Source organism: Phacochoerus africanus, chromosome 1 (genome assembly GCF_016906955.1).
Source record: "Phacochoerus africanus isolate WHEZ1 chromosome 1, ROS_Pafr_v1, whole genome shotgun sequence".
Classification (NCBI taxonomy): domain Eukaryota; kingdom Metazoa; phylum Chordata; class Mammalia; order Artiodactyla; family Suidae; genus Phacochoerus; species Phacochoerus africanus.
In genome coordinates this window covers 240141137-240429494 of record NC_062544.1, presented here as the reverse complement: position 1 = coordinate 240429494, position 288358 = coordinate 240141137, and the positions used below count along the sequence as shown (strand labels likewise).

Sequence of the window (288358 nt, the reverse complement as noted above, 5' to 3'; positions counted from 1 at the left end):
ATTCAAAAAATTTATTTATGGATTTTTTGTACTTTCTATGAATTCAACCATAACATCTGCAAATAAATAATATGGTGTTTCTTCCTTTCAGATCCTTACATATTTTATTTCTTTCTCTAGTTTTGCTGTACTGGTTAGTACCCCTGGTATCATGCTGAGGAGAGTGAGACAGTAGGTATTCTTGGCTTATCACTGATACTCAAGGATGCTGTGAAATTGGAGGAGGCTTTTGGCTGATATTCTTTGTCAGTTGAGAATGTTTTCTTCTGGACATAGTTTGTTAAGAATTTTTTTTTATCATGAACGGACATTAAATTTTAATTATTTTTCCTGAGGCTGCTGATTTTCTTCTCTTAGAATTTAAATGTGGTAGATTACATCTTCACTTTTTTTTCTTCATTGCATTGTCCCAGAGGTCAGTAGGGCCGTCCTGAGGTTTCTGAGTGAAGCAGACCAGGACTTAGGGCCAAGTCAATTTTAAGAGTAGATTTCTGTTTATTAAGTGTTCATAATTTTGTCTATAGCACATCCTTTTGCAGAAAGCAAGTCTTGATAAGTCAAGATATGCATTTTATTGCAAGCATTATTTTCTACTTATGTATTTGGTAAAAAAAAATTCTCTCAGTTTTGGCAGAAAGAGCTCTTAATAATAAGCCTTCCATGGTACACTTCCCCATGAAACACAATAGTTAATTGGGTCTTTCTGTAGAAAATACCAAGAAGAATTAATATGGAAAATTTGCTTTTTCTTTTTTGAACTTATTTGAAACAATGTGGATAAACACACATACACATATACACGTTCAAAAAAATAGCGACTGGATTTTAAGAATAGAAAGAGTTTGGCTTCCTATATTCATCTTGCTGTTAAGGTATTTCACAATTATTAGTTGTTTTTGCCTTCAGTAAGAAGGTGAACCCATGGAGAGGCAAGAGTTCTGTTTTCCCTCAGGGCTGCTATGAACAGAACATAACATCACAGAGCCAGAGCCAGAACCAGGCAGTATATTAGCCTGCATTCAGTAAAGCAGAAACAAAGACTTTTTAAAATGTTTCCTTCTCAAATAAATAAATAAATAGGAAACTAGCTTTTCTGTTTTTCTTTGGAATTGAGCCCTACTGACCTTAAAGATTTTACCTTTTCCCCTATTTAACACTTCAGCAAGTAAGAATTGCTGGTGATGAGCCAGCTGGAAAAGTAGGACAGCCTCCTCTGAAATTCACTTTCCTTCCCTTTTTGCCATGCTGGATGTGGCTCCTTCTCAGTCCAGGAGTCAGTATTCTTTGAACTTCAGGACTGTTGCCACAAGCAGATGCAGGTGTCAAATCCCAATAAATGTCAAACAAGTTGTTGATGTTACTCACTTTGCATCCTGTGTCTCTCTTAGGAGAGTGAGGGTTGGTTTAAGAAAGAGGGTGTTATGGAAAAAGCTGGCAAAGCCTTTGTACATGTTGGCAGGGCATAAAGAAAGGCAAAGTTGGCGAGAGACGGAATAATAATTACTACCATGCTTGGAGTGCCTAGTATGTGCCAAGCATTTATAAACACAGTTTCATTTATTCTTCTACCACGCTAGGAAGCAAGCCTTGTTATCTCTAGTTTACACATGAGAGGCCTATACTCAGAGAAGTTAAGTAAATTTCACTTCACTTAGTGGCTGAACTAGGATATGAACTCAGTTCTATCCAAGTCTGAATTCCACTGAATTCCACTCAGTTCTATCCAAGTCTGAATTCTTGCCTTAGCATTCCTAACAATACATTTTCACTTAAACTTCTTTTGCCTGACTACATTGTGAATGGAACATATTTAAAAGTACAAATGATTTTTAACAGTCAAATATAATGGTAAATGAACTAAAATGATCAGTAATTTGTGCTTTGGGTAACACTGCATCCGGAACTATGTTGACAAGATGCCCCTCTATTTGGGATGCCAGGGTAAGACAGCGTCTTGCCAAGTCTTCCAAATTCAATAGGTTGCGGATTTTAACAAACATTCCCTTTAGATGAATAAGCAATACAACATTTTTTTTATGGATCATTAAAACAAACTTCTGGTATAAAAGAGCTTTCACATCTCATAAATTTGATTGGTCGTCACTAGTTTATGATAATGAACAAATTACCAACCAATAATAAGCATACCAGTTCCAACAATTTTATTAGCTTCAAATGATACCACCTACAATAAAACTGCTGGAGAAATAACAGGCTTACTTTCAATAGATACTTGAACAACTGGTTATTAAATTTCTGAATTTATGTTTTTGAAAAAAGAGAAAGCATTCTGCTTTTATTTCTGCAAGCAATTCATTTTCTATGAATAAATGTGAATACAGACTTTCTGGAATTCAGAGAACTACACTTTTACAAAAGTGATATACCTAGATGAAATGAGACAGCATAATTTTATGGATTTTCAGTTTTGCTCTGAGGAAGTTAGAAGGCAAGAGGAACTGGTTATATCTAGAGGGATTTCTCTATGTTAGTGCATAAATAAAGATGAGCATGCTGTTTTTACTTTATTTGGGGGGTAAACATTGCGACTTAGACTGACATTTAATTTGGGATAACTATATAAACAACCAATCAAAGAAGGAAACCATGATTGTATTTAATATAGCTTCTCCACTGTTATTTCATGCATTCATTCATTTAATAAACTATTATTTCTTTGTATATTATTTGCTCAATAGAAATGATCAATGACTGGCAATTTTCCAGGATAGAGTACAAGGCAATTTTCTTTTTTTTTTTTTTTTGCTTTTGTGGAAAAGAGACAGAAAAGAGATATGTACAATATGTAGAACATGTAGGAAGAATAAAGGAGCACCCTGTAAGGAGACTTTAAGTCTTCTGCAAGGCTGACTATAAGAATCTACCCTCTACATTTTCGTGTAGATTCATCAACAGCAACAAAATAAATAATTAGCAATCAAACAATTTAAATATATATAAAGCAAAAACTAGAAATCCCTTCCAATTTTTAACCCCATTCTGATAATTTTCACTAAGTATATATCCATTCAGACTTCTCCAATGTTTATAAACAGATAATTCATAAAGGCATTAAAAATGACATACATTTCATCATATATATATATATATTTAATTTCTTTTATAACATTATGGTCCTCTTCCTCTATCAATACATTTAATCTACCTGTTTTTTCCACAGATGCAGAATATTACATAACATAAATATCACAGTTAATTTAACCATTGCCCTATTTGTGGATATTTGTAATATTTTCATCCCCCCTTATTTTGAGGAACTTCCTTTTCTTATCAATAGAGTAATTATCATGGGCTTGTAAATGAAGAAACCATTCAGGGAAACTTAATTTGTTTGAAAAGGTTTGGAGAGAATGACGGCTATTTTAAAGGATGCAGGGAGATTGCTATAGTATGAGGTAAAAGGCAGTTGCTGTAAGTGCAAGAGTCTGTGTTATTGAAAAGTGGCCTACAGTCTTTTGCCTTTTCCTTGCTGTTGCTTTGTGATAGGTGTTTGTCCTCTTTCTGCTAAAGTCCAAGGCAATAGTCAAGATTGGTGCAATATCTAAAGAGCAGCTCAGAAGCCTTGGTGAGGTAAATGTTGGTTAAACTGGTGGGCACCAATTAACATTTGGCATTGACTCCTCCATTTCCAGAGTGCAGATCAATTTTCATCTAATGACATTTCCTCCTCCCCACAGTATCTCTCCTTCCAGGTTTAAAAATGAAGCTCTGACCTAAACAGTTGTTTGATGAGATGGTCACAAATTTTACTAATTAAATTATGGAATGCTCCACCTTAAGAAGAGCCTAAAGGCTCCTCTCTTCCCTTTTCTTGTATTTACAGGTCTAACATACTCAGGGGTATGACAGTCTACTCTTCCCCAAACACATTTTCAGACTGAAGAGCAGATACCCTCAGAGCAATATGAGCTCACAGACCAAAATAATAGGACATCTGAAGAGAACAATTACCTCAAATGAAAACTCCAAACTCAAAAAAATAGACCAAAAGAGGCAAAAGTATGAGAACATATGTACTGCAAATTCCAAGATAAAATAGTAAAGATAAGGAGAAATATTAAAAATATAAAACAAGAACAAAAAAAAACCCCACAAAGAACCAAGTGAGAATATCAGATATAAAATATCTAATTGTCGAAAACAACACAATAATTGACATAAATAATGGTGTAATGCACAACCAAAAATATATGAGTTGGAAGATCAGTTTAGGGAAGACTCTGAGGTTAAAGCAGGGAACAATGAAGAAACCATTCACTGAAATATAAAAGATGTGGTGGATAAAAGTAGAAGTACTAACATCTAGATAGTAGGATATCAGAATGAGAGAAATAAAAATGGAGCAATGCAAATATATTTAAAAATTAAAAAGATGAACAAACAAGTTAAAAGATTTCATAGCAATGAAACTAGAACACACCCTCACACCATGCACAAAAATAAACTCAAAATGGCTGAAAGACTTAAATATACGACAAGACACCATCAAACTCCTAGAAGAAAACATAGGCAAACCACTCTCTGACATCAACATCATGAATATTTTCTCAGGTCAGTCTCCCAAAGCAATAGAAATTAGAGCAAAAATAAACCCATGGGACCTCATCAAACTGAAAAGCTTTTGCACAGCAAAGGAAACCCAAAAGAAAACAAAAAGACAACTTACAGAATGGGAGAAACAGTTTCAAATGATGCAACCAACAAGGGCTTAATCTCTAGAATATATAAACAACTTATACAACCCAGCAGCAAAAAAGCCAATCAATCAATGGAAAAATGGGCAAAAGACCTGAATAGACATTTCTCCAAAGAAGATATACCGATGGCCAACAAACACATGAAAAAATGCTCAACATCGCTGGTTATAAGAGAAATGCAAGTCAAAACTACCATGAGATACCACCTCACACCAGTCAGAATGGCCATCATTAATAAATCCACAAATAACAAGTGCCAGAGGGGCTGTGGAGAAAAGGGAACCCTCCTACACTGTTGGTGGGAATGTCAACTGGTACAGCCACTATGGAGAACAGTTTGGAGATACCTTAGAAATCTATACATAGAACTTCCATATGACCCCACAATCCCACTCTTGGGCATCTATCCGGACAAAACTCTACTGAAAAGAGACACATGTACCCGCATGTTCATTGCAGCACTATTCACAATAGCCAGGACATGGAAACAACCCAAACGTCCATCGACAGATGATTGGATTCGGAAGGAGTGGTATATATACAGAATGGAATACTACTCAGCCATAAAAAAAGAATGACATAATGCCATTTGCAGCAACATGGATGGAACCAGAGACTCTCATCCTGAGTGAAATGAGCCAGAAAGACAAAGACAAACACCATATGATATCACTTATCACTGGAATCTAATATCCAGCACAAATGAACATCTCCTCAGAAAAGAAAATCATGGACTTAGAGAAAAGACTTGTGGCTGCCTGATGGGAGGGGGAGGGAGTGGGAGGGATGGGGAGCTTGGGCTTATCAGACACAACTTAGAATAGATTTACAAGGAGATTCTGCTGAATAGCATTGAGAACTTTGTCTAGATACTCATGTTGCAACAGAAGAAAGGGTGGGGGAAAAAATGTGATTGTAAGGTATACATGTAAGGATAACTTGACTCCCTTGCTATACAGTGGGGAAAAAAAAAAAAAAAAAGGTTTCATAGGTGCCAAAGAAGAGAGAGAAGGAAAAACCAACACACTTAGGCAAATATTAATGAAATCTCAGAATGTGAAGAAGAGGAGAAGGGGAGGGATTTAAAGGAAGAGGATGAGGGAGAGCAGACAAAGGAAAAGAAGGAAAAAAAAGGAAAATAATTCTGAACATCTTTAGAGTAAGAAGAGGTCATGTACAAAGAAATAAGCATCAAGACTAATGTACAACACTGAGTACAAGAGGACAGCAGATTAATATTTAAATATTTATAAACATTGTTATTCAAATTTAAATGTCTAAAATAAACATTATGACACACAGCGCCTCAAAAATTTGTTACAGAATGACTCACACTGAAAATGTTTTGGACAAAAGTTCTCATATAGGAAGAGATATCTTTATATTAGATGAGATATGATATAATGTAGTCAGAAGTCTTAGAAGATTTTGTAATTTTTTTAATGTTGAGAGCAAAAAAAGAAGTATTTTTTATTGTTATTTCCCCAATACAATGTTTTTTCTACTATACAGCATGGTGACCCAGTTATACATACATGTGTACACTCTTTTTTCTCCCATTATCATGCTCCATCATAAGTGACTAGATACAATTCTCAGTGCTACAGGACAGGAACTCATTGCTAATCCATTCCGAAAGCAATAGTTTGCATCTATTAACCACAAGCTCCCAATCCATCCCACTCCCTCTCCCTCACCCTTGGCAACCACAAGTCTATTCTCCAAGTCCATAATTTTCTTTTCTGTGGAAAGTTTCATTTGTGCCATATATTAGATTCAAGGTATAAGATTCCTTTTTAGATTCCATATATGATATCATATGGTATTTGTCTTTCTCTTTCTGACTTACTTCACTCAGTATGGGAGTCTCTAGTTCCACCCATGTTGCTGCAAATGGCATTATTTTGTTCTTTTTTATGGCTGAGTAGTATTCCATGGTGTGTATATACCACATCTTCCTAATCCAATCATCTGTTGATGGACTTTTGGGTTTTTTCCTTGTCTTGGCTGTTGTGAATAGTGATGCAATGAATATGCGGGTGCATGTGTCTTTTTTAAGCAAAGTTTTGTCTGGATATATGCCTAAGAAAGAAGTACTTCTCTAATAATTCAATTAATAATCTAGATAACATTAACAATATAATGGTGGGTGGGTGTGAAAGATCATGAGAGCATCAAAAAGTTCTTATTAGGAGAAACAATAAATTCTTGTTCAAGTCACAATTAAAATAGCAAGAAATAAGGGTATAAAAGGAAGAAATGCAGAAAAGGTGAAGAAAATTGAATTAAAAATGAAAAGAGTAGAGATAAGTCTAAAAATATCAGCAAATATAAATGAACTAAACTCACCACTTAAAAGAGATTTTTCAGATTGGATAAAGGAATATCCATCTATATGGTAATTACAAAAACACAAGGACATAGAAAGACTGAAAGCAAAGATGTTAAAAAAGATATATCAGGCAATAATTACAGGATAGCTGAGTAGCTATGTTATCATCAGACATTTAGACTTTATGGCAAAAGGCAGTCAATTCATCAGAGATATATGTTATGATGTATATGTATTTCTCAGGGTAAATTTATATTTGTGAATTAATTCATGAAGTAAAGCTACACATCTGCTAGCAGTTCAATTAGAATCATCTGTGGTAGAAAACGTATGGGCCAGACTAATTCATAATCATGCTTGCTGATCTGCATTTGCTGGAGGATGGAGCAGTTATTTTCATTTTCTTTGTGTGGTTGCCAGGGCTGTGATTTTCTGCATTCAATCAGTAATGCCAGCACACATAGAAGCTATGTCCAGACAGCACTGTTCTGACATAGAGATTCTTTACTAACATCATACTTAATGACCAAGTTTAAAGTGGCCTCATGAATGCCACAGAACTCCATACATAGAAAGAACAGGCAGAAGAAAGCCTTAAGAAACACCACTTTTCACTACCAATAGTGATCAACTGATCATTACAGAGACTTACAGACTTCCTTATGAAGATCCTGAAAGGAAGAGGCTCAACTTCATTACTGCAGCTGAGAGGGAAATGTGTACAACCTCAAGAAGAAGCTAAGTCATGGGGCGTAGCAGTGGAAGTCATGCCCAGGAAAATCATGTCTGCAAGGGTCAGTGCCACTGTTGTTACTGAGTGCAGAGATTTCTTTCTGTTCTACTCTATCTGAGGTGGTTACTGCATTGCCTGAGGAGAATGTGGTCAGAAAGCATGTGAGAGCATGAGAATCTCAGCTTTAATTTTACCCATTTTAATTTTGATATATTTCGAGCACTCAATTGTTGCATTGAAAAAACTTTGTTACTGGAAATAATGTGTCATGTACTTTATAGCAAACAAGCTTATGTGTATTTGTTATGTCTTCCCCTAGTTACATTATCATGTTTTAGACACATAGTAAGTGCTTAAATGTGTTTTATTTACTAATAAATTATCCTCATCTTAGTGGGTAATCATTTTACACATTGGTAGGCTATTTAAATGTGTTTATTTTCAACAGTTTATTTCCAAATGCATTGAATAAAAAATGAAAATATCACAAGAAAATTTTCAAACCACTCAGGCTTTACTGTTTTTAAATAATTAATGAGAAAAGTATTTGGTTCTGATGAGTATTCTGGTATTAAACAATTAACACAAACATTAGAATATGTGAATTTTGGAAGTGTGTCAAACAGCAAAGCTGTTGAAATAAATAAGATGCTTTTTGTTATTTCATTTCTTCTCTACTTTAAATGACAAATATACATAGTTAACACAATTAAAGAATAACTTTTAATAAGTTACAAGCAAGATGTAATCACGGAAAGAGTGGTTATATACATAGGTGTGCCTTTATTTTATAAGGCCATAATCCAGTCATGAAAATATCTCAAGTTCATATGTCCAATGCCTAAAGAAATCAGATCACCAGATCTCAAGGAAATTTAATATATACATGTCTCTCTGTCACTCCCTTTTATTTCTTTAAATTTCTCAGGTACTTGTGTTTAAAGGAGCACTCCCAATGCATTTGTTAAAAGCAAAACGTATGTTTTCGTAGTCTAGTAAAAGACAAGCACAAGAAAGAAGTGAAACAAGAAGTGGGTAATAGGGAAATCAGAAAATAGGCTCAGATTTTTTTTATAACTGAGTCCTCACATTTACAGTTATGACTGTCTAAGCCACCACCATCTCTTTCCTGGTCTGCCACATCTTCTTACTTCTTCCCCACACTTATTCATTCCACATTTACATAGCAGCCAAGGTGATATTTTAAAAGGATGAGTCAGAGCATATTTCACACCCATTTAAATCCTTTCTGTGGCTTCCTCTTATTCAGAGAATGGAAGTCCAACAAACACCATAGTGTGATCTCCAAACCCTGATTCAGTCCTGTCCTTGCCTAGCTGTTCCACCTCACCCAGCATCACACTCCCACCATGGTCCAGCTTTAAGTTCTCTCATCTGGCATGGGACTAGCCAAGTTTTCTCGCCTTAAGGCTTTACAGCTGTTGTTCCCTCTGCTAAGATGACTCTGTTGATACATTTTTGCATGGCTGGCTGTTTCTAGGCTTTCAGGGCTCAGTTTAAATGTCACATTCATAGAACTTTCCTGATCACACAAGATAACACATCTCTGCTCCATCCCTCTATTCTTTTACCCAACTTTGCACTGTTCCTAACAATAATCACTTTCCAAAATTACCTTATTTGTCCATTTATTTTCTCCACCCCCCTCAGGAGCGACTCAATAACATTGCTTGAAGGCATGGATTGCGAATACTTCTGAAGACTTCAAGGCTAGCATAATGGTCAAGTTTAGATGTCTGAACGAGATTTCTCAAAGAATATTTCCTTGATTTCTGTATTAGTGGTTTTAAAGTATTTGAAAGATGTGAACAGCTTCTGACTTGTTTGATTACACCTATAATCCTGTCTTCAAAGAACGGGGCACCTGAAGTAGTATCAATCAGATACTAAATCACATGCATCTATGTGGATCACCCTTTCAGGGAGTTCACAGGGGCCTTTGGTGGACAAGTAACTAGAAATTACTTAAATTTACCTTTACAGGTGTTCCTGTTGTGGCTAAGGGTGTTAGGAACCTCACATAATGTCTCCAAAGATGTGGGTTTGATCCCGGCCTTGCTCAGTGGGTTAAGGATCCAGCGTTGCTGTAAGCTGTGTGTAGCTCACAGATACGGCTCAGATCTGGGGTTGCTGTGGCTGTGGCATAGGCCAGCTGCTGTAGCTTCACGTCAACCCCTTATCCTGGAAACCTCCATGTGTCTCAGGTGTGGCCTTGAAAAGAACAAAAAAATACCTTACACATATCTAATATGGTTAACTGACTTAAAGTCTGATATTGCTATAACATTGTAATTGTTCACTTCTGAGAATTGAGGAAAATAAAAATGCAATTTATCCAAACACTATTATGTTCCAGACACTATACTAGATAGTAATTGGTATACAGAGATAATTAAGAACCAAATCCCACTCTCTAAATCATACACTTAAATAAATGACCATGAAACAGGACACATCATGAAAAGTATTATGATAGGAGTACAAACTTAGTTTAAGAGATTAGGGAAGACCTCATAGAGAAGATAAGTTTGTATTAAATTATTAAAGAATTATATGGCTATGACAGAAAGGAGCTGGGGGCTAAAGGGTTCCATCCTGGCTGAGGACACAAGCTGGCTGAATTTTTTATTTAAAAGAAGGATGAGAAACAGAGGTCATCAGAGGAGGTTAAGAAGAGTATTTTGGAGAGATAAGAAAACAGACGAGCACAGTGTCACATGGGCCAAGAAAAGATAATTTAAAGGAGGGAAACATAGATTCAAACACTGCAGTTATAGAAATACAGACAGAAAAGTAAGGATTCTTTTGCCAACATATTAGAAAAGTTTCGTTAAATTAATGTAAGGGTCAGAGCCCAGAAGAGTGGTGAGAACTAAGGAAAAGGCAATGAAATAGAAGGAGAGAGTATACAGTTGGCCTTTAAATTTTTGGTAGTGCAGGAAAAGAAAACAATGGAAGAATAACTTCGGAGAAAATAGAGGATTTTTTTTTTTTGGTTTTCCTATTTTTCTTTTCTTTTTTTTTTTTTTTTCTTTTTTTTTGGTCTTTTTGTATTTTTAGGGCCACACCTGTGGCATGTGGAGGTTCCCAGGCTAGGGGTCTAATCGGAGCTATAGCTGCTGGCCTACATCAGAGTCACAGCAACTCCAGATTCGAGCAGCGTCTGTGACCTACACCACAGTTCACGGCAACACCAGATCCTTAACCCACTGAGCAAGGTCAGGGATCAAACCCGCAACCTCATGGTTCCTAGTTGAATTCATTTCTGCTGTACCATGATGGGAACTCCCCATTTTTCTGATAAAGAAGATTTAGGTATGTTTATTGGTCTAGGGGAAGCAGCTGAAGTAAGAATTAGAAATGAGGGATGCTTGACAGCACAAGGGGACAAACAGGAGAGACAGGTAGGGATGACACAGAGGCACTGGCATAGGGAGTAGCCTTGCAAAGAAAGATGTCATTTTTTTTTAAACAGGAGGAAGAGAGAAATAGGCAAAGTATAAGTCAGAATTGACTAGGCCATTTTTTTTAACTTGTTTCTTTATTGAGGTAAAATTCACATAACATATAATTCATTATTTTAACCATTTTAAAGTGTAGAATTCAGTGGCTTTTTGTGCATTCACAATGTTGTAAAAGCATCACCATGGTCTAATACTAAATCACTGTCATCAAAGAGAAACCCCATGCCCATTAAGCAGTTTCTTCCCCAAGTCTCCTTTTCTCTGACCCCTGGAAACCATTAATTTGCTTTCTGTCTTTATGAATTGGCCTATTCTAGACATTTCATATAAATGGAATTATACAATAAGTGGCCTTTTGTGTCTTGCTAATTTTGCTTAGCATATTATATTCAAGGTTCATCCATACTGTTGCAATGAATCACTATTTCATTCCCTTCCATGACTGAATAATATTCCATCATGTTTATCCATTTTCCAGTTGATTAATATTGGCATGGTTTCCACATTTTGGTTATTATGAAAAACTCTGCAATGAAAATTCAAGTATAAGTTTTTGTTTGAACACTTGTTTTCAGATCCTTTGGATTCTACTCAAGTGGAATTTTTGGGTCATATAAGTCTATGTTTAACTTTTTAAGGAATTGCCCAACTGTTTTCTACAGTAGTGGGATCAGTTTACATACCAGTAGAAGTATGAGAGTTCCAAATCTTTCTCATTCTCACCAACACTCATTTTCCAATTTATATTATCAGTAGTAGTAGTAGTAGTAGTAGTAGTAGTAGTAGTAGTAGTAGTAGTATCTTCCTAATGGGTATGAAGTTTTCTCTCATTGTGCTTTTTATTTGCATTTTCCCAATCACTAATGGTGTTGAACATCTCTTCATGTTTTGTTTAGTCATTTATACCTTCTTCAGAAAAATGTCTATTCACACCCCTTTGGAACTAGACCCTTATTAGATATATTATTTGCAAATATTTTCTCTCATTGAGTGGACCATCTTCTCATTTTATTGATTGTGTCTTTTGATATATACAAGTTTTTAATTTTAATGAGGTTAATTTATCTATTTTTCTTTTTCCTTTTGTACATCTGGTATCATATCTAAGAATTCATTGCCAACTCCAAGTTCATTGAGGTTTACCCCAGTGTTTTCGTCTAAGAGTTTTATGGTTTTAGCTCTTACATTTAAGTATTTGATACATTTTCAGTTCAGTGTTCTGTATGGTGTGAGGTAAGGGTCCAGTATCATTCTTTTGCTTGTGGTTAAGCAGTTGTTCCAGCACCATATGTTGAAGACTATTCCTCTCCCCTTGAATGGTCTTTGCATCCTTGTTAAAGATTGCTTAAGCATAAATGTATGAGTATTTCTAGACTCTCAATTCTATTCCATTGGTTGTATATGTCAATCCTTGCTGATACCACACTATCTTGATTACTCCAGCTCTGTAGCAAGTTTTGAAATTGGGAAGTGTGGGTCTTCCAAGTTTGTTCTTTTTTCAAGATTGTTTTGGATATTTAGGGTCCCTCATAATTCAATATGAATTTTAGAATCAGCTTGTCCATTTATGTAAAAAGAGGAATTTGTATTTTGACAGGGATGCATAGAATATGTAGATCAATTTTGGGGGCATTGCTACCTTAACAACATTAAATCTTCCACTCCATAAACAAATGATATCATGTCATTTATTTAGAATTTAAAATTTTTTTTTATTCTACCAATTTTCTCATTACCCAGGTTTTTCTGTCAAACTTTTCAGTTTGTCTCTTATTTGCCCTGTAATTTTTGCCCCAGGTGGCAGCTGTAAATTCATTTTCCTATAAACTGTTTTGATTAACGCCCAAGTGTCTACCTCAGGTTGTGGATTTTTCTGAGTTTTCCAAAATGAAGTGCAAGCCCTTTGAGCTGGGCCTTCTGAATGCCACTAGAACAGGTCAAATGAACAGCCAAAATTGTTTGAGAATAAATTTTATTCTGTTCCCCCTGGTATCAGGAACCTGTATGAGGAATGTAGCTTATTGTCTCTAAGGATGCCTGTCACCTGGGGAGTGAGAGATGGAGATAAGAAAAGTTAAAATGCCACAAGTTTCCCTTACTAACACTCAGATAATTTTCTCTTGATCGAGCATTCACCTGGTTGCCATAAACCCTTGATTAGTTTACAGAGTTCTGATATAGTAGATTTTGACAGTGCTGCCAGTTTATTTACTGTTTTTGAGGAGGGACATGTTTGAGAGTTCCCTACTCCACCATTACAGAGACTAGGTTTTTGTTAAGGTAAAAAACAATTCCCAAATTTTGGTAGATCAAAACCACAAAGATTTATTTCTTGCTCATGATTTATGTCTATGTGCAAAGGCTGCAGCTCCACTCCACATGTATTTGTACCTCAAAACCCAGCATAACAGAACAGCCAGAATCTGGAGGTGTGCCAAAAGCTACAGCTTAGGAAAAGGAAATATGTCACATCATTCACTCACTCTTAAAGCTTCCATGTGGGAGAGAATCTTTCATATTTCACTGGCCAAAGCAATTCATATGCCCATGCCTAACTTCAAAGAGGGTGAGAAAATACACTCCTGGCAGGTGAGCAGGAGAGGGAACTGAATGTTTGTGAACATCATTATTTATGCAAAGAACATTTGAGAAGATTCCTATTAAGTTATGGCTAATAGTATTTATTTAAAGAGTTTTCAGCTTCATAGTTAAGTAAATAGTGAGACAATTTTTTGTAAGTATATGAGGTGAAGACTACTTGGGGGCACTGAGTGTATGTAAATTATTTGGAATAGGTGTTATATGGAGGTAACTCAATACAGTGGTAATTTAAAAATGAAAGGAGTTGTGGAGCAGTGTTGAAGCCCTGTTGAATTTAGTTATATTTTCATAATGCATCTAATAATTGTGGGATAGTCTCCAGTAATGCTTCAAAGCTCAAGATAAACAAAATACATTTAGCATTTTAGGGTGACCAATGATATAACACACCACTAAAATAGAAGTAAAGGTCATGCTTGAACTTGAATAATTGTGCTAATTAGAGAGGCATTTTATTTTCTTCTCACTGGCTCATATAACATTTTGGACAGTTCAACTTCATTTATTCAACTTCAAATAAATCCGAATGCAATGGGGTGAAACCTATGAGGAAAGACTTGCTTGTGGCTTGGCAGGATGACCTGCCCATTAAATGCTATTGACAAGATATAATTCTTGGCCTCCAACAAGAACATTTAAAATATTTTTTTATCTTAAAAAGTGCATATATGACAGTTTCTATTGTTTTATCTTCAGAAGTTAATGAAAGGTTTGAGATATAAAGGGATGATGAAAGAAATGATTATTTATGGATTGAAGAGCAAAACATAAAAGATTTAAAAGTTAGTTATTGGGCACTCTCTACTTGCACTGAGGATGAGAAGAGACAGTTAAATTTTAAATACAGTCCTTTCAAACAGTGGATCAGGTGGTAGGGTTAAGACTGAATATGTACCCAACAATTGAAAGCTCTGGTTAAAAGCTGAGAGGTTGATTGTTAATATAAAATAAGCAATACTAGCCAACTGATGGTGAAACTAAACACCACACCTACAGAACATGGACAACTGCTTAGCACTTCATCATCAGTGCTACGCTTGATATGACTTATATGACAATATTAAATGTAGGAAAGTATGTAAGAGTTCCAGTCCAGTAATATAACTGGCCTTGTTCATTAGTAATAAAAATTCTAACTGAATTAGTAAAAAGAGTAGATAAACACAGAATTTTAACAAGAACTAGAAAATGTAAAAAAGAACCAGTCAGAACTGAAAAGTTCAATAATTGAAATGAAAAACATACTAGGAGGAAGTAAGAGGAGACTTGGTGATATAGAATAATGCATAATGATCTAGAAGATAGAATAATGGAAATCATCCAATCAGAAGAGAAAAAAGAAAAACAAATTTTTAAAAATAAGAACAGTCTAAGCATACCAACATTTGCATTATAGGGGTCCCAGAACAAGAAGAGAGAGAGAAAAGGGTTGAAAACACTTTTGATGAAATTAGGGCTGAAAACTTTCTGAACCTGAACCAGGTACAGGTACAGGAAACACAAGGGTCCCAAATAAGATGAACCCAAAAAACATCACACAAAGACTTACCATAATTAAAATGACAAAATTTAAGTTAAAGAGAACTTTAAATGCAGCAAATAAAAACAAAGAGTCATACACAATGGAAAGCACATAAGGCTATCCAGTAATTTTTCTGCAGAAACTTCACAGGCAAGATAGAGTGGTATGATGTATTAAAAGTGCAGAAAGGAAAAAAGGTGAAACCCAGGATAACTGTTCCCAGCAAGATTATAATTGAGATTTGAAGAAGAGATAAAGAACTTAACCAGTCAGAATGGCCATCATTAATAAGTCCACAAATAAAAAATACTGGAGAGGGTGTAGAGAAAAGGAAACCCTCCTGCACTGTTGGTGGGAATGTAAACTGGTACAACCACTATGGAAAACAGTATGGAGATACCTTAGAAAACTATATATAGAACTACCATATGACACAGAAATCCCACTCTTGGGCCTATATCTGGACAAAACTTTCCTTGAAAAAGACACAGACACCTGGATGTTAATTGCAGCACTATTCACAATTGCCAAGACATGAAAACAACCTATATGTCCATAAACAGATGAATGGATTAAGAAGTATGGTATAAATACACCATGGAATTCTACTCAGCCATAAAAAAGAATAAAATAATGCCATTTGCAGCAACATGGATGGAACTGAAGACTCTCATGCTAAGTGAAGTAAATCAGAACGACAAATGCCACATGATATCACATATCTGGAATCTAATATATGGTACAAATGAAGGTTTCCACAGAAAAGAAAATCAATTCATGGACATGGAGAATAGACTTGTAGTTGCCAAGGGGTAGGGGAAGGGAGTGGGATAGACATGGAATTTGGTGTTCAGAAGATGTAAACTATTGCCTTTGGGATAGATGGGCAATGAGATCCTGCTGTATAGCACTGGGAACTATATCTTGTCACTTATGATGGAGCATGATAATGTGAGAAAAAAGAAGGAATATATGTATGTGTGACTGAGTCATCTTGCTGTACAGTAGAAAACTGACAGAACACTGTAAACCAGGTATAATGGAAAAAAATAAAAATTAAATTACCAAAAAAAAATTAAATTAAAAAAGAATTTATCAGATGAGCAAAAATTAAGAGTTTTTCAATATTAAATCCACCATAAAAGAAATGTTAGAGTTTTCAGTAAGTGGAAAAATTTACAAGGGGTAAATATCTATAGAAAAGGAGAAATCCTCCTAATAAGGGCAAATATATAGTAAAGGCTGAGAATCAACCATTTAGGTAAGCAAGTATGAAAATTAAAAGACAAAAAAATTATAAAGCCTACTATAACTACAATAAACAGTGAAGGGATAAACATGAAATGTAAAATATGATATCAAAAATACAAAATATGGGGGAAAGAAGTAAAAATGTAGATGTTTTTAAAGAATATATTTGAACTAAGTGACTACTAATTTAAAATAAGTAGATATTATAAGTCAACCTATAGGAATGCCATTGTAACCACAAATCAAAAACAAAAACAGATTCACTAAAACTAGAAAGATGAACATATCACTAAAGAAAATAATCAAAACACCAGGAAAGAAACTAAAATAGGAAAAGAACAGAGAAGAAAAATAACCAGAAAACAAGAAAATGACAAGAAGTACCTATCTATCAGTAATTTATTTAAATGTCAATAGATTAAATCCTCCAATCAAAAGACACAGGGTGACTGATTGGATAAAGAAACAAAATCCTTCTATATGCTGCTTACAAGAGAGTCACTTTGGAGCTAAAGACACATACAGACTTAAAATGAGTGGATGGAAAACAGAACGGAAAAGAAAGCAGGTGTAGCAATACTCATATCAGTCAAAATAGACTTTAAAACAAAGGCTATAATGAAGGACAATGAAGAAAATTATATAATGATAAATAGATCAATACAAAAAAGAATATTATATCCAATAACATATACTCACCTAATCCAAGAGCACCTAAATATATAAAGCAAACATTAATAGACATAGAGAGAAACTGACAATAAGAAAATAATAGTGGGGGACTTTAACATCCCACTGAGTGTTGCAAGACACGTTTCCTTGAAAACTCCATCTTGTCCTTCTTTACTTTATCCCATCTTCTTGACTTACTTTATCCCATCTTCCTGCTTTGAAAAACAGTCACAGTGCTGGTAAATGACTTAAGCTTAAGAACAAAGACCTAAAGGCATAAGTGACTTAAGCTTAAGAACTGTTATGTGCCTAGAGGTCAGAGTAAGAGCTTAACCCTTTACCACCTAAGTGGCTTTCTAAATAGTAAAAGAACTTATATAATAGCAAACAAACCCTGTATCATCCACCCATAGCCACTCCTCACTTGATCTCATCTAAAGAGCACAATAAAAGCAGTGTGGTTTCTTGAGGCAGGGCGCGCGCTTGGTCCCTGAGACTTTGAGTTCCCTGGCTCCCACCTTTACTTAAGATAAATGTCTCTGTGTCTTGTTTTATGTTAACTATTTTTCCTTAAGGTCCACAGCACCCGTTCTCCAGCTCCATCCTGCTGAGCTGGCCCCGGCAACTGAGATCAATGGACAGATCAGACAGAAAATCTACAAGGCATCAGTGGTCTTATATGACACATTAGACCAATTTGACTTAATAGATATTTATAGGACATTCCATACAAAAATTGAAAATACGCATTCTTTTTGAGTGAACATAGAATGTTCTCTAGGGCAGATCACATGTTAAGATACCAAAAATAAATGGACAGAAATTACATCAAGCATTTTTTCTGACCACAATGGCATGAAACTGGAAATCAACTACAGGATGAAAAATGGAAAAACACAAATATGTGGAGACTAAACAATATATTACTAAACCAATGGGTCAATGAAGAAATTTCAAAAAATGAGGAAATCAGAAAATATCTCAACAAATGAAAATGGAAACACAGCCCTGCAAAATTTATGGGATGCAGTTCTAAGGGGGAAATTTATAGTGGTACAGGCTTACCTCAAGAAACAGGAAAAATCTCAAATAAACAACCTAAGATACCATTTAAAGGAATTGGAAAAACAGCAACAAACAAATTCCAAAGTCAGCAGAGGGAAGGAAAAATAAAGATCAGAGAGGAAATAAATAAAATTGAGATTAAAAAAACAACACAAAAGATCAAATAAATTAAGGTTTTTTTTGAAAAGATGAATAAAACTGATAAAACTTTAGTCAAGTTTATCAAGAAAAAGAGAGGATCTGAATAAACAAAATAAGAAATGAAATAGGAGAAATAATAATCAACATCATAGAAATAAAAAATCTTATAAAAATTCTACAAACAGATATACACACACAAATTAGACAATCTAGAAGAAATGGAGAAATTTCTAGAAACATGCAACCTATGAAGCCTGAATCAGGACAAAATAAAAAATTTGAACATTCTAATCACTAAAAGTGAAACTGAATTTGCAATTAAAAAAAAATTTCCAGCAAACAAAAGCCCAGGACTAGATGGCTTTGCAGGGAAATTTCACAGTGAAATTCTACCAAATATATAGCATACCAAGCATATGAAGTGCTAATACCTACCTATCTTCCTCAAACCACTCCAAAAAATTGAGGAGGAGGAGACACTTCAAAATTCGTTCTACAAGGCCACCATTACCCAGACACCAAAACCATAAAAATACACTCAAAAGAAAAAAGAAAAGAAATTGCAGGCCAATATCTCCGATGAATATAGATGCCAAAATCTTCAATAACACACCAGCGAACCAAATCCAGCAATATATAAAAAGAATTAATACATCATGATCAAGAGGGATTTATTCCAGGGATGCAAATATGGTTCAGTACCTACACATCAATGAATGTGATACACCACATTAACAAAAGAAATGTCAGTATAGTGAATGGATATTGAATTTTGTCAAATGCCTTTTCTGTGTCTATTGATCAATAGACAATATCCATTCACTATAAAACCTCTCATCAAAGTGGGTATAGAAGGAACGTACCTCAGCATAAGGCCATGTATGACAAATCCACAGCCAACATAATACTCAATAGTGAAAACCTGAAAGTCTTCTCTCTAAATTCAGGAATGAGACAAGGATATACACTCTCACAAAAAAAAGAAAAAAAGAAAGAAAAGGGATATCACTCTTGCCACTTATATTTCATGTACTACTGGGATTTCTACTGACAGCAACAGACAAGAACAAGAAATAAAAAGCATTCAAATCACAACTAAAACTGCCTTATTTGTAGATGGCATGATACTAATACATAGAAAACCCTGAAATAAATGATTAGAATAAATAAATTCAGTAAAGCTGTAGGATACAAAGTTAATACACAGAAATCCATTGCTTTTATATGTATTAACAATGAACTATCAGATGAGGAAGCATGAAAACAATCCTATTTAAAATCATATCAAAGACAATAAAATATGTAGGAATAAACTTAATGAAGGAGGTGGAAGACCTTTACTCTGAAAACTGTAAAATATTGATAAAGAGAAGATGATGGTGAAGAAGATGATACAAAGAAATGGAAAGATATGCTGTGTTCATTGACTGGAAGAAATAATATTGTTAAAATATCCATAGTACCCAAAGCCATCTATGGATTTAATGCAATCCCTATCAAAATACCCATGAAATTCTTCATAGAACTAGAACAAATAATTCTAAAGTTTATATGGAACCACAAAAGACCCTGAATTGCCAAAACAATCTTGAGATAAAAGAACAAAGCTGGAGATATCATGCTCCCTGACTTCCAACTATACTTACAAAGCTACAGTAATCAAAATAGCATGGTACATGCACCAAAAAAGATACATAGATCAATGGAATAGGAAAGAGAGCCCAGAAATAAACCTGTGACCCTATAGTTAATAAATCTACTACAAAGAAGGTAAAAATATACAATGATGAAAAGACAGTCTCTTCAATAAATGGTACTGGAAAAATTGGAGCACTACATGTGAAAGGATAAAATTAGAGCATTTTCTCATGCCATATACAAAAATAAAATCAAAATGGATTAAACCTTAAACCATGAAACTCCTGGACGAAAATATAGGCAGTATATTCTTTGACATAAATCACAGAAATATTTTTTGGAGTGGTCTTCTAAGGCAAAAGAAAAAAAATAAACAAATGGATTGTAGTTAAACTTAAAATCTTTTATACAGTAAAGGTGACTACTACTGAATAGGAAAAAATAATTACAAATTATATAAGGGGTTCATATCCAGAATATATAAACAGCTGACACAACTAAACATTAAAATAAGTAAAACCTAATACAAAATGGACATTAGCCCTGAATAGACATTTTTCCAAAGAAGGTATACAGATGATGGACAGGCACATGAAAAGATGCACAATACTGCAAATCATCAGAAAATGCAAATCAGAGCAAATAAGAACAACAAAGAGATATCACCTCACATCTGTCAAGATGACTATCATCAAAATCTACAATGAGCAAATGTTGGCAAAGATGTGGAGAAATGCAGATGATTTTCCACCGTTGAGGTAATCTGATGTAGCCACTATGGTAAACAGTATGAAGTTTTCTCAAAAAACTAAAAATAGAACTAACATATAATCCATCAATTCTATGCCTGGGACTATATCTGGGAAAAAAATTAGAACACAAATTCTTTTTTTTTTTTGTCTTTTTTTGCCATTTCTTGGGCTGCCCTGCAGCATATGGAGGTTCCCAGGCTAGGGGTCCAGTCGGAGCTGTAGCTGCCAGCCTACGCCAGAGCCACAGCAACACAGGATCCAAGCCGCGTCTGCAACCTACACCACAGCTCATGGCAACGCCGGATCCTTAACCCACTGAGCAAGGCCAGGGATCGAACCCGCAACCTCATGGTTCCTAGTCGGATTCGTTAACCACTGCGCCACGACGGGAACACCAGAACACGAATTCTTAAAGATACGTGCACCTCAATGTTCATTGCAGCATTATATACAATTGCCACGATATGGAAGCAACTTACAAGTGTTCAACAACAGAAGAATGTGCAAAGAAAATGCAAGTATTACTCAGCCATAAAAAATTCTGCTATTTGCAACAACATGGATGAACTTAGAGAGAATTATACTTAGTGAAATGTCAGACAAAGAAAGATAAATACTGTTGTCACTTATATGTGGAATCTGAAACATAAAACAAGTGAATGAATATAACAAAACAGAAACAGACTGGTGCTTACCAGTGAGGAGAGGGGGAAGGGGGAGGCAATAAGGGTGGGAGATTAAGAGACTTGTTGAAGCATAATTGATGTAAAATACTATATTAGTTTCAGGCATATAGCATAGTGATTCAATAATTTATGGATTATACTACATTTAAAGTTGTTACAAAATAATGGCCATATAGCCATTTAGCCGTATAGACAAATAAATAAATAGATGTATAGTTAAACTTCTAAAGATAGAAAGAACAGAGCTACAAGTAAAGGAGGAACAATGCCAGAAGTTTCAGATAAAGCAATTCTCACATTAGTTGGGTTGTTGGACAGGATTTTACCACATTAAGAAGAGGTCATACTTAAGGCAGAAGAAATGATTTGAACACAAATGAAGAAGTATAAATTATTATTATTATTATTTTCTCTTTTTTTTTGTCTCTTTAAGGCCACACCCGCGGCATATGGAGGTTCCCAGGCTCGGGGGTCCAACCACAGCTATAGCCGCCAGCCTACGCCAGAGCCACAGCAACGCAGGATCCAAGCCACATCTGCCACCTACACCACAGCTCACAGCAATGCCAGATCCTTAACCCACTGAGCGAGGCCAGGGATTGAACCCACATCCTCTTGGATGCTAGTCGGGTTCACTAACTGCTGAGCCACAACAGGAACTCCCTAAATTATTTTATGCAAATAGAATGCACCAGTTTGGCAGAGAAGAGTGTGCTACTGAATTATGGGAGATATGGTTGAGAATGTTCTTAGGATTTAGACTATGCAGAGCCTAAAATGCTAGAGGTAGAAAATGTGTTCAAGGTTTTAGAACTCTTCCATGACATGATCAAAACTCTGTATAAGGAAAACCTCACTCTATTCATTATCTGGAGTAGCCTAGAGTGGGTAAAGACAGAGGGTCAAGGTAACTAACTAGGAGACAGTTTCAATAGCAACATAGAAGATACAAAGACTTGACTGACATGGTGACAGAAGAATAAAAACAGCACTCAAATGTGAGTAGCAAGACCTGTCAAGAGAGTGGGTATAACAAAGGGAAGGAATTAAATTTGACTTTGGTGTCTTGAGGTAAATTGGAGTATTTAATGGTACCACTGGTGAAAACAGAGGAACTAAAAGAATGAAGGACCAGGAAGTAGAAGACACTAGCTGGTCTCTAATACTGGATACACTGAGCAAATCATTTAAACTCCCTGGGTCTCCTTGAACTTCTTTAAATAAAGAGAGTTGGGATTATGAAGTAATTGATCATAATCCATATAGATCTATAAATTGATATTTTAGGGAAGGAGGATGAATTCATTTGAAGTATCTTGTGTTTGAGATACTTGTGAAGTATCCATCAGAGATGTCTAGTGTGCAGATAAAACTTAGAATCTGGAATTAGAAAATATGGGAGTGTAAGATTACTTAAAATGTGTTCAAGACAATTCAGATCCTATTTTAATTTGTGGAAAATATTGTGGAAAACTATCCTTTTGGCAGAAATTGTGCATATCTGAATTGTATCCAAAAATGTATTTCTTTTGGAAAAAAATGATACAAATGTGTTAAACTATGTTTGAGTTAGATGCAGGTGAAAAAGTATCTTTTACTATTGTTAAAGGATTTAAAATTCTTTTCAGTGAATTGCTTATAGTGAGAGTTTAAAAGTTGAAACTTCACAGGTGTCAAGTTATCACTGAGGAATTTATTACTTATTAATAAAATCATTGTTACCATTGAAAACAATCTTGCAGAGAAGGTAAGGTCACTTTTATAAAACTGCCTCAAGCGAAGCAATAGAACTTTACTGAGGTAAATGGATCGGCAGACAGGGAGGAGTTAGAGAAGGGACATGAATAAGAAAATGTGAAAACTGAGAAAACATATTCTTTTGTTTTACACCTCTCTATGTTAATTAAAGAGAAAATCAGAGGTAACAACTTTAAATTATTCAGTGTTTAGGTTTCAGACATACACACTGGAGGCCAAGAACTGTGAAAAATGAGGTTTAAGTTTCCTTTTCACCATGGGGCTCATTCTTCAGCAGTTCATTTAATAGTCTTTAGAAAATTGTGTAAACACCAGAAGCACAAGTCTAGCACTTTTTGACTTTTTTGTAATTGCCTTTAGAAGTGTAATTTGTTTGTACACATGTGTCTTTAGGTCAGTGTGTGAGTACATGGATTTAATTTGAAAGGCACCGTCTTTCACAGAAGACATGATGAAGAGACCAGCCTCCTCTTCAAATTACTGTGTTATGTCACCAGTTCACATAACTCAGAGGGAAGAGGGAACAGCCCATCCAGATGGAGAATTTTGAGAGATTCACAAAGACTGTTTATGTGTTAATCTAAGGGGTTAGATATCATTCATATTTTACTTCTACCTCTTTGTAGTAGATAGGCAGCCTCTAAGAAGGCCTCCAATGATCCTTACCTCCTGGTATTCATGACTTGTATGTCATGTCATGCCACATGGTCATGTGTGTGTGTCTCCTTGAGGGTAGGCTGCCTACCATGCCTAAGATAGAGAATATTGCATAAGTGATGAATGATTAGGTGACTGTGAAAGACTGTGACTTCAGTCTTGGGCACACTGCCACCACCCCCCTCCACCCCCCACACCCTCCCCCCCCCCACCGCCAGCCCTCTCTCAAGGATGTCTCTGCCATATGGTGAGCTGTCCAAGGCAGAGGCCTATGTGGCAGTGTCTTTAGCCAACAGCCAGGGAGAACCTGATGCCTGCCAACACAGCCATGAAATGAAACTGGAAGCTGAGCCTTCCCCAGTGGAGCCCTGAAATGATGGTAGCCAATGCTGACACCTTGACTGCAGCTTCGCTGGAGGCCTTGACCCAGAGGCACCCAGTTCAATCATGCCTGGAGACCTGGTCCACAGAAACTGTGATATAGAAAATATGTATTATTTCAAACCACTAAGGTTTTGGGATACTTTTTTACACAGAAACAAAAACTAATATATTTTCTTATTGCAAAAGACTTATGAACTGACAAGCAGTAAGTTAGAAAGAGATCCTTTTTTTCTCTTTATGGCCACACCTACAGCATATGGAAGTTCCAATGCTAGGGGTCAAACTGGAGCTACAGCTGCTGGCCTATATCACAGGAACAGCAATATGGGATCTGAGTGGCATCTGTGACCTATGCTGCAGCTTACAGCAACACTGGATCCTTAACCAACTGAGTGAGGCCAGGGATCCAACCTGCATCCTCACAGATACTATGTTGGATTCTTAACCCACTGAGATACAATGGGAACTCCAGAAAGAGATTTTTTTCCAAGTTAGCTATGCTTCTGGAAGACCACCTGTCTTATCTCAAGAATAACAAGGATTTGTAAAGACTCTACCTTAAATGAGAAATAAGTTCAGTGATAGGGATCTTTTTCTTTATAGAGTAGATGATACTCCCTGTGGTAAACAGTTTGGGAAGGTCTAGTCTATCTCCTGGAGAAATATAATCATTAGGAGTCTTGTAGGATTACTGGGAATAGTATATGCTGTGCCATTTATTATCTATTACTTCCCCATTGTTTTAACCAATTGACTATGCAAGAATGATAGTGTATACAAACTGCTGATGTTGTACATATTATTTGTATGTACTCGAACTCTCTTTGCTAATGTTAAAAATCTGTTGTGCTACCAATCTTGTATACTATATGCTAATCAGTTATGTTCTGTTCACCACGCCTCCTCTGCTTTGATATCACCTTCCTGGCCAAAGTCATTTGTTGTTAACATTGAATCCCCAAAGCTTTGTAAATTTCACTTTTCTATTGGAATTTTTTGGCATTATGTTTATACTTGAATCCCTGCCTTAAAGTAATTTTCTTCAAACTGTACCTTAGGTCTCTTCTGTGAATCTTGGGATTATCACAATAATGGATAGGATAACTGATATTCATAAAGATATCTGAAATTTAAACTTTAAGGTGAACTTCAAATGAAATTATAAATGCACTCATCATTAAATGTTGAACTTGTGCTCAGTATTGGTCCTCACTTTCTGTATCATACTATCAATAAATATTTATAGTAACTTTTACAATTTTCTTATGAGTATTGCAATTATATTACATAGTATTTTTGCATTAAAAGGTTAGTTTAAGTATTGAAAATACTCAATAATAATATTCATAGTCTTGTACACACTTTCAATACTCTTTCAAGAGCTCAAGTAACCTCTTTATGAATACTTTCCTGTTTTATTCAGGCAAAAGCATTACAAAGTCCTCAGCATTTTCTTGATATTGCTAAGCTAGTCCTTATTATATTGAATTCTAATTTTAGGTGAATATATATTACTTCTCCACTTCACTATACCCTCTTCCCCCCACATCTAACTGCACTCTTCAAGGCAAAAAAATGTGTCATCCTTGCTTATAACCCAGCCTCTACTCCAACCTCGATGCCTGGCATGGAGTGGGTACTCCAGACATCTTTGTTGGAGAAAAAAAAAAAAAAGAAGACTTTTATTTCTTCATTTGTGTATCAGCATGTCAACAGAACTTAAGATGTTGTATTCAGTGATATAATGTACCTACTAGTCAATCTACTTCATAGCAATACACTGGGTATCTAGTACATTCATGTATTGTAATGGGCAACAGAAGAATTATAGAAAACAAGATGAGTGTCCTATTTTCAAGGAGTTTGTCATCTAATTAGTAACTTTGATATCCTAAATGAAAAAACAGCTTTCTATTTATCATTTAGGAACCAAATACAATATGGTACAACCAAGCAAATAAATACTTATGCTATCCATTAGTAAAAGAGGCTCCTGCTACCCTTTTTAACCAAAAAAAAAATTGCAGTGAATTTTCCATATGTGCTTCTTTTATTTTCTCTTGGTACAAAGTTCCAGTAAACATACAAAACCTCTTTGAAGAAAAAAAAAGAAATGAAATTTATGTAGAAATTTATTTAATCCTAAACGATCAGAGACAAAAAACTCTTTCACCTAACTCAAACCACATAAAGGACTTTCAAAAACATTTGAGCATTCCTGGGCTCTGTTCCCTCCACATATCCTACTAGCCAGACAAGGAAGTACCTCTTTCCCTATGTGAAATCTCTTCTGTTGGACAATTCGTTCCACGTCTTGGGATCTCATTTCTTAAGGTCCTGCCAGTGACCTTCTCTTAAAAACCATTAATTCTTGTGAGATTCTGGCCAGGTGAAGTTTGGTCTGGCTCCTGGACAAGGGTGATCCTGGGCAGTCCTGAGAAGCTAAAGCAGAATTACACATCGCCTTGGAGTCGGAACATTTTTGGCCCTCCATGACTGGCTCAGGAAGGTAAAATGACTGGATGAAGCATTGCTGTGTAAGTTATAATTCTATAATCACAGTTGTGCGTGTATGTGTGTGTGTTTTTAAAAGTATTTGGCTTTGGGGTGGCAGGCGGCAGTGGTTGCGGCAGTGGTTAGCCCTTCCAGGGAGTTTTTATGACCATTGCCAGGGTTATTTATACTCGATGAAATGGTTCCTTGAGCTCTGCTAAATGAATGATTCCCCACCAATACACCCAAGCCTCATCTAAAATCAAATCAAACCACAACACCTATGTCTCTGTCCTCTTTCCCTGAACAGTTGGGTTTTATATGGTTATCTTGGAACTCATCTGGCCTTTCCCTTAGAACAGATCAGCACTATTGTCTAAAGCCAGGACTTTGTTCCAGGGGGAAGAAAAGGTCAAAAGAAGTGAGGAGTATTTTCTTTTTTGACTATAAGCCAAAGATCTCTATTTTTTACCACTTCATATGTTACTTTCCAGTATGTCTACCTGTTTAACAAAAGAGAAAGACATTCTAAAAGGTGTACATTGGTGATGTATTGGTGCATGGCCTTCTTCTCTTTATTGGTGGAGTGGGAATGTAAAGGAAGAGGAAGAGGGGCCAAGACAGAGGCAATAATGATAAATGAAATGAATAGTAAACAATAACGTTAAGAAGATTTGTGCATATTTTGTTTTTATATAGTTATTGGAAAGGAGCATTTCCTGACCACCCTGGGTGTGTATGGCAGAGGCACTATTTCACATGTGTAGATGCTATATTTAATTTACTTGATCAGTCAGTTATTGTTCACTGAGTATAACCCAGAGAGGCTCTGAGGACTGGGTCAGGTCTTGTTCTTCCCTAAGATTTAAATCCTCTCTGTGGTAGATTTCCAAATTCATCTCAGTCAAATCTGGCATAGTGTGAGAATGAACTCATCTCCTGAGTGGTCTCTGAATAGGAATGAGTGGTCTAAAGTGGGATACCTATGTTACTCTGGAATTAGGCTCATGAATGCAGAGGGTTCCAGGATTTCAGGGGCCCCAGTGGTCTCCACACCATGCCACTCTCATCATCTCTATTTTAGGGTTCAGTCTAGGCAGGGATTCAGCCCATCCCATTTAAATGTCTGACTGAAACTCTTGCAATGCTTAATTTCTAGAGGAGAGGCACTTGCTTACTCTGTGACCAGGGAGAAGCTCTTACTATCACTACTACTGCTGCTTGCTAATACCATCTATTCTATGCCAGCTTTAAATGAAAATGAATAAGCATCACAACCAAGATCAATGTTCTTATGTTTTAACACATTAGAAAACTAAGGCTCTAAGAAAATAATTAACTTGCCAAAGGTATTAAAGTGCTGGTAAGAGGTAGAATCAAAATTGAACCCTGGGAGTTCCCGTTGTGGTGCAGTGGTTAACGAATCCGACTAGGAACCATGAGGTTGCAGGTTTGATCCCTGCCCTTGCTCAGTGGGTTAAGGATCTGGCATTGCCGTGAGCTATGGTGTGGATCACAGATGTGGCTTGGGTCCCGCGTTGCTGTGGCTCTGGTGTAGGCAGGCAGCTACAGTTCCGATTAGACCCCTAGCCTGAGAACCTCCATATGCCACAGGAACAGCTCAAGAAAAAGCAAAAAGACCAAAAAAAAAAAAAAAAGAACCCTGATTTTTCCATGCTTAAAATTGATATCAGTATTTTTTACTCTAGTTATAAATAATTCAATAGATGAATTATTAGCAGAGTTTAATTATAAGCTCATTTAGAATTTAAAAAAATTTGGGGGGGCATACCTGCGGCATATAGAAGTTACTAGGCCAGGGGTCAAATTGGAGCTGTAGTTGCCAGCCTATGCCACAGCCAGAGCAAAACAGGATTTTAGCTGTGTCTGCAAACTTCGCTTCAATCCTTAACCCACTGAGCAAGGCCAGGGATCTAACCCACATCCTCACCTACACTATATTGGGTTTTAACCCACTGAGCCACAATAGGAACTCAAAATTTTATCTTTTCATAAATTGAAATTTCGTAAGTAAATATACTTTTTTATTTATTTATTTATTTATTTATTTATTTTTTTAGGGCTGTACCGCATTTGAAGTCCCCAGACTAGGGTTCAAATCAGAGCTATAGTTGCCAGCCTACAGCACAGCCACAGCAAAGCAGGACCCAGCTACATCTGCAACCTACACTACAGCTCACAACAATGCCGGATACTCAACCCATTGAGTGAGGCTAGGGATTTAACCCGTATGTTCATGAATACTAGTTGGATTCATTACTGCTGAGCCACAATGGGAACTCCCAGGTAAATATACATTTAATATATGGTCCATTACAATTCAACTGATCAAATGTTTTTTTGGAGAGCCAGGGATGTACCAGGTTTAGGTTTTAACATTGGGGTTACAGTGATGGGCCAAACAAATTCAGTTTCTGATATCATGATGTTACACAATTTATTTTTGTCTCTTAGTGAGGGGAGACATGAAATAAATAAATTTTTAAAAATCAGCACACAGGTGATGATAAATTTAATGAAAAAATAAAGCAAACTAAGGGGGATAGATAAAAAAAGAGATGGCAAGGAGATTTATGCTACTTTCAAACATGGTAGGAAGGATCACCTTTCTGATAAGACAACAAGGGAAAAAATTTGAAGGCAATGATAGAATGAACCATGTGGATATCTGGTAGAAGAGCATTCCAGGGAGCTCCACGCACAAAAGTGTTAATATGGAACTATCCCGATATATTTCAAAAGCAGCAAAGAAACACAGGAGAGAGGAGCTTGGAAGCTTGGAGGGAGGGAAAGATGGAAAGAAGATATCGTTGAAGGAGGTCTGGAGAGATAGTAGAGAGCCAGATCATGCTGTGCTTGTATGGCCATGGCCATGACCAGGGATTAGGGTTTCATGTATAAAGTAGAAGCCATTAATAAAGTCTGAACAGAGGAAAACACAATCTGACTTAGTTTTTAAAAAGTATCATTCAGGCACTCTGTCAAATCCAATATTGAAATAAATATGGGGAGAAGGGACCCCATATGAATGCTACTAGCAGAATACAAGTTAGCCATGACAAAGTCTTAAACCAGGGTGAGAGGACTCAAAAGGGTGCACTGACAGAACATGCTGATGGATTCAACATGGGGCATGAGATTAAGAGGGGAGCTGAGAGGACTCAAAGGTTTTTGCCTTACATCAGAGGAAGGATGGAGTAGTTTATTATTGAGGTAAGGAAGGTGGGGGAAGTGACAGATTTGGGGAAGTGTATTATGGAAAAACACAAGTTCCATTTTAGACACGGTACGTTTGAGATGCATATTAGACATTTGAGGGGATCTTTCAAAGGGTCAGCTGGATATTAGAATCTGGAACTCAGAGGAGAGATCAGGAAGGTAGATACAAATTTAGGAGACAATGTTGTATTCCAAACCATGAGACTATAGACAACACTTAGGTGAAAAGAGAGTGAAGAAAGCATGTTTCAAGACTGAGCCCCAAGCTGTTCATGTCCTAGTGGCCATTGAGATGGGGAAGACCAAGCAAAGGAGACTCATCTCCAGCAAAGAAGGAGCCAGTAAAAGAAAGTGAGGAAGAATAAAAAATGGTAAAAATGGTGGCTCTGAAGCTCAGGAAACGGAGGTATCAGGACTTAGGCAATAAATAACTGTGTCAACAGAGGTTATTAACTAGGCCAAATATGGTATGGATGGACCCAGTCCCATTAGACTGAGCAACAGAGACATTACTAGATACAGTGTCTCATGGTACTGCCATGGAATGAACAAAACATTTTGAATAGAATTAAATCCATTCCAGAAAATTACTCACTTGACAGTTATACTCTAAAATTTATATTCCTTCTAGTTATATATAAATACATAGTCAGAAGTATGAATGAAAATAAACATAGTTCTTCCTATTTTACTTTCTAGAACTTGGCCCATTCCAGTGAAGTCTTTCTGGTGAAGTGCCTTTTGAAATACTAGAACCAGTCATGAGCCTTTGAAGAAGAAAGACCTTCTGTCTTCCAAGAACAAACATCTATCTCAATAGTGAGCAATATACATAGTTGGAGACCCTTCACTTTTCCAAACTGTGGTAATCTCAATACTCTTCTGATAACCCTGGAAAATGTGATGACAATATACACATGAAAAAGAGTTTGGCCCTTAAGTAGGTCCCCACCCTATGAACAATATTTCCTCCTTTCTTAACTTTTTCTTCACAAAATATTAGGTAATATTCCTGGATGATAATGCCATTTAAAGTTAGGTGGAGACTGATTAGCCTTGAAACACAAAAAGAAAAAATTAAATTCTGAAGAGGAAAAAGTATGAGGAGAAACAAATAATTTTCCTTAAAAGTAAAATGAGGGGTATGTGTTGGGTTTTCATCTTGCTTTGGAGTAATCGTAGATTTCTTCCTTCTAATATACAAACAAAACAACATCAACAACAAAAGGGGGGAAGAGAGAAAGAAAATATAGCAACAAAGCAAACAAATTTATAGGTGTAGAAGACTACGAACATTTTGAGCCATTTACATTATCTGTACCCCTTCATCAGACTCAAACTCCAAAGAGATAAGATAGATAAATCAAACTGTTCCCAAACCAGTTTCTTTCTGCTTCCTTATTTGACAAAAAGAAGTACATGATTAAATGCTTACTGAAGTTTTAAATTCTCAAAATTCTCTTTTTGCCTATTTTCTTTACAGGAACTTCGGAGTTAGTCATGAATAGCACTGCCACAGCTTGTAGACAGTGCTTCTCTGGAGTTTAATGTTTGCACTTGCTTAATAAGGACCACCATGGAGTTAAGCACAATGCTTGTTATTTCTGTAAATTAAAAACAGGCACTTCAGAGCACCCAGTTCTGTAACATTTCTTACGAAGCAACCAGGATGTTTTTGGTAGAGGCCCAGGCCAAATACAGAAGTAGCTCTGCTCATGTCTCTTTCAAAGGGTTTTCCAATTGTTCTGAAATAAAGTAATAGTCCCTCCACCCCTAGATTAGAGCACAGTAAGTATATTTATTTCCGGGGTGGATACTGGGGAAAATGAGAGGTTTATTTTTGCTAACCTCTTTCTCTTCTGACTTTAGGTTCCCATTGATTCAAACTCCTCACTTTTCTCTTGCCTATGTTCCCAGCACCTTAATTCCTCTTCTTAACTTTTTAAACATACACAAACACACATCTCTAGACCTTTTCCTACATTACTCTTTCCTTGCGTCATTCCTTCTTTTGTTTATGCACTCATCATTCATTTCACAGATATTTCTTCAGAGCTTAAGGTGTGCTCAGCAATGTGCCAGGCATAGGGTATAAAGTGGGTAACAAGACATGCTTCTGTGTTTGTAGACACTAATGGAAGAAGTCAAGAATAAAGGAAAAGAATACAAAGGGAAAAAAGGAAAACTATTGGAGAGTGGTAAGTGACATTAAGAGAATTAAATAATGTCATATTTTAGTAGGTGACCAGATGGTTCCATTAAAATACACCTTCCTGTACTAGCTTCTCTCAGGACTTCACTCTTAGATCTCCAAAGTAGCAAATAACTTGAAAGAGTAATCCATTTTTTTTTCTGCTTAAGAATTCCTATCTTTTTTCCTTTTTAATTAATGCAATTTCTAATGTTTGCAATTTAGAGATAATGCCAACATCCAAATGTGTGACTCACAGCAGACATTTCAAGTTCCAAAGCAATGGGGTGACATATTTGGGAGCAGACCATGGTTTATCACCTACACTGTCCCAGAGCTTGGTTCTTCTTGGCTCTTCTTCATATCTTTTATAGATTTCTCGACCTAAATCTGTCTTCTGAGCTCTTGGTGCTTCTGGGATTTTCCACTGTATTCCACAGGAAAGGAAAAGACTTCCAACAACTCCCCGGTGAGTTGTTTCTCTTTTGTCTTTTTGGCCCTTTCTCCATTCAATTCTGTCTCCCCTCACAACAGTTGGGGAGTTGTTGTCTACCATTGCTTTCTAGCCATGTCATTCTTCCTCACTCTGGAGCTGAATGTTTTATTTTTACCCCTGTAAAGGCCATTTCATCCCATATCCAGAGATATTTTTGATTTTTTATTGTTTTACTGGAGAGTGACAAGTTGTCTAACATTTCAAGGAATGAAGCCTAAATAAAGGCATTTTTGTGTGTCTTAAAAATTCCTTTTGGCTCCATGCAACTTTGGGTTGCCACCTTTCCAAAGAAAATGAAAGGCCTAGATCATTAGTTTACAAACTTTATGAGTCTCTGAAATTCTTATGGGCTGTTTTTCATGCCTTAGACTCCAAAGTCTCATTGCAGGATTGGGGCAATGCCGGCTGCTAGTGGAGCAGACACAAAACAAACATATCCCAAAGGTTATGTTATTTTTCTTTCAAAGAACTCTTAGGGGTATTGTAAGTCTGAGGAGAAATTCAGGAAGACTAGATCTATACCCTTCAAATGTACAAGCCTTAAAGCCAGAGACAATGCCAGGATGGTGGAAGAAAGAGGCAAGCTGACTAACAAAGTATCTGAAGATGAAGCAGATGGAAGCAAGCACAGATTTCAACCCACCAAGTAGGTCTTCATGCTGCCTGCCCCAGATGGCACCTTAGGGCACTGTGAAACAATTCCTCGAGACTCAGAGATCAATCCTTAAAAGTCCTACCCTAGGGGAGTTCCCGTTGTGGCGCAGTGGTTAACGAATCCGACTAGGAACCATGAGGTTGCGGGTTCTGTCCCTGCCCCTGCTCAGTGGGTTAACGATCCGGCGTTGCCGTGAGCTGTGGTGTAGTTTGCAGACGCGGCTCGTATCCTGCGTTGCTGTGGCTCTGGCGTGGGCCGGTGGCTACAGCTCCGATTGGACCCCTAGCCTGGGAACCTCCATATGCTGCGGGAGCGACCCAAGAAATAGCAACAACAACGACAAAACAAAACAAAACAAACAAACAAACAAACAAAAAAAGTCCTATCCTGGCCCCTAGAATCATACAACAGTGGTAGAGTCTTACTTTGGAGTGTCTTTTCTCCTGGACCAGGGGAACATCTGTGCATCTATTGCAGGCTGTGGGAACACTGCCAGCCACTAAAACACTGAGAGGTAGCTCACTGGAATTCTGAAATTTAATGAAATAGTTCCAAAAGCTCTATACTAGTGGTCTATACAGTATCACAAATTTGAAGTTTGAAAGGGTCCTTTGATATCTCTGCCAAATCTTTTGTTGCACAAATAAGGAGATTGAAGCCTAAATAGGTAGAGTAAGTGGCTCACACCTGGATAGCTACTTAAGAGCAAATATGAAATTCAATGGGGAACATAAAAATAATATGAAGTTAAATACACATTCTGCTAATAGATTGGAGTTTGGCTTTTAGAAAGTTACATGATCTCTGTGAACTAAATTATATACATATATATATATATAGACATGTATATGACATATATATGAGACATGTCTATATATATATATATATATATATATATATATATATATATATATATACACATACACATTTCATGTTATATATATAACATATGTATGAGAAATCCAGAAACCCATTTAGACTATGACAGATTTTATAAAGGATGATCAGCTAGTGGTTGGACATCAGTCACTCATCTCATTCATCAAAGCACTTCATGCTATAAGAAACTTCTAGGAGTTTCCATTGTGGCTTAGCAGGTTAAGAACCCAACCTAGTGTCTGTAAGAATGAAAGTTCAATCCCTGGCCTCACTCAGTGGGTTAAGGATCCAGCATTGCCTCAAGCTGTGGTATAGGTTACAGATTCGGATTCCACATTGTTGTGGCCATGGCTGTGGTGTAGGCCAGCAGCTACAGCTCTGATCTGACCCCTAGCCTGGGCACTTTCATGTGCTGCAGGTATGGCCAAAGAAAGAAAGAAAGAGAAAGAAAGAAAGAAAAAACTTCTAGAGTATTTAGTCCTAAAATAATTGAAACAGATTTTACATGCTGCAAATTTCTAGGAAATAAAAGTTCTCAAACTCTCAGTATACATACTTTGGAGTATCCTTTAGGATATTATGTAATTTAGATTTAGGAGTTAAAAGAAGTATAACATCACAACTGCTTAGATAAGTAGTGTTAAAAACAAGATAACAGATCCAAAATGGAGTTGCTTATTCTTAGTCCTATGTTACCAAACTGAGACTTACAGTTTTGGCTCTTTCAGAAATGAAATCTTAAATTAGTTAATCAGGAATTGTCTGATCTGCACTAGTGAGGTCATTTGCCTGAGAGACCTCTATTATCCCCTAAAGGAAGTTACCTTGCAGCAAAACCAACTTGCTTTTTTGCCTAATTTTAACTTCTTGTTCCCATTCCCTTTTGGCTATAAAATTCTTCCATTTTGTACAGCTCCTCAGAGCTCCTTTCTGTCTTCTAGACTGGATGCTGCCTGATTCCAATCATTTTTTACACGAATTAACTCAATGTGTCTAATATGCCTGATTATCTTTTAACAATTTTCTCCAGTTTTGGTTAACATCCCACTACATCCTCATTATACTGAAACTAACCAGATTTACTCATACAAACCCACTATTGTGTATTTATTTGTTCATTAATTATATCTATATAATAAGTTTAAATTATTAGCAAGATAAAAATAAAACAAAAGTGAAATGAGTACTTTATAATATTTTATTTACTAAAAATAATAAATGTTTTGCTTTCACTTAATTTTTTGCTGAATGCAAATATTCTTATTTTAAAATTTTGATTTAATATGTTAGGCTATATTGATTCAAAAATCTGGTTTTAGGTTCAGCTTATTTTACATTTGGTGCTGATATCTGCTTTAGTTTTGAAAAGATTGCTAAAAATAACCCATAGGTCCAAATGGAAAAATTGTTTCATTGGTTGTATTTGTCTTGAGATTCATTTTTCAGTTTCATCCTTCAATTATGAATGGTTTTTGACAAACTTCAGCTACTAAAGTTTTATAACCCACTGTTCCTAAAATATAATAAGAACTTAGCCTATTTTTATATTTTTAGAAATTTGAATCAAAATACACTATAATCTTTCCTTTGGAAAATGTTTTGACTAAAGTATTCTAATTTCAACATTATTATTTGTGTAGATGACACTTTTGATAGACATCAATTTTGCCAACAAAGTACCATAATAATATGAACATCTCCCCCCAAATTTTCTTTATAAAAGAGGCTTCTTTTGAAAAGCTATTGCTCATTTGTTGCTAAAATGCCACCTTTATTTTGAAAGGTTAAATTAATGTTATTTATTTTTAAGAAAATATCACTAGGTAGCACATTACCACAATTACTTGTTATCAAAGGTTAACTCTGGGGTACAGGCCTTTCAGTAAAAGTGTTTTAGCTTATCTTTGAATTCTACAGTGTTTCTGTAGGTTGAGTGGGGACGTCAGTGTGAAAACTCTAAATTAAATAGTCTTGTTAAGTATCAGCAAAATTAAATTTCTCTTCCTCCCCCACTCCAATGCCTCAGATTGAATGTTCCCTTGGGTGCCTAGAGCCACTGTGGACACCACTAATAGGCTATTTATTTACTTATGTTGTCTCAGATTCAAATCCACTCTTCTATACTCTGTTAAATAAAGCTGTAACTAGGAAAAAATAAGCTGCATTTTCCAGATTTCTTTGCTACCTGGCTTCCCCTTAGGTTCTGCCACAGGGAGATAATAGAGGCAGAGTGGAATGCAGGAAGAGGAGAGAAATTTGATCTTTTTGTTTGTTTGTTTTCTATTAACACTGCCCTAGCAGTAGCAATTCACCCAGGCAGCAGCACTTCAGCCTGGCAGGGGTAATTCATTCTTTCTAGTTCTTTTAGCACTCCCAGAGGCAGCAGCATTATATCCATCAAAGGTCTCAGTAGGAAACAGCTCAGATATCTTTTGAAAAAGTCTGAGTGCCCACATTCTGGGGATTCCTCTGAGTTTCTAGGACCTGGTTGTCCCAACACTTCCCTTGTGTTCTGTCAGAACTAAGGGTAGCATCTGCTTCTTTATCTCTGGGTTTAAAAAATTCTTTTGTTTCACTCCTTCAACACTTGTGTAACCAATTCTCTATATTAAATTCCTTTTCTTGAAATATCTAACATGGTGTCTTTTTTCTGATTGTACCTCGAGTGATACAATTCATTTAGACCAGACTTTAAAAGTCTCCATCTCATTAAAGACAAAAAAACCCAAAAAAAGAAAAAACAAAGATGGCTAGATATATTACAAATCCAAGGCAAAAAGCAAAAACTTACAATTTTTAAAAACATTTAGGATTATAACATCATGACCTCAGTTAGGAAAGAATTGCTAAAGACAAGCCATATTAAAAAAACTGATAAATCTGACTACATTCAAGCGCAAAATGCCTGTGCTGTAAAGAACCACCAGAAATAAAAGGCAAGCAACACTTTGGGAGAAGATATTTATAGAGCATCTAACTAATAAAGCATTGAAGTCCAGACTATTAAAAATTCTAAAAACAAACATAAAACAAAACAGTCCAATGGAAAAACACATAAATAACTTAAATAAATAAATCTTAAAAGGAGAAGACTCAATGGCTAACAAATGTATTGAAAGTTCCTCAACCTCATCTGTAAACATGGAAATGCAAATAAAAGCAGCAGGAAGACATCACTGCATCATGAAAACAGAGTCTGAAAATCTGAAAATGTCCAAACTTTAGAGTCTGAAAGGACAATGATGTTGGGCAAGAGATGCTCCTATACACTGCTGAAGAGGTATGAATTGTTTCAAGTTCTTTGCAGAACAATTTGGAAATATATAACACAGGTAAAGATGTACATAGTCCATATACATGGCTCAACAATTCCACTTACACAAACTCAAAAAGAGACCTGAGCTAGGATGTTTGCTGCAACATTGTTAGTAATTGCAAAAATTAATAGGGGAGTGGATAAATATTTATACAGTGAAACTATTCAATGATTTAAAAGATGAAAGAAAATCTGTATTTCCCAATGTAGAGAAAAGCAGATGTCTTTTCCTAAAAGTAATAAAAATGTAATCAATATGGCTTATAAAAATGAAATGTATGTGCTCATATAAAAAGAAGCTCATGTTTTAAAAAATAGCCGGAGCACTGCTTAACGTCTGTTTTACCCTTGTTTCTGCTCTGCCATCATCATTATATGGGCATATCTTCAGACTAGCTTCCTAAAAGTAGCCAGATGGCTGCCCAGGACAGCATGTCTTCCTCAGGTATGGTAGTATTCAGGACAAGATGAAGCCATTTATTTCTGTGCTTCCAAGAACAGAAAATCTTGCCTAGGCATATCCTAGCTGTCTGTATTCTGCTTGCTTCATTCACAAGAATTATGTCACATTGGCCTGCATAGTCTACTCACTAGGAAGGATAAATTCATCATGACTGCTTATACTAATTGGTATCTACATGGAGATTGGTTCTGTTTTCCCAAGGAATGGAACCTCAACAAAACTGGGGCTCTGTTAGCAAGGAATCAAGAGGAGATAGATAATGGGTAGTCAATCACCACCTCAAAAATGACTTTTTAAAATGTAAGATGTAGGAGTTCCTGTCATGGCTCAGTAGTTAATGAACCCTACTAGCAACCATGAGGACTCGGGTTCAATCTCTCACATCACTCAGTGGGTTAAGAATCAGGCCTTGTGGTGAGCTGTGGTGTAGGTCACAGATGTGGCTCAGATTCCACATTGTTGTGGCTGTGGCGTAGGCCTGCAGTTACAGCTCTGATTTGACCCCTAGCCTGGAAACCTCCATATGCCATGAGTGCAGCCCTAAAAAAAAGACAAAAGGCCAAAAAAAGCAAGATGTAGAAAGAGATGCACAGTTTTTTGTCTTTTGAAACATTTTTAAAGCACTGAACGCATATTAAATATTGTGTAAAGATAGTGAATTGTCAAAAGCAAAGGCAGGCACTCTGTAGAGTGGCTATCTGGTTGTCCTGTTGCACAGATGAGTTCTACAATGCACAACTTACATCCCTCAGCAGTGTGCCAGATTCTGTGGCCTTATGGTTTTCTTTAGGAAAAGAAGGAATGGAATGACATGGGAGGGAGACATCAGCCTCAGCTACCCATTTTCTTTCTATTAATAAAGAAAAAAAGATGGCAATATGTTACCATTTGTTAAATCTGGGAGGCAAAATAAAATCTGTTCTTTTAAATATTAAATAGTTTCAGACCTGAAGCCCAGGGTACTCTTTGTTGTGTTCAAATTCCTCTGTGTTGATTATCTGGCTTTTTGGACAAAAAGGAAAACAGTATTTCAAAGTACAAAATTGGTACATTTTAACCTGAAGCAAATATATTTACTTTGGCAAAACTGTTCAAGATTTATGAATGATGATTAAAATGATCAAAATGTTATCCTTTCATTGTTACAATTCCAAAAGGCCATTCTCCAACATGAATTCCCAGACAAATGTGAATGTGGCTTTTGGCTTTTTTTTGAATTGCTAGTTTGTTTTGGGTTATTCATTCATGTAAATCACTGGGGAACAGGTAAGCTTCTGTTTCCTTCCTAAAGTAACCCCTGCTTCTGTCCACACCCTGAAAGGTTGTATGTAGTCAGGCCCCCTGCTTAAGCTCTGGGAAATATATTCCAGCTGGTCATAAACATAGTCCCAGTTTTTCCTTTCTTATCTGGGCATTTGCATTTGTATACATTTTGACTTCCCATGAAAAACTGTCAAGGAGGTCCCCTTCTGTCCTCATACCTATTGTATAAAGGGCTTCTACACAAATTAGAAAAAAAAGGGATTCACATAACCTCTTGCCCATGAACCTCAGTGTCCCTCTTTCTAGGGGATTGGTAGGGACCGAGAAGAAAAATATCTTTTATTTTGGCCACTAAAGCCCCACAATGTTCGGAAAGTGGCGCAAGTCTTAAAAAGGGGCTTCTGGATGATTATTTTCTGTCATTGATATTCAGAAAGTCCAACCAAAGATATTTCCCAACATCTGCAACTAGGCTGGTAACTCTTCATTTTGCATTCCAGAGACATGGTGCCCAAGTGCCCCTTAAGCCTTGGAAACACTGTTGTTGGAGTGAGTTGGCACAGATCCCAGAAGCTGCAGCCTCCCTTGGGCTTCTCATTTCACTACCAGCTCATTAATCCATGGCCATAAGTAGATCCTGTATTGGATCCTGTGCTAGAAGTCCAGGTTTGACAGGATCTAAGTGGGGAAGTGTCCTCCCACCCCCTCTCATTTTTATTTCCCAAAGACCAGGGAAGGGCTATTTCTAAACACTCTATCTAAAGCTATCAGCAAACTTCATTATAAATATTGTTACTCAGTGTTCTTCCTGCCACATTGAGATGATCCTTACTGAAAAAGAGCAGATTGTTTCTAAGTCAGAAGAGGGTGCACAGAAGAAAAAGATATCTCAGAAGAAACTGAAGAAACAAAAACTTACAGCCCGGGAATAAATTTCACAGCAATAAATGCAAATAAAAGTTAAAAAAAATTGTTGACACTATCTCCAATGTCTAAATATCATATTAAAGGAAAGTCAGTTTTGAGCCATAACACAGCTCTTCCTCAATTGGTCTTACTATAAAATGAAAGGGTATCTTTTATTACTTGCACTCCAGGCACTTACAATAATATCATAAATATTATTTCTGCTTGCTGCTTAAGACTTATCCATCTTTTTCTGAGACTATTTGTTTATGAATGTTACGTTATGGGTTTGCATCATTAACCTTTAGACAGGACCACAGTGTAGTGGTTTTAGAGAGCAATTTAGTGGTGGGTGTAGCTTGAATGGAGCAGGAGGATAGTATTAAAGGTCGTTTTGGAGACGAGTATAACAGTGCTATTTTTCACTTAATTCGAAAAGGATCTGAGCAGAGGAATTCTACTGTTGACTCACCTTAAATGAACCTCTTAGCTTCAGTCTCAGTTTTCACTGTAGTCAGCACAAGATTTTTATGTCTACCTATCATACCAGTGTTTTAAAGAGTACCTATAGCAAGCCCAGTGTTTCTGTGATTACTTTGAATATGTTCAATTTTCAACTAGAATTTTCTTCACATTTCATAAAAGGAAGTATATGTGATTTAAATGTCATTTTTACTTATAGAAACACCTAGAGTGAGCATTCTTTAGGTTTTGTAGCAGAACCTTCCTCCTGAAAGCTCAAAGCACTTCATATATAAAATTTCATTTGTCTTTACCCAACTACTATAAAATAAGTTAAGTCAGGTTTTAATTATTTCCTCATGTTTCATGCATATGATATGCTATTATTTTATAGCAAGTGAAGACTTCGAAGATATTGTCTCAAAGCAGAAGAAAGGAAATCACTGTTTCTTTTCCTGAAAACATGCATTGCCATCAAGCTTTGGCAGGCCTGTGTCTGACCTTTTGTTCCTTCTATTATCTAAATACTTATTTGGCTTTAAGAAATAAGCCATGCATGTCTGGAATTATTGAATGTAACCCTCAGATTGCAATACCAGTTTATAACTAAGAAAAGGGTAAGCTTGGCCATGCTGAGGTTTTGAAAAATGGTTTCTCAGTGAAGGCATGGATCACTGTCTGCTTCACCCTCTGCTGGGTGCTTCTGCCTTAAATAGCATGTCAGTCTATAGCCTTACATTAATGTTTTGTCTAATTGTAGTCTTTATTAACAAGTATTCCACTTTCTAGAAATAATGACCTCCCCACAAGAACATGCCTCTCTCAAAGGATCTCCTTCATCCCTCTCCAGAAGAGAAGAGGAAACACAAGAAGTGCCTGGTGAAGAGCCCCAATTCCTTTTTCATGGATATGAAATGCCCAGAATGCTATAAAATCATTACTGTCCTTAGCCATGCACAGAGTAGTTTTGTGTGTTAGCAGCTCTGCTGTCCTCTGCCAGCCTACAGGAGAAAAAGCAAGGCTTACAGAAGGATGCCCCTTCAAACAGAAACAGCACTAAAAGCATCCTGCATCAAGATGAATGGGAAACGATCTCAATAAACACATTTTAGATTTAAAAAATCCCAAATAGTTCAGGTCACAATCTTGTATGAGGGACACAGCGACAGCAGAACAGAGAGGAAGGGTCTCCCCACTCCAATTCTTCTTTTATTCTTTTCTAGGGTCACACCTGTGGTATGAAGTTCCTGGGTTAGGGGTCAAATCAGAGCTGCAGGTGCTGACCTTTACCACAGCCACAGCAATGCCAGATCCAAGCTGCATCTGTGACATACACTGAAGCTTGTGGCAACACTGAATCCTTAACCCACTGTGTGAGGCCAGAGGTCAAACCTGCATCCCCAAGGCCACTATTTTGAGTTCTTTAACCAACCCAGTAACATTGGGAACTCCCTCTACTCCAGTTCTATTGTCCCATCTTTATGGGATTTCATGCAGTGGTTCCCAACCTCTGGGCCCTAGATTTCGAGAAGTCCTTAAAACACAAAAATAAAACCCAGAGTTATTTCTAATAAAATTTGAAATCTCACATGAATCAGATATATTCACATCATTGTTTTGGTTTGCAAGAAGCTCAGCATAGTACAGAGACACTGTAATTTTATACTAACAGCTCCAACTGACTGTTTCAGGGGTCTTTGGGAAAAAAAGCAAACAGATGAATTATTACTTAATACATGTGGTGAGTTTGGTGGCAAACAGAAATCTTTTCAAACCTGAAGTCTGTGAGCTACTCCTGTCTTCATTTTGGTGTCATAATCACCTCATAGGAGAGCCCACTCCTTCACAGAATTCCAACTTTATCTTTCTTGTTCCCTTACCCAGAAATACAGAGACCTAAGAGCTTCTGCACACCAAGTACTAAGAGTACCACAAAATTTTATTAAAAGAGGCAATTAGAAATGGGTCATTCTCATTTCTTAGAGTCACATTTATTCAACAGATATATATTGACCACCAGGCTCTGTGTGGACGTTCCCCAAAAGATCATTCTTGTCCTCATGGACAGTGCAGTCTAGCAGTGGTGACAGACATTTATCAAATGATTACATAGAAGTAAAACTACAATAATGGTAAATGTTATCAAAGAGCTGAGCATGAAACCTTGTCTAGGGAATTTGAACTAGCCAGGGGGTTGTCAAAAGCTTCCCCAAGGCAGATGAACTTGAGTTGAAACTCATAGCTGAGTAGGAGTTGACTAGTCAAGATGGGAGGAAGATTCATTCTAGTAATCATTTATTTAAATCTTCAGAAGGAAGTTCAGTAAATAGTAGGACTATAAAGTAGTCAATTTGGTGGCAAGACTAGAGATACCATGGAAAGTGGGAATTGAGACTGAAAATGTAATGTTCAAAGTTCCACCATGAAAGACCTCTTTGGAATTTTGCTTTACCTTAAAATGGGAAAATATTGAAGGAGGGTGAGTAGTATATGTTACATGATCAAAACTGTGTGTTGGTTTTTTAAAATATCACTTTAGCTACAAGATGGAGAAAAGACCAGAGGTGAAAAAGAGGAACAAACTAGGATTCTATGTATAGTTCAGAGATCATGGTGGATGGGCCTCTTACAGAGTTAATAAAAAATGGAAATAGGAGAAATCAAGAAATTTAAGAATCTCCCACAAACTTTTAGGTATCCTCAGTTATCCTTCACTTTGTATAATCTTTGCATGTCTCCCAGGAGATTTTTCTTAGTTTCCCATTTTCCACGAGAGGAACTCTCAGCCTCATGGTGGATCCTACCTTCACGTGATATATCTGTCTTTCACTGTGGTTTATGCTTCATGGTCCCTCATATGGGCTGCTTGCTTTATTATTAAGTTAACCTGAGCTACTGCTTTCTAGGCATAGCCTACAAACTGTCACCATGAGCATGATGAGTATAGCTCTAATGCCAACAGTAGTTATCTTCTTCCATGTCAGTCTGGTCCTTAGACATGGAAGCTGTTATAAAATGGAAAGCCATGATTCAACTGACAAGGGCTTAATCTCTAAAATATACAAGAATCTTATACAACTCAACAGCAAAACAAACAAACAAACAACAAAAAAAAACACAATGGAAAAATGGGCAAAAGACCTGAATAGACTGTTCTCCAAGGAAGATATACAAATGGCCAAAAAGCACATGAAAAAAAAATGCTCAACATTCCTGATTATTAGAGAAATGCAAATCAAAACTACCACTTCAAATCAAAGATACCACTGCAAATCAAAGATACCACTTCACACCAGTCAGAATGGCCATCATCAATAAGTCCACAAATAGCAAATGCTGGAGGGGGTATGGAGAAAAGGGAACCCCCCTGCACTGCTGGTGGGAATGTAAGCTGGTACAACCACTATGGAGAACAGTATGGAGATACCTTAGAAAAGTATACATAGAACTACCATATGATCCAGCAATCCCACTCTTCAGCATATATCCAGACAAAACTTTCTGGTATGGTATGATATGGTATATATACACAATGGAATACTAATCAGCCATAAAAAACACAACAAAATAATGTCATTTGCAGCAACATGGATGGAACTAGAGATTCTCGTACTAAGTGAAGTAAGTCAGAAAGATAAAGACAAATACCATATTATATTACTTATATCTGGAATGTAATATATAGCACAAATGAACCTTTCCACATAAAAGAAAATCATGGACTTGGAGAAAAGACTGTGGTTCCCTGGGGAAGGGCAAGAGAGTGGGATGGACTGGGAGCTTGTGGTTAATAGATGCAAACTATTGCTTTTGGAATGGATTAGCAATGAGATCCTGCTGTGTAGCACTGAGAACTATGTCTAGTCACTTATGATGGAGTATGATAATGTGAGAAAAAAGAATGTATACATATATGTGTAACTGGTTCACCATGCTGTACAGTAGAAAAAATTGTATAGGGAAAATGGCAATAAAAAAATTAAAAATAAAGTAAAATAAAATGTAAAGGCTCAGCTTTGTTCACCTAACTACCAGTGTTTCTTATTCATTCTCTATTTAATGATATCAAGGCTCTTTGATTTAGAACTTGGAGAGAAGGAAGATCAATTTGAACAAAATAGTTGCCTACATTCTTACCTCTGACTTCTCTCAGGACCACTCTATGATGCTGGCTGAGGTTGTGCAACAGCATGACCTTCATCTTATATTTGTTTTGATGTATTATGTTCAACAAGTGCTTCATACTTGTCTATGGCATGAAATAATCAAAAATAAGTATCTAGTCTGATTTGCCCATTTAGAGTTAAATATAAACTAAAATTGTAAAGAAAAATTATATCACAAAATCTAATGAAAAATTCAGCAACAAAGGAAAAGGGAAGGAATTTGCTTGAAAATAGAACCAAGACAGGATGAGAAAGAAATTGAAAGAGGTTTTGGTGGGAATGTGGCATGGGAAAAATGAGTTGATCCTTATTCTGGCAGGATAGAGAAAAGGCTGGCATTGCTGTGTAATATGATGGACACAGCGTGGCTATGAATGTCCCAGCTGGTTTCATTCCATCTCCTGAGGCTGCTGTGACTGCCCCAAGTTTCTTGAAGTTTGAGCTTCTTGTTTGAAAATCAGTCTAGACATTTTATTCTCAGACTTTCCAGAGGAAACTTACTTGGTAACACAACCAGCACATCAACTTGAGAACCTACATTGCTCTCACCTCATGACAGACATTTAGTCAAAGTCCAAGACAATTCAAAGGAATAAGGAACTATCTCCACTTTGTAAGAAAGTAAATACTCCCCGAAAGTCCAATACTTTTAAGTTGTTAAAAAGAAAAAAGAGAACTCTAATACAAACTTTTAACTTCTTATTTAAATGCTAATATATGGAGTTCCCATCATGGTGCAGCGGAAACGAATCCAACTAGGAACCATGAGGTTGCGTGTTCTATCTCCGGCCTCGCTCAGATAGTTAAGGATCCAGCATTGCCATGAGCTGTGGTGTAGGTCACAGACTCAGCATGGATCTGGCATTGCTGTGGCTGTGGTGTAGGCCAGCGGCTACAGCTCCAATTAGATCCCTAGCCCGGGAACCTCTACATGCAGTGGGTGTGGCCTTAAAAAACAAAAAGACAAAAAAAAAGATTTTTTTATTTTAAAAAAGTAAATAATATAAAAAATAGGGCACAGAGAACTCTACCCAATATTCTGTGATAATCCATGTGAATCTGAATCTGAAAGAGAATGGATATATGTACACATATAACAATCACTTTGTTGTACAGTAGAAATTATCGCAACATTGTAAACCAACTGTACTTCAACAAAATTTTAAAAAATGAAAAAAAATAAAAACAAAGAATGTCAGAATTTTCACCTTTGCTCTCTGTCATTTCTTAACATATTTACCTATTTTAATATTTTAGACAAAAAAGTCTTGGATTCCAAATAAAACTTGAAGGTGTGGTGAAGAAAGGACTCACAATGAAGATAAAGAGATCAAGTTTGAATTCTACCTATGTCATCTGGGACTAGCTACTTAATCTCTGGGTGCCCATTCCTTCATTTAAAAAAGTAACAATGTTTGATCTAGAAGAACTTCTATTTAGGATACTCATTGATTCTATTTAGGATTAATACCTGAGAGTTATCCTTTTTATATACTAGATCTGGTAGTGAATAATAAGCTTTTTCTTTAATGGAGAAGCAAGATATTGTTAAATTTATTAAACAAGGAGACTAGACTGAGGTGGTTCTAATGCCATGGTGGCCTATGTAAGCCAAAAAAAAAAAAAAAAAAAAAAAAAACTAAGCCCGTAAATGCTTAAAGGTCACAAAATCATAACCTAAGGACAAGCAATCACAAACCATAAACTAGACTTTAAGCTATAGCCAATCCAATCATCTTTCTTTGCTTCTGTATATTCTCTATAGGTCTTTCCCCTGGCTCCTGTCAGCAAAGCACTTCTAACAACCTCTGGTTTGGTACTTCCTTATTGGAACCGGTTTTTGTTCAAATAAACTCTTGAAATTTTTCTCATATATCAGTTTATCTTTTAACAATATTCAAGGCCCAATTTGGATTCTGTGTTGTCTTGAAAAGTATTGTAAGCAAATACTACAATGATATGAGCTAGAGATATTACAAATTTAATTTTTGATTTGCATTTCTTGTGGGAAATTAATACAGAATAATTACTGACTTTCTTGCTTTGAATAATAAAAGATCTCAAATGAGCAAAGCATATTATAAATATTTTTGCCAGACTTACATTTTGCCAGACTTATCTATAAAAAAAAAAATGGAGGCCCTTTATGCAAGTCCTAGAATTTGTACTTTTTTCATTGAAGTAAAGGATAAAAGGTATTTGGGAGATATAATTCTTTCAATATATGCAATGATGCTTAGAGCATATTGTGTTGGGAGCTTAGTTGATGGTAATGAGCACAACAGGCATGGTCCCCGCTGCCACAGAGCTTACAGTACAGTCATTTCTATTCTCTGCACATCCACTACCTTACTTTTTGGTAGAACTCAAAGACACAGAACATAAACCACAGAGATATTAGGAAAATTTCTACATGCTCCAAAGTAAGCTTATGAAATGTCTTAATAAAAATTCAAGTCCAGTACTACAACACGTGGACTCCATTGTGCTGTCACCTGGTCTCACAGGGGTGGTTTAGTGGAGATACATGGAGACGTAGGAGTCCCCAATGGGGTCCCTGTTAAAACATATGGCTCTTCTACAAGTAAATAGTCTGAATTATTTGTATCATTTTACAAAACTGGAAGGACCAATAATGCATAGCTTATCCCAATGTCTGTACAAAGAGAATTGGCCAGGAAAGAGCTCCAAAAAGAGTAGTACATTGCTGTTAGTGGCATAATCTAAGTCATCAGTGTTTGACTGTTACTGAATTATTTTGTTATATAATTAACTAAATACCTTAATTAGTTTTCGTCTGACCTTCTGTCTTTCTCTACCACATAGAGTTACCAGATTGAGCAAATAAAGTTAAAGGATGCCCAGTTCAATTTGAATTTCAAATAAACAGAAAATATGTTTTTTAGGATAAGCATGTCCCATGCAATATCTGGGTCATACTTATATTAAAATTTAAAATGAACTGGGCATCCAGTATTTTGTCTAGCAAGCTACCACCACAAGCTGCCTCTCTACCATGGCTTGTGTGAATAATATACTACATACATATTTTATTACATACAAGAACATTGACTCTCATTTCAAGTACAGAGAAATCCCCTCTCTAAAGATTACCAGGCATGACAAATACCAAATCTGTCAGAAAATATTTCATTAAATCCTTTCTTGAGGTAAGGGGATGACCTAGGTGGCTTCTGGGAATCTCATTCAGCCTCATATTTTTGAGTCTCTATATCAAATGATGATCAAATAATAAGCTCACTGAAGCTTCATGAAGGCAGGGATGTTATGTGTTTTCTCAATGTCTGGCATACTATGTCATAGAGGTGTTGACCACAGTAGAAATCTGTTATGCCAAAAATTCGAAATAAAGGAAAACTTAGAGCAAGCGTTTGCTTTCAAATATGGACCCAGTGGCAGAAGACCCCACAGAGCCTTTATAGCTACATTATTACATTCCTGTCTGCAGCTGCATCCCAAGATAATACATGAAGAATTCTAGAAGGCCTAAGATTCTCTGGAGGGATTGAGCCAAACCAGAAGGCTTTTTTTTTTCCTTCCTAGGTGCCATGTAGGGACTCCCAAAAGTTATTGTGACTCTTAAATACTTTTATGGCCCCTCTGGGACACCTGGATATTTTCTTAATCCATAGTGTGAGGCTTTTTAGAGCACTTAGAGATTTAAATTAAGGTTTACAAAGTAGACCTTGTTTATGACTAAGGAAAGATATTTTGACCTCAAAAACTTCGAATGGAACAATCCAAAAAGAGAATAAAACTAATTAATTTACATTTAATTTGGCCTTCGCTCAGCTATTGGAGAAAATTTTGAAGTTTTCCAGAAGTGGTTTTAAAAAGATCCCCAAGAGAGAAAGACTTAGAATTTCAATAATACTTCTGTTTTCAACTCCCTCCAAACAGAAATTTAAAAGTAGGGAGAAAATATAGATGTCCTCTCACATGGTCCTTTAGGCAGTAATTCCTATTTCAAAGAGAAGGCCTCTACTTTTTAATTGTTATTCAAGGAGGGGTTCCTCTTGGTTTGAAATTAGGTGGCAGATTTCTACCAGAAATTATTAACGCTCTCTCTCTTTCTCATATATGGAGGTGGGAGGGCGCACACAGGGTGGGGTGAAAGTGAGATTTGAATGTTTTCATCATAAAGCACATGTCCTCTGATGTACTTTTCCCCCTGACATTACCTGAAACATTTAATATGTGTTGAGCAGTTAAAATGAGAATGAGGCATTGAAAGTACTCAAATTCATTTAAAAAAGAACACAAAATGGTATTTTCCAGAGACAGAAGGGAGTGGGAAATGAATTTTTATTTAATGGGTATAAATAGGGTTTCAGCTTTGTAAGATGAAAAAGTTCTGGAAGTTCCATTGCACAACAGCATGAAAATACTCAATACTACTGAACTGTACACTTAAAAATGCTTAAGGTGGCAAGTGGCAATTTTTGTGCTATGTGTTTTATAGCACAATTAACAAAAATGACAAAAAATCAAAATATGTTAATCATTATGAATCGTAGCATGATTGGGAGTGAAACCTAAGTTTTTATGTACAATTTAGATATGTATTTTTTAAATTATATATGAAGTACTTTCACCAAAATTACATCACATTTTGCACTGCATAAGACATAAAAGATAAAAGATACAAAATCAAATGATACAAAAACTAAAGATACAAAACCAAACGAGATCTCTTTTTGAGTATTTAGCAGTGAGGAGAAGAATATAAATTCATTGTTAGGAAAAAAATGATCCCTAAAAACCTAAAAACCTTAAGTTATATTTTCCTGTTTATTATATAATCATTTGCAGACATGTTAGGTCAGTCATTCATGGGAACATTTGCTCAGTCTCTGTTACATAAAATCAAAGACTTTTTTTCTCATATAGCTGTCAATGGAGTAGGAAAGATAAAATATCAATAACTTTTTGTTCAAAACTTTCTACTTTAAATTATATTTTCACATTTCCTTGGGGGAAATATTTAATTTTGCTTCACTTCAGTTTTGTCATTAATAGTATTGTTGTCTTGCTTAAGTGAAGAGATGTGCATGTGTAGGCATGTGCATGTGTGTTCATAGATTACCACAATGCCTGGCTTGCTGAAAACTCTTGGCTAATATTGACCATTATTAATTGTCATTTATTTCTTCATTTGACTATTACCTCCACTCTGGGAATGAGAGGAGAACTCTGAGCTTCAGAGAGAGTAGGAGCTTTTCCAGAATCACATAGCCTGGAGCTTCTAGAATCATATAGCCCTTTACTTTTGTCTTCTGACTTCAGGTTTCTTTCATTTTATTAAACTTTCTCCAGAAGTTTCCAAATTGAAGAAAGACATGGGTCACCAAATCAAAGTGTGTCTGAATAGAAAGCAGGATTTTTTTAAAATCACAGACCTAGACATACCTGGATATATTTTAATAAAACTTCAAAACTTCAAGGATAAAGAGAAAATCTTAAAAGCGACCATGGAGAAAAGACTGTCTACAACTGGAGTAATCATTAGACTGACTTCATATTTCTCAGCAGAAACAGTAGAGGCCAGTACAATTCAAAGAAACATCTTCAAAATGCTGAGAGATAATAGCTTACTTCAAAACTAAGTGATCAGCTTGACGTTTTTTTCAATAGTGAGAACAAAACAAAGGCATGTTGAAATATTCAAGAGTTTTCAAAGTTTACCACAAACAAATCCATAATTCAAAAGACAATGCTTAAAAAGCTTCTTCAGCAAGGAAAATAATAAACTTACAAGGAAGGAAAGAAGTAGCAAAATCAAAGGCTTACCTTAGATTCTACTAAATGTATTGATTAATATAATTGTTTTTAAAATATTGAATTACCTTCTTCAGTTTTAAAAGGATAACACAAAGGCTTTGCAAAAATTAAAATATAATGGAATTTTTCATCGATACTTAAAGTGATTTAAGGTCCATATATTGGATAGGAAGCTAAAATAATCATCTTTGTTAGAAAAAGTGATATTTAATTAATATATTAAAAAGGTAAAGATAGTAATAGAAAAATAAATAAAATCAACAAAACAAAGACTATTTATTTTAACGAAAGAAAGTAGACTGACATGATCAATGTGAGAGAAAGAACATCAAAAATAATAATGGAAAAAGGGAATGGGAATGGTAAAAAGGGAAACAATTATATTTCAAGGGAGTTTTTTTTTCACTATCATAAAAACATTACGAAGACATTTATGCCAGTAAATTTGTAGATTTTGATGAAATTTACAACTTTCCAAAGATAAGTTAACAATATTGCCTGAGGAAGATATAATAATCATCAAGTAAATTTAATGTTATACAAACTTATCTAAAAAATACTAAAGCTTCTAGAAACAAATAATGCAAACTATATTAAATGTTCCAGAGAATAGCTAATGAAGGGAAGCTACCCAACCAGTTTTATGATGCAAATACATCTTTATACCCAAAGCAGAGGGAATAATAAAAAAATTCAGTAAATTTCAAGAGTTATTCCTGACCATTTATCTACAGTAAACCACACTCATATGTGAAACTTCAGAAGTGTTCCAATTAAACTCAGGGACAAAATAAGGATACCCAGGACTCCCTCTAACCAGCATTGCACTGGAAATACAAGGCAAACAATAAGTTTTTAAAAAGTAAGAGGTATAACAAGTACAAAAACCAGTAAAATTATCTTTTTTGAGAAAATACTGGCATTATAAATTTCAAGAACATTTAAAATTGGGACTAATGAGAATCTCAGCAAAATTACTAAATATGGATCAATGTATAAAAAAATCAATAGTATCCCTACATATGAACAATCACTAATGAGTAAAACAATGGGAATAAAACTCTTAATAATTAAAAAACATTAAAGCACCTTCTAATAAACCTAGCAAAAAGTTGCATAGTCAGCTTTTGATGGAGAAAACAATTTGAATATTTTATAGCACTAAATAAACAGAAAATTATGCTATGATAATAGATGAAAGACCTAATATCCAAAAGATGCTAGTAACTCTAATTCACCCTAAATTTTTTAATCCAATTTCAACTATAATCCTGGAAAGAATTTATGTGCATGTTTAATGGAACTTGCCAAGCTTATTCTGAAATTCTTATAAATGAGTAAAAATTCAAGACCAAGTAAGAAATTTAGAAGAAAAATAAGGAAAAAAGAGAATATCATGATGTTTTAATGCTGGAGTAATTAAAATAGTGTAGAGCAAGAACCAAAATAACAAAGTGCTAGAAAAGAGAGGCCAGAAACAGATTCATATACATTGATGTATGAGAGAAGTGATACTATAAATCAGAGAAAAGAGTGAATTTTTCTAAAACAGTTTTAGAACTGGGTATCCAAATAAAAAACAATCAATTCCAAATATTTGAAGGCCCTAAATTATGAAAAGCAAAACTTTAAAACTTTTAAAAGAAAATACAGAATATGTTTCTGATCTTGAGGTTGAAGGAGATATAAGACCGAAAATGCAAAATTTATTAAGTAAAAATTATGATATATTTGTCTACATTATAATGAAGACTTTCTATTTAATGAAATACCACAAACAGAGTTAAAGGAAGCCAGAGTAGGAATTTATATTTGCATAGGATTTTACCAATAAAGATTTTATATTTAGAATAAATATTTACAAATAAATAAGATAACCCAATATGAACAAAGAGCAATATACATGAGCAAGATATTCAAGTAAAGGAATATTCAAATGGTCAATAACACAGAGGTTAAAAATGCCCCAAACCACAAATAATTAGAGAAATGAAAGTTAAAACCATGTTCAAATTACAACTACCTAACTTTTTAAACTTAGCAGACAAAAATTTTAGTCTGGCGATACTTTAGGCTTATAAAAGTTAAGGGGTCGCAGGGATTCTCATACATTGACAGTGAGCACAGAAATTCGCATGGCTATTTTGGAGGGAAATTTAGAAAGATTTAGCAAAGTTTAATATGCTGTATTATTTTTCTATTGCTCTGTAACAAATTACTAAACTTCGCAGCTTAAAACAATGTAAATTTGTTAGCTTACAGTTCTGGAGGTCAGAAGTCTGTCCTGGGTCTCACAGGGCTAAAGTCAAGGTATCTCTCTGCTGGCCTGCCTTTCTCTCCAGAGGCTTTAGGAGAGAATTCATTTTCCAGCTTCTGGAGGCATCCATTCCTCAGCTCATGGCTCCCTTCCCCCTTCTTCAAAACCAGCAATGGCTGGTTGAATTCTTTTCAGGTGGTAGCCTTCGACACTCTCTTTTGCCTCCTCTTCTGATTTCAAGGATTCATGTGATTAGATTAGGCCCTCCTGAGTAAGCCAAGACAATCTCCCCTTCTGAAGATCCTCAACCTTAATTACACTTGTGAAGTCCCTTTTGCTGTGTAAGGTAACATATTCCTGGGTTCCGAGGGTATCTTTAGGGTAGCCATTATCCTACCCAATCACATGTACATGCACTCCTTGAACAAGCTTTTTTTTTTAATTTTAAATGATTTTTATTTTTTCCATTATAGTTTGTTTACTGTGTTCTGTCAAATTTCTACTGTAAGTGACCCAGTCACACATACATATATACATTCTTTTTCTCACATTATTCTCCTTCATGCTCCATCATAACTGAATAGATATAGTTCCCCAGTGCTATACAGCAGAATCTCACTGCTTATTCATTCCAAAGGCAAGAGTTTGCATCTATTAACCCCAGATTCCCAGACAATCCCCCTCCCTCCCCCTGCCCCTTGGCAACCACAGGTCTTGAACAAGCAATTTTACCTCAGAGGATTAAGAAGACTGCTGCAAATGAGCTCAAAGAGATATTCAAAAATATATTCATTGGAACATTAGGTATATTATGAAGGACTTTTAAAATTGTATTTATTAATAGGAGAATGAAGAAATACTATTGGTGCATCCATACAATGGAATACTGGATAAGGCTAAGACAATATTAAGGACATTATATTGAACAACATAAAGATGCAGAATTATATATGTGTGAGTATATGTGTGGATGTATATGGATAAATAGATGGATTGATAGATTAATAAATTGATAGATGATAGAGAAGATAACTTGAATTGGCATAATAAACTCAAAATTTGGTACAATGGTTATCTCTGAGAATTGAGGGGAAGAGAAAGACAAGCAAAAGCATAATGTTTATATGTTAAACCTAGGTAGGTGTATGTGTTTTCCTTAAAATAGTCTCTGGAGTTGTTTATACTTTAAAGTGTTTCACAATAAGAATTTGTAGGTTTTGGTCTAGTGGCACTGTCGAAGGCATCCCATGGAAGAAGCAAAGACTAAGAAGAGGAAAACACAAGCCAAGATTAGTTGATACTGCTAAAATACACTAGACTGAAAATCAAGAGACTTGAGTGTTAGTTGGCTCTATCACTATCTAGCTCTATGGCTAAGCAAATTACTAAACACAATCAGATTTTGGTTATCCACATAAAATGAGGACATTGAATCAAAGCACTCTAGGTCTGATGTAACCACAGGGTAGTATCCAATGACTTTTATGTACAATAAGATATTTCGGATATTAACATGTGGGTGGTTTGACAAAGTACATCTTCTTGAAATTGGTAATCATGTCTACAGAACTTGAACACACACACACACAAGTATAGACACTTCATAATCTTTGATTTTGGCTTAAAACCACTCCCTGCCAGTCTTTTGGGGTTAAAAGATGGCTCCAGAGCTGGGATAGAAGAGAGTAGCTATTAAACCCAAGGAGGGATAAACCACTGAGATGGGATTGAACTTGGAGCCCTCTCATTTGTGGCCCTCATAGAAGCAAGCTTAGTTTTTCATTCATATAATCTCCTTAGGGAACATGTTCAGTGGTAAGCTATCAAACAGTACATCTCTAAGACACAATTTCCCAAAAGAAACCTATTAATGCCATAGAGTTATAGTAACTGCCTGTCCTAATTTAGAAACAGACAGTGTTAGACTATGGGATAAGTCTTTCCTGGAAAAAAAAATAAAATATGGTTATTCAAATCCCAGTATTGCTGAGTGATCTCCTTGCCTATTCCAGAATGGCCCCCGGACTGAAAAAAGAATTCCCTTCACAGATGGTCAGCCACCTCACAAATGCTTCTCTTGTCCTATGTACAAAATCAACTCAAAAGACCGCCCAGGTTTTATACCTTGATTCATTTCTTCGGACACTATTTGGCATATGTTTGCAAGCAATGTCTTCTTCAATAAGAAAAAACCACTTACTTCTGATGACATGAATTCTTGAGTAGGACTCTGACTAGGACATACATTGCCCAAGGCAGGAGGCTGGGCTCATTGGCTGTCTTTTGAGCAGCCCTGCTTTTATGTCCTAGTTACTCAACTTTGAGCCCTGCCAAAAGTTATCTCAAGCCAAGTTTTTCTGGACAAAAACACTCAGAACTCTTGCTTGCTTCAAGCCAGTAGAAGACTCCAGCCGGATATTGGACCTGTCAAGTAACTTTAATAACCAAAAGAAGAACATATTAGATTTTTTGCTTTCATTCTCTATAGTGCTGAGGCCACATTCTTATAAGACATCCCTATGTGGAATTTTTATATTTTGATTTAAAGTTTCTGCTTGTTTTATTGCTTCTATTCATATGATGATGTACCAGAACACAATTTGCAATCATATATGTATTCCTGAAGACCCACAGAAGTAACTGCTTTGTGTTTATATCACAATTCTCTGTTTCAGGAGAGTATTCCAGATGTTGTATGGCCCTCTCCACTTTCTTGTCACTGCATTCTATTTCCAGTCATTTCCCCACATGCCTTAAGAATTTGACCTCAGGCTCATGGTTTTCTTCTCCAGCTCATTGACTATTCATGTGGACAAGTTCCTACACCCTGATATCTTTAACAATAACTTTCTCCATCTGTTACATTCTAGAACATGCCACCACACAAATTACTCACTTCCTTCACAATCCCTAATCTTTTTAGTTTACTCATATGTGAACATTATACTACCCTTTTTTGGGTTCACAAGTTCATTCACTCTTCCATTTTTACCTTCTTATGACATTTTATCTCCCTTTACAGGTCATATTGCATCCTCCAGAATATCAGTAATTATTCTGATAAAAACCATTGATTTTTTTTTTTTTTTGCTTTGCTTTTCTCAGAAAAACTGATCTATATAAACTCAACCATCTGCTTTGGATGATAGGTCTCACTAAAAAATTGGAATAATAAACCTTGTCATTTTCTCTGATCAACTTGCTTTCCTACTTTCTCCAAAAATTATTTCAAACTTTCTTTTCTACCCTCAAATATCTACTTCTCTCTCAACCTCAAATCTTATCTACTTTATTTAACTAATGATATTACCATTTACTTCACAGAGGGAGAGAAAAATCCACCCTAAAAGAATCAACTAAATTCTGATAATCTAACATACAAATTTCCCTGTATCTCTTGCATCTTTTCCTTCCTTGTATGCTATCATAGGAGGAGTGGGCCATGCAGCATTAAGTGCTTCTTCAATCTGGACTCTGGGCACCTATGTGCTCCTGATTACTCTGGAACATTTACTTCCTCTACTTTCCCTTGAATCACCAATCTTCCACTTTACATAAGATCTTTCTCATCACCATGGCCTAGTCTTTCAATCATTCTGCATTTTAGTAAGTTCCAAAATATATATTTATTCATTTGAATTTCCTTCTCTGTGAAAGTTATATTCATATAGTTAGTTTACTTACTTTCTATGGAATCATCCCTTCCTTACTGATTTGTAGGATTCATTTGTGGATTCCAGATATAAACACTTTGCCAGCTAAATATTGCACTAAGTGTTCTTGGTTTGTAGTTTGCCTTTTAGATTTGTTTTTGTCATATAGAAGTTTTCACTTTACTGTTATCAAATTTAACATGATTTTCTTTTGTGGTTTATGCATTTTTATCTTTTATAAAACTCTGCTGAGACAATGAAATATATTTCAATATTTTCTTCTAGAAAATTCAGTTCTACATTTTATATTACATCTTTAATTCACATGGATTTTTTTCAAGGGTGTAGTGTAAACTAAGAACCAAATTTTATTTTTTATTACAGGCAATTATCCAAGTAATATTTATTCAACTACCCAACTTCATCCAGAAGTTTGAAAAAGAAACCTCATCATCTATCAGATCTAAATATTTGTATCTACTTCTGCCCCTTATTTTCTGTGCCATGGATTGATTTCCAATTCAGGCATCAATATCACACCAATTTTATTATTATATTGTTATAGCTTTTTTATATATCTTGATATCAGATAGGAAGTTTTCTTCCACTATATCTTTCTCAAAACTCTCTTTTACTTTTGTTGGCTACTTGTGTTTTGATTTGAATTTTAGCTATCAATTTGTAAACTCATGAGAAATTTTTATTTTTTTAAGAATTGCACTGAATTTATAGATTAATTTTGGGTTAATTTACTTTTTAAATATTATTGATTCATTGCCATAAACATGCTATAGAGTTTTCATTTACATATTTCAAGAATAAACATTATATTTTATTATCAAAGTGAATAAAAATATAAATTATTCAAATAAAAATACAAAGAGAAAAAAGAGAAATGGAAAAGAACATTTAAAATCTGTGGCAATAAAATTGAGCAGTTTAACATACATGTAACTGATCCCAGAAGAAGGAAAGTAAATGGCGTAGAAGAAATATTTGGAGAGATTATGCCTATATTTTTCCAAAATTGATAAAAGATAGTAGATATATATATATATATATATTCTAGATATATATTCTATCTATATATAGATATATATATATATCTATATATATTCTAGAACCTCAGCAAACCACATAGGATAAACACAAAGTAAGTCATACTTAAGAAGAGCTTAGTTAAAATTCTGAACACTAAGGATTAAGTGAAATTCATAAAAGCAGTCAGAAAAAAAGACTGACAAATCATTTACACCCAGGGAAACAAGAAGATTGATGGCTTATTGCAGGAAAAATATGTGTTCTGAAAGTACTGAAAGAAAACAACAACAACAAAAAACCTGTTAAACTAAAATTCTATCTTCAATGCAAATATGCTTCATAAACAAAGGCAAATTAAAGAAATTTTAGAGAGACCAAAGTTAAAAAGCTGAAAAATGTTTCTCCAACAGTTCTGCACTACAGAATAAATAATTCAGGTTAAAGAAAATAGTACCACAGGAAGCCCAAATTTATGAGAAGCAATAAAAAGCACTGAAGAATAAGTTAGTGAGGGAGTTCCCATCATGACTCAGTGATAATGAACCTGACTAGTACCCAAGAGAATTCTGGTTCAGCCCCTGGCTTTGCTCAGTGGGTTAAGGATCTGGTGTTGCCATGATTGTGATTTAAGTTGGCAACGCAGTTTTTGGATCCCGTGTTGCTGTGGTTGCAGTATAGGCCACATATGGGAACTTCTGTATACCACAGATGCATAAAAGACAAAGAAAAAAAAAGAATAATTTAATGAGAGTAAATATGAAATAACATTTATACACACACATACAGTTATATACACCCATTTTATATTTGCATTCTCAACTCTCTGATGAGCTTTGAAATACTATGATTTTGTAGCTTAATCAATTTGCTAAAGTGTTAGCTAAGTAAAACTTTTTTTTGGTTTTCAATAAATATAACAGAGAACTTCCTTTATTCAAAAAGAACAAATTCATTCTCAACCAGAATGTGCATTATATAAAGAAAGTTTTTTAAGGGAAAATTTTATTATACAATGTAAATAATATACTATTTGTTCTTTTTGGTTTCTCTATTTTGAACCTTAGAAAATATTAGATTCAGCTTTCCTTTAGCAGTTAATCTTTGCTAACTCTGATTTGAAGTGATGACCGGTACCAAAATTTCAAAAATCTTCTCAATTTCCTCCCAATCCCAATAACTCAAAGCTATAATTTCTTGGTTCCATATTTTTATGGTTAGGTCAATTTATTTGCTTAGTTAGTTAATATTAACAGGTTTTTACTGGAAGTTTGTCTTTTTCTTGCAAAACCATTTTTTTTCTAATGAAGAAATATAGTGAATTTGGTTCTCAAAATGCATGGGGAAATAAATATGGACCCACCACAGAGTCATGAAAGGACAAAGGAGTTTTAGGATTTTCTTAAAAATATGTTTCCAACAATCTTAAGATTATTTCTACTTTTTGTTTTTGTTTTCATTTTCCTTCTTAATGAAATTATTTATTTAAAAAAAAACCACACAGGCATTGCTTTCTTCTGTTCCATAATACAAATTTTTCTTGAATGGTTGTTTCACAGCATTGACATGAAGAATTCTTATGTTTTGAATCCAATAGGACATGTAATATGTGGGTTTTACTAAAGGCATGTTCTGCTATTGCACTGGAGTCGGAGACTATGAATTTGAAATCATCACTATCTTTACCAAGAATTCTTCAACTACTAGCAGATTTACACCCATATAGTTGGTAGAGCTTCATCAAATCATCATAAAATAAGATAATTCTCAGTCAGTATTGATTTTATTTCTCTTTTGCCAAATCTAAGACAGGAATTTGGCATCTGGATCACTTAAAAGAATATTTGTTTCTTCAAGAGCTTCTGCTGAAGTGTTAACCTATATTCAGCACCTGGTACTGGTAGTATACCTGGCTTTCTAGACACTGCCGCTCTCTGTCCCAAAATTTGTCTGACCTATAACCTCATCTACTCTATTCCTAGTTATAACACCCTCTGAGCATGAACTATCTTTGTCTATCCACGTCAGTGCTCTCCCATTCTAGGGCAGAGCAGAGACCATAACTGAGACTAATCCTAATTCCAAGCCCAGTTGTCATCCCTATCCCATCCCTGGCCTCAGCTTTGGATGGAATTTTAATGATCCCATTTTCACTAAACAAATGGCCCCTTAAAACTCAATCACAGATTCATTTTGTTATAACCACCTACTTCTCTACAGCAAATAAATGGACCTTGGAAAACTGTCAGTCCTTTCTATGTCTGTGTCAATTAGAGCTGTTTCCTTTCCACCCAACACCTAATTGAGATGAGTCACATGGATAAACAAAACAAAATAAATTTCTTTGCTGGAGAGAAAAAGAAGATATGACTAATAATTTCAGATCAACCTAAATTATTGGGCCAAATAAAGGTCTGTGGTCTTTAGATGTTAGAAAGAAGAGATACAGCCCATAGGAAATAATAAAGATTTCTGAAATGTTGCCCAAGATAAATCTGATTAGCTTAACAATCATAACTAGATCAATTCCTGTTGAATAATTTTCAACCCACCATTCTGAATAAAGGAAGCAAGTCCTTTGCTTCACCAAAAGTCTGTTCTTTATAAAATCAGACTGTGAGGAAAATATACATTCAGAAGAGGACAAGCAGAGGACATCAGCTATTACATGATCGGCTATTAAGTACTTGGGGTCAGAAGAGACCTACATTTTTCAGGTAAAATGTGGACTGGTTCCTCACTTTTTTAGGAAGACAGTTGAATCTAACATTGGAACACTCATATAATATCAAAATAATCAATTCATCAGACATATATTGAGTACCTATTGTGTGCTAGGTATAACTCTGTTAATCTAGATAGAGATAACTGCTAAAAGAACACAGTGGGTTTTGGTGTTTGTGTTTAAAGATCATGTTAAAAGTGGATACAGATGAACAGCTAAGTCTTTGTATATAAAATAGCCTAACATGACATTGGGTGCATGTCTTTTTGCCTTTTTTTTTTAAGGCCACAAGTACAGCATGTGTTAATTCCCAGGCTAGGGTTCAAATAGGAGCTGCAGCTGCCAGCCTATGCCACAGCCACAGCAAGGTGGAATTCAAGCTGCGTCTGTGACCTACACCACAGTTCATGCCAATGTCAGATTCTTAACCCACTGAGTTAGGCCAGGGATCGAACCCGCATCCTCACGGATACTAGTTGGGCTCATTTCCACTGCACCACAATGGGAACTCCGGGATGTATGTCTTTTGGAAAGTCGCACTCTATGCTACTCACACTTAAAGCAAAATCCTGTTTTATAAGCCAAGTACATATAAGTGTAAGAATCTTTCTTTGAACTTAATCTAGAGTTTGAGTTTATGAAAAAAGAGCCATTTTCTTGGTTTATTTTTTTTCTTTTCCTAATAATACCAAAAAAGGCAGGTAAGTTTTCTTGTACCAGTCAATTTCACATCTGCTTGAGATAGCATATGATACATATTAATATTTTAAGTCATAATGCATATTGCAATCATATATACACAGAATGAAAAAATGAAAATCATTCTAAATTCACTTTTATTCCTATTCCTATTATCTCCAGGCCAAGAAGAACTTCACTTACCTTATTTTTCAGGAATGCTTATGTTAAAGAAAAAAATTTTCCCAAGACTTTTGGTTTTGGCTCCTACATGAAAAGGTGAAAAGAGCTTGGATGTTGTCATGCCTGTCCTTAAAACAAGAAAAAAAATGAATCTGAAAATAATGGCTTTTCTTGGACCCATCATACAACTCTGCCACAAAGTAAACCCCCATCCTAATAAGAGTCACAGCCAAGACCTGCTTATCTGGAGCAAAAGCCACTGAAGCTGTAAACTGGTAGGTATATTTCTATGGTGGCTTTGATGAGTTGCTAGAGGCTGAGCGTGGATTAGCACAAGAGTGAGAAACTCCTGGGGGCTGCAGTCTCAGGTGAGTATAGAGACACAGTTTGAGGGGCCTTACCTCCAGAAATCCCGCAGTGTTCTTTCAATGAAGAGCCAAGAAAAATATAGCTTTGGCAGAAGTACTGAAAGAGTGATCGTAGTGTAATACATTCAGAGGGTTTCCATACAAAGGTCTATTTTCAGGGGAAAATATTTTACTAGAACTTTGTCCCATCTGACGTAAGAGCACTGCTCCCACTCTAGCCCCTGCTAGTTTTACCATCTCACTTAAGCAGAGAGAAAGTTAAAAAAATCTGAGATTTAATCATAAGATTAAAGAATACTTCCATTCCCACACATGATTACCCTGACAACAAAGCTCATTATAGTCACAGAATTACAGATAACAGAACTCCAAGTCACAGACTCTCTCTGAGGAAGAGTAGTTAAGGAAGCTCAAATAGAAAGAGGGAAGAAAAGGACATCAGAGGAACCTGAAGCCTCTGGCACACATACCTACAGCAAATATTGCATAGAGCCCAACTCCTAGCCACATCAGTATAAAGTTCACACTAAAGGTTTCTTTGCCTCAGTTCCCCTAGTATTCAGCTTTCCAAAAAATTGATAAGTCATTCTATGAGGGAAAACCACATTCTCCAGAGACAAAGCAAGGATCAGAACTAGACTCATATATGACACAAATGTTAGAATAGGGACTCTAATGAGAAAAGTAGACAATGAGCAACAATAGGTAAGTAATGTAAGAAGAGAGATGGAAAAATCTAAGAAAGAATCAGAAGAGTCAAAAGTACTGAAGAATGTCTTTGGGCTCATCAATAGACTGAACACAGTCTAGGAAAGAGTGAGCTTAAATACAGGTGAATAGCAACTTCCCAAATTGAAATGCAAAGAGAAAAGATAATGACAAAAATAGAACAGGATACCCAAGGAAAAAAGATAAAACAACTAGACTTTGTCATATCATATTTAAACTGCAGAAAACAGGAGTTCCCATCGTGGCACAGTGGAAACGAATCCAACTAGGAACCATGAGGATGCAGGTTCGATCCCTGGCCTTGCTCAGTGAGTTAAGGATCCAGCGTTGCTGTGAGGTGTGGTGTAGGTTGCAGATGTGGCTCGAATCTGGCATTTCTGTGTCTGTGGTGTAGGCAAGCAGCAACAGCTCCAATTAGACCCCTAGCCTGGGAAACTCCATGTGCCGTGGGTGCGATCCTAAAAAGCCAAAAGACAAAAAAGTTAAAAATTAAAAATTTAAATAAACTGCAGAAAACAAAAGACAAAGAAAATATTAAAAGAAGTTAGAGGAAAAGATAGCAATTTTACCTATAGAGGAAAAATAATACAAGAGATAGAATTTACAGTGAACTCTTCAGAGGTCATGCAAGCAAGCAAAGAGTAGAATGAAATATTTAAGGGGCTTAAGGAAAAAAATCAACCTTGGATCATATATCTGGTGAAATTATCTTTCAAAAATGAAAGAGAAATAGAATTCCTCAGATTAGAAAAAAAAAGCTATAGAATTTACCACCATTATATGAAATCTGTAAGAAATGTTAAAAAGAAAAAGCATATCGTACAGTAGAAAATTGACAGAACACTGTAAACCAGCTATAATGGAAAAAAATAAAAATCATTATATATAAAAAAATAAAAAAGAAGTTCTTCAGGGAAAAGAAAAATAATAAGGCAGATCTGTATAAAGGAAGGAAGAACATTAGAGAAAAAATGAAGCAAAATAAATCTATTTTTTATTCATAATGATCTAAAAGGTAACTTTAAAATAATAATAGTCACAATGTATTGGGTGATTATAGAACATGGACAAGTGAAATGAATGACAGCAATATAATGAAAGATGAGAAGGAGGAACTGAGCAAACTTTATTATAAGGTAACTGTATTATAAGCAAAGCAGTGCATTTGAAGGTGGATTTAATTACACTGTATGTCATAAACAGAAGAGCAACCAGCAACAACTATTTTTTATTTTAATTATTTTTTTATTTTTTTCCATTATAGTTAATTTACAGTGTTCTGTCAGTTTTCTACCATACAGCAAAGTGAAACAGTCACACACAAATACATATATGTACGTACATTCTTTTTCTCACATTATCCTCCATCATGTTCCATCAAATGGCTAGACAGAGTTCCCTGTGCTATACAGCAGGATCTCATTGTTTATCCATTCCAAATGCAATATTTGCATCTATTAACCCCAAGCTCCCAGTCCATCCCACTCCCTCTCCCTACTCCTTGGCAACCACAAGTCTATTCTCCAGGCCATGAGTTTCTTTTCTGTGGAAAGGTTTATTTGTGCTGTACATTAGATTTCAGAAATAAGTGATATCACATGACATTTTTCTTTCTCTTTCTGACTTACTTCACTTAGTATGAGAGTCTCTAGTTCCATCCATGTTGCTGCAAATGGGATTATTTTTTATTTTTATGGCTGAGTAGTATTCCATTATGTATATATACCACATCTTCATAATTCATTCACATGTCAGTGGACATTCAGGGTGTTTACATGTCTTGGCTATTGTGAATAGTGCTGCAGTGAACATGCAGGTGCATGTGTCTTTTTCAAGAAAAGTTTTGTCCAGATATATGCCCAAGAGTGGGATTATTGGGTCATATGGTAGTTCTATATTTAGTTTTCTGAAGTACCTCCATACTGCTTTCCATAGTGGGTGTACCAATTTACATTCCCATCAATAGTGTATGGGGGTACTCTTTTCTCCACACCCTCTCCAGCATTTGTAATTTATTGACTTGTTAATGATGGCCATTCTGACCAATGCGAGGTGGTAATTATATAGTTTTGATTTTCATTTCTCCAATAATTAGTGATGTTGCCATTTTTTCATGTGTCTGTTGGCCATCTATATATCTTCTTTAGAGAAATGTCTATTCAGGTCTTTTGCCCATTTTTCTATTGGGTTGTTGGTTTTTTGGCAGCTAAGTTATATGAGCTACTTGTATATTTTAGAGATTAAGCCCTTGTCAGTTGCATTGTTTGAAATTATTTTCTCCCAATTTATATGTTATTTTTGTTTGTTTGTTTTTTTATGGTTTCCTTTGCTGTGCAAAATCTTGTAAGTTTCATTAGGCCCCATTGGTCTATTACTGGTTTTCATTTCTGTTGCTTTGTGTGACTGACCTAAGAAAACATTAGTACAGTTGATGTCAGAGAATGTTGTGCCTATGTTCTCTCCTAGGACTTTGATGGTGTCTTGTCTTATATTTGTCTTTCAGCCATTTTGAGTTTATTTTTGTGCATGGTGTGAGGGTGTGTTCCAGTTTCATTGATTTACATGTGGCTGTCTAGTTTTCGCAGCAACCACTTGCTGAAAAGACTGTCTTTTTATGATTTTATATTCTTGCCTCCTTTGTTTTTTTTAATTTATTTATTTTTTGTTCTTTGCTTTTTTAAATTTTTTAATTTTTTTATTACTCAAATGAATTTATCACATCTGTACTTGCATAATGATCATAATAATCTGATTTCACAGGTCTTGCCTCCTTTGTTGAAGATTAATTGACCATAGGTGTCTGCGTTTATTTCTGGATTTTCTATTCTGTTCCATGTTCCCTATGTCTGTTTTTGTACCAGTAGCACACTGTCTTGATTACTGTAGCTTTGTAATATAGTGTGAAGTCTGGGAGATTTATGCTTCCTGCTTGGTTTCTGTTCCTCCGGATTTCTTTGGCAGTTATGTGTCTTTTATGGTTCCATATAAATTTTTGGATTGTTTGTTCTAGTTCTCTGAAAAAAAAAAGATAATTTTTAATAGAGGATCATCTAAGAGTGCCACTCGTAGCTTTTTTATATTTCAAAACCCTTTTTTAAGAATTTCAATTAGCAATTTATTTTCCCCAATAGGTTGGGAAGAACTTAATAATCATTCAAAAATAGTTTAAACAATAGGTGTTCTACATCTACTTGCACTTAACCACTTTCATCTATATTTTCATCAATGAAAAGTTTTCTTCTGTAGCTAAGTCATTACTTATATTCTTTGTCAAATATAAGGTTGTTGTGAAATGTTAATAACAAGCATTTCAGATATAGGTTATTTATAGTTTAAAATAAAATCAATTAAATTCAGTAAAAATTATTTAGTATTTTCCAAAAGATACATTAGGAAGTCCTATAGTGGGATATCAAGAAACATAAGACAGGAGGTCAAGAGAGGGGTCAAATGAAATACTCTACTTGAGGAAACAATCCCTTCTAAAATAGAATAGTCATTAATAAAACTCGAAATCATTGTTTCAGTAATTGCATTCATGAATTTTCAGTAAAGTTCAATTAGTCAATCAATGAATCTTTAAAAAATTTTTAGCTTTGTAACAGATTTTAAGTACTCAAGATCCAGTGAAATTGTCTATACTATTCCTCCTTCCAATGCATAACAAACCTCATTAAATTACATTGTTATATTTTCAGATTGGGCTTGGATATGCCTTGACAGTCTTTACAGCCAGCTTAAGAAATTTCTTCCATTTGATTAGAATTGCCATATAAGATGAAATTCATTTGTCATCCCTGGCTTAAATTAAAGATATGTAGTAATTATGTTATCACAAATAAGAATGTGGAGTAGGGTCTGAGTAAATGCTGGATCATATTCTAATTCATTTTAGGACATTTGAAGAATTATCTGTAAAAATAGAGAGATAATATAAACTGAAAGTAAAAGGTTTAGGGATGAGTTGTAGAGGGGAAGGGAATCAAGCCAGACAGAATTCCATAAAGAACAAACCCTACTCAAATGTTATTTTATAAGAGAACATTGTGATTTATTGACATTTCAAAAATAGTAAAACAAGAACAGAAAATGATGTATCTTCATACCAATAAAACCATATTTTCTCTATTGAGAAATAAAACATACATTTTAATATTATATATTTCCTGTTATTAGAAATTATGTTCTATTAAAATAAAGTATGTTATTTATGTATGATAGATTTTGAAAGAAATTTGGTTGATAATATTTATAAAAATAGACTTTAATGAATTGTCATTACTCATGCTTGTGTGAATTTCGCATGTGTAGAATGTAATACTTCATTAGATAATTTTAAGTCTTTTGTATTGGTAGTATCCTACATAGTTAAATATCCACTCAAGTTTGGTTTCTTAAATGCTATTTAAAATATGGAATATTTAAGAATAATCTAGCATTAATTTAATTATAATATATAGAGTATAATGGAGCATCTCAAAATTTATAAGTGTTTCCACTGAGGACAAAAAGAAAAGTTGGATGAAACTTAAAGTAACTATTTTAAAGCTTTGAGAGCTGCTGAATCATTGAAGACAAGAGTTATGAAAATTTGAAAGAGGAGAGAAGTATAGAGATGAATCAACCATCTTAGCAGCCATTTTTCAGGAAAGTTTATGTCAATCTGCTTGTAAGAGATTGAGAATTTGAGCTTTGCCCTTGTAAATATATGCTGTTAGAGAAGAGAAACTTGCATGGCTTTTAGAGTCTTACACACTAGAATGACAATGTTAAATATCTTGCACTCAGACAGTTTTTCCCTCAAGACATTTATTGATTTCTGCAGCTTCGTGGAGTTGGAGGCAAAGACACTAAAACAAAAAATACCTTTGAAAAGCAAACCAGAGATTTTGGCAAACTCATTGTCTGTCTGTTTGGGCTCTGTAAATAGGTTCATTTGTGCCATAGATTCCACAAATAAGTGATATCACACGGTATTTGTCTTTCTCTTTCTGACTTATTTCACTTAGTATGAGACTCTCTAGTTACATCCATATTGCTACAAATGGTATTATTTTATATTTTTTATGGCTGAGTAGTATTCCATTGTATATATGTACTGCATCTCCTTAATCCATTTATCTGTTGATGGACATTTAGATTGTTTCTATGTCTTGGCTATTGTGAATAGTACTGCAATGAACATAGGTGTACATGTATCTTTTTCAATGAAAGTTTTTTCCAGATATATGGCCAGGAGTGGGTACTCCTGGATTGTATGGCAGTTCTATATTAAGTTTTTTAAGGCAATTCCATATTGTCCTCCACAGTTGTTGTACCAATTTATATTCCCACCAACAGTGAAGGAGGGTTCCCTTTTTTCCACATCCTCTCTAGCTTTTGTTATTTGTAGACTTCTTAATGACGGCCATTCTTAGCAGTGTAAGGTTGTCCCTCATTGTAGTTTTGATTTGCGTTTCTCTAATAGTGATCTTGAGCATATTTTCATGTGCCTATTGGCTATCCATATGTCTTCTTTGGAGAAATGTCTAGATCTTCTGCCCAGTTTTTGTTCGGGTCTTCTTTGTTGCTGTTGTCAGTGTTGTTGTTGGGCTGTATGAAAGGTTTATATATTTTGGAGATTGGGCCCTTGTCAGTTGCATTATTTACAAAGATTTTGTCCCATTCTGTGGGTTATCTTTCTGTTTTTCTTTTTAATGGTTTCCTTCACTGTGCAAAAGCTTTTAAGTTTAATTACATCCCATTGGTTTATTTTTGTTTTTATTTTCATTGTTCTAGGAGGTGGATCAAACAAGATGTTGCTGTGATTTATGTCAAAGAACATTTTACCTATGTTTTCCTCTAGACATTTTATACTCTGTGGCCTTACATTTAGGTCTTTAATCTGTTTTGAGTTTATTTTTGTGTACTGTGTTAGAGAATGTTCTAATTTCTGTCTTTTACAGGCAGCTGTCCAGTTTTCCAAGCACCACTTATTGAAGAGACTGTCTTTCTTCCACTGTGTGTTCTTGCCTACTTTGTCATAGATTAGTTGACCATAGGTTCTTGGGTTTATTTCTGGACTTTCTATCCTGTTCCATTGATCTATATTTCTGTTTTTGTGGTGACACAATACCATTTTAATTACTGTAGCTTTGTAGTATAGTCTGAAGTTAGGAGGCCTGATTCCTCCAGTTCCATTTTTCTTTCTCAGCATTACTTTGGCTATTTGAGGTCTTTTGTGTTTCCATACAAATTTTAAAACATTTTTTGTTCTAGTTCTGTGAAGAATGGCATTGGTAATTTGATAGGGATTGCATTCAATCTGTAGACTGCCTTGGGTAGTTGAGTCATTTTTACAATATTGATACTTCCAATTCAAGAGCATGTTATATCTTTCCGTCTGTTTGTGCCATCTTTTAATCTTTCATCAGTGTCTTACAGTTTCCAGAGTACAGGCCTTTTGCCTCCATAGGTAGGTTTATTCCTACATATTTTATTTTATTTTTTTGATGTTATGATAAATGGGATGGTTTCCCAAATTTCACTTTCTGATCTTTCTTTGTTAGTAAATAGAAATGCAATCAATTTCTGTGTGTTAATTTTGTATCCTGCAAATTTACCAAAATCATTGATGAGGACTAACAGTTTTCTGGTGGTGTCTTTAGGATTTTCTAGGTGTACTATCATGTCATCTGCAAACAGTGATAGTTTTACTTCCTCTTTTCCAATTTGGGTTGTTTTTATTTCTTTATCTTCTCTGATTGCCATGTCTAGGATTTCCAAAACTGTGTTGAATGACAGTGGTGAAAGTGGACATCCTTGTCTTATTCCTGATCTTAGCAGAAATGCTTTCAGTTTTTCACCATTGAGAATGATGTTAGCTGTGGGTTTACCATATATGGCTTTTATTATGTTGAGGTAGTTTCCATTTATTCCCACTTTCTGGAGAGTTTTTATCAAAAATCATTGTTTAATTTTGTCAAAAGCTTTTTCTGCATATATTGAGATGATTATATGGTTTTTATTTTTCAGTTTTTTGTGGTAGAAGACTTCTTGACAGAAACAAAAGAAGTCAGAAGCTGATAAAAGGAGACGTTTAAAGTACTGTAGGAAAATAACTACAACTTAATATTCTGTGTAAAAAAATAACTTTAAAAATGGAGCAAACAGCAAGAGAAGAAACAAAAATGAGAACTGAACATAGAACTATAAAAATAATTGGAAGACAAGTAATAAAATGGTAATAAGCACACACCAATCAACAATTACTTTAAATAAAAAAGGGCTAACTGATCCAGTCAAAAGACATATGGTGGCTGATTGGATTAAAAAAAAAAACAAGAGTCTTTTTTATGCTGCCTACAAGAGACACACTTTAGAGCTCAAAACACACAAAGACTGAAAGTGAGAGGATGGAAAATTAAATGTCATTGCAAACAGAAACAAAAAGAATAAAGGTACGGCAATACTCATGTCAGACAAAATAGACATTAAGACAGAGGCTATAACAAAAGAAGGACATTACATAATGATAAAAGGATTAATACAAGAAGAAATTATACTCATTAACATATATGTACCTAATACAGGAGCATGTAAATATTAAAGCAAATACTAACAGACTAAAAGAAGAAACTGACAATAATAAAATAATGGTAGAGGATTTTAACACCCCAATGACATCAAAGGGCAAATCATCCAGACAGAAAATCAATAGGGCAACCAAGGTCTTAAATGATACAATAGACCATTGGACTTAATTGATATTTACATCCCCAAAAAGCAGAATACACATGCTTTCAAGTGCACATGCAATGTTCTCCAGGATTGACCACATGCTGGGCCACAAAATAAGACTCAACAAATTTAAGAGGAGAGAAATTATATTGAATTTTTTTAACCATAACAGTGTGAAACTGAAAATCAATTAACACAGAGTAAAATAAAAATGGACAAACATGTGGATACCATATAACATGTTATTGAGAAAGCAATGGGTCAATAAAGAAATCAAAGAAGGAATCAGAAAGTACCTCAGATAAATGTAAATGGGAATACAACACTCCAAAATTTTGAGATGCAGTGAAAGCAGTGCTAAGAGAGAACCTTACAGTGATATAAGCCTTCTTCAAGGAACAGAAAAAAAATCTTTCATGAACTATCCAACCTACAACCTAAAAGAATTAGAAAAAGAAGAAAAATCAATGCCCAAAGTCAGTACTAGGGAGGAAATAAAAAGATCAGAGAGGAAATAAATAAAATTCAGATTAAAAAAAACAATAGAAAAGATCAATGAAATGAAGAGATGAATTTTAGAAATGTCAAACAAAGGCGATAAACTTCACAAGGCGCAAAGGAAAAAAAAGAGAAAGGACACAAATTAAAAAATAAGAAATGAAATTGGAGAAATGACAACTGATGCTAAAGAGAAAGAAAAAAAACACATTACAAAGAGTTATATGCCAACAAATTGGACAACTTAAAGGAATGGACAATTTTCTGGAAACATAAAATCTGACAAGACTGAATCAAGAATAAACAATTTGAACAGAGAGATTACTAGCAGTGAAATTGAATCTATAATTTTAAAAATCCAAGGGAAAAAAGTTAGGACTGGACAGCTTCACGGGACAATTCAACCCACTATATAAAGAGCTAATAACTATCCTTATCAAACTACTCCAAAAAAATCAAAGAGGATGGAACATTAATTAATTCTAAGATGCTACCATTACTCTGTTACTATAATGAAGATACTGCAAAATTAAAAAAATTCAAGCCGGTGTGTTGATATAGATGAAAACATCTTTAATAAAATATTAGCGAAATGAATTTAATGATATATAAAAGGAGTTATACACCATAGTAAAGTTGAATTTATTCCAGGGACACAAGGATGGTTCAGCGTTCACAAATCAGTAAATGTGATAAGCCACATTAATAAAAGGAGAGAGAAACATCACATGCTCATCTTAATGGATGCAGAAAAAGCGTTTGACAAAATTCAACATCCGTTCATGATAAAAACTCTCCAGAAAGTAGATAAAGAGGGAACATATCTCGACATACATACAAAAGGCCATTTATAACAAAACCACACTCAATACGATATTTAATAGTGAGAAGCTGAAAACCTCTTCTCTAGATGCAGGAAGAAGACAAGGAGGTCCACTATCGCCACTTTTATTTAATATAGTATTGGAATCCCTAACCGCAGCAATCAGGCAAGAAAAAGAAAAAAAAAAGGCATCCAATTGGAAAGGAAGTAAAACTGTTCATTATTTGCAGATGACAAGATACTTTATTTAGAAAACCCATGTCACCACCAAAAAACTTAGATCTAGTACATGAATTCAGGAAGCCTCAGGACTCAAGATTAATGTACAGAAATCTGCTGTATTTCTATACACTAATACTTTATTTTTTATTATAGTTCTTAACTATAATAAAAAGAAAACAAGCCCCATTTAAAATCATGTCAAAAAGAATAAAAACCCTAGGCATAAATGTAACCAAGGAGGTAAAAGACATACCCTGAAAAATAGAAAACACTGATGAAGGAAATTGATAGAAAGAAATGGAAAGCTATCCTATGCTTTTGGATTGTAAGAACTAACATTAAAATGACAATACTACCCAAAGCAATCTACAGATTTGATGTAATCCTTATCAAAATACCTATGATTTTTTCACAGAACTAGAACAAATAATTCTAAAATAATATATAACCATGAAAGACCCTGAATTGCCAAAGTAATCTTAAGAAAAAAAGAAGAGAGCTAGAAGTAAAACCCTCCCAGACTTCAGACTATACTGCAAAGTTCGAGTAATCAAATTATCATGGTACTGGCACAAAAAGACACAGAGATCAATGGAACAGAAAAAAGAGCCCAGAGATAAACCCACACCCCTAAGGTGAATAAATCTACAATAAAGGAGAAAAGAATATACAATGGTGAAAAGACAACAATAGACTCAAAATGGACTGAAGATCTTAATGTAAGACCAGAAACTATAAAACTAGAACACAGGCAGAACACCCCTTGACATAAATAATAGCAATATTTTTCTTAGATCTGTCTCCTAATGCAAAAGAAACAAAAGAAAAAAAATCATACATAGTTAAAAGCTTCTGCACAGCAAATGGAATAATTAATGAAATGGGAAAAAAACACCTAAAAATGTGAGAAAATATTTGCAAATGATATAACCCATAAGGGATTAACATCCAAACTATATAAACAGCTCATACAACCAGATATTAAAAAAAAAAAATAGGAGTTCCCAGTCTTAACAGGCCTAGAAAAATGCTAAAAATAAACATCTACAAAGGGAGACTAGCCCAATCAGACCTTAAAACACATAATAGGAGTTCCCGTCATGGCGCAGTGGTTAACGAACCCGACTAGGAACCATGAAGTTGCGGGTTCAGTCCCTGCCCTTGCTCAGTGGGTTAACAATCCGGCGTTGCCGTGAGCTGTGGTATAGGTTGCAGACGCGGCTCTGATCCTGCGTTGCTGTGGCTCTGGCATAGGCCAGGGGCTACAGCTCCGATTGGACCCCTAGCCTGGGAACCTCCATATGCCGCGGGAGCGGCCCAAAGAAATAGCAAAAAGACCAAAAAAAAAAAATTAAAAAATTGGCGGAAGAACTAAATAAACATTTTTCTAAAGAAGACATATAGGAGTTCCCACTGTTGTATATTTGGTTAGAAGTCCAACTACAGCAGCTTGGGTTGCTGTGGAGGCACAGGTTCAATCCAAAGCCCAGGGCAGTGGGTTCAAGGATCTGGCATTTCTGTAGCTGCAGTGATTCAATCCCTGGCCCAGGAATTTCCATATGCTGCGGTGCAGCCATAAAATAAATAAGAAAGAAGACATGTAGATGGCTAATAGACACAGGAAAAGATGCACAACATTGCTAATTATTAGAGAAATGCAAATCAAACCCACAATATGAAATCTCCTCACACCCATCAGAGTTGCTAACATTAAAAAGTCTAAAAATAACGGAGTTCCTGTCGTGGCTCAGTGGAAACAAATCTGATGTGAGGACACAGGCTTGATCCCTGGTCTCGCTCAGGGAGTTAAGGATCTGGCATTGCCATGAGCTGTGGTGTAAGTCGCAGGCACAGCTCGGATCTGGTCTTACTGTGGCTGTGGTATAGGCCTGCAATGCAGTTCCAGTTTGCCCCCTGCCCCCTGCCCCGGGAACCTCCATATGCTGTAGGTATGGCCCTAAAAAGACAGAAAAAAGTCTACAAATAACAAATCTTAGCAAGGATGTGAAGAAAAGGAAGCCCTTATAGGTTTTTGGTGAAAATGTAATTTGCTATGGAAAACAGAAAGGAGGTTTTTCTAAAAAAACTAAAAATAGGAATTGCCACTGTGGCTTAGTGGTAACAAACCTGACAGTATTCATGAGGATGCAGGTTCAGTCCCTGGCCTTGCTCAGTGAGTTAACGATCTAGCACTGCCGTGAGCCATGGTGTAGGTTACAGGTTTGGCTCAGACCTCTTATGGCTGTGGAGTAGGCTAGCAGCTGTAGCTTTGATTCTACCCCTAGCCTGGGAATCTTCATATGCTACAGGTGTGGCCCTAAAAAAAAGCAAAGAAACCCCTAAAACTAAAAATGAAACAACCATATGATCCAGCAATCCCATTCCTGGGTGTATATCTGGAAAAAATGAAAAAACTAATTTGAAAAAGTACATGCACCACAATATTCATAGCAGTACTATTTACAATAGCCAAGATACGAAAGTAACCCATGTTTCCATCAATAAATGAACATATAAAGAAAATGCGGTACATACAAAATAGAAGATTATCCAACCATAAAAAAGAATGAATTCTGGCATTTGTAGCAATGTGGATGGACCTAGAGAACATTATGCTTCATGAAAGAAGACAAATACTGTATGATATCACTTATATGTGGAATCTAAAAAATGTTTTAAAAATGAATGTATAGAGCAAAATTAAATGGACTCACAGATATGGGAAAAAATTGTTACCATAGGGAGAGCGAAAGGGGAAGGGACAATATAGGGGTATGGGATTAAGAGAAACAAACTACTATGCATAAACTACACAAAAAACAAAGATATATTGTACAGCTCAGGGAAAAACAAAGTTTAAAGCAGGTTAAGAAATTTAATAGAGCTGCACTTCAAGGCGTAGGCATTCATAAATTTGTTAAAATTTGAGGATATAGCAAGAGCCCTTGGAGAAAACTGTCTACTTTCCAGGCCCTGTACAAAGTTGTAATGAGCTTCCACAAGGAGACAGGCACACAACTCAAAAAAATGCCCTAGACCTTTCACTTCTAACAGCAAAAGTTCTTTGCAAAATGGGTATGAGCAAAACCCTCAGTTAATCCCCCAACTACGTTTCACTTTAAAATGATAGAAAAGCTGTTGGCCTCTGTGGAGGGCAAATAACCCTCCCCATTTACCCTATCCCAGGAAATGTCAACTGCCGCTGGGGTAAGGGTCAAAAATTTGCCCACAACACCCTGCATTGTTAATAAACAAAACAGATCCTCTTTTGGTAGAGGAGAAGATACCCAGTCCTGCCCAGAATCCTTCACTGATATAAAACACAGGTCTGCTATCCAGGAAAAAGCAGGAAATCCATTTGCATCCAAGATCCCTCATGAAAAAAGGCATGGTTTGAATGCCAATTTGAGGATAGAAAGATAATATTGCCTGTGCTCTAGTTCCTACAAAGAGCAAGAGGCAGAGGCTATGTGACAGTGAGAAATAAATAGAAAGACTGATGAATATCACCTTTGGAGCCCAGGCACAAGGCTCCTGCCTAAGACTAAAACTAGAGCAGGAAAATCAGGAAAACACACCATGAACTTAGCACCAAGTCAGAAGCAATAAAAGCATGAAGAGTGACCCTCTATTGCACAGACTGTAAGGCTTACTGAAAGCTGAGGTTGGAAGAGGAACCCTGGGAAAGATCCTTCAGTACTCCAGCTCCATACTGAACACAAGAGAGAAGGTTGACTGCCAGAGGAATTTGAAATCTGTGGTGCCCTAAAGGTGACTATAACAATTATAAAACCCAGACCTAACTGAATTACGTTTTAGCATTATTCAATCCCAAACCTGTGGCCTGAAAGAGAGTATATTTTCCTATTTCCTGGTGTAAATACTATTTATCTCTACTTCTACTTCTATTTTTTTTCTTTATTTTAACAATGCTCAGTATTCAATTAAAAATCATGACGTACAGGGAGTTCCTATTGTGGCTCAGTGGTAATGAACCCACCTAGTATCCATAAGGACACAGGTTTGATCTCTGGCCTCACTCAGTGGATTAAGGATCTGTCATCTCCATGAGCTGTGGTATAGGTCACAGCTTGGATCTGGCATTGCTGTGACTGTGGTGTAGGACAGCAGCTACAGCCCTGATTTGACCCCCTAGCTTAGGAACTTCCATAAGCCACAGGTGCATCCCTAAAAAAAAAGACAAAAAAGAAAATCATGAGATACATAAACAGCATGAAAATTAGTTCTGTTTTTAAGCAAAAAAAAAAATGGTGAGCAGAAGCAGACACAGAGATGGTTTGGATGTTGGAACTTATAGACAAGGACTTTTAAAAAATTTCTTTATAAAACCACAATGGAAAACAGTATGGTGGCACCACAGAAAACTAAATACAGAAATACCATATGATCCAGCAATCCTATTCCTGGGCATATAGCCAGACAAAATTTTCATTCAAAAAGATACATTCACTCCTATGTTCATTGCAGCACTATTCTCAATAGCCAAGACATGGAAACAACCTAAATGTTCATTGATAGATGAATGGATTAAGACATGGTACACATATACAATGGAATACTACTCAGCCATGAAAATGAACAAAATAATGCCCTTTGCAGAAACATAGATGGAACTAGAGACACTCATGCTAAGTGAAGTAAGTCAGAGAAAGTCACATACCATATGATATCACTAATATCTGGAATCTAATATATGGCACCAACGAACCTATCTACAGAAAAGAAACAAACTCACGGACTTGGAGAATAGTCTTGTGGTTGCCAAGGGGGAGGGGGAGAGGAGGGGATGGACTGGGAGTTTGGGGTTAGTAGATGCAAACTATTGCATTTGAAATGGATAAGCCAGGAGATCCTGCTGTATAACACAGAACTATATCTAACCACTTATGATAGAACATGATGGAGGATAATGTGAAAAAAGAAAGAATGTATATAAAAGTATAACTGGGTTACTTTGCTATATAGTGCAAATTGGCAGAAAACTATAAATCAACTAGAATGAAAATAAAAAATAAAATAATTATTTAGTATGTTAAAGGATATTGTGGAAAAGGTGGATAATATGCCTAAACAGGTGGAGAATACCAGAAGAGAGATAGAAATTAACAAAAAGGATGAATGGAAATAGTAGAAATGAAAAGCACAATGCAAGCTATAAATAAATTTTGATGAATTAATCAGTAGACAATACATTAGATCAATGAATGTGAAGAGAGATATATAGAAATTACCTAAAGTGAATGGCAAAAATGAAAGCGTGACAAAGCAGAGTAAAATATAAAAAAGCAGTAGGGCAAATATGAAATTTTCTAACACAATCTCAGAAAAAGAGACAGCAAGGACAGAGAAGAAAAATATTTGAATATATAATGGCTCAGAATATTCCGAAAGTAACAAAAACAACAGACCACAAATGCACCAAGCTCATAGACACTCGATTATGATAAATACAAAGGAAAACAACCTAGGTATATCATTGTCAAACTAGTGTAAAACCTATAGATCAAAACTTGGAAAATATTACTGAGGAGAAGTTAAAGAATATCTAAACAAATGGGGAGGTATTCTGTGACCATGCATCTGAATATTTGAATTGTTTAATATTTCACTTTCCCAATTAATCTATAGATTAAAGTGAAATCCCAGCCAAAAGCATGTTTTTTAGAAACAGAGAAGCAAATTCTCAAAAATATGCCTAAATGCAAAGGACTTACAAGGGCCAAAATAATTTTGAAAAAATTATCTAACTTCAATGATCTATTTTAATTTTCCCAATTAAAACAAGTGGTGCTGGCATAATAAGATCAATGGAATAGAATACAGAGTCCAGAAATTGACGCGTGCATACATTCATTTATTTTTATTTATTTATATATATATTTTTGGTCTTTTGTCATTTTAGGACCTCACCCATGGCATATGGAGGTTCCCAGGCTAGGAGTCTAATCCAAGCCGTAGCTGCTGGCCTACACCACAGCCACAGCAAAGCCAGATCTGAGCCGCATCTGTGACCTATGCCACAGCTCATGGCAACGCCGGATCCTTAACCAACTGAGTGAGTCCAGGAATCAAACCTGAAACCTCATGGTTCCTAGTCGGATTCCTTTCCACTGCGCCATGATAGGAATTCCCATTCATTTATTTTTTGACAAAGATTCCAATGTAACTCAATGGTGAAAGGACACTCTCTTAAAAAGAAATGGGGAGTCTTTGTCCTGGCTCGGCGGAAACAAATCTGAATAGCATCCATGAGGACACAGATCAGATCCCTGGCCTTGCTCACTGGGTTAATGATCCAGCATTGTCGTGAGCTGTGGCGTAGGTCACAGACTCAGCTCTGATCTGACGTTGCTGTGGCTGTGGTGTAGGCTGGCAACTACAGCTCCAATTCGACAGCTCCGATTCGACCCCTAACCTGGGAACCTCCATATGACATGAGTGCAGCCCTAAAAGCAAAAAATTAAAATTAAAATTAAAAACTAAAAAGAAATGGTTCTGGATCAGTGGGATATCTACATTAAAAAAAATCTTTACACTAATCATAACAAAAACAAGAATTTACATAAAATGGATCTAAATAAAATAGGTAAAGTTGTCAAAATTTTAAGAACTTGAATAAGAAAATATTTGTGAACTTATATTAGGCAATTTCTTTTCTTAGTACACAGAAAACATGGAGCATTAAGAAAAAAATGACACATTGAACATCATCAAAAGTAAAAAGGTCTGCTCTTCAAAATTACTGTTACGAAAATGAAAAGAGAATGACCAATACCTTGAGCTCATCATTGTATTCAAAGAACTTGATGCCCAGGTGGCAGGCCCTCATAATTGGCCCTCAGTAATTACCTGTTAAACAAATGATTAAAGGTAAGAATTCTTCATTTAAGGAAAATATTGAACACCAGCTTTCATAATTTAAAAATGAGAGCTTTGTAGAAGGAAATTTAGAATAAAAATAATAAACAGACTATGAGTCAGAGACAGAAACTGTGTTCAAAAGGGAAAACACATGAAACAAATCAAGAAACAGACAACACTTTACTTCTAGATTTAACTATTAAATGATAACTATAAATGTGTGAAAAAGATGAGTATCACACATCTATTTTATATTTCTCTGTTCAGAATCTGTCTATAACTGTAGCTGCTGGGGGAAAAAAAATTAAGTTGCATTCCAAATGACAACCTTTAAAGAATAATGTTTTTTCTGAAACAAAGCCAGGACATTTTACATCACAGCTGTCCATGTAAGCAAAGATTCATTGTGCAAAATCTAATTCCAAAACATTCCCTTTTAAAACTTGCTAACGCATTTCCTTATGTAAATAAAAGTGAAGATAGTCGACATAAGACATAAGAGAAGAATGAGACTGTTGCTACATTTTTCAAGTTTACAACATCTGTTTTTCAATTCTGTGGCATTCCAACTAGCCTAAAGAAAACCTCAAGAAAAAAAGTATAAATGGTATATTCAATGCACACACACTCAATAATGACTAGAACACATGGAAGTTGTAAATTTGGGAGGAAGATCAATGTTTCTCATTGAAACTCGTCTAGCCATGGAGGGGAAGCCTCAGAAGCAGGATATTTGTTATTCAGAAATCACTGCCAATCAGCTTAGATGTGCTTTCAAAATAAGATAAAATCAGATCAGGGCTTATGCGCCAGGTGCTTTACAAATATTATGTCACTTAATCCTACCCTTAAGTCCTGTGAGGTATACAAAAATGTCAACATTTACAGCGGAAGAAACTGAGAGTCAGTTAATCAACTGAAGTAGGTAGAGTTAGGTAACAGTCTGGTAGGGCTTGAACCCAAGTGTAAGTCTTCATGTTTCCCCTCAAGCTTGCCTTAAAGGATTCCTCCTCTCTTTAAATTCCAGTTTTTCTCAGCCTATTACTGTATCTCCAGAACTCTTCTTAAAGTTTTCCTTCTCCCACCAATTTGCTTTTGTAAGTTTTGAACACTTTCATCGAAATTACTGTGATAGACATCAGAAACTTGACCCCTTGCTCATCTAACAAGAGAGTAACGAGAATGATTTCTACTTTGCATCTCACTCTCTTTTCCTCTCATTGGTCACAGAATGTCTTGAGGAAGCATTTACCATGCATACAGAAAGTTTTACGTGTGAGGAATGGAAAGAATAGTATAATAAATGACACTCTATCGTGTCCATATTTATGATGAAGCTCTAGCTTATTTAAGAATCCTTTTTTATGTCAAATTGACTTTCATGTTTTCTAATTAAGCTAACAAAACATTCCTCTCATCAGGAGTTTGCCATGATAAAAGGAAAAATCAACAAGCTATTCCAAAATAGATCTCTGCTATTTGATACCTGTGTGTACTATTTCCTTACTAAATAAAACTGAAGAAAAATTTTCCTTCCAAAGACCAAGCTCTTTCTTATCTGCACATTCTCATGAGATTCTAACACTCACCAATTTAATCTACACAGTCTTCAGTAAATTAACTTCGCTTTAGTGGATTCTGCCATAAAAATGTAGTAATACATAATGAGATATCAATGATTACATAATATATTTAAAACAGACACGGCTTAGAGAAAGTTCTCAGTGTTTTTCTTTTCTTCTCTTTCTAGTGTATTCTAAATTCTCAGAGGATCTTGATGTTTCCCTGATTGTCTTTCCTTCTATAATTTATTTCTTCACTAGTAACCTATATTATTGATTTGCTTATTCTGAGTTAACTTTTCTCAAACCTCAAGGTCTCTCCTAACTGGAGTTTCTATCAACCTCTAGAGTAAACTGGAACTTTATAGCAAAGATTAAATTTTTTAAATGGATAGGTTTTGATTATGTAACATCTGGAAATTTAACATAAAAACCTTTATTAAATGCACATCCTGAAGTGAGATTGTAGAATATGGGTACTTCCCTTTCAACATTCCTATAGAAAAAGTAGCATATCTGCCTTGAATTAGAATCCAATGTTCCTGTCTCTAGCCAAGGTGGAGCTACAACTTTTGAGAGATGAGGTGGCTTGCTTTAAGGCTCACTTCCAGTCTTCCTGATATTTGGGTGTATGTTATGTAAATTATAACAAGCAGACCTAGGAAAATAATTAAGGGAAAGGTAATACTCAGAGATGGTCATCAGGAATAAATATTATCATAGTCAGTGCAGTAGTATGGCTTGTTGCTTAGGCTAAATGTTGTTATCAATGAAATTATGGTAGCTTTAAAACATGGTCCCCAAATTCTTTTGACATTCTCTCATCAAAGGGTCTCTGTGACTACTTAAAAAATAAAATATGTCAAAAGTCACACAGTACAATTTTCTAGGCCCAGGCCACAGAAAAAAAAAAAGGTAACTTCCAGTTTTTGTTTCTTAGAACACTCATTCTTGGCACCCAGCCACCATGCAGTGAGGAAGCCCAATCCGTTCACAGGAACCCAAAGGGAGATAAACCAAAGGCTCTGGCTTACACTCTTATGGGGTTCCAAGCTGAAAGTAAGAACGACTTTCCAGTCATAAGAGTGAGTCATTTTAATGGTGGAGTTTTCAGGCTCAACAGATGCCTTGTGGAGTGAAGATGAGTTGTCCCCAATAAACCCCACAAAATTCTACATTTGTTTGCAAAATAATCTATTAATGTTATTTGAGCTATTAGGTTTTGGATGATTTGTTAGGCATCAATAGATAATGGAATAGGCATACATTCAAAAGGGCATCAGTATTGCTTGACTAAGGTTGAAGGAGTGAATACCACCATTTGGGGCCTGTGTCCTCTATGCTTCTTATATTCAAATTTGTGTGTGTGTGTGTGTGTGTGTGTGTGTGTGTGTGTGTGTGTGTATGCGTACCTACACATTCTAACTTCGTTATTCATGGATTCTTCATTTGCAAACTTGCCTTCTCACTAAAATTTGTTTGTCAACCTTAAGCCAATACTCAAATCACTTTGCCATTCATGGGCACACATACTGATTAAAAATTTGAGTCACTCAGCATACATATTCCCAGGCAAGACTGAATAAAGCATTGCTTCCTTCTTGTTTTGATTTTCCTACTGTAAAGGAGTTACCCCTTTCATGGTCTATTTAGTGTCACATTTTTCATTATTTTGTGCTTTTGGTTGGGGATTTTGCTGTTTAGAAATGACCCTTGAGCATCAAGTTGAAGTGTTCCTTAGCGTCCCCAAGGGCAAGAAGGCTGTGATGTGCACTGTAGAGAAAATAGGTGTGTTAGATAAGCTCTGCTCAGGCATGAATCCTAGTGCTGTTGGCTTGAACTCAATGTTAATGAAATGACAATACATGTTAAATAAGATGTCTTTTAACAGAAATACATGTTAGATAAGTTTATGGATGGATCAGTTAGCAAAACTGTGACCAGAGGATCACAGGAAACTCATCTGATATTTCTTCTAGGAACAGTGGTTCAGCAATCACAAATTCAGGGTTTGTGGGTATAGAATATGTGGCTATCATGAATAATGAGAATCAATTGTATATATACCAACCTAATATCTCAATGATTCTGCCTAACTTCCATATATATGTGTGTATACACACACACACACACATTTACATATAAAACCGTAAAGTATATATTTTGATAGTATAGAAAATCACCCACATAATCCTTGAAGCATCAGCCTGGCTTTTATTTGTCTTACTGAAGAATAAAATTAATTTAAATATGTGAAAAACTATTTTATGTGCCATTTTATGGACAGAACTTCTAATTTCACACCCAAATAATGTTTTCCAACCATCCACATCACTCACAAATTATTTTATCCACATTTCATCTTTTAAATAAGGCATTGCTTTCCAGCTAAGTGAGAGGAAATCATGATTTTTCTACATATAATATGAATTTTATGACAGCTATGCACACTTAAAATGTATATGATTAGACAAATACAAGGCAAAGATGACTGGTGGATTACTATTGGATACTGCAAATAGACTGATTAAATCCCCAAACTCAGGTGTGAACACAGCTTTTATCTACCACTCATTTGCTCTTTTCTTCTCACTGATAAACTTCATTGGTCCATTCTCAGATGATTTCCTTCTAAACATGTGATGACTGCATGATGGAAAATCCACAGCCCCAAGTGTTAACATTTATTTCATTCCTTAAGTCTAGTCTCAAAAGTAACATCCTTTCTTTTTCTAGTTTAGAGTTGCTCACAATAACTGAAGTTTGGACACAGAGGCATATCTAAATCTAACTTTTCCTGTATGAGCTACGAGTAATTATCTGTTCTTCGCTCCCTCTTCCAGATGTTCCTGATCCCCCACTCTCTCCCCCCACACACCTCCCAAATCATTTGATGTATGACATGCTAGAATTCTGGAGGAGAAGTGTACTTTTTGGTCAAACAAGGAAATACAGCTAACCATGGAAAAAGGGACAAAATTCTAATTTTAAAGAAATAAGCTTGGTGCAATCCAAGGTTTTCATTTCACGCTGTTGAATTTCCATTGTACCAGGCAAAAAGGAGAAAATATATGCAAAACAATGCATTATATTTTGTCTTAGTGAAAAATCTTGATAAACAAAAATGTAACTTTAGAATGGAAATTATATTGGGGCTTATTTTCTTTCTTTCTTTTATTAAAGGATACTTAATTTATAATGTTTCTTCAGTTTCTGTTGTATAGAAAAGTGACCCCACCACACAGAGTTCCCTGTGCTGAACAGTAGGGCCCCATTACTATCCAGCCCAAATGTAACAGTATGCATCCAAAAACCATAAACTCCCCAGAGGGAGTGGATTGAATGAGTTTATTTTCTGATGGAACACCTCTTATTTACTTTTAATATTGTTCAGCTTTATTGAAATATGATTGACAGATAATGTATAAGTTTAAGGTGTACAATACAATTTGTGAAAAGACTATCACAATAAGGTAGTTAACAATTCATCATCTCACGTGGTTATCATTCTGGGTGTGTGTAGATAAGAACACTTAAGATCTACTCTCTTTGCCACTTTCAAGTATACAATATAGTATTGTTAATTATGCAGTCACCCTGCTGTACATCAGATCTCCAGAACTTGTTCATCTTATAACTGAAAGATTATACCCTCTGACCAACATCTCGTTTCCCCCATCTCCTTGTAACCACATATAAGTGAGATTACACCACATTTGTCTTTTCCTGACATTTCACTTAGCATAATGATCTCAAGGCCCATCCATGCTGTCACAAATGGCAAGATTTCCTTCTAAATGAGAAAAGTGAAGCCTAAAGAGATAACGTTACCTGTGCAAGTCCTCACAGTTTCTGGTGACAGAACTTGAAGTGGAACCCAAGTCTCAATGCTGCTATTTTTGTATTGTAGTTGAATCAGGATCAAACATCCAGAAAATTTCACAGTAAATCAACATTCTTATTTCTTGAGTTATAATGTTAGTGGAATGATGTGACTCAGAGAAAACTTTTGGCTTGTATCCTAAGAGTTCATAATCTCTCTGTTTTGTACATAAAAAGATGTATGTTGTGGTGCAATGCTATTAATTCTTTTATTGATACACTGTGGGGATGTCTTAGGATTGCTTATTTTACAGACATGTTATTGGCAAAAGCAGAAAACACTTTCTTCTCTTTCCCATTACAGCGGTGAAATTCCATTCAGTAATACCATCCCAGGCAGTTTGGAGGATTACTGTTATACTCACCTAGCAATAAAAACAGTAATTTCTGGTGAGAAATTAATGCAAATGTTTAGCAGGCAAGACTCACTGATACTATGATCCTGGAGCCAGACATAGGAGAAAAAAGCAAATGAATTTAACCCCAATTTTGCTTGAGCTGTCTTCTGGAGTCAAATATGCATAAGCAGTCTGTGGCTCTTGTGCAGGTTCAGCATTATCCTATAGAGAGTGAGTCAGTGCTTCAAGAGAGCATGAGCCTGGAAATCTTGTGCTTAAATAATGTGTTCATAGAAAATCTGATTAGCTTTGGCTAGTTAAAAGCAGTATCTGACTTGAAACAAGTGTTTATTGCCTAGTGACCAGAGTTTCCTTTATTGAAGTTGTATGATTCATTTGAAGTATTTTGCCATACCAAATTGGTTAGCTAGTTTGAATAAGGAACCCAGATAAGTTATTTCTTCCCAAGACTTCTCTAAATAACAGTAAGCTTCTTTTCTTCTTCATATCCAAAACACAATTATTAAAATGGAAACATCTTCATAATTTTGAGAAACTCAAGAGAAACCCTTCAAAGTATAAAATATGAGTAGGACATAGTACATGACTCATGGTTGAAGTATGTTTTAGCCAATGTTCAGGGCCTCTGCATGGCATAACTCCAAGGGTATCATTTATAAAATTTTCTTAACACAAATGGAGCATTCAGACTATTAGTCTTGTTCAAGGAAAAAATAATAATTCTGAGAGATGGAATAATGGGATAGTAACAGAGGTCAGGATAGCATGTGCAAAGTCTTGACTCAGATGAGAGAGACATGAAGAAAAGAATATTAAGGAGAAAAAATATGAGAGCTGTGAAAAAAATTAATCTAGTTTGGGGAACATTATTCAGTCACTCGGGGGGGGGGGACATTTATCATATTTATATTTAAGATCTCAAAATGACGGTTGAGTTACGGCTATGAAGGGAACCTCGGTTTCCTGTTCTTGAAGTCTCCATTTGTTCCCTTGTGGGATCTTTACTTCCATCATACTCAGTCATACCCAAATCTGCTCCTCTTCCTGGACTCAGTTATTGTTTAAATGTAAACTAGATCATGTTGCCACCATGGTCGAAACTTCACATGGTCTTTCTTATATGATTTACCTTGTCCTCAAGAGGATGTGATTTGACTTTTACTTGCCTCTCTATCTCCTGCTGACTTCTTGCACCTTGTTTCATACCACTCCATGCCTTATTCCTGATGCTCAGCCCTTTGGCCTTCTTCCTCTTCCTACAATATCCATACTTTAGGAATAGTGCACTTGCTATTTCTGTGTGAAATATTTTATGTCTGGACTCCTTTCGGCAGTCAGTGAGGCTTTTCATGTACATCTAACTTAAACTGGTACACTCCTGACCCATAACTTTGTATTGTGCTATGATATTTTATTTATATAACCAATGATTAGGTGAACTTATTTTGATAAATTTTTATTTGCTAGGTCTCATGCCTCCCCCCTCTGTCCTGTTCTCTGCCATATTCCCTCCAGCAAGAACTTTGTATAGCATGTAGTAGGCAATTATATATTTAATAAGGAAATCCGTCTTACTTGATATCGCTTTTACAATAATTTCAGCTCTCAATCAATCCAGAAATAAACAAGAGGAATACTATTTTGAACTTAATTCTTCGCCACAAGGACAGGCTGACTGAGTCAATGGGAGTGATAATAACTTTGGAGAATGTGAACAATGTTCTTGGAATTAATAATAACACTGTGGAAAGGAATGCTGGGAGGCAGCCAGACATCTACCCAGGACTTCAAGAAAGCACATCTCAAAAAGTATAAGACAAATTAGGTATGACCCCATGGCCAGAGGATCTTAAAGGAAGATTGCTTCAGAGAGATGGAAGAATAATAATGACATTGTGATAATACAGTCATTGATTATATTTTTTAAACAAAAAATGGTTTAGGTACTGTCTGGGATGAGATAATATCTTAAGACATGTACAAAAGATAGAATAAACAGTGTATAATCAAAAATGAATACAAGTGAGCCATAAACCCATTAAAACTGTGTGTTGAAGTCCAAATTTGGCTGTGGGGTATAAAAAATAGAATATAGAGCTTAAATGACTTTTTACAAAATTACAATTTTCTCTTCCCAGATTGAGAAGGATACAGAGAGTCAAATCCATGTGAGTGAGGCAGAGTAATGTTAGTAAAAGATTAATCTGTTGGTTATTGTTTTGCTTCCAACTTTTATACCAAAATTAATTATTTTCAAGCTGTAAAAAGAAGAAACATGAATAATAAATATGAAGCACGAGATAGACTAATACATTAATAGGGCAATCTAGGTAGCCTGAGGTATTAAAACAATTTGCGATCATACAATCTTTAAAGAATCATCTTGACTAGAACAGAGGAGAAAAAAACCTCATCCTAAAGCTCACATAGGGTAAAATAAATTTTTGAAATTATATACCTAATAATTTGTGTCCTCCATAGCAAAATTCTAAAGCATGTTACTGGGTTGTAAGAGTGTATTTTAAAGAATTTTCCATGAACCATCCAGGAATATGACAGGATGTTCAAACGACCAACCAAAACAACAACTACCAACCAGGTTTCCTCACACAAATAAGCTTGGGAAATGTTGGGTTAATTAAAGTTAAACAGGACTTTTCATTATTGCACTTTACAGTCTGTAATATGCACTAGGACATCCCAAGAATGGGCATATCGTATACGTTGTTTCTCGAATTTATCTGATCTTGAAAATTTTTTCCTCTTTCTCTCTTATCATCTCATAGAACTAGAATCTGGTTGAACATAATTTGGAAAAAACGGTGTTCTGGTGGCATGTTGCAAGGTTTTATATTTAGGTTCCTTTTGTGTTCAATCACCACTTTTACTAATAATTTCAATAAAGTCAAGAGGGCCTGCTTCATCTACAGCCAACACAAAGTTGGGAAGAGAGTTAATATGATGGATGACTAAATCAAGTTTTTAAAATATTATGACAGGTTGAAATACTGGGATAAACCCAACAAGATATTATTGGGCTCCAAGATCATCTCACAGGATTAGAGACAGTTGGCTTAATGACAATTTCTATGAACAAAATGTAGGGGATTTTCTTGACTATAAACGCAACATGAGTCAACAGTATGTTGCCCTTGTATGCAAAAAGAATACAGAGAAACTGTTATACTGGAGTGTTTTCACAGATGAAAAAGCACCCAGACAGGAGCATTCCTAACTCCACTGTCTTCAGTACTAACTCAATGCTAACTCCACTTCCAAATGTTTTATGACCAGTACAAAACATGTGCATGGCCAGCTCTCAAGCAGAATTCAATTTCTTGATATTGTAAAACTAAAGTCCTCATGTTCTTGATTGTTGTCAAGGAAGGCCAATTTCAGCTTCTGGAGGATGTTCACAATGCCCTGATTTATGGTCCTCTCTATACAGGGCAGTTGCTCATTCAAGGCCAGCAAAAGAATGTCTCTGCTGCTTCTGAAGCACAGATGTCTTGGATGAGATCATGTCTTAAGACATGTACAAAAGACAGAATAAACAGTGTATAACCAAAAATGAATACAAGGGGTTTAATGGGTTTATGTCACTTTTGTATTCATTTTTGCTTACACATAGTTTCTGACTTCTGTTTTTGACCTCTCCATTTACATTTATAGGATTAATATAGCCTCTGTTTTGATTAAATCAGAGTCGGATGCTCAGTAACTTTACATCCATAAAATTTTCAGTAATTAAAATCAAGACCTGCAGTATTTACATCTGTAATTAAAATTACTAATCTTAATTAGTCTTCAGAAATATATTTTGTTATATAACACAACATAATCACAGGACTTATACCTCACCATATTCATAGGTCCCATCCACACTCAAGAGAAAGAGATTAAACGGGGGTCGTCTTAGAATTCGGTCTCTCTCAGGCAGTAAAAGAGGTTGCTGATTAATTTCAGCCTTTTGCCTTGTTTTTCTCATTCATTAATTCACTCATCTAGTACATGGTTACTGATCGTTTATTATGTGTGTGCTATGCTAGCAGTTATAGCTAAGTAAACTAGAAGACAAAAGTCATTGCCTTCAAGGGTCTAAAAACAAAAAAAAGAAAAAAGAAAGACAGTTCAATGAATAATAGTAATAATAAAACAGTATAATATAAGAAGTATGTAGATGTGCAGATTTGGCACAGAAGAATTGATCAATCATCTAGAAGGGCCATTACAGCATTGTAAAAATGATGTAATATATATCATACTAATAGGTGGATTCAAACTCTTCTGAATAAATAGCTTTTATCTAGAGACTTTCATAGGAGTTAACAATAGAGGCATAATTCTACTTTACTGAGAATAGCCTTTTTCTCTTTAAGAACTGTGAATGCTGAGTTTTCCCATCTACTAAGGCATACCTTAAAATGTGTGACTACTCACTCTATGACTTAATCAACTGTTCAGTTAAGTAAGTCTGTAAAGTAAAATTGATGAGTCTATGGAGAGGTAGTTCTACATTCATGACTGGGGCAAGAAAAGTCCCAGTTTCTATTAACAATAACAGGAACTACTGGTTTTAAACTTTCTTCCATCTGCAGGTTGGAAATGTAGGTTAAGTCATACCACTAGTAAATCTGAAGCGAGATCCCACAAGGCAATAAAAAAAAAAAAAAAAAAAAACAGTGAACACATTCATTTCATGGCTTATAGACGGGGGAAATGCATGAATGCCTGGGTTCCAAAGGAATGACTTTGTACAGCTGTTTGTAGTTACACATGGTCTGTACAAACAGATGAAGGGTCCTTGGCTTCTTTTTGAACCAGAAAGGGTAGTGAGTTTCTAGCAGCCAAAAGCCAAATACTGATTGTTGGCTACAAACAAATTTGATCAATGATCTGGGAGCTTCAACCTGCCATTTTATTTCCTTAGCAAGCACTTCATCTTGTGCCAGCCGCTGCTGTGCACCGTGTTTGATTTTGGGGACTGGCTATTCATCATCTCTTGGTTTTCTCACCAAGCACAAGGGTGCCAACAAGGTTGCTTGTTGCCTCAAGATAGCCAGTGGCAATGCTAGCAGTTAAACATTCAGCAAGATGTTAAACTTACTCTCATTGCTTTGTTCCAGAAAAACATAGAACTTAATGGAATCCATTTCCCCACCTTCCAAGTGTTTTCAACTATCAGATTATTTGGAGAAAAAAAAATTGTCAGTTATCTGTTTAGATTACCTATGAATCTAATTATGTTTTCTTCTTCTACATCCATTCCTCAGCAACTCTGTATTGTATTCCCAAAGGCTTACTCTTGCATGTTGCATCAAGGGACTGTTTTTGGGTAAGTGGAGCTGCTCTGCCCTAGATTCAGAGAGCTGGGGTGCCTGGGAGATACTGGGCATCAGAGTAGCCCATAGTTTATGAGATTAGCACTGGGATATAATTTTGTTTTAGCCTGCCCTGGAGATAGGCTGAGATCGGACTTTGACTTGACTCCTCTTCTCCCTATTCCCTAGTCAACTTCTCCTGGAAGAAATTTCTTAACAAATCACCTACAACAATCAGATAATCATTTTAAAGAGATTCCTTTGGCTGTGATATGGAGACCACAGGACTGGCTGAGATAAAGTAGAATTAAGACTGGCCTCCTAAATATTGAACATATCTCAGTTCTCTGGAGTAGAAACATCTCAGGGGAGCATGTAATCTAAACTTCACTTAAAGCAGGAATTTCTTCTAAGCATTTATAACAGATCAGCTTTGGCTGGAAGATCTAGAAGCCTATTCTCTTACAAAACATTCTAATCTTTTTCTTAGGATTGCAACTGTTAAAAACATTTTCCTATAATGAATTCAAATGGGCCTCCCATGAATTTTGCCCATTGTTCACAGTTCTATTCTCTGGAATCTAAGAGGTTAAAATTAATCTTTTGTTCATGTGTGGTTAATTTTTAAAAATTTTATGAGTATGATTTATTCAAAATATTATGTTAGTTCCAGGCACAGAGCAATGTGAAACAGCTATATATATATATTTATACACACACACACACTATTTTTCAGATTATTTACCCTCTAGGTTATTACAGAATATTTAGCAGAGTTCCATGGCTATAAAGGAGGTCCTTGTTAGTTACCTACTAAGACAAGATGCCATCAAACTGAGATTTGTTTTTATATTTATTACTCTAGGAGGTGGATCCAAAAAGATAATTGCTGCGATTTATGTCGGAGAGTGTTCTACCTATGCTTTCCTCTAAGAGTTTATAGTCTCCAGGTTTACATTTAGGTTTTAATCCATTTTGAGGGGGGGGGGGTTTGTATGGTGTTAAGATGTTCTAATTTCACTTTTATATGTAGATTCCCTGATTTCTCCACCTCTATTTTTCTTTCTCAGAATTGCTTCAGCTTTTTGGGGTATTTTATGTTTCCATACAAATTTAAAATTTTTTTTTCTCATTCTATAATAACTGCCATTGGTATTATGATCAAGATTTCATTGAATAGATTGACTTGGGTAGCATATTCATTTTGACAATATTGATTCTTCTAATCCAAGAGCATGGTATCTGTGTCATCTCTGTTTTCTTTCATCAGCATCTTATATTTGCTGTGAGTATAGGTCTTTTGCCTCCATAGATAGGTTTATTCCTTGGTATTTTATTATTTTGGATGTGATGGTAAATGAGATTGTTTCCTTAATATTTTTTCTGATCTTTCATTGTTAGTGTATAAAAATACAAGAGATTTCTGTGTCTTAATTTTATATCCTGCAAGCTTACCAAATTCTTTGATGAGCTGCAGTAGTTTTCCAGTAGTGTCTTAAGAATTTTCCATGTACATTATGATATCATCTGTAAAGAGTGACAGTTTTTCTTCTACTTTTCCAATTTGCATTCCTTCTATTTCTTTATCTTCTCTGATTGCTGTGGCTAGGACTTCCAAAATCACGCTGAATAAAAGTGGTGAGAGTGGACATCCTAGGCTTGTTCCTTATCTTGGAGGAAATGCTTTCAGTTTTTCAATGTTAAGAATGAGGTAAGCTGAGGGTTTGTCATATATGACCTTTATTATGTTGAAATAGAGTCCCTCTATGCCCACTTTAACTCTCTTTTGTTTAAGCCTATATGGACTCTGAACTTCCTAGACCAGGGTGAATATTTCTTTTCCCATGTTAATGAAATTTTCACCTATTATCTCTTGAAATATTTTATCAGGCCCATTTTCTCTCTCTCTCTTCTACTTCTGGGACCTCTATAATGTGAAAGTTGGTGCATTTAACATTGTCCAAGATGTCTCTTAAACTTTGTTCACTTCTTTCTTTATTCTGTTCTGTGGCATTGTTGTACTACCTTGTACCTGTTGTGTGAGCTAACAGAGCACACTGATGATGGCACTGTCCCTCAGCCTCACGTTAACCATAGGAATGCCAACAGTCATCCCTGGTATCTCTCGGGCATTTTTTTCCCAAGGCTACTCACACAAAACCCCTGAAGTCAGGTCCCAAGACTGCAGTGGTCATGCACAGGGATCCACTGTGGGAACTAAGGAGGTAACTCACATTCCTACCTGGCCCAGTCCCTACATGTAAAGCCCACAAAGGCCAAAGCTGATAAGACCAGACTAGTCTCAGCTACAAGAGAACTCATTGTCCCTTCAGATTTTTCAGCAGGTGCTGAATTTACAAAGTGAGCAGTAGAGATATAAATCTGCAGTTTATGCAGCCACAGGGAATGACTTCATCTCTTCTTCCTTAGTCTCACAGCTCCTGGGGTTCAGCTGTGGTTTCAGCCCCAAGTCTGAGTGTGAGCAGCTGGGCCATATGGTAGTTCTATATTTAGTTTTCTAAGGTACCTGCATACTGTTTTCCATAGAGGTTGTACCAATTTACATTCCCGCTAACAGTGAATGAGGGTTCCCTTTTATCAACACCCTCTCCAACATTTGTTATTTGTTAATGATGGCCATTCTGACGCATGTGTGGTGGTACCTCATAGTAGGTTTGATTTTCATTTCTCTAATAGTCAGTGATGTTGAGCATTTTTTCATGTGTTTGTTGGCCATCTATAGTCTTCCTTGGAGAAATGTCTATTCAGGTCTTCTGCCCATTTTTCAATTGAGTTATTGGTTTTCTTACTGTTGAGTTGTATAAATTGTTTATGTATTTTAGAGATTAAGCCATTGTCAGTTGCATTGTTTGAAACTATTTTCTCCCATTCTGTAGGTTATCTTTTTGTTTTGTTTTTTTTGTTTGTTTGTTTGTTATGGTTTCTTTTGATGTGCAAAACTTGTAAATTTGATTAGGTCCAATTGGTCTATTTTTGTTTTTATTTCTGTTGTCTTGGGAGACTGACCTGAGGAAACATTTGTACAGTTGATGTCACAGAATATTTTGTTTATGTTCTTTGCTATGAGTTTGATGGTGTCTTGTCTTATAGTTAAGTCTTTCAGCCATTTTGAGTTTATTTTTGTGCATGGTGTGAGGACATAATCCAGTTTCATTGATTTACATGCAGCTGTCCAATTTTCCCACACCACCTGCTGAAAAGACTGCCTTTTTTCCCATTTCATATTCTTGCCTCCTTTGTCAAAGATTAATTGACCTTAGGTGTCTGGATTTATTTCTGGGTTCTCTATTCTAATCCACTGGTCCATATTTCTGATTGATACCAGTACTGCATTGTCTTGATTACTGTAGCTTTGTAATACTGTGTGAAGTCTGGGAGAGTTTTGTTTCCTGCTTGGTTTTTGTTCCTCAGGATTGCTTTGTCAATTCTGGGTCTTTTGGGGTTCCATATAAATTTTTGCATTGTTTGTTCTAGTTCCGTTAAAAATGTCATGAATAATGTGATAGGGATTGCATTGAATCTGTAGATTGCTTTGGGTAGTGTGGCCATTTTTACAATATTAAGTCTTCCAACCAAGGAGAACGGAATATTTTTCCATTTCTTTGAACCCTTTTTAATTTCCTTGATTAATATTTTATAGTTCTCAGAATATGTCTTTCAACTCCTTGGTCAAATTTATTCGTAGGTATTTAATTTTGGGGGGGTGTGATTTTAAAAGGTATTGTATTTTTATATTCATTTTCTAATATTTCATTGTCAGTATACAGAAATGCAACTGATTTCTGAATATTAATCTTGGATCCTGCTACTTTGCTGAATTTGTTGATCACTTTGAGCGCTTTTGGGTTGAGTCCTTAGGGTTTTCTATGCACAGTATCATGTCATTTGCATACAGTCACAATTTTACCTCATCTCTTCCAATTTGGATATTTTTTATTTCTTTTGTTTGTCTGATTGCTGTGGCTGAGACTTCCAATTCTATGTTGAATAACAGTGGTGAGAGTGGGCATTCTTGTCTTGTTCCAGATTTTAGTGGGAAGGCTTTCAGCTTTTCTCCATTGAGTGTTATATTTGCTATGGGTTTCTCATAAATGGCTTTGATTATGTTAAGACATGTTCCATCCATACCCACTTTGGTAAGAGTTTTTATCATGAACGGATGTTGGACTTTGTCCAATACTTTTTCAGACTCTCTTGAGATGATCGCATGGTTTCTGACTTTTCTTTTGTTAATGTGGTGTATGATGTGATTGATTTGTATATGCTGAACCATCCTTGTGATCCTGGGATGAATCTCACTTGGTCATGGTGTATGATTTTTTTATATGTTGTTGGATTCAGTTGGCTAAAATTTTATTGAGAATGTTTGCATCTATATTCATCAAAGATATTGGTCTATAATTTTATTTTTCAGTAGTATCTTTGGTTTGGTGGCTTCGTAGAATGAATGTCTTTGGGAGTGTTCCTTCTTCTTCAACCTTTTGGAAAATTTTAAAAAGGATGGGTTTAATTTCTTCTTTATATGTTTGGTAGAATTTGCCTGTGAAGCCATCTGGTCTTGGATTTTTGTTTGTAGGGAGCATTTTTATTATATATACAATTTGTTTCTAGTGATTGGTCTGGTCAATTTATCTACTTCTTGATCCAAGAAGGTGGCCTGTAAATCTCTCGAAAGTTGTCCATTTCTTCTAGGATGTCATATTTGTTGGCATATAATTGTTCATAGTATTCTCTTATGGTTTTTTGTATTTCTGCAGTATCTGTTGAGATTTCTTCTTTTTCATTTCTTATTTTGCTTATTTAGTTTTTGTCTCTCCTGTTCTTGGAGAGTCTTGCCAGAGGTTTGTAAATTTGGTTTACCTTTTCAAAGAACCTGCTCTTGGTTTTAGTGATTTTTTTTTTCTAATGTTTTTTGAATCTCTATTTTATTGATTTCCTCTCTGATCTTTATAATTTCCATCCATCTACTGAATTTAGGTCTTGTTTGTTTTTCTAATTCATTTAGGTGGTAGGTTAAGTTGTTTATTTGAGCTTTTCCTTCTTTTATGAGGAAAGCCTATATCACTATGAACTTCCTTCTAAGCAGTGCTTTTGTGGCATCCCATAGATTTTTGAATGGTTGTGTCCTCATTATAATCTGTCTCAAGGTATTTTTTAATTTCCTTTTTTATTTCCTCATTAGCGCATTTTTTTTTTAGTAGCATGTTGTTTAGTCTCAAAGTAGTCACTTTTTTTTAATCATTTTTTTTCCTGTGGTTGATTTCTAGTTTCATACCATTGTGGTCAGAGAAGATATTTGAAATACTTTCTATACTCTTCAAACTGTTGAGGTAGTTTTGTGCCCCAGTATGTGGTCAATCATTTTCAAGTGCACAAGTTCCATGTGCACTTGAAAAGAATGTATATTCTGATTTTTTGGATGTAATGTCCTGAAAATATCAAGGAGGTCTAACGTTTCTATTGTGTCATTTAGGATCTTTGTTGCCTTATTGATTTTTTTGTCTAGAGGATCTGTCCATTGATGTGAGTGGGGTGTTAAAGTCTCCTACCATTATTGTATTCCTATCAATTTCTCCTTTTATGTCTGTTAGTATTTGTTTTATGTATCTGGGTGCTCCTATACTAGGGGCATATATATTGAAAATTAATATCTTCTTGAATGGATCCTTTTACCATTCAATAGTGTCCTTTCTTCATGACCTTCATTTTAAAGTCTATGTTGTCTGATGTGAGTATTGCAACTTCTGCTTTCTGTCTTTTCCATTTCCATGAAATATCTTTTTTCATCTCCTTACTTTCAGTTTATATGTTTCCTTGCCCTAAGGTGAGTCTCTTGTAGAGATCGTATCGTAGGCTCTTGCTTTTTTATCCAATCTGCCACTCTATGTCTTTTGATTGGAGCATTTAGTCCATTGACACTTAAAGTAATTATTGATAAATATGTATTTATTGCCATTAAACCTTGTTTTCCAGTTAATTCTGTGTTTCTCCATTGTTACTTTCTTTTTTGGTTGGATGATTTCCCTTTATTTTATGCTTGTGTCCTTTTCTTTTTATTTGTTGTGAATGTAATGTTTGGATTTGATTTGTGGTTGCCCTGTTTTTCAAGTATGTCAAGCCATTCCTACATCTACTTGCTTTAGCCTGATGGTCATGTAGGCTCAAGGACATTATTTTAAAAAATGGTCTGGATTTACTTACTTTCCTTCCCTACATTTTATGATTTTGAATTTTAACATCTTCATGTTTGTCCTTTTGCTGTTCCTTGTGTTTATTACTACTTTTACAATAGTTTTTTGTTGGTTTGTTTTTTTTGGGGGGGGTTGCTTTATAAATCTGTATACTGGCTTATTTAAGTGATTGTTTTCCAATCATGGTTTCCTCCATCCTATTTCTTCTTACTTCTTTTTTTGTTTAGAGAAGCCCTTTCAGTATTTCTTTTGGAATGGTTTTAGTATTGCTGTACTCTTTTAATTTTTGTTTGTTGAAGAAATTCTTTATTTCTCCTTCTATTTTAAATGATATTCTTGCTGAGTAGAATATTCTAGGCTGCAATTTTTTTCCTTTTTAGAGCTTTCAATACATCTTGCCACTCTCTTCTGGCCTTTGGTGTTTCTGTAGAGAAATCAGCTAATAGCCTAATGGAGGTTCCCTTACAATTAATTCTTTGAGTTTTGTTTCTCTTGCTACCTTAAGAGTCATCTCTTTAACTTTTGCCATTTTTATTATAAGATGTCTTCATGTGGGCCTGTTTGGGGACCTCTGTTTGCCCCATATCTTGAAATCTGTTTCCTTTAGATTTGGAAAGTTTTCAGACATAATTTCTTCAAGTATATTTTCAATCCCCTTTTCTTTTTCTTCTCCTTCTGGAACCCCTATTATGCATAGATTGACATGCTTTATATTGTCCCACAGATCTCTTATATTGATTTCATCTTTTTTCATTTGGTTTCCTTTCTGCTGTCCTGATTGGGTGATTTCCATTATTCCATCTTCTGAGTCACGAATGTGTTCCTCTGCATTATTCATTTTGCTCTTTATTGCCTCTAACTCAGTTTGCATCTCTGCAAATGAATTTTCTAATTTTTCTTGGCTCCTCTTATACTTTCTAGTTCCTTTCTAAAGTAATCCGCATTACTTTTATATCCACTCTTAATCCCTTCATATTCACTCTTAATTCCTTCAGTATTTTCTCTATCTCCTTTTTGAACTCAATTTCTATTAGATTGCAGAGGTCTGTTTCATTGCTGTTTCAGGTGAATTCTCCTATTCTTTTAACTGAGTTTCTTAATTTTGCTTACATTTTTCTTATTCTATGAGTTTAGGGAAACAAACTACTGTAGTCTTGGAGGCTATTTCTATGCAAGAGCGCACCTTTATATTTTGTAGGGGGTTACTATTTATTTTGGGCATGGGAGTTTGGATATTTGCTGTCTCTTTCCTCAGTATGAGCAAGCTTTTATCCCTTTGACAGGGTGCTGTGTGTGTTTCCAGGGAGAAGGAGGTTATGGGCAGGACTAGTAGTCAGTGCATAGCTGCTGGGCTCTTGATAGTAGCAAGGACACACTAGGAGGTGGTTCAGGCTACTCCTAGTTGCAAGGCCCTGGGAGGAGGTAATGAGCCTCAGGCAGATTTAGAGCATTTGGCAGTGGTAGTGGCTGGACGTGTGAGTTCCCAGGGGAGTTAGAGCTACAATGGGTATGGTGCTCTCCTCTGTGGTGCCCTCTGAGGTGATTGGGATCACAAGTGGTGCCTATTTATGGACCCCTAGTGGTGGTGGGCCATGCCCCCTCTGGAATCAGAGATAACTTCAGTGTTTTGCCCTGCCACCTGTAGACCACTAAGAAGCACCCTGTCCTGCTTAGCTCACTCAGGAGTTGCTGCTGCAGTCTGCTCCTAGTTTCAGGGTCCTGGGAAGTGACAGTGATCAGGCATGTGTAGTCAGTTCCTCGAATGTTTGGCGGTGGCAGCAGCAGGGTGGGTGTGTTCCCAGGGGAGTGAGAGCAACAATGGGTGGTGCTTGGTTGTAGTGCCCTCTTCTTTGCTGACCTCTGACGTGACTGAGATCGCAGGCAGAATCTGTTCACAGACTTCTAGTGGTGGTGGGCCATGCCCCCCTCTGGTTTCTGAGATGACTTCTGTGGTTTGTCTCTTCTGCCTCTGGATCGTGCAAGAAGCATCACGTGGTACTTAGCCCCTCATTTCCCTTATCCCACACAAGAGGTCCCAGCCATGTGTAGCCAACACAAAAGGCGCCCAATCTCCTGTAGCCTGAGTAGTGGTGCCTCAGCCTCTATAGCCTACGACAGAGGTGCCCCTCCCTCTGAGAGTTCACAAGTGCATATGGAAGAGATTCCTATTGCAGTCTGCCCCTCCTGCACTTGCCCTCCTCAACAATGGCACCTTGCTTCTCCCACAGGTACAGACCTCCTCCTGGGTTCCCTCTGCTGTGTCATTCCACTTCCCAGCCTGTGGCATTCAGTTTCCCAGCCAGTGGCACACCACTCCCTAGCCCCTCAGGCTGTCTCCACACAGCCAACCCCAGTCCTCTCCCCAGAATTGACCTCCAGAGCCTGAGTCTCTGCATCCAGTCCAAGAATCTCAGGATGTGGTGTCCAGGACAGTGGTGCAGATGGTGTGTGGCTCTCACTCTGCTTTACCCTCCTCAGTCTGGCTGCTGTGCTTTTCTTGGAGACTTTGAGGTCCCTCCATCTCAGCTGATCACCTTGTTGGTTAGGTGGCTTCCCAAGGTGTGGTTTCCTTTCTTCTTTAACAGCCCCCTCTCAGGAGTGCTAGTCCCGTCCTGATTCCTTTTCTCCCTCCCTCTCTCTCTCTCTTTTTTTTTTTTGTTCTACCCAGTTATATGGAGGGTTTATTGCCCTTTTTGGAGGTTTAAGGTCTTATGCAAGCATTCAGTAGATGTTCTGTGTTAATTATTCTACATGTAGTTTTTTCTTGTGTGTGTGTTGTGGGAGAAGGTGAATACCATGTCTCACTCCTCTGCCATCTTGATTTCTCAATAATCTGTGAGGCTGTTTCTATGAGATTAATATTTGACTCAATAGACTGAGTAAAGCCTATTAACTTCCCTAATATGGATGGGCCTAATTCAATCAGCTGAAAATGGAATTGAACAGAAAGTCTGAGTAAGAGGGTATTCTTCCTGTCTGACTACTTGAGCTGGAACATTGGGGGTTTTTTGCCTTCACATTCAAAGTGAAAAATCATCTCTTGGGTCTTGAGGCTGCAGGCTTTGGATTGGAACGATACCACTTCAGGGTCTCCAACTTACTATCTGCAGATCTGGGGTCTTCTCAGCCTCCATAATCATGTAAGCCAATTTCTTCTAATAAATTTTGTTATAAATATTTATTCTATTGGTTCTGTTTCTCTGTATAACCCTGATTAATACATCTCTCAGGTAGGGATTTTCCCATGTATAAAGAATTAAGAGCAATTTAAGACATTCCAAATATATCTCATCCCCTCCAGCCTATAAGAAATCACTGGCAATGATAATACTGCTTTGGATAAAGGGATTGTACCTCCATGAAACTTTGGTTAAATGTGAACTTATGCATGAGTTACATGAAAAAATAATACATTAATTTACAATTTTTATTGTACTATCAGAGCTTTGAGCAAGTGAGATATAGGGAAGTATATTTTGATGTGAGATGTAGATGTCTTGATAAGGATCAGTGTAGCAAATTAAGCTCTGGTAAGTTTTCATAATTAAGGTTTCTAGAAATCCTATGGTGGTCCGAGGTGTTTGAGATGTGGAAGAGTACAAGAAGGCAGACAAAAGACTGCTGGTCATTAATTTTTCCTCAGACTGGCCCAGCATAAAAAGAAAATCTCATTGATGATTTTAACTGATGTCTAGTTTACACATATTTCTAAAAGAAATTAATAAATTTAATATTTTTGTATGCATTTTTTAGACATGAACTATTTCCTTTGGTCACTTTTCATGTAGTGAATCCAGCTGTTAGGAACAGAATCAGCTCTTGGCTATAAGACCTATTGCTAAGACAACACATTAGTATCTGACTTGGCTGGTAAATTTAGGATAAAATTCTCTAAGTGTGTAAGGCAAGGAAATAAAACTCACAATCCTAAATTACAATTATCTGTATAGTAGTCTAGGATTTTAAAACCCTAGTGTAGGGAGGAACATGAGAAGAGTTTGTGTGTGTGTGTGTGTGTGTGTGTGTGTATGTGTTAGAAAGAATAGTTAATCCCTGAGGAAAAAAATTAATCTCTTTATGAGAATATTACTTTCATCTATTTTTAATCTTGGCCATATCTCTCTCTGTTACTCAACAATTAATGGGTTAATAAAAATGATTTTTAAAATAATAGCTGGCACTGAGCCATTTCAAGATCTAGATATCTTAATATCTAGATATCACTTGTTCAACTTACACTAGTCTACATTTTATAGTACTTTTCCTTTGGCTACACACCAATAGCATTTCTAACCTCAATCAACTATATTTATCCACATACCTCTCTGAACAGAAAGTGTATCATTTCCAATTTATGGCCCTAAATTATTTGAATAGTCTTCTAACATATCAAATTATTGGTATTTATTTCAATCCCACCCAAAATCTCATCACCTTTTTAAAAAGAGAACATTGGTCTGAAACTCAAACCAACTGGTTGAAGTCCAGCAATTAAGACATAGCTGGGTGACCTTAAGGAAAGTTATAGCATCTCTTTATGGCTGCTGTTTTTTCATAGATGTCAAGAGGCTTTAAAGAATATGATTTCTGGAACAATAGTGAAGTATAATATTGTACAATTAGCACAGGTTATTTCAATTCTAGTTACATGTGTGCTATTGTTTTTAGCAATATTTATTTTTTAAAAATTCAAATGAATAAAAAAATACATTGTATTTCAAATAGCTATAGTAATGGCTAGGAAGATACTAAGCCATATCAAGCATTTTAATTTTACAATTCTAACTTATAAAGTGATGGGAAATATCAGAAGATGTAGGGTAGAGACAGGGGCGCTATCTTCCTTTCATCATGCAGTTTGCTACCTCTAAGATCCAATAAGCTCATCAAGTGTACTTCACTTTCCTGAGATCATAGGCGAGAGCAGAGCTTCTCTCCCTATTTCAGATTCCCTATTGCTAGTGGGTTTACATACCAGTATGAGTGGGAAATTAGCTTTTTATTGAATTTTGGGTTAAACTGTGTGGTTTTTAACTGATAGAGAAGATAACTACCAGGTCACTATCACATCCAAATGGTGTGGGGGATTTGCAGTAAAAATACCAGGAACTCTTCGGGGGATGTAGTTTCCTCTTCTTTTATAGACATCTAGCCCTAAGAGATTCTATAGTCAGGCTTGCATTTGAGGTGTGCATGTGTGTCAGGAGACATGTTTCTACAATATTTTCTTAGCCTCTTTGCTTCTATTTTCTATGCTGAAAACTCCATCCTTTCCTGCTTTACTTTACCCCATATTCCTGCTTGAAAAACAGTGGCAGTGCTGGCAAATGACTTAATCTTAACAACAAAGACCTGAAGGCATAAGTTATTCATGTGGTCAGCTGAATGAGGATATAATGCATTGGTCTAGACATGCTGGACCTGTGCAGATTGGCATGCCATTTGCACAAGCATGATATGTCCTCTACAGAATAAGAGAAAGAGGAACCTCATGGCCAAGTGGTTTATGAGCAGTGTTAACAGAATATGCATTAGCAAAGAGAACAAAGGTGCAAACCTAGGCATGCCAGGTTGCCACAAATAGGCATGAAAATAGGCATGCCATTTGCGGAAGCACAGTGAGGAGTCTCTGGAATGCTATGCATAGATAGCTAACTCAAATGCTAATGATTGTTATGTGCCTAAGGTCAGAGTAAAAGCTTAACCTTTTACCAGCTAAGTGGATTTTAAAATATTAAAAGAACTTATAAAATAGTAAACAAATCCTATGTCCTCCACCCATAGCCCCTCCTCTCTTGATGTCATCCTAAAGAGCACAATAAAAGCAGTGTGGTTTCTTGAGGTAGTACTCTTGGTCCCTGAGACCTTGAGTCCTCTGGTTCCCCCCTTTACTTAAGATAAATGTCTCTGTGTCTTGTTTTATGTTAACTTTTTTCCTTAAGTTTCACAGCACCTGTTCTTCAGTCCCATCCTGCTGAGCTGGTCTCGGCAATTTTAGATGAAAAAATGAGATATAACCCCTGAAGAACGAATAATTGAAGAAGAGATGGGCAATCTACCTGAAAAATAACTCAGAGTAATGATACTAAGGATGATCAAAGATCTCAAAAAAAAAGAATTGAGGCATAGGCCAAGAAGATACAAGAAATTTTTAGTAAAGAGCTAGAAGATTAAAAGAGAGAGAGAGATGAACAAAACAATAAGTGAAATGAAAGCTATATTAAGTGAATTAATAGGAGAATAAAAGAGGGAGAAGAACCAGTAAATAAGCTGAAAGACAGATTGGTGGAACTCACTACTGCGGAAAAAAATAAAATGAAAAGAATGAAAAGAAATGAGGACAATCTAAGAGACCTATAGGATAACATTAACCTCACCAATTTTCATATTATATAAGTCCCAGAAGGAGAAGAGAGAAAGGATCTGAGAAAATATTTGAAGAGATAATAGCCAAAAAACCTCTAATATGGGAAAGGAAACACTCAAGTCCAGGAAGTGCAGAGAGTTCCATAAAATATAAACCCAAGGAGGAACTTACTGAGACACATATTAGTCAAACTGACAAAAATTAACACAAAGAGAAAACACTAAAAGCAACAAGGGGAAAGTAACAAATAACAAAAAAAAATGAATCCTCATAAAGTTATTAGCTGAATTTTAAGCAGAAGTTCTACAGGTCAGAAGGGAGTGGCATGACATATTTAGAGTGATGAAAGGGGAAAACTTACAACAAAACTACCCAGTCAGGCTCTCATTCAGATTTAATGGAGAAATCAAAAGCTTTACAGACAAGTAATAGCTAAAAGAATTCAGTACCACAAAACCATCTTTACAACAAATGCTAAAGGAATTTATCCAGGTGGAAAAGAAAAGACCACAACTAGAAACAAGAAAATTACAAATTTTAATACAGTAAAGGTAGGAAATCATCCAAACATAAATATGATATCAAAACCAGCCATTTTAAGGAGAGTACAAAAGCAGGATACAGGAAATAGAATTGAAATCATGTGAGCAGAACTTAAAATAATTGTGTGCATATGTATGTGTGTATTTATCAAAATCTCATGGTAACCATGAACCAAAAATAGACAATAGAACACACACAAAAAAATTAAAAGCAATCCAGACATGACACTGAAGACAGCCATCAAATCACAAGAGAAGACAGCAAAAAGTAAGAGAAGACAAAAGTCCTACACAACCAAATCCAAAACAATTAAGAAAATGGCCAAAAAAACATATATATCAATAATTATCCTAGATGTCAAGGGATTAAATGCTCCAACCAAAATACACAGACTGGCTGAATGGATACAAAAATAAGACCCATATATATGCTGTCTATAAGAGACCCACTTCAGATCTAGGAACACATAGAGACTGAAAGTGAGTGGATGGAAGAAGATATCCCAAAATGAAATCAAAAGAGAGCTGGAATAGTAAAATTCATATCAGACAAAATAGATTAAAAAAAGACTGCTATAAGAGACAAAGTAGAACGCTACATAATGATCAAGGAATAAATCAAAGAAGAAGATATAACAATTGTAAACATATATGCACCCAACATAGAAGCACCTCAATATATAAGGCAGCTGCTAATAGACATAAAAGGATAAATCAAGAGTAGCACAATAATAGTGGGGAACTTTATCTCCCCATTTATAATAATGGACAGATAACCTGGTCAGAAAATCAAAGGAAACACAGGTCTTAAATTACACATTAGACTATATTGACTTAATTGATATTTTTAGAATACTCCATCCCAAGGCAGCAGGACTGACTTTCTTCTCAAATGCACTTGGAACATTTCCCAGGATAGGTCATATGCTAGGACATAAAGCCAATTTCAACAAATTTGAGAAAATTAAAATCATATCAAGTATTTTTCTCCAATCACAAGGCCATGAAATAAGAAATCACATACAAAAAAAATGCAAAAAACACAAACACATGGAGGCTAAACAATATATTACTAAATAACAAAGGGATCACTGAAGAAATCAAAGGGGAAATCAAAAAATATCTAGAGAGAAGTGAAAATGAAAACCCAATGATCCAAAACCTGAAACACAGAAAAAGGAGTTTTAAGAAGGAAGTTTATAACAATACAATCTTACTTCAGTAAAAGAAAAATCTTGAATAAACAACCTAACCTTACACCTAAGGCAGCTAGAGAAAGAAGAACAAAGAAAACCCAAAGCTAGTAGAAGGAAAGAAATCATGAAGACCAGAGGAGAATTAAATGAAATAGAGATAAAGAAAATAATAGAAAAGATCAGTGAAACTAAAAGTTGGAAGTTTGAAAAGATCAGCAGAATTGATAAATCTTTATTTAGACTTGTCAAAAATAAGGGAGAAGCCTCAAATTAATAAAATTAGAAATAAAATAGAAGTTACAACTGACACCACAGAAAGACAAAGGATTATAAGAGATTACTACAAGCAAATATATGCCAATAAAATGGACAACCAGAAGAAATGCACAAATTCTCTGCAAATATACAAGCTTCCAAGACTGAATTAGGAAGAAATAGAAAATATTAACGGACCAATTACAGGTACTGAAAATCAAACCATGATATAAAATCTTTCAACAAACAAAAGTTCTGGATCAGAGGGCTTCACAGGCTAAATCAGCCAACTATTTAGAGGAGTTAATACCTATCCTTCTGATACTCTTCAAAAAATCTGCAGAGAAAAAAATGCTCTCAAACTCATTCTATGAGGCCACCATCACCCTGGTACAAAAATCAGACAAAGATACCACAAAAAAAAAAAAAAAAGAAAAAAGAAAAGAAAATCACAGGGCAATATCACTGATGAACATAGATGCAAAAATACTCAAAAGAATACCAGCAATTCAAATCCAAAAATACTCTGAAAGGATTATACACCATGATCAACTGAGATTTGTCCTTGGGATGCCAGGATCCTTCAATATCTCCAAATCAATCAGTGTGATATACCACATCAAAAGTTTGTGAAATAAAAACCATATTACCTTTTCAATAAATGCAGAAAAAGTTTTGACACAATTCAACACCAATATATGATAAAAACTCTCCAGAAAGTCAGCATAGAGGGAAACTTCTTCAACATAATAAAAGCCATATATGACAAACCCATAACTAACTTCATTATCAAAAGTGAAAAACTGAAAGAATTTCCACTAGGATCAAGAACAAGACAAGAATTCCACTCTTGACAATTTTATTCAACATAATTTTGGAAGTCCTAGACATGGCAATCAGAGAAGAAAAAGAAATTAAAGGAATTTTAATTGGAATAATAAAGTAAAACTGTCATTGTTTGCAGATGACATTATACTACATATACCTAGAAAATCCTAAAGTTGCTATAAGAAAACTATCAGACTTCATCAATGAATTCAGTAAAATTGCAGATATAAAACTAATACACAGAAATATCTTGTATTCCTATACACTGACAATGAAATATTAGAAAGAGGAATTAAAGGGGAATGATTTATATGATCCAAAGAAAAACCAGAGTATCAAGGAAATTAAAGAAGATGTAAAGAAATGGAAATATATTTTATGCTCCTGGGTTGGAAAAAATTATATTGTAAGAAGGGCCATACTACCCAAAGCAATCTACAGACTCAATGCAATCTCTTTCCAATTACCCATGACTTTTTTCACAGAACTAGAACAAGCAATCCAAAAATTTATATGGAAAAACAAAAGACCCAGAATTGCCAAAGCAATCCTGAAGTATGAAAACCATGTAGGGGGCATAACTCTCCCAGACTTCAGGCAATATTACAAATCCACAGTCATCAAGACAGTGTGGTACTGGTACCAAAACAGACAGACAGACCAATAGAACAGAATAGAGAACCCTGAAATAAACCCAGACACCTACAGGAAATTAATCTTTGACAAAGGAGGTAGGAACATAAAATGGGAAAAAGACAGTCTTTTCAGCAAGTATTGCTGGGAAACCTGGACAGCTGTATGCTGATCAATGAAACTAGAACACACCCTCACACCATGCACAAAAATAAACTCAAAATGGCTTAAAGACTTAAATATAAGACAAGACACCATCAAACTCATAGCAGAGAACATAAGCAAAACATTCTCTGACATCAACCATCTAAATGTTTTCTCAGATCAGTCTCCCAAGGCAACAGAAATAAAAGCAAAAATAAACCAATGGGACCTCATCAAACTGACAAATTTTTTTTGTCTTTTTGCTATTTCTTGGGCCGCTCCCACGGCATATGGAGATTCCCAGGCTAGGGGTTGAATCAGAGCTGTAGCCACTGGCCTACGCCAGAGCCACAGCAACACGGGATCCGAGCCGAGTCTGCAACCTACACCACAGCTCACGGCAATGCCAGATCGTTAACCCACTGAGCAAGGGCAGGGACCGAACCTGCAACCTCATGGTTCCTGGTCGGATTCATTAACCACTGCGCCAAGACGGGAACTCCCTGACAAATATTTGCACAGCAAAAGAAACCAAAAAGAAAACAAAAAGACCACTTACAGAATGGGAGAAAATAGTTTCAAATGATGCAACTGACAAGGGCTCAATCTCTAAAATTTACAACAACTTGTACAACTCAACAGCAAAAAAGCCAACAACCCAATGGAACAATGGGCACAAGACCTGAACAGACATTTCTCCAAGGAAGATGTACAGGTGGCCAACAAGCACATGAAAAAATGCTCAACATCACTGATTATTAGAGAAATGAAAATCAAAACTACCATGAGATACCACCTCACACCAGTCAGAATGGCCATCATTAAGAAGTCCAAATAAATGATGGAGGGGGTGTGGAGAAAAGGAAACCCTCCTGTACTGTTGGTGGGAATGTAAGCTGGTACAACCACTATGGAAAACAGTATGGAGGTACCTTAGAAAAGTATACATAGAACTACCACATGACCCAGCAATCCCACTCTTCAGCATATATCCAGACAAAACTTTCCTTGAAAAAGACACATGCACCCGCATGTTCATTGCAGCATTATTCACAATAGCCAAGACATGGAAACAACCTAAATGCCCATTGACAGATGATTGGATTAGGAAAATGTGGTATATATACACCATGGAATACTACTCAGCCATAAAAAAGAACAAAATAATGCCATTTGCAGAAACACAGATGGAACTAGAGACTCTCATACTGAGTGAAGTAAGTCAGAAAGAGAAAGACAAACACCAAATGATAGCACTTGTATCTGGAATCTTATATATGGCACAAATGAACCTTTCTACAGAAAAGAAAATCATGGACTTGAAGAATAGACTAGTGGTTGCCAAGTGGGAGGGGCGAGAGAGTGGGATGGACTGGGAGCTTGGGAAAAAAAATATAGAAGAATTAAGGAAACAATCCAATTTATCATTGCATCAAAAATAATAAAATGCCAGAGACTAAACCTGCCTCAGGAGAAAAGACCTGAACGCAAAAACTGTAAGGAATCGAAGATGACACAGACAGATGAAAAAATATACCATGTTCTTGGATTGGAAGAATCAATACTGTCAAAATGACTATACTACCCAAGGGAATCTACAAATTTATTGCAATTCCTAGCAAATTATCAATGGCATTTTTCATAGAACTAGAACAAATATTTGTATGGAAACACTAAAGACCCCCAAATAGCCAAAATAATCCTGAGAAAGAAAATGTAAGCTGTAGGAATCAGGGCCTGACCTTATCCTACAAATTTACAATAATCAAAACACTACAGTACTGGCACAAAAATAGACACATAGATCAATGGAGCAGGATAGAAAGCCTAAAAACAAGCCCATATCCCTATGCTCAATTAACCTTTGACAAAGGAAGCAACAATATACAGTGGCAAAAAGTCAGTCTCTTCGATAATTTGTGCTGAGAAAACTGGAGAGCTACATGTAAAAAAAAAATTAAAACATTCTTGGAGTTCTCATCCTGGCACAGTGGTTAACAAATCCAACTAGGAACCGTGAGGTTGCGGGTTCGATCCCTGGCCTTGCTCAGTGGGTTGGGGACCCGGCGTTGCCATGAGCTGTGGTGTAGGCCACAGACACAGCTCAAATCCCGTGTTGCTGTGCCTCTGGTGTAGGCTGGTGGCTGCAGCTCCGATTAGACCCCTAGCCTGGGAACCTCCACATGCCATGTGAACGGCCCTAGAAAAGGCAAAAAGACCAAAAAAAAAAAATTCTTAACACCTTATACTAAAATAACCTCAAAATGGACTAAAACTTAAATGTAAACCCAGATACTATAAAACTATTACAGGAAACCATAGGCAGAACACTTTTTGACATAAATCATAGCAATTATAATTTTGGATCCACCTCCTGGAGTGATGAAATTAAAAACTAAATTAAACAAATGAGACCTAATTAAACTTAAAAGCTTTGTACAGCAAAGGAAACCATTAAAAACAGAAACAACAACAAAAGAACAACAACAAACAGAAAGGTAAACCATAGAATGGGAGAAAATATTCACAAACAAACCCAATAATAAGGCATTAATCTCCAAAATATTCAAACAGCTCATGCAGCTCAGTATTAAAAAATAATAAATACAATCAAAAAAATGGGCAGAAGATCTAAATAGACATTTGTCCACAGACAGACAGATAACCAAAAGAAGCACATGAAAAGATGCTCAGCATCACTAGTTACTAGAGAAATGCAAATCAAAACTACAGTGAGGTACCACCTCACACTGGGCATCATCAAAAAATCTACAAATATTGGAGAGTGTCTGGAGAAAAGGAAACTTTCCTACACTTTTGGAGGGAATGTAACCTGGTGCAACCACTATGGAGAACAGTACGGAGATTCCTTTAAAAACTAAATTTAGAACTACCACATGATCCAGCTATCCCACTCTTGGGCATATATCTGGAGAAAACCATAGTTCTAAAAGACACATGTACCCCACTGTTCATTGCAGCACTATTAACAATAGCCAAACATGGAAGCAACCTAAATGTCCACGGGCAGAGGAATGGATAAAAAATATGTGGTACATATATACAATGGAATATTACTCAACCATAAAAATAAGGAAATAATGCCATTGGCAGCAACATGGATGGACCTAGAGATTATCATATTGAGTGAAGTAAGATAGAGAAAGAAAAATATCATATGATATCATTTACATGGGGATTTAAAAAAATGATGCTGTGAACTTATTTACAAAACAGAGATTCACAGACATAGAAAACAAAATTTTTTTTTACCAAGGGGGAAGGGTGAGTGAGAGTGATAAATTAGTAGTTTGGGATTAAAAAATATGCACTAATATATATAAAATAGATAATCAACAAAGTCCTACTGTATAGCACAGGGAATTCTACTCGACATTCTACAATAATCTATTGGGGAAAAGAATCTGAAAAAGAAGGACATATGTATGTATAAATATAATTGAATCACTTTGCTGTATACCTGAAACTAGCACAACATGGAAAATAAATTTTATGCCAATGTAAAATAAAAATTAAATTAAAAAACAAGGAATTTCCTCTTGATATTATATTTTAATATATGACTATTTATATATAAACATAAAAAGAAATTAAATAGATATCAATATATCAACATAGCTTGATCTCAAATAATAAATTTGAGGACAAAAATACAACTGGTAGAATACAAAGCCTGTAATAAATCATGTTAATAAAATTTTATATAAAATAATATTACATTTTCTTATAAATATGTTTATAGATGTACAAAATATTTTTAAAATGTATTATGACATTCTACATTTAAAGATGTTGCATATGGTGAGATAGGAGCGGAGTGGAAATGTGTATAAGGAACAAAAGCAGCTTCATCGTCATCTTGTTTTACTAACTTCAAAAATTTGATTAAATAAATATGGCAGAAGTTAGTAAATAATTTAGTGAGTATAATTCTTTTTGTATATTATTTTTATATTTTATGTATTTTAAAAAAAGACCTTTAACTATAAGTACATTGTCAGAAATATTGGTGAACTTTTTACAATTCTACTTTGAGACATACAAATGTTTTCATGTATCTCTCATAATTTCTGATTAAAAATGGTATCTAGCCTATAAGCCCTAATATAACCACTTCCAAGCCCCTATGAAAATTGAGTATGCAGACACCAAAAAAGGAAAATGCTCCTGGCAATGCAGTCACAAACTGGGCAGAATTTCCTCTAATTAACAGACCAAAGAAATTGAAGACAAAATTACAATCTGTGAACTGTTTATGTAATGGAACTGAAATAAAGCAAATCTGTTCCAAAAAGTAATTAAATAATCCCCTTAGCCCTTCCTGCAGTCTGCTCATTGATGTAAGGAGGGCACAAAAACCTTTTAAGACAGAGTCCTTGGCAGTCTCTATCTCCCCTGTGATATGCTATTTTTTTGTGATGGCCAGATGTGGGCTCTTTTTATACCTGCAACCATAAGTATTTCTTTGTCTACATTTTAACTATTGAGAGGCCAAACTGGGTTGAAATGCAGGCATGGACAAGCATTACTGAGCTGCATTCTGCATAGTGGATTCTCTACAAGTAAAACATTGTGGAAGATGTTTTTAGTGTATGTAGGACTTGTGTGGAGAACTTGTTAAAAATGTAGGTTTCTAGGCCTTCTTATTCCTCACACTAAAGACTGTGACGTGAGGGGTCTGGGATTAGGCCCAAGGCTCTGCATTCTGATGTTGATAATCATGACTGCATTTTGCAAATCACACTTGTCATCTTAAGCCTCAGCAAGAAAAGTCCATGGAACAATGAAAATGTGGATTTGTAGTTTTTTTCTCCTTTATGTGTACTGTATTCACTTAGCCATATATTACACATTGGAAAAAAGTCCCAAATCAGTCCAACAAAACTGAAAGACAGTGGGAATTGAATTGTGATTCATATTCATCACCTGCCTTTGGCTGTAGACTGGAGAAGTGATCAACATCTAAGTAGAGAAACCGCAGAGACAAAAGCAATTCGCTCAACTGTCTGTTCACAAACATTACACTTGGATACAGTGTGCTTGTTTAAGGAGTGGTAAATAGAAAGATGATAACATGATTCATGGGAAAACAACACAAGTGAAAGGACAAATTTCCCTAGATATGGAAGAGAACAATAAACCTCTGATGTAATGGTAAATGGAATTGCTTCCCTAATTTCTCTTTCTGATCTTTCATTATTAGTATATAGAAATGCTGTCGATTTCTGCATATGAATGTTGTATCCTGCGACATTGCCAAATTCATGGATGAGCTCTAACAGTTTTCTGGTAGAGTCTTTAGGATTCTCTAGGTATAGTATCATGTCATCTGCAAACAGTGATACTTTTACTTCTTCCTTTCCAATTTGGATTCCTTTTTCTTTTCCTTTACCTCTCTGATTGCTGTGGAGTTCCAAAACTACATTGAATAATAGGGCCGAGAGTGGACATCCTTTTCTTGTTCCTGATCTCAACGGGAATTCTTTCAGCTTTTCACCATTGAGAATGATGTTAGCTCTGGGCTTGTCATATATGGCCTTTATTATTTTGAGGTATCATACTATGCCCACTTTCTGAAGGGTTTTTATCAGAAATGGGTATTGGTATTTGTCAAAGGCTTTTTCTGCATCTATTGAGAAGATCGTATGGTTTTTATTCTTCAGTTTGTTAATGTGGTGTATCACACTGATTGATTTGTGGATATTGAATAATCTTTACAACCCTGGGATAAATCCCACTTGATCATGATGTGCAATCCTTTTAATGTATTGTAGGATTTGGTTTGCTAATATTTTGTTGAGGATTTTTGCATCTATGTTCATCAGTGGCCTATTCTTTTTTTTGTGGTATCTTTGTCTGGTTTTGGTATCAGGGTGATGGTGGCCTCGTGAAATGAGTTTGGGAGTGTTCCTTCCTCAGCAATTTTTTGGAATAGTTTCAGAAGGATAGGTGTTAGATCTTATCTAAATGTTTGATGGAATTCACCTGTGAAGCCATCTGGTCCAAGACTTTTGTTTGTTGGAAGTTTTTTAATCGCAATTTTAATTTCAGTACTTGTGATTGGTCTGTTCATCTTTTCTATTTCATCTTGGTTTAGTCTTGGAAGGTAGTACTTTTCTAAGAATTTGTCCATTTCTTCTAGGTTTTCCATTTATTGGCATATACTTGCATATAATAGTCTCTTATGATGCTTTGTATTTCTGTGATGTCCGTTGTTACTTTTCCTTTTTCATTTCTAATTTTATTGATTTGAGTCCTCTCTCTCTCTTTTTGTAATAAGTCTGGTGAAGGGTTTATCAATTTTGTTGATCTGTTCAAAGAACCAGCTTTTCATTTCATTGATCATTTCTATGGTTTTCTTCATTTCTATTACATTGACCTAAAGATACCTGTACTCTGAAAACTATAAGACACTGATGAAATAAATCAAAGATGACACAAATAGATGGAAAGACATGCCATGCTCTTGGATTGGAAAAATCGATATAATGAAAGTGACTATACTACCCAAGGCAATCTGTAGATTCAATACAATCCCTATCAAATTACCAAGGACATTTTCCATAGAACTCAAACAAAATATTTTAAAATTTGTTTGGAAGCACAAAAGACCCAGAATAGCTAAAGATATCCTGAAAAAGAAAAATGGAATTGGAGGAATCAGGCTCCCGGACTTCAGACTATACACAAAGCAACAGTCATCAAAACCATATGGTACTGACACAAAGATAGACATATAGATCAGTGGAACAGGATAGAAAGCCCAGAATTAAACCCATGCACTTACAGTAAACTAATCTATGACAAAGGAGGCAAGAATATACAATGGAGAAAAGACAGCCCCTTCAAACAGAACAGCCACATGGAAAAGAATGAAATTAGAACACTCCCTAACACCATACACAAAAGTATACTCAAAATGGATTAAAGACCTAGATATAAGACCAGACACTATAAAACTCTTAGAGGAAAACATAGGCCACTCTCTGACAGAAATGACAGCAACAACATCTTCTCAGATCCACCTCATAGAGTCATGACGGTAAAAACAAAAATAAACAAATGGGACCTAATTAAACTTAAACATTTCTGCACAGCAAATGAAACCCTAACAACACAAAAAGACAACCCACAGAATGGGAGAAAATCTTTGCAAATGAATTGACTGACAAGGGATTAATCTCCAAAATTTATAAACACCTCCTACAGCTCAATACCAACAAAACAACCCCGTCAAGAAATGGGCAGAAGATCTAAACAGACAATTCTCCAAAGAAGACATATGGATGGCCAAAAAAAAAAAAAAAAAGAAAAGAAAAGATGTTCAACATCACTCATCATTAGGGAAATGCAAATCAAAACCACTATGAGGAACCACCTTACAATAGCCAGAATGGCCATAAAAAAGTCTATAAACAATAAGTGCTGGAGAGGGTGCAGAGAAAAGGGAACACTAGCACACTGTTGATGGGATTGTAAATTGGTGCAACCACTGTGGAAAACAGTATGGAGATTTCTCACAAAACTAAAAATAGAACTACCATTTGATTCATCAATCCCACTCCTGGGCATCTATCCAGAGAAAACCATGACTTGACAAGATACATGTACTCCAATGTTCATTGCAGCACTATTTGCAATAGCTAAGACATGGAAACAACCTAAATGTCCATCGACAGAGGAGCGGATCAAGAAGGTGTGGTACATATACACAATGGAATATTACTCAGCCATTAAAGGGAAGGAAATACCAGCATTTTTAGCAACATGGATGGACCTAGAAATTATCATGCTAAGTGAAGTCAGCCATACAATGAGACACCAACATCAAATGCCATCACTGACAAGTAGAATTTGAAAAAAGGACACAATGAACTTCTTTGAAGAACAGATTCTAACTCCCAGACTTTGAAAAACTTATGGTTTCCAAATGAGACAGTTTGGGGGTGGCAAGATGCTCTGGGGATGTGGGATGGAAATACTATAAAACTGGATTGTAATGATCATTGTACAGCTATAAATATAACAAATTCATTGTGTAATATAAATAAATAAATAAATTAGTTAAAAAAAAAACCTCTTAAAAAACATACTACAGAAACAGAACAACATTTTTATAACATTTTTGGTCTCCTTTTTAAAATATAAGATTTTTTTTAAAGCAGATTCAGAGATAATAAAAGAAAAAAATCTCAGCTGTCTTGACTAAAGACGAGGTGAAAAAGTTATAAGAAAGAGAAGAAGAAAAGGAAATAGAAGAAAAGGAGAAAAATTAAAATATATTATCAAAAGTAGAAAGGAGTAAAATTAAAAGGGCAGAAGATAAATCAGCAACTGAGGGAAAAATGTAAAAATCTCTCCTGCAATATATTTTGAACTCCTATCTACTTCAGATGGTGCATATATTGATCTGTAAATTTGGAAGCCCTGGAGGAAAGCTCACCCTTATAGTATTCTCTCTTAACTTTCCCTTTGGCTTCCACTCCTTTGTCAAGTCCAGGTACTGTGTCTACAAATTAGTTTATCCCAGAATTGGGTTGGAATCTTCTGTTACTTTTGTAATAATATAATAAAATATCTCTGCTTTTTTCTTTCTTTTTTTAAGCACTTATAAAAAGTATCTATTTGCGTGAGGCATTTTGCCAAGAGAAAACTTCCTCACCCATTGCCATAAAGCAAAGTCACACAGAAAAACCCTGCCAAGTGTATTGAGTAAATATTTTTTTGCATGGTCAAAGACATACTAAATGGCCTGAGTAATTCTGCTTTTTAAAAGAGAGTAAGAAACCATAGGGGTAAATATTAGTTTTTACCATATCCTTAATCTATTATCTTCCAAATAGGACCTGTATATGATCCTTTATTAATTGTTTAAAATTTTATATATATTATATAAAATCATACATATTTAAATTATTATAATATGTATTATATTCAATAATTATGTATATTTATACTTAAATTATTATATGTACACATATAATATATAAACACATTTATTTATTTATTTTGTTTGTTATTTTAAAATAATTTTTTGAAAGTATAGTTGATTTACAGTGTTGTATCAATTTCTTGTGTATAGCAAAGTGACCTGAACATATATATATGTACATATATATATTTATGTTATAAATTTTAAAAAGTCAAGAAATAAAATGTGCAAACTCTAAAGAAATACATCGATGTGCTAACATCAATTTTCTGTTTTTGGTTAGGTTCTAGAATGATTTTATTTTATTTTTTACATATTTTTCAAATATTCTTAATGCAAAGAACTTAGAACTTCTTTTTCCAGACATGATGAAATAACAAAAATTGAGTTTGACCTTCTGCTGTAAACAACTGGGAAAAATATATATAAAATGACTAGTTTTGGAGAGGGGAAATCAGGAAATGCAGGACTGGTATTCTTAAGAGAAAAGGAAAAATTAAGGTAAGCTCTCCATTTCCACTGCCTTTCTGCCTGGAGCCAATCACTAAAACTTAAATACAGGGTGGAAGAATGCAGAGAGAGTTCAGTTGGCCTTGCTTTCTTGAGGAGGTGAAGATAAAAACTGGGGAAGCTGAGGCAGCTAGAAATTTGGGGACAACATTTCTGAAAGTAGGCAATATGAATAGAAAGAGGTCTGCATAGGGGTCCCATCATATCTTACTGTTAGGCCTCACATGCATAGATGTAGTTTGGCTTCTGGCATAGACAAACACATTCTTACTAGGTTGTCTTTCCTGCAGATAATGACCATATACTATGGACAAAATGCAAAAGAAACCACTTGAAAGAATTGGATAGTGCAAAAGAACAGGCAGATTCTGGAACTTTGAAGTGTATAAATATTTTATACAGAATTTAGCTTGACAATAAACTATACTTGGCACCATGTGAAGTGGCTGATACTCAATAGAAAACACACAATCTTTCAGGCCCAAAAAGTAGGAGTATGCCTGCTACAGAGTGAGGGGGCACCCAGAAGGAGAGCCCCAGACTCTGTGCATATAGTTTGCCAAAGTCTCTGGGTGACCCATGAACTATGAATGAATGGAGCCTACTTTAAACAATTTAGCTAAGAATAAGAGAATGAAACAAAATGTTAAACTGTTATCCAGAAGGCACAATGTGAAGTCTTGAGTCCATCCAAGGTAATTGCCTGCAAAGCAAACAGTATAAACTGTTTTCGAATTAATCCAGCAGAATCAAATTCCACAACAAAATATCAACAATCCCAAGGATTTAATCCAAAATTACTCAACATATGGAATAACAGGAAAATATGACTTATTCTCAAGGAAAAAGAAAATTAAAAGAGACATCCCCTAAGGTAGAGTTATTAGATAAGTATTGTAGAACAGCTATTATAATTACGCCAAGAAAAAGAAAAAAATGCTGTGATGAATGAAGAGAGTAAATTTAGCAAAGAAATGAAAGCTCTGAAAAAGAATCAAAGAAATTTTAGGAATAAAATATAAAATATCTGAAATTTACAAGCTTACTGTACTGGCTAGTTTTATAGCAAAATGGAGATGAACAGGGAAAAACATCAGTTAACATTACTTGGATAATTCCTATCTGAGGAACAGAGAGGGAAAAAAGTATGTGTGTCTCAGGGACATGTTTTACAGTGTTAGGAGGTCTAACTTCCATGATATGGTAATCCCAAGAGGCTAAGAGAGAAAGAATGGGGGCAGAAACAATACTGAGAAAAAAATTAGTGACCAAATGATCCCAAATTTGGTTGAAGACATAAATTTACAGATTCAAAAAAATCTGTAACATCCATATAGATAAATATAAAGATAGTCATAGGCATATCATAAACTACTGAAAACTGAAGATAAAGGTAAAAACTTGAAGCAACCACAATATAATGACACATTACATGGGGGGATAGGACAAGTGATTCAATTAACAATTATCTTCTCATCAGAAGAGAAAATGTGAGAAAATAGCAGACCAACATCTTTTAAAAGTTTGAAAGAAAAAATTTAATCCAGAATTTCACATCTAGCAAACATATTATTTAAAATAAAACATTTTATAATTATTTTTATATTTTCCATTATAGCTGGTTTACAGTGTTCTCTCAATTTTCTACTGTACAGCAAAGTGACATAGTCACATATAAATATATACATTCATTTTTCTCACTTTATCATGCTCCATCATAAGTGACCATATTTCCCAGTGCTACATAGCAGAATCCCATTGCTTATCCATTCCAAAAGCAATAGTTTGCATCTATTAACCCCAAATTCCCAGTCCCCTCTCCCTCCCTGTGGGCAACCACAAGTCTGTTCTCCATGTCCATGATTTTCTTTTCTGTGGAAATGTTCATTTGTGCCATATATTAGATTCCAGATATAAGTGATATCATATGGTATTTGTCTTTCTCTTTCCAACCTAGTTCACTTAGTATGAGAGCCTCTAGTTCTGTCCACATTGCTGCAAATGGCATTATTTTGTTCTTTTTTATGGCACAGTAGTATTCCATTGTGTAAACATGCCACATTCCTAATCCAATCATCTATTGATGGACATTTAGCTTGTTTCCATGTCTTGGCTATTGTGAATAGTGTTGCAATGAACTTATGGGTGCATGTTTCTTTTTCAAGGAATGTTTTCTCCAGATACATGCCCAAGAGTGGGAATGCTGGGTCATATGGTAGTTCTATGTATACTTTTCTAAGGTACCTCCATACTGTTCTCCATAGTGGTTGTACCAATTTACATTTTCACCACAGTGTATAGGAGGGTTTCCTTTTCTCCACACCCCCTCCAGCATTTTTTATTTGTGGACATATTAATGATGGCCATTCTGACTGGTGTGAGGTGGTACCTCATGGTAATTTTGATGTTCATTTCTCTAATAATCAGTGATGTTGAGCATTTTTTCATGTGCTTGTTGGCCACCTGTACATCTTCCTTGGAGAAATGTCTGTTCAGGTCTTGTGCCCATTGTTCCATTGGGTTGTTGGCTTTTTTGCTGTTGAGTTGTACAAGTTGTTGTATATTTTAGAGATTGAGCCCTTGTCAGTTGCATTGTTTGAAACTATTTTCTCCCATTCTATAGGTTGTCTTTTTGGGGTTTTGTTTTATTTTGTTTTTATGATTTCCTTTGCTGCGCAAACAACTTGTCAGTTTGATTAGGTCCCATTGGTTTATTTTTGCTTTTATTTCTGTTGCCTTGGGAGACTGATCTGAGAAAACATTTAGATGGTTGATGTCAGAATGTCTTGCTTATGTTCTCTGCTATGAGTTTGATGGTGTCTTGACTTACAATTAAGTCTTTAAGCCATTTTGAGTTTATTTTTGTGCATGGTGTGAGGCTGTGTTCCAGTTTAATTGATATACATGAGGCTGTGCAGTTTTCCCAGCAATACTTGCTGAAAAGACTGTCCTTTTCCCATTTTATGTTCCTACCTCCTTTGTCAAAGATTAATTGACCATAGCTGTCTGGGTTTATTTCAGGGTTCTCTATTCTGTTCTATTGGTCTGTCTGTCTGTTTTGGTACCAGTACCACACAGTCTTCATTCCCGTGGCTCCGTAATATTGCCTGAAGTCTGGGAGAGTTATGCCTCCTGCTTGGTTTTTGTTCTTCAGGATTGCTTTGAAAATTCTGGATCTTTTGTGGTTCCATATAAATTTTTGGATTGTTTGTTCTAGTTCTGTGAAAATGTCATGTGCAATTTGATAGGAATTGCTCTGAATCTGTAGATTGCTTTGGGTAGTATGGCCATTTTTACAATATTAATTCTTCCAACCAAGGAGCATGTAATATCTTTCCATTTCTTTGCATCCTCTTTAATTTCCTTGATTAATGTTATATTGTTCTCAGCATATAAGTCCTTTACATCCTTGGTCAGGTGTATGCAAAGGTATTTGATTTTCTGGGGTATAATTTTAAAAGGTATTGTGTTTTTTATTCTTTTTCCAATATTTCATTGTTAGTATACAGAAATGTGACTGATTTCTGAATGTTAATCTTATATCCTGCTACTTTGCTGAATTTGTTGATCAGTTCTAGTAGTTTTTGTGGGGGTTCTTAGGGTTTTCTATATGTAGTATCATGTCATTTTCATGCAGTGACAATTTTACCTCTTCTCTTCTGATTTGGATACCTTTTATTTCTTTTGTTTGTCTGATTACTGTGGCTGGGACTTCCAATACTATGTTGAATAACAATGGTGAGAGTGGGCATCCTTGTCTTTTCCAGATTTTAATGGGAAGGTTTTCAGCTTTTCTCCATTGCATATTATATTTTCTGTGGGTTTGTCATAAATGGCTTTGATTATGTTAAGGTATGTTCCCTCTATACCCACCTTAGTTAAGAGTTTTTACCATGAATGGATGTTCAACTTTGTCAAAAGCTTTTTCTGCATCTATTGAGATGATCATATGCTTTCTGATTTTCTTTTGTTAAGGTGGTGTATGCCATTGATTGATTTGAATATTCTGAACCATCCCTGTGAACCTGGGATGAATCCCACCTGGTCATGGTATATGATCTTTTTTATATGTTGTTGGATTCGGATAGCTAAAATTTTGCTGAGAATCTTTGTGCCGATATTCTTCAAAGATATTGCCCTATAGTTTTCTTTTCTGGTGGTATCTTTGTCTGGTTTTGGTATTAGGGTGATGGTGGCATCATAGAATGTCTTTGAGAGTGTTCCTTCTTCTTCGACATTTTGGAAAATTTTAAGGAGGATGGGTATAATTTCCTTTTTGTATGTTTGGTAGAATTCACCTGTGAAGCCATCTTGTCTTGGACTTTTATTTGTAGGGAGTGTTTTTATTCCATATTCAATTTCATTTCTAGTGATCAGCCTGTTCAGTTGATCTTTTTCTTCTTGATTCAGTTTTTGCAAGCTGTAAGTTTCTAGAAAGTTGTTCATTTCTTCTAGGTCATCAAATTTGTCGGCATACAATTGTTGAGAATATTCTCTTATGGTTTTTTGTATTTCTGCAGTATTCTTTGTGACTTTTCCCTTTTCATTTCTTATTTTGTTTATTTGGGTTTTTTTTTTCTCCTCTTCTTCATGAGTCTGGCCAGAGGTTTTTCAATTTTGTTTACCTTTTCAAAAAACTGGCTCTTGGTTTTATTTATTTTTTCTATTGTTTTTGAATCTCTATTTTATTGATTTCCTCTCTGACCTTTATAAATTCCTTCCTTCTGCTGACATTAGGTTTTGTTTTTTCTTCTTTTTCTAATTCATTTAGGTGGGTTAAGTTGTTGATTTGAGATTTTTCTTCTTTTTTGAGGAAGGTGTATATTTCCATGAATTTCCCTCTGCACACTGCCTTTGTGGCATCCCATAGATTTTGAATGGTTGTGTCTTCATTATCATTTGTCTCGAGGTATTTTTTAAGTTCCTTCTGGATTTCCTCATTGACCCATTGGTTTTTTAGTAGCATGTTGTTTAGTCTCCATGTAGGAATTTTTTTCTCATTTCTTTTCCTGTGGTTGATTTCTACTTTCAGGCCATTGTGGTCAGATAAGATACATGAAATTATTTCTATAGTCTTAAATTTGTTGAGGTTAGCTTTGTGCCCCAGTATGTGATCGATCTTTGAGAATGTTCCATGTGCATTTAAGAAGAATGTATATTATGATTTTTTTTGGATGTAGTGTCCTGAAAATGTCAATTAAGTCTAACTTTTCTATGGTGTCATTTAGGATCTCTGTGGCCTTATTGATTTTCTGTTTAAATGTTCTATCCATTGATGTCAGTGTGTATTAAAATCTCCCACTATGATTGTACTCCTATCAATTTGTCCTTCTATATTTCTTAGTATTTGTTGTAGGTGTCTGGGTGTTCCTATATTAGGGGCATGTATATTGATGATTGTAATATCCTATTCTTGAATGGATCCTTTAACCATTAAATATTGTCCTTCTTTCCTTCTTTGTCTTTCTTTATGGCCTTTTTTTTTTGTCTTTTTGCCTTTTCTATGTCCACTCCTGCAGCATATGGAGGTTCCCAGACTAGGGGTCTAATCAGAGTTGTACTCACCGGCCTATGCCAGAGCCACAGCAATGTGGGATCCAAGCCATGTCTGTGACCTACTCCACAGCTCATGGCAATGCTGGATCCTTTACCCACTGAGCAAGAGCAGCGCTCAAACCCGCAACCTCATGGTTCCTAGTCAGATTCTTTAACCACTGCACCACAACGGGAACTCCAGCCTTCATTTTAAAATCTATTTTGTCTGATATGAGTATTGCCACTCCTGCTTTCCTATCTTGTCCATTGGCATGAAATATCTTTTCCCATCTCCTCACTTTCAATCTATGTGTGTACTTTGCCCTAAGGCAAGTCTTCTGTAGCGAGATTGAAGGTTTTTCTTTTTTTTATCCAATCTGCCACTCTGTGTCTTTTGATTGGAGCATTCAGTCCATTGACATTTAAGGTAATTATTGATAAATATGTGTTTATTGCCATTAAACCAGGTTTTCCACTTGATTCTATGTTTCTCCTTTCTTTTTTTTTGGTTGGATCATTTCCATTTACTTTATGCTTTAGTACTTTTTAGTTTTTGTGAATGTAATGTTTGGTTTTGATTTGTGGTTGCCCTGTTTTTAAGTATGTTAACCCCTTCCTGTATCTGCTTGCTTTAGCCTGATAGTAATATAGGCTCAAATACATTTTTTTTAAAGGGTCTATATCTTCCTACTTTCCTTCCCCATATTCTCTGATTTTGAAGTCCCTTTTTTTTTTAACATCTTCATATTTGTCCTTTTGCTGTTCCTTGGGTTTATTATTGCTATTACAGTAGTGGGTTTTTTTTCCCACTCTTAGATCTGTATGTTGGCTTATTTAGGTGATTGCTTTCCGATTGTGGTTTCCTACGTCTTATTTCTTCTTACTTCTTTTGGTGGTGGTGTTGTTTAGAGGAACCCTTTCAGTATTTCTTTTAGAGTGGGTTTAGTATTGCTGTACTCTTTTAGCTTTCGTTTGTTGGAGAAATTCTTTATTTCCCCTTCTATTTTAAATGATATTCTTGCTGGGTAGAGTATTCTAGGCTGCAATTTTTTTCCTTTCAGCACTTTAAATATATCTTACCACTCCCTTCTGACCTGTAGTGTTTCTGTAGAGAATCAGCTGATAGCCTTAGAGGGATTCCCTTAAAATTAATGCTTTGTGTTTCTCTGGCTGCCTTTAGAATCCCCTCTGTCTTTAAATTTTGCCATTTTTACTATAATGTCTTGGTGTGGTCCTATTTGAATTCAATTTGTTTGGGGCCCTCTGTGCTTCCTGTATCTTGATATCTGTTTACATTTGGAAAGTTTTCAGACATAATTTCTTCAAGTATATTTTCAATCCCCTTTTCTTTTTCTTCTCCTTCTGGAACCCCTATTATGCATAGATTGGCATGCTTTATATTATCCCATAGATCTCTTATATTGATTTCATCTTTTTTCATTTGGTTTCCTTTCTGCTGTCCTGATTGGGTGATTTCCATTATTCCGTCTTCTGAGTCACGAATGTGTTCCTCTGCATTATTCATTCTGCTCTTTATTGCCTTTAACTCAGTTTGCATCTCTGCAAATGAATTTTCCTTTTTTTTTTTTTTTGGTCTTTTTGCCATTTTTCTTGGGCCACTCCCACGGCATATGGAGGTTCCCAGGCTCGGGGTCGAATCAGAGCTATAGCCTCCGGCCTACACCAGAGCCACAGCAAAGTGAAATCTGAGCCGTGTCTGTGACCCACACCACAGCTCATGGCAATGCCAGATCCTTAACCTACTGAGCAAGGCCAAGGATCGAACCTGCAACCTCATGATTCCTAGTTGGATTAGTTAACCACTGAGCCACCACGGGAACTCCAGCAAATGAATTTTCTAATTTTTCTTGGCTCCTCTTATACTTTCTAGTTCCTTTCTAAAGTAATCTGCATTACTGTTTATATCCACTCTTAATCCCTTCATATTCACTTTTAATTCCTTCAGTAATTCCTCTATCTCCTTTTTGAACCCAATGTCTGTTAGACTGCAGAGGTCTGTTTCATTGTTTTCTGCTTCAAGCAAATTCCCCTGTTCTTTTAACTGGGAATTGTTTATGAGATTCTTCATCTTGCTTATGTTTTTCTTTTTCTATGAGTTTGGGGAAGCCAAACTGTAGTCTAAGAGGGCTACTTCTATGCAATGGCAAGCTTTGTAATTTGTGGGAGGTTACTATTTATTTTTGGTGTGAATGTTTGGATATTTGCTTTCTCCTTCTTCATTGTGAGCAGGTTGTTAGCCCCAGGGTGCTGAGTGTTTTTCCAGGGAGAAGGAGGAATGGGTAATGCTAGTAGTCAGTGCCTGGTTGCTGGGCTCTTTTTTTTTTTGTCTTTTTTTTGTTGTCGTTGTTGTTGTTATTGTTGTTGTTGTTGTTGCTATTTCTTGGGCCACTCCCGTGGCATATGGAGGTTCCCAGGCTAGGGGTTGAATCGGAGCTGTAGCCACCGGCCTATGCCAGAGCCACAGCAACACGGGATCCGAGCCGCGTCTGCAACCTACATCACAGCTCACGGCAACGCCGGACCGTTAACCCACTGAGCAAGGGCAGGGACCGAACCCGCAACCTCATGGTTCCTAGTCGGATTCGTTAACCACTGCGCCACGACGGGAACTCCGCCACGACGGGAACTCCTGGTTGCTGGGCTCTTAACAGCAGCAAGGACCTGCAGGAAGGTGGCACAGGCTACTCTTAGTTGCAGGGCCCTTGGAAGTGGTAATGAGCCTTAGGCAGATTTAGAAGGTGCCCAGAGCATTTGGCAGTGGTAGCAGCAGGGTGTATGTGTTCCCATTGGACTGAGAGCAACAAAAGGTGATGATCAAATTCACTGCCAACCTTTGAGGTGATTGGAGCCACAAGTGGTGTCTGTTCAGGCACCCCTATTCTTGGTGGGCCATGCCCACTTCTGGAGTCGGTGATAAATGTGGTGGTTTGCCCTGGCACCTGCAGACCATGCAAGAAGCACCCCATCTCAATTATGCCTCACAGGAGGTGATGCACAGACTGTTCCTAGTTGCAGGAACCTGGCAAGCAACAGAGATAAAGCATGTGTGCACTGCCTAAAGCATTCGGCAGTGGCAACAGCAGGGCCAGTGTGCTCCCAAGGGTGTGAGAGCAACATCAGGCAGTGTCTGGTCACAATGCCCTCCTCTGTGATGCTCTGGAGGTGATTGTGGCCACAAGTGGTGCCTGTTCACAGATCCCTAGTTCTGGAGGCCCATGCCCACCTCTGGAGTGAGAGATAACTGTGGTAGTTTGCCCCAGCCAATTGTAGACCCTGCAAGAAGCACTTCATCCCACTTAGCCCCTACAGGAGGTGCTGAACCAGCTGCTTCTAGTTTTAGGTTCCTGCAAAGGGACAGTGATCAAGCATCTGGGCACTGTTCAGAGCATTTGGCAGGGGCAGCAGCAGGGTGGGTATTCCCAGGGGAGCAAGAGCAACAACAGTTGGTGTTCTTTCACAATGTCCTCCTCTGTGGTACCCTCTGAGATGGCTGGGGCTGCAAATGGTTCTTGTTCAGTGATCTTCAGTGGCAGTGGGCCATGCCCACCTCTAGAGTCAGAGATAATTATGGTGGCTTGCCCTCACCACCTGAAAATGACACAAGAAGCACCCTGTCCCACTTAGCCCATGCAGGAGGTGCTGCACCAGCTGTTCCTAGTAGGGTCTTGGGAAGGGACAGTGATCAAGCAATTGGGTGCTTCCCAGAGCATTTAGCAGTGGAAGCTGCAGGGTCAGTGTATTCCCAGGGGGGTGAAAGCAATAACGTGTGGTGCTTGGTTGCAGTGCCCTCTTTTTTTGCTGACCCCTGAGGTGGCTGGGGCCACAGGAGGAGCCTACTCACAGGCCCCCCTGTGGTTACAGGCCATTCCTCCCTCTGACCTCTGAGAGGACAGCTGCAGTCCATCCCTGCCACCTGTAGATCACACAAGAGGCACCATGTCACACTTAGTCCCCTGCTGCTCTTAGCCCACACAACAGGAGCCCAGCCACCTATAGCCTGCACAAAAGGTGCCCAGTCTCCCATAGCCCAGGTGAGTGTCTTCTCGCCACTTGTAGCCTGCACTGGAGGTGCCCCAACTTTTGAGAGCCTGAGCTGGCCTTGCTCGCATGCACAGAGATAGCTATGGCAGTCCATCCTTCTTCCTCTCACCCTCCCCAACAATGGTGCCTTGATTCTCCTGCAGGCCCAGACCTTCTCCCAGGTTCCTGCTGCCATGGTCTTCCACTCCCCAGCCAGTAGCACATTCTCCCTTGCCTGTGGCACAGTGCTCCTTAGCCCCTTAGGCTGTCCCCACACAGTCAACCTTAGTCCTCTCCCCAGGACTGACCCCTGGAGCCTAAGTCTCAGCTCCCAGGCCCCACCCAAGCATCTCAGGCTGTGGTGTCCAGGGCAGTGGTGCAGATGATCTATGTGGCTCTCACTCTACTTTGCCCTCCTCAGTCCAGCTGCTGTGCTTTTCTCATCCACTTTGAGGTCCCTCTGTCTCAGCTGATCTCCCCAGTGGTTAGGTGGCGTCCCAGGGTGTGGGTTCATTTTCTCTTTCACAGCTCCCTCTCAGGAATGATAGTCCTGCCCTGATTCCTTTTTTAGCTCTCTCTCTTTTTCTTTTGCTCTACCCAGTTATGTCAAGAGTTTTTGCCCTTGTTGAATGTTTAAGCTCTTCTGAATGCTCTGAAGCCAGCATTCAGTAGATGTTCTGTGCAAGTTGTTTTACAGGTAGATGTGTTTTTTTTGATGCATTTCTGGAAGAAGGTGAGCACGACGTCTTACCCTTCCACCATCTTGATCCACCTCACCAAAATAAAACATTTCAGATAAAAATATAGAAAATTCATCATCAGTAGACCTGTATTATAAGAAATGTTAAACGGAGTTCATCAGGCAAGAGGAAAATGATACAAAATTATAAATAAAATACACAAAGAATGTCAGAAATTTCAAATTAAATAAAAGATATTTTTCAAACTTATAAATTTTTATAAAGACAACTGAAGAAAATATAATGTATTAAACAAAGTGGTATCATTGATAGACCAATAATGAAAATAAAATGGCATATTCAGTTTCAAATATTCATTTAATATGTAAGATATAAGAAAAGAGAAAAATAAAGAACAAGTGAGACAACTAGAGAACAAATACAATATGGTAGATTTAAACAAAAATGTAGCAATAATTACATTAAGGCAAATAGCCTAACACTAGTTAAAAGGCTCTGAATATCAGGTAATAAGAAAAACAAGATCTGACTACATTCTGTGCACAGTAAACTATATTAAATAGGAAATTAGTGGTCAAAAGATGAAAAAGTACACTATACAATCAGTAATCAAAAGAAAACTTGGGTGGCTATATTAATATCAAAGCAGACTTTAGAATAAAGAATATTACTAGAGATAAAGAGATATGTTTCATAAAGATAAAGGAGTTCACCCATCAAAAAATATCCTAAATGTGTATGTACATAATAACAATGTCTCAAAATACCTGAAGTAAAAATTTAATGAACAAAGGAGAAATAGATTAGATCCCAATTATAGTTGGATGTTTCAACGGTTTTTTTTCAATGAGTAATAGAAGTAGATGGAAAATCAGCTTTGAGATCTTGAACATTATCAAATGACTTGATCTAGTCAACATTTATAGAATGACATTTATAGAACACTCCATCCAATAATTGAAGGATATACATTCAGTTGCACACTAAAAATTGTGCAAGATAGACTATATGCTGGTACATAAAATGTCTTAATAAATTGAAGAGGATTGAAAAAAAGGAATTGAATTAGAAATAAATAACAGAAGATTATAGAGAAAATCACAAATATTTGGAAATTAAATACTATTCTTCTAAATATGTCATTAATTGAAGAAGAAATCACTAAGGAAATTAGAAAATATTTTGAACTGAGTGAAAATAAAGACAATATATCAAAATCAGTGAGTTATAATTACCTTTTTTAGATTAATTTATTGCTTTAAATCTTTATATTATAAAATAAAAGGTCTAAAATAAAGCATCTGCCTTAAGAATTTATAAAACTTATTTTTCAAAAAGAGTAACTTAAATTCAAAGTGACTGAATTCCAAAGTAAGTGGAAGAAAGAAAGAATAGAGATAAGTGCAAAAATGAATGGAATGGAATGTTTTATTAAACTGAAAAACTAAAAACTGAGTTTCTGAAAATAAATCAATGAAATTCACAAATTCTAGTTTAAGAAAAAGAGAAAAGACACAAAATTATCAATATTAGGAGTGAAAAAAATGACATATGACAGCTACTATAGATATCAGGATAATAAAATAATATTATATATAATTCAATGACAAAAAATCCAACCACTTGGATGGAATGGAAATTTTTCCTGATAGATACAAATTAACAAAACCAAGAAGAAAGACCAAGTGAAAGAAATTAAATTTGTAGCTCAAAATCTTTCCAGGGAGAAAACTTGTAGGAAGATTGCTATACTGGCAAATTCTGCCAATTATTTAAAGAAGAAATAAAGCCAATCCCACAAAAACTCTTTCTGAAAATAGAGGAGAAAGGAATATTTACTAGTTCATTATCCAAAGACATTATAAGAAAATAAAAACAGAGTAATATCTCTTATTTACTTATCTCATTTATATAGATTCAATAAATTTTAACATATTAAAATATGTATAGTAATATATAACAAGCATGTTATAGCAGGAACAAAGGGCTTATCCTAGAAGAGCAATGTTGATGTAACATATGGAAATTAATCAGTATTACCACATTAACAGAAAAGGAGAAAAATCATATAATCATTTCAATAGACATGGGGAAAAATTTAATAAGTCCAATACCCATTAGTGGTAAAAATTCAGCAAATTAGAAATAAAAAAAATAATACCTCCTCTTTCTCTCTCCCTCTTTTTTTTTGCCATTTTTTTTTTCGTTTTTGGCCATCCCACAGCACATAGAGTTCCCAGGCCTGAGTCAGATCCCAGCCACTATTGTGACCTATACCGCATTTGTGGCAACACAGGATCCTTAACCCATTGTGCCAGGCCAGGCATCGAACCTGGGTCTCAGTGTGAGACACCTTGATCCCTTTACACCAAAGTGGGAACTCTGCCTCCTCTTCTTCTGATAATAAGTTGTACTAAGACACAAGTTCCTTCTATATCAAGGGAATACTACTTTCCATGTCTAGATTTCTCTTCCATCTGATAATACCAGTGATGCTTGAAATTGGAAGCACCAAAAATAAAATACTTCCAGAATAATAAACTATCTATAGGTGGTAAACAGTAAAATCCAAATACTAGATTATAATTGTTACTGTATTCAGTAAATTCCAACTGAAATTCCTTATTACCACCGAACTTCTAGACTCTCTGACCAATACAATTCAGAATTCAAGAATCATTTAGGCTTTATTTTCCTTCTCAATCTACTGCATTTACCAATTACTACTCAAATCAATAGTCCTAGGAATTAACCTTAAAGACATTTACAAATTGCTCTTTGATTATCTGAATGCTATCATGTTTGGTATATACAGAGTTATGCTTTTTTAATCCTTTTTTCTATGTATGGGAGTTCATAAAATTTTTCTGCAAAGTCCAGAGAGTAATATTTTAAGCTTTGCAAGCCTGAGGTTTCTGTTACAAAGATTCAACCCTGCTATTGTACTTTGAAAGCAGCCATATATAATACATGAGAAAATGTATGGGGCTGTGGTCCAATTAAATTTTATTTCCAAAAACAAGCTGTGGCCTGGATTTAGCCTGAGGGTCATAGTTTACCTTACTTTACAGTCTAGTATCCTTTCTTTCCTTCAGAAGATTGTTTAAATATATTTTACAGTTAGGAATGGAAGGACAAACTACCTTGCTTATTTTCTCTACTATCTGAAGTTACTTCAAATAAACAAATAAATAAACAAATAAATATATAAGAAATTTAAGTGGAAGTATTTAGGGGAACTACTAAAAATGTTACCTGTATATTTGCCTTCTTTCTGCTGTTAGAGCACTCAGGACTAGAACCCCATATCTCCCATTTCAAGGCACACAAAAGATGAACAAAAATAGATCATAACCACAGTAATCAAGATATTAATGCAAACTTCTTAAGAAGTATTCAATTGTGATGGAAAAAAAAAAAAGAGAAGGGCATGCATTTTAAATCTTTGCTTGATCTCCTTCTGGAATGACCGGGTGGTTTGTAGCATGGTCAAGGGAAGAATAGATATATGTGGTGGTTCTCTTTCTCTGGTTCCTAAGATTGGATGAATGGATACAATGAAAAATAATAAATAAAATCTAGCATACAGTATATTAATGCAGCTATGTTTAGTACAGATACATATTGACAAAAGGAACTTGGTCTACGTAGTTAAAACTGCAATAAAGATTAATCCAAGAAAGAATATCAGTATTAAGGCACATCACAAGTGCTTTTAATTAAAAGTTAATTTTAGAATGTTAGCTAAACACTTTTATAGCATTCCATTCTCCCTCATAATCCACTGACAGGCTCTCTTGATCTAGGTCCAAGGCATCTTCAGCAGGGAAAGAAATCTCATTCCAATTACCAAAGTAATCATATTGTTATGGTTCCCTAGATGCTACATTTAGCATACCTAAGATCACACATCCCTGCCCTGTTGGAGATTTCTGGCTCAAATATGCTTTGCTGGATATGCCTAAGAGCATTCTGACTAAGTCTGGCTTATTTTTAAGTCATGATGATTGAACCCTACTCCTCCATTTCCATTCATTCATGCAGTATGGGTCATTACTATCCCTTTTGACCATATTAGTGTTGAGGTAGTACCTAAGCCCTCAAAAAAAAAAGAAAAAAAAAAGCCTGGGGTTTCTCCCTTCTGTACAACAACATTGGTAAGTCTAGGGCATCCTCAGTTAAACCAAATAACTTCCAAAAATAGAAGTTACAAGGAATATAAAGTATATCAACAAAAACAGGCAGAAACCTGTATTTTTAGTTCCTCTACCCCTCAACCTAATTTTCATTTGGTTAGCATTTAATTGGTACTTTGGAATACGTATTTAAAATAAATGGAATTCATTTATGTGTTCTCAGTGCCTAGCACAAATACATCTGTTTAATAAGTGAAACTAATCTTAAAATGATAAATTAGAAGTTCTTTACAAGATTTTGCATTCCATCCCTTAATTGTACTCTATTTTACCATATATCACAACAAGATTACTTTGAAAAATTAAAGCTAAGCTTTCCTGGTTTTTCTTAATCAACCAAGTATAGCTAGGGAAAAATTATTAATACAAGAGATTAAAAAATTATTTTTAAATCTTCCACTAATAAGGAAAAGAAAGGTCCAAAAGAGAGCATAAGCTTTTCATTTTAGTCTTCAGCCTCTTTTTTTTTCTAAAAAAAAAAAAAAAACTATGATATCAAGGGGAATGTCTCTCAGTTCATTAAATAGAACACCTCCAGACTTGCCTGTATTATGTTTGAGCATATTTTTCTTTGCCAGTCTCCTTAAGTTTGATCACAGACATGGTGTTCAAGGAGGAAAACATAGTTTAAGGAGTCATTTCAATCCCAGATCCAATGTGAGTTACTCTTTTTCATACTTAAAATTAGCATCTGGATAGTTAGGATTCCACAAGCCATATGCCAACTGTACTAATGTTTCAGGTAAAAGGAGACCCACGTAACCTGGGCACCAGTCCTGGTAACTGTCAATAATAGCCTGGTGGAGTACCACTGGATATTTATCTTAGTATTAGATCCTCTTATATATGAGAAACATAAGCCATCATGGATGGTCCAGACTACTCGACCCCAATGATCCCAAGGTTGACTTTTATTATTTCATTTTTAGGGCCACACCCATGGCATATGGATATCCTGTCTATTCTGGTTAGTACAGTTCCTTAAGGCTGATGAGTTCTTGAGGAGAACACTGATGAGAGGGATGAATACAGAGTCCGGTGGAGACAATTCTTTACAACTTTACATCCTATAAATACTCTCAGAGCAAGTACACAAAAAGTAAATATATCTAAGTAAAAGGGGGAAAATGTGATTAGACTAATCAAGATTGTTTATGGATGCCCACCATGTGCCCTGCATTATGTACACAGGAAGTGTAAATGAACAAATAAGAAAAATACATATATCTATAGTAGCATAAATGTAATGGAAGTTTAAAATGTAGTCTTCTCCACTTGCTTATAATCTAGTAGAGAGGCAAAATTTACCCATATGAAATAGCAGAAGTATAATTAACTCTGATATGCACACTAAGTGTAACAAGCATTCAAAAAAAGAAGCACATATGGTTGTATTGTTAGACAGTCATCTTTGATTTTCCTATCATTGAGATTCTAAAGCAACATTTGTTGACAACCTAAGCAATTACTAAGAAATCATTTTACTTATTTATAAAAACTGCCAGAGCTGAGCCCTTCTCAGTAGAATTAAAGCCATCACCCAAACTCTGGAGCTTAGTCCTCTGGGCTCACATTTTGACCTCGTTAGATATGTAGTCTTGGGCAAGTTACTTGACTGCTCTGTGCTTCAGTTACCATATTTGCAAACTGAGATATTTCTAAAATATTCCTCATAGGATTACAGCAAGAATCAAATAGATTCAAATCACTTTTTAGTATAGTAGATATTGGTAAGTACCATAGAAGTATTCACTATTATTTATAGTACAGTGTCTGATGGTTAGCATTTTGTAAGTATTTGCTATCATTTCTGGTTTCTACCATCCCATGGCTGACCTTCATCAAGACATAAATATAATTTGGGAATAATAGACCAGCATAGTATCCTGCAATTGGAAATCCACGATTGCTGAAAGAAAGAATCCAAAGCAAGTAGGGTACAGATAGCTTGAGTGTGCCCAGAAGGCAGTGCAATATATGATGTGAAAACATTAACCTGATGCTCCCATTTCTTTGAGTAAGAAAATGACTATCTTACAGAGTTCAGAAGACTTCATAGCCACAGGCTGGCAACTTAGGTCAAAATATTGCAGCTCTCTTTCAGAATTATATTTTTTACCTCTGACTGCTTTTCTATCTGAAACCATGGGAAGCCTGTGTGTATCACTGCTTTTTTTCCTCCCTGAAGGTGTCACAAGGATGAATTTGCTCAATATCCTGATTTTCAGAGATAACTGTTAGTACAGCTCTGCCAGAAGGCAGTAGGAAATTAAACTTCATCACCATGTTTCCTTAAATCATTCAGCTATTAGTTTTATTTTTCTTCACAGGGAATTTTGTACTCCCATTTCTTCTAATGAATAGTTAGAAAGTTCACATCTATATACTCAGCTAAAAGAGGAGTACCCAACTAGAATAGAAGATGGAATAGAAGCTGCCATACCCAAGCTTACATTCCCATAATGTTTTACAGTTTTTTAAAAAGTTATCTTAAATAGATTACTTGCATGTGTCTTCACAATAGTTTTATAAAGTAGAAAAAGGAGTCATCCTCCTCACTTTGGAGGCTTGAAGATGTGAAATACTTTATTCAATCACTTTTTCACACCCCGAATGGTATTAATTCCAGTTCATCTGATTCTCAATCATATTCTCTTTCTAATCTTCATGACTGAAAAATTTAGTTTCCACAACTGTGGATAAAACTGCAAAGAATAGAGATTTAAATTGCTTAGAGAAAAGGTCTTAACCTCCCTCTCATCAATTTATATTTTACTCAGGAACATTTATAGCAAAAGGGAATTAAAAATAGTTATCTTCTCTTTCTCCTAAGTCCTGTTGGGCCCTGTCCCATAAGGGAGAGTCCCAGGTCTTGATCAATGAACACACAACTTCAAATTACGTCTGCATGAACTTCTTTGACATTAGTTCTTAGATCCTAGTTAGTCCCATGTGACTGATAGATGACAGGTATCTAGCCCCTATCCCACCTTAGTCCACACCATCTTCCAGACAAAGAGAAAAACCCATACTCAAGGTACAAAGAGGAGCAAGTATCAAGAGGTTTATGAACTGGTAAGAAAATTCTTATAATGAAATGCATTAGGTAATTAATTTGTTCATAAATTCAGCAAAACATTTATAAGAACTTATGACAAGCTAAATTCTAGAATAGATGCTAGGAAAATAGATTTTAAAGATAATAATAAAATACAATGAAAAAAACAAAATAAACCTGACTTCAAAGAGCTTGTGTCCAGTGGAAGATCTCAATTGTAATGCGATATTATAGTGTTACATGCTACTTCTCTGAGATGTCCAAGGAAGGCTTCCTTGGGGAGTGACATCACATACAGACCTAGATCTTAAAGCAACACCAAACTTTTGAGAGAGAGGAAACATCTATTTCCACTAAAATTCCACCAGGACCATTGCAAGTTCTCCAGAGACAAAGAGGAGAATGGGGACTGGGACGACTTGGCGCTCTGTCTCCCCCATCCAAAGGTGTTTTCATGTAAATGAAATCAGGGTCAGGACAGCTCTGAAGGGAAATAAGTATAAACAGGTAATTAGAGACAAACAAATGGGCAGGAGGGGGTTCCAGCCATCCTTAACCTTGGTATTCTGGACAGGAGGATCTGGGGAAAGTCTACATCCAGGCGAATATTTCCTTCTGCCCACAAATATTTCCAGATTAATTGGAGTGCTTAGGCAGAAATTAGTCACCCTGAGTGATAATAAAAAGTAGACAAGTAAAACACAAGAGAGGAGCCCTTGGTCAAGTGCAGCAGAGAGGAAGAGAGATACAAACAGAAAGGAAGAGAGGCAATGTATCGTTTTTGTCTGCAGTTTTTCCCTGAGGACAAATTTAAGCCATTTGGGAAGCAACAATGAATTATAGAAACTCAGTAAGGGTAAACAAGACTTACTCATTATGCTATTGATACAATGTTCTTTCTTCTACTCTTTTGGTTTTTCTTTCTTCTATATTTTTATTGTTTATGTTTGAACATTCTGACATCCTCTTGGAGAGCACTTTAGGAGAGATACCAAAGGGAAAAAAATCAAGTACATGTCTATTAATCTAACAGTGTAATTCAGTTCTGATATCCTCATTGACAATCAATCAAAAAGCAAGCAAATAAATGAATGAATGAGTAAATGGCTTTAGGAGGTTTAAAATTATGATTATAAACAGGACGCTGTGACCAGACTGTCACATGGAGCAGATAGTTGACAGGATGGGAGAGAATCAGGGTAGTGAATGGAAGAGAATAATTCTGAAGTGCTAAATTGTATGTACAAAGGAAATTCCAAGTATGTCTCAGTGTCCAAGTAGGGGGGTGATCAGGGTTGTTCAGAAGCCTAGGGGAACAGCCAGTTGAGGTCATGTCCTAGGCTAAGATTATAGCTACATACTGATAAAGGGAAGTTACCATGAGAGACATCCAAGTGGCATCTTTCTGAGAAGTAGTCAATCTTTAATTAGAATATCTGGGGAAAGAGGTGAAAACTGGAGGTGAAAATTATCTGTTATCTATGTTCAGTTATCCATGTTAGCTGAATTTTAATATTGAATTATTTTAAGGATAAAGGCAATCAAATACTTTTTAAAATGACAAATCTGCAATTAATGATCAGAGACCTCTAGTATAGGATGACTATGCTAAGATGGGCTTGAGACGTTTAGGATTAGAGCCTGGGCTGTTGGTGGTGAGCATTCCATAATCTTATCTTGGTTATGACCCATTGGGTTTTTCCTGAGGCGAAGGGCTGTCCACTCTCTTTGGTCAGAAATTCATTTTGATTGCTATACCGCTGCCATTACAATTGTTAAATATTTCAAATAATATCCTCAGAATTATCTGTATACCAGCAATGTGACTTACTGACAAGAAAAAAGCACTGGTTAAGCAGTATTTTTTGCTCCCAGATGAATATCGCCGAAAGAACCCCTATTGTTGCAATACTCTCTTTCCCAATCAGTGGGATTAATCGCCAAGTAGAATCTTTGGGGAACTCTTCATACTAAAACAAATAACTACATGAATACATTAAATGGTATCTATTGAGGAGCCTGGACTTGAGGAAACCAGGACTTTCCACTGGCAGGTAAGAATCCCTTGGGAAACCTAACCTTCCTGATCCACTCCCTGGAACACTCCTGTCTTACACTTGGGGAGAAGATATGGGGAAGCCCTGGTTTTGTGGAACATTTTCAAGATCAATGCTGAAGATACGTGAAATCTATCCAAGAAATAATCTCCATGTAATTTTGGACCCTTTCTAGCCTCTTCTGCTTTCCCCAGTATTCAGGTAGCAACGAAGTCAGCTTTCCGCTCCAGACACTATAGTGCACAGGCCCCTTGCTCTTGCCCTACAAAATTTAGAACTCTCTAACTCTCATGACCTGTTGTATAATGTGTAAGGGATGCAGCCAGATAAATTACTTAGTATTACACTTGCAAGGTGACAGTCATTCTGCTTGGAAGCAGAACAGCAGGGACAAATTCAAAACAAAAGATTGCTTTGAAGGTAATTCTCCATCCAGAGCAGAGACTGATGGCTCCATGTGGCACCTTGCTGAACTCTATATGACTTTCAGGAACCCAGCTCTCAGTGGGCAGAGACAATGAAATATAGAAGGAAGTTGAGGACAGAAACGCAAAAAAGTCTATTCTTCTATATTCAATGAATGGACTATTTCCTTTTTACAAGAAAACAAGTTTCTTATTTAGTTTATTTGGAACGTGTGCTATCATTTCCCTTTTATTGAAATGTGTCACTGAACCTTGTGGAGTATGCTACACATCTATTCTGATTCAGAAGGAAAAACTATCATGGGTAAGAATTCTGACATTCAGGTGTTCCTTGGCCATATCTCACCTCATAAAGTTTAGATTTTTCTTTCATTTTTTATTAACAGCCACATTCACAGCTTATGTAGGTTCCTGGGCCAGGGATCACATCAGAGCCGCATCTGGGGCCTATGCCACAGCCACAACAATACCAGATCCGAACTGCATCTGCACCCCACACTACAGCTTGTGTCAATGCCAGATCCTTAACCCACTGAGTGAGGCCAGGGATCAAACCCGAATCCTCATGGACGGTATATAAGGTTCTTAACATGCTGAGCTGCAACAGGAGCTCTTCTGTTTTTTTATTTAGAAATAATTTCGGGAGTTCCCATCATGGTGCGGTGGAAACGAATCCAACTAGGAATGATGAGGTTGCAGGTTCAATCCCTGGCCTTTCTCAATGGGTTAAAGATCTGGCGTTGGCCATGAGATGTGGTCTAGGTCACAAACACAGCTCAGATCTGGCATTGCTGTGGGTCTGGCGTAGGCTGGCAGCAGTAGCTCCTGTTAGGACCCCTAGCCTGGGAACCTCCATATGCCGTGGGTACGGCTCTAAAAAAAAAAAAAGACAAAAAAGAAATAACTTTCATAGCATCAACCTTCTCAGACACCTGGTCCCAAATGACAAAAAAAAAAAAAATAGCTTAGAGACTTGCAAATTCTCACAGCAGAAGAGGTATTTGCTTTGTTTCACCTCTAGAGCACCCTGCATGTGATAACATGGCTTTGATTTTCCTTCATGCTCCTTTAACCTACACACATCAATAACCTGAAAAGAAAATATTCATGCCCGGACCAAAGAACTGTGCCTGCTATTTCCCCTCTGAGCATTTTCTTTGGTGGAGAGGGAAATTATATCACCTAACTCACGTGTGGGGCATGAATTTTGATTGCTTGCCACCAGATCATGAGACATGCACTAACATGAAGAAGTATACATTTCGAAGGTAGAGATGAATTGGTGAAATTTTACCATTGATAGGATTTGATCCCTGGTAATAACACCTGGAGCCGTAAGGTCAATTTCTCAAAATCTAGGCCAAAGCAAATTTTTAAATGACATTCCACTTTCTCAGAGATTTGGTTTGTTTTTTCTCTAAATGTATATAGGTTGTTCCATTTTATCTAAATGTATATAGGCTGACTGTAGAATGGTTTGCTGCTTTAGTCTCTACTGATATTTTCTATAAAAATACTTCACTTGAGGCCCAAAATAGAACTGGAAGCAGGGAGAGAAGTTAGCAATTAATTATTTATTGGCTAGTCATTCATATTTATAAATATTTGCTAAGAAAATTTATTAAGCATCTGCTATATGCCAAATAAAATACCATGCACCAAGGATACAGAAATGAAGATGTCAGTTAAAGACCCTGCCCTCAGCAAACTTAAATTTAAAATAGGAACAGAAAATAAATCGGAAAATGTGTAAGCAGATGATATAATGGCATGTAGTATAAGTGCTGAAAAGAATAATAGAGCAGGGGAAGAAGATACAAGGTAGGTATTCTTTAGATGTGCTGTTAAAAAAGCCCACTTGGTCTGGTTGTATAGGAGCGGTAAACTGAACAATCAAAGAATTAAGTAGGGGTTAAGAGCACAAAGTATGATTTATATTTTGCAGATTATGATTTAGAAGGAATAATTTTTTAAAATATAAAACCCAAATATAAATAGGTAAATGTGATCAAAGGTAAAAACTTCCAATTATAAGATAAATAAGTTCTGGGGCTATAAACAGCAAGGTGACTACAGTTAACAATACTGTACTGTATAGTGGAAGGCTGATAAGAGAGTAAGTCTTATAAGTTCTCCCCTCAAGAAAAAAAATGTAAGCATTGGAAGAGATAAATGTTAAAACTTATGTTAAAATTTTGAAGTAATACATGTATCAAGTCATTATGTTGTACATTTAAAGCTAATCAGTGTTATATGCCAATCATATTTCAAAAAAACTGAAAAAATATATATGAATGCATGACATTTAAATTCATAAGCTTATAAACATTTCTGGCATATTTTCTTCACAACAATTCTGTGAAGTGGATAAAAAGTATTAATATCATCCTTCCCTCATTCTACAGATAGCAAAACTATTAAGTAATAAGAAATTCACATAGTTTGTGAGAGATGGAGCCACAATCTTGAACAAAAACTTCCTGACCCTAAATATTGGGTCAAAGTACAGTATTTATTTATCCATAATTGAAGCAAGGTATTGAGCTTTGTGGAAGAGCTCTTTCATTACAGATTGAAAAGCAACGTAGATCTGCCTATTACCATCTGCACTGTTTATGGTCCCTGAGTGGAAGTCCATGATTGTCTCTTCTGCCCATACCTTCTTTCTCCTACAGGTAATTCAAACCAGCATGGACCTATAGCCCAAGAGGGAGGAGTATTCAAAGACTTGATGAAGCTATCCAGTTCCCATCTGGTAAGAATGTGAACTAAGAGGTCAATGATCCAAAGATGGTGGATCTCATAGGTGAGGTGAACTCAAGCAGAAAGAGCCATGTGCACAAGGTGAGAGGAAGAAAGTTCAGTTGGAGAGAGGAAATATAAGGAGGGAAGAAAAGATTGCATTAAACTAACATTGAGAAAAAGACAAATACATTTTCCCTGTAGAAAGTATAGAATTGCCTGAGATACTGCTTCAAGTCCTCAACCAGAGCATACACCACTCATGGAAATCACAGCATTGGTAGCTATACTGACAAGACCAATGATTTGTATCCTAAGCAATACCTCTAGGGATAAAATTCCTACATCTGAGTGATGGTTGTTGACAAGGATGACATAGGAGCTGAGGAACTGTCATCACTTGTTTACAAATAGAAATAAAAAAAACATAGATCATCTAGAAATCTCTTCTTGGCTCTCTTTTTCAACTTCTCTACCCACTGTAAAGAGTTATAGAATTTCAGAACTTAAATACAATGAAGTGCTCATCAGATTCAAATAGGTCAAGATAATTTGATTTTGTTTAGCTACATGATATTCCTGGGAGTTTCGGAGAGGCAGAGAATTCGAATGAAGGGGTTATGGCACTGAGAGGACTCCCCAGGTCACAGGGCTTATGCATGTCAAGGAAGTCCTGGATTAGAGTCCTCTGTCTCCTCTTCAGGAACATTTACATGACAGGACATATTTTATTCTCTTAGAACACTCCCCAGAGATATTTGCCAACCTCAAAAAGCAACCATGCTTAATATTTTCCACTTCGGAATAACCACAAGCCAGTAGGGCCACACAACAGAAAGACCTTGAATGAACACAAAGGAAACAAAAAGATGGGACCAGGAAAAGGCCGCTAATCTGGGGTTTAGTAGTTTACACAACAGGATGTGTTACCCAAAGTTCTAAGCTTGTTTCCTGGTCCTATCCCTGTTTATTGGAATGAATCACCCAAGTCATAGTTTCCCCAAGTCCAGCATTCATTTGCCAGACAGAAATAACAGGACTGATCACCAGGATGCTATGAAGAATACAAATGAAAGAAATAAAATGAGAACTGAAGACAGGAAGAACTGTAAAATCATGGATTGAGAGAGCCAAAATGAGGCCTTGATAGGTAATCTAACTTTGAAAAACAGAATGAGGTGAATTATATTCCTCTACCTTGGCAGCCATTAGAGACTTGCATACACAAACATGTATTTATATCTCCAGGACACTTTGTTAAACACTTGGAAAGAATGCAGAATGGAGAATCCATTGATCTGCTTCCACTGCTCACTTCCACTATGGGGCTCTTTGCTCAGTCCAAGATGAGAGGTCGATTGGGAGAACAGAAGTAGCCATGAACTAGGGTCAAATATATTTCTGGATACTTTCCATCCACTCCCATTTTTCCCATCATCCCCACCCCACTGTTCGCTGTCCTCTCTACTGTCTTGCCAGATTAATTGTCTTTATGCTGTGCATAATTATCCAAGGCTACACACTACTGCTTTAAATGACAAGAATTTCCTCCCCTTAAGAAACAAGTTCCATTTTCCTCTAGGCTTACAAAAGTAATAGCATCACATAAACTTCATGTAATCCTCCACAAATATTTGTGGAGCTCAGTAATTTACTAGGTACTAGCTTCAGCCTATAGGCTTTTCATACCAGGAACATTCTTCACCAGAGGAAATACAGCCAAGTTCCAAAAGATGAAAGTGCTAGAAATGTCAGATACACAGCAGGCCAATAAAACTGGGTACATACAACCACCAGAGACTGAGAGAGAAGTGGGTCAAGGCTGGTGCTTAAGTAGCTGAACAGAGGCAAGATCTGACAGTGGCCTTGATCTTCTTGTTCTCTGGCCAGCCACTGAGCCAGAGCTTTCATCAATGGACACATGGACATAAGGGAAGGTCAATTCCAGGCAGCCACCATGAAGTCAGGATATGAGTGACCAACCAATATTGACCTGGCTCTGAAAAAGAGATAATCTGTGGGGGCATATGAAAGCTTGTTCTCTCTATGCCCCAAAGACAAACAGTTCTTTTCATAAAAGTAGAATAAGGTCCAAGGCACACATGTGACCTCAGATTGAAGAACAGCTAAGTATTTACAGATTTCCCCACTGATATTCAGAAAGATGCCCATTTTCTTCCATTCAGTTAAAGTGGCATGTCTTCAACTCTCCCAGCACTTGTTATGAATAAACCAGACTGGACTAGTTACCATCTGAAATTCTATAACAAGTTTGTTTCAGCCTTGGCCAGCATTCTAAGGAGAACAGCAGAATTCTCATCACTGCAAAGTCCAAGGAAATCGGAATATGAACCCACCGTTGATACATTTTCTCTTGACATACACAATTTTACTGAAACTGCTGACTTGGCATTTGAAATGCAGATATGTTTTACGTGAAAATTCTACAAGGACTTATGGCTTCAGGAAAGTCCACTATACCCCTATTGCCATAAGGCCTTATCACCTACTAGTTCTGAATTCACTATGTTCTTACCTCTAGAAGCCCTTTCAAACAGAGTCAAGCTGTAATCCCAAATCCAAATCTTTTTCTTTATTATTTACTTTGCAATTGTGCACCAATGCCCAATATGAAAGATGCTTCATTTAGTCCTGTCACTAGCAGTGTACCCATTCCTGGGTTTCTGAGACATCTGCCAAGATCTATCTATATCTCGGTCCATGGGCAAAAACATTATGGACTGTGTATAGATCTCTGTTTTCTAGGAAGACACATGAGATGGAAATTGGCAAATTGCAATTGCACTTTAGAGTGTCTGGTAAAATTACTTTGGATCCTTGATGTATGGGAAAGTGGTTTGGATGGCTGGTTAGACCAGATATTGTGCATGCTTATGCCAGGGGAACCAAAGCAATACACTGACCCATTCCAAACCATTGGAAGGAAAGTTGCTTAATTAGGGAAGTCTCTAGTTCTGAAGGTTGGTGATTAAAATGCTCAATGGGGAGAGTTATTGGTCATTTGATAGGTCAGCCATAGTCTGAAGACTTTTTCTCTTAACATAAAAGTTTGTCTTCAGACATTTTAAAACCTCCAGTCGACTATGCTAGCCAAATATTTAGTGGTTTTGTTAAGATTTTTGGTATTCATGTCAAATGCAGTTCTTTAGAAATCCATTTAAAATGTTTCTTTTCCATATGGCATTCTGAAATGGAATAGGGAATTTCAAATTTAAGATTGTGACAAAAAAGAATGTTCTTTGCAACTATTTCCGTACTTGCTAAGTTTCTTAAATTAGTTTGATTTATATTGTGCCAAGGCTGAATACCATGCTTATCATTAGGATTTTGATTTTTAAAAACTCATATAGTCCCTTGGCAATTATAATAACTATACTTATGATATGTTTCAGGCTTTGGGTTTTTATTTTTACTGTATTTTGAGGTTTGATTGACTGACTCCATAAAAGAATTTTGGAGAAGGATAAATCTAAATCCAAGCACTGTTTACAAAGTTGTTCTTAGTCCCTCTCACTGTCTTGTTATGTATGTCAGAGATACCACATTTTCTTAGATTTTAAAATTCTTGGGGCTATACCTTCACCCATTTTCAATGTGCCTCTATATGACAAACCAAATAATATATCTTCTGAGAAGACATGGAGTCCCTTCCAAGCCTGTGGCTCTCTTCTGGGTGGCTCTCCATCCATAGATTGCTATACTTTATATCCCATAATTCCCATGCCACCCCCAAGTCTGGTTGTAGCTTCTCCAGGCAAAGAATGTGCGCCCAACTCAAAAGCTGCCATCTATAGCCTGGGTGGGTCCAGGAAGGTGTCCAGCTGGAAACTCTACTCAACAACATGGTGTAATGACTGATCCCATCATATCTGTCACTTGGAATCTGACTGAAGGATGTACAAAGTTGGCTTCAGTAATGGGAAAATAATTTAGGAGAAAAATAAAAGACAGATGGCACAATTAGAGGATAAAAGCCTAAAGGCAGTGAGAGATGGGTAGAACAAGGCAGAGGGAAGACTGAACCACAAACATGGCAGAATATCACTGGGGTTGTCATGCATCATCAGAGCTGTGGATTTTTAAAGATACTGCTGCATTCTGACCAGATTCCCAGTTTTCCATCAGTTTTGCTGTGGCATTGCTGAAACTGGTTACTGACCTTCTTATAATACATCTCTGTTAATAGGGATATAGGAGTTGGGCTTTTTTTTCCAGTTTCTGACAAATGATATTGGCCCCTTAAGTAAATGATTTGCCTGCTATAAAATGAAACATCTATTTTGTGGATAGATGTTCTTACAGCTTTTATGAAGACTACAAAGAATGAAAATCTACAATTTATGTTCTTGAGGGGCTCATTGGTTTAAAGAAGTAAGACCATACAGTATTGATGGAGGTAGAGAAGGAGTTAAAAGTGGACATTTTGGAGCCGGACTGTCTGCTTGCAACTAACTGTGTGATTCTGGGCCCTTTACTTAACAAATATGTGCCTAGATTTCCTCAACTATAAATTGGGGCAACACTGTAAAATATACTTCATAGGATACTTGTTAGGATTATGTGAGGTAAGGCCTATTAAGAGAGTTCGCCATAACTAAGGTTGCCCATGCCCTTCCCAGGTATCCAAGGTCCTTGTGGAAAAGGAAGGATTTGAATGAATTCGAAGTAACTCTGAATAAAATTATCCCTCATAGGAAGACAATCGTGGGTTTGCCAAACCACTCAATGTAGTTGGGAAATGACACCTGGATTCCAAGGCAACTATCCATAGGAAAGATACTTACTCAGTGACCTTGATCTTTGGTACAGAAGATCCCTCCTCTCATTGGTCACTGACATGCCAGGGAAGGAATCTGGCTCCCCTGCCTCTTTACCTTCTCTCTGCTCTTCCCTTTGCCAGACATCAGCTACATATGTAGCTCTTGTGTCTGTTTCACCTTTCCCTACCTCATCTTATTCTGTCCCATTTGCTTCCCTCCTTGTACCTTCTTACAGGAAAGAACCGGGGCAATTTTCTTTACAACATATGTAACCACAAAACATACGTTTCCTACTTGGCTCTGGAGTGTTCATGAGTCGATCAAGACCATCTGTGCTTGCATATCCAATATCCCCTAGTCCACCCCACCCCCTAAATCTAATCCTTTCTGTGTAATTTAGCAGGGTCTTTGTGCTACAAAGCCCTTAATAATTTTTAAACAAAATTACCTTAATACATAGCAATTGCTAAATGCAATACGGAAATATTTCTTTTTCTTGCCAGCTATAGATTCCAGAGTCTGCAGCTGCCTTGCACAACTTGCAGAAATCTGTGAGATGCAAACCATATAAGCCATATTTCTTAAAAGCTACTCCTTTAGGGGAATCTAGCAACACATTATGCTCAATTCTACAAGAAGTGAACATTGCAAATTATCAGCAAAGTTAATTGCTCAGGGCAAGAACCCAAGCCAGCCCTATGATGGTTAATTTCCCCTTGACCCATTTATGGCTGACATCTGATAGGCAAAACAAAGTCTTTCCCATGGCACCTGATTTCTAATTGTTGACTTTTGCTTATCATCACTGCAAAAAACATTCAAGCATAAGTTCTAGTGACAGATAGGAATCCAGCTGGAGAGTAACACCATCAGAGTATCCTGGAATATGTAATATGTTCATATAACTATAGTCATGGATAAGCTCTGAAGATAAAAAATAATTTCTGTAATCCTATACTTACAAAATAATTTAAGTTTTCATGAATTTTCTAGTGGATTTGGAAATATCTAAATAGTCATTCTTTCAGAAATTCCTGAAAACCCATGAGCTTGCTTCTTACTCCAGTGAACCTGAAATTTTTTGAGTTCTTCTGGACCATTCACCAAAGCTGGTTGAACCACCCTTTGTTGTACATAGTACACTTGGATCGAATCTGTGGTAAATATAACAACAAATCAGGCACACATTTTGGGCCCCAAGAAGTTTACAATCTAGGAGAACAAATGAGATGTATACATGTGGTAGCAGATTAATACCCACTCGGAGTTTTCTACTCCCTAATCTCTGGAAGTTGTGAGTCTGTTACCTTACATGAGAAAAGGGACTTTGCAGATGTGACAAAGGTTAAAGACCTTGTGATAGGGGAGATTATGCTGGATTTTATTTGGGTGGACTTAATCTAATCACATGATTCCTTAGAATCAGAGAGAGGGAGATGTAAATGATGAGAGAGATACAAGGTTGCTGGTTTTGCAGATGAAAGGGGGTGGCCTCTGGAAGCAGGAAGAGTCAGGGAAGTGAATTCTCCTCTAGATGCTCCAGAAAGGAATAAAGTCCTGTCCATACCTTGATTTTAGCTAAGGAAGAACTATGTCAGATTTCTATGTCCTGATTTACAAGCTAAAAAATTTTGTGTTGTTAAGTCACTAAATTTGTAGTAATTTATTAGAGCAGCAATGGAAACCTAGTATGATATGCATTTTAGATACAAATTAGGAAGTGTCAGATATAGTGTGAGTGGGATCTTAGACGAAGGTCAGCATGACAAAAATGACTCTTTCTCTTTCATCTTTGTTGTTCTTAACTCCAGATTTGTATTCCTTTTGTATTTTTAACAAATAATATCCACCTCAAAACAGCATTATAACATCTTCCTGGGGCTCTACAACAGAAAGGTAAGTCGACCATGCACATGGGATAAATGATTTGTACAATATGGGATGTTGGCAAAAGTGGCTAACCATGAATTAAACATAGTCCACACCCAGGAGGCAGTTTCCAAAGCTGTGACTAATGTGGCTAAAAGTTTCTGGGATCACAAAGATAAATTCATGATAAATCTTAGTGATGGCAATCACCATGCTATCTAAAACATTATTTTTATTTAAAAATTATTTTAATAGCATTCCTAGTGTCTGATACCTTCTTTTGGAAGATTAAAAAAAAAAAGAAAGAAAGAAAAAAACTAGGCCCAAATATTACCTCCTTTCCTGGAGTCTGCATGGTGAGTCAAGAATGGACTTGGAATTGCTAAAAAGACTCTCATTAAATGGAAAAGATAAACAAAATGAAAAGGAGGTTTAAAAAAAAGAATCTGAGTGGGACTGGATAGAAATAACACCTTGTATTTGTCCATGCATATTTACACATGATCACACTTAATACTTATAATAATGCTGTGAAAGCCTTATTATCCTTGTTTTACCAAGGAAGAAACCAGACGTTCAATGTTCCAGACGTTCAATGACTTATTACTAAGTAGCACTGCCCAGACTTAAACCAAGGAGTAACTGGAAAACTCTACCTCTTTTTCCATAATACCATCCAATAGAAAGATACTATACGAGCCCATAGGCCCCTGGAGGCAAGTGCTACATGCCCAGCCCTTAACAGAATGCCTGCACCCAGGAAGGACTCAACAGTGACTGTGAAATGAAGGAGGGCAGTCTGGCGAAGGGCAGTCCTCTCTTTGTGCTCCATTACCAAGCAGCTCTCAACTAGGACAAAGATAGTACACATGCTCACAAGCTCCTCTAGTTGAGTCTAGGCAGAGGCATTGAACCTTTGAGACAAATGCAAATCACCTATGGAGCTTTTAAAAATTCAGATTTCTCGGCAACTCATCTTGCTATTGTAGGACCTAAATAACACCCTTTTTGGACAAGTCACTGTGACTCATTTAATGCCACTGAAACACAGATTTCAGATCATCACAACTCAGAAACCAAATGGTTTTGCTCTTTCTTCTCTTTTCCTATTAAACAAGATATTAAGTAATAAACAAATGTTACCTCAAACTTCCCAGCTCTCCTGATACAAGTGAATAAAGTCCTGTGCTATAAGCAGAGCTGGTTTTCCTAGTAACAGGGTGTTCCCGAAGGAATATTGCACATAACTGATGATCAAACTATTGGTGGAGAGGAAACAACGGGCAATTGAACAACCATGCTTGTTGTGTAGAAGAGGTCTGTGTGATTATATGTATAGTCAGAAATTGAAGGCTCATGAAAATAGTGTACCATAAGCTTCTTTCCCATTTCCTTATTCTAAGGGCCTTGTTTTTCTCTGTTATCTAATAGAAACCTAAAACGACGAACACTCATTTCTAAACAGAGCTGGAGTTTGAATGGATACTCTGCAAATATTATATGTTCTCCCTCATGGTAACATGTAGTTTATTTTCAGCAAAAGGGGCACATAGATCTGGCTGAGTTAAGAACAATGATCAGAGTTTATTAAACCCATCTGTTTTCTTTTAAAGGCGAAATTGTTACCTGATGGTGTGCAGGGTTCTCCTAAGTCCATCTCAGAGGGATAGGCCAGAGACACAGATTTTTGAAAGAGGTCCATCATAGGTTATTTGGATGCACATTAGTATTGATGACCCAAGTTCTGTAATCAAAATCCCCACATAGGTGAACTGTGGCCAAGCGTTCATTGATCTATCAAGAATGGATGTGAGTCTTGAATCCATAACACACTTCACTGTCTTAATGAAGCCATTCCTCTCAGTTCTCCAAAAAAATAAAAAAGAAAAGCAAAAAAACTGGTGAAATGTAGCAAGAATAATATTATACAAAAAAACAAAACAAACTTTTGAAATTGTAGCTAAAACTGGAGTAATAGCAAATTATTTTAAATGATCTAATGGTAGAATTTTCTCAAAAGGAGAAAAACAAATGTTCAAGTAGCCTTTTTGCAAGACAGTCCCAACAATGAGGTCAGTCAAGCAAAGTGGCATTTTTCCTTGGAATTCACTGAGGTATTCAGGTCATAATTGGCTGTGGCATTTGGGAAAATTGGGGGGAAGAAACTTGGCTCCTGGAAAAGAGGGAAAAATTATCTCAATGCCCCAGAAGCTCTCATTCTAACTCCAGATTTGCAGCAGGATATTTAGAGTTAGAATTTCCAGTAAAGAGGAAAATATATCAAAGCCACAGACTTCAAACAAGGGGGAAGATCAAGGAGATAGTTAAAAAGAAAGGAAAACTCTGGAACAAATAGTTAAAGATAGTTTAATGGTCAAATAAACTAACTGAATCATAGGAAAGAATGTATGCCATGTCTAAATATTAGGTTGGGGGTGGATGTCTTGTGCTTATGATGTGATTACACCTTGTTGAACACAGGTGTACTGAAAGGATGCCACACTCATGAAAATGTTTTATTTATCAATTTTAACATGATAATTCTTTATCAATTCCCTCCTGGGAAACTATACTGTTTTTTAATATTCTTTCCTTGGAAAGACTGAGGATTATTAATATCTGTAACCCATCACTTAACCATATATTTCAGGAGTACCAACTATGTGCCTGGCACTCTGCCAAGGGGTATTAAAAAACCACAAAAGATGTGAAACATGATGTCTACTCATGTAAAACTTAAAATCTAATTGTAGAAACAGAACTTAAGCACACATGAACATTAAGTACAGTTGTCTGAGACCAGTTATAAGTACAATGTGATATCTGGAATGGGAAGGAGCAATGTGGGCTAGGGCATTTGGGGAAGACCTCAGAGGGACATTGAGCTTGATCTAGTCCTTAATGAATGGCATGGAGGTGGAGGCATTAAGACAGTGTGAAATGAGCTCAGAAGCAGTGAAAAGCTCAGAGGGTACAAGGAAATGAGTATATATACTTGGCCATTGGGCTTGAAGCATATATATTTGAGATTTGGGGTATGAGTCATAGAAAAAGACTGAGGTACAGGGGAATGAACCCAGGTTTTAAGAATGAATTCCGATTTTGCCACTATAACCTCGGCTTCCTGTTAATATGGGCTGAAAAGGCAGAAATTTTAGATTTACTTATTTGAAAATGGATCCTGACTTATCAAAACTTGAATACTCAGCCTTATCAAAACTTGAATTTCCTCAAGCCTTTGTGCTTCACAAATCTGATTCTACTGCTGGCCTAGGATCATTTATCCTCTCCCAGATGCAGGTCATCAGTCAGAACCATTAGGCACTTTCCACTGGACAGGATGTTACAGCTTCTCACCTGGAAAGTGTCTTGTTAAGCTAGATGCAGTCCTGCCTTGACACTTTCTTTTTTCCACAATGCCATCAGACACAGCTCTACAAGCACAATGGGCTTAAGGCAGTGGTTCTCAGATTGGCTAGCACATTAGAATTATCTGTGGAGCTTTTAAAATATTGACATTCAGATCACTGAATCAGAGCCTCTACAAGGTGGATCTCAAGTATTAGCATTTTTTAAAGCTCCCAGGTGATTTCAACATGCAGCCAGAGATGAGAACTGCAGATATAAAGCAATTGTCTAGGAGATGCTGCTAGACTGTAATGACTGCCACACTTCAGGCTCCACAAAATTATCTGGAGGGAGAGAGACTTGCTGCTATAGGTTCTGCCACCCAGCTCAGGCATGGGCCCATTCAAGCAACTTCTCTTTAGGTTCTGTCCTTCAGCATGGGTTTCAGACAAACCTGTTCCCCTCTTTGATTGGCTAGTGACTAGAGTCGTGTTAGCATGGACCCGCCCCCCCGATAAATTTTTCTGAAATTCAACAGTCTAAACCCATGAAAGAAGTAGGAATACACACATAACTGACTCATAAACTTCCCACAACCAAGTCAGCAGTTTACATAATTATGCAAAGATATGTTTGTTTCCTTCCTTTTATATCTCTCCACCCATGCCTTTTTCAATTTGTGGCCAGTTTAGGCCCACTCAAATGTAAAGAAAAAACTCAATGTTGCATTGTATCCAGTGAATGGCACTCTTTTAGACATGCATAGAATAGCAGAAGTGTGAGAATTATAACTCAAACAAATTATGTACTCAAACATTTTTTTTTTTGGTGATGGTTGAGAAAGTATGGTTAAATTCTTTTAGATAATATCTGAATAGGCTTTGGATGCATTTGTTAGTCTTTCTGAGCCTCAGCCTTCACATCTGGAAAAAGATAAGATTAGCATCAAATTGCTGGATCTTTAGGATATTATACCTCACTTTTGAAATACCATATATGAAGCACAGCAGGTACAATATGAGAGTGTCTGGAAGTTGATCATTATAAATATAATTTGTAAAAATAGATCAGCTTTTCATTTTAAGCAGGGAAAAAAAGAGATGAAGGAGAGATGGAAATAGGGGAGAAATAAAATTTGTCTATTTGAATGCTCACTATGTGCCAAAGCCTATGTTAAGTTCTTTATAAATAGGTTATTTCATTAATCTTATCCATGCAACAGTTATTAATATGCTCATTTTCATAGATAGATGAGAAACCTGAGACCTAGGGAGTTTAACAGAGAGAAGAAGTGACTAAGCCAAGATTAGAAAAGAGATTTTAGGCAATCTTTATTTGTGATCTTTTCTTGGAATACCTCCACCCCCCACTCCCCATTAGATGCCTATGGTTTCCACAAAGGTTTCTGACTTTAGGAGGCTGAGAGCCTTGAGAGATTGCCTGTAGGCACTTGCATTGTGTGTGCGTGTGTAGTTTAGGTGGAGAGAGAGATTCAGGTTGAGTTTACTCTGTTTTTTCCTAGTATATTGTCCATTGGTTCATGCAAGACTCATCTAATTCTTCGTTTTATTTTTTAATTCTCATTTATCCCAATTTTCTACTTCTATTACTTTTACCTTTCCATGGGCTCCCTTCTAATGTGTTTTTGGCTAACTCTACTTGCATTCTTAGCATAGCTGTTTTGATTGGAGTGTGTATGTTGCAGGGTGTGTGGGTGTATGACACACACACAGGGAGGGAGGGAAGGAGAAGGATGAATGGTATGGTGAATATCTTATGTTTCCAACTTTTTTCACTCAATACTCAATATTAATTTGAATGAATCTACTCATGTATACTTTGAGTATTTCTTCTCTTGTTGCATAAGGTGCACTAAATCACAACTTTATGGAGCAGACACCAAGTTTGGCTGCAATACCTCAATGCCACAAGCAACACTATTCCTCTGTAGATTTGTGTGAGACTTTTTCTGGTGTATATACCTACACATGGGATTTCTGGGCCATATGGTGAAGCTATACATTTTTTAAAAATTTTTAAACTTTATTAAAATATAGTTGATTGACAATGTTGTGGTCTTTCTGCTGTACAGCAAAGTGATTCAGTTATATATATATACACATAGTCATTCTCGTATAGGTTATCACAGGATATTGAGTAGAGTTCCCTGTGCTATACAGCAGGTCCCCATTGACCATCCATTCCATATACAATGGTGTACATATGCCAATCCCAAGATCCTAATCCATCCCCCCCTCCGACTTTTCCCCTTTAGTAACTATACATTTTTATTCAAAGTCTGTGAATCTATTTCTGTTTTGTAAATAAGTTCATTTGTATCATTTTTTTAGATTCCACATATAAGTGATATCATAGGATATTTGTATGTGTCTGACTTACTTCACTTAGTATGATAATCCCTAGGCCCATCCATGTTGCTGCAAATGGCATTATTTTACCCTTTTTATGGCTGAGTAATATTCCATTATACATACAAACCACATTCTCTTTATCCTGTTCTCTGTTGATGGAATAATTCACACGGAATGTCTACTGAAGAAGAGGCTATAAATTTTTTAAATGAGTACTGCTCACTAAAATGGCCTGCAGCAATCTACTTGTTCCTGCCATAATCTCACACAGCCTCTTGCACTTGGGACTAGCTGAAGAACATGTTATCTTAAAATAACACTCACCTCTATTATCATTAAGACCTAAAACAGAGAGTAGGTCCAAAGAAGGCCAGTTCATAAATGAAATCCAGTTCTTAAAACAACCTTGTTTGATCTCTTCACAATGAGAGATTGAAAACAGTTCAGAGGTGTGTTTTGCATCTCTGCTAAAGGAGAGGACATTGCATGCCCTCCATTTGGAAGGATAGTCAGTGCTTTAATTTAATGGGAAGACTTGAAGCTTGCTTTTGGAACCACTGCAGACTGCAAAAATATTTTTTACATGAGAGAGTGAGATGAGCACTAGTGCCTTGGGCCCTTAGCAGCCTGCCAAGGACAGAATGCGGACATCAGAGTTTCACCTCAGGATGTGGACCTGACAAAGCTGAAAGGCTGTGGTGGAAAAGAAGACAGAGAGAGCCCATGACCTCACAGACCTCACAGGATAATGGGGAGGACAGAAGGCAAACAATAATTACAAATGACACTTGTGACTTAGATTTAAGTATTCTCACTGAAGTGGACCTCTAAAACATCTGGAGCCTGATTCCATGGGATCTGTATTTCCTGGGCTCTTATCACCTAATTTAGAAGCCTTTCCCAACTCCCTTGTCTGCAAGAAAGATAAAGTCCCTTGCTGATGTAAACCACTTTCCAACTCAGTATATCCAGGGCTTTTCTCTTTTTATTTAAGCAATAGTCTTTTAATTTGAATTTGTCCGGCATGTCCAAATCCATCTTTTTGGCTAGAAAATTATTCAAAGATTAATGGTCCTGAGAGAAATAATGTTCTTCACACTAGATTTCTGAGGAACTATTCAATCTCTTTCTTAATTCGGCAGTGAGAATGATGAGCTGCAACAAAAGTAACCGTGACAGGAATTGTCCTCATCTGTTATTTTTTTCCTATATCTCAAGGGGATTTAGTGGGCTCTTGAACTTTCCCCTTGAGCTAAGTAGTTGGAAAGTACTTTGATTCCTGGCAATTTACCCAGTAGTCTGATAAATGTGACTTAGCTACCTTAGTTCTGGTTTGTGGGAAACAGTATAATTTTCTATGGTTATTTTGTACATTGTTACAAAAGAGAAATTTTTTTCTTTCATTATGTATGGGCTCTGTAGACAGGAAGGATTGTGAAGGAAAAATTATATGGTAACAACAAATCTGATTGACTCCTGGGATTTTAAGTATGACAGGCAGTGCTTTTCTCTCCACATCATCAATTTCATGGTGTTTAGAAGTAACTGCTAGCTTTTAAAAGTCTATTAGAAAATACTGGTGTGTGACCTACTGCTGATACGTCATATGGAATAAATTTTAACAAAAGGGCTGCTGACTCCCTACATGATATATGGGTTATTATCTGCGTTAAATGAAACAAATACAGGTGCTTTTTATTTTACTTTGTAGAATTGAAAGTCTATACCAAAAGATGTACTGAGATTAAGGGAACTCTAGCATTGTTTTTTTTAATGGCTGTCTTAATGATTAATATAATCATGCTAAATATGAAGCTGAGATGATCTGGTGATGATACCAGTAAGCGTCATTGGACACTTCACTTTAGGCACTACATCACTTGCTCATGTGTTTCCAAATTAACAAGCAGTTATTGAATACTTAATATATGATGGGCACTCTGCTGAATGCTGAGACAATAATGGCAAGACCTAAAGAGTCCCTAACCAACAGGGAAGACAGAATCCAAACAGAAAAGAAGAGGTGATTATAAGAAAACATTTAGAATGTTGTAATAACATAACAAGGCCCTATGGGAAAATAGAAGGAGAAATAGACTAAGGGACATGAAGACAGAGGAAAATTATGTTTAAGCTGAGACCTGAAGGATAAATGGGAGTTATACAGGAGAAGAGAGAACAGGGGTGACTTAAAAGCAATGAGAACAAACTTTGGGAAGATTATAACTAAATGAAATATTATAGCATATTCAAGAACCTAGATGAGTCCTGGTTTCCTTGAGCTGTGTGTGCAATGAGAGGAGGTTGTAGGCAGTGACCATATTATAATAGTCTTTTGAAATTATGTTTGAGATTTTGGAATTTATCCTAAACCACTTAGGTTGTATTATTCTCATTTAATAGATGAGAAAATCAGGTTTGAGAGGTTAAATATGTTCCTAATTATCCAGGAAGTAAATGGTCAAAGCCAGGTTTTTAAACAAGTACTGCCTACCTTCAAAATCCATGATGTTCACCTGTTAATTTATGGCCTCTTCTAATCTACACAAAGCTTAGCCACTGGGTGGCCTTATCCTCACCAAGTATAAATTCAGAGAAACTTTGATCCAATATTCAGACATGATTTTTTAAAGATTAAGTATTCATTACTGTCACCCAAAAAAATTCCAGAGTGGGAGGAATTTCTAATTATACATCAAGGTAAGGATTTATATCCCTTTTTCTACCTCTTTTGGCCTCAGTAACTCCTATGCTTGTAACTTTTTCCCTAAGTCTCTTCTCCTTTCACTGTAAACACAGATGCTCTGAGCTTTGTCCATATAATCACTCATACTTCATTTCCTCATCCTCACTGTAAACTTCATCATGTGTTTTTTTAGCTAGTAATTCTCTGTCCATTCCAATGTCAATTCAGCCATCATCTACAGATGCTCCAGTTCTTTCCTCTAATTGGCAGAGGCAATTAAATTAGATGGAACTCTCTCTGACCATTCTCTGTTGGAGGACATACCCACCAAAATGATCTTGGCTGAGAAAAATGTAGATATATCTTAAACCTTATAGCCTCACGAAAGAGGTGTATGTATAGGGTGTAACATAAAGCCCAGTGTCCTGGAAAAAGGGCTGTTTCTCTGCAAAAACAAACACCACTTCCTGGGGTGGGAATCATATTGGGGATCTAGCCAGCCACTAAGTTAAGTCTGTTCGAGTGGGGGAAATAAAGCTTGGTAATGAGAGCTCTGGAAAAACCAAAACTTTTCCTTAGTGCCTCTGCCCCAGAGAGAAACTGCAAGCCATCCTCACATTCACTAAATTAGAAAAAACTTTCCCCTGAAATGTCTCAACAGAAAGGCTTCAATTTGCTGAACATATCACCACCAATTTCCTGGAGAAAAAATTCTATGCCATCATTTACTGTCCCATGCACACCTATAAGAGCAGATAATAGAATCATTTAAGTGGACACGATTGCTTGTGGGAAGATTGTGGTGTCAAATAAATAGAATAGTGGAAGCATAACTAATGGCAGAAACAGAAGGAAACTCTAATAAAAATATTACATATAAAGCACTTTTGGACCAAAAAAAATCTTTAGAATTAATTAGATAAATTGAAAATAAGTTGGCTATCACCAAAAAAAATTAGGTTGTATAATTTAAAGTATACATCACAAAATGTTAAGAAAGGAAAATCATAGGTGAAAACCTAAGAGCTATAAGAAGAGAAAGAAAAAATGTGGTAAAAGTGATGAAGAAATATTAGAATGTAAACTTCATGAGGACAGGTATCTTGTTCGTCTTTAGCATTGCCGGTACTTAAAATGGTGCCAAACACACAGTCAGTGCTCAGTGAATGAATGAGGGAAGAGATGAATAAAAGAAAATTACCTAAGCTGAAGATTTAAAACATACACTACTAGATGAAGTAGACCTGATTTTCTCTGTTCCTCTCTGGCACATAAAACTATAAACCCTGGAAATGATAGAAAGTACAAAGAAAAGAGAACTCTAAAAGGTGGGGAGAAAATGAGCTAGTTTGGGAGCCTAGGAATGGAGGAAAGACACAGTGCCAGGATGGCTTCCATCCCCACACCCAACAGAAGCCCAATGTTTCCTGATTCCCAACCTAGCAAAACAAGGCAGCTGAGGTAGGAGACCCTATGACAACATCAAGTGAGCTGACCCCTTAGGGAAAGGTGATGGATTAGAAACTACACCAAAAGTAAGGAGCTTGGAGAAGCATTCTCCTTCCATGCAGAGCCTGGTATTTCTGTTTTGCAGTAGACATTAAGTGAAACCAGCAAGAGACTCAGCCTACTCTGGGAAGCCAATTGCCAGCCTGATCTGGGAAGCCCTGAGAATCTCCTATCCCTGCCAGAGATAACAGGACAATCAGGAGGTATCAGCCCACATCCCCTGAGAAAAACTCAGCAAACTCATTTTGGGACATCCCTTCTCTACCTTTAGGCAGTACTAGTCAGAGCAATACATGCCCCAGCATCAAAAGGTCAACTAAGTAGAGCAAAGTAGAACCACAAAGTTTCTAAATATAAAACTATCTTTAGAATCACAGTCCACATACACCAAACCTTGTGTGATAGATCCAAACAGGGTACTTCTTGCAAAAATAAAAGATTTAAATAAAATCTAGTGTCCTCTAATATAACAGACCAAAAAATCAAGAATATAATAGAAAATCGCCAACCAAGGAATCAAGGAAACAACTTGAATGAGAAAAGACAATCAACTGAAACAATGACAACAACAACAAATGATATGAATCTGATGTTGGAATTATCTGACAATTACAAAGAAATTTCATAAAAATGCCCCATCCATCAAAAATCTCTTAAAACAAATTTTTAAAACAGTAAATATTAGCAAAGGATAGGACTTATAAAAATAAACAAAATGAAAGTATAAAGCTGAAAAATGCCATAACAAAAATAAAAACTGAATCAGCTAAATAGTACAGTGGAGATGACAGAAGATAGATTCAGGGAACCTGAGGACGAAACAGTAGATGGGTTATTCACATCACCTGAACAACAGAGAGAAAATAAACCAAAGAAACTAACATTTTTAGGGACTGGGGAGACAATAAGAAAAATCAACATTTATATCATTGTTGTTCCAGAAGAAGAGGAAAACGAAAATGAGATCGAAAGAATATTATTTTTAAAAACAGAAAGAGTATTAAAGAAAACATCACATGAAAATTTTCCAAATTTGATGAAAGACACAGTCCTACAGTTTCAATAAACTGAACAAATCCCATAAAAGTATAAACTCCATGAAATCCATACCAATACATATCATGAACTTTTTAAAGCCAATGATAAGGAAAAAAAATCTTGGGAGCAACCGGAGAGAAACTACACATTATTTATAGGTGAGAGGAATATCAACTTAAATAACAGTGGGTTTCTTATTGAAAATCAGGAAGCCATTAGGTGTTACAGTACTTTTTACATGCTAAAAGAAAAAAAGGATAAGATGTAAATTCTATATCTTTAGAAATTTCTATTCAGGAATAAAGGGGAAATAAAACATATTCTTAAGTAAGAGAAAAGTAAAGGAATTTGTTACAAGCAAACCTACTGTTAAAGATTTGCTAAAAGAAATCCTTTAAACAAAAGAGAAAGAAACAGAGTTTCTGTTGTGGCTCAGCGGGTTAAGAACCCAACTTGCACCCATGAGGATGTCGGTTTGATTCCCAGCCTCTCTTAGTGGGTTAAAGGATCCAGCATTGCCACAAGATGCGGTGTAGTTCACAGTTCATGGCTTGGATCTGGCATTGCTGTGGCTGTAGCATAGGCTGGCAGCTGCAGCTCCTATTCAACCCCTAACCCGGAAATTTCCATATGCCATGGGTGTGGCCCTAAAAAGGAAAAGAGAGAGAAATAATCAAAAGAAAGAAAGAAAGAGAGAGAGAGAGAGAGAGAGAGAGAAAGAAAGAACGAAAGAAAGAACGAACGAACGAAAGAAAGAAAGAAAGAAAGAGAAAAAGAAAGAAGAGAGAGAATGCAAAAAAACTTGTTTTTTTCAGTCAGTATAATTCCTTGAAGAGTCATCTAAGTTGTTTATATCAACTGTTCATTGCTTTTTTATTGTCGAGTAGTATTTTATCATAGGTGTACGCTATAGTTTGTGTAACCATTTGCCTGCAGAAATGAGGACAGTTTGGTGATTACCAGGAGTCAGAGTTGGGGAGGGGAGCTGGTACAAAAAGGATAAAGGTGTGGTTATAGAAAGGCAAGAGGAGGAATTCTTGTAGCTTTGGAACTGTTCAGTATCTTGACTGAAATGTGGATACATGAGCCAACACATGTGATTTAATTGTATAGAATTTAATACACAAAAACACACATATATACACACAAAAGAGAAGGGTTAAAACTGGGAAAGCCAGATAAAATGGATACATTATATCAATGTCAATGCTGTAACATTATCCTATAGTTTTGCAAATTCAAAATTGGGGAAAATTTGGTAAACTATGTACTGGATCTCTCTATATAAATCTACAAAATTATACCAATTAAAATCTCATTTAAACACAAAGATAAACTACTGCTGGCCTCTTAGATGGCTTCCAATGAATCTGCCCCTGGGATTCATTCCTTGCAGAGGTGGTAAAAGACACCATGGCCTCCACCTTAGTTTTCTCTGGATCCTGAACTTCAGGGAGGCCACCCATTGAGCATCAGATTTCCCATCTATTATAATGGAAAATAAAAGGGAGAGTGTTATAGATTTGCTAACTAGAAAAAAATACAATTATAAAGATTTTTGTGTGTGTGTGTTTTTAGGGCCCCACACGTGGCATATGGAGATTCCCAGGCTAGGAGTCAAATTGGAGCTGAAGCTGCTGGCCTGCACCACAGCCATAGCAACGCAGGATCCGAGCCACATCTGTGACCTACACACAGCTCATGGCAATTCTGGATCCTTAACCCACTGAGTGAGGCCAGGGATTGAAACTCTGTCCTCATAGATGCTAGTCAGATTCATTTCTGCTGTGCCATAATGGGAACTCCCAATTATAAAGATTCTTATCCTTTCCCAAGATTTTCTTCATTATCGGATCCCACAAGGATTCAAATAATACATGCCCTTTCTCCATCTATATTCTAGTTGAAGCAATTTCATGAGAAAACACCCTCTCCAAGACAATTATATGCTAACTCGCTAGATATTACAAGTGTTTATAGAAGATAATTGTGAGCAATGAATTTTGTGGTAGTCATAGTGAAATCTGAGTAAAATGTTTTAACATTATTAAAAATTATAATATAGGAAAAAATACAATATAAGCAAGAATTTATACCATAAAACAGACATTCTATGAGGGGAGAAAATATATTAACAAGGAAGCAAAATACTACTTCAGCAAACTCAGGGGCTGAAAGGATTTATTTGGACCTAAAGGTCTGACTTCTGTGAGCATGGTCAGGTCTGGCCAAAAAAGTATAGTGGGTAGGGATTATACCATGACTTAATTTGATACACTCTGTAGAGAGAACTACAAATAAGTAATTAAAGATAAAAAAGCAATCACCAGTAAATCACAAATCATGCTTCCCAATTTATACGGAAAGAAAAGGAACATTTTAAAAAAATGAGAAGGTATTTGCTTTAGATTTCACATCAAGGCAGAGATGAGTCTCCACAAAACCCATGAATTTTTACATTATTATTTGGCCTCTATCTATCATCCCTACAAGTGTATCCTGAAACACTACAAGTTAACAAGCATCTATCTTGCTTTTTCATCATTTCCAAGGTCAGAAAACAAAGCAAATCTTGTTAACAACTTAACCCTCATAGCTTCAGTTGGCACTGAAAAATATTAGGATTATGCAGCAACAAGAATAAAGGAAAAAGAAAGAAATGACAATTACATTTCATGGCAATAATCACTGACAAAAATAAAAATGTATTAGATATTAGAAAAGGACATCTGATTCATTTAATAACCACCCAGGAGACCAAGAAGGAGGAAACTCAGGGAATCTGTGATGTTCAAGAATAATTCAGATCTTGGGCCCTTTGATATTTATTGTATATATTTTCCCTCCCTTTTTTATGTTGCTAATAAAATAATAAGCAGTTCTAAAGAAATGATTTCTTAGAACATAATTTTCAAATGGTATTTCTAACACTGACTAGTAAGGAATGCTGCCACAAATGAACCTGGAAATCTGAGAGCATGTTGGTGAGTAAATTAGGTTTGAAAAATATTTTAAAGAAAAATTATCTTCTTTAATTAAAACTTTATTTTTGGAAAAATTTATCCCTCTTTCAGGAGAATGGTACCTCTTTCAGGATGTTTCTAAATGTTCTGTGACAGAAATATCCTTTTCCCTCCCTCAGTGCAGTATTGGTCCTTTCCCCTAATGATACCAAGTGTTGCGAATGAGGTTTAATGAAAAAAATAGAATTTGAACCAGGAACATCCAAACCAAGAACAAGTACAATCGCTTGCTGTTACAACTGAAGTTATAGGTATAGGAAACTGAAGTATTTCTAACCTGCCATGTGTGTGTGGCCATCACTTTGAAGTTTCCAAGAGAAAAGTCTCATGCTGAGATTTGGACCTTTCCATTTCAAAGCAGTCAGAACAATTTTTTAAATGATAAGTTTTGAGCACCAAATACCAAAAGACTGAAAAATGCTAGAGGCACTGGATAACAGGAAAAAGATGAAAGACCCAATTCAAATGGCTGGCCAAATAATGACTAAGGAGAAATAACAACCATCTGCAAATATTTGAGAGAATTGTGGAACAAGAAGGGAAGAGAAATTTCTCTGAGTTATCCAAAGGGGTATAACTGAGAAACGGGATCAAATTGAGCAAAGAAAAATGTAGGCAGAGTATGAGGGAGAAAATGACCACGTAATGGGATCTGTCACTCTGTGGAAGAGTCATTCACAGGAAGTGGTGGAAACCCCATCACTTGAATCATTTTCAGCTAAGTGGAAAAATTGCTCTATTAAAGAGGACTATCCAACCCTGGAAGAAGAAGGACTTGATGAGCAATATGTCTTTTCCATCTTTAATTTCTATAGTTTTGGGGAAAAAAAAGAAAGAAAAGGAAAACTGAAAAAAGGAGCAACCTGGTGGAATATCTCGGAGGAAAAAAAAATTTAAATCTAGAAACCACAAGAGAGCAAATATGAGCAAAAGAACAAATGGGAGAGAAAACCCACTAAAACATATCAGTTTCAATAAATATGTAAAAATTTAAAGTAAGGCTGAAGAGGGAATGACATCAAAGAGGAGTTAGGTATTTATTTAATGACTTTTGTTTTCTATGCACAATAAAATACCAGATTCATCTCAACGGATCCCTCTTAAGTAACTGAAGGATTATCATGATTATCCCTGAGTTAGACTAACACAGTTGTGTTTCTCTAAAACCCCAGCAAACCTAGATACTTTAGAATGATCTGGGTGATCCCATCAATCATCTGGCATGGCTGGGCCCCAGAAATACTGGTTAGGCAAAGGGGTAGGCTGATCATAATTAAATAGTATATAACTAAATATGTAAATATATAAGTTCTATAAATGTATATTGATCATTGACCATAGGTAAAGTACAATATCAGATAATGTCAGGAATACAAAGATACATAAAACGTTGCCATTTTTCTCCTTGAGTTTTGAGTCTATTGGAAAAGACAGGCAGATTGGGAAAGTTCATAGGTCTGTGGGTTATAAGCACCAAGGCTCCTCCAAGGCTTTTCCTTGGACTGGCTCTTTCGCCTTACTCCTGCTCAATGCCTCAGGGATTCAGTCTTCTTTTCTCTTTTCCTAGTAGCTGTTTCCACTCACTCTATCCTCTCTTCACAAACCCAGCGTCCCCATTTTTCAAAAATCTTTTTAGGGCCACATCCACAGCATATGGAGATTCCCAGGCTAGTGGTCAAATCAGAACTTCAGCTGCTGGCCTATATCACAGACACAGCATGTGGGATCCAAGCCTTGTCTGTGACCTACACCACAGCTCACGGCAATGCTGAATCCTTAACCCATTGAGTGAGGCCAGGGATTGAACCTGTGTCTTCACAGATATTAGTTCACGACAGGAACTCCCCAGCTTCCCCATTTCTTACTGCCATGAGGAAGAAGAGTCAATCCCTTTCACTTTCCAGATTTAATCAGTACTAGAGCATCAACAGGAACCCATAAAAACAACCAATATCTATTATGTACTTATTCTACAGCAGGTACTGTGCTGAGTCATTAAAATGCACTGTTTATTTTAATTCATGCCAAGATTCTATGAGTAATTATATACATGACATAGATTATTCAGTTAAGGCTAAGGGGTATTAATGATTTGTCCAAGATCAAATAGTAAGGAAGCAATGGGTCTATGATATGAGCACATATTGCTAGGGACTGATTTGTGTGTTCCCAAATCTATATAGTTGTGTTCCCAAATCTATATGCTGAAGCCTTAATCTGCAATGTAACTCTATTTAGAGTAGGGCCTTTAGGGAGGTAATTAAGGTTAAATTAGGTCATAAGGGTGGGTCCTAATCTAATAGGATTTGTGTCCTTATTAAAAAAAAAAAAAAGAAAAAGACACCAGAGATGTGTCTTTTTCTCTGCAGGCAGAGAGGAAAGACCATGTGAGGACAAATGAGGAGGGTCTACAAGCCAGGAAGATAGTCCTCACCTGAAACCAATCCTGATAGCATCTTGATCTTGAACTTCCAGCCTCCAAAACTGAAAAAATAAATTTGTGGGTTTAAGCCACCAAGCCTGTGGTATTTTATTACAGCAGCCTATAGCCTTTTCTTTCTTTTTTGTCTTTCTGTCTTTTCTAGGGCTGCACCTGCGGCATGTGGAGGTTCCCAGGCTAGGGGTCTGATCGGAGCTGTTGCCACCTGCCTACGCCAGAACCACAGCAACATCAGATCTGAGCCCCACATCTGCAACCTACACCACAGCTCACAGCAATGCCAGATCCTCAACCCACTGGGCAAGGCCAGGCATTGAAGCCACAACCTAATGGTTCCTAGTCGGAGTTGTTAACCACTGAACCACAATGGGAACTCCTATAGCCTTTTCTTTAAACCACTTCTCTATTCTATGAATTTTTATTCACTAGGTCTCTGCACACATGTTGTTCTTTAGGAAAGCAAAAGTCAAAATATAAGAATATTAACTTAAAGATTAATCCCCACTCAAACATCTTTCTCCATTTAGTAATTACTTTAATCTTTTGCCCATTCTAAGAAACTATATCTTATCAGTTTGTGAGTGATTATCCAATCTTGTAAGTATAAGAAAAAGCTACTAAATAATCACAGGTAATGCTATTGACAAATAATGACCTGGAAAACAGTCCAGTTTAAAGTTGATGAAAATAAAGGCAAGAGTGATACCAGAATAAATACTCTAAAAGAAAATGGTCTTGAACAACATATTGTAAAAGACCATAGGGAAAAATTGATAGTTGAATATTTCTTTACAATAAGGACACTTCATGTCCTTAAATGTCAAATGTAGAAAGAAAAATGTCATTACATTATATCAAATCATTTCATCTGGTTTCCCTACAAAAAAAGAAAACTTGTTTTATATTTTATTTCTTCCTAATATTAGCACATGATTTAAGTACATTTAATTTAATAACCTAATTATATTACTTGGTTTTAAAAATATACTTTTATAATTTTTAGTTTTATTTTTCAATATAAGCTTCAACAAATCTTTCACTCACTGTTAAGTGTGAATTTTTGGTCCCTGTTAAAGTAAATTCACTTTAGGTAGCCTTTCAACAGAACTTGGTTATAAAGTTTATAAAACTAAAACGACAAAAGTTATTTCATTTAGAGTTCTCCATTTACTTAGATAATAAATTGAAGCTTCTTTAGTATGTTGCCTGTATTTTATTTCTAAGCAGCAGATTTAACAGACAATCTCCATCTCTTCTCTTCTGGTTTTTGTGACTATAAAAGTAATAACAGCCAACAAAAGATAAAGTTTTGAGTTTAAGTCCTAAATTCAATGAACAGTTCTACAACTTTTATTTTGGTTGACCCCTTTAATGAAAATCCAGCTACCAAAGTGTGGCCTATGTTCTCCAGTGAGACAGTTGTTCAGAATAAATATGAGTCCAACAGACTTAGAGTGGAAACAGTTTTAAGAACATAAGAGAATGCTATTTGGAAGTCATCAGTCATCATTATTATTAGAAAGCATTCATTATGTGTACATTTATGGAACAAATATATATTCATGATGCCAAATAGGAAAATAAAAATTAATGTCCCAGGAAAATGTTGCTTTGGCAAGGTTTCTAATTCAATTTAGTATCCTGAGTCCTTGAAATATCATCTAAGATTCATCAAGGGAGCCTACCTTTCGAAGAAGGTGTCATCTTTCAACCAGCAGTCTGAAGCAAGATGTCTAACAGCCTGAAATATCCTTTCCATTTGTGAAAGCTTCAAACCTCTCCACACTCAGGGATTTATGACTATGTCTGATATATTCAATCATTTCCCCTGTATTTTTCCTGGCACAATGTTGAAAGGGTGATTTAAACATTAAGATTTTGTGTCATTTAGAGTAAAGGCAGTCAGTTTGTTGTCAGAAAGGTGTGATTTGGCTGCCCTCTGGCTAGTAATGAGTTCTTTCCTGTTTAGTGACAAGGCAAAAAGAAAACAGTGAAGAGGACCAGAGAACAGCATTATTGAATCAACTCTGAGCAAAGGTTTAGGGAGCAATTCATGGTACGTGTGTGACAGCAAAGAGGTAAGAAAGCATCAGTTTTAGTGTCAGATAGACCTGAATTCTGGTTCTGAATCTCTGTACCACTGTATAAACTTTGATGGAGTACATATCTACTCCTAGCTTCAGCTTTCTCATCAATAAAATGAGAACAATAATAGGGTTGTTGTACGATTGAATGGGGTTTTATTTATATATATATATACTTGTGTGTGTATATATATACATATATATATATACACATATATATATATATATATTTATATATATATATATATATGTAAGTAAGCACAGAGTTGACATATGGCAGACAGGTCAATAAAATTGTAGATTATTATTATCACCAAAATATTTTATAAGAAATAAGTAAAAGTTGGGAAGTTCCTGTCATGGCTCAGCGGTTAACAAATCTGACTAGCATCCATGTGGATGCAGATTGGATCCCTGGCCTCGCTCAGTGGATTAAGGATCGGGTGTTGCTGTGAGCTGTGGTGTAGGTTGCAGACGCGGCTTGGATCTGATGTTGCTGTGGCTGTGGTGTAGGCCGGCAGATGTAGCTCCGATTGGACCCCTAGCCTGGGAACCTCCATATGCCATGGGTACAGCCCTAAAAAAAAAGAAAATAAATAAGCAAAAGTCATTTTTTAAGCCTCCTAACAACTTAATAACTCTAAAAATATGACAGGTAAAATTTGCATCAACATCACAGTGTGGGGTGCTTATTAATAATGCTCATTCTAGCTCCCATACAGATCTCCTTAATTTTCTTAATTCATTTATCTATTGAATGAATTAACAAGTATTTCTGGACCCTCAATGACTGCTTGTCACTGTCTGGCTTTGGGGAAACGAGGATAAGACAGACAACTTCCCTGCCATTATAGAACTTATATTCTGATGGGGAAGACACAAGTAAATAAATAAGCAACAAAATCAACAGACTATAGTAAGTGTTATAAATTAAACAGCCTGATAGTATAGAACATAATCTGGGAAGGTTACTTTAGGTAATATGGTTTGGTAAAAAAACCTGTTCAGTGGAGGTAACATATGAACTGAGACTTGAAGGAGGAAATTGAGACCACCATGGAAAAAGCTAGGGAGAAAGTATTCCAGGCAGAATGATTAAAAAAAAAAATCCAATAGCCTAGAAGTGTGAGGTCTTGGCATGTTGATAAAGGATACCAATGTAATTGGTATGTAGTGAAAGAAAAGATATCGGAGATGTCAGAGAAGAAGGAAATTACCACCTTTGTACCACACAGATCCATTTTCTACCTACTATAAATTCTTCTCATCTGGGAACAAATTTTCCTAGCAACTGATACTCATCATTTCTCTCTTCCACCAACCATTCTAGATTCACCTTAGTTAACACTTGTGACTTACTTGGTGGACGACCCAGACCTTTATTCATGAGGAATCTTAAGTCCCTGGTTGCCATGACTACACTATTACCATCAAAACTGGGCAGGGCTGCAGGGCCAAGGCAAAAGATATCCCTTGGATCATCTGGTTGCCAAATATATTCCTGTTCCCATTGTATACTAGCCAGTCTACTTCCCCCTAGTGTCCAGGATCGATTATGCTTTCCTGCTGATTTCTTTGCATGGGGAGCACATAATAACTCATGACAGCCACACCTTAAAGTTACATGGGACTTTTAGTATATTTCCTAATGAAGGAATTACCCCCTCTGGCCTCTAGCCTCAGAGAAGAAAGTTGTTGGATTGGAAAGCACATTTTCCTCCATGTGGTTCACTGAAAGTGATGATATGTGGGGCTATTCTGATCTCCATACCTTGGTTCATGAACCCACTTATTCAACCTACTGGGGACATAACACTTATGAGATCATTGATCTAGAGGATATCAGCACATTTTTTAAAATAAAAGGCTAAACAGTAAATTTTTCAGACCTTGCAGACCGTATGGTTTTTGTCGCAACTACTCAACTCTACCACTATAGCATGAAAGCAACCATAGGTAATATTTAAATAAATGAGAGTAATTGTGTTCTGATAAAACTTTTTTAACAACAAAAGTGGTAGGTCAGATATGGTGCTTGGACTGCAGTTTATCAGCCCTTGACTTGGGGTGTCTAGTAGATCCTTGAGGATGACATCTCATTCTTGTGGAGTAGCAGAACCTAGCAGATACCAGGGCTGCATAGTTAAAAGGCCATTGCATCATTTTATCAGGCTGGCAACTTCTGGGCATTGGACTTCCATGTGACAAGACCCATTATCACACTCCCTTTGTGTAGGTGGAATTTGGGATCTGATTTGATGTTATATGGTATATCTGATTATCTGGTAATCAGATTAAATACTCTGTAGCCCTCAGTGGTGCTGGCCAATCCTATGTCAGCAGGAATGACAAAATGAATGCTGCCTTATCCAGTGTAAAAGTGGTCCAGTGTAATCAATTTACTATCAATTGGCTGGAGACCCTTTTCAAGCAATGGGGGTTCAGTATGCAAAGTTTCTCTTGCTGGCAGGTTGGATATTTAGAAGGGGTCATAGTTACATAAGTTTTGATAAATGGGAATATACGGATTGTATGCAGGAATTACATCTTATCATCCAGGCTATTTCATACATGAATATTGTCCCAGCACTGAGGTAGTAGAGGAAAAATGCTCTCTAACATCAGTTGACCCATAAGTTCAGCATGGTATTTTTCCTCACCATAAAGTCCTCTAACAACATAATGTCTCTTTGGTCTTATGGTCCACATATTAAAGCTGATTATATTATGTCCTAAACTTGCTACAGATCTCTTATCTGCTTTGAGCTGCACTAAAAGCAGGTAGTGTTTAGTTATCACTTATAAAAGGATCCAAGAAGTATTTTGAGGTGTAAAATGTTTTGCCTCCTAGTCTGTAAAGAAGAAGGCATCCTGCTACCTTTCTAGTGGTGAGAAGTATGAGTTGTAAAACTTTTCTTATTATGGAGGTGATATAGAAACATGTGCCTGACCACTGTGAAATTCACTGATGTGGCAGCCTGTGAATCTTCCTAATGTATATCTTCCACCCACTAGAGCATATATATTTTATCAGGGAGCTCATATATCTTATCAAGGCCTCCAACATGTTCATCACCTCTTGCTCATTTGTGTCAATTAACATGAGTCATCACTACAGGGAATCAATGTGATATACTACAGAATATCCAAATGATTGAGGTCTCCTGGAACTACATTATAAAAGAGGGCTGGAGAGTTAATATAGCCTGAATCAAGACTGTAATGTTCTGTATTTTCTATTCCATGTGAATGCAAACTAGTTTTAATCCTCTCTTTTGACAGAGGTGGAAAATAACATACTTGCCAGATTAATGACAAGTGCTAACAGTCATGAATAATTAATTAAACATGAGTTCTGAGAGTCCAAGGGCCTCCTTGGTAGCACAAAAAGAGGCTCTCGATTCCTACAGCTGGAAATGTTGAAAATAATTTTATAACCATGGTAGAGTTCCAGAGAAAGTTGACTTCTCAACTCTGGTAAATCTGATATGCCAAGATCAGAAGCCTATTGGGAAAGCATGGAACCCTGAATCTAAGTATGGGGCCATTTGGGTTAATTTGTCAAAAATTATGAATCCCTAGTTCTTCTTGATCCTCCTGAGCCCAGTTGTGGCCCATGCATCCCTGTTAAAGGCTATGTTTCACTTTCTAATTTGCAAAACCATATGCATTCCTCTCAGGATCTGTCTTCACTTCATCTCCTGATCATCAGACCCATATCTAGGGTCGATTTACAGGGCAACTCAACCAGGGAAGTGCTAGGTCTACTTAAGAAGGAAAAGGGGCATATGCCAAAGAATCAGTAAGACCTGGTTAACATGTATTATCAGGAGTCAAGAGATTTGTTTCAAGGTGCTGGGTGGGATGGGGGTGGGGTAGCAGAACACAAAGTTGGATAAGTGGGAGTTTATTTGCTACTCTTGTAGGAACAAAAGGATTTAACTCCCTGGCAAGACATTACAAAATAAATGTTAACATACTTCTAGGTTTATCCTTGGAATCTGGAGAAAACTAAAGTGTGTTTTAAATGAAGTGGACATTCTAGAAACACTGCAACAAACAACCAGACAGTGATCAATAGGCAGAGAGAAGTGAACACGTTAGAGGAGATATGCTAGATATGCCTGGAAAAATCACAAGGCAACAATATTTTGTGGCAGGTGGAGCTGGGACTAGTTGAATCGTAATGCAGTAGGACTAAGACAGTCCTCCAGAAAGTTCTGGAACTGGGAATGGCCCTCCAGAGTAGTCCCAAGTGGAGGCAATGAGGTCAGGCCTCCATACGCTCCTCAATAATCAGTTATTGGAAGCAAACTACCCAGGGAAGGGAGTACAACCATCAGTGAAGTGAACCCAATGCCCAGAGAAAGACCCAGCTAAAAACTATTAGTAACCAATACTTTTGTAACCCAAAGCAATGTGTGCTATGACTCTAGAAGGGTAGTATTTGGATTGTGCGCCCTAGCATTCTCTATACAATCAATATTGAATCTACTTTTGAGTGAATATAGACCGCTATTCATCTTTCAGAATTACTAAAGGGGCAAAGAAACTTGGATCCAAGAGAATCCTTGGATGGGTGATCAAGCAGAGACTTGTGAAAATGGGATCTACATAAGAAATGGCTCATCTCAAGTGTTCAAGAGTTTTACATTACTGCAGCTGCCTTCAGTGTAATTCACAATTTTTTCTAGAGATCCAAGACAATTACTCACTTATTTCTTCCCAAGAAAATCTCTTCCAATTTTACAAGTGAGGAAGAAATGTCATAATATTTAGAATAATAGAATGAGTTTGTATGCTTCCAATAAAGCCAACCCTATAATTTAACTTCTTTTTAAACTGATCCTCCTGTGGGTGAATAACCAGCAGAGCCAAAGCCTTCTCACCATCTTCTGAGTTTGATCCATGAGCCTTCACAGTATAACTTTTCAGGACAGGGATTTCTGTTAACCCTTTGTAACCAAGACATCATCCAGCCAACCAAAATGTTTGTTCAACTCCCATGTGCCTTAGACAAGAACTGTAGAATATTCAACTAATGCAATATCAGCGACTCCCAAAAGGAAAGTATGTGATTTCTTTCATCAACATTCAATGTACTGGATATGACTTATGTGATTGTTCACTATGCACATTTTGCACTGTAAGAACTCTTGTAGTAATCATTGCCACATCAACTTAACTAAAGAATTAACAAAGTTCAGAAGCTAATTCCTAGGTCTAACTTCAATACCTGAATTCAGTTCAACTTAGAACCCAATCCCTGAAGTATTCAGAAAGAACCAATGATCCACCGACCTAGAAGCATCACTTTCTGCCATTTCTCATTTCTGATACTCGTAGGACAGCTTTGCCTATGGAGGAGAAGAAAGCTATCACGCACTGCCATTAATCAGTAAACCATGAGAATTGGTCAAAGATTGAGCAGAAAACTAAAAATTTTAGCTGTCATCAATATTCAAATACTTTTCAGAATGCTAAATTTGAAGACTTAATCCAAATGCTATCTAAATAAACCAATAAATATAAAACACACATAAAGAAATAAGTGTAAGTATGTGAGTTCATGTTAAGTTGTTTATAAATAATGAACAGTTCAGGGAGACTGGTTTTATATACAGTGCATTCTTCCCTTGGTGCTTGTCATGTGTTTAGGAAAATGAAAATGTATTACAGCTGGAAAGTCAGTGAACTTCTTTACGCCAATGCTCCAGCCTTTTCTTCTGGAACCCGCACTCAAGGAAACACTTGAGACTATGCAGAAACTTCAACCTTTCCTGGACAAAGCAGCCTGGGGATGGGACTGCTTGGCTTCCTTCTGTATAGAAGAAGCACTGAAAAGTTTTCAGGCTCTAGAATCATGTTCCTCATCACTATGCAAGCCCTACCACCATGTATTAAAATTCTGTGAGGGTGATGCTCTTCTTCCCATTTCACAGATGAGGAATCTGAGACTCAGAGATGTTAACTGTCTTGTCCAAAGTCACAGAGTAGTATGGAAGGAGACATCATCATTCAAACTTCAGCAGCTAGTTTGTAGATATTGTGGCTTTAATTAAGTGGCATTGATGACTTCTTATCACATTATTTATTAACAATATTCACGAAACCAAGAGTATTTAAGAAGAATCAGGAGCAAAAAAACACAAAAATTATGAAAGTGAAGCTGATTATCCCATGTGATTCTGGTTTTTTGCCCAATCTGGCATCTGCATTTGATTTGAAAATATTCACAAAAAGAGTTCCCATCATGGCACAGCAAAAACAAACTTAACTAGCATCCGTGAGGATGCTTGTTCGATCCCTGGCCTTGCTCAGTGAGTTAAGGATCTGGCATTGCTGTGAGCTATGGTGTAGGTCGCAGATGCAGCTCAGATCCTGTGTTGCTGTGGCTGTGGTGCAGGCCAGTGGCTATAGCTCGCATTCAACCCCTAGCCTGGTAATCTCCATATACCATGGGTGTGGCCCTAAAAAGATTTAAAAAAAAAATCTTCACAAGAATCATGAGCTTCAGTGGACCACAAATGTTTCAGATACTTAAAAGGAACTGAATGGATAATTTTGCTGATGGTACTCTTAAAAATACTGTTACTAAGACTATTTTAAGCTCTGAAATATCCAGGTGGCATATTTGCTCTGCCAGCTCATTAATCTACTAAAGGAATTACTCATGCAGTTCTATCAGTTGTGATTCTTTGGCTTCCTTAATTCATTTTTCCTGGCTTCATTTTTCTAAATAGAAGTGTAAGTTATATTATCATATCTCATCTTTTTCTAATTTTTAAAAACAATATGAAGTTAATGTATGAAATCTACTGAATAGTAACAGCAATACAATTAAAAATAAAATTCATTTATATTCCTACCTGACAAAGACACTAGTAATATTTTCATAGACTTTTCCCCTACTCTTTTTCCTCTTCGTCTTTCAGTTTTTCAATGTCTCTGCTATTAGGGTCATTCTCTAAGCATGGCTTTCCATTTTGCTTTATATCATTGCCTATTTGCCTAAAACATTTAAATATTCTTCACAAGCAAAGAAGTGGTTGATTAAATAATACCATATTGCATGAATGCAGCTTAAAGAACACTTTAACTTTTTTATTTTGAAAAATAAAAATAATAGATTTTCTGTTCATTTCCTTTGTCAAATTACCACCAGTGATATCCCAGATACTTGTACCAGGCTCATCAATGAGCTCCTGCAACTTCTCCAATATAGTCTCCACACTGCAGTCAACAGCACTAGCAAAACTAAATGATTGATCTTAGAATAAATTCCAGACTTTATTATGACTACAAATCTCTGGATGTTTTGGCTTCTGTCTCCAACTTGTCTTATCCTAACCCCAATTTTATTCCCTGGTCTCACAGCACAGGATCTTTGTTATGGTTGTTTTCTCTCTGTAGAATTTATGTTTTTCATCTATTTAACCATTAACCATGCCTCAAATTAGGTTATCACTTTTCAAGGGGAACCTCCCCTGACAGTACAGAATACAGATTCCTTGTCATATGCTCTCACAGAACAGTGTATATTTAATTCCTAGAAATGATTACACTTTGAAATTCTGTATTTTTGTGTAACTATTTGATGAATAAATATTTTCTTCCTTGTACAATAAGGTCAATTAGGGTATATTACTGCACTCTTTACAAAATTAAATATTAAATTTTATAAGAAATATTTAATTATTTGATAAACAGGAATACTGTATCACTGTCATTTTAAGTGAATGCTTTTAAAGAAAATATATTTTTCAAATATACATGTCATTTGTTTTCCTCTGAATCTTCTATATAATAATTGTTCCCATTTCTATTACAGAGATAAGGTATTTCTTATTGATTCATGAGTATTCTTAATATAACAAGAGAGGTAGTTATATGCTTATCATTTGCAAATATTTTCCTACCAGGTCAAGATTTGGTCTTACACTGTGTTTACAGTTCAGTATTTTAAAATAACAAAAAATACGTAGTAAATTTTACCAATAACTTCTTAATGATTTCTTAATACTCTTATGCTTGGAAAAAAAGGACATTTCAGAGTTCCCATCATGGCTCAGTGGAAACAAATCTGACTAGTATCCATGAGGACGCAGTTTCAATTCCTGGCCTCACACATTGGGTTAAGGATCCAGTGTTGCCGTGAGCTGTGATGTAGGTCACAGATGCAGCTCGGATCTGGTGTTGCAGTGGCTGTGGCATAGACCAGCAGCTACAGCTCCAATTCCACCCCTAGCCTGGGAACCTCCATATGCTGTGGGCGCGGCCCTAAAATGATGAACAAAAAAAAGGAAAAAACATTTCTTATCCTAAGATCAGTTAAATAGCAATGTTTTTCTAGTTTAAAAGGTTTTATTTTTTCTCCTTGAAGTACTGTTGATTGAAAATACTGTAATAGTGTGTATATAGCATAGTGATTCAATACTTTTGTAGATTATACTGCATTAAAATGTATAATTTCCTTTTATATGAATAAAAGGCTATAATTTCCTGGGCTATATAATATATTGTTTATTGGTTTTATAATAGTAGTTGTTATTTCTTAATCCCAAACCCTTATCTTACTCTTCCCTTCTTCCTTCTCACCACTGGTAACAACTAGTTTGTTTTCCATATCTTCGACTATGTTCCTGTTTGCTATTTACATTTGTTTATACTCTTTTTAAGATTCCACATACAAGTGATATCGTATAGAATTTGTCTTTCTCTATCTGACTTATTTCACCAAGCATAATATTCTCTAGGTCCCTCCAGAGATGGATGCTACAAAAGACAGAATTTCATTCTTTTTTATTTTTTTTGTCTTTTTGCCTTTTCTAGGGCCGCTCTTGTGGCATATGGAGATGCCCAGGCTAGAGGTCTAATCAGAGCCATAGCCACCAGCCTACGCCATAGCCATAGCAACACGGGATCCAAGCTGCATCTGCAACCTATACCACAGCTCACAGCAACGCCAGATCCTTAACCCACTGAGCAAGGCCAGGGACTGAACCTGCAACCCCATGGTTCCTAGTCATATTCATTAAACACTGTGCCACGATGGAAACTCCATTTCATTCTTTTTTATGGCTGAGTAATATTTCATTGTGTATACTACGTCATATTTATCACTGGTCTCTTGATGGATACTGGGTTGTTTCCATTTCATGCTAATGTAAATAGTGCTGCTATGAACATTGTGGTGCATCTATATTTTTAAATTAGTATTTTCATTTTCTCTGGATATATATATACAGGAGTAGAATTGCTGGATCATATGGAATTCCATATTAAGTTTTATCACAAACCTCCACACTATTCTCCATAGTAGCTGCACCAATTTACATTCCTACGAAGAGTGTACTAAGGTTCACTTTTTCTGCATCCTTTCCAACATTTATCACTCGTAGCCTTTTTAATGATATCCATTTGACTGGTGTGACATGGTAACTCATTGTGGTTTTGATTATCCACTTCTCTAGTGATGCTGAGCATCTTTTCATGTGCCTATTGTCATCTGTATATCTTCCTTTGAAAAATATCTATTCAGGTCTTCCACCCATTTTTTAGTCAGGTTATTTGTTTTTCAATATTGAGTTGTATGATATGTTTATATATTTTTATATTTACCATTTATCAGTCATATTGTTTGCAAATATTTTCTCCCATTCAGTATGCTTCTTGTTTTGTTGATAGTTTCTTTTGCTGTGCAAAGCTCTTAAGTTTAATTAGTGTTTCATTTGTTTATTTTTACTTTTGTTTCCTTTTCCTTAGAAGACAGAGCCAAAAAAAATATTGCTACAATTTATGTCCAAGAAAATACCCATATTTTCTTCTAAGACTTTCATGAGTTCTGATCTCACATTTAAGTCTTTAATCAATTTTGAGTTACTTTTGCACATAGTGCGAGAAAATGTTCTAATCTTATTCTTTCTTTTTTTTTGTCTTTTTCTTGCTATTTCTTGGGCTGCTCCCTCGGCATATGGAGGTTCCCAGGCTAGGGGTCCAATCGGAGCTGTAGCCACCGGCCTACGCCAGAGCCACAGCAACATGGGATCCCAGCCGTGTCTGCAACCTACACCACAGCTCATGGCAACGCCGGATGTTAACCCACTGAGCAAGGGCAGGGACCGAACCCGCAACCTCATGGTTCCTAGTCGGATTCGTTAACCACTGTGCCACGATGGGAACTCCTAATCTTATTCTTTTACATGTATCTGTCTAGTTTTCCCAGAACATTTACTTAATACTTTTCCATTACATTTTCTTAGATTGTGCCAAATATTGGGTATGAAATTATTCTGTGGGGAGCCGAGGAGATACAGGGACTCAAAAAAAGGACCTTGCCTGACAGCAGAAAAACCTGAAGGCAGGTTCCTAACCAAGGAAGGGAGCTTGCCTGAATGGTACATGCCCAAGGTGGGCCTCTGGACAGGATAAAAGCCTGCCTGAACAGTGCACGCAGAAGGTGGGCTTCTGGTCAGGCTGAGATCTGCCTGTATGGTGCAAGCCGAGGGCAGGCCTCAGGTTACACAGCTCTCATTTTGATGTTGATGGGGAAGAATTGGGAGTTTCCTGGGAAAACAATTTCCATGTTTGTGCCAGAGAACATGGATTGTTTCTCGGGTGACCTAGTCTTTCCTGTTGTTTTATTTGTTATTCAGTTTTCCTCAGTCTTTCCTGATTATTTACTTATTATTCTTATTTTCCATACTTATTTTCCTGTGGAAGTTTGTGATTTAACAAAGTTACAACAATAATATAGTAAGAATTTCATCCTGAAGGATTTTCCCCTATTTAAATCCAACTTAGGTAAACATAGTGTTTATCTACTAACTAGTTATATAGTAAACTTTAGAGTTAGGATTTTAATGAGGTTCATAGAAGTTAGACATATACTATCCATGAAACCTAGCTGTGAGTTTTGTCCTTGATTTTAAAAGCTTTTAAGTGATATCTAGTTAAGTTGGTTTATATTTTCTTACACTGTCTCCCTGCCATAACGCTTTAAAGATAAGCACCAGTCTAAAAACAAGATTTGTGAATGCCAAATTCTTGTGTCTGTGACCTCTTCAAATTGTAAAGACTGGCTGGCCATGGGATGATTTGTACTGAGTCTCCTCCTTTCCACCTGATGTATTGTATCTAATTGCCCTTAAATTGTACTAAGTTTAGTTAAGATAGAGATCTTAAAACATGATGTATTGTACCTAATTGCCCCTAAATTGTACCCACGAAGTTTGGTTAAGATAAAGATCTTAAAACATGATGTATAGCTGCTATACCATGTAATAGTTGACCAATGTACTTTTAACACTGTGATGTAATCTGTAGTGAAAAACTGTCTATATAATTAACCACTTATGCCAATAAAATTTGAGCAGTCCAGCACCATGAAAGAAGGGACAAAGAGGCTGTCTCCATGTATATCTGTCGACGCACGTCCCTCTCCTACGGGAAAAAGTATACACTCCCTGGCCACCGGAGCTGGCCTCCGGCATTATCCCTCATATGGATTTAATCTCATTTTCTTAGTTTGATTTCCTTGGGTAAGAAGGAATATCTCTTCATGTGTGTTTCCTCTGCTACAATATGTCTTTTAACATCTTTTACCTATTTTCTATTGGGCTTTGTGTTTTTCTTATAAATTTGTAAGCAATTTTTTATTTGAGGGTAACTCTTTGTCCTTTATATATGATGCAAGTATCAATTAACACTTTATATCCTGTTTTTTCATTTAAAAAAATATTTTAGGTTCAAACTGGGGCTTGGCAACATTGCCATGGGGATATGGCCTGGCCACAGGCTCAAGCTTGTGAGCTGCAAGGATGATTTGGTTGCCTACCTTGGGGTGTTCTCTTGTTGGTGTTGTCTTCTCTTGCTGTCAGAAAGTATTGAACAGGAGGAATGTGGAAGTCTCCAAGGCAGGTTTATTTTATTTACAATTAGTAAGGATGGGTATTGTGAGAGGAAACAAGGTAGCAGGGTAGGACTTGAGATAAGCTTCTCTTATGAAAACAACAAAATCACAAATAACTGCTGAGAAACCAATTACAAAAAGACTGGAAGCTACCAAAAAAGATATTTTACATCTAAAGACAAAGAAGAAGCTACAATGAGACAATCAGAGAGGATACTCTTGCAAGACAATCAAATCTCATACCTACATGGCGTGCAACATACAAACTAGAAAATAACTACATCTAAGGTTCACCCACAGGGTACGAGTTATGAGGCCCACATCATGCTTCTCAGCCTGGGCTTCTGGCATCATGAGAAGCTCCCAGAGCATTTGGCTATGAAGGCTAATGGGGTTAGAGTGTAGGAGCTCTGCAGGACTTGGGGAAACAGAAACTCCAGTCTCGGAGGGTGAAAACAAGGTTTCACAAGTACTGAGACCCAGGGCAAAGCAGTGACTCCATAGGACCCTGGGCCAGACTTATTTATGTGTCTTTGAGGGTTGCCTAGGGAGGCAGCAGTTGGTTGTAGATCATGGTGGGGGAAAGGACACTGGTGGCAGAGCTTCAGAAAATATTCATCACTATGAGGTCTCCTTGAGGTCACCATTTTGGCACCAAGATCTGGTCCCATCCAATAGCCTATAGGTTCCAGTGCTGTGTTGCCACCGACCAAACAATAAGCAGGGTGGGAACACAGCCTCACTCATCAGCAGATAGGCCACCTAAAGTCATACCAAGCCCACAGCTGCCTGCCTGTAAACATACACTTTGACACAGCAATACCAACCAGAAGGACAAGACCCAGTTTGACCCACCAGTAGGCAGGAAACTGCCCCTTCCACCAGGAAGCCTTCAAAAGCCTCTGGACCAACCTCATCCACCAGGAGTATAAACCAGAAACAAGAGGAACTACACTCTGCAGAACAGAGACCACAAACAAAAAAATTGGACAAAGTGAGATGGCAGAAAAATATGTTCCAGATGAAAGGAAAGATAAAACCCAAGAAGAACACCTAATTGAAATGGAGATAGGCAATCTACATGAAAAATAATTCAGAGTAATGATAGTAAAGATGATCCAAGATCTTGGGGAAAAAAATTAAGGCATAGACAGCACAAAAGAAATGTTTTCAAAGAGCTAGATTTAAAGAACAAATGAACAGAGATGAACAATACAATAACTGAAATGAAAAAATACTATAGAAGGAATCAATAGCAGAGTAACTGAGGCAGAACAAATAACTGAGTTGTAAGACAGATTGGTAGAAATCACCAGTGTCAAACAGAATAAAGAAAAAGGAATGTAAAGAAATACATTTACATGTTCCCATCGTGGCTCAGTGGTTAACAAATCTGACTAGGAACCATGAGGTTGTGGGTTCAATCCCTGGCCTCACTAAGTGGGTTAAGGATCCAGCATTTCTGTCAGCTGTGGTGTAGGTCTCAGACGTGGCTCAGATCCGGCATTGCTGTGGCTCTGGCATAGGCCAGTGGCTACAGCTCCAGATTGGACCCCTAGCCTGGGAACCTCCATATGCCATGGGTGCAGCCCTAGAAAACACACACAGCACACACAAAAAAATAAAAGTCTAGGAGATTTCTGAGACCACTTTGGATGCAAGAACATTCATATTATGGGGGTTCCAGAAGGGAAAGATAGAGAGAAAAGAACAGAGAAAATATTTGAGGAGATAATAGCCAAAAAATTCCCTAACATGGGAATAGAAATAAGTCCAGGAAGCACAGAGAATGCCATTGGGAATAAATCCCAGGAGGAACATGCTGAGACAAATATTAATCAAATTGACAAAAATTAAAGACAAAGAGAAAATATTAAAAGCAACAAGGGAAATTACAAATATTCAAGGCAGTCCCCATGAGGTAATAAGCAGAATTTTTTATCAAAAACTCTGCAGGCCAATAGGGAGTGACATATTTAAAGTGATGAAAAGGAAAAACCTAAACCAAGAGTACTCTACAAGCAAGGCTTACGTTCAGATTCAGTAGAGAAATCAAAAGCTTTATAGAGAAGCAAAAGCTAAAAGAATTCACCACCACCAAACCAGCTTTACAACAAATGCTAAAGGAAATTCTCCAGGTGGAAAAGAAAAGGCAAAAACTAGAAATAAAAAAATTGCAAAATGGTTAAGCTCACAGGTAAAGGCAAACATATGGTAAAGATAGGAAATCATTCACACACAAAGCACAAATATGATATGAAAACCAGCATATGATATAAGAGGAGAAGAGTAAAATGCAGGACATAGGAAATGCATTTGAAATTGAGACAAGCAACTTAATAAAAGCTTATACATATCAAATGCTATATTAAAACCTCAGGGTAACCATAAACCAAAAATCTATGATGTACACATAAAAGAGAAAAATCAATCCAAATATAACACTAGAGGAGTCATGAAATCACAAGAGAAGATATCAAAAGAGGAAGGGAAGAAAAAAGACCTACAAATCCAAATCCAAAACAATTAACAAAATGGCAATAAGAACATATATATTGAATGGATACAGAAGATGTGGTTCATATACACAACGGAATATTATTCAACTTTAAAAAAAATGAAATAATGCCATCTGCAGCTACGTGGAGGAACCTAGAGATTATCATACCAACTGAAGTAAGTCAATGACAAGTGTCATGTGATATCACTTATATATGAATCTTAAAAATGTTACAAATGAAATAATTTACAAAACAGAAATAGACCTGCAAACAAACTTATAGTTACAGAAGGGGAAAATGGGTGGATAATTTAGGAGTTTGGGATAAACACATACACACCACTGTATATAAAATAGGTAATCAACAAAGACCTACTATATAGCATAGGAAATTCTACCCAATATTATTTAATAATTTACATGGGAAAAGAATAGATATATGTATATGTATAACTGAATCACTTTACTATACACATGAAACCAATACAACATTATAAATCAACTACTCTACAACATAAAATTAAAATTTCAAAAATAAAATAAGTAAGGACAGGCTTAATAAGATTCTTAATAAAGTGAAATGGGGTTTGGTTTATGCATTATTAGGCTTATTATGAATTACTTTTTAATAACTATGGCCATCACATGCATCTAGAACATGTTCAGTATACCTTTCTAATTTACTTATCTAAAACTCTTGAGATTTCCATTCTGTGCTAGGATGTAAAATATAATTCACCTGTACATTCTTGACCATAGCTCAAAGTACCACAGAAAATTTCAATTTCATTTTCTCAGTGTCTTCCATGGTTAATTTTGTTTTTGATAATTTTAGAAGGGAAAGTTTTATGAGAAGAGCTTTGCTTTTTAGATGCTACTATAACATCTTAAAATTTACAAGATTTATTTTTAGTGTAATAAAAATGTTCTAAAATTGGATTGTGGTGATGGTTGCACAACTCTGTGAATATACTAAAAACTACTGAATTGTACCTTTGAAATAGGTAAGTTTTATGGTATGTGGAATATATCACAATGTAGTTGTTAAAATTTTTAAAATAAATCTTTCAATAAATATCATTTTAATATTTAGTTAAATATATTAGTCTTTTATAATTAATGACTGCCTTCTGTGGAAAATCCTTCATCTATATTTTTATTTCAATGTTTTGAAGTTTGCTTTTTCACATTTAACTCCTTAAGCTATTTGGAGTTTGTGTGTGTGTGTGCACATGTGTGTCTTCATTTGTGTGTGTGACTGGTTTGAAATAGAAATCTAATTCCGTTTTTTGCCATGTAGATAACTGATTCTTCAATCTCTACTGGCCATTCCACTTTTGTCTTATGTGAAAGTCCATATATATGTTTTTATGGGCTCTGTATAAAACTCTATTGGTTAATTTTTCTATTTCTGCACTAATATTCCACTGCCTTAATTGCTATGGGCAATAATAAGTATTGATATCTGACTATACCCCGTTCTTTATTTTTCTTATCTAAATGTAAAGGGTTACTCACCACTCTATTTTTCTTATTTATATATGTATAGTCCACTCATTATTCCATATAAATTTTTTGTTTTGGCTTTTGTGTTTTTAGAGCTGCACCTTTAGCATATGGAGTTTCCCAGTCCAGGGGTCCGATTGGACCTGTAGCTACTGGCCTACACCACAGACACAGCAAGGTGGGGTCTGAGCTGCCTCTGTGACCTCCAGCACAGCTCAGGGCAACGTCGGACACTTAACCCACTGAGCAAGCTCATTCCTAGGCTCTCCTGCTCCATTGTTCCATGTGTCTGTTTTTGTATCGGTACCATACTGTTTTCTGATTATTATAGCTTTGTAATATAGTTTGTGTCTAATTTTAATATAGCTTGTGTCATTAATTTTTTTTCATCAGTGTCTTATAGTTCTCTGAGTATAGGTTATTCACTTCCTTAGTTATATTTATTCCTAGATAATTTATTCTTTCTGATGCAATTATAAATGGGATGGTGGCATCTTTAGGATTTTCTATGTACAGTATCATGTATCTGCAAATAGTGTCCATTTTAATCTTTTCCTTTCCAATTCATCTTATTTCTATTTCCTACCTGATTGCTGTGGAAAAATTTAAGCATACAATGCAGTATTTTTAGCTATAGGCCCTATGCTCTATAGTGTATCTCCAGAACCTATTTATCCTACATACTTGAACTTTATACAATTTGAACACCCTTCCCCAATTCCTGCTATCTCCAGCCTTTGGCTCTTCTCTCTCTTTCATGAGTTTTCCTATTTTAGACTCTCTAAATAAGTAAGAACATACGGTATTTTTATTTTAGTGTTTGGCTTATTTAACTTAGCATAATGTCCTCCAGATTTATCATTGTGTTGCAAATGGAAGGATTTCCTTCTTTTCAAGACTGAATAATATTCCAATGAATGTACACACCACAGTTTTCTTTATCCATTTATTCATCAGTGAGCATTTAAGTTGTTTTGTTATTTTAGCTATTGTGAATAATACTGCAATGAACATGGGAGTGCAAGTATCTCTTTGAGATTATGACTTCAGTTCTTTTGGATAAATACACAGAAGTGGGCATGATGGATCTTCGTTCTATTTTTTTAAACTTCTTGAGGAAATTTCATGCTATTTTCCATACTGTTTTTACAGCAACCATGTACAAGTATTGCTATTCCTGCTTTTCTTTGATTTTCATTTTCTTCTTCCATCTCCTCATGTTCAGTCTGTATATGTCACTAGATCTGAAGTGGGTCTCTTATAGACAGTCCTGTTTTTGTGTTCATTCAGCCAGTCTATGTCATTTGGTTGAAGAATTTATGCCATTTATATTCATGGGAATTATTGATATGTATTACTTATTGCCATTTTCTTGATTGTTTTGGATTTATTAATGTTGGACTTTTCTCTTTCTCTTTTGTTCTCTTGTGGTTTGATGACTCTCTTCAGTGCTGTGTTTGGATTTTTTTTTCTTATTTGTGTGTATCTATCGTAGATTTTTTAGTGTGCAGTTACCATGAAATTTTGATATAGAAGTCTATAGATATACAAGATTGTTTTAATTTTCTGGTCTTTTCATTTCAAATGCATTTCCAGTATCCTTCGTTTGTACTCTCCTCTTCTCACAATTGCTATTTTTGATGTCATATTTGTGTGTGGATGATTTCTTACCTTTACTGTATGTTTGCCTTTGCTGGTGAGCTTTCTCATTCACAATTTTATGGTTTCTAGTTTTTGCCTTCTCTTTTCAACCTAGAGAATCTCCTTTAGCATTTGTTGTAAAGCTGGTGGTGGTTTTGAATTCTTTTAGCTTTTACTTGTCTGTAAAGCTTTTTGTTTCTCCACCCTATCTGAATGAGAGCCATGCTGGGTAGGTTATTCTTGGTTCTAAGTTCTTCATGTTCATCACCCTAAATATATCTTGCTACTACCTTCTGGCTTGCAGAGTTTCTGCTGAAAAATCAATTGATAACCTTATGGGGCTTCCCTTGTATGTTATTTGCTGCTTTTCCCTTTTTAAAAAAGAAAATACTTTTCCTTTGTATTTCTTTTTTGTCAGTTTGATTAGTATGTGCTTCACCATGTTCCTCTTTGGGTTTATCCTCTGTGAGATTCTCTGCACTTGCTCAACTTGAGTGACTGTTTCCTTTCCCATCTCTTCAGATGTTTTCTCTGGACCTTCTCACTTCTCCTTCTGGGATCAGTCAGATGCCAGTGTTGGCAAGTTTATTGTCCCAGAGATCTCTTAGACTGTTCTAAATTTTTTTAACTCTTTTTTTTCTTATTCTTTTCTGTGGCAGTTATTTCCACCACTCTGTCTTCCACCTCACTTATTTGTTCTTCTGCCTCCATTATCTTGCTATTGATTTCTGCTAGTGTATTTTTCATTTTGAATATTGTAGTATTCATCTTTGTTGGCTTATTCTTTAAATTTTCTAGCTCTTTGTTAAACATTTCTCAATCTGTGCCTCCATTTTTTTCCCCAAATATCTTGGATCATCTTTACTATCATCATTCTGATTTCTTTCATGTAGATTGCCCATCTCCTCTTCATTTAGTTGTTCTTGTGTATTTTTATGTTGTTCCTTTGATTGAAATATATTTGTCTGTTGTCTCATATTGTCAACTTTCTTTGCCTGTTGTCCCCTTGATAGCAGGTATGTAGATACAGTGGCTGGTGCCTGATCCTAGAGTTTTTGGCAGTGGAGGTAGCTCACATGCACCTAGAACAGGTGATAGAAGAGGCAGTGGCTTCTAGGGATGGGGTCTGTGAAGGAGGTGGCAGTGGTTCACAGGACTTATCCTGAGGCTGGGGGCAGTGGGGAGTGTAGCAGCAGCTCCTGAAACACCTCCCTGAGTCAGGTACCTTGTGTGACTTCTTCCAGGGATGGCTCTGGCAGTGGCTGCTTTCATGGTCCCTCAGGTTGTTTGGCAACTTCTGCAACCCCTCATGCTGTGAAATGGCTCCCATTACCACTCCTAGTAGCTATCACCAATGTCAGGTGCTCCCACGACCAGAGTCAGGCAGCAGCTACTTACACTATTGTTCCTGGAGCTGGTGTACATGGTGTCCTTCTGCCCAAGAGCATGCCCAGGGAACCAAGTTGTAGTGGTGGATTCCACCCCTTTCCTCCTGTACCCGCAAACAATGGCAACTGACCTCTATTCTGGTCTGACTTTCCTCAGCTTACACCCAAATGTGGTCTTCCTAGACTCTAGCCCCTTCAGATTGTTTCCACATCACCAACCCCAGTTTCTTTCCCTGATCAGCCAGCCCCAGTTCTCTCTCTGAGTGTGATCTCCAAAGTCCAGGTTTCAGTTGCCAGCCACTGCCTCAACTGGTAGATGTTCTTCTCAGGCTGGGGAGTGCATGGCTGTAGCACCAACCATTTCTACAGGACTGTTTCCATTTTAATTGCCACAGACTGGTTGCTGTGTTCTCTGAGACTAAATTTCCTCTTCTGTCCCATCTCATCTCCCTGCAGATGGGGAACTTCCCAGGATTTAGGAAGTTTTCTTCTTTCCTAGCTCCCTCCTAGGGGTGTAGATCCCATCCCTCTTCCTTTCTTAGTTTCTTTTTTCTTTTGTTCTACTCAGTTTTGTGGAGAATTTCCTGTTCTATTATAATGCTGAGGTCTTTTGTCTTCATTCAGTAAATCTTTGTATGAATCATTCCATATGTAGATATATTTTTTTATGTATCTGTGGGAGGAAATGAGCTTCATATCCTAGTAATCTGCCATTTTAGTACCTCCTGCTCTACCTAAATCTGTTAATTTGTTAGAGGTTGCAAAATAGTGATATAATAATTCTGTTATTCCTTCTCTGATTAGTAAATGGAATAATTCCATAAAAATAAAACCTTCCTCCTTATTTCCTTTTGGAATCCAGAATAATTGCAGAAAACTTGCTAATTCTATTTGGTCTCTTCATAGGCCCTCTTCTACCATTGTCTAAAAGGCATTTTTTTTTTGGTTGTTGTTGCTGTTGTTGTTGCTATTTCTTGGGCCGCTCCCGCGGCATATGAAGGTTCCAAGGCTAGGGGTCAAATTGGAGCTGTAGCTACTGGCCTACGCCACAGCCACAGCAACGCAGGATCCGAGCCGCGTCTGCAACCTACACCACAGCTCACGGCAATGCCGGATCGTTAACCCACTGAGCAAGGGCAGGGACCGAACCCGCAACCTCATGGTTCCTAGTCGGATTCGTTAACCACTGCGCCGCGACGGGAACTCCTAAAAGGCATTTTTGATAGAATTAGAAGATAATCTTTACATCCAGAGCCGGTTAAACCAATAGCGATGAACTTAATTCTCTTCTTCAGTTTGATGAGAGCAAACAACTTGTGCCTCTGTGCTGGGAGGTGGGGCAGGCAGGAAGCCATGGGAAGAACTATCTCTCCCCAACATATACATGAAGCTTTTCACACTTAATGCAATCTCAGAAAATCTATAAATTGATAATCATGGTTTATTTATACTCATGATTTCATTTTGTTGAAAACTTTCTGAGTCTCTTAGGCGCAGACTGAAAATCTGAAATCAACTCTATTGGTGGTAATATAATGAATTTTCAAACTACTGTTTATAATATCAGCAATTTCTCTGCCAGCTCAGAAGAAGGCCATTAACTTTTAAAAGACTGTTTAGTACAACAGCAGTAGAGTGAAAATGAAGAACCCTCAGAGCAGTAGATGTTGTTGAGTTTCCCTGTAAGACCTGGCTCACCTGGCCAATACCTTCAAGCACTGTCTCTCACTGCCCACTGCCCAAGTTCCAGTGCACATACTTCATAGAGATGAAGTATATTCTTCTTTCACCCTGCATAAACTGTCAGAATAAACTCAAGGCAGTGTGTATATATGCTACCGAAATTCTTGTGTTTCATTTTTCCCAGGAATAAACAGCAATGTATGAAATTTGATTTTTTTTTGTCTTTCTCTGATTTATGCTGAAAACTTCAAGGAGACTGAGCTGATGTGTGAATTGCATGAGTCAGAGGGTTTAGCATGTCAGTATTTTCAATTAGGCTTCTTCAAATTTGGTGAATTGATTTAGAAAAGAGTCTAGAGTAGGGAGGACAAGATGGCGGAGGAGTAGGGGGACACGCTCGTCCTCTCCCACAAACACAACAAAAAAGCACATCTACAGAACAGCAACCAATCGCTGGCAGGGGAACCTAAATTCCAATAACGGCAAGAAGTTCGTGACATTACCGGGCAGAACAGGAGAAAAGAGGAGAGTGAGAGAAGGTGAATCCAAGCGGGACGGGTGCTCCAGAAAGGGAACTGCGGAGGAGAAAGGGATCCCGCACCCTGGAAAGTCACCTACACAGGGGAAAGATCAAACGAACTGGAGGAATCTCCAGATGCAGAGAAGAGTGTAGCAGTAAGTTGGAGTACTGAAAAGCTGATCAAGAACCGAACGGACCATCTGAACTACGGGCACAGTCACCAAAATTTGAGATGCCTGGGTGGGGGCTGGTCACCGAGACCTCGGCTCCAGAGGTAAGTCCCCAAGAACGGGCTGGGGGGGGGCGGGGTGGAGCAGAGACTGCTTGGGAGGTCTAGAAACACATCAGTCAAGTTTGAGGGGGCAGAGACTGCCTGGGAGACTAGAAAACAAAGCTGTCGCAGAGGAAGGGAGCAATACTCTAGGGGCGGGGAAGTGGAAAGCCGCATCACAGGGAACCTGGGAGAAGAGCCTGGTCTGCGCCCATGTTGGGGAAGGGAGAGAAGAAGGTGTGGGTCCCCATAGAATACTCCCCATGCGACAGAAAGCTTACAGGCCCGATACCTAGCTGAAAGCTGTGCTTCCCAGTGCATCCCTTCCTTCCACCCCCGCCACCCCCTACGCTCTCGCCAAACTTGGGGCTGCCTGCCATCCAGGAGGGCTGGCCTCAACAATTGCCTGAAGCCTACCACCGCAGGGGCTGTCCCTGCACAGGCCTGCTTGCCCTTTGGAGGGGCTACACTTCTGCAGAGCAGCACCAAACACCACCAGCCCCCGAGAAAAGGCCTGCAGCCCAGAAAAGCTAGGACAAGCCTAGCCAGGCAGTGAATAGATCTGCCTAATTCCCGGACGGTTTTTCTGAGTCGGGCTGCCCTGGGGAGGAGCCTCTTGGGTTTTCAGCGGCCCTGCTATCCACCCAAGCCACCAGGGGTTGCCCTAGTGGATCAGCTGTATAGGACTGCCAGCTCCAGGCAGGAACCCCTGTAGACCAGAAAATCTGCAACAAGCCTGGCCGAGTCGGGAAAAAATCTCAGGCGGTTTTTCTGAGTCAGGCTGCCCCAGGGAGGAGACTCTTCGGTTTCCAACGGCCCTGATACCTGCCCAAGCCCCCAGGGGGTGCCCTAGTGGATCAGCTGCATAGGACTGCCAGCTCCAGGCAGGACGCCCTGCAGCCCAGAAAAGCTGCAACAAGCTCGGCCGAGCCGGGAAAAGATCTCAGAAGGTCTTTCTGAGTTGGGCTGCCTCTTGGGTTTCCAGTGGCCCTGCTACACGCCCAAGCCCCTAGTGGGTGCCCTAGTGGATCAGCTGCATAGGACTGCCAGCTCTAGGCAGGACGCCCTGCAGCCCAGAAAAGCTGCAACAAGCCTGGCCAAGATGGGAAAAGATCTCAGAAGGTTTTTCTGAGTCAGGCTGCCCCGGGGAGGAGCCTCTTGGGTCTCCAACGGCCCTGCAACCCACCCAAGCTCTCAGGGGGTGCCCAACTCCCGTGGAATAGCTGCTCAGCACCACCAGCCCCCTAGAAGAGCCCCTGCAGCCCAGAAAAGCTGCAACAAGCTTGGCCAGACTGTGAAAAGATCCGCCAACATTCTCAGGCCATCCTTCTGAGTTGGATTGCCCTAGGGAAGAGCCTCTTAGGTTCTCAGTGACCCAGATAGCTGCTCCAGCCCCCAGGGGGTGCTGCACTCCTGAGGAACAGCTGCCCAACACCGCCAACCCCCTGCAAGAACCCCACAGCCTAAAAGCACCAGAGCAAGCTCTGCATGACCAAGTGAAATCTGCTACCATTGTGGTGTGGACCTCCCAGTCCTGTCTGCCCTCAGGAAGTCCTCCTTTGCTTCAAAGAAACACTGTTAGCCCCATCAACACTCCAGAAAAGCCACACTGCCTCAAGAAAGATTGACCAACAATGCCAGCCCTCAGGAAATATTCCACAGCAGTGACAAGGCAAACACTGCCCGATAACGGAGACTACAACTCCCTCAGGAGAAAGAAAACAATAAGCAAGATGAAGAAACAGAGAAACCACCCCCAGTCAAACCAACAGGAGAACTCACCTAAAACAGTCAACAATGAAACAGATCTCTGCAGTCTGACAGACCTGGACTTCAAAAGAGAAATAGTGAAAATACTGAAGGAATTAAGAGAAGATATGAACAGTAATGCAGGTACCCTCAGAAAGGAACTAGAAAATATAAGGAGGAGCCAAGAAAAACTAAAACATTCATTTGCAGAGATGCAAACTGAACTAAGGACAGTAAAAACCAGAATGAATAATGCAGAAGAACGAATCAGTGATATGGAAGATAGAATAATGGAAATCACCCAATCAGGTCAGCAGACAGAAAACCAAATCAAAAAACTGGAAAGCAATATAAGAGACCTATGGGATAATATAAAGCGGGCCAATCTACACATAATAGGAATTCCAGAAGGAGTAGAAAAAGATAAGGGGATGGAAAATATATTTGAAGAAATTATCAATGGAAACTTCCCAAATCTAAAGGATGCTGGCTTCAAGATACAAGAAGCACAGAGGGCCCCAAACAAACTGAACCCAAATAGACCCACAGCAAGACACATCATAATAAAAATGGCAAAGGTTAGTGATAAAGAGAGGATCCTAAAGGCAGCAAGAGAAAAACAGAATGTTACCTACAAGGGAACCCCCATAAGAATATCAGCTGACTTCTCTACAGAAACACTACAGGCCAGGAGGGAATGGCAAGAGATATTTAAAGTGCTCAAAGGAAAAAATATGCAACCTAGAATACTCTATCCAGAAATAATATCATTTAAAATAGAAGAGGAAATAAAAATTTTTTTCCAACAAACAAAAACTTAAAGAATACAGCAACACAAAACCCAGGTTAAAGGAAATATTGAAAGGGCTTCTCTAAACCAAAAAGAAAGGAAGGAAAGGGAAGAAAAAAGAAAAGAAAAAAAGAAGAAGAAGAGGAAGAACTAGGACTGAGGAAACCGCAATCAGAGAGCAGTCACTCAAATAAGCCAGCATACAGATGTAATCATGAACAGGCTTCAAACAAAATAAAATTAAAAAGAAAAAAATAAAAAAGAGTTATCAAAACCATAAAATGTGGGCAAGGGATGTTAGGAAGGAAATAACCCTTTTTGTTTGTTTGTATGTTTGTATGTTTGTCTTCTTAATTTTAATATAGTAATGAAGTGTTTGAACTTACAGGACCATCAGGCTAAAACACACAATTATGGGAAGGGGTTAGCATACTTAAAAAACAGGGCAACCACAAGCCAAAACCAAATATTGCATTCCCAAAAAATGAAAAAAAAATACACTCAAGCAGATAATAACAGGAGACCATCCAACCAAAAAAAAAAGAAAGGAAGAATGGAAAACCATAGCATCAACTGGAACACGAGGCTCAAAATGGCAATAAATAATCACCTATCAATTATCACCTTAAATGTCAATGGACTGAACGCCCCAATCAAAAGACACAGAGTGGCTGAGTGAATAAAAAGGCAAAAACCTTCAATATGCTACCTACAAGGAACTCACCTTAGGACAAAGGATACATAGAGATTGAAAGTGAAAGGGTGGGGAAAAATATTTCACGCCAATAGACATGACAGAAAAGCAGGAGTCGCAATGCTCATATCAGACAAAATAGACTTTAAAACAAAAGACATAAAGAAAGACAAAGAAGGACACTACTTAATGATTAAGGGATCCATCCAAGGAGAGGATGTTACTAACGTCAACATATATGCCCCAAATACAGGAGCACCCAGATACATACAACAAATATTAAGACATAAAGGAAGATATTGATGAGAATACAATCATAGTAGGAGACCTTAATACCCCCTCACATCAATGGACAGATCCTCTAGACAGAAAACCAATAAAGCAACAGAGATCCTAAAGGAAACAATAGAAAAGTTAGACTTCATTGATATCTTCAGGACACTACATCCAAAAAAATCAGAATACACATTCTTCTCAAATGCTCATGGAATATTCTCAAGAATCGACCACATATTGGGACACAAAGCTAACCTCAATAAATTTAGGAGCATAGAAAGTATCTCAAGAATCTTCTCTGACCACAATGCCATGAAATTAGAAACCAACCATGGGAAAAGGAAAGAGAAAAAACCTACTGCATGGAGACTAAACAACATGCTACTAAAAAACCAATGCGTCAATGAGGAAATCAAGAAGGAAATTAAAAACTACCTTGAAACAAACGATAATGAAGACGCAACCGATCAAAATCTATGGGATGCCACAAAAGCAGTGCTCAGAGGGACATTTATAGCAATACAAGCCTTTCTCAAAAAAGAAGAAAGATCCCAAATGGACAACTTAACCCTCCACCTAAATGAATTAGAAATGAAAGAACAAAAAAGACCTAAAGTCAGCAGAAGGAAGGAAATTATAAAGATCAAAGAAGAAATCAATAAAATAGAGACTCAAAAAAACAATAGAGAAAATTAATGAAACCAAGAGCTGGTTCTTTGAAAAGTAAACAAAATTGACAAACCCCTGGCCAGACTCATTAAAAAGAGGAGAGAAAGAACTCAAATAAACAAAATTAGAAATGAAAAAGGCGAAATCACAACGGATACAGCAGAAATACAAAAAAACATAAGAGAATACTATGAACAACTCTATGGCAACAAGTTTGACAATCTGGAAGAAATGGACAATTTTCTAGAATCTTACAGCCTGACAAAACTGAATCAAGTAGAAACAGACCAACTGAACAGACCCATCACTAGAAATGAAATTGAAGTCATAAAAACACTGCCTACAAATAAAAGTCCAGGACCAGATGGCTTCACAGGTGAATTTTATCAAACATATAAAGAGGAATTGGTGCCCATCCTCCTTAAACTCTTTCAAAAGGTTGAAGAAGAAGGAATACTCCCAAAGACATTCTATGATGCCACCATCACCCTCATTCCAAAACCAGACAGAGATACCACCAAAAAAGAAAACTATCGCCCAATATCATTGATGAATATAGATGCAAAAATGCTCAACAAAATCTTAGCCAACCGAATCCAACAACATATCAAAAAAATTATACACCATGACCAGGTTGGGTTCATCCCAGGTTCACAAGGATGGTTCAACATACACAAATCAATCAGCATCATACACCACATTAACAAAAAAAAAGTCAAAATCATATGATCATCTCAATAGACGCAGAAAAAGCATTTGACAAAATCCAACATCCATTCATGATCAAGACCCTCGCCAAAGTGGGTATAGAGGGAACATTCCTGAATATAATCAAAGCCATTGATGAGAAACCCACAGCAAATGTAATACTCAATGGGGAAAAACTGAAAGCCGTCTCACTCAAATCTGGAACAAGACAGGGATGCCCCCTCTCACCACTGCTCTTCAACATAGTTTTGGAAGTCCTAGCCACAGCAATTAGACAAACCAAAGAAATAAAAGGCATCCATATAGGAAGAGAAGAGATCAAACTGTCACTGTATGCAGATGACATGATACTATACATAGAAAACCCTAAGGACTCAACCCCAAAACTACTTGAACTGATCAACAAATTCAGCAAAGTAGCAGGATATAAGATTAACATTCAGAAGTCAGTTGCATTTCTGTATACCAGCAATGAAATATTAGAAAAGGAATACGAAAATACGATACCTTTTAAAATTGCACCTCACAAAATCAAATACCTTGGAATCCACCTGACCAAAGAGGTAAAGGACTTATATGCCGAGAACGATAAAGCTTTAATCAAAGAAATCAAAGAAGATGTAAAGAAATGGAAAGATATTCCATGCTCCTGGATTGGGAAAATCAATATTGTAAAAATGGCCATACTACCCAAAGCAATCTACAGATTCAATGCAATCCCTATCAAATGACCCAGGACATTTTTCACAGAACTAGAGCAAACAATCCAAACATTTATATGGAACAACAAAAGACCCAGAATCGCCAAAGCAATCCTGAGAAACAAAAACCAAGCAGGAGGCAGAACTCTCCCAGACTTCAAGAAATACTACAAAGCCACAGTCATCAAAACAGTGTGGTACTGGTATCAAAACAGACAGACAGACCAATGGGACAGAATAGAGAACCCGCAAATAAACCCTGACACCTATGGTCAATTAATCTTTGACAAGGGAGGCAAGAACATAAAATGGGAAAAAGAAAGTCTATTCAGCAAGCATTGCTGGGAAACCTGGACAGCTGCATGCAAAGCAATGAAACTAGAACACACCCTCACACCATGCACAAAAATAAACTCCAAATGGCTGAAAGACTTAAATATACGACAGGACACCATCCAACTCCTAGAAGAAAACATAGGCAAAACACTCTCTGACATCAACCTCATGAATATTTTCTCAGGTCAGTCTCCCAAAGCAATCGAAATTAGAGCAAAAATAAACCCATGGGACCTCATCAAACTGAAAAGCTTTTGCACAGCAAAGGAAACCCAAAAGAAAACAAAAAGACAACTTACAGAATGGGAGAAAATAGTTTCAAATGATGCAACCGAAAAGGGCCTAATCTCTAAAATATACAAGAAACTTAGACAACTCAACACCAAAAATCCAACAACCCAATTGAAAAATGGGCAAAAGACCTGAATAGACATTTCTCCAAAGAAGATATACAGATGGCCAGCAAACACATGAAAAAATGCTCAACATCGCTGGTTATAAGAGAAATGCAAATCAAAACTACCATGAGATATCACCTCACACCAGTCAGAATGGCCATCATTAAGAAGTCCACAAATAACAAGTGGTGGACGGGGTGTGGAGAAAAGGGAACCCTCCTGCACTGTTGGTGGGAATGTAAACTGGTACAACCACTATGGAGAACAGTATGGAGATACCTTAGAAATCTATACATAGAATTTCCATATGACCCCGCAATCCCACTCTTGGGCATCTATCCGGACAAAACTCTACTTAAAAGAGACACATGCACCCGCATGTTCTTTGCAGCACTATTCACAATAGCCAGGACATGGAAACAACCCAAAAGTCCATCGACAGATGATTGGATTTGGTAGGTGTGGTATATATACACAATGGAATACTACTCAGCCATAAAAAAGAATGACATAATGCCATTTGCAGCAACATGGATGGAACTAGAGAATCTCATACTGAGTGAAATGAGCCAGAAAGACAAAGACAAATACCATATGATATCACTTATAACTGGAATCTAATATCCAGCACAAATGAACATCTCCTCAGAAAATAAAATCATGGGGAGTTCCCGTCGTGGCGCAGTGGTTAACAAATCCGACTAGGAACCATGAGGTTGCGGGTTCGGTCCCTGCCCTTGCTCAGTGGGTTAACGATCTGGCATTGCCGTGAGCTGTGGTGTAGGTTGCAGATGCGGCTCGGATCCCGCGTTGCTGTGGCTCTGGTGTAGGCCGGTGGCTACAGCTCCGGTTTGACCCCTAGCCTGGGAACCTCCATATGCCGCGGGAGCGACCCAAGAAATAGCAAAAAGACAAAAAAAAAATCATGGACTTGGAGAAAAGACTTGTGGCTGCCTGATGGGAGGGGGAGGGAGTGGGAGGGTTCAGGAGCTTGGACTTATCAGACACAACCTAGAATAGATATACAAGGAGATCCTGCTGAATAGCATTGAGAACTTTGTCTAGATACTCATGTTGCAACAGAACAAAGTGTAGGGAAAAAAATGTAATTGTAATGTATACATGTAAGGATAACTTGATCCCCTTGCTGTACAGTGGGAAAATAAAAAAAAAATTTTAAAAAGGCAAACAGTGCAAACGCAAAAAAAAAAGAAAGAAAAGAATCTAAGAGTAGACGGAACATGCTCATGACTAATTCACATATGTGCATCATTTTTCAATTCAAAAAAGGTGCACAAAACAATACAAAGGAACAGAATTAAACATTAATTCAAAAGTAATAAAATTTAATTCTTTCATTCAAAACAGTCTGATTAGAAATGAAATGATTTTGGACTACATAGAAGATGTCCTAAGTGGCTGAGACATCCAAGCCAATTAACATTTGTAATATGGACACCCACCTATTTCATTTCATAAATGTCTGATGCTAAGAATGACTTAAAGTAGCACTTTATGAGGTATCAAGGATCTTTAAACATATTTTATTAGTGAAAACTCACTAAATCCCTATAAAATTTCTAGTTCCAAAGCCCAACCTTTTTCTTCCATTCAATTTCCACCTAGGTACTATTTTTATCTTTTTGTTCTTTAATGAAGTATTTTAAATATATAATTTCCATGACCTTGGACTTCTCAGCCTCCAAAACTATAAGAAATAAATTTCTGTTGTTTTCAATCTACCCAGACTGTGGCACTTTGTTCTTGTAGCTTGAATAGACTAAGATACTGGGAAATGAGAAAAATGTCATCATTGACAGAAATAGAGAGGTGAGACTAAAAATTTTTCCTCATACAAAACTATACATGTTTTCATTTGAAGATCTTTTCTTTTAAGGCTCAATTAATTAAAAGATGATTCCCTTATTCTAAGGCTACACAACTGGCATTCCTACTTAATATCTAAAAGGCGTTATCAATTGTAATCCTGCCTAACAGAGACCTTAACGTCTACTCCCTGACAATTACTCTTTCCTGAATCTTCTTCATATCAGTAAATATTATCACTGTACTCAGTTGCTCAGGTGAAAAAAATCTAGAGTCATTCTTGATTCTTCTGTTTCCTTCATCCTCCATCACTACTGCCATCTAATTCATCAACAAACACTTTTGGCTCCACCTGAAATATATTCCACATCTGTTTACTTCTCTTTATTTATAGTATGTTTACCCTGGTCTAAATCACTGTAATTTCTAGCTTTAATGACTGCAAAATTCTCCTAGCTGGTTATTTCCCTTCTACTCCTACTCCTCTATAATCCACACAAAATCCACAGCAATGCTTTAAAAACATGAAACAAATTTTTTTCAAACTCCCACATCACACTCTTCAGAAGTCTCCTATTGAATTTGGAATAAAATCTAAATGGCCAATAGGTCCTACATGACATGACCCTTCCCTCACCTGACTTCTCTCTCTTTTACCCCTCACTCTCTGTGCTTTTGCCACATTATCCTTCTAGCATGGGTTAAAATCTTTCAGTTCTTGGTGCATTTGCCTCTACATCTCTGCATATCTGGTCCTTCCAAGTCACTCAGTCTTGGTTCAAATGTCACTTCCTCACTGACAACTACTTCTAAGCAACTTTTCCCACCACCTTAACCCATCACTTTACATTGAAACACTATTTCTATATATTTCATAGCATGCATCACTAATTTCATTTATTTGGATATTTGTTTAACTCTGCCTCCTTACCCCAATGCCATCCCATGAAGGGGGAACTCTAATCTGGTTCAGTCTTCTAATCCTTGAGCTGTACCTGTCATACATTCAGTTCCCATTGAATTTGTTAAATCAGCCAAAGAACAAAGTCCCCCTTGATTGTGTAAATCAATATAATGCTGATTATTAGAATCTCTGTTCTGTTCTAGGCTTGAAAATATGACAGGAAATGAGCATTTCTCTTCAAGGGTTCCCAGAGATTCTGATTCACATAATGGAAAACTTATTACCATAAAGGAAAAAAATAAAGGGTAAATTGCAAATATTTGGAGATATTTGTGAATAGTTATATACCCATTTCATGGGCTCTGAGTCTACATGCAATCAGAAGAGGCCCACACCACAGCCTAGCTGGTGTGCTACTGCTTTCTACAGAATGGGGAGAAAACTGGCTTATGATCTAATACAACAGGACAGGAGGCTGGAGAGGCAGCAGGATTAATGTTTCCCAATATGACTGGCCCTCTCACCCTCAGTTCCCACAGCGTAGAGAACAACGACCACATAGGCCATCAAGGCCAGTGCTGCAACTTCTGGTAAATATACATGCCCCAGGGTGAGTAATGAGTAAGACCTAGCAGACTACATGTTACCCCAGGATGGGATGAAAAGAAACAGAGCAGTGATGGATGAATGCCCATGGGAAAAGTAGACTATCAGCTCTCACACAAACCATTGTGCCCTGTGTGACTGGGCTAGACAGAAATCTGGCAGCAAGAAAGAGGACTGGATAAAGCAAAAAAAAAAGAGCAGACCACCCCATCTTCTTTCATTCTTTAACTTTCTAGTGAGGAAAAAAAATGCTGTTACAAGATGTACTATGTGATACAATTAATTATCTCATTCTTTGATAGAGAGAGAATCAATTCATATCATCATAAACATGAGACTACTTTACAAAAAGTAGAACACTGTAGTGATAAGACATTCAAACTGGATCCCAGGCAAACCTGGACTCAAAATATGGTTTTATCTCTTAAATCTATGACACTGTTTACAATGGGTATGCTGTACTAAGACTACATGAGACTTGTAAGGAAAATATAGATGATTCATGTGAAAAGCTTAATTTGGCACCTGAAACAGAGCTTTCAATAAATAATAAAATATAAACAAGATACGAAATTACCATTTTGCTATCTAGTCTTTTTCATCTTAATGGAAAAAGTAAGTAGCTTAAATAGTCATACGTTTTATCCACAAAAAGAGTCTGTTGGATATTTTGAATTTGATAGAATCTGAGGAGCTAAAAATAGTGTTTTATATTTTAAAATATGTGTAGGTCTAGAACCCATCCCCCCACCAAAGTCAAGCATGTGCTATAGGCTTTAATTATTAAGAGCAATAACCAATTATCAATAGAGAACAAACAAAACAATCTTAGAATTAAAATAGAAATTTTATTGTAATACACATACTATTATTTTACACTCACCCACTTGGCAGAGAATAAAAAGCAGAATGATGACATTTAATAATAATAATGTATAAGGAAATAAGTAACTTTGCACACTGTTGTTGGAAGCATAAACAAATACAAACTCTCTGGAGGACAATTTCCCAATATGTGCCAAGCACTTTAGAAAATGCTTCCTCTTTGATCCAGTAGTCCCACTTCTAAGAGCCTATCCTTAGAAAATAACAAAGGAGTTCCACAAAGATATATGCACAAGTATCTCTCAGCATTCTTGACATGCTGGCTGTGGGGTGAGATGTGTCCCAGAGTTGGTGCCAACACACTGGTGTGTGTAGCTGGATCCTGGGCCCTTCAGTGGATAGGAACAGGTCTTATTACAGTCCTTGCCCCACAGAAAAATTGCCTGTCCATTATCTCAGATTTTGCTGAATAAATTATGGTAAATATTTGGTAGCCACTGAAAACAATAATGTAGATGACACTTACTGGCATTAAAATGGTCATGATATATTGCTCTTCATTTAAAGAGTCTAAATTAATATTTCCCTGTGTTTAGAAACATGATACCATCTCTTTGCTCTGTATATCATTGAATTTAAAAAAGAAATAAAGGGAGAGAGTGACAAAGATGGTAAAGTAAGAAGTTCCTGAGCTAAATTATTCCCATGGGCATATCAAAATCATAACTTGACATAGCAATTATCAATGAGAATAACCTGAAGACTAGCAGAAGAGATCTCTTGCAATTAAAGATATAAAGAAGGAACTACAACCAGACAGGGAGGAGGGGCAAGAGACATGGTATGAACAAGATCCATATGCCAAGGTAGGCAACCCACAAATGGGAGAATCATCACAATTATAGAGGTTTTCTCAAGGAGTGAGAGCTCTGAACCCCAATTTGGGCTCACCAGTCTGGAGGCCCTGCATCAAGATGAAGCTCCAGAACATTTGGATTTGAACATTTGAACAAAAGTGGGGTTTACTTTCAGGAGAGCCAAAGGGCTGTGGGAAATGCTGAATCCACTCTTAAAGGATTCACACAAACTCTCACACACTCTGAGACTCAGAGAAGAAACAGCATTTTGAAAGGAGCCTGGCTCACAGTCATTTGCTTATCTTGGAGATCTTCCCTTAGAGGCAACAGGAAAATGGGTTCATTCAGGGAACATAGATGCTGGCAGCAGCCATTTTGGGGAGTTCATTCTACCACAATGACACTGGTGATGGCAAATCCCATTTTGGACTATTCCCTCTGGTATATAGGCACTATGAACCAGCCTCACCCACCAGCCATTAAGCACCTTGGGGAGGCCCCCAGGCCAAGCAGTTACTTGGTTGGAAGCAAGTCACACTCACCACAGGCTTCCTACCATAGGACAGTCCCCAAAAACCCCAAGACCTGTTCCTATTCACTGAAGGGCCCAGGATCCAGCTACACACACCAGTGTGTTGGCACCAACTCTGGGACACATCTCACCCCACAGCCAGCATGTCAAGAATGAGCCTCACCAATCTGCAGGTTAATGCCATCCCCAGGGCCCTCATAGGTCACAAATCCCACCAATCAACAGGCTAGCACTAACTCTGGGACCCCATAGCCCACAGCCAGCACAATGAGACCCTGCTTTGCCCATCAGAGGACCTATGCTAGCCCAAGACCTCCAAGGGTTCTGAGCCAGGCAATTCATGACATGGCACTGCTTATCAGTGTGCTTGCCTCTAGACTGGGATTATTCTGGTCCTGCAGCCAGCCTTGCCAGGACCTGGCCCCACCCACAAACTGGACCTAATGTACAAGCACACTTACCACAGTTCCCACAGTAGTTGGCCCATCACAACAGAAGGACACATGCAGCCCATAACGAGGGTACCCCTGGATCATATCAGTCTTTTGACCAGAAGGAAGTATGATGCTGAGCCCCATAGGATGTCTCCTACATAAGGCTGTATCTCTAAGATCAGGAAATGTAACCAGCCTACCATATACATAGAAATAAAAGTGAATAGGGCAAGATGAGGCAACAGAGGAATTTGTCCCAAATGAAGGAATATGAGAAAGCAAACTGGAAATGTAGAAGAAATATTGTCACTGTTTGCAGATGATATGATACCATACATAAAAAGTCCTCAAGATGCCACCAAAAAGTACTAGAACTCATGAATGAATTTGGTAAAGTAGCAATATATAGAATTAATATACAGAAATTTATTGCATTTCTTTCTTTCTTTCTTTCTTTTTTTCTTTTTCAGGCCACACCTGAGGCATATGGAGATTCCCAGGCTTTGGGTCAAATTGAAGATACAGCTGCCAGCCCATGCCACAGCTACAGCAACACAGGATCCGAGCCACATCTGTGACCTACACCACAGCTCACAGCAACATTGGATCCTCAACCCACTGAACGAGGCCAGAGATTGAACCTGCAACCTCGTGGTTCCTAGTCAGATTCATTTCTGCTGCACCACAACAGGAACTCCGAAATCTGTTGCGTTTCTATACATTATAGTTGAACTATTAGAAAATAAAATTATGAAAACAATCCCATTTACATTAACATCAAAAAGAATTAAATACCTAGCAATAAATCTGAGAGGGTAAAAGACCTATACTCAGAAAACTATAGAACAGTTATGAAATAAATCAAAGGCTGTATAAACAGATGGAAATGTATACCATGTTTATAGATTAGAAGAGGTAATATTGTTAAAATGACCATGCTACACAAGGCAATCTAAAAATTCAGTGTAATCCCTATCAGAATAGCAATGGCATTTATTCACAGAACTAGAGCAAATAATCCTAAAATGTGTATAGAAATCAAAAAGATCTCAAATAGCCAAAATAGTCTTAAAAAGAAAGATAAAATGCCCTTGTTTTGAACCTATACTGCAAAGCTACAGTTATCAGAACAATGTGGCACTGGCACAAAAACAGACACAGGGACAAATGGAACAGAATATAGTTCTCAGCAATAACCCACACTCATATAGTCAGATAATCTACAACAAAGGAGCAAAGAATGTACAATGCAGTAAAGACAGTCTCTTCAATAAATGATGTTGAGTAAACTAGACAGCAACATGTAAATAAATCAACCTACTTTCTCATACCATACACAAAAATAAACTCAAAATTATTTAAAGACTTAAATGTAAGACCTGAAATCATGAAACTTCTAGAAGAAAATATACACAGTATACCTATGTCTTCATAGTATTTTTTCAGATAAGCCTCTTCAGGTAAGGGAAACAAAAGTAAAAATAAATGAATGGGACTACATTAAAATAAAAAGCTTTTGTACAGCATGGGAAATCATCAACAAAATGAAAATGCTGCCCACTGAATTGAAGAAGATATTGCAAATTATATATGTGTATGTGTGTGTGTGTAGTTAAAATCCAAAATATACAAAAAACTCAAACAACCAATATTAAAACAAAAACAAACAAACAAAAAAAACCCTCATACCCTGATTTTAAAATAGTAGAGGATCTGAATAGGCATTTTTCCAAAGAAGACATATGGATAGCCAATAGGCACATGAAAAGATGCTCAACATCACTAATAATCAGGGAAATGCAAATCAAAACCACAGAGATAGCACTTCACACCTGTTAGAATGGATATCATCAAAAAGGTAGGAAAAAATAAGTGTTGACGAGGATGTGAAGAAGACAAAACCCTTACACACTGTTGGTAGGGATGTAAGTCGGTGTAATAACTCTGGAAAACATTATGGAGATACTTCCAAAAATTAAAAATAGAACTAACACATGATTCAGCAATTCCATTCCTGGGTATTTATTTGAAGAAAACAAGAACACTAATTCAAAAAGATACATGCACTGCAATGTTCATTGCCATATTACTTATAACAGCCAAAATACAGAAACAATCTAAGTGCCTTATCCATAGATGAATGGATAAAGAAGATGTGATATTATATATATATATGTATAAAATTATATATATACATATAAGATGGAATATCAGTCACCCCCAAAAAAGAAAAATCTTTCCATTTGCAACAACGCAGATGAAGAATATTTACATGAAATGTCAGACAAATACTGTATGGTTTCACTTATTTGTAGAGTCTATAAAATAAAACAAACAAACTAATAGAAAGAGAAATCAGATTTGTGTTTTCAGGAAGTGGGTGGTGGAGGGAGGGGGAATTAGATGAAGGTAGTCAAAAGTTACATAATTCCACTTTTAATATTAATAAGTACTAGTAACAAAAACATGATATATAATTAACACTGTTCAACTTATATGTGAAAGCTGTTCAAAGAGTAAATCCTAAGAGTTCTCCTCACAGGGAAATTTTTTTCTACTTCTTTAATTTTGTATCTATATGAGATGATGGACATCTACTAAATTTATTCTGGTAACCGTTTCATAACATATCTAGGTCCAATCATTAAGCTGTACACCCTAAACCCTTATAGTAGTGTATGTCAATTATGTCTCAGTAAAAATGGAAAAAAAATGAAAATAAATGAGAAGTAAAGACATGAAAGGCATCATAATGATATTAAATATTAACATCCTATCAATGGGACAGGATAGAGAGCCCAAATATAAACCCATACACCTATGGTCAATTAATCTTTGACAAAGGAGGCAAGAATATACAATGGAGAAAAGACAATCTCTTCAATAAGTGGTGCTGAGAAAACTGCTCAGCTACATGTAAAAAAAGAAATTAAAACAATCTCTAATGCCACACACAAAAATAAAATGGCTTAAAGACATAAATATAAGGTACACAACACCATGAAACTCCTCGAAGGGAACATAGGCAAAACATTCTCTGATGTAAATCATAGCAATTTTTCTCAGGTCAGTTTCCTGAGGCTAAAGAAATAAAAGCAAAAATAAACAAATGGACCTATTCAAACTTATAAGCTTTTGCATAGAAAAGGAAACCATAAACAAAAGAAAACCTACAGACTGGGATAAAATATTTGGAAATGATATAACTGAGAAGGGCTTAGGGACTTTTCATCATGGCTCAGTCGTAATGAACCCAACTAGTATCCATGAGGACACAGGTTTGATCCCTGGCCTTACTCAATGGGTTAGGGATCCGGTGTTGCCATGAACTGTGACATAGGCTGTAGATGCAGCTTGGATCCTGCATTGCTTTGGTTGTGGCACAGGCCGGCAGCTACAGCTCTGATTTGACCCCTGGCCTGAAAATTTCCATATGCTGTGGGTGTGGCCCTAATAAGACAAGGAAAAAAAAAAAAAAAAAAAAGGGCTTAATTTCCAAACTATGCAACAGCTCATACAATTCAATAACAAAACCCAAAGAGTTCAGTTGAAAAATGAGCAGAAGACCTAAATAGATGTTTCTCCAAAGAAGACTTAAAGATAGCCAATAGGCACCTGACAAGATGTTCGACACTGCTAATGATTAGAAAAATGCAAATCAAAACCACAGTGACATATCACCTCATACCAATCGGAATGGCCATCATTAAAAGGTCTACAAATAACAAATGCTAAAGAGGGTGTAGAGAAAAGGGAACCCTCCTATACTGTCAGTGGGATTGTAAATTGGTGCACCCACCATTGAAAACAGTATGGAGGTTCCTTTAAAAACTAAAAATAGAGTTTCCATATGATCCTGCAATCCCACTCCTGTGCATATATCCAGGCAAATCTATAATTTGAAAAGATACTTGCACTCCAATGTTCAAAGCAACACTCTTTACAATGCCCAAGACATTGAGGCAACCTAGGTATCCATTGATAAAGGAATGGATAAAGATATGGTACATACATACAATGGAATATTACTCAGCCATAGAATGAAATAATATCTTCAGCAACATGGATGGACTTGGAGATTATCATACTAAATGAAGTCAATCAGACCAAGATAAATATCATACAATATCACTTACGTGTGAAATCTAAAAATATACAAATGAACCTACTTACAAAACAAATCATATCCACAAACATGGAAAACAAACTTATGGTTAAAAAGGAAAATGGTGAGAGGGATAAATTAGGAGTTTGGGATTAACAGATACACACTACTGCATATAAAACAGATAAACACGATCCTACTATATAGCACAGACACCTATATTCAATATATTGCAATAACCTATAATGGAAAATAATGTGAAAAAAGAATACATATAGGTAGATAGATAGATCTGAATCACTTTTCTATATACCAGAAACTAACACTACGTTGTAAATCAACTATACATAAATAAAAATAAAAACTTTAAAAAATCCTAAAAATGTCAGTAGTTTTTAATATTTATAGTACTATCAATATCTATTTTCTTATCCAATTTCCTTTGTTTTATCAGCACAACAGTGGCATACTATTAATTTTTTTCCTTATCCATTATTACTTGATAAAATAACACATAAGAGAATATAGTGTTGCAGCACTGACTGGGAATGATTCTCCTTGTCTTTTTTTTTTGCTATTTCTTGGGCCGCTCCCGCGGCATATGGAGGTTCCCAGGCTAGGGGTTGAATCGGAGCTGTAGCCACCGGCCTATGCCACAGCCACAGCAACGCAGGATCCGAGCCGCATCTGCAACCTACACCACAGCTCACGGCAACGCCGGATCGTTAACCCACTGAGCAAGGGCAGCAACCGAACCCGCAACCTCATGGTTCCTAGTCGGATGCGTTAACCACTGCGCCACGAAGGGAACTCCTACTTGTCTTGTTTTCATTGTGCTTATGAAGGAAAGTCACCTAGTCTTCTGGGATCTTTTCTTCCCTTGTAAATGATAAAATGAGACACAAATATACTGGAAGTATACATGTAGAAAACATGACGGTAGTATGAGTATTTAGAAAAATCTACTGTGTTAACTACAAGATTTAATTTAAAATCAAAGGAGCAAGAAACAATAGGACAACTAGCATATGAACAATTTTATTTTATTTTATTTTATTTTATTTTATTTTCCCACTGTACAGCAAGGGGATCAAGTTATCCTTACATGTATACATTACAATTACATTTTTTTCCCTACCCTTTGTTCTGTTGCAACATGAGTATCCAGACAAAGTTCTCAATGCTACTCTGCAGGATCTCCTTTTAAATCTATTCTAAGTTGTGTCTGATAAGCCCAAGCTCCTGATCCCTCCCACTCCCTCCCCCTCCCATCAGGCAGTCACAAGTCTTTTCTCCAAGTCCATGATTTTCTTTTCTGAGGAGATGTTCATTTGTGCTGGATGAACAATTTTAAAACGTGATATTGAAAATCCATTTCTCCTTATTTTCAACCAGCCAGAAATTTTAAAAGTGCTGTATTGTTTTCCACTATAATTCATGTCATCATTAACACCTAGAGCACAACAGATGCCTGCCTTGGGTGTTAGTGAGGTTGTGGCAACCACAGAAAGAGAATTATTTGGCAATAAAAATCACTTTTCATTTCAATTATTTTCCTCCTTCCTCCCAAGTCAATGTGTACTTAGTTAATGATTTTGATGACATTTTGGACCAAAGAGAATAAATTTTGAGCCAAATATACAGGTTATTTCATGGTACGTTTAAAATCATATCTACACTGCCAAAGTGATGGAAAAAGTTGGATAAATCTGCGTAGTACAGACAGCTCCTCTGGAAACTTCTAATTACAGAAATTTGCACTGTCTGTCTGTAATTATCAGAAAGTATTCATTTGTACATAAAAATGGTTTCCTTTCTGACAAAGTTTTTGTTTTTCAAGAAACCAACTGAATCCACTTTTATGACCCACCATCCAGTTGAAATGTGTTGATCAAAATTACACCTTAGAAAATATGATGAAATATCACAGATGAGTCTTCACTACTCAAGATTATTTGAGTCCTCTGTATGGAAGTAAATACCAAATGAGGTTTAAGTACATTACAAATCAATGTTTAAAACCAAAGCATCATGGAAAATATATAAGATCTATTTAAAAAGTCTTTATTAATATTTCTATATTAATTACACATTATATTTTATTAATAAGAAGCTAATGTTTACTGCAAACTTATGACATTTCAGGGTTTGTGCTATGAGCAGTATTCTATTTACTCCTACACAGTCTGGTGAGAGAGATATAATTATTATCTCTATTTAGAGTTGCTAAAACTTAAAACTTAGAGAAGTTAGGAGACACACAAGTTCATATTGTCTAGTACATGATTAAGCCCAAATTGGAACCTTTGCAGACTGACTTCAGAACCTCATCATTAACCATTACAGTACACTGCCTATAGAAATAGTAGGTAATGAGTGAACCACAAAGAAGTAAAAGACATGGCTTCATCCCCATGTAATTTGCTTTTTCGAATAAAGCAAGTACCTAGGGAGAATAGGCTGAGAAGGCATGGTCCATTTCAAGAGGGACCCAAATTTTCAGTTCCTAAGGCCAGTAGAAGTTTCACACACTTGCCATTGTTTCATCCAACAACTCCTGATGACTGCCCTTTCGTACCTTGTTTTGAAAGGAAGTAGCAGGTCTTCCAATTCCAGGTACATATACTTTTTTCATTCCTCCCACTAACTACAACTAAAATCCCTGTACATTATATGTAAAACAATATAAAAAGACTGAAAGGTGGAGAAAAAGAAGATGACTAGGGACTTCAAGACAGAAGGAATAACACGGTAGTGAATTTCCTGGATTTTCTCTTCATCACATATATCCTATAACTGGAACTAAAGAAGCCGGAAACCCAGAAAACCTAGAAATGCTATTGAATACAGGGGCAGTGGGGGAAGACTGTAATAAAATTTCCCTCAGGCCAAAGGACTAGGGAAGGGGCAAAGAGGCAAGACAGAAAACTTTTACATGATAACCATTCTATGCTAGACAAACACAGAGAAAAACCATGGTTTTTCTCCCACCTATGATACCAAAAGTTGAGTGGGAAGCCTAGACTCCAACCTTTACTATAATGAGCTATCTTTCAATATTGGTATGAGTGTTATCAAATAAGACCTGGTGGAGAATCAGGAATTTCACCATCACCTGGAAGTAACAAATTCACCCTATAGCCAAGTCATTGGAGGCCATATGGAGGGGAGAGGTGAACTCCTACTCCACCCAGTGGAAATAAGTGATACTCTGGCTCTTAAATGTCAATAAAGTCCAAGTAGGAAATCTACACTTATACCTCCATCTGTCAATAAAGAAGAGGTGCAGTCCTGCTTTCTTCTATCAAAGTGTTGTCCCGATAAAGCTATCTAAAGACAGAGCAGCTGAATGGATTAAAAAGCAAGATATGACTTTATACTGCCTATAAGGTACTCACTTTAACTGTAAGGACACATGAACTGAGAGTAAAGGAATGGAAAAGATATTCCACAGAAATGGTAACAAAGAGAGCAGGACTGGCTATACTTATATCACGCAAAATAAATTTTAAGGAGTTCCCCTAGTGGCACAGCAGAAACAAATCTGACTAGGAAACATGAGGTTGTGGGTTTGATCCCTGGCCTCACTCAGTGGGTTAAGGATCCAGTGTTGCCATGAGCTGTGGTGTAGGTCGTAGACACGGCTCAGATCTGGCATTGCTTTGGCTGTGGCATAGGCCGGCAGCTGCAGCTCCGATTAGACCCCTAGCCTGGGAACCTCCATATGCTGTGGGTGTGGCCCTAAAAAGCAAATTAATTAATTTTAAGTCAAAAACTGTCACAAGAGATAAAGTAGGTTATTACATAATAACAAAAAGGTCAATTATGCCAAGGGGATGTAAAAACTGTAAATAAATATATGTGCAACATCATAGCATAAATATATAAAGCAAATATTGACAGAACTGAAGGAATAAATAGACAGCACTAAATAATAATAGAGGAATTTAATATCTCATTTTAAAAAATGGATAGAACATTTAGACAGAAAATCAATTAGTAAACAAAGGACATGCATAACACTATAAACCAAATGAACCTAACAGACATTTATAGAATATTCCATCCAACAGCAACAGAATGCACAGTCTTCTCAAGCACACACATATCCTGGGAATATTCTCCAGGATAGCCACATGTTAGGCCACAAAATAAGTCAACAAATTTAAGATTGAAATCACATTGAGTTACTTTTCTGACCCCAAAGTAGGAAACCAAAAATCAATAAGAGGAGAAAATTGAAAAGTTCATAAATATGTGGAAATTAAACAACACACTCCTGATCAACCAGTGGATCAAAGAAGAACTCAAAATGGAAATCATAAAGTACCTGAAAGAAATGAAAATGGAAATACAATATAGTAAAAATTACATGCTGCAGAAAAAGCAGTTCTAAGTGAAAAGTCAATCATATATATCAATAAATGTCTACTTTAAGAAAAAAGATCTCAAAGAAGAAAACCTAACTTTCCACTACAAGGAACTAGGGGGAAAAAAAAAAGAACTAAGCCCAACATTAGCAGAAGGAAATAATTATGATTGAAATAGAAACAAGAACAATGATAGAAAAGATCAACAAAACCAAGATTGGTTTTTGAAAATATAAACAAAATTGAAAAACTTTTGACTAGAATAAACAAATATGTGAGAGGACTCAAATCAATGAAATTATAAAGAAAGAGAAGACATTACAATGGTAACTACAGAAATAAAAAGGATCATAAGAGACTACTACAAACAATCATATACCAACAAATTGGCTAACATAGAAGCAGTGAATAAATGCCTATGAGGAACACACAACCTACCAGGATTGAATGATAAATAAATAGACAATCTGAAAAGAATACTGAATTGAATCAATAACCAAAAATCTCTCAACGAGGAAAAGCTCAGAACCAGATGGTTTCATGAGTGAATTCTACCCAACTTTAAATACAGATAATGGGAGTTCCCGTCATGGCGCAGCGGAAATGAATCCAATTAGGAACCATAAGGTTGACTTGATCCCTGGCCTCGCTCAGTGGGTTAAGGATCTGGCATTGCTGTGAGCTGTGGTGTAGGTTGCAGACACAGCTCAGATCTGGCATTGCTATGGCTGTGGTGTAGGCCAGCGGCTACAGCTCTGATTCAACCTAGCCTGGGAACCTCCATATGCCTTGGGTGCAGCCATAAAAAGACAAAAGACGAAAAATAAATAAATACAGATACAGTCACTATGACAAACAGCTTGACAGTTTCTTCTAAAACTAAAAACATAGTTATCATACAACCTAGCAATTGTACTCTTGGGCATTTATCCTAGAGAAATGAACACTTGATCATACAAAATCGTTACCTGAATTTTTATAGCAGATTATTTGTATTACCCAAAATCTGTAAACAGCCTAGTTGTCCTTCAATAAGTGAATGATTAAACAAACCAAAATATAATCATACCATGGAATACTCATGAAGGTAAAGGAACACAGTGCTGATACACAAACTATTGATACACACATTGATACACATTGAGTCTCTAGAGAATTATGCTAAATGAAAAAATCTGCCCCAAAAGGTTACACACTATATGATTCCATTCATATAACATTCTTGAAATAAGAAAAAAAAAACTATAGAAATTAAAAACAAATTGGGAGTTCCTGTCGTGGCACAGTGGTTAACGAATCCGACTAGGAACCATGAGGTTGCGGGTTCGATCCCTGCCCTTGCTCAGTGGGTTAAGGATCCGGCATTGCCGTGAGCTATGGTGTAGGTCACAGATGTGGCTCAGATCCTGTGTTGCTGTGGCTCTGGTGTAGACTGGCAGCTACAGCTCCAGTTAGCCCCCTAGCCTGGGAACCTCCCATATGCTGTGGGAGCAGCCCGAGAATTGGCAAAAAGACAAAAAAAATAAAAATAAAAAATAAATAAATAAATAAATAAATAAATAAAAACAAATTAATTGTTTGTCAGGGATCAAAGAAGGAATGGGGATGAGAGAGAAGTGGATATGGTTATTAAAGGGCAACATGAAGGAGTTCCCTCATGGTGCAATGGGTTAAGGACCCGAAGTGTTACTGCTATGGTGTTGGCTTGATCCCCACCTGGGAACTTCCACATGCTGTGGACATGACCAAAAAAAACAAAAACAAAAAATCCAATGTGCTTACAAGGGCAACATGAGGAATCTGTGTTATAATGTACATGCTCTATATCTTGATGGTATCAATTTTAATATCCTGGTTGTAATATTACACCATAGCTTTGCAAGGTGTTACATTGGGGAAAAGAGACTAAAAGTACGTGAGATCTCTCTGTATGATTTTTATAAACAGATGAATCTACAATTATCACAAAAATAAAAAGTTTAGGAAATAATACACAACATTTTTTTGTTTTGTTTGTTTTTGCTTTGTTTTTAGGGCTGAACCCATGGCATATGGAGGTTCCCAGGCTAGTGGTCGAATGTGAGCTACAGCTGCCAGCAACAGCCACAGCCATAGCCACACCAGATCTGAGCTGCATCTGCAACTTACACCACAGTTCACAGCAACACAGAATCCCTGACTCACTGAGCAAGGCCAAGGATCAAGTCCGCATCCTCATGGATATTAGTCAGATTGTTTCTGCTGTGCCACAAGGGGAACTCCAATACAGTAATGTTTTTTTTGTTTGTTTGTTTTGTTTTTGTCTTTTTGCTATTTCTTGGGCCGCTCCCGCGGCATATGGAGGTTCCCAGGCTAGGGGTTGAATCGGAGCTGTAGCCGCAAGCCTATGCCAGAGCCACAGCAACGCAGGATCCGAGCCGCGTCTGCAACCTACACCACAGCTCATGGCAACGCCGGATCATTAACCCACTGAACAAGGCCAGGGACCAAACCCGCAACCTCATGGTTCCTAGTCGGGTTCGTTAACCACTGCGCCACGAAGGGAACTCCTACAGTAATGTTTTTAAAGGAGGGAGCACAGCATTGTATTCAGAAAGACTTGCTTTTGTTTGTTTGTTTGTTTCAGTATCGCTACTCTGGAGCCACGACGTGAAGTAAGTCACTTCAACTTTTAGAACCACAGTTTTCTAATTTGTAAAATGTATAGATTAGATAAACTGACCTCTGAAATAAAGTTGAATGATTCTTTGATAGGTTTTTATTTCCTATAAAAGAGTATCCATATAAAGGATACTGTTCTCCATACAACTGAAATTAAGTGCATAGGGATGATCTTAAATCTGGGAAAGTAGGCACAGGCAAGTGTGGAGAGCTTACACTTGAGAGACACAATCTATTTGCTCACTAAAGGTCAAATCCCTAAAGTGTCCTCAACCCAGCCCAAGAGAGCGTTTCCCCATAATGTTAGAGATGAAAAACTAGTTTAAGATTAAATTAGAAATTCTACCTTCTCAGCCTCAGAGGACCAAAGAAATATTTCCATTACAGATTTTTTTTTTTCAGAAAGCCAAACTTTTCCCAAATACTATTTTGAGGGAAGGGATATAACTCACATATAGGTGGCAGATTCTTTAATTCACTCTAGCTTCAGTAATGTTGGGTTTGGCTTAGTTATCCAGACTAACCTGTTTACATGACATCTGGGGCATGCTTTTTCTGGTCTTCTGTCTGTCACAGTTGATAGACTCCTAGACAGTTTGGGTATGAATCCATTTCTCTTGCTAGAAAGAGAGTCTATGATATTTTATATTCACACAGTGCTTTTTTTTTCAGTTATCTCCTCTATTAAAACCTACAAGGTCTTAAAGAAACTATAAAGGAACAAAATTATTGTTTAAAAACCACGTGACTTTTAAAGTCACAAAGGTTTTTCTTAAAAGAGATATACCATTATTCTGAGTTAAAATTGTGTTGGGACTGATATATACACAAAATAATAGTGACATAATTCTGCATATATAATGCACACTTTGTAATATATACACAAAACCATGGAATAGATGATGTTTTGGGAGGGGCCATTTGTGATTCTAACTAATTCACTATGGAAATCACCCTATGTGCTCAAATATAAACCTGGAACCCCTGGACTGTTTAAAAAAGAAAAACTTAACAGGGTTGGTGGACAATATGAAGACCTTTGAAAGGTGCCATGCTTGAGTTCTCCTTGGGAGTTCAAAGAAGATGCAGAGTTAGAGCTGGTTTACATATGTTTTGGAATTTATTAATTCACACATTTTTATTGGAATCTTACCATATACCAAGAACTGTCTAGATGCTGGAGAATGACTTATGAACAAATAGGCAAAGATCCTAAGTTTAATGACAGAGGTAAGCACCAAGTGCCAGAAGCAGACATAGGAAATTTTGTAACCCAAACTTGGGTTAGTTTTTGGGGTTTTTTGTTTTTTCTTTTCTTTTTCTTGGGGAGGGGGAGGTCTTTTTAGGGCCATACTTGCAGCATATGGAAGTTCCCAGGCTAGGGGTTGAATTGGAGCTGCAGCCATCAGCAACAGCAACACCAGATCCTAGTCGAGTCTGCGATCTACACCACAGCTCACAGCAACGACAGATATTTAGCCCAATAATCAAGGTCAGGGATTGAACCCGAGTCCTCAAGGATACTAGTCGGGTTCATTAACCACTGAGCCACAACAGGAACTCCAAATGAGGATTAATTTTTATACGCATGCTATTTATTTTTAAACCCAGCATCCCATGTGAACAAGGACATATATTGCCCCACATAGGGACTATCACATGGGCCCAAAGGTTTCCAGTTGCTGGCCTACTGGTATACCCAGAAATCTTTTATAAACAACTGGCAATTTAAATCCATACTGCCTGGTACCAAGCAGCCTTTCTCATGTGTCAAGGCTGCTCATAACAGAACAGAGGTTATAATGGACCCATTACAAAACAGCAGATATATAGGCCAGGTTCAGCAAGAAATGTGGCCCCAAGATCCTCTCTGTAGAGTGTTCTCCTACATAACTATGCTTCTCCTCCTAGGGACCTAGGCCTTGTGATTTTTTCTTCCTTCTCTAGTAAATCAGGTCATGTGATTTGTAGAATTTCTGAACCCTGGCACATGACAATGAAAATCCAAATGCACTCTCTTGCAAAACAGACTTCCTGGGTGATGTTGAAAAGGAAAAAGTAAGAAATTATGGTAAGATTTTCTCCCAAACTTACATAACATAAGAGACCAAGCTTGTTGGAGGGAAACAGAGTATCCTCATGGACAGAGTGACCTTAGGTTCCCCATATAAATCCAACTTTCCCTACTTCAGACGGCTGGACTGTGTTAGTGTCTGGTTTGTCTGATTTGATTACGAGCCCCCTGGGCAAGAACTTTTTCTAATTCTATGTTCTCTACAGCACCTAGCCCATTGTTGGCACCATCAAATGCCAAAGAACACTCAATCTCTGTTAACAAATAAGATTGACTTCCCAACTCAACTTGATGAGGTTTCTGTCATTTTTATGCCAGTGTTTTTTTCTGATTTCATTTCATTTTTGTGTCTGGAGAACAAGCTTCATGTGTTACTGAATCACCTCTGGACTGATGTTCTTTTCAGGAAATGTAGACATGAGGTTGAGTGTTTTTCAACCACGGGTTTTGGGAACACAGACTGCTGAAATATGCTAGGCTACATGAAGGGGAAATGTTTCTGAAAGAATCACTTTTTTTGTCAGCAATCATGGGGATCTCTGTGAGCCAAGGATGCAGACTGGTTAGCAGATGTGACCATAAAACCAGCAGGTCCCTTCAATGCAAATATTTCACTCTATTTTCTCTGTTCCTAAAGAAAATAGTAAGCTTTTTGGTCTATTGATATCTTTTTAATTGCACTTTTTAAACTGCACTTCTTATATGTTCTAGTGCTGAATTAATTGAGGCTCTTCATGTTATGTGAGCTACCATATTGATTTTCATAGACAAAAATCAGATACTACATATGGAATTTCTCAACACAAACATAACAAAGGAATTTTTGGCAATCCCATCTTAATCTGACTGAAAATGAAAATATCTTCCTGAAGAGAGTATACTTTCATTATATAAATTTTTTCTTTCCATTTAGCATGGCTTGTAATTTTTTGGCTGAAAGTTAGACATAATGTATCGGATAGTAGGAACTGGGTAACTAGGCCTTTACTGTGAGGTTTTATGTTTAATCTTTCTAGAAGTTGGGCTGTGTTCAATGTCTTCTGTAGCCGTACATACTGGAGAGTCCAAATACTATTACTGTCCTTACTTTTGTCTCCCCTATTGTCTTTAAGCTTCCCTAAAAACTCCTCAGAGACAGTAAATGTCTTACAGATCTTCCAGCTCTAACCCACTGTTATTATACTGGAGTCCTATTGGTGTTTGTATGTGGGGAGGGGTGTAAGATGTGTGGGAGGAAGAGAATTCTATAATCTTAAAATGGTCTATGTCCCTGAACTGTGAATTCCACCAATATTTCTTGGCTTTCCTCCCTACCTTAAGCAAAACAAAATGGCTAGAAAGAGCAAGAGTTGGATACATGCCCTACCCCAGATGAGATAAGGCTCTGGTAAAGTCTTACACCCTGGAAAATGGGCTTTTGTTATGGTGAATGTTCTGGGTGAATTTTAAAATTGGTAGTTTTTCCCTTCCCCAACAGAGGCACAGGGGATATTTCCTGACTCTTTACCAAGAGGATTTGATGGGATTCCTGGAAGTAAACACCATGAAAGGGAAGAGGGCTCCCCTAAGACTGTGTCCCCCAGGAGTTTGTCATTCTCACAATAGTCCATAGTCAGTCAGCATCCAACAATTCCCTAAAATTTCTGTTTAAAAATTAATGTGACAAGGGAATTGAAGCACTGCTACAAATAAGTGGGCTAAAAGTTATTTTGAAGTATCTTCAAAGCATATTTTGAATAGTGAAGTTAAATGAATAGGACAACTAAAATAGATAACACAGTTTAGTAGAGCTTACACTGGCCAAATTTGGAATAACTGATGCTATAATAATGAATGAAATAAATTATAATACGTTGACTAAAAAAGAAACCCATAAGTTCATAATGATATCCAAAATAATAATTTCAAGTGTTGAGGAGAAGGAGAATAAAAACTTCTTCTTCAGGGGAAAATAATAAATGTAGAAAAATGATAAAATTGGAAATCACCATTTTGCTGACACCAAAGTAATGATTTATTCAAGAAATATATATTAATGGACATCAAAATCCTTGGAGGAAGATCACTGGAGAACAAATATTTATAGACTCCCACAATATTACCCACAGAGTACTTATTAATCACAAGAGAAGAGAATACCTACACAATGAAGAAATCCAACAGATACCACCTTAACTAAGGGATTAAACTTAATTTCCCAAAGTAGGATACACTAACCTCATCCACTTCCTTATACGATACTCTATGAAAGATACATCACATCTGTTGTCCTGCCAAAAATGTTCCTTACCAGAATATAATTATGAGAAAATACTCATTTTAGAAATATTGTGCAAGGCAATGATTCAGTCTTTTTAAAAATATTAAAGTCATGAAAGAAAAAAAACAGCTGGAATTGTTTCAGATTAAAGGAGGATGAGGAGATTTGATAACTAAAAACCATGTATGTGTGACTCTTCATTAGATCCTGGAAGGGGGTTATAAACAGTTACAAAGGATTTATTGAGACAACTTTGGAAATATGCATATGGACTGTATTTAAATAGGTGCATTATATCAACATTAAATTTTCTTATGATAATTATATTGTGGTTTGTGGAACAATGTTCTTGCTTTAGGAGAGAAATGTTGAAGTATTGGGCTGAATGTGGTACAGTGTCTACAATTAACTCTCAAATGGCTGAATGTTAAAAATAAGTGTAATTGGAAGGTCCTTTTTTGCAACTTTTACATAGGCTTGTTATCTTTCAAAATGAAGAAGTAAATGATATGAATGACAGAAGTAATAGTCAATATAAAATCAAATGCTTTATCCTTGTGGGCATTAAGCATCACACAGAGACAAGTTATAACTTGGATCAATAAATATACTGAAAATTCTTTACCATGCTATGTGTGGGTTAATTTCTTGAAAATGAGACCGAAGTTGTAGTTAAAAAAAAAAAATAGCCAAATACACAGAAACATAAAGAATACAGCAGATAGTCCAAAAATTCTTGAGTGAAAAACTCTTGCAAAAGACAGAATTTTACAAGGGCTTTGGCAAACAGTGGTAGGAAATTAAAAGTAAAATTTTGGATTCAATAAACACATATATTCTATTTATTGCTGTGTAAACATTAAAAAGTCATTAAAAAGGTTAACATCAAATATAAATAATTGTAATAAAATGCCCTCCAAGCTTATTTAAAAACTTTGCACAAACCTATTTTCTTCAAAATGCTGTAATTTCACTATGCTGGTTACTTTGACAACATGTGAAATAGTGAAAATGTACACTTAGCCTTGGCTCTGAAGCTTTCCCTAAATAGGCCACTTTCAAAGACACCTTCTCTCCTGCAAGTGATGGTAAAATGATTAAAATGATGGCAACATCCAACACAAAGGTCAGACTGAGTATTGCCAACTGCTAGAAACTTTCGTAAAAGGCGTCTGGGTAATGTTTTTAATCCTTCCACATCACCTCCTCTACTTGTGCAGTGTGCCAAGGCTCCAGGGAAAGGTTAGTCAGTGGGCTCCTGGGCAGGGCAGGAGAGCAATAAAGGGGAGGGAACTGACTCCCCTATCTATATGGGGGTAAAGCCCTGGATGCTCTAGAAAAAGAAAAATCCTAGCTTCATTCCAATTAATGTCATTTATAAATTACCTCTGCCCTGAGGAATTTCAGGAGCTTGATTTAAAAAAAAAAAAAAAAAAAGCCTTACTTAATAAGCAACAAATGCCACAACCAGAACTGAAGTGTAGACATCCTTACAGGATACATTAATTAACATACCTGACAATGAAAGCTGGCCACCTTTCCTTTGCCTTTGGAATGGATTAGCAATGAGATCCTGCTGTGTAGCACTGGGAACTATGTCTTGTCACTTATGATGGAGCATGATAATGAGAGAAAAAAGAATGTATACATTTATCTGTAACTGGGTCACCATGATGTACAGTAGGAAAAAATGTACTGGGGAAATAAATAAAAAATAAAATAAAGGGCTATGTCACAGCTAGAGAAAGGTACATTGAATTTCAAGGGCAATTAAGGATTTGGGGGCTGATAGATGCAAACTATCACATTTAGAATGGATAAGCTCAATGAGATCCTACTTTATAACACAGGGAACTATATCCTGTCTCTTGAGATAGAACATCATGGAAGATGAGAAAAAGAATGTGTGTATATATACATATGTATACATATATATGTATATCTGGGGCACAATAATGTACAGCAGAAATTGACTCAACACTGTAAATCAACTATACTCTAATAAAAAAATGAATTTAATTTAAAAAAAAAGAAAAGAGGAGTTCCCATCAAGGGTCAGTTGTGACGAATCCGACTGGTATCCATGAAGATGCAGGTGACTGTGGCATAGGCTGGCAGCTGCAGCTCCAATTCATCCTCTAGCCTGGAACCTCCATATGCCTTGAGTGTGGCACTAAAAAGCAAAAATAAAAATAAAGAAAACAAAGCAGATGGTAAAGAGACCCTGACCCTCCAAACTATGCCTGTTCATATAGATCTTTGATAATGGGAACTTGGAGGTGAATGAGAGGCTAGAGAAATGAAGAAACTAGACCCATTTTCATTCCCTTGTCTCTTTAAGAGTTATATTCTTCTTCCAATTATCATTTTCTTCTTTTGGAGCAGTAGGATATTCACATCTTAAAATCAGTGAGGGAAAATAGAAGGGAAGGACCTGAGACTGACTGAAAGAAGCATGAAAATCATAGGAATTTTTATTCAATTCCTGCTCTCACTAGAGAGGGCTGCTGCACAGGGCTGACCACAAAGCTTGAAGACCAAACAGCATTAAGTTCCCTCAACATTTCTCTGATAGAAGTGCCTGTGTCTCAAGACCCTAGGATAAAAGAAGAGCTTTGGATTTTGACGGCTTGAGGGTTAATCCCGTTTTACTGTTATTTTTTGCTGGCCTTGAAGTCATTTGACAAGTCAGAGTCTCAGTGTCTTCTGTTAAGAAAAACTGGTGGAGGGAGAGAGAACATTCACTGCACTTAAACTGGTGTGAGGATCACATAAGGTCAAGGATTAAGGGTTCAGCACAATGTCTGATAATTTGAAGGGCTCAGAGAATGACCATCATCCATTCTCTTCAGCCACTAAGGAAGGGCAGGGATTAGTGCCTTCCACTTGCAATTCTACATGGAACCAACACATGGGTTAACAGAGGCTGTAACATCAGTCTATTCTGGCTCCCTTTAATGTTAACCTAAAGATACCATGAAAACCAGGACTAGACCAAGTTCCAAGGGAGACCATACTTGTCCTTAATGTTCTTGTCCTGCTCTTTCCAAAGTTACCTTTCATATCCAGGACTGTTTTTTCCAGGCCTTCTTTCTGGTATTGGGATTTCACATGTACATCTCTTAAGTCTTCACTCTTTTGGCAAAACTGTCTTCTACTTTCCCCAGGTTCTCTGTGAAGACAGCACCTCTTACTCCTATAAATAATTCAGTACTCTGAGGCTAAGTTCTGTTATTTTTCCTTACTCTATTGGCAAGATCTTGCAGTAACAAGGGGTCACAGACTTGACATCTACACAGTGAGCAGTTATTTTGCCGTCTTGGAATTTTACTGTTTCCAGAATTTTTCATAATAACTATAATTTGATTAATTTTTATTATTTGAAATAATATATCAAACACTAAACATTGGCATATTCTTATCAAAGTTAGATATAACTGAAATTATTCTAATTTTTAAAAGATAATATCATAATCCTAGATTAAGAATAGAAACAATGTAACTTCCAGATTAATTCTTTCTCTCTAATTATAAATGGTGGTATGATAGTTAACATTATTCTTATTCTCTGAAAGCCTCTGTTGCTTTTTTTAAGGTTTTTTGTGTAAGCAGATTCTCAGCCCTTGTCAAGAAACATGGTTTCTTTATAGCTTTCTGAAAATATGTCTCGGTCATACACATCTGGGCACACAGTTTGGAAAATTCAAATTAAATTTCCCAGTATTTAGTTCATTACAGTGTCCATGCTGACTGCCTTAGGGAAATTGACTTCTCAGTACCTTATCATGGTTGTCACATTCTTAAGCTATGAGTTTCTCTTCACTAAAATTCACTAGATTTCCTACAAGTATAGATTTTACAATTAGTGAGATCATAGCAGGTTTTTAGGTAGAGTTCTTTGGTCAAAGTGGGGCAATTTTATGTGCGTTTGGAAGGTTCATTATTGCCTTTTTCTCACCAGGTTTAAATTTATCTCCATGTAATGCCTTTTTCTGATATAGCTATTCTGTCGAAGCCCCAGGCATAAGTCATCTCATGATAATACCCCTCCATCCATGTCTTTTAACCCCACAAAATTATATGACATTAAATCCAATGCTTGCTCTTATTACCTGTAACTGAATAACTTCTTGGGCACCAACATCTGAAACAAACAAATAAAAACCTATGACACTTCGTACTACTTCTAACAACAACAACATGGAAAAAAATGCATACCAGTCTCCTTTATAATTCCTAAATAAAGAAAAAAACTCAAACTTCAGTTTTCATTGTCATTTTTATGATTTTCTAAGACTCTTGCAAAGGTTCTTTGCTGTCTAGCTGTCTTTGAAACTGCAATGAAATTCCTATCCTCAGGATAGCATATAAACTCTCTCCATAAGATCTTACAAGCTCATGATTTTCATCATTTAACCTGAATGTCCTCTTAAGATTGCATATTAATGCAAAGAGGGGAAAAGTGGAGCCTATTTTTTTTTCATTCCCTGCCTATATGCATACTCAAAGTTTTCAAAGTAAGGTGTCATGCTAGAAATAAAATAAACACAGGAAACTTTCCTCTTGGCAACATTTTCAGAGGCAACGACTAAATGAATAGTAGCAAAGGTGGAAAGAGCATGCCAAATATTTTTACATTTGTTGGAAAGTCTAAATAAAAAGATGGTCCCATGGTGAGCTTTGCCACATTGAGCTTCTGGCAGAAATCTGCATGGAGAACATTCTTAGGGCTGGCACCCCTGGAGAGGACTCCCTTAAATTCTTCACAGCTGGACTCCAGGGACAAGCAGCTGCTCTGGGTTCTAAGTACATGGAGGCATAGGGAACTACCATGCTAATTTCTGAGGAAGTTGGCTCTCAACCCAAATTTGAAAATTATGGCCAAGACCCTGATTTTTTTCACTTTTTCCCTGCATTTATGAATCAGTAATCATGTTTCTCTGAAGACAGATGGTCATAAAATTATTGCCAGCCACATTTTACTCAATCGTTAGTTACTAATTTGCTTAAATTTTCTAAACTAAGGCTATTTCAGTTAAAGTTATGCTGATATTACACAGAAATTCAATAGCACTAAGAGCACTGATCAATTTCCAAACCTTGTTCCTTTAGGACTGAATGACTACCCCCTTTCTTTAACTCTTCTTTGAGCTTGAATATCAGGACCTGCTGCTTTCAGGGGAGGTTTTTCTTTTTAATGAATATTTGCATCACCTATAAATAAGCATTTGCCTCCTCTACCTCCAACTCCCTTTAATTACTATTCTATATGAATGCCTTCATGTTTATTATATATTTCCCACATCTTTATTATTTTCCAAACTCCTTAATAGTGAACATGCTCATTACTATGAGCCCTAAGTACCTAGGAATGTGTTAAGCTTTTTGTTAAGTAGTTTACCCTAAGCTCTACTGGCTGTTTAACAGCTACTATAAGAAAGACAAATCACTCTTTACTCTCACTGAATTATGAAAGATTGTCATTATGTTAATAAAAATGTTATCTTTAGCTTTTAGGGACACTAGCATTGTAATATAAAAATTAAGTTAATAGTGACCACACTTTAATTTTAGTGTAAAAAGGGTAGGTATTGTTTTCTCACCATCTGATATTTTCATATCTATTGCTACTTTTTGTTTTAGTGTATGATTGCTCTCATTTTAACATTTCCTCATCTGTGTTGACTACTTTACTAAAGTAAATTTCTACAAGTCAATCCATGTATCACCTACGTGTTACACAAAAATATTATTTAGAATGATAAAGTTCCTAGGTATCACTATAACATAAACCCTAACTGATGTTTAAATATGGATAGGAGTTCCCTTGTGGGTTAGCGGAAATGAATCTGACTAGTATTGATGAGAACGCAGGTTTGATCCCTGGCCTCACTCAGTAGGTTAAGGATCCAGCAATACTGTGAGCCATGGTATGGGTTGCAGACACAGCTGAGATCTAGCATTGCTGTGGCTGTGGTGTGGGCCAGCAGCAACAGGTCTGATTTGACCCCTAGCCTGGGAGACTCCATATGCTGCAGGTGCAGCCCTAAAAAGACAAAAAAAAAAGGAATAAAAACATAAACACCTTTCATACTTTGTCATGCTCTATTGAGTTAAAGGAATTCCCATATGGTTAAAGAAAAGCAGGAATTGAGCTTCACTAACCCGCATGCTTTCCAACAACACTGCATATTCTACTGTCTATCAGTCCCAGGAGCTAACATTCCGACACCTTCTCAGCAGAATTCAACTACAAACCCAATAAAAAACTGAGCTAAGTAGGTCAGACTGCTGAGAGTCCTGGCACTGAGTTTATTTCTGACTGGGCAAGGACTCTGTACCATGGAAGAATGACAACGACACAATAAATCTACCTTGTTGCTTATAAAGAAGTGATTTAATGAGAAATTTGGAGAATGTCTCTGATAATATCAAACAGTATTTTAAACTCAAATCCTGTAACACTACTCTCTCCTTCTCTCTCTCCCTTTCACACACACACACACGCACACTAACATTATTGAGAATGTGACCACTTAAAAAAAAAAAAAACAGCTTCACTTGTGGTACATGGAAGTTCCCAGCTAGAGGTGAAAATTGGAGCTGCATCCGAGGCCTGTGCCACAGCCACATCAGATCCAAGATGCACCTGTGACCCAGGCCACAGCTTGAGGCAATACTGGATCCCCAACTGACAAAGCAAGACCTGGAATCAAACCTGCATCCTCACAGATACAACGTTGGGTGCTTAACCCAATGAGCCACAACAGGATCTCCTGCCCACTTTTGATATGGCTTAAAAATGTTCAGAGTTTCATTAATCCAGTGTCCATTATTTTTTGAATGAAACACAGCACGTTAAAACTTATTTATACAAAGACAGTATCGAAAGACTCAATCCGATAAAAAATATCCCCAGGTAATTATTCCATCAATACCTTAAACCTAATTCACTATCTTCCTATCAATATCAGTTGTCAAGTTGCCACACTCAAAATTTCAGAAATGTCATCTCTTTGCATACAGTCAAGTCCCATTTGATTTGATTCCTGACCCTCTTTCCACTCAACATCCCATTCTTCTCCCAACAAATCCATCATCCCATCTCTGCACTCTGTAGTACCAAGACATCTGTCATCCTGCCACCAGAGTTTTGTTTGTAATATACAAACCTAACTAAGCCATTCCTCTGTTCAAAAACCTTGAATATCTTACCTATAAATGTGTAATAAAGTTTTACATTTTTAACATGAAATTAAGGGCTGGCTTATGATTAACTTCAGTTTATCTCTTTGTTATTTTATGACATCCAATATTATGATATGATTAGAATTCAGCTTTTAAAATTTAAAAACGCTGTTTTCAAATTCTGACATTTTTCACTAAGTAACCTTGGAAATGGCTCTTAGCCTTTCTCAGTTTCATACAAAATGGAAAGAAAAACACGTTGTTTATTATTTGAGAGAATTAAATTAGATAACATATGAAAGTACATAATTAATATTCAATATACCATAGTCATCATTGCTTCTAACATTTGCAACTTCATCTATTAATATATCACTCCCACCACATGTACCTGAGGTGGCAAACAGATTGCATTACCCTGTGAATAGGTGAAGAAGTAATTGTTTCTTGAGCCCTAGGTTAAGAAGGATTCTGTTGTAAATCAGACTCAGCAGGAAAGAATGTTGGAAAAGATTAGCCATGGTAGCCACTGGGTATAGGAAGGAGTGTCAGATACGGTGTGCTACATTCTACCCAATTGGAAACAGCTGTTATCCCTGTATCTCCTATCTTCTTTCTTTTCTCTGCCTAGAATGCTTGATGTTTCTCTCTACCTGTCAAAATCTTACTCATCATTTAAGACCTGAAAAAACAATCCATAAATCTTGTCATAAGCCTATGACATAAGCTTGCCTTTCTATGTACTGACAATTGCACTTTGTATCTTGGTTAGAGCTTTTATTGCAGCCTGTATTGAATTAAAATGCTCTGCATGCCTCTCAGGTTTCTGCACCTTGAAAGCAAGAACTATCATTTATTCACCTTTGTTTGCCCTATAGCACCTGGAGCAGTGCTTGTAATAGGCCAATCACAGCAACAACCAAAATTGATGGAGACTTAACATGTCCCAGAACTTGCTGTAAGCACTTTTAACATATGCTAACTCATTTAATACAATAACTCTGTGTAGTTACATTATCCCTATTTACGGAAGAGGACAATGAGGCACAGAAGTCAAAATAACTTGCCTAAGGTTGCAAAAGTGGTTAGTAGTAGCAGTCTGTTTTCTTAACCACTGTGCCATACACCTTTTCAAAGTACATACTATGTGTTTATTGAATTTTGGAGAACATTTTTTCTGACTTGAGCCACTGGAAATACATGCTGATGTTATTTCCTTCATTTGAAAGTTCAATTTGTAGACAGAATGCATGGTTGGTCACATTTTAAATGTCCACTCTACAAAAAAGCCATCTTGCATGTACAAACAGGTTTTGCATATAAACTTTGTGATAGGAGCTCTGTAGGCTGAAATTCCTTGTCATCTATATTCCATGTACACATCAGTTCAAGTTGTTAATAGAATTGCTAATGTTTCATTTCATGTTGAATTTTTTTCTTTAAAATAAACAAAGTTTTTAAATCTCTAAAAAATTTTACACACACAAAAATTAATGTTGAAATTTTCCACTGTGAGATCACTGGAACCTGGCCAGAGGAGCAGTCATACTGAGAAAAGAAACTGTGTTCACATGTGCCAAATTAGGCCAGATGAAACCAGGGATGTTTTAATCGCTCTGTCAAGCGTGCATATCCACACATGGGAACCTGTGGGGAAGAAGGGTGTCATATTTAACTTGGGCTTTGCAACAACTTTCCCTTTCCTAATATGGATATTTTTGTCTACTTATCATGGGCCAAGTCTCAATGGGAGATCATGCCTTTGCACGTTCCCCCCAAATCGAATAACCAAAGAAGTAGGTCTGGGTGGGACATTTGCCACTTTCCCCTGGTTCCCTTGAGTCAGCTATGATGATCTACTGAAGAGCTGTATAAAAACAGAGCCAGAGATGTTCCTAAATAAAGAAAAGATGTGAGACCATGGACTTGCCTTGATAGGGAAGTCAGCCAGAGAGCTCTATTCTAGCAGATGAGACATTTTTGCCTAGAATGCCTGAATGAGCCTTCAAAACAACCTCAGACAAAGCCAATTAGAAGCACACTGATGGACACAGTTTAACATTACAATCACACCATGTCCAGATGAAAATTGCATTTCCTCATGAGGTATATGTGTCCTGTAACTCAATTTACCATTTTTATTTAATGTCAGTGTTTCACTTTTTTAAAAGAACTGCATTTGAAGGGCACCTGTGGTCCTAAAGATCCAACTAAAATAATCATCAACCTTCAGAAACTAACTTAATGCAGATTTGTTTAAATGAATTCACATCCATGTAAACTGAGTCATATATATTTTTCCTACACTTGAGATAAAAACCAGTCACTCTTTAAGGTCTTCATGTGTGACAATCCTTGGAGCAGGACCGACTCACTGTAGTGAGCCTCACACTCTCTCCTCCAGCCACACATTCTTGTCTTTGACCTATTACAGAAGTGTTGGATGTCTTTGCCTTCTATAGTGCACTGACTCAGTAGGAAACAACTGCATAAGCTAAAATGAATTTGGCCGGATTTGGGAAGTGCTAGCATGGTTTTTCCACCTTAAAAATATTTTATAACTAGACTTCTGAGTTACTGCCTGCTCCTAGGCACTATCTTTCATCTAACTTTCTTTCCATCTCAGCATGTTCTCAAGAAGCACTTGAAAAACCTTGTGGGTTTTTTTTTTTTTAAATAGTAACTTTGGAGAATTTTTACAATTGGAGTACTCTCTGCTTTAATGGGTAAGTCTCCATGTTTCCAGCTATTATCTCATTTGCCCACATGCCTTTTCCTGTTTGGAAAAGAGCAAATGTGTAAAAAAAGTGGAAGTGAGGTGGTGTCTCAGCATTTATGTTTATGGTTCCAGACCCCACTTATTACATGGAATTAGTCTAGAGCTTCAGGTAGGTGCTTCAAATATGGATTATACAAGCCTGGTCATTCTGAAGTCCCATTCTTTGGAATGTTTACTTGGTGACACTTTTTTAAATAATTAAAGATGTTAATCTTTTAAAAAATATGATTAAGTGATTAAATTAAGTGATTTCAGAATGTTAATAACATCACCAGAGAGTCCTTTCCAATTGAAAATTATACTCCCTCTGAAAATTACCAACTTTTTTGTGAGGAATATAAATTAGATAATTTGAAGCAAGATTTTGATTTGAGAGATATCCTATTTACCTATCTCAGAGAGCCAGAATTATTTAACTACTACAGTGAACAAGCAGTTGAACTAAAAGAGGTCTACTTTCTTAATAGCTGTTTTAGGCTTGCAGATATTCACATTTCTGTGTTGTAGGCAGCAATAACTGTATTTCCAGATTTACTTTTTACAAGTGTAAAGGAATTCACTGATGGGCAGAATTAAAAATTATAAGATTTATACAGTATTTTTCACTTTCATCATGTTTTGCTTAATCTCCATCATTTAGTACTATCCCAGGTAGAAAGTAAATACTTAGTGAAAACAAAATACTTAGTATTTTTTTATTTTATTATAGTCAATTTATAATGTTCTGTCAATTTCTGCTGTGCAGCAAAATGACCCAGTTATACATTTATATACCTTATTTTTTCACACTATCCTCCATCATGTTCTTCATAAGTGATTAGACATAGTCCCCTGTGCTACAGAGCAGGATCTCATTACTTATCCACTCCAAATGCAAATAGTTTGGATCCATTAACCCCAAACTCCCAATCCATCCCACTCCCTCCCCCTACCCCTCACAACTACAAGCCTGTTCTCCAAGCCCATGAGGTTGTTTCTTTTCTGTTGATAGGTTCATTTGTGCTGTATATTAGATTCCAGATATGTGATATCACATAGTATTTGTCTTCGTCTTTCTGACTGACTTCACTTAGTATGAGAGTCTCTAGTTCCATCCATGTTGCAGCAAATGGCATTTTTGTTCTTTTTATGGCTGAGTAGTATTCCATTGTGTATATATACCAAATCTTCATAATCCATTCATCCATAGATGGACATTTAGGTTGTTTCCATGTCTTGGATATTGTGAATAGTGCTGCAGTGAACATAGGGGTGCATGTATCTTTTTGAATGAAAGTTTCCAGGAGTATAATTGATGGGTCATATAGTAGTTCTATATTTAGTTTTCTGAGGTACCTCCATACTGTTTTCCACAGTGGTTGTACCAACTTACATTCCCACCAGCAGTGTAGGAGGGTGCAATAAGTGAATGGATTTATGTATTTATATTTCAGTACAATCTATGTAGTTTTTGAACCATATTTATTTCTGATATGTGGCTATTATTTAATTATGATTGAGTCATTAAGTTGGCAAAATGACTGAAATGGCATTTCCAAATATTGTGTTATTGACTTAATACCACTTGTCTCAATTTGATTATTTATGTTAGGCAGTTTGTATGGTAGAAATTGTTAATGGTTCTCTTTAGTGCTTTTCTCATATAATTCCCAGTAAGTTTACACTTCTTTGCTCCCTTGGGGTTGGTGCAGTGTTATAACTTGCTTGACCAATAGAATATGAACAGAAGTGGCATATGTCAATTCCTGATTGGGATATAAGGGTAAGTATCTGATTTGACTCTTTTCCTTTGCTGTAACAATTTGTCATGTTCCAGATAATGTCTGCTCTATCACCCTGTGTCTAAGAGTGAGGAGGACAAGGCAGATCAGAGCCCTAAATCAATCTGCTATGGTTATAGAAGATGTTATTTATTGTAGCATATGTTAAACCACCCTGACTGATACTATGTTATAAAAACCAAAGGAAGAGTGTTTCTGGAATAAAGGATGGCTTGCCAGTGTTAAATGATGAATAGTAGTTAACTAATATGAGGGATAAAGAGTGTTCACTATATTTGGCCAGAGGGAAGTGATTTAAAACTTTTTTCATTTCAATAAGAGCAGTCTCTATAGAGTGATAAGTATGAAACCAGACTGCAATAGCTTCAGGAATAAGTGAGAAGTGAGGAAGTAGAAAGAGTGATTGTAGAAAACAAAAAATTTTTCTATGAAAGTGAGAAGAAAAGTGAGTCAGTAATTTGAGGGAACTATGAAATTCAGAAAGGCAGTTTTCCTTTTAAGATGAAGACTTAAAGCATGTTAAAATGTTGATAAGGTGGAGGCAAAAGAGAGTGAAAGGAGGGAAAATAGGAAATAATAAAAGGAGCAGAGTCCTAAGGAAATAGAAAAGGATGAAATCCCAGTGGAAACTAGTTCTAGATAGGACAAATGACCCTTCTTTCACCACAGTAAGAAAGGAAGAGAAAAGTATGGTGGCATAAAGTTGGTAGAAGTGGAGACTTTTGATGACTTGGAAAGTCCAAAGTGATGTTATCTACTGAAGATAAGAGATGGCAAATCCAAAAGTTTGAGGGGATAAATAAATACAAATTTGTGAAGAAAAGGGCACATTTGTGATAACTGAAATATGGAACTTCTGTTATTAAGATATATTATGTCACCATTTTTAATATAAAATTGAAGAATAATGAGAAGCATGATGCCAAGTCAAAAACCAAGACTCATATTTGGATTTTCAGGACAATTTAAACACATTAACTTCTTTTATTGCCAATAAAATGAGATGTCAACATTAAACTATCCTATTCTTACGTTCATATTTTTCCCCAAAATATTTCTATTATTGTATCTTCAGAGTTATAAAGTATTGCATTAGGTTCCCAGTTTCAAAAAGGTAAAAATGACATCTTCCTATTTTCTTATTCTGCTTAAAATCATAACAAAACAAGAGTAAAGAAACATAAATATAAACCTCATGTTTAGTAAAATTCAGTCATCTACAATCCTAAGTTATGACTATTTTTTCAAAAAAGAAAAAAATAGAGGAATTATGAATATCTTAGCAAAGAGACAAAAAGACAAATTTAAGCATCTGTGTATGGTAGAAGAGGTGGAGATAAGTGAAAAAAAATTAACCAATTCACCTCAGAGGATTTTAGGAAAAGCTCAATAATTAGGAGCTTGGGGAACATCAAAAAGTGAAGATGAGATAGGAACCTGTTAAGAGGAGTCAGAAAGGTTGCATATGGAGGTTTTGGGCCCCAAGTGTCCCATCCAAACTGCAGCATCAGAGACTGCCTTTTACCTTTTACAACTCCAGGAGCCAGGAGAAATTTATCTCAGTGAGCAAAGCTCCAAAGATTGAGATTCTAGAGCAAAAGAAGGCAAGCATGAGGTCCTGGACTAAAGATGAGGAGACTATGTGTAAATCTGCGTAGTAACTACTGAGACTACAGTGTCTTGTCAAACCCACCTCCTGAGCATCATCAGTCAGGCTCTTTAGCCCCCAGGAGAAGGTTAGCAGAACCAGAAAATTGATATACACACATGGAAACTTATAGCATCTGAAATAGAAATACTAGTTTTTCTTCCGGTTGTTTTAAAGGAAGTTCAGTAGTTGGCATGCCACACCTATACATACAGAACTCCAATCAGTTTCTTTGTTTCTTACTCTTGTAGAAGATAAAGATCAGCACGCATTCAAGGAAAGCCTCAAGTACAGATGAGAAAGACCAAAGCAAATCAACAAATCAAACAAAAGGAACAGAAAATAGAGATAACATAGAGAAAAATATTTAAATAAATTAATAATAATTAATACCTTCAGAGAGTAAAATGATATTGTAACCTTTAAATAAAGGCATCTGCTACAAAAAGTGGAAAAATTTAATAAGAAAACTTAGAAGTTAAAGTCAATAGCTGAAACTTCAAACAGGGCAAAATATGTAGTAAAATAAGATCACCTAGAAAGTAGGATTAAAATGTAAAAAAAGAGTATTACTGGAATAAAAAGATATGAAATTTAGAGGATTACCTTCTAACTAGTAGTAATTGAGAGAAAGAGAAAATAATGAAAGGTAAATTATCAAGAAAAAAGTAGAAGAAAATATACAGAATTGAAGGACACAAAACCCACAGATTAAAGAACTTAAGTTTGCTCAAACAATGAATGTAAAAAGAACCACACCAAAGAAAAATCCAGAAAAATTCTAGTGTATGTAGTTCTTCATTACAGTCTGGCTGATAAAAATGTCAGTTGCTTGAGTATATGCTGGTCAAAACCCTATTGTTCTTTTATCTGAAATAATTCTTTTCACTGATTGTGATTCCTTTATCTATCCTAATAGTTCAATATCTTTAGTTCCTATTCCATAATAATGAGTTGCCTGTATAACACCTTTCCAGACAATGTGGTCCCCCTGACCAATGTATTAAATATCACTCAAAACAAACTGAAATCTATTTAGGTATGGCATTTTTAACTCACTCTAATACAATTAACTGTCAAATTTTAAAACTTCCTAATTCTGTGGTCACATATTCAATCTGGGAAAGTTCTTATAACTCTCAAACTCATTGAATTTTGACTTCTAAAATCATGTAGTTTCTTAAAAACTCTCATTTCTTGATAAGGATCTGAGTTTCTTTTTAGATGGACTGTATAGTGAGACTATGTATATTCAGTCAATTCCTTTGGCATCCTATGCAAAAAAAAAATATGTGAAACGAATTAACTCCCCATTTTTTCTTCTTATTAGAAAAATGGGACTTTGACATCTCCAATAACAGAGACCCATTGTCAGTTGTAGAAAATATCCTCCCTCATATTTCTAAAATTTTACTACTCAATAATGCATCTGTAATATGTACAATTTTATATAAAGCCTTGTCTGTTTCTAATTTAACCACTTTCATTACTTTCTATTAGTTATCAGGTGAGCACAAAAACTCTACCCACCTAGGAAAATGGCAGAAAAGATATTGTTCAGTCAATATTAACTTGAGGGCACTCTAGGATATTTAACATAGAGATTTAGTAAGATTTCTAAATTCATAAATAAATTCAATAAAGTTATCCTTTATTGAATTGTCTGATTCTGAGTTTTAAAACCTGTGTATGGGCTAAAACTGTATCTGTTACATCATAAGGTAATTGCCTGCCATGAAATCTAGCATGGAATTCTGTGTCTGAGGATTGATCTGCCACTATTTAGTGCATGGTTAAGATATCATGATAAATTCTGTGATTTATGTATAGCATATCCTGATTGTCAGTGACTAGAAATGAAATAACTTATTCCTTTGATAATAATTCAAGACAGTTTCTAGAAATTCTCAAAGGCCTAAATATCTGTCCTCCTTCTAAACTACTAAGTATAAGTTTTGAAAAATAGGAAGCAGAGGGTCTACATGTGATAGAATTTCAATTTATCCTTGTGTAATGAATGGCTGGAAAAAAAAGGAAAATGTTGAATGAATGGATAAGTTAATTTTTACGCAAAGGCATTGTGTATTTGTTGGTAGCTCCACAGAATTTGGAGATGACAGATCCGTCACCTAATATTCAGCATTAAAAACAAGGAGTAAGAATAGTTGGAGGAGGATATTATTAACAAATGTGACCCAAATGACCACAGCTTCGCCAGTTGTTGGGTATAATTGGTGTTTTTTTTTTACATAAATGCCCAGTACTCTCTACTTCTTAGGAGACCCCAAATTCTTTCAAATGACTTCCACCGCATTTCCATTCTCCATCTCCTGAGATTTCAGACTGTTTCCATTTTCTTCCACTGTGGTTTTTCATCCAGCAGCCTCAATATTGCCCCTCCTTTCAGTTCTCTCTCCATCACGATGATGCATAGCAATTTGCCCCTGGGGTCATATTAAGCTCAAGACTACCAAAGCTATCCTGTGATCTGCGACAAAGTGATCAGATTAGATATGTGGGGATGAAATGTAGTGAAGAAGAAACACTATTTGTCCAATAATATGTTGCACTGTATCTCCATGCCCATGGCTGCAAAAGATGAGTTTATCTATGCTTTACATATTTTTCACCTGAAACCTCTTATTATGGGTTCAAGAATACTTGTTCAGGACTAAAGATAAGTTGAGGGCAAAGTTTATCTTTCCCCCCTGCAGTTCTTTTATATCCATCTTTTCTCTTTCTTAGACACTTCTGTACACACACACTTTCTATGTCAGCACCATCTACAAAAGTCCCTGTGCACATCGTATTCAAGAAGATTTTCTCAGGAGTAGATAGCTCAACTGTTTTTACAAACAGTATCCATTTGGAACTCAGCTGAGACACCTTAACAAATATAAAAGGAGACAAGTTGTAGAATATACATGTGGTATTATGGGCTGATTTGTGTTCCTCCAAAATGTATGTTGAAATTCTAATCCCTCATACCTCAGAATGTGTCTGTATTTGGAAATAAGGTCTTTAATGGGGTAATTAAGTTAAAAGAGGTCATTAGGTAGGATGGGCTCTAATCCAATATGACTGAAGTATTTATAAAAAGAGGAAATTAGGACACAGAACTATTCGGAGGAAGGACCACATGAAGACCCCTGGAGAAGATGGCCATCTTCAAGCCAAGGAAAGAGGCCTTAGAAGAAACCAGCCCTGCAAACACTTTGATCTCAGACTTTTAGCCTCCTCAACAATGAGAAAAAAAAATTTGTTTTTTAAGCCACCTACTCTATGGGACACTGTTATGGCAGTCATTGCAAACTAATTTGTGCGGTATAAACTTTAAGGCAGAAGAAGGAAAGAGGTGATACAATGCTTGACACCTGGTAAACACAAAAGTCACTAGGAAGGCAGGCAGGCAGGCTAGTATAAATTTTTAACACTTTCTTAAGAAATATTGTTCAGTACCCAAAAATCTCAGTTTTAAGGGTTACAGTTAGACATACTCGAAGAGCTAGAAAAGACATGAGATTTTTTTTTCCAGATTTTTTTCTAATTAACGAAATGGAGGCTCAGAAAGGTGAAGCTACAAGTGCATTCAGTCTAAAAAGAAACCAAGTACCCAATTCCAGGAAGGGAGCATGGTTAAAAACTAAGAAAAAAATGCCATACCATTTCCAGGAGCATGACAATTAGAAAGGCAGAATACCCAAAAACATGTTGGTGTCATTATCAGCAAAATAGCCTCCCAAGGTGATGGTTGGCAGTCCCATTTCTTAAAAAGCTATAATTTTGCCAGCCAATCAAACCCCTCTAATTATTCTTCTATAGTCCCTTCCCTCCTTTCACTTTCCCTTAATTCCCAACTTAAAAAGAGATATATTTTAATAAATGATTTGTCTTCATTAAAAAAAGAGTGACAAGGAATGGCTTTGGGTTGCCAAACCTGAGGCAACCTCATTACCCATTCTGATCAGTACCCATCTTTGTTGGAAGAGATTACAATAAGAAGATGAATGGGCAGGAGCTGTCTTTAGGAAATGCTAGAGCAATAGAAGATGAAGTTTCTCTTCTAAACTATACAGAGAGACATACTGGGAAGGAAATCAATATTTTTTAATACCTAAAAATCTTTTAATGAACTCTCTTTCAAAGATAAATATATAAATCACTGTATCAATGTCATTTGTGTCTGCTTTGCCTTTGTCTCATTTATAGCTGCTCTGGGGGCTTGATTCAAAAAGGAGGTAGTCAAATTTGAGTTCAGACAACAAAAAACTCCTTTGTTTTCTGGGAATGTTAGGCTGAGGTAATATACCATCTTTACAGAACCCTCTCCAAGGCAAGGGGCAGGGGGAATGACAGGTTTTCCTAAGAAATAATTGCTTTTGGAATGATAAGAAGGAAAGTTACTCTCACATAAGCATGTCTGTCCTAACTGGGTATAATTTTTGTTTTTAGTTTGCTCTTTTAGGTCAGGTGGCAGAAATCATCAAATTCGGACAATTTAACTATATTCAGCTATGATTTGATTTTCTGGCATGCTAAATCCAACTTAAGTGTTAAAATAAACTGGAGCCAAGCTTTGCATTCAGTCATAAAACTTCCATGTTTGAAAATAAGGTGGTTGCTTACCAGCTTGAAAAGATAGAGAATTGACTTCATCATCTATTATTTCCTGTAGAGTAGCATTTATATTAATGCCAAATTCCAAAAAAATAAATTAAATGACTAATATGAATATATGAATATATAATACTACATAAATTTACTGAGTATGGTCACAAGGAGCTGTCATTCCTTGAGTTTACATACACCATTTGCCCATGTCAAGAAATGATAAATATAAAGCCAGTTATCATGACTGATTTGGATCTTTTCTCTTTTGGTTTGTACTGAGTTTAATCAAAGTCTGCTTCTGATCCCATTCCCCCCTGAATTGCTTTTCTGATTCAGAAAATATATCTTCCTTTCAAATACAGGTTTCCTTTCAAATACAGGTTTCAGTTCTTAAATTTGTTCTCTTCATTTCCCCTTCCTGCTTTCAGACTTTGTATTATTTTTATTCCCAGTCGTTCATTCAAAAATGTAATTAGGATCTGTTCTGCACACTAATACACATATGATTATAGTCACACATGTGTCTATGTCCATACACAATAATGTAAAGAATCTTAAACTTATGAGAACTCAGCTTATAAATTTCCAAATTCTTATCAAGTCTTTTGCGTAATGCAATAGTGCTACATAATAAGACTCTATGATTTGGCATCTTCCTACTAATCTATTCTTTCCTCTTACTCCTTTCATACTTTACACTCCAGAAACTCTGAGCTGATTGTAACAATTTTTCCCTGGTGACTTTGAACATGAGATATATCTTAACTGGAACAAATCAAAATCCTCTTATCCATGGGTCATTCTTCTATTAGCCTTCAGTCTGAGTGCAATAGACTCCTCTGAGAAGCCTTCCACAAGCAATCCCAAGGGATTCATACATTTCTTATGTTTTTATTCTTTGTGCATCTTTCTTGTCCAGAGTGTAACCTCCATGAAGGCAGTAACTATGAACTGGATCTTTACTACATCTTTTTTTCTTAAAATCCCAAGGTAATTCCTAGTATACTACCGTAGGTAGTGGAAAAAAAACCCGATTAATAAACTATCAAGGGAATAAACTCCTTATACTAAAGTGTACTCAAGTGTACATTATTGTACAATGCATAACACTGAAAGGATATATCTTCTGGCAATTATGTTTCTGTATCTGTGACTTAAACCTGATCAGACTCCCAACAGAGACCATACTCTCTCACGCCTCTTGAAGAAAAACTGTTGCTCTTGAGAGAAAAAGACATATTGAGACTTGGTATGGATTTATTAGCAGAAATAATGGTCTATAGAAGAATAGGGCTGGTCAAAATATGAGTGAGGTTCTCAAGGCGTGATATATATTATATTGAGGCTTTACGAGCTTGTCTAGAGACAGACATTCGGTAAGCCTTTATCTCTATGGTAAATAGATTAAAATGCCACAAAATTCACATAAAAGTGAATTCTTAGACCTCAAATAAGCTACATGCCTTGGAAGTACTAATGAATTAATGTCTATGTAGCAACTTAAAAACAACATTTCTTTTGTTTGTCTGATTGCTGTGGCTAGTATTTCCAATACTATGTTGAATAACAGTGGTAAGAGCGGACACCCTTGTCTTGTTCCAGATTTTAGTGGAAAGGCTTTCAGCTTTTCTCCATTGAGTATTATATTTGCTGTGGGTCTGTCATAAATGGCTTTGATTATGGTAAGGTATGTCTCCTCTATACCCACTTTGGTAAGAGTTTTACCATGAATGGATGTTGGACTTTGTCAAATGCTTTTTCAGCATCTATTGAGATGATCATGTGGTTTTTGACTTTTTTTTTTGTTAATGTGGTGTATGATGTTTATTGATTTGCCTATGTTGAACCATCCTTGTACACCTGGGATGAATCCCACCTGATCATGGTGTATGATCTTTTTTATATGTTGTTGGATTCAGATGGCTAAAATTTTGTTGAGAATTTCACATCTACATTCATCAAAGATATTGGCCTATAGTTTTCTTTTTTGGTGTTATCTTTGTCTGGTTTTGGAATTAGGGTGATGGTGGCATCATAGAATGTCTTTGGGAGTGTTCCTTCTTCTTCAACCTTTTGAAAAAGTCACACCAGTCAGAATGGCCATCATTAAGAAGTCCACAAATAACAAATGATGGAGGGAGTGTGGAGAAAAGGGAACCCTCCTGTACTGTTGGTGGGAATGTAAACTGATACAACCACTATGGAGATCAGTATGGAGGTACCTTAGAAATCTATACACAGAACTACCATGTGACCCAGCAATCCCACTCTTGGGCATATATCTGGACAAAACTTTCCTTCAAAAAGACACATGCACCCGCATGTTCACTGCAGCTCTATTCACAATAGTCAAGACATGGAAACAATCCAAATATCCATTGACAGATGATTGGATTAGGAAGATGTGGTATATATACACAATGGAATACTACTCAGCCATAAAAAAGATGAAATAATGCCATTTGCAGCAACATGAATGGAACTAGAGAATCTCATACTGAGTGAAGTAAGTCAGAAAGACAGAGACAAATACCATATGATATCACTTATCACTGGAATCTAATATACACCACAAATGAACCTTTCCAGAAAAAGAAAATCACGGACTTGGAGAATGGACTTGTGGTTACCAAGGGGGAGCAGGAGGGGGTGGGGTGGTTGGGGAGCTTGGGGTTAAAGATGCAAACTATTGCCTTTGGAATGGATTATAAGTGAGATCCTGCTGTGTAGCACTGGGAACTATGTCTAGTCACTTATGATGGAGCATGATAATGTGCAAAAAGAGAATGTGTACATGTATGTGTAACTGGGTCACCATGCTGTACAGTAGAAAAGAAAAACTGTACTGGGGAAATAACTATTACAAATAATAATAATAATAATAATTACAATTATAATAATAAAAGAACATATGTTGTTTCTCAGTGGTTTCTCTGTTCCACACTTCACAAGGTCAAAAATCAAGGTGTTAGCCAACTGGGTTGTTATCAGAAAACTGTGGAAATAAACTTCTTCCAGGACCATTCAGGTTGTAGGCAAATTTGGCTTCCTGCAGTTTAGGACTGAGGTCCTTGCTCCATTGCTGGCTGTCAGCCAAGTCCTGCCCTTTGCTTTTTTTAGAAGCTCTTCTGTAGGTCTTGCATGTGGCCCCTGTGCTTTAAAACCAGCAAAAACCCATCAAATCCTTCCCATATTTGGATTCTTTTTTGATTCTTCCTTCTGTCACCTCTCTTTTCTGACTCTTGTGCTACATATCTTTTCTGCTTCCAACAAGAGAAAGTTCTCTGTTTTTTTTTTTTTTTTTTTTTTTAATATTCCCACTGTACAGCAAGGGGGTCAAGTTATCCTTACATGTATACATTACAATTACATTTTTCCCCCAGCTTTTCTTCTGTTGCAACATGAGTATCTAGACAAAGTTCTCAATGCTATTCAGCAGGATCTCCTTGTAAATCTATTCTAAGTTGTGTCTGATAAGCCCAAGTTCCCAATCCCTCCCACTCCCTCCCCCTCCCATCAGGCAGCCGCAAGTCTCTTCTCCACGTCCATGATTTTCTTTTCTAAGGAGATGTTCATTTGTGCTGGATATTAGATTCCAGTTATAAGTGATATCATATGGTATTTGTCTTTGTCTTTCTGGCTCATTTCACTCAGGATGAGAGTCTCTAGCTCCATCCATGTTGCTGCAAATGGCATTATGTCATTCTTTTTTTTATGGCTGAGTAGTATTCCATTGTGTATATATACCACACCTACCAAATCCAATCATCTGTTGATGGACTTTTGGGTTGTTTCCATGTCCTGGCTATTGTGAATAGTGCTGCAACGAACATGCGGGTACATGTGTCTCTTTTGAGTAGAGTTTTGTCCGGATAGATGCCCAAGAGTGGGATTGTGGGGTCATATGGAAGTTCTATGTATAGATTTCTAAGGTATCTCCAAACTGTTCTCCATAGTGGCTGTACCAGTTTACATTCCCACCAACAGTGCAGGAGGGTTCCCTTTTCTCCACACCCCGTCCAGCACTTGTTATTTGTGGACTTCTTAATGATGGCCATTCTGACTGGTGTGAGGTGATATCTCATGGTAGTTTTGATTTGCATTTCTCTTATAACCAGCGATGTTGAGCATTTTTTCATGTGTTTGTTGGCCATCTGTATATCTTCCTTGGAGAAATATCTATTCAGGTCTTCTGCCCATTTTTCCATTGATTGATTGGCTTTTTTGCTGTTGGGTTGAATAAGTTGTTTATATATTCTAGAGATGAAGCCCTTGTCGGTTGCATCATTTGAAACTATTTTCTCCCATTCTGTAAATTGTCTTTTTGTTTTCTTTTTGGTTTCCTTTGCTGTGCAAAAGCTTTTCAGTTTGATGAGGTCGCATGGGTTCATTTTTGCTCTTATTTCTATTGCTTTGAGAGACTGACCTGAGAAAATATTCATGATGTTGATGTCAGAGAGTGTTTTGCCTATGTTTTCTTCTAGGAGTTGGATGGTGTCCTGTCGTATATTTAAGTCTTTCAGCCATTTGGAGTTTATTTTTGTGCATGGTGTGAGGGTGTGTTCTAGTTTCATTGCTTTGCATGCAGCTGTCCAGGTTTCCCAGCAATGCTTGCTGAATAGACTTTCTTTTTCCCATTTTATGTTCTTGCCTCCCTTGTCAAAGATTAATTGACCATAGGTGTCAGGGTTTATTTGCGGGTTCTCTATTCTGTCCCATTGGTCTGTCTGTCTGTTTTGATACCAGTACCACACTGTTTTGATGACTGTGGCTTTGTAGTATATCTTGAAGTCTGGGAGAGTGATGCCTCCTGCTTGGTTTTTGTTTCTCAGGATTGCTTTGGCGATTCTGGGTCTTTTGTGGTTCCATATAAATGTTTGGATAGTTTGTTCTAGTTCTGTGAAAACTGTCCTGGGTAATTTGATAGGGATTGCATTGAATCTGTAGATTGCTTTGGGTAGTATGGCCATTTTTACAATATTGATTTTCCCAATCCAGGAACATGGAATATCTTTCCATTTCTTTACATTTTCTTTGATTTCTTTGATTAAAGCTTTATAGTTCTCGGCATATAGGTCCTTTACCTCTTTGGTCAGGTGGATTCCGAGGTATTTGATTTAGTGAGGTGCAATTTTAAAAGGTATCGTATTTTTGTATTCCTTTTCTAATATTTCATTGCTGGTATACAGAAATGCAACTGACTTCTGAATGTTAATCTTATATCCTGCTACTTTGCTGAATTTGTTGATCAGTTCAAGTAGTTTTGGGGTTGAGTCCTTAGGGTTTTCTATGTATAGTATCATGTCATCTGCATACAGTGACAGTTTGATCTCTTCTCTTCCTATATGGATGCCTTTTATTTCTTTGGTTTGTCTAATTGCTGTGGCTAGGACTTCCAAAACTATGTTGAAGAGCAGTGGTGAGAGGGGGCATCCCTGTCTTGTTCCAGATTTGAGTGAGACGGCTTTCAGTTTTTCCCCATTGAGTATTACATTTGCTGTGGGTTTCTCATAAATGGCTTTGATTATGTTCAGGAATGTTCCCTCTATACCCACTTTGGCGAGGGTCTTGATCATGAATGGATGTTGGACTTTGTCAAATGCTTTTTCTGCGTCTATTGAGATGATCGTATGATTTTTGACTTTTTTTTTTGTTAATGTGGTGTATGATGCTGATTGATTTGCGTATGTTGAACCATCCTTGTGAACCTGGGATGAACCCAACCTGGTCATGGTGTATAATTTTTTTGAGATGTTGTTGGATTCGGTTGGCTAAGATTTTGTTGAGCATTTTTGCATCTATATTCATCAATGATATTGGGCGATAGTTTTCTTTTTTGGTGGTATCTCTGTCTGGTTTTGGAATGAGGGTGATGGTGGCATCATAGAATGTCTTTGGGAGTAGTCCTTCTTCTTCAACCTTTTGAAAGAGTTTAAGGAGGATGGGCACCAATTCCTCTTTATATGTTTGATAAAATTCACCTGTGAAGCCATCTGGTCCTGGACTTATATTTGTAGGGAGTGTTTTTATGACCTCTTCAATTTCATTTCTAGTGATCGTTCTGTTCAGTTGGTCTGTTTCTACTTGATTCAGTTTTGTCAGGCTGTAAGATTCTAGAAAATTGTCCATTTCTTCCAGATTGTCAAACTTGTTGCCATAGAGTTGTTCATAGTATTCTCTTATGGTTTTTTGTATTTCTGCTGTATCCGTTGTGATTTCGCCTTTTTCATTTATAATTTTGGTTATTTGGGTTCTTTCTCTCCTCTTTTTAGTGAGTCTGGCCAGGGGTTTGTCAATTTTGTTCACCTTTTCAAAGAACCAGCTCTTGGTTTCATTAATTTTCTCTATTGTTTTTTGAGTCTCTATTTGATTGATTTCTTCTTTGATCTTTATAATTTCCTTCCTTCTGCTGACTTTAGGACTTTTTTGTTCTTCTTTTTCTAATTCATTTAGGTGGAGGGTTAAGTTGTCCATTTGGGATCTTTCTTCTTTTTTGAGAAAGGCCTGTATTGCTATAAATGTCTCTCTGAGCACTGCTTTCGCTGCATCCCTTAGATTTTGATTCGTTGCGTCTTCATTATCGTTTGTTTCAAGGTAGTTTTTAATTTCCTTCTTGATTTCCTCATTGACGCATTGGTTTTTTAGTAGCATGTTGTTTAGTCTCCATGCAGTAGGTTTTTTCTCTTTCCTTTTCCCATGGTTGGTTTCTAATTTCATGGCATTGTGGTCAGAGAAGATACTTGAGATACTTTCTATGCTCCTAAATTTATTGAGATTAGCTTTGTGTCCCAATATGTGGTTGATTCTTGAGAATGTTCCATGAGCATTTGAGAAGAATGTGTATTCTGATTTTTTTGGATGTAGTGTCCTGAAGATATCAATGAAGTCTAACTTTTCTATTGTTTCCTTTAGGATCTCTGTTGCTTTATTGGTTTTCTGTCTAGAGGATCTGTCCATTGATGTGAGGGGGGTGTTAAGGCCTCCTACTATGATTGTATTCCCATCAATATCTCCCTTTATGTCTGTTAATATTTGTTGTATGTATCTGGGTGCTCCTGTATTTGGGGCATATATGTTGATGATAGTAACATCCTCTCCTTGGATGGATCCCTTAATCATTAAGTAGTGTCCTTCTTTGTCTTTCTTTATGTCTTTTGTTTTAAAGTCTATTTTGTCTGATATGAGCATTGCGACTTCTGCTTTTCTGTCATGTCTCATGGCGTGAAATATTTTTCCCCACCCTTTCACTTTCAATCTCTATGTATCTTTTGTCCTAAGGTGAGTTTCTTGTAGGCAGCATATTGAAGGTTTTTGCCTTTTTATCCACTCAGCCACTCTGTGTCTTTTGATTGGGGCGTTCAGTCCATTGACATTTAAGGTGATAATTGATAGGTGATTATTTATTGCCATTTTGAGCCTCGTGTTCCAGTTGATGCTATGGTTCTTCATTCTTCCTTTTTTTTTTTTTTTTTTGGTTGGATGGTCTCCTGTTATTATCTGCTGGAGTGTATTTTTTTTTCATTTTTTGCAATTGCAATATTTGGTTTTGGCTTGTGGTTGCCCTGTTTTTTAAGTATGCTAACCCCTTCCCATAATTGTGTGTTTTAGCCTGATGGTCCTGTAAGTTCAAACACTTCATTACTATATTAAAATTAAGAAGAGAAACATACAAACATACAAACAAACAAAAAGGGTTATTTCCTTCCTAACATCCCTTGCCCACATTTTATGGTTTTGATGACTCTTTTTTATTTTTTTCTTTTTAATTTTATTTTGTTTGAAGCATGTTCATGATTAAATCTGTATGCTGGCTTATTTGAGTGACTACTCTCTGATTGCGGTTTCCTCAGTCCTAGTTCTTCCTCTTCTTCTTTTTTTTTTTTCTCTTCTTTTTTCTTCCCTTTCCTTCCTTTCTTTTTGGTTTAGAGAAGCCCTTTCAATATTTCCTTTAACCTGGGTTTTGTGTTGCTGTATTCTTTAAGTTTTTGTTTGTTGGAAAAAATTTTTATTTCCCCTTCTATTTTAAATGATATTCTTGCTGGATAAAGTATTCTAGGTTGCATATTTTTTCCTTTGAGCACTTTAAATATCTCTTGCCATTCCCTCTTGGCCTGTAGTGTTTCTGTAGAGAAGTCAGCTGATATTCTTATGGGGGTTCCCTTGTAGGTAACATTCTGTTTTTCTCTTGCTGCCTTTAGGATCCTCTCTTTATCACTAACCTTTGCCATTTTTATTATGATGTGTCTTGCTGTGGGTCTATTTGGGTTCAGTTTGTTTGCGGCCCTCTGTGCTTCTTGTATCTTGAACCCAGCATCCTTTAGATTTGGGAAGTTTCCAGCGATAATTTCTTCAAATATATTTTCCATCCCCTTATCTTTTTCTACTCCTTCTGGAATTCCTATTATGTGTAGATTGGCCCGCTTTATATTATCCCATAGGTCTCTTATATTGCTTTCCAGTTTTTTCATTTGGTTTTCTGTCTGCTGACCGGATTGAGTGATTTCCATTATTCTATCTTCCATATCACTGATTCGTTCTTCTGCATTATTCATTCTGGTTTTTACTGTCCTTAGTTCAGTTTGCATCTCTGCAAATGAATGTTCTAGTTTTTCTTGGCTCCTCCTTATCTTTTCTAGTTCCTTTCTGGGGGTATCTGCATTCCTGTTCATATCTTCTCTTAATTCCTTCAGTATTTTCACTATTTCTCTTTTGAACTCCAGGTCTGTCAGACTGCAGAGATCTGTTTCAATGTTGACTGTTTTAGGTGAGTTCTCCTGTTGGTTTGACTGGGGGTGGTTTCTCAGCTTCTTCATCTTGCTTATTGTTTTCTTTCTCCTGAGGGAGTTGTAGTCTCCGTTATCGGGCAGTGTTTGCCTTGTCACTGCTGTGGAATATTTCCTGAGGGCTGGCATTGTTGGTCAATCTTTCTTGAGGCAGTGTGGCTTTTCTGGAGTGTTGATGGGGCTAACAGTGTTTCTTTGAAGCAAAGGAGGACTTCCTGAGGGCAGACAGGATTGGGAGGTCCACACCACGATGGTAGCAGATTTCACTTGGTCATGCAAAGCTTGCTCTGGTGCTTTTAGGCTGTGGGGTTCTTGCAGGGGGTTGGCGGTGTTGGGCAGCTGTTCCTCAGGAGTGCAGCACCCCCTGGGGGATGGAGCAGCTATCTGGGTCACTGAGAACCTAAGAGGCTCTTCCCCAGGGCAGTCCAACTCAGAAGGACAGTCTGAGAATGTAGGCGGATCTTTTCACAGTCTGGCCAAGCTTGTTGCAGCTTTTCTGGGCTGCAGGGGCTCTTCTAGGGGGCTGGTGGTGCTGAGCAGCTATTCCACGGGAGTTGGGCACCCCCTGAGAGCTTGGGTGGGTTGCAGGGCCGTTGGAGACCCAAGAGGCTCCTCCCCGGGGCAGCCTGACTCAGAAAAACCTTCTGAGATCTTTTCCCATCTTGGCCAGGCTTGTTGCAGCTTTTCTGGGCTGCAGGGCGTCCTGCCTGGAGCTGGCAGTCCTATGCAGCTGATCCACTAGGGCACCTCCTGGGGGCTTGGGCGGGTATCAGGGCCGTTGGAAACCGAAGAGTCTCCTCCCTGGGGCAGCCTGACTCAGAAAAACCACCTGAGATCTTTTCCCGACTCGGCCAGGCTTGTTGCAGATTTTCTGGTCTACAGGGGTTCCTGCCTGGAGCTGGCAATCCTATACAGCTGATCCACTAGGGCAACCCCTGGTGGCTTGGGTGGATAGCAGGGCCGCTGAAAACCCAAGAGGCTCCTCCCCAGGGCAGCCCGACTCTGAAAAACCATCCGGGAATTAGGCAGATCTATTCACTGCCTGGCTAGGCTTGTTCTAGCTTTTCTGGGCTGCAGGCCTTTTCTCGGGGGCTGGTGGTGTTTGGTGCTACTCTGTGGAAGTGTAGCCACTCCAAAGGGCAAGCAGGCCTGTGCAGGGACAGCCCCTGTGGTGGTAGGCTTCAGGCAATTGTTGAGGCCAGCCCTCCTGGATGGCAGGCAGCCCCAGGTTCGGCAAGAGTGTAGGGGGTGGGAGGGGTGGAGGGAGGGGATGCACTGGGAAGCACAGCTTTCAACTAGCTAGCGGGCCTGTAAGCTTGCTGTGGCTTGGGGGGTATTCTATGGGGACCCACCCCTTCTTCTCTCCCCTCCCCAGCACGGGCGCAGACCAGGCTCTTTTCCCAGGTTCCCTCTGATGCGGCTTTCCACTTCCCTGCCCCTAGAGTATTGCTCCCTTCCTCTGGGACAGCTTTGTTTTCTAGTCTCCCAGGCAGTCTCTGCCCTGTCAAATGATTTTAGACCTCCCAAGCAGTTTCCACTCCGCCCCGCCCCCCCAGCCCGGGGACTAACCTCTGGAGCCGAGGACTCGGTGCCCAGCCCCCACCCAGGCATCTCAATTTTTGGTGACTGTGCCCATAGTTCAGATGGTCTGTTCAGTTCTTGATCGGCTTTTCCGTACTCCAACTTACTGCTACAGTCTTCTCTGCATCTGGAGATTCCTCCGGTTTGTTTGATCTTTCCCCCATATAGGTGACTTTCCAGGGTGCAGGATCCCTTTCTCCTCCTCAGTTCCCTTTCGGGAGTGCCCCTCCCGCTCGGATTCACCTTCTCTCACTCTCCTCTTTTCTCCCGTTCTGCCCCGTAATGTCACGAACTTCTTGCCATTATTGGAGTTTGGTTCTTCTGCCAGCAATTGGTTGCTGTTCTGTGCGAGTCATTTATTCTGTAGATGTGCTTTTTTTTGTTGTGTTTGTGGGAAAGGGCGAGCATGTCCCCCTACTCCTCCGCCATCTTGTCCTCTCTCAAGTTCTCTGTTTTAAGGACTCATCTAATTAGATTGGGGAGATTTGAATAATCCAAGACCATCTCTTTATTTTATGGTGCGTAATCTCCATCACCTTTGCAAAGTTCCATTTGCCATGTAATATAAGAAAGATGTTTGCAGGTTCTAAGGATGAGGACATGGACATATGGGAAGACTGCCATTCTGTCTACCACAGTGCCCATTCAAAATTATAGTTTTAACATATTTATTGTCCATTTATTTACAGGGCCAAGAAAAGGAAAACTAACTTTAGAGTAATTAAAAGTGCATATTTTAGATTTGTTAATTTTCCCCTCTGACAAAACAGTGGGGAAAGCAAACAAAATATTTCCTATACTTTTGTTCCTTTTGTTTTTCTGCAATTCTAGCTGGCTCATTCCTAGATCCAGATTTGAAAATAATGCACTGGTAATTATGGAGTTCTTCTCTGTGTTTACTTATTCAAGCACATATACAGAGGTATGAAGGCTATTTATAAAATGTCCTTTCACAACTTACTGTTTATATCTCTTGTTGCTTGTTTGTTCAATGTCATACATTAGGCAATAACACAAAATAAAAGAGCTAAACTTTATGTATCTTTTCTAAAATATTACTAGTCTCCCAGACATGTGGTCCCCACTTCTTCAGGAATTCTGTTTGTACAAGTGTCTGCTGCAGAAATTAATTGCCAACCTGCTGAATTTATGGAAAGGAATGTTTTTGTCCAGATGTGTATCAACATTCCAGGGACTAGCAGTGTTCCTCGAGGCTAGCACTGTGCTAAGCCCATTGTCATTACATGTTTGGTGCTAATATATTTATAAAATTAAAAATGAGAAAGAAGGGAAAGCATGACTGGGGTCACAGAAAGCAAAAGGACAAATGCAAATTACATCTTCTTGACTGTCATTAAACAGACCAAAAACTTAATGTAAGACTCCAACTCATAAAGTCATCATAAAATGAAAATTAAGTAATTTGTAATTATGCAATAATTTATCTTTAAAAGAGTAACCCACACTTTATGGGCAAGGTCTTTAAGACAAGTTTTAAATGCTAATGTTTTCATTTTTTATATATTAAAGTTGAATATAAAGCTCCAACAGTGAGCTAAGCACTCTACAGTATTGAAGGAGAATGAGCAAGGCTGAATCTTAGAGCACTGGGCTAGGGAAGATTCATGCTAAATTTAAAAACCAAGACGTAGGAAGAGAGGCTAGAGCCCTTGAAGAAGGGCAGTACAATACAATACCAAGTGTATGCTTTAGTAATTTTTCCAGTCCTTCCCTAAAAAGGCTTTTCTTAGGTAATTATAAACTGAAGAAAGGGAATACATGGAAGTTTTTGAAGGATATTAGAAAAATAAGTTAAATACCCAGTGGCCCAAATTATTAAAAACAAAAAGATATTTCAGCAGGGACACTGCTTTTCATGGACCAAGAAGCCAGAAGAAAATAAAAGATATAATAAAATCAATCTACTAAATAACATTAAGGACACTTTAGCAATATTATGGGCAATTAATTCAGATGCTGAGAAGCTGAGAGTAGGTAGTATATTTATATGACAAACAGAAATGATCGTTACAAATTAAAAATTGTGTGGTCCCATGACTGATAAATTTCAGTCACTGGTAAGAATATTCCAATATCTGAAGTTCTTTATGAAATGCAGTTTTGTTTCTCAAAACTTTATTTTAAGCATTAGGTATCATACAAATTTTTTAAATCATTTATTTCTTTAGTCAACAAACACGTATCCGTTGCTTATAATATATTGGGCTCTTACAAATAAGTAAATTATACAGTATTTTAGAAGGCAATGTGAGCTATACAGAAGAGAAAAAGTCGGCCAGGCTAAGGGATGTCAGAAGTGCCAGTACTAAAAGGTGGCCTACAATTTTAAATGACGAATAAGGTGGACCTCAGTGTAAAGGTGACATAAAAAGTGGTGAATATAAGTGATGTAATTGTTGGTGAGAAAGTATTCTAGGGGAAGAAATGGCTAAGGCAAAGTTGCAAAGATGAAAGCATGCTGGTAAGAAATCAAGAGCATCAGTATGACTATTACAGAGTAATAACCAGTGGCAAAAGTAGCAGCAAATGAGACGAGAGAAACAATGAGAGGCCAGATCAAGGTGTTCTGTAAGACTTTAAGGACTCTGGCTTTCTCCGAGGGAAATGGGAAACCATGAGAGGATTTTGAGCAAAAAGTGCTATCACCTGACTTATGCTTTCAAAGGATGTCCTTGGATTCAGTGTTGGTAAGGGACTGCAGAGGGACAAAAGTAAAAATAGGGAAACCAGTTAGGAAGCCATTGTAACTCTCCGGGTGAAAGATAATGATAGTTCAGACCCCAGAAGTAGAAAAGTTATAAGAAGCAGTTACCCTATATCTATTTTGAAGCATATCCCAGAGGATTTTCTGACGGCTATTGTGTATGTGAAAAGCAAAGAACTCAGGGATTACTTCATGGTTCTAGTGTAAGCAATTTTAAAGATGCTATCAACAAGAATGGGGAAAGATGCAAATAGAACATATATGAGTTGAAAAAATATGAGTTCGGTTTTATGCATGTTGAGTGTAAGATGCCTAAAACCCATTCAAATAGAAGAAGGTAGGCAGTTGTATATATGAATCTAGGATTGTAAAGTGGGGTTTGATCTGGAGATATAACTTGGGAAATCTCCAGCATATGGACAGTATTTAAAGATGTGGAATTGAATAAGATTACATAGAGAGTCATTGCAAATGAAGAAGAGGACCAAGGACACACACTGAAGTATTCGGCATCAAGAGAATGGGAGATCAGGAGGAACTGGTGAGGAAATCTGAAAAAAGACAACCAAGAAGGTGGAAAAGATCCAAAATTATATTGGGAACTGGAATTTGAGAGAAGGAAATGTATTAAGAAAGACAGTATGATCACTGTGACAGTCACATGGAATGAGGGCCGCAAGTAGATCACTGCTTTTACCAGTGTGGAGATCACTGGTAACACTGGCTAGAGTAATTTTAGAGGATTGTGGCAGTGACAGTTTGCCTGGAATGAGTTTAAGAGAGAAGCAGAGTTGGAGACACTGAAAATAGGGAAAACTTCAAGAAGTTTTGCTGCAAGGGGAACTAAAGGGTAAGAAAGTATCTAGCAAGAGAAGCAGAGGAAAACGACTAAACAAATAAGAGGCAGTTTTAATGTACCCATTCTAAAAAAGAATGACGGAAAAGCCCTTGCCACTAGACAACACTGCCTTTCCTATTTAGATATATTACTAAAACAACAACGAAAACTTTCAGAGCTTTCCATATGTTCATTTAGAGCCGTATAACTATGTAGCAAGAAGGAATCTTCAAAGTTCCATATTAAACACGTCTCACATCCTAAATGGGAGCTCCAACACCAGAAATGTAAAATCATTTGTTCCAGAATGGAATTTGTGACAAACTCAAAAGCAAAATCTAAAATTCTTGGCTCTCAGTGTAGTATTTATTGTTCATGGTGGTTTTCCTTATTTAAATAAAAATGCAATAACTTTCTTTACAAATTTTTATTTTTTATTATAGTCGATTTACAATGTTTTGTCAATTTCCACTGTACAGTAAAGCAATCCAATATACACACATTCTTTTTCTCATATTATCTTCTCTCTTGCTCTGTCCCAAGCGATTGGTTATAGTTACCTTGCTGTACAGTAGGACCTCATTGCTTATCCATTCTAAATGTAATAGTTTGCATGTGATAACTTTTTAATTGAATATATTCGACATATAACATTGTCTAAATTTAAGGTGTATAATGATACATTTATATGTTGTAATAAGTAATATGATTGCCACTGTAGCAATCTTTATCCCTTTACATCTGTATCCCTTTACAGATCATTGCCCATATTCATTATATTGTGTCTATGGCTTATTTACTAATCACTGTGATTTTGTGCCCTAAAACAACATCAATTTTATCCCCCCACCTCTCATCCTCTTTAACCAACATTTTGTTCTATCTTTATGAGTTTGACTTTTTCAAATTTCATATATGTGATATCATACAATATTTGTGCCCATATTTTTCTAGTTCCTCTCTTATTTCTGAGATTTAGCTGTTATATTTCTCTCATTCTCTGATGCCACAAATTCCCAAATTCCTCCTTTTCTTTCTCTTGTACTAGCACCACATTACTTTTTTTCTTTTTAATTTCAGTAACTTTATTGAAAAGTATATCCCTTAGTACCAAAACATAATGATAGTTGGTTAGGTTACCTCTGCCAATTCAAAATTAATACCAACGTGTCCAAAACACTGAAGTTTACCAATCCTTTGGGAAAACTGGAAAGTTATCCATAAAAGATTGTTTACAAATATATAAGATACACTGTGGTTCTTCGGTTTATTTTCCAATGCCTATCAACATATAACATGATGTCAAAGTTGGGTACAGCTGCCCTGGATGGATTCAGGTTACACACTGTAGTGATGAATTGTTTATAACATTTTAACACTGTAGATCTTCTTATATTCACTGAAATTTTGAACACTACCTCAGCAACCTCAATGCCTAGTTATGTTCTATATCATCTACAAAACCTGTCAGGGTGCATGTACTTCCATCTGAATTTGTAATGACTCTTTTTAAGCTTTGCATTCTAGTTTTAGGGAGAGTATTTTCATGTAAATATTCTGAAATTCAAGAAATATGAAGCGTGGGAGTTGCCTTCATGGTTCATCCAGACTAGGGTCCATGAGGATACAGATTCAATCCCTGGCCTCACTCAGTGAGTTAAGGATCTGGCATTGCCACAAGCTGTGGTGTAGGTTGCAGACATGGCTTCAATCCCTGCATTGCTGTGGCTGTAGTGTAGGCCAACAGCTGTAGCTCCAATTTGACTCCTAGCCTGGGAACTTGCATATGCCGCAGGTGCAGCCCTAAAAAAGACAAAAAAAAAAAGACAAGAAAAAAGAAAAAAAAATTTAAATGTTAGCAATTATTTACCCTTACTGTCAATTACCTGTGTAAGAGTCTAAAGATAGAAATTTTGAAATGTATTTAATGTCTCTGTTTTCCATAGTTTCCACTCTTCCTCTACAATGTTTTTGAATTTTACCCTTCTCCACATCCATTACCACCAACCACAGCATAATTTCATCAGTCCACCCCTGAATCAGTCATCAACTTCCTTACTAGTTCCTTTGTACTTAGTTTCTTTTTTATCTCGTCTGATATCTCATAAAAAATATCCATCATATTCAACAGATTAATTATTAACTTAAAAAAATCCAATATAAAGGGTATCAGCTTTGTCTTCAACATTGTGCTAAGCACACAAAGATTTTAGCAAGCAATATCTATGGATGAAATATTTGCAAAGTATATAATAAATAACTATAAAAATAGTTGGAAGAAAATATAGTGATTACACGTACATGTATATATATATACACACTCACAAATAAGGCAAAGCTAATAATTCAAAAGAAACTGGTCAGAGGATATAAAAAGGACAATTCACAGAAGAGAAAAATCCAAGTGGATAATCAACATTTGTAAAAAAAATGCTAACAAATTATAAACAAATGAAAAATGCAAACAAAAACAAGAAATGCTTTTTTCACAACAGCAATGTCAAAATTTAAGACTGACAATATTTTATTAAGGAAAATATTGGGAAGTTGACACACTCATATAACACTAGTGAGAGAGTAAAATTTTTTTTATCATTTTGGAGAAGATAGCTCATCATAAAATTACAAGTGTATATGCTCTACAATCTAGATATTTTACTTTAAATATATGCCCTAAAGAAGGAAGAAATATCCAAACAAGGAGACAAACACAAGAATATTAATTGTAGGAGTGTTGTAATAATAAATTTTTTAAAAAACTTTATAAATTAAAGAGAAAGAAATTTTATCCATACAGTAGATTATAATAATGAACTTTACAGTTGCATCACATGCACCTGCATGTTCATTGCAGCTCTAGTCACAATATCCAAGACATGGAAACAACCCAGATGTCCACTGACAGATGATTGGATTAGAAAGATGTGATATATATACACAATGGAATACTACTCAGCCACAAAAAAGAATGAAATATTGCCATTTGCAGCAACATGGATGGAACTAGACACCATAATACTGAGTGAAATAAGTCAAAAAGAGAAAGACAAATACCATATGATATCACTTTATCTAGTATACAGCATAAATGAACCTTTCCACAGAAAAGAAAATCATGGACTTGGAGAAGAGACTTGTGGTTGCCCAGGGGGAGGTGGAGGGAGTGGGATGAATTGGGAGCTTGGGGTCAATGGATGCATTGCTCATGGAATGCATTTACAATGAGATCCTGTTGTGTAGCACTGAGAACTATGTCTAGATACTTACAACACAGCATGACAATGGGAGGAAAAATTATGTATACATGTATATATAACCGGATTCCCATGCTGTACAATGGGGGAAAAAAGTTTGTTGGGGGAAATAACAATAAAAAATATATTAAAAAAATAGAATGGTGAACTTTAAAGTATTTATGCTAATAAGAATAAGTAAGAATAACCATTGGAAACAAAATTGTGTCAAAAGTCAAGAAGCAAATCAATAGAATGGAGTATCATTTAAGTAATTTAAGTACTCTTAAAAACAGAAAAAAACACCACATCAAACCCATGACAATGGCTGCTGTTAGAGTGGGGAAAAGATATAAGTCTGGGTCATAGTTTAAGCAGATATTGGCTTTATCTGCAATACCTACTTTTAAAAATTGGAACAGAAATATGTTAACATATAGGGATCAATTATAATTTTTATACTTTTCCTGCATGTTTAAACTTTTACTATTGATAAGAAATTAAACTTAAGATGTATACTAATGATTTGTAAAATGCTTTTACTCTGAATATATTTAATAAGGGTTTATTTAAATTATTTCCTTGAAAAAATATATATATACTGACATATATATGTATCTGTATACACACATACACACTCATAGTGTTATATGTATGCATATTTTTTAATTATAAATGTGTATACACATACACAAAATAAAAATAAACATCTCTTCTGATCAGAAACAGAACCTACCTGAAAATCACTAAAAAGAGTTCAAGCAAAAAGTCTACTGGATAATATGATTGCAAGTAAACACTGGGAATGAGGCATTTGGCCCTGCAAGATATAGGGATAAAGTGTGCTCCACACAAAATTATAAGGTACCTCAGCCAATTTATTACTTAATATCAAGGACTATGGATGGTTTGCTCCATGTGCAAAAGGAGGTTGAAGATAATATCATTCAATGGCAGCCTAAGACTGTATCTTAAATGGAGCTGCAGGTCTATGGATTGCTCTAGTCACAGATGCAACAAAATAATTACAATTATGCTGCAATCCTAACCACAAAAAATGAATGCCAAAATGCCATTTTAAGTCCTAGTACTAAAAGAGGGTTCAGGAAAAAATGGCAAACTGTTAGAGATAGAAGGAAAAGAAAAGTCTTCGAGTTATTCAAAAAGGACTTGAAAAACAAAATTACAAAACACATGAAGATTGTAAGTGAAAGAGAATGATAAACAAAAAATTGAAATAAATTCACTCGATAAAATTGTATTAACAAACAGTTTAACTAAAAATTAACTTGGAAAAAGATACATTAAAATAATTTTAAAAAATTTTTTAATCTCAGTAAATATTATAAATTCTAGACTTACCACAAAGAAAGAATTAATAAAATAGAAGACTGTACTGAGGAATTCATTCAGAATGTCCAACATAAAGATAAGGAGAACTTAAAAGTATGAAACATAAAATATACCACAGCTCATAGCAATGCTGGATCCTTCTTACCCCACTCATCAAGGCCAGGGATTGAACCTGCACCATCATGGATATAAGTCAGGATCGTTAACCACTGAGCCACAACAGGAACTCCAGGAATGATTACTTCCATAACCCTCCTAATTATTACTGATTAGGATATTATATTATATATGATTACATAATTTTAAAAATTAACTATTAGGAAAAGTAAATGCCTAAGAAAAGCACAAGTTAAACATGGGGGAACAGACAATGACAAAATATATTGATAAATTTAATAAACTACTAACTATAAAAATAGTATAATTTGGTTTAAAAATAACTTAATATCTAGAACCTAAAGAAAAATGACAAGATCCAGAGGGGGAAAATGTATAGTAGGTAGTTAAAGATAAATAAAGCTAATAATATTAAGGAAGAGGATATAAATGCTGACTAATTCTAACTAAATGTGAAAGTTTAAAATGTAAAGCTAACAATTAAAGTATACAAATATATTACTTAAAAACCAAAAGTTCAGGGAAAAAACGTTTTAAAATGTTATCAACCCATTATACATCTGCAGAAATTTTAGCAAAGAGGAACAAAAAAGTAAACAAAGACAAAAGTGAATAATTTTAACATAACTGAAAACAAAATAAGATGAAAGAAATTAGTCCAAAATACCAAAAATAAAAAAAAATGGAATAATCTTATCTAATATAATAAGGAAATTAGAACATTAAGAAAAAATATAGCTAAATACTGCTACAAGTGACACATGATAAAGTCATACAGAACTACAAGTTCATCAATATTAAACCTACCCTAAAAGAAATATTAAAGCACCTTCTCTACATGGAAAAGAAAAGGTTATAACAAGAGGTGAATATCTATAGGAAAGGAAAAAATCTCACAAGAAGAGGCAAATATATAGCAAAGGCTACGATCAACCACTTAATAAATTAGTATGAAGATTAAAACACACACACCAAAAAGCTGAAGGCCTTCCCACTAAAATCTGGAATAAGACAAGGATGCCCAATCTCACCACTGTTACTCAACATAGTATTGGAAGTCCTAGCCATAGCAATCAGACAAACAAAAGAAATAAAAGGCATAGAAATAGGAAGAGAAGAGGTAAAGCTGTCACTGTATACAGATGATGTGATACTATACATAGAAGACCCTAAGGATTCAACCCAAAAACAACTTGAACTATCAACAAATTCAGCAAAGCAGCAGGATCCAAGATTAGCATTCAGAAATCAGTTGCATTTCTGTATACTAACAAGAAATATTAGAAAAGTAATACAAAAACACAATACCTTTTAAAACTGCACACCAAAATATCAAATACCTGTGAATACACCTGACCAAGGAGGTAAAGGACTTATATGCTGAGAACCATAAAACATTAATCAAGGAGAACCCTTCAGGGATGGGATTAAGATGGCGGAAAGAAGGACTGGAGCTCAACTTCTCTCCTAAAAAAAACAAAATTCACAACTAAAGACTGAGCACTCTTCTCCCAAATGGACCAGAAACCTTAAAAAAGATACCCTACTCCAGAAGAAAAAGAGGAGGCCACATCAAGAGGTAGGAGGGGCGATTTCATGATATAGACAACCCCATACCTCCTGGGTGGGAAGCTCCACAGACTGGAAACTAATTGGTTCACAGAAACTCACCTACTGGAGTGAGAGCTCTGAGCCACACATCAAAATCTCACATGTGGGGAGCTGGCACGGGGAGAAAGAGCCCCGGAACATCTGGTATTGAAAGCCAGTGGGGCTTGTGCTCAGGAGCTCCACAGGGACTGGGGGAAACAGAGACCCCATTCTTAAAAGGCGTACACAGAACTTCACGTGCACTGAGTCCTGGGGCAAAGCAAAGTCTCCAAGGGAATCTGGGTCAAACCTGACTGCAGATCTTGGAGGATATCCTGGGAAAACAGGGGTGAATGTGGCTTGTTGTGAGGGAAGGACACTGAAAGCAAAGCTCTCCGGAATATTTAGCAGCAGTGCCTTTCTCTGGAGGTGGCCATTTTGGGAAAAATCTGGCCCCACACATCAGTCAATGCTGAGAAGCCCCAGGACAAAAAACAACCCAGGTGGGATCACAGCCCCACCCCTCAGTAAACAGGCTACCTAAAGACCCCTCAGGCACACAGCTGTCTCTAATCCCATTCAGAGACCAAGCCCCACCCACCAGAGGGATTAGAATCAGCTCCACCTACCAGGGGGCATGCATCAGCCCCTGCCATCAGGAAGCCTACACCAAGCCCCCATACTGACTTCAGCCACAGGGGGGCAGACATCAGAAGTAAGAGAGGCTACAACTCTATTATCTGTAAGAAGGTCACCACACCAAAAACCTATAAAAATGAAAAGACAGAGGGCTATAACTCAGATGAGGGAGCAAGAAAAAAAAACAGAAAAACAGCTAAGTGAGGAGGAGATTCTCAGCCTCCGGGAAAAAGACTTTAGACTGTTGATGCTGAAGATGATGCAAGGCATTGGAAATAAACTGGAGGCAAAGATGGATAACTTAAAGGACACACTGACCAAAGAGATACAAGATATAAAACTTAAACAAGAAGAGATGCAAAATACAATAACTGAAATAAAAAATTCACTAGAAGCAGCTAATGGCAGAATACAGGAGGCAGAAGAACAAATAAGTGAGGTGGAGGACACATTAGTGGAAATTACGGATGCAGAACAGAAAAGAGAAAAAAGATTGAAAACAAATGAAGAGAGTCTCAGAGAACTCTGGGACAATGTGAAATGCAACAACATCCGTATTATAGGGGTGCCAGAAGGAGAAGAGAGAGAGAAGGGGACAGAAAACATATTCCAAGAGATAATAGCCGAAAACTTCACTAACATGGGAAAGGAATCACTCACTCAAATCCAGGACGTGCAACAAGTACCATATAAAATAAACCCAAGGAGGAACACCCCAAGACACATATTATTCAAACTGACCAAAATTAAAGATAAAGAGAAAATCTTGAAAGCAGCTAGGGAAAAGAAACAAATAACATACAAGGGAACCCCGATAAGGTTATCAGCAGATTTTTCAACAGAAACTCTGCAGGCCAGAAGGGAGTGGCATGATATACTTAACGTGATGAAAGGAAAAAACCCCCAGCCAAGAATTTCTCTACCCAGCAGGGCTCTCATTCAGATTTGAAGGAGAAATAAAAACCTTCACTGATAAGCAAAAGCTGAGAGAATTCAGCAACACTAAACGAGTCTTACAACATATACTAAAGGAAATTCTCTAGGCAGAAAAGAACAAGAGAAGAAGGAAAGAAAAAAGAGCAGCAAAAACAAATCCAAAGTAATTAATAAAATGGCAATAGGAACATACATATCAATAATTACCTTAAATGTGAATGGACCAAATGCCCCAGCCAAAAGACATACACTGGCTGAATGGATACAAAAACAAAACCCATATATATGCTATCTTCAAGAGACCCACTTCCCTTCTAGGGACACATACAAATTGAAAGTGAGAGGATGGAAGAAAATATTTCATGCAAACAGGGATCAAAAGAAAGCTGGAGTAGCAATACTCATATCACACAAAATAGACTTTAAAATGAAGAATATTTTCAGGAACAAAGAAAGACATTACATAATAATCAAAGGATCAATCTAAGAAGATGATATAACAATTTTAAATATCTATGCACCCAGCACAGGTTCACCACAATATATAAGGCAACTGCTAACAACCTTAAAAGGACAAATCGACAATAACACATCATAGTGGGGGACTTTAACACCCCACTTACAGCAATGGACAGATCAACCAGACAGAAAATCAATAAGGAAACACAGGCCCTGAAGGAAGCATTAAACCAGAAGGACTTAATAGATATTTACAGGACATTTCATCCAAAAGTAGCAGAATACACATTCTTCTCAAGTGCACATGGAACATTCTCTAAGATTGATCATATCTTGGGCTACAAATCCAACCTCAGTAACTTTAAGGAAATTGAAATCATATCAAGCATCTTTTCCAACTACAATGCTATACGACTGGAAATCAACAACAAGAACAAAACTGCAAAAAACACCAACAGCATGCTACTAAACAACGAATAGATCACTGAAGAAATCAAAGAGGAAATTAAAAAATACCTAGCAGCAAATGACAACAAAAATACAACACTCCAAAACCTAAGGGATGCAGCAAAAGCCGTTCTAAGAGGAAAGTTTATAGCAATACAAGCCCACCTCAGGAAACAAGAAAAAGCCCAAATAAACAAGCTGACTTTACATCTGAAGCAGCTCGAGAGAGAACAGACAAGACCTAAAGTTAGTAGAAGAAAAGAAATCATAAAGATCAGAGCAGAAATCAATGAAATAGAAACAAAGAAAATCATAGAAAAGATCAATGAAACGAAAAGCTGGTTCTTTGAAAAGATCAACCAAATTGATAAACCCCTAGCCAGACTTATCAAGCAACAAAGAGAGAGGACTCAAATCAATAAAACTAGAAATGAAAAAGGAGAGGTAACAACGGACATCACAGAAATACAAAGGATCTACTATATGCAAGTATATGCCAATAAAACAGAAAACCTAGAAGAAATGGACAAATTCTTAGAAAAGTACAATCTTCCTAGACTAGACCAAGATGAAATAGAAAAGATGAATGGACGCATCACAAGAACTGAAATTGAAACTGTGATTAAAATACTTCCAACAAACAAAAGTCCAGGACCAGATGGTTCCACAGGTGAATTCTATCAAACATTTAAGGAAGAGCTAACACCCCTCATTCTGAAACTATTCCAAAAAATTGTAAGGAAGGGATACTCCCAAACTCATTCTATGAGGCCACCATCACCCTGGTACCAAAACCAGAAAAAGATTTCACAAAAAAAGAAAACTACAAGCCAATTTCACTGATGAACATCGATGCAAAAATCCTCAACAAAATACTAGCAAACCACATCCAACAATACATTAAAAGGATTGTACATCATGATCAAGTGGGATTTATCCCAGGGATGCAAGGGTTCTTCAATATCCGCAAATCCATCAGTGTGATACATCACATTAACAAACTGAAGAATCAAAACCATATGATCCTCTCAATAGACACAGAAAAAGCCTTTGACAAAATTCAACACCCATTTCTGATTAAAAAATAAACCTTCAGAAAGTGGGCAAAATGGGAACCTACATCAACATGATAAAGGCCATCTACGACAAACCCACAGCGAACATCATTCTCAATGGTGAAAAGCTGAAAGAATTCCCACTGAGATCAGGAACAAGACAAAGATGTCTGCTCTTGCCACTACTCTTCAACATAGTTCTGGAAGTCCTAGCCACAGCAATCAGAGAAGTAAAAGAAATAAAAGGAATCCAAATTGGAAAGGAAGAAGTAAAACTATCCCTATTTGCAGATGACATGATATGATACCTAGAGAATCCTAAAGACTCTACCAGAAAACTGTTAGAACTCATCCACGAATTTGGCAAAGTTGCAGGATACAAAATCAGTACACAGAAATCAATGGCACTTCTATATATTAACAATGAAAGAGCAGAAAAGGAAATTAGGGAAGCAATACCATTTACCATCCCATCCAAAAGAATAAAATACCTAGGACTAAACCTACCTAAACAAACAAAAGAACTGTACTCTGAAAACTATAAGTCCCTGATGAAAGAAATCAAAGATGACACAAATAGATGGAAAAATATACCATGCTTGTGGATTGGAAGAGTTAATATTATCAAAATGACTATACTACCTAAGGCAATCTACAGATTCAATGCAATCCCTATCAAATTACCAAGGACATTTTTCACAGAACTCAAACAAAATGTTTTAAAGTTTGTTTGGAAGCACAAAAGACCCAGAATAGCCAAAGACATCCTGAAAAAGAAAAACGGGGCTGGAGGAATCAGGCTCCCAGACTTCAGACTATACTACAAAGCAACAGTCGTCAAAGCTGCATGGTACTGGCACAAAGACAGACATATAGATCAGTGGAACAGGATAGAAAGCCCAGAATTAAACCTACACACCAACAGCCAACTAATCTTATGACAAAGAGGCAAGAATATACAATGGAGAAAGGACAGCTTGTTCAATAAGTGGTGCTGGGAAAACTGGACAGCCATATGGAATAGAATGAAATTAGAACACTCCCTAACACCATATACAAAAATAAACTCCAAATAGATTAAAGACCTAGATATAAGACCAGACACTATCAAACTCCTAGAGGAAAACATAGGCCAAACACTCTCTGAGATAAACGACAGCAGCATCTTCTCAGATCCACCTATCAGAGTATTGACAATAAAAAGAAAAATAAACAAATGGGACCTACTCAAACTTCAGAGTTTCTGCACAGCAAAATAAACCCTAAACAACACAAAAAGACAACCCACAGAATGGTAAAAATCTTTGCAAATGAATTGACTGAAAAGGGATTAATCTCCAAAATTTATAAACACCATCAGCAGCTCAATACCAAAAAACCAAACACCCCCATCCAAAAATGGGCAGAAGATCTAAACAGACAATTCTCCAAAGAAGACATACAGATGGCCAAGAAACACATGAAAATATGTTCAACATCACTCATTATTAGAGAGATGCAAATCAAAACCACTCTGAGGTACCACCTTATACCAGCCAGAATGGCCATCATCAAAAATCTACAAACAATAAATGCTGGAGAGGGTGTGAAGAAAAAGGAACACAAGTACACTGCTGGTGGGATTGTAAATTGGTGCAACCACTGTGGAAAGCAGTATGGAGATTCCTCAGAAAACTAAACATAGAACTACTATTTGATCCAGCAATCCCACTCATGGGCATCTACCCAGAGAAAACCATGACTCGCAAAGACAAATGTACTCCAGTGTTCATTGCAGCACTATTTACAATAGCCAAGACATGAAAACAACCTAAATGTCCATTGACAGGGGAGTGGATCAAGACGATGTGGTACATATACCCAATGGAATATTACTCAGCCATCAAAAAGAATGAAATACCAGCATTTTTTGCAACATGGATGGACCTAGAAATTATCATGCTAAGTGAAGTCAGCCGTACGATGAGACACCAACATCCAATGCTTTCACTGACATGTGGAATCTGAAAAAAGGGCAGACTGAACTTCTTTGCAGAACAGATGCTGACTCACAGACATTGAAAATCTTATGGTTGCCAGAGGAGACAGTTTGAGGGGTGGGGGGATGTGCCTGGGCTATGGGATGGAAATCCTGTGAAATCAGATTGTTATGATCATTATACCACTACAGATGTGATAAATTCATTTGAGTAATAAAAAATTTAAAAAATAAAATAAAAAATAAAACATTAATCAAGGAAATTAAAGAAAATGTAAAGAAATGAAAATATATCCCATGCTCCTGGTATGGAAAAATTAATATTGTAAAAATGGCCACACTACCCAAAAAAAATCTACAGATTTTTTTTCTTTTCTTTCTTTTTTTAGTTTTTTTGTTTTTTTGTCTTTTCTAGAGCTGCACCTGTGGCATATAGAGGTTCCCAGGCTAGGGATCTAATTGGAGCTGTAGCCACTGGCCTATGCCACAGCCACAGCAATGCAGGATCCAAGCTGCATCTGGGACCTACACCACAGCTCACAGCAATGCTGGATCCTTAACCCACCGAGTGAGGCCAGGGATCAAACCTGCAACCTCATCATTCCTAGTTGGATTTGTTAACCACTGAGCCATGAAGGGAACTCTACAATCTACAGATTCAATGCAATCCCTATCAAATTACCCAGGATATTTTTCATAGAACTAGAACAAATCATCCACAAATTTACATGGAACCACAAAAGACCCAGAATTGCCAAAGCAATTCTGAGGAACAAAAACCAAGCAGGAGGCAGAACTCTCCCAGACTTCAGGCAATATTACAAAGCCACAATCATCAAGACAGTGTGGTACTGGTACCAAAACTGACATATAGACCAATGGAACAGAATAGATAACCCAGAATAAACCCAGACACCTATGGTCAATTAATCTTTGACAAGGGAGGCAAGAACATAAAATGGGAAAAAGACAGTCTATTCAGCAAGTATTGCTGGGAAACCTGGACAGTGGTATGCAAATCAATGAAACTAGAACACACCCTCACACCATGCACAAAAATAAACTCAAAATGGCCAAAAGACTTAAATATAAAGCAAGACACCATCAAAATTCTGGAAGAGGACATAGGCAAAACATTCTCTGTCATCAACCTTACAAATGTTTTCTCAGGTCACTCTCCCAAAGCAATAGAAATGAAAATAAAATAAACTAATGGAACCTAATCAAACTGACAAGCTTTTGCACAGCAAAGGATACCAAAAAGAAAACAAAAAGACAACTTACAGAATGGGAAAAAATAGTTTCAAATGATGCAACTGACAAGGGCTTAATCTCTAGAATATACAAGCAACTTATACAACTCAATAGCAAAAAAGCCAACAACCCAATTGAAAAATGGGCACAAGACCTGAATAGACATTTCTCTGAGGAAGATTTACAGGCGGCCAACAAGCACATGAAAAAATGCACAACATCGCTGATTATAAGAGAAATACAAATCAAAACTACCATGAGATACCACCTCACACCAGTCAGAATGGCCATCATTAAGAGGTCCACAAATAACAAAGATGGAGGGAGTGTGGAGAAAAGGAAACCCTCCTGTACTGTTGGTGGGAATGTAAGCTGGTACAACCACTATGGAAAACATTATGGAGATACCTTAGAAAAGTATACATAGAACTACCACATGACCCAGCAATCTCACTCTTCAGTATACATCCAGACAAAACTTTCCTTGAAAAAGATACATGCATGCTCATGTTCATTGCAGCTCTATTTACAAGAGCCAAGACATGGAAACAACCTAAATGTCCACTGACACATGATTGGATTAAGAAGAAGTGGTACATATACACAATGGAATACTACTCAGCCATAAAAAGAACAAAATAATGCCATTTGCAGCAACATGGATGGAACTAAAGACTCTCACACTAAGTGAAGTAAGTGAGAAGGTGAAAGACAAATACCATATGATTTCACTTATATCAGGTATCTAATATATGGCACAAATGAACCTTTCCACAGAAAAGAAAATCATGGACATGGAGAACAGACTTGTGGTTGCCAAGAGGCAGGGGGGGAGTGGGATGGAGTGGGAACTTGGGGTTAATAGATGCAATCTATTGCATTTGGAATGGATAAGTAATTGGATCCTGCTGTATAGTACTGGGAACTATATCTGGTCACTTGGGATAAAGCATGATAACATGAGAAAAAAAGAATGTATACACATATGTGTGACTGCCTTGCTGTGCAGTAGAAAATTGACAGAACACTGTAAATCAGGTATAATGGAAAAAAAATCATTATAAACACACACACACAAAAAAAGTAAAATCAACTATAACTATAATCAACAGTAAAGAGATAAAGACCTAAAATATATATGAAAATCTCAAAATGTGGGGAAGAGGACTAAAACTATGTAGATATTTAAATGTGTTTGAATTTAAATAACTACCAGTTTAAAACATGTAGATATATTTATAGGTCAACATATATAAATCTCATGATAATCACAATTCAAAAACTATAATAGAGCATATGAACTCATGAGGGAAGAAACTAAAAGCATATTAAAGGAAAAAAGAACTACTAAAAAGGTAACAAAATGGTCATAAGTACATACCTGTGAAAAAAATCACTTTAAATGCCAGCAGACTAAATAGTCCAATCAAAATATCTAGAGTGAGTGACTGGATCTACCTGCTGCCTACAAGAAACTCACTGCATGGAGTTCCCGTCGTGGCGCAGTGGTTAGCAACTCCAACTAGGAACCATGAGGTTGCGGGTTCGTTCCCTGGCCTTGCTCAGTGGGTTAAGGATCCAGCATTGCCGTGAGCTGTGGTGTAGGTCACAGACGTGGCTCGGATCCTGTGTTGCTGTGGCTGTGGCATAGGCCAGTGGCTACAGCTCCAATTTGACCCCCTAGCCTGGGAATCTCCATATGCCATGGGAGCAGCCCTAGAAAAAGGCAAAAAGACAAAAAAAAAAGTAAAAGAAACTCACTTCAGAGCTAAGGAGTCTATATACAATCACAAATGGGATTATTTACAAAAAGAATAAAATGTCTATGAATAAATACAAAGAAATAAAAGATCCATACTTGGAAAACTATAAGACAGTAATGAAAGCAATTCAAGGCAACAAAAAGATATGGAAAGATATACTCTGTTTATGGATTAGAAGAAATAATATTGTTAAAATGACCATACTACCTAAGGCAATCTATAGATTCAATGCAATCCCGATCAAAATATCAATGGCATTTTTCACAGATCTAAAAGAAACAACTTTAAATTTTGTTTGGAAACACAAAATACCCTGAATAGAAAAAAACAATCTTCAGAAAGAACAGCTCTGGAGTTACCATGCTTCCTGATTTCAGACTATACTACAAGATTATGGTAATCAAAACAGCATGGTACTGATACAAAAAATGGATGCATAAATCAATGGAACAGAAGAGAAGGGAAACTATAACTAAGGAAGTAAAAATGTACAATGGAGAAAAGACAGTCCCTTCAGTAAGTGGTGTTGGAAAAGTGGATAGCTACATGTAAAGAATGAAATTAGAGCATTTTCTTATGCCATATACAAAAATAAACTCCAAATGGATAAGACTTGAAACTATAAAATTCCAGGAAGAAAATATAACAGTACACTGTTTGATAAAAATCACAGCAATTTTTTGGAGAGGTCTCTTTAAGGCAAAAGAAGCAAAAGCAAAAATAAACAAATGAGACCTAATTAAACTTAAAAGCTTTTGCACTGCAAAGGAATCTGTCATGAAAATGAAAAGATGTATTCATTTTTAATATGAAAATGAAAAGATACACATACACAATTGGAATACTAGCCAGCCTAATAAAAGACAAACTTTGCCATTTGCAACAACATGAATGGACCTAGAGGATATTACACTTAGTGAATTGAGTCAGAGTTAAACAAAATTGTACATTATCACTATGTAGAATATAAAAAATAAAACAAATGAATATTCATAACTAGACAGAAATACACTCAGATATACATAAAAAAACTAGTGGTTATTAGTGGGGAAAGGGGAGGAGATAGGGCAAGACATATGTAGGGGATTAAAAGGTATAAATTGCTATATATAAAATTAATAAGTAACAAAGAAATATTGTAAAGCACGGGAAAATATAGCTATTATTTTGTAATAACTCTAACTGGAGTATAATGTATAAAAATAATGAATTACTATGTTGTATACCTGAAACTAATATATTATAAATCAAGTATACTTCATTTTTTAAAATATTTTAAAATTTAAAAAAATAAGTGATTAAAACAAAAAAAATGAGCAAGAACTTAAAATAGATATTTCTCCAAAGACCTATAAATTACCAGTTGGCACATGAAAATGTCTTCATCATCATCTATCATTAAGAAAATGCAAATCAAACCCACAATGAGATACCATTTCACACCCACTGGAATGACTTTAATCAAGAAAATGTAAAATAACAAGTACTGAGTACTGATAAGGATGAGGAGAATTGGAGCCCTTCTAGATTGCTGATAGGAATATATACTGGTGCAGCTGCTGCAGAAAACATTTTGGCTGTCCCTCTAAAGTTAAACATTGAATTACCACATGACCCAATAATTCTACTTCTAGATATATTTCATTTCAAGAGAAACGAAAACATATATCCAAACAGCAACATGGGCCCAAATTTTCATGAAAATATAATTCATAATAGCTGAAAGGTAGAAATAACCCAGATATTCATCAGTAGAAAGATGATTAAACAAACTGTGGTATATTCAGATAATGGAATATTATTCAGCTATACAAAGGAAAAAACACTGATTCACGCTACAAGCTGGATTAACTTCAAAAACATCATGCTAAATCAGATTCAAAGGTCACATATAATTCCTTATATAGGATATACACAGAATAGGAAAATCTACCAAGACAAAAGGCATATTAAAGTTTCCCAGGAGATATGGAAAGAAGGGAATGGAGAATGACTACTTAAGGTATATTAGGTGTTTATATGGGATGAGAAAAAAGTTTGAAAAATGAAAAGAGTTGGCAGTTGTCTGACATAATGAATATAGTAAATACTACTTAATTGTACCCTAACTTCCACTGAATAGTACACTTTAAAATGGTTAAATGTATATTATGTAAATTTCACCAAAAAACTCTTCCCTACAATAACATCAGAATAACATAACTTTACCAAAAAATATTAAGGAAAAAAACTCCATGGAACAAGTAATATTTGTTACTTGAAACTTAATTGAATAAGAAGAGAATTTATGAGGCTAGGAAAAGCTTAAAAATAAACCCAAAATGTGGCAGTATAAAAAACTACAATAACAATCCCTTAAGCATACATTAATAGAGATTACTATGTTCAATATACTAGCTAATTAAAAATCTGCATCATAACTATATAAATGCCTTCAAAAGACTCATGAGTCAATCTAACACAATTCAGGAAACTATCAATGACCATGAAGAGAAGTCACTAAATATCACCCAAACCAAAGCACAAAAATTAAAAAGAGAGAATTTGAAAAGAAAAAAATAAAAGACAGCACAACCCAGATCTGGTGTTATAAACCAAAAATTCTAAACAAGTGTAATTGAAATGGAAAGAGAAAACAAAGAGATCAGAAAAAGAAATATTTAAAGAGATTATGCCAAAAATTTTCCAAAAGAGCACAAAACTTCAATTCCAAGAAACTCAAAAATACCAAATAGGCTTTTTAAAAAGAAATTGACACAGTGTGATATTGGCTGAAAACCAAATACAGAGAAAACCCTGAAGAAAGTCAGAGAAGAAGACATATAACTGTAGCCAAAATTATAGTTGATTTCTCATTAATAACTATAAAATTAGGAGTTTGAGATTAATATACACACATAACTATATGTAAAATAGATAACCAACAAGTAACTACTACATAGCACAGGGAAATGTACTCAATATTTTGTAATAACCTATAAGGGAAAAGAATCTGAAAAAGCCATATAGGTATAACTAAATCACTTTGTGTATACCTGAAACTAACACAACTTCATAAATCAGCTATACTCCAAAAACAAATTTAAAATTTAAAATGTATGAAAATTGGAAACAATTTTGCATCTTTAAAATGCAAGACAAAAACTATCTACAAAGAATTTTATACACAGGTAAATATCATCAAAATTACAATTTCTGCTCTTCAAAGGACAGTTAAGAAAATGAAACAGCTAATGGAATAAAATGTTGCACGTCACATATTTGATAAAGGACCTCAATCTAGATTATATAAAGAACCCTCAAAGCTCAATATTAAGAAAATGAGTAATCTAAAAAAAATGGGCAAAAGAGACATAACCAGGGAAGGCAAATACGTGGCAAATAAGCATATGAAATTATGCCCATAGTCATTTTGGAAATGCAAACTCCAGTGAGCTATCACTAAACATTTCTTACAATGACTAAAATTATTTTTCAATATGACAATATAAAGTGATGACAATGATTTAAGGCACCTGGAAATCTCATATCTTGTTGGTGGGTAAGCAAAATATTTCAGGATGTAAAACAATTTGGAAGTGTATTACAAACTTTAATGTATGATTACCATATGAAAAAGTAACCTCCTTATGTTCACCCTAAGAAGTATACATAAACAATTTTACTTATAATCACCAACATCTTGAAATAACCCAAATATCCCTCAAGTGGGGAATAAGTTAAAAAAAACTGATATATTCTCACAATAGACTACGAGACAATACTAAAAAATACTGCATTATTTATACACACAACATGCACAGTTTTAGCAGCATTCTCCAAGTCTTAAGAAACATATATATCAACAACTGGTAAGATACAGAATTCTATCACCCCTCAAAATCCCCTATACCACTTTGAAGTGAACTCTCACTCATATTCAACCCCTAGTTCATGAATCTACTTTCTATCCCTGTAGTTTTGTCTTTGCAAGAATGTCACATAGTGAAATCAAACATTATATAGCCTTTGGATTTCTACCATTAAGTGTATCTGAAGTTCATTCACCTTTTAGCAGTACACATATGCTTCCTCACTTTCTTTCTATATATTTTTGAAACTATCTCTTCTCTTGGTTTCCATATTACACTTTCCTATTTTCCTTTGATCTCTTGGTACTTTTTTTTTTGCAGTCTCCTCTGTAAGACCCACTTTCAATATTGAACCTTTGCAGTTAGAGTTTAAGATTTTGGAGATCTGTCTTAACTCATTCCTTCTATACCTACCCTCTCTCACAGGGTGAGAACATTTATTCCCAAGATTTTAAATGTTAATTATATGCTCATGAGTCACAAATTTATATATCCATACCTTAAATCTAGGTGTCCCCCTCAAATCTCACCCTCCTCTCCCAATTCTGATCCTTATCCAGGCTTCTCCCTTTCAGGAATCCATCCAGCAGTTCTAAAATTAGAAACCTAGGAGTCCTTCCTAATGTCTTTTTTATTACCAGCCACCCACAATATCTACTAGCATTAAGTGCAAACATTTTAACCTCCAAATTATATCTCAAATTCTCCCCACTTGTCTTTTAACCCCTGCCACCACCCCAGTCTAAGCCATAATCATCTCTCATCTGGATAACACTTAGACTCCTTGTAAGTCTTCCTATTCCCACTCTTGTCTTTTTTCAGCCTATTCTCCACATACAAGTCAGTATAAATTTGGTGAAGTACACGTTGCATCATCTCACCCCTCTAAGATTCAAACCTTTTAGGGCTTCCTATTCAATTCTAAATTGAATACAAACTCACATATCCCACTAGCCTTTTAGTGATTGGTACCCTCTCCAGTCTCATCACAGGGCCCCCTCTCCATTACTCACCACTCTTTAGCATACAGAATTCTTCAGTTTCTGGAAGCTGCTGAGCATTCCCCTGCTATAAATAAAATATTTTCCATTATCTTCTAATGTTTGTTTGTTTGTTTGGTTGGTTGGTTGGTTGGTTGGTTGGTTTTGGTTTTTGTGCCTGGCAAGCCCTTTGTCATGCTTCAGGTTATCAGCCTTAATGCTACCTTCTCAGAGACTACTTTATTGACCTGCAAGTGAAAATATATACATTTGTGACTGTTTAGCACCTCTTTACTAGTCTTTTACATTAATAGAAATTTTCATAATGTAGGTGATTCCCACATTATAAATTCTGTCTCTTTAAGTAGATATCAAAATTCAACATCCCCACCTATAATGGCAGCTGGGATGTGGACCTATGACCCAGAATCTGCCAGTCACTTGTACCAGAGTTAATCTTCCACTGAGAAGGGACCAACATGAGGAAGCAGTCTCACTACAACTCACCTCTCTGAAAGCAGGTGACAGAGGTGACAAGCTCTTCAGGGCACTAGTTATAGATATTCTGACAGCCCATCCTGAGCATCACTGAGGAAGTAGAGGGTTGTTAAAGATGTAGTTTGGGAGCCAAGTGATGGTGGCCAGCTACTTTTGCTGGAGCAGCCCTCTGTCGTGTGGTTGGATGTTGTTCTTGGCTCTCTAATTTTCCCAAAGACTCTGTGAGCCATTCATACATTGACAAATTCCTTTTTTCCTAGAACCAAATAAAGTGGATTCAATTCCAACCTAACATTTTTAATCTCCCAACTAAAGAAATCTGCTCAAATATTCTCTACCTCAAAACTCATTTTGTTTCCTCATTGCATTAGCAAACTTGTAGTCATGTTTGTGTGTTGTCTGTTTTCTCTACAAGATTATAAACTGCCTGATGGCAGAGTCTCTGCATTTTTTTTTAACTCAGCACTATATATGAGATTCCTTTGTTGGTTCATTCAACAAAATGAATGGAACCCTTTCTGTGTGCAGACACTGACACAGACACTAAAGAGTGTAACATTAATAAGATATGATTCCTCCTCTCAAAGTTCTTCTTAGTTGGAGAGACAAACATGGAAATTGATCATTAAAATCTAATATGGCTAATATACTTATTAAATTTTCAAGGATTTTCATAAATTTACCAAGGAGGAGAATTTAATACAATCTGTGGGAAAAGGTTGGAAGTCATATTAAGAAAAGACAAAGAAACAGGAGAGAAGAGGAGGAGTAAAAGTTTCAGGAAGAATTCTTGGATGATGTAATTCCAAAGCTTCTAAGAGTGGGAAAGTGTTTGAAAACAGAAAGATAGATCAGTGGAACAGCATAGAAATCCCAGAAATAAACCCATGTACCTATGGTCAGTTAATCTATGAAAAGGAGGCAAGAATATGCAATGGAGAAAAGACAGCCTCCTCAATAAATAATTTTGGAAAAACTGAACAGCCACATGTAAAAGAATGAAATTAGAACATTCTCTTATACCATACACAAAAATAAACTCGAAATGGATTAAGGACCTAAACATAAGACCAAATACTATAAAACACTTAAAGGAAAAAATAGGCAGAACACTCTTTGACATACATTGCAGCAATATCTTTTTTGACCCACCTGCTTGAGTAATGAAAATAAAACAAAAATAAACAAATGGGACCTCATTCATCTTAAAATTTTTTACAGAGCAAAGTAAACCATAAACAAAATGAAGAAACAACCCACAGAATAGGAGAAAATCTTTGCAAATGAAGCAATGAACAAGGGATTAATCTCCAAAGTGTACAAACATCTCATACAACTTTATACCAAAAAAAACAAACAACCCAATTAAAAAATGGTCAGATAGACATCACTCCAAAGACAGACAGATGACCAAAAAGCATATGAAAATATTCTTGATATCACTAATTATTAGAGAAATGCCCAAAACTACAATGAAGTATCACGTCACCCAAGTCAGAATGGCCATCATTAAAAAGTCTACAAACAATAAATGATGGAAAGGGCATTTAGAAAAGGGAACCCTTTTATGCTCTTGATGGAAATGTAAGCTAGTGCAACCACTATGGAGAACAGTATGGAAGTTCGTTAAAAAACTGTATGTGGAACAACCATATGATCCAGCAATCCCACTCTTAGGCATCTATCCAGAGAAAACTGTAATTCAGAAATACAGATGTACCCCAGTGTTCATTGCAGCACTATTTACAACAGCCCAGACTTGGAAGCAACCTAAATGTCCATCAATAGAGGATTGAATAAAGAAGATGCGGCACATATATACAATAGAATATTACTACTCAGCCATAAAAAAGCATGAAATGCCATTTGCAGCAACATGGATGGACCTAGAGATTATCATACTAAGTGAAATAAGTCAGACAGAGAAATACAATTATCAAATGAGATCACTAATATGTGGACTCTAATAAAAAATGATACAAAAGAACTTATAAAACATAAACAGGCTTCTAGATTTTGAAACCAAATTTATAGTCACCAAAGGAGAATCATGAGTAGTGAGATAAATTGGGGAGTATAAAGACTACTATATATAAAATAGATAGGCAATAGGACCTACCGTATGTTCTGTGGTAAACTATTCAATACTGTGTAATAATGTATATTGGGAAAGAATCTGAAAAGGAGTGGATATATGTATATGTATAATGGATTTACTTTGTTATACACCTGAAACTAACACAACTATGTAAGTCAAAACTAGACTCCAATAAAATTTATTTTTAAAAAATATGAAAAGAGATGAGGTGGTGAAAAAGAGGATTCTAGGCAAAAGCGGAAGACCCCGCAATGAAGAGCCACATGGTACAGTAAGATGGGCCTTTCACAAGAGGGAAGCAGGAAATAAGGTACAAGATGTGGAAGAGGCTAGAAAAGAAGATAAAAGTACATCAGTGATGGACTTGTGCTCCACTGGAGATTTCTAAAATTATGCCTGAATATAGAAAAGTCCTAAAAGGAAATGTGAAAAAAAAATGAAACTAGATAAGTTTGAGTGATTTTATTTTTTATTTCCTTCAACATTCCTTGTACTATTATTTTTTCAGTTAACTGAACTTTGGAAAAATCCTTTTCCAACTACCTTCAACATAAACTAGCCATGTTTTATTGTGTATTTCTCAGCCCTGCTATATCATTTCTATGATATTAATTATAATTTGTTCATTTGGCTTTGGTATGTATTTTGTTTCTACATGCAGACTACATTTCAGAAATAGACACTGTGTGTTTATCTTTCAGATCCCCATGATTTTAAACACCTCTGTGAGCATGTATCAGCCTTTAATAAATGCTTATGAAAGAGATAAGCAAATTATACTTAGGAAACTTGAATGTAAAAGGAACTCTTTCTATGACTGTTGATGTGTAACATGAACATAGGAAGTTCAAACTATTTCATTGCAATATGGTCTATGCTGGAGCCTATGCCTGCAGAATATTTTTTAAAGCACATTCAATTCACATCCAGCTTTTGCAAATGATGAAGCAGAACTCAAAGACTGACATTATCAAATTGAATCATGATTCATAATCCTACCAGGGTTCACATAAATTACTCCTCCAGGACCCAGACTAACCACTTATCAAAGCAAACTGCTCATCTTTTAATTCTCAATGAAAATGTTCTTAAAGCTTGAATATAGGTTCCCTGCTTCATACTCCAGGAGAAAGGGTGTTTCTTACAGGATCCATAGCAGTGGTATGCAAATGGAAAGTGAGATAGGAACAGTAAAATGATAAATACCATTGACTGTTTAAGAAAAAACTTCTTACCATCTCCTATTCATTCTTCACCCATCTAAACCGCTCAAATACAAACTAGTGGGAAAGCTTTTATAAATATATCACCAACAATGCCAAAGGAGGACTGCATTTTCAGTGACTGCATTTCTCTAACTCTTTTCTCTTTGTCAGAGCCACGTGGACCTGTTCTGCTTTCAATGGGTTAATTACTAAGGAAGCATTTTTCCTCTGTGGTCTAGACATAGAAATATCCAGATATTGTTTCCCTTGAAAGGCAGCCATCCTGCTGAATTTACTTGATCACCAATTCCCATGTTTTCCTAAGGCCAGATGGGCCTAAACACAATTTTTGAAGATTTTTCTCTCTCCATTTTTTCACCGATTAACAGCTTGTTTGTTTTCAATTGAGGATGCTGCCAGGCACAGAGGGAAGGAGAAGAAAATTCCTTAATTTTTAAGGTGGGGAAACTTAAGAATGACGGATCTACTGTAGCCAAAAGGAAACAATCCTTGGCCCTAACAAATAAACTTAAAAAAAAAAAGGTTATTCAATATTACATAATTTTAGTAGTATGAGTACGTTATGGGGGCTTTGAGAATAACATAATTTTCTTAACTGAAACCTAAAGGAAGATATATGCTGGGATTACAGATAAGCAGAGAGTGAGAGAAAAACAGAAATTTCAACCTCTGAAAAAAATCTTCTCCTGACTTTGCTAACTATTGCTACAATCTTGAATAAGTCACTCAACTTATGTGAGCCTTTGTTTCTACACATAAAAACTGGAAGGATATAGGTGATTTTATATTCATGATCTTTCCATCTCTAAAATTCTTTGCTTTCCTGTGATTCTCAGCCAATAACATTCTACTTGGAAATAGCACTGATTCTCCTCCTCTGTGTCTCTCCCACCCACCCCACTGTGCATGGAGACACGATCTATGTTCTTCTATGGGAGTTATATAATAAGTGGGAAGTGAAGACAGCTGAGCTTGCTCTGAAACCATGATAAATAGCCCCAGTGTCCTGATTGTGCCCTCCCTTTTGGAGGCCAAGGCACTCCATACAGACATGGGAAGGATTAGCTGGTGCTCCGAGTGCAGACTGGCAGATGGGCCAGGCACATGTGGGCCACGTAAGGTTCCTCTGAGACATCTCCTCTCTGGGAGAACCTGGACTTGCCCTCTCCCATTATGGTCTCAGATTCCTGAGTTCCCAGAGGCCCCCTGTACAGCCACAACAAGCCCTGGTGCCAGAAACAGTGGTCAGTAGCAGGAACCTAACACTGGCTGTCTCAGGACTCCCTCCAACTCTTCTGAACTTGGGCAACTCACTTGGCCACCAGCACTGTTTTCTCCCAGCTTTGCTAAAATAGCCAAGTCTGCGGTGGCTGATGCCCAGTAGTGACATTTCCGTTCTAGGCCAGGGGCTGTGAAAAATATTCTTAAAAAATATAAAAGAGTCAATATGATTAATGTTCTTAAAAACAGAGTTTTTCTTTTTTTTTTCTTTTTTTTGTTTTTTGTTTTTTTTTGTTTTTTGAGTGTCAAAACATCATTAAAGTGATGGGAAGGACTGATAAATTTTGGGCATTCTGTAACTAAAGGGACTCAGCACCCATGTCCCCAGCTGATAGGAGGCCAAACTCTGCTTAGAGACCAGTGAACCACATGGGAATAACGAAAGCTTAATTGGCAAATGATGGGAACAGCACCTTTCACAGGACAAATCCCACACCAGAGGTGAACAGAGCCCTCCTTGGAGTTACCCAGACTGGGCCTCTCGTTTGTTCCTGAAACTTGTGTTCCAGCAGTATTAGACACACTCTGGAAACAACTGCACATTTCTAAATGATGAGTTCCGAGGTGAAGATTTGTCAGTAGTACAGTAATATGGATAAAAGACAAGTATTTGGTGGTAGAATCGCCTAATCCTTTAAAAGACACTACAAAATTTGGTTTGACTGCAAGATGAAGTTAACGATCAAGGTTTCAAGGTTTTGTGTCTAATTCATTGTCCAAGAAGAAAAACAACCTTCCCTCCTTTTTCCCTTTTATTTTTTTTTTCCTCACTGCATGTCAGATGCCACATTAAAGAACACCAAAATAGCAGTTTCAGCCTCAGAGACAGATTTCTAATGCAAGATTCCTCACAGCAGATTGCTTTCTTTAAACATCTAGGGACATGTTTTTCAGCCCTATCTCCCCATGGCCACCTCCAACCCCCCCAAAAAAATAGTTTCAGGATCTAAACATACTTTAATTCTGTCTCATTGAATAAAACCATTGAGTAAACACCAGTCAAGTGGCTGAGGTCTGATTGACCATGTTTGGTCCTCTCGGACTAAAGGGATGCTCCACCTGTGTCCCCAGCTGACATGATGCTGAAGTCTGCTCAGATACTGACAAGCCTTATGGGAACACCAAAGACTGAATTGGAAAATGATGGAAATATCGCCTCTCTCAGGCCAAACCACTCCTCAGAAAGGAGTACCAAGCCCTCCATGGAGTTATTTAGACAGAGCCTCTTGTTTCTTTATTAAATGCATGTTCCAACAGTAGTGGACACACTCTGGAAGAAACTACACATTTCTGGGTGGAGTTCAGGGAGGAGGACTTGTCAGTAGTATGGACTTGTCTTTTTGTGATGACATTACACTTGATCAGTCCATTCTACTCTTACAGCTACTCAAAGAGTTTCCAGTTTTTTACCATTATGAGTAGGGTTACTAAGATCATCTAGTTCATGACTTTTGAGGAAGCTATATCCATGCTTCTGTTGGTTAAATGTATAGGTGGGATTCCTAGAATGAAGTCAAACTGTCTTTCCACGTGCATATACAAATCTGAAGCCCCACCAGCAGTGCCTCACGGCAACAATTTCTGCTACTCACATTCACACAAGTTCTCAGTATTCTCCAGCCTTCTGTTTTAGGCATCCTCGTAGATGTGTGGTATTGTTCCATGGTGGTTTCTGGTTTGCATGTCCCTCATAATTAATAAGGTTGATGTTTTTTCTAAGTTTATTGGTTATTTGAATGTTGCCTATTTTAAAAGTTCTGCTCAAACCTTGTTTATTTTTCTATTGCTTTATCTGCCTTTTTCTTATTGCTATGTAGGAGTTCCTTTTAATCCTGGATATGAGTACTTCGAGGTTCTTAGAGAAGCTCTTAATTTTGATATAAACTGAATGATCATTATTTTTTGTTTTATAAATAGTTCTTTTTGTGCCCTGTGAAAAATTCTTTGCCTGCTTCAAGTTCCTAAAGACTTTTCTTCTAGAAGCTCTATTATTTGCATTTTAAATTAGATGTATAATCCATCTGAATTTGATTATTTTCTGTAGAGTGTGAGGTAAAGGTCAAGTAGGTATCTTTTCATATGGATATCCAATTGATCCAGAATAATTTATTGAAAAGGCTATTTTTTCTTTGTTGTACTATTTTCATGCTTTATCATAAATTAAGTGACTATATATGTGAGTTTAATTCTGGACTCTCTACTCCAATTGTCAGTTTATCTATTCTATTACCAAAGCCACACTGTCTTAGCTACTGTAATTTCATAACAAATTTTAATATCTGGCAAGACAAGTCTTTCAGCTAAGTTATTCTCCAAGAATGCCTTGGTTCTCCTTGTATTTCCAATTTTCATTTAACAAAAAGCATGATGATATTCTTAATTAGTATTACACTAAATCTGTAGGCTCATTGGGGCAGAATTAATATCTTAGCAATATTGAGTCCTGTTCATGAACATGAACTATCTCTTCACTCGTTTAGATTCTCTATAATATCTCAATAATGCTTTATAGTTTGTAGAAATGTGCACATTTTTCACTACATTAGTTGCTAGGTATATAGTTTTTCAATGTTATTATAAATGATAATATTTTAATTTTCTTTTTTTTCTATTTTCTTCTGATATGTATAGTAATACTTATAAAATTAATGCATACTAACCTTGTATTTAGGGGATTGTTAAACCTGCTTGTAAATTCTTGCTGTTTTTCTGTATTCTGTTGATGTGATGAATTACATCAAATGATTTTCTAATATTAAACCATACTTGCATATCTGGAATAAACAATTGGTGGAAATATACTGTCCCTTTTATTTCTGGGTTGAGTCTGTTAATATTGTCTTAATTTTGCATCAGTACTAATTAAAAAATTTGGTTTATAACTTTTCTTTGTTATGTCTTTCTCAATTAAATACCTTTTAAATGTGCCTCTTAAAGAGTTAGAAAATGTTCTTTTTCTGTTCTCTGGAAGAATTTGTACAATATTGTCATGTTTTTCTTAAATGTTGGAAGAATCCACTAGTGAAACTATCTTGGCCTAAGAATTTGATTATGAGAATGTTCTAATTAAGAAAGAATCAAGTTTTAAAATACATACCTTATTTTTTACATTTTCTATTCTTCTTCTGGAAAATTTAATGTTATTGGGTTTTTGGATTATTAATCCATTTATTCCAAATTATCAAACATATTGGAGAAAGTACACATAATATCATCTCATTTGATGTATTATGATCTGCATGTTTTTATTTCTGAAAATTTGTGACTTCTTGTTTTCCTCATCACTCTTGTGAGTTTATCAATTTTATGAATTTTATCAAAATGATAACCCTAGGTGGATTTCTTTTTATTCTTCTTATTTTTATTTATGTTCCTTATTATTTCTTTTCTTATTTTTTCCTTTATCTTTTATTTGCTTTTTGTTCTCTAGCTTCTTGGGTTTTAAGTTTAAATAAATTGATTTTCAGTCTGTCTTCTTTTCTAATATGCCATTGACCCTCAAACAACACAGGGGCTAGGGTGCCAACACACACAGTAAAAATCCATGTATAACTTTACAGTTGTTCTTCTGTATCTGGATTTCCGCATTCACAAATTCAACCAACCATGGATCATGTACTGCTGTATATATTTACTGCAAAAAATCCACATGTAAGTGGACTCAGACTGTCCAAACCCATGTTGTTCAAGGATCAATTATATAGAGAATATACCCTGACCACAGTGGAATTAAGCTAGAAATTAGAAATCACTTTGAACTGAATTATACTGGAAACATATCAAAAATTTTATTGCTGCAGTTTCTCTCTAAGCACTCATATTAACTGCGACAATATAATTTTGACATGTTATATTTCCATTATAACTCAGTTAAGATATATATGATATATATATGACATTATAATGATTGTTCTACATATAAAGTCAATAGTCATTTTTATTTGCCCACATATTTCACTCCTCTGGAATTCATAATTTCCTCCTGTATTTCCATGCTGTATCTGGAATTATTTTTCTAACTGAAAAAAGTCCCATTTGGTTTTACAAAAACAGATTTGCAGTGACAAATTCTCTCACTTTTTCTTTTATTAAAACTATATCTTCTTGGGGTTTTTTTGTTTTTGTTTTTGTTTTTGTTTGTCTTTTGTCTTTTTAGGGCCACACTCATGGCATATGTAGGTTACCAGGCTAGGGGTCTAATTGGAGCTGTTGCTGCCGGCCTACACCACAGCCACAGCAACACCAGATCTGAGCCAAGTCTGCGACCTACACCACAGCTCACAGCAACAACAGATTCTCAACCCACTGAGCGAGGCCATGGATCAAACCTGCAACCTCCTGCGGGATTCAATCCCTGGTTGGATTCATTTCCACTGCACCACGACCAGAACTACTATATCTTCATTTTTGAAGGATAATCTTCTGTATAAAATTGGCAGTTATTTTCTTTCAATATTTTAAAGATATTTTATTGTCTTCTAATTCCATTATTTCTGTTGAGTGGTTAGATGTCAGTTTTGGTAATTTTTTAAATGCACTGATTTTACAGTTTTTTCTCTTTGTACTTGATTTTCAGAAAATTTTATAATGTACACAGGTATGGCTTTATCTTCAACTTGAGATTCCCAGACTTTCCTATATCTCTCACCTGATATCTTTCACTGGTTTTGAAAAATGTGCATAGTAATTTCCTCCATTTTCTCTCTTTTTCCTTCTGTGACATCCATTACATACATATTATACCTTAGATCACGCTACATATCATTATTCACTTTTTTATAATGTTTTCTATATACTTAGTTTTGTATTTTTTTACTGACTTGTTTTTCAATTCACATGTACTATATACTTATCTTTGTAATCTACCCTTAAGAATACTCACTGATTTCTTTGGGTATTATATTTTTCTATTCTAGATTATTCATAAGTTATCTCTTTTTTTTAGAGTATAATTTGCTGAAGAAATTCTTCATGCTTTCATCTATTCTTCCCATCTTCTTCTCTAATTTATGCAATACACTAATCATTGTTATTTCAAAGACTTTGGCTAGAAACTCTGATAGCTGGGTCATGTATTGCTCTCCTACCAGATTCTATCCTTTTCTTCTTGATAATCAACATATTCTCATGTCTTTTTGCATATATAGTAATACTTTATTATATGTCAGTAATAATTTAAAGTATGTAATACTTAATTTATTCAATTGTATTTTGAATATAACTTTTATATTCAATATGTTATTGAATATAAAAGAAATAAAAAGGATCTGAATGATGTTATCTTTCACTAGAAAGAGTCCACCCCTTTCCTCTGTTATGCAACTCAGAGAAGAGGCTGATCATTTACCCAATCTGTAATCAACTTGGGTTAGAGCTGGATTGTAGAATAAGAATCAGTTTACATTTGTTTCTGCCCACTTCCTTGGGAATGGTCATCTGAAGCTTACTGGTAGACAGCCAAAATGGTCTCTTTATCCTTGATGCTGAAATTCTTTAGGATTTTCAGCTCTGTCATTCACAAATTTCCAGCCCAGCTCTTCAGCCTCCCATTCTAGGCATCTTAATAATCTAGCATATGTCTTGATTGGGAAACTAATGAAGTGACTAAGGCAGGCCTACCCTCTCTGGTATGTCTTAGATTTCACTTTGCCTTTCTGAAGCTTTTGGACTTGCTTCACTATTTCCAAGGCTGCTGCAGATTGGAGCAATTCTGCTGGCTCTCTAGAATTGAGCCAGTGTCACATGGGGTAAATTAGCTATGCATCTGAAGAAGTCCCTAAAGTTTCTAATTTGTCTCTCTAGTCTCCTACAACTACTAAAACAACACTTTGCTAGTTTCTTTTTTTTCCCCTAGAAGTGGCTTGATGCCTATCAAACCCCATGGCTACAGGCCATGACACTTATCAGTAATGAATTCAGCCAATATCCCCGCGGGAAAGAAAAAAATCATCTCACCTCAGAAATTTCTTCCTCATTTAGTCTTTATCTTCTTTCCTCAGGGCTAAGGGGCAGGTGTGGGGGAGGGGAGGGCAGCGGGGAGGTTTGAGGGAGTGAGTGAACTGACTAGGCAAGTATTTTTCCACATGTATTATGTACACCAGATTCCAAGATCTTAGAATTCCAAATGTTAAGAATTATCCATTCTGCATTTCAGCTGTGATCAGAAGAAACCAAGGTTTAACATGAACAGGATAAGGAAGCAGATAACAAAGGGCTTATAGAGATAAGAATAAACTATGTTAATTCTTTCCTTGCTATCCTACAGTATTATCCAGCTCCTGCCTATACTCACTGTCAAGTGTTCTCTCTACTGGCTTAATCTAATGGCCATTTTTAACATTTTGCTTTTTATTTTCCCTTTTACTGAATCCAATGTAGAGTCACAGAGACATGAGAATGCAAGGACAATCATTAGTTATTTCATTTAGAAGATACTACCTATCTTATTCATTTTCAGTGAAAGAATAGAGTACATACACTGTCTTAGTCATATAGTTAATCAAGATTCTGTTTCCATCCTCAAACAAAATACCCCATTACCATAGCTTATATTAAATTTAAATAAACCACAAGCATATTCTAACCTATAAACCCTGCATAAACATTACAATTACAAAAAAAAAAGAGCATATAATTACTGAGGGGTTTTTCTTGGTTTTTTTTTTTTTAGCTTACAGCTACAGTGACCAAAATGTTTTCAGCTTGCTAATGCGTTCTACATCATGGTCATTAGTTTATGCTTAGTTTTATCCAAAGGTATTTCTCGTCATCATAACATGGGAAAAATTGAACTTACTTAACAGAAGCTAACACCATAGAACTTTTGGCTATTTGACTATCAATAATTAGCTTGTTAAGTACTTAGGATTGTTGGAGTTCCCACTGTGGCTCAGCAGGTTACAACCCTGCTAGGATACAGGAGGATGCAGACCCCATCCCTGGCCTCACTCTGTGGGTTAATGATCTGGTGTTGCCTTGAGCTGTGGTATAGGTGGCAGACATGGCTCAGATCTCACGTTGCTCTGGCTGTAGTAGAGGCTGGCAGGTGCAGCTCCGAATTGACCCCTAGCCTGGAAGCTTTCATATGCCACAGGTGTGACTCTAAAAAAAACCCAAATGAACAAAAAAGTAGTTAGGATTGTTAGCAATGCTGAGATGGTTTAAGAAAGGGTAAGAAATTGCATGCCAGCTCCATTCATTTTGAAAGCTTTCAGCACTGGGTTACACAATGGAAAAATCTCAAGGACATTCCCTGTGTCTCTGTGTTTGTAACGATTACATGAGAGTAAAGCACAACTCCAAGAAATGAAACACACTCAAATCCTTTGGAGTTAAAACACTGGGTATGTGGACTAGATTCCCTACTGGTACTTTCACGAAAGGGCTTTAAGATCAGGACAGGAGATTTGCTACTTTATGAAGAAAATCTTGATCATATAGATGAGCCAAAATAGGGAGTTAGTTTTAGATGTCAATAAATGGATTAACATGATAATTCAAATTCATAACCCTGAAAGTGTACAATATTTATTCTAATTGGAGGTAATGTGAATATTCCATAAATAAAAATGTTAGGCTTTTTTTATCACCCTATTTGAATTCCACTTAGGATTCACCACAAACTACTCAGCCATGGCCTATGAAGACCCCCATGGCCAGGATCCTATCTATCTATCTTTGTAACTTCACCCTTCCCCAAACATCCTGCATTTCAGTTACTCTAAATCACTTGGTATTAAAGATGCCTAATGCTAATTCTCATTTAGCAAAAATTCTTTCTTCTACAGAGAATTTCTTTCCCCACCTTTCTTTCTTACAGAGTAAGAAATGTGTGAATGTTTCCCTCAGGTTCTAAATACCACAAGGCACTTTCTTTTTCTTGTTGCATTCTATTCATACACGTATTATAATCTCTACCTCATTTCTTTCTCCCTCTCTCCAGCTTTTGCATCCCTCCAGGGAAAGGAACATATTATAAAAACATTAACTTCCCTAATAGCAGTATTTTATCTGAAACATAGAAGCTGTAGTCAATAATGTGAAAGAAACAAAGAGACAGGAAGAGAGGGAAGGAAAGAAGGAAGCAAAGAAATACTTTAAGCTTTAAATATGACCCAAAAAATCCAGAACATAAATTTTCAACTAGAAAGCTCATAATACTATCTTTTAGAAGAGCAAAGAGTCCTTAAATATTTAAATATAGTGATATAATAAAGAAGATATTTTGTACATAATGTACAGGCTTATATAAAATCAATGTAAAAATACAACAACCTTCATTTTGGTCTCATTATTTTTACTTTGCCTTTCTCCAGTGAGGCTTTATTTTCTGTTCTGTTTCATTTCCTGTTCAGGATTTGTTATCTTCTCTGTCACTTTATTTTTTTACTCAACTTGTTTCTTAAAATCTTTTTCTCTGTTCAGTGATGGCAACTGATATGGGCTTTGGATGTCATGGTGTGAAATATTTAGGTAAAGCAATATAAAGAATTATCTTTATTACTATTAAATTTTGTAGGTTGAGAATTAGAGTTGCTGACATATAAAAATTATATGTGTTGGTGTCATGCCAATACCATTTCTATTATCTGAGACAGAATCAAGGATTCCTTAAAATTTGGACAGAGTTCAGACATGCCCAGGGCTCAAATAACTTATTCTATGACAGTAATATTGTGCTTATGAGTCATAAATTACTTCACATGTAAGATCCATTTGATTCTTTATCTTTCAGGGCAGGGAAACTCAAACTCAGAATATAAAAAATGGTCCCATAATTACTTATCTAGTAAGTTGCCAAGTTAAAGCTTAAAACTTGTCTGACTTCAAGTCTTTTTTTTTTAAATTATCTTCTTGTACATGCTTGTTCTCTGGCCCCCTCTCACCATGCCCACTGCCACCCCACCCCCGCCATGAAGAGTGATATTCTGAGTACTGGCTGATGATGTGCCCCTTTAAACTCTTCTGCTACATCACATATAAGCACATTTTCATGCCTACAAAGAGGCCAATGTTCCAGAAGTAGAGGTTGAAGTCTAGGTGTCCTCTGGATGTCTCTGTGAGACCCAAAGACTGGGATGATCTTCTAACTAAAATTCATTTCCGCATTTGCTGAGTTTAAGTAAATTAGCATGAATTAAAGTTCACTGCAGTTGTCATTAACATTGTTCACTAAATGTTTTTAGATCTTCTTCTGGGAAATGTTGGTAGAGTTACACCCCTACCCTTGAAGTTAGGTATAGGCATGTAAATAACTTTGGCCAATTAAATGTGGCAAAAGTAATGTGTGTTACTTCCAAGAATAAGTTCCAAGAATTACTTCCAAGAATCAGTGCATGATCTGTGCCCTGCCTTGGTTTCTTTCTTTTTTGACATGACAATCTGCTAGTATGGACAGGTAACCTCTCCTATCCTGTTTCCTGATGGAAGATGATGAGCAGATCTTCCCTTGACCCTCCCTGATACAAAAACAAACCTACAATGGACAGGTAACGTAAGAAAACATTTAAAACTTCTAAAATTCTAGAGTCATTATCAAGAGTAACTTAGATAACTTAGCCTATCTGAATGGATACATTTTATTTTTTAATTTAATTTTTATTACAGTTGATTTACAACATTCCAACAATTTCTGCTTTACAGCAAAGTGATCCAATTATACATACATGTATACATATTATTTTTCTCATATTATTTTCCATCATGTTCTATCACAAGTGACTGGATATAATTCCCTGTCTTATACAACAGGACCTCATTTCTTATCCATTCTAAATGTAGTAGTTTGCATCTACTAGCCTCAAACTCCCAGTCCATCCCACTCCCTCCCCTCTCCCCCTTGGAAACCACAAGTCTGTTCTCTATGTTCACTAGTTAGTTTGTTCCTGTTGGGGTGATAGGTTAATTTGTGCCATATTTTAGATTCAAGATATAAGTGATATCATATGGTATTTGTCTTTCTCTTTCTGACTTACTTCACTTGGAATGAGAACTTGTAGTTCCATTCATGTTGATGCAAATGACATTATTTTGCTCCTTTTATGGCTAAGTAGTATTCCATTGTGTATATATACCACATCTTCTTAATCCACTCAACTGTCAATGGACACTTAGGTTGTTTCCATGTTTCGGCTGTCGTGAATAGTGCTGCTATGAATATAGAGGTACGTGTATCTTTTTCAATTAAGTCATGTTCAGATATATGCTCAGGAGTAGCATTGCTGGATCATAATGATAGTTATATATTTAGTTTTCTGAGGGACCTCCATACTGTTTTCCAGAGTGGTTGTACCAATTTACATTCCCACCAACAGTGTAGGAGGATTCCCTTTTCTCCACATCCTTTCCAGCACTTATTATTTGTAGATTTATCAATGATAGCCATTCTAATTGGTGTGAAGTGGTACCTCATTGTAGCTTTGATTTACACTTCTCTAATAATTAGTAATGTTGAGAATTTTTTTTATGTGCCTGTTGGCCACCCGTATGTCTTCTTTGCAGAGATGTCTATTTAGGTCTTCTGCCCATTTTTTGATTGGGTTGTTTGGTTTTGTTTTGTAGTTGTTTTTCTGTTGAGTTGTATGCATTCTTTATGTATTTTGGAGAGTAAGCACTTCTTGGTTGTGTCATTCACAAAGATTTTTTTCCCATTCCACAGGTTGTCTTTTCATTTTTTAATTGCTTCCTTTGCTGTGCAAAAGCTTCTAAGTTTGATTATGTGCCATGGGAGACAACCATTTAAAATCTATGGGATGCCACAAAAGCACTTCCTTGAGAGAAGTTCATAGTGATACAGGCCTTCCTCAAAAACTATGAAAAATACCAAAACAACAACTTAACCTACTACCTAAAAGAATTACAAAAAAAAAAAAAGAACACGCAAAACCTAAAGTCAGCAGAAGGAAGGAAATCTTAAAGATCAGAGAGGAAATCAATAAAATAGAGACTCAAAAAACAATAGAAGAAAATCAGTAAAACAGAGAGCTGGTTCTTTGAAAGGGCAAACAAAACTGAAAAACCTCTGACCAGACTCACCAAGAAAAAGAGAGAGAGGACCCAAATAACGAAATAAGAAATGAAAAAGGAGAAGTCTCAACGGATATTGCAGAAATACAAAAAAAAAAAGAGAGAGAGAGAGAGCAGGAAAGAAATACTATGAGCAATTATGTGCCAACAAATTTGATAACCTGGAAGAAACTGACAGCTTTCTAGAGACTTAGAGCCCACAAAACTGAATCAAAAAGAAATAGATTATTTGAACAATTCCAATGACTAGAAATGAAATTTAATATATAATAAAAACAGTCCTTACAAACAAAAGTCCAGGATCAGATGACTTCAAAGAGGAATTCCACCAAACATACAAGGAAGAACTTATACCCATCCTTCTTAAACTTTTCAAAAAGTTGAAGAAGAAGGAAAACTCTCTAAGACATTCTATGAAGCCACCATCATCCCCATACCAAAACCAAAGATACTACCAAAAAAGAAAATTATAGGCCAATGTCTTTGATGAATGTAAATGTAAAAATTCTCAAAAAAATTTAGCCAAATGAATCCAACAACATATAAAAAATATCATACACCACAACCAAGTGGGATTCATTGCAGGTTCAAAAGGATGATTCAACGTATGCAAATCCATCAATGTCATACACCACATTAACAAAAGAAAAGTCAAAAACCACATGATTATCCCAAGAGAAGCATAAATGACATTTGACAATATCCAGCATCCATTCATGATTAAAAATTCTTACCAAAGTAAGTATAGAGGGAATATATCTTAACATAATCAAAGCCATTTATGACAAACCCACAGCAAATATAATACTCAATGGAGAAAAGCTGAAGCCCTTCTGCTAAAATATGGAACAAGACAAGAATGTCCACTCTTACCACTGTTATTCAACATAGAATTGGAAGTCCTCACCACAGCAATCAGAAAAACAAAAGAACTAAAAGGTATCCAAATTGGAAGAGAAGAGGTAAAACTGTCACTATATGCAGCTGACATGATACTAATAGAGAGAACCCTAAGGACCCCCACAAAAACTACTGGAACTGATCAATTAATTCAGCAAAGAGGCAGGATACAAGATTAACATTCAGAAATTGCCAGCATTCTGTATACTAACAATGAAATATTAGAAAAAGGAATATAAAATACAATACTTTTTATAATCACACCCTAAAAATTAAGTACCTAGGAATAAAACTGACCAAGGAGGTTAAATTCTTATATGCTGAGAACTATGAAACATTAATAGAGGAAATTAAAGAGGATTCAAAGAAATCGAAAGATATTGCATGCTCCTGTACTGGAAGAATTAATATTGTTAAAATGGCCATACCACCCAAATAATCTACAGATTTAATGCAATCACTATCAAATTACCCATGACATTTTTCACAGAACGAAAACAAACAATCCAAAAATTTATATGGAGGCATAAAAGATACAGAATTGCCAAAGCAGTTCTGAGGAAAAAAAAACAAGTAGAAGGCATAACTCTCTCAGGCTTCAGACAGTATTACAAAGCTACAGTAATCAAGATAGTGTGGTACTGGTAAAAAATCAGATATATGGACCAATGAAAGAATAGAGAGCCCAGAAATAAAGCTATACACCTATGGTCAATTAATCTTTGACAAAGGAGGCGAGAATATAAAATGGGAAAAAGACAAGTGGTGCTGGGAAAACTGGACAGCTGCATGTAAATCAGTGAAACTGGAACACACCCTTACTCCATGCACAAAAATAAACTCAAAATGGCTTAAAGACTTTAAACATAAGACAAGACACCACAAAACTCCTAGAAGAGAATATAGGCAAAATATTTTCTGACATTAACTGTACAAATGTTTTCTTAGGTCAGTCTTCCAAGGAACACTTACTTTAAATATGTTATTCCAATTCAGCAGTAATGCTCAATGCCATAGGTCAATGGAGTCTTTTTGAATCTCTTAATAAGAGTATTACTTCAAAGGCTTGTTGGCAGCTTATTACTAATAAGTTTTCAACCAGCATTTCAGTCTATGATACTGAAAAATAAACCAGTGGAAGAAAGAATTCCATGAAGAATCATCTGTGTAAGGAGATATAAGAGCAGGGATAAGAATAGCTACATATATGAGAACCTTTAATTTCATGCTCCCACCCCACCTCCCCCTGTCTTGGCTACCTCCAAAGTTCCCAGTTTCAAGACTAATTCCCCCTACTGAGACAAGCTGGGTAATCCTTCCTTTAGAGACTTCAGACAGTGCTAATCTTAGCAAACTCTGTAAAGGTAAAAAGTAGTTGAGACATAATCTGCCATTGTACCTTGACTCTCCTGTAGCCTAAGGGATTGGGTGCTTCGTTTCACAGATTTCAGGGTCTCTTTGGGCTTCCATAGTCTCAACCAGAAGCCCCAGGCAAAAAGATACCTGTGGTGAATAATTTGAAGGTTCATTAATAGACCAAGAAATTTCCAATTCTGTACATGACGATCATTCAGATCCAGCAACATCAGACAAATCTTGGCTACACATGTGCTGGCAAGGTTTCCTATCAAAGTCATGAAGGCTGTTTGAGCAAAGCTAAGGGTAGAGTTTGCCCCAAATCTGTATTTTTAACTTGCTATCTGTATTAAATTTTCACTTGGAATTTACCCTAAAGAGGCATGATTGAATTTGCAAAGATGAAATTTGAGTAAATGAGGACTGGACACCAAGATATGCATTTATTTCTCCCAATTCAATTTAAAAAAAGATTCATCTAAACACTACCACAGTAGGTATGGTTATCGTCACAATCAATATTGGATTATCACACCTAGTGGAAATTGTAACTTGTTATACTCAACTTCAGAATGGTCACTGTCCTTTGATTTCCAGTTAATTTTTTTCTCCCATTCATAAATGTAGAGCTAAGAGTTTGTACCATAAACAACAAAAAAATGCAATTTAGTAAGAAGAAACAAAAATCTTTAAAACCTATTAAATGGAGTAAATTTGTACAATGCAAACCTGGCAAAATTTTTCCATTTCTGACATTAATATGAATATGAAATTATAGATGATTTTAGTAAAGTATGTCTATATTTTTACCTAATTTTATGACCATCAATACTTGTTAACAGCTAATGGCTTAGATACTCTAACACTTTTTCTTATCATTAGCCCTTTTGTACAAGTAACAACCAAAAAAAAAAAAAAAAGATAGTAAACAGACGAACTTTTCCTGGGAAGATATATTTTAGTAGCATATTTTAAAAACTCCATTTTTAGATTTGGATAGTTTTAAAATTCTAACTCTATTAATCAGTGCACAAATTTGAGCATTTTACATAGCTTTTTTTTTTGTCTTTTGTCTTTTAGGGCCACACCCGTGGCATATGGAGCATGCCAGGCTAAGGATCCAATCGGAAGTGTAGCCACCAGCCTACGCCAGAGCCACAGCAATGTGACATCCGAGCCGCCTCTGCAATCTACACCACAGTTCATGGCATCACTGGATCCTTAACCCTTTGAGCGAGACCAGGGATTGAACCAGCATCCTCATGGATGCTGTCAGGTTAACTAACCACCGAGCCACGACGGGAACTCCTGACATTTTACATAGCTTTTAAATACTGCCATATGTTTTCTTTTTTAATAATGATTTTTATTTCTTCCATTATAGCTGGTTTACAGTATTCTGTCAATTTTCTACTGTACAGCAAGGTGACCCAGTTATCCATACATGTATACAATCTTTTTTCTCCCATTATCATGCTCCATCATAAATGACTAGAAATAGTTCCCAGTGCTATAGAGCAGGACATCATTGCTTATCCATTCCAAAGGCAATAGTTTGCATCTATTAACCCCGAACTTCCAATCCATCCCACTCCCTCACCCTCCCCCTTGGCAACCACAAAAATGTATTCTATGGAAAATTACATTAACTATGATTATATACCAATTAAATAAAAATCAAAATAACATTCACATTTGAAGCAATGATATAAATTCTAAAATTCTCAGGGATGGAGTATAATTGATAAAAAGGCAAAATGAAGACATAAAGGTAAGCAAACACAGGAATAACTTAAACTACCTTTTAGGTACACTGTCACTTTCTAAGTCACTTGAGATATACTATTTTCAAACTCTTGGAGAAAAGAAAGCAAAGAAAACCACATTCATCATCCCTTCCAGGAAATAGATCTGCAGATTATCTTTGCTTGTGGCTACATCAGTTCGGCAACAGCTAGGTCTCTGGGTGGTGCCACACATCAGGTCTGCCAGTTTCCAAGGAGGAATCTAGGCCTCCTGAAGTGTTACAATACCTCCTGGCTCTGTGAGGGGTCCGTGGTTCCCCTCTATGAGTTGGTTGGAATGGAGACCAGTAGGGTACATGCAGAATGGGGGAAGCACCTGAGAACACTTGCCTTACATCTGTGGAGACCACCAGTGTGGTCTTATGTGATAAGACTAATTCTGAAGGGAAGAGGAGCAGCCATGCTCCCCATTAATTCCAGCATCTGCAGCCCTCCAAACAGCTGCTACTCTGGGTTTAGCACAGAAGAAAAACAAAAGAGAAGTGGGACACTCTGCAGTGGTTTGGCTGCTGAGAATTAAGCAGAGAGTAAGGAAAGCCATCTAGGGAAGAGCTAAAGTCTTCTCTACACATGCCCTGTAGTGTTCAGCATAGGCCGTCATGCTGCTTTGCCACACCACTGTGTACCACAAAGGATGACTACTTGCTTATCCTCCAAATACTCTGCAGTCTGGGATACTTTCAAGGCACCTGTCCCTCCTGTGGTGATACTGCAATCCAAACTTGCAGGGTCTCTCTGCTCCCCTGACTTGTACGATCCAAGGACATAGCCCCCTTTGGTCGTCAATACAGTGGTGAGAGAGAGCAGGAGAGTCCCACCCCAGTCCCAGGGACAATAAGTGATACATGTCACTGCTGCTCATGTTTCACTGGCCACCTCTAGTCACTGCCTAAGTTCAAAGGGCATGGGATTGCAGTCTCTGTGTGCCTAGAAGTAGAAGTAGATGAATGTTAGAGCCAGGTGCCCTTATCCTCTAAAGCCCTAAAATTAATTTCTGGGTATATATAACCTTGGCTTTCCCATAAAATGCATCTGCCCATTCTCTGATGTCCAGTTGTCTTTATTCTCAAGTCTGGATTCTAGTCTCCCTTCTAAAGAAGAGGGAAATACATAATGTGTGTTTATCCTGTGGAGTTTGAGAGCAGAGAATTGGTTTGCTTTAAAGCATAAAACCTAGAAAAAACAAAAGTAACCAAAAATACATCACAGGCTAGGGTTTTAAGCAGATATGCTCCCTCTCCACCCTAACAGTATAATGTCTGGAAGGAGGCATTGACTTATGTCTCCCTAGGCTTTGCCTTTCTGCCTCTTTCTATTTGACTGACTTCTGATTTGGGTCTGGTTCCTGATCATCTATTCTGGTGGAATGGAGGGAGAGGGAGAGGATAAGCAGAGAGAGAGAGAAAGGAAAGTGAAGGAAGGAAGGGAGGGAAGGAGAGGGAGGGGAGAGGGGAGGGGAGAGAGGAGGGAAGGGAGGGAAGAAAGAAAAAAGAAATTAGCTTGTGAGATTATAAAGTTCCTTCAACAACATCAATTCATATGAGCTTCAAAACAACACCTAGAAGAATATATATATTTACCTCCAAGTTACCAGTGAAGAAACTAAAACACAGAAAGATATAAAAAGTAAATTTAGGGAAGAAGCAGATTATACATCTTCATCAGGGGCAGTTTCCATTTATTTAAGGGCCTTTGGAAACCCAAAGACAAAACCAGTTTTTAACACATGCCTCATCTCTTCTGAATGTCACACGTCACTTGCCTTCTATCACAATGGTTATTTTAATTTTTGACAACATCCAGACTAGCTTTAAGAGGATTGCTTTGTGGTCCTTAGTTTCCTCACCTGCCTCCTATCCATTAAAACTAAACCTGGGAGCTCAAGCTGTGTCTGACCTTATTTTTGATCATAGACACAGCATCTTCAAGGGTCCCCAGTCTCCTCTTCTGGCCCTTCCATCCAGCTCATGCCTTAAGGGCACCCAACTTCTCCTGCCCCAGCTCCCCACAAATGGGGCTCCAGTTCAAATCAGCTCACTCCATGGTGGTTTGTCCTGCACCTTGAGTAAAACCTTGGTGATCACAGCAGGCATGGTGGAAGGAGTAGAAGCTTTCCCTGAGGTCTGTGGGCTCATCAGCACAATGATGAATGCTCCCTTCAGCCCAGAAACTAAAAGCCAGGCTTTTAAAGCAGAGAGGCAAAGAATCCTACTTGCCAAGCTACTTAGAAGAATGTAAATGCCAACAGCCTAAGTTGCCAGCAGCACTTCTGGAAGGTATGGGACTTGAAGAACAAGGCTGCAGGATCCTGGTCTCCCAGAGATGGAGCCATGGCAGGCCCAGGGGTCTGTGAGAGGAAGGGAGGGAAAAGGAATGTGTATTCCAATGGCAGGTTTGAGAAGAAGCAGTTATTTTTCCCCAAAACCACCTGCGAGACTCTCAAATTTTGTGTGTCTGAGAAAGAAAAGGGTGAGACAGAGAGAAAAGTGAATTACTGGAAAAAGCAGGTATCTCTATTGGGAGTTGTGAGGGCCACAAAAAGACTGTCTACTAGTCTGTTAGTCTTGGCCACTGCATATCTGTGAATCTGGCCGCCGTCAGGGTTTCTGTTTCCCAAAAACATGGCAAGGGTTTAACCTGAAATGTAGACGATGGATGGACAGCTCTGGTGTGATCTAAGTCAGAGGAAACCATGTGTTGTGTTCCTGATGTAGGTCCCTCAGTACACGAGGTCGCTCTGGTGACATTGTGACTAGTTTGGCCCTTGCTTACAGACTGCCTTTAGCTCATGGAAGACTCTAGTGAAACATGCCTCAAACTGAATGGAACCTCTCGGGAGGCAGGTCCATCCAAGTTTCTTGTCTCTCTTGATTGCAGCTGTGTAGTGTTCCAAAGTTTAGGTGGCAGATGAGAATCTTTTCAAGGACAAGGGAGGGTTTTTTTGGTTTTTTGGTTTTTTGTTTGTTTGTTTTTTGCGAAGAACTTTTCCTGTGCAATAGATGGCAGATTTTCTGCCTGGAGCCATATCACTTCCTCTCAGCTACTAAGTATCCTCCTCATCCTCACACTCATGGGAGTTGTCTGGTTTAGGAATGTCTTTGGTTGCAAGCAAGAGAAAACTTACTTTACAGCAGCTCCAAGAGACACAGATGTACTTTTCTCACATAATGAGATTTAGGATTTAGAGGCAGCTGACATGGTTTTAGGAGCTCAATGACATCAGGGCTACCACCTCTGGAATTCCCTTACATTTACCCTTACACTTGTCTCTTTTATGGTCACAAATATTTGCTAACTAGTGGAAAAATGAATAAAGAAGTTGTGATATATACATGTATATACAATATAATATTCAGCCCTAAAAAGGAAGGAAATATTGCCATTTGCAACAAAATAGATGAACGTGGGGGACATTAAGATAAGTGAAATAATCCAGACACAGGAAACTACTGCATGATCTTACCTATATGTATAATCTACATAGAAGCAGAGAGTAGAATGGTATGTACCAGGGGCAGGAAGTGGGGTGGGGTGGCCAGGGAGACATTGGTCAAAGAGTACAAATGTGTAGTTACGTAGGATGAGCAAGTCTACAGATCTAATGTCCAGCATGATGACTATAGCTAATGAGAGTGTAATATACCCTGTAAGTTTGCTAAGAGGATATATTTCAGGTGCTCTGACAACAAAATATAATTATAGCTACTGTGTAAGGATATGGATATGTTAATCAACTTGACTGTATTAATCACTTCACTATGTATATGTATATCAAAACATCATGATATGCACCTTAAATATGTACTTTTTTAAAAAAGATGACTGTTGCATTATTGGGCATTACACACATATTCAAAGTAGGAGAAGGTGGGACGGGCAGTGTCCCCTGTGAAAATCTGTATTTATCAGCAGCTCCACTGGAATTCCCATCAGACCTCTCTGTGTGTCCCTCTCATCATATCTCCATCATCCCACCATACCTGGCATATAAAGGAGCCTAGGGAGGTGAGAATTTAGCTGCTAGCCTGAACAAAATTAGGCTTCTGTCAACTACAAAGAGGGAACAGTTACTGGGGAAGCAACTAAAATTATCTGCCACATCCTGTGCATAGCACTGACCAAATTGCATTGAAATGTTCTGTTTCTGTCTGTCTCTCCCTCCCACCAGAATTAATGGCACTTGGCAGACAGAGGCACCCAATCATTCTTGTAT

At 36.5% G+C, this 288358-nt stretch overlaps 1 pseudogene; it reads left to right on the top strand.

Moving 5' to 3' along the window:
* The first annotated feature begins 41572 nt into the window (after positions 1 to 41572).
* LOC125113286 (40S ribosomal protein S27-like) lies at positions 41573 to 41819 on the top strand (annotated as a pseudogene).
* Positions 41820 to 288358: the final 246539 nt, after the last annotated feature.